The 263,576-nt window shown below is 38.3% G+C and overlaps 10 protein-coding genes across 16 annotated transcripts; 4 read left to right on the top strand and 6 right to left on the bottom strand.

The window, feature by feature from the left end:
• Positions 1 to 3,211: 3,211 nt before the first annotated feature.
• On the bottom strand, positions 3,212 to 28,716 carry gk (glycerol kinase). 3 transcript variants are annotated; one of them, XM_026931945.3, is made up of 21 exons: positions 28,560 to 28,716; positions 23,370 to 23,443; positions 22,896 to 23,002; positions 18,756 to 18,833; positions 18,562 to 18,641; positions 16,292 to 16,429; positions 15,817 to 15,926; positions 15,590 to 15,656; positions 14,989 to 15,006; positions 13,343 to 13,378; positions 13,181 to 13,248; positions 11,672 to 11,714; positions 11,496 to 11,576; positions 11,264 to 11,342; positions 11,012 to 11,108; positions 10,756 to 10,840; positions 10,498 to 10,618; positions 9,700 to 9,843; positions 9,191 to 9,277; positions 8,517 to 8,603; positions 3,212 to 6,468 (listed from the first exon to the last, which is right to left on the bottom strand). In XM_026931945.3, exons 1-21 carry the CDS (start codon positions 28,650 to 28,652, stop codon positions 6,458 to 6,460), a joined length of 1,704 nt encoding a protein of 567 aa, XP_026787746.1. In that variant the 5' UTR covers positions 28,653 to 28,716; the 3' UTR covers positions 3,212 to 6,457. The 3 variants fall into 3 exon arrangements, with proteins under 3 accessions (XP_026787746.1, XP_026787747.1, XP_026787748.1); XM_026931946.3 differs by lacking the exon at positions 14,989 to 15,006; XM_026931947.3 differs by lacking the exon at positions 8,517 to 8,603.
• Positions 28,717 to 29,721: 1,005 nt separating this feature from the next.
• timmdc1 (translocase of inner mitochondrial membrane domain containing 1) lies at positions 29,722 to 37,996 on the bottom strand. 2 transcript variants are annotated; one of them, XM_053229964.1, is made up of 8 exons: positions 37,897 to 37,996; positions 35,962 to 36,228; positions 35,026 to 35,191; positions 34,280 to 34,368; positions 34,118 to 34,185; positions 33,576 to 33,654; positions 30,777 to 30,887; positions 29,722 to 30,683 (listed from the first exon to the last, which is right to left on the bottom strand). In XM_053229964.1, the coding sequence occupies exons 2-8, from the start codon at positions 36,201 to 36,203 to the stop codon at positions 30,548 to 30,550; spliced, it is 891 nt and encodes a 296-aa protein (XP_053085939.1). In that variant the 5' UTR covers positions 36,204 to 36,228; positions 37,897 to 37,996; the 3' UTR covers positions 29,722 to 30,547. The 2 variants fall into 2 exon arrangements, with proteins under 2 accessions (XP_053085939.1, XP_026787521.3); XM_026931720.3 differs by lacking the exon at positions 37,897 to 37,996 and adding an exon at positions 37,784 to 37,894.
• A 565-nt stretch (positions 37,997 to 38,561) lies between these two features.
• On the bottom strand, positions 38,562 to 45,815 carry poglut1 (protein O-glucosyltransferase 1). Its single transcript, XM_026932245.3, has 11 exons — positions 45,678 to 45,815; positions 45,059 to 45,149; positions 43,485 to 43,628; positions 42,911 to 43,046; positions 42,470 to 42,591; positions 41,577 to 41,636; positions 41,374 to 41,473; positions 41,228 to 41,286; positions 40,880 to 41,047; positions 40,333 to 40,389; positions 38,562 to 40,240 (listed from the first exon to the last, which is right to left on the bottom strand). Exons 1-11 carry the CDS (start codon positions 45,751 to 45,753, stop codon positions 40,084 to 40,086), a joined length of 1,170 nt encoding a protein of 389 aa, XP_026788046.2. The 5' UTR covers positions 45,754 to 45,815; the 3' UTR covers positions 38,562 to 40,083.
• LOC113537641 (calsequestrin-2) lies at positions 45,438 to 58,717 on the top strand. Of its 2 annotated transcripts, XM_026932244.3 has the most exons (12): positions 45,438 to 45,728; positions 49,749 to 50,089; positions 50,827 to 50,911; positions 51,017 to 51,117; positions 53,178 to 53,289; positions 54,553 to 54,626; positions 54,880 to 55,010; positions 55,100 to 55,145; positions 55,267 to 55,321; positions 56,430 to 56,530; positions 56,635 to 56,709; positions 58,116 to 58,717. In XM_026932244.3, the coding sequence occupies exons 2-12, from the start codon at positions 49,853 to 49,855 to the stop codon at positions 58,344 to 58,346; spliced, it is 1,248 nt and encodes a 415-aa protein (XP_026788045.3). In that variant the 5' UTR covers positions 45,438 to 45,728; positions 49,749 to 49,852; the 3' UTR covers positions 58,347 to 58,717. The 2 variants fall into 2 exon arrangements, with proteins under 2 accessions (XP_026788045.3, XP_026788044.3); XM_026932243.3 differs by lacking the exon at positions 45,438 to 45,728 and having other exon boundaries at positions 49,613 to 50,089.
• A 6,177-nt stretch (positions 58,718 to 64,894) lies between these two features.
• On the bottom strand, positions 64,895 to 123,896 carry LOC113537751 (vang-like protein 1). Its single transcript, XM_026932384.3, is given in 10 exon segments — positions 64,895 to 65,896; positions 67,022 to 67,159; positions 67,161 to 67,257; positions 67,817 to 67,970; positions 71,375 to 71,508; positions 75,305 to 75,480; positions 76,430 to 76,861; positions 88,678 to 88,807; positions 99,662 to 99,933; positions 123,699 to 123,896. Coding segments are annotated over 9 exon segments (1,593 nt in total). The 5' UTR covers positions 99,733 to 99,933; positions 123,699 to 123,896; the 3' UTR covers positions 64,895 to 65,635.
• Positions 123,897 to 136,453: 12,557 nt separating this feature from the next.
• Positions 136,454 to 140,351, bottom strand: LOC113537606 (helix-loop-helix protein 2). The gene is made up of 2 exons (XM_034300276.2): positions 139,766 to 140,351; positions 136,454 to 138,418 (listed from the first exon to the last, which is right to left on the bottom strand). The coding sequence occupies exon 2, from the start codon at positions 138,347 to 138,349 to the stop codon at positions 137,978 to 137,980; it is 372 nt and encodes a 123-aa protein (XP_034156167.1). The 5' UTR covers positions 138,350 to 138,418; positions 139,766 to 140,351; the 3' UTR covers positions 136,454 to 137,977.
• A 33,243-nt stretch (positions 140,352 to 173,594) lies between these two features.
• LOC117596101 (uncharacterized) lies at positions 173,595 to 178,594 on the top strand. Its single transcript, XM_034299860.2, has 2 exons — positions 173,595 to 173,625; positions 175,487 to 178,594. Exon 2 carries the CDS (start codon positions 175,541 to 175,543, stop codon positions 178,013 to 178,015), a length of 2,475 nt encoding a protein of 824 aa, XP_034155751.2. The 5' UTR covers positions 173,595 to 173,625; positions 175,487 to 175,540; the 3' UTR covers positions 178,016 to 178,594.
• Positions 178,595 to 182,922: 4,328 nt separating this feature from the next.
• On the top strand, positions 182,923 to 190,402 carry LOC113537283 (hemopexin-like). The gene is made up of 10 exons (XM_026931699.3): positions 182,923 to 183,067; positions 183,472 to 183,488; positions 183,667 to 183,792; positions 184,828 to 184,991; positions 185,192 to 185,345; positions 186,940 to 187,152; positions 188,208 to 188,291; positions 188,397 to 188,527; positions 189,740 to 189,884; positions 190,085 to 190,402. The coding sequence occupies exons 1-10, from the start codon at positions 183,003 to 183,005 to the stop codon at positions 190,309 to 190,311; spliced, it is 1,326 nt and encodes a 441-aa protein (XP_026787500.2). The 5' UTR covers positions 182,923 to 183,002; the 3' UTR covers positions 190,312 to 190,402.
• A 5,493-nt stretch (positions 190,403 to 195,895) lies between these two features.
• Positions 195,896 to 237,703, top strand: LOC113537665 (radixin). 2 transcript variants are annotated; one of them, XM_026932282.3, is made up of 15 exons: positions 195,896 to 196,155; positions 204,148 to 204,252; positions 217,306 to 217,389; positions 222,920 to 223,015; positions 223,589 to 223,711; positions 224,605 to 224,756; positions 225,453 to 225,536; positions 225,660 to 225,806; positions 228,027 to 228,123; positions 228,993 to 229,156; positions 230,811 to 230,941; positions 232,497 to 232,657; positions 232,842 to 232,934; positions 234,758 to 234,985; positions 235,092 to 237,703. In XM_026932282.3, exons 2-15 carry the CDS (start codon positions 204,241 to 204,243, stop codon positions 235,254 to 235,256), a joined length of 1,737 nt encoding a protein of 578 aa, XP_026788083.1. In that variant the 5' UTR covers positions 195,896 to 196,155; positions 204,148 to 204,240; the 3' UTR covers positions 235,257 to 237,703. The 2 variants fall into 2 exon arrangements, with proteins under 2 accessions (XP_026788083.1, XP_026788084.1); XM_026932283.3 differs by lacking the exons at positions 195,896 to 196,155; positions 204,148 to 204,252; positions 222,920 to 223,015; positions 223,589 to 223,711; positions 224,605 to 224,756 and having other exon boundaries at positions 217,331 to 217,389.
• A 90-nt stretch (positions 237,704 to 237,793) lies between these two features.
• On the bottom strand, positions 237,794 to 262,597 carry LOC113537664 (probable ribonuclease ZC3H12C). Of its 2 annotated transcripts, none has more exons than XM_026932280.3 (6): positions 262,417 to 262,597; positions 247,768 to 248,575; positions 244,179 to 244,318; positions 243,589 to 243,823; positions 242,491 to 242,597; positions 237,794 to 242,202 (listed from the first exon to the last, which is right to left on the bottom strand). In XM_026932280.3, exons 2-6 carry the CDS (start codon positions 248,475 to 248,477, stop codon positions 240,806 to 240,808), a joined length of 2,589 nt encoding a protein of 862 aa, XP_026788081.2. In that variant the 5' UTR covers positions 248,478 to 248,575; positions 262,417 to 262,597; the 3' UTR covers positions 237,794 to 240,805. The 2 variants fall into 2 exon arrangements, with proteins under 2 accessions (XP_026788081.2, XP_026788082.2); XM_026932281.3 differs by lacking the exon at positions 262,417 to 262,597 and adding an exon at positions 250,982 to 253,144.
• Between the last annotated feature and the right edge of the window lie 979 nt (positions 262,598 to 263,576).

Genomic DNA, 263,576 nt, shown 5'->3' on the forward strand with positions numbered 1-263,576 from the left:
TCATCTCTATGGGCTTCGTCTGGACTGTGTAGTTTTACTCACTATTCAGTAAGCAGCACTCACCTCTTTTCTCTTCCGTGCCGAGTCAAGTTCTTTCTGTGCGTTTTCTCCTTCGAATGTTCCACATTCCCTGCCAGCTAACCAACTGACAGGTGTCAAATGTTGAACAAGTCCATAGGTCCAGTCCTGTCAGACTTAGCACGTGAAAAGGGAAGGTCTTTAAAAACTAGTTCAGTACTCTCAGATCTAGAATTGGATGACCACGCAAATTAGGCAAATTAGGTTCCACAGCTCAAAACATGGGTGTCTATTCAATTCTAGGTGGTCATCCAATTCTAGATCTGAGAGTACTGAACTGGTTTTTAAAGACCTTCTCTTTTCACATGCTAAGTCTGACAGGACTGGACCTATGGACCTGTTCAACATTTACTTTCTATTGCCCCAGAACACAGGTGCTTTTTGAGGTTTGCCTTCCAAGGACATGCATTTCAGTTCAGGGGTCTAATTAGCTTCTTCTAACGGTCCTCTAGGAGGACCTTAAGGACCTTCCTATGAGCTTATGCAGCATGTTGAGTTAAATTAGGTGTCTCTAAACAACTGCCTTTTTGCTAGCAATCGCTTCGTCTCTATTTCAATTCAACAGCATGTGTTGGTGGCCGGATGACTCCGAGCTGACCTCTAGGTGGTTAAACCCAGGATTACTCAACTTTGTGAATCAGTTATTTGAGATTCAAGAGTGGGCCTGCAGAGCAAGCTGTTATTTAGTCTGGACAGGAGTCACCCAATCCTCACACCAAATGTTCATCTGCTGTGGAGGAAAGACAAGGGGAGCTCGTTTGTGTAAGCAAAGGCTGGGCCATTGGGTAGGGGATGCCATCATCTTGGCTTGTAGACAGGCTGGGCACCACCGTGTACTTTCTGCAGATTGTACAAGGTTAATGTCACCTCTCCCAGTGGTGAAGAGTGAGGTGGTCATCTCTAAGCACCTTTCAGGGTAGTCAGGTTCTTCATTACATACGGCATACAAGAGTAGGAAGGGTTAAAATAGTAACACTGTTTATTGCATATAACTGTGTCTGTAAAATGGTGGCATTTATTGTAAATACTCCATCACATCATCATGTGACATCATGTGACTTTACATACATGCAATTATCTAATCAGCCAGTCGTGTGACAGCAATGCATAAAATCCTGCAGTTACGGGCCAGCAGCTTCAACTACAACAGCAGAAGACCATGTCGGGTTCCACTTCTGTCAGCCGAGAACAGAAAGCTGAGGCTGCAGAGGGCAAAGGCTCACCAAAACTGAACAGTTGAAGGCTGGAAAAATGTAGCCCGGTTTGATGAATCTCGATTTCTGCTGACGCACACAGATAGTAGAGTCAGAATTTGGTGCGAACAGCATGAACCCAACTGGACCCAACCTGCCTTGTGTCAACAGTCCAGGCTGGTGGAGGTGGGGTAATGGTGTGGGGAATGTTTCTTGGCACACATTGGGCCCATTAATACCAATCAATCATCACTTGAATTCCACAGACTATTTGAGTATTGTTGCTGACCATGTGCATCCCTTCACGGCCACAATTTACCCATCTTCTAATGGCTACTTCCAGCATGATAATGCGCCATGTCACAAAGCAAAAGTCGTCACAAACTGGTTTCATGAACATGACAATGAGTTCAGTGTTCTTCAGTGGCCTTTCCATTCACTGGATCTGAATCCAGTAGAACACCTTTAGGTTCTGGTAGAAAGGGAGAGTCGCAGCATGAAAGTCCACCTGAAAAATCTGCAGGAATCACGTGATGCAATCAAGTCAGCATGGGCCAGAATCTCAAAGGAATGTTTCCAACATCTTGTGGAATACATGCCATCAAGAATTGAGGCTGTTTTGAGAGCAAAGGGAGGCCCTGCGCAGTATTAGTATTGCTTTCCTAATAAAGTGCTGTAACTAGTGTACACTGTGTGTGTATGTATATACACTGCAAAAAATAACCGTCTAAATATTAGAAACAAATGCATGATTTAAAAAGATACAGACTAGAAACAAGTCAAATTATCTGCCGGTGCAGTAAGATAATTACACTTGGTAAGATTTCTTGAAATAAGAAAACATATCTAGGCTTTAGAAAAGAACAAAATGTCTTAAAATAAGCATTAAAACACTTATTCCAAGCAGTGTATTTAGTCTAATTAACTTAAAACTAGCTTTTTAATTAAATTTTAAACAGTTTGCTTATCTTAACTTATGTGAAAATATCTTAAAACCAGATCTACTAAACAAGATAATTCCTCTTAATTTAAGAATTGTCATCATTATATATTCTGACTTAAAATGAGACAAAACATTTAAACTTAAAACAAGACTATTAAAATCAAGATCATGCATACATATTGTCAACATTTATTTATTCAAATGAAGACTGTTGTAACACACAGTAGTTACCATGCAAAAACAAAGCAAAATCATTACTTGCTGCTTCTCAAAATACCAGGCAACAGAGTTTATAGATGCTGAAAAGCTCCTCGATCCTATGCCATATTATCCAGTCAGTTTCAAAAACAGTGTGTATGTATTGACAAATATAATCTGGAAGATGTCATTGCACTTAAAACTGGAAATTAAAAACCATACTGGAGTGTGGTGACTTAATACTGCAGAGTCTTATAATTTTTTGTTAGGTCATAAATAAATGTGTTGGTGTTGACATAAAACAAGCATTTGGAATAAATAATACTAATGAACAAGTCTTACTGTACAACCTTAAAACCAGTTATTACAGCTAAAACAAAGTCTTAAAAGATACAAGGCTGGTCTCAAATGATGCCTGTGATGGTAAATAAGCTTAATTTGCAGGTAAAATAAATAACTTTAAGCTTTGCTAACTAAATAAGAAAAAAAAGATAAATAATCTTAAAACAATCATAATAATCTTAAACAATCTGCTCTTGCATAGTATTTTATTCTTAAAATAAGATCAATAAGATTTTATGGCTAGAAATAAGATTGTAAGTCTTGACTAGATGACGAGTTTTTGCAGTGTAACTAGGGTTATACATAACATATAACTATATTCCTATATAATAATAATAATAGGAATAATAACATATTCCTAAGCAACTGGTACTATTATAAAAATAATTCATAATGCCATGTCTGGCAGGATATAAAATAATTTAAAAGCCTGAAATAAAGACTCCAAACAACTAAATATTAACCAAATCCACCATTTTAATGTGCAGCAAAAGCTAATTTTACATATAAGGGAATTTCAAGCAAAATGTACAAAATACACATTTGTACCAACATAACAAAAACCAAAAAAAAAAAAAAAAAAAAAAAAAAAAACTTAAAAAGTCTCTCAAATCCTGCACTGTGCACTATACTCTTAGACTGTACACTAAGCACTTGTACTATGTAGCACATTTTTGAACGATAACATCTTAAATCAAACAAGTTGAAGTGCTTAACGGTAATGGCAAAGCATAACATGCACACATCACTTCATATCAGTGACTTGCACCAGAAGAGCTTCCACAGCAACAACCAATTTTAAAACCCCAAAATGTTAAACTTTTCTCGCTCAATGGATCGCTATTTTAGAGAAGTTGAAACCTGCCTTACCTCCTTGCTCTATGTAGAGCAGGTTGTAATTGATAATACAGCAAGTACTAATAGTACTACCGTATATTTGTTTCTTTTCTGAATATGAACACGCTACTTGCTCTAAAAGTGCGCAAATTTGTGCATGATTTGAGACAAAGTACCTCAGTAACACTGGCCACTGATACGTGCTATAACAGTGCATGGGTCAATTCAAGTACATAAAAAAAATAAATAAAAATACACATGAATATATTATAAATTCTTGTTAAACACACAAATGTCTAAAAAGTCCCTTTTACAAATCTACAAAAAAATACAAAAATGTATGTTGGTAACACCACTAACTGGTTGGCTCTGTATAAAATGGAGTGCAAAGCATTATGGTTCCTAATATACTACTTTTAAGTTCATTGGCTTTTGACCTCGATAATGCTTAATTGAAAGAAAATGAAAATTTGAATTCTTCATTAACAACAAAGTAACTTAAGCACTATGGCTTAACTCCACATCGGAACAGTTACCTAGCAATAGATTTAATGGCACAATTAATACCATCACTATAGTTATTAAAACACAAACACACACAAAAGTGTTAACACTTTACTTAAGAACAGTGCTCATAGAACTAAATGATACCTACATAAGCACTTTATAACAACTGACATAACCCTACATTATAACGTCACAAAGAATGCTTTTGTCAATTTGATGTCAATTATGTCAGGTTGACAACACAAAATGACCCATAAGGTTGTGTTATATCACTTTCTGGGCACAGTTATATTAGAGCATCATGATAGCTGACTTTGTAGATTTTTTCCTCCCCAATTTGGTCACCTGTCAGTTCCCGTCCACCAGCCTGCACTCCCCTATCATACAACAACTACCAACCGGGAAGGGTGAAGGCCAGCACGTGCTTCCTCTGAGACATGTGATGTCAACAAAACTTTTCAAGCACCTCTCCAAACTGCTGCTCATGTTGCCTCAAAGGGCAGCGTAACACACTCAGAGGAAAGCGCTATCTGCCCTCTTCTGCATACATGAGCTCAGAGACACCCATGATTGGCTAGTGTTGCTGTGATTGACAGGGGAGAGAGAGAATATATCACCCCTCCCATCCAGAGAGCATGGCTCCCAATTTTGCTCCCTTGGTTCCCAGTCACCGTTGGCTGTAGCATCATCGGGATTGGAACTTGTAATCTTCCAATGATATGGTGAACGCACTTTTGTTGTGCCATTCAGGAAAATTATATAGTGATCTATTTTTGCCAATCTGTCTCATTAGTCAGTTACTTTTAGCAACAAAAGACAGCCTGAAAAAATGTCAAAACGCAATCTTCTGTCATTAGACAGCTGCTATGTCACATAACATGAAAATTGACAAGAGCTGCCTTTATGGCTTTATATCAGTTTTCACAAAGAGCTTATGTAGGTGTTATGCAGTCCTATGAACATGCATAACTGAATTTACTAGAGGCACAGATGGCATCAATTTTGGAAGGAGCACTTCCATATTCATTTCATTGATATTTCATTACATAATTGTATTGGTACGTGTAACTTTGAACCGGAAAGCGTAGTACCGTTTAACCATACAACAGATTTTAAACATCATTTTGATGTTCAAAATAAAACTACAAGCATTTTTCGTCAAATACCTCATCACAAAGATGGTAATGTCATGACGTTTTTTTACTCTATGGAAGCCTAATTCATAGTTATGCAATAACCCAAAAAATAATTGGCTATTTAATTGTTAAACTCTCAATTCATGATTAGCCAGGAACAAAACAAACATGACCTACAGCTATATGGTGCAGACGACATAACCAACATTAAATTATTTTATTATACAGTGAATCCAATGCAAGCCACGTTGCTGCTTCCGTCAATATTCTCAGGATTAAAAGTGATGTATGTGCACAGTGCATTATGGGAAAACACAGTCCCTAGGTCGGAGACATCAGCGTATAACAAAAATTCAACCATAGCGACTATCAAGACGTCTTGTTAAAACAGACTTTCTGAATTCTAGTGTTTTTGAAATAGTTGACATTCTAACAGGAACATTAAAAGACGTGTTTTGACCAAGTCTCAGCGTTTTCTACCTTGGGATCCACAGTATATTGGGTTGGGCATCTCACAGTAACGGAACAGTAATGCACAGTTTTGTTCAACAACCATACGGAACCCTATGAAGGTGAAACCGTTCAGTCTTCATACAGTGCTTGGCTTGATTTGTACGTTAGCGCTCCCATATCTTGCACCATTCCTCAGAGATATCGTGGAAAACTACTATTGGCACCTTCTAATGCATGATATGACAATGAAGATGAGGACTGAACCAAAGTTAATAAATACGATGCAGCAGAATTAAAAGTTGTTCGAATTTACAACACAGTCCAACAAATACACAGAGGTACACGTGGTAAATGTCATCATCTACAGAAAGAAGATCAAGGAGCTACAGCAAACAGCTTGGGTCAGATGAAGATGTGTAGGCTGCCAGCTGTTTCTTCACGAGTACAATAGTGCTGTGCAACTTCAGATATCACAAAGTGTTTTGTTCATTTTCTTCATAGAAATTGTTTCAGTTGCCATATCACAACTCACAAGCTATGGCAACCATGTACCAAAAGTTAAAAACAAACTTTGTTCATTGATTAGAGGTCAGATAGTGATGATTCAGTTGTCTGTGGTGTCTATTCCCTGGAGAGTGAAGTTGTAAGCTTAGCAGCTACAGCTGGAATGTCCAGTGGGGAACGGCATGATTGTGATTGGACACTAGAGGACATACCTAGAATCCTACTTTCTTCTCTCATTATTCAACATCGAAGAGGATTGAAGAAGTCTACTTGTAACCTGTTCAAAGAAATGATGAAAAAAATAACGTTTGTTCCAGAATTATCGAGTTGCATGCAAGATTTTAAAATAGCAGCTTTGCAAGAGGAAATCAATAAACAGTCTGATAGTGTCATGTACGAGAAAGCAGTGCTTTAGAGGAATAATGTGGCGATGTAAAGCAGTCAGGAGGTGAAAAAAAAAGCAGGATATGTATTAAAAATAAATCTTTGGAGAATTTTCATGCTCATATTTTTTGACAAGAGATATCAGCAATACTATGTAGGATTCAAGGCACTAGAAGCCACAGAGTGTGATTGAGAGATCGAGGCATAGAGAAATGTTACATAAGAGAATTGAAACAATAATAATTTATACTTTTTTTTTTTTGCATCACAGCAAATTCAACTGAGAAATGCAGTTAATTTTGGATTCTAAAATATAAATGGTAAAAGTATTTTGTGACGATGCATGACAAGTTTTGTTAACACTTTCCTTAAGGGTGGTGTTTATAAGGCTACATGACATTTACGCCTTTCATGACAACTGAAAAGAATCCTACATAAACAGTAATAAAGGCTTATACCAACAGGAATCAAATGTCAAAGACTGCTTTTGTCCAAAAAACCTGAGTCTAGTTACGCAGATGGTTGTTGACATAAGGTTGTGTTATGGCACTCGTTGTCACATGACTACATGACAGCTGACTACGTAGCTCAGTGTACTTTTGGTATGTCACTTAAGTACATTTCCTCTGGCCCTTAGGTAATTTTATATTTCTGCTTCCAACATTTATACACACTTTGTTTCATTTTTCAACTAACCTTGTATGGCGAGCTATAGCTACATCGCAAATGGTATTTATGCACTTTCAACTGACAGATGCAGCAAAGTATTTTAGTGGACTGAACTGTAAAACCTTGTGGCAGAACTGGTCTATGTATGGAAAAATTGGCTGTAGTTCAGCGAAACATGGCTTCTGTAGCAGATCTTCTGTTGTGGGTAAACCAATCACATGCTATATGTAAATTATTTAGCTGAATGCAGCTCATCAGACCAGTGACTAAGCTACAAGGCTAGAGAAGTCAGAAAGAGGAGTTTTCACTAGACTTTTTTGAAATAGATTTTTCATTTATTTACTCTCTTGGGTCTGATAATTGAATTGATGTCATGGCCAACTGAGTCGTAGCTTTTATTACATCACTACATACCAGATATCTGACATATCAGAAGTACAAACTCTTCTTAGGAAGCTCTCATGTACAGTGGGTAAACTTTGAAAGTGGTGTACCACCTGTTAACATCACAAAAAATAAAATACGACAAATTACGTTTGATAAAAGCAGGTCTTTATGACAGGAGACACCTTTAGACTCTTTATGTAGGTTTATGCCAGCTCTCATGAAAGGGTTAAGTAGCCTTATGCAGATCATGCTTGAGTTTACTGATACACAAAGGTTTTTAATAGTAAACCTCTGTTTGATTTTTCACACTTTTGGATGGTCACAGTTGTAAATTCTGTCATCTGAAATTGATAAACAGCGTTCAAATCTTACATAGTACGCATTTAATGCTGCGTTGACTTAAATCGGAAGTGGGACATCAGAACTCGTAATTGCATCATTTTTCGACCTCCGTCTGCTCAAGCTACAAAGTGAATCATGGACGCCTCAGTGTTCATCTCTGATTAAGAACAAGCTAGCTAGCTAACAGTGATGAGTGATATATATTTACCTCCTCAATGCAGTGAACTGTATAGTCAGTATTATAGATTTAACAAGCTAATATATCTGTACGTTGATATAATATTTGCATATACAGCACACCTCATTTAAAAGTAAACTAAGTGCGTGCTACGTTGTTTACTGCTGATGCCATGCATAGCCATGTTAATTTGACATCATGTGCTGAAATCGGGGTTAAGGAGGCCTTCCTGACTTTCCTAGCTGAGCGGGCTTTTGCCTAGTCGGAGGTTGCAAATTCCGAGTTATGAGCTTTAGTCAAACGCAGCATAAGTACACATGCATGCATAAAGGATTGTTCACTCTCAGTGTCAAACACACACTGACCTGCAATGTATTTTGCTCCAATTAACATAAACATGCTACCCAGAATGTAAAAGCCCAGGGGAACACTACTGAAGATACTAGATTCCTCTGGAGATTGTCCAAAACCCAGGTCCAATTCATGCAATATCAGAGAGAGAGAGAAAGCAGACATGTGAGCAACTACTGATTTGGTTGGATCAAGCAACATCTGTGAGGTTTCTGCATGCTCCTGACGTCTCAAGCACCTAATGCCAGGCTCTGGCTGGAATTCTCTGAATGATGTTTACTGATAAAAACATATATTTGTAATTTCACTGAAATTTGGGTGGTGTTTCTACAATATATGAATTTGTTGCATTTCATTTTAATTTACTTATAGATAATAATAAAGTAAATATTTAATTGTAGATACATGTACCATACAAACATTTACAAAGTTACTTGGTTATTAGAATGAATAAACATGACAACATGAGAGACACGTGACTTTAAAAGGACTGCAACTTTCCATGCAGGTTATCTAAAGTGTGTGTTACTGTTTAGATCCTGTTATGAGTCTGTTTACACCATAAAACCTTTTTTTTGGTCACTGTGACACATTTCCTGTTTGGACGCTTTGAACATCCTACTATTCCCTCTCTGTTTGATATGCTGGATTTTTTAATAACATGGAGCACAAAGATGGAGGCACAAACCGTTTCCATTACTGATTGGCTCTGTAGTCTCCCAGTTCATGGCTCTCCGGACGGCCTTCTTCCAGCGAGCATAACGGAACTCACTCTCTATTTAGGAAGAGAGTAAAAGTTGAGAAATCTGTGGTTTTTTCCAAGTTTCTGAATTTACAGAGTAAGACACTTATCACAGGAAAAGACATTACTCCACTTTAACAGTCTTTAATAAACAAATTACAATACACAAAACATAGTTACAAGTTACAACTAACTGTAGGAATGATCATTAGATGAATCTAGAAAATAGATATAATGCACAAAGCTGATTTGTTTAGGCCTAGCAAAGCCAAAGAAGACAAAATTACTGAAAATTTACATTAAAAGGTGCTTTTAAATGAATTAAATGAAACTGCTGTCTCAGCTACACTATTACACCTTCACATCCATTACACATTTTTCCCTAATTGTAGGCTTTCGAGAGATCGGATGTTCAAACATTCTTAGTGCTGTTAACTAGGATGTAGCCGTCTTACCCTCCGGGTTGATCTGGGGTTCAAATTTCTCAGAAGTGACCTCAGTGAGGTCCTCAGGATTCAAACTCCACACACTGACGCCCTCTGCTGCCCCTGCTGCCATAGCTGCTCCGAGAGCTGTAGTCTCCGGCATGGACGGCTTCACTGTGCACACACAAACACACACAGATGTATTTAGAAAATTAAATTAAACTCTCTATACTGAAGAAGAGAGAAAAAAAATCATGGACGGCATGACTGGTCTTTATAAATATCACAATATCATAAAAAGGCAACAGTCAATGGCACGTCTATTGCTAAGTAGGGATACATATCTTGCTTTATATATTACTCGTTATTGTAGAATATTTGATTGGGTATTAATTTTAATGTGCTGTTTTTCTCATTTTATTTTTACAGGAATTTAAGTTAACAAATGAGCCATGCAAATAAAGATTCTGAGGTGACACTAATGATGTTCAAATGGTAATGGTAATATGTGACATACAGATAAATAAAAGACTTCTCACAGCCCACAAACTGATTAAATGAAATAATATGTGTCTTTCTTACCAGTGGAAATTCCAGTCAATGTTTTATGCTATGCTGAAATCATTTTTCATGTAATCAGTGTAATAGGGTTAGCTCATCTTTGACTATTAGTTGGGCTTAGGCTATATTTTGTCTTCGGGAATTATTAAAGTTTAGCAATAAGCTCGCTCATCTGGAATGTACCCCCTGATGCAGGGGATTTTACTCAATTTCAAAGAGAACTGTGAAACAGAAACTCAAAAGGGAGGTTTCAGTTACACAACTTACCTACTGGAATGCAGAGAATATCAGCCTGGAGCTGCATGAGGAGTCTGTTCGAGGTCATGCCTCCATCCACCTGCAGCTGAGTCAGAGGAATCCCACTGTCCTGATTCATCGCATCCAGGATCTGAACCACAAATATGAATCACGAGTCACTCTACTGATTCTTAGCACAAGGTTTTCTCATATTAGTGTTCCTAACTGAATGGTGGATGTGTTCCTGACTAAAGACAACAGGATGATTTCTATGCACGTAGACAATACCTCTCGTGTCTGAAAACAGACTGCTTCAAGAGCAGCGAAGGCCAAGTGACTCCTGTTAGTGAACTGAGTTAAACCGCAGATGATTCTGTTTGGAGAAAGAAAACCATAATTCATCATTTTTTATATATAAATATAAAAATAAATAATCTATAATGTGTTTCATGCCTGCAAAGTGCAGGTTTAAACATATTCGGATATTTTGATACTATTAATACATGATTCTGCATTAAAGTCTTTAAACCAATTAAAAACTTGCCCTCTGGCGCTTGGTTCCCAGTAGGGGGCGTAGAGACCTGAGAACGCAGGGACAAAGTAGCAGCCGTACGACGTTCCAACACTAGCAGCCAGTTTCTCTGTGGAAAAAAGGAACATTGTTAGGACTAGGGTTAAAATTGTGTAACACTTGTGCGCACAAATCTATGATAATGTGTCTATTGTGTTTAATATACTGTTGTACCTAGTGTTTGCATTTTCTATCTATTTTTATTTCATCCGCTGATGAACTCACCAAGCTCTGTAGAACTTTGGATAATCCCGAGGTTATCTTTCAACCAGCGCACCACTGCCCCTGCTATGGCAACTGAACCCTATAGAAGAATAATTATAAGTCAGCTATTGTGTAATGAAGGATACCATTTCATTCATTCATTCATTCACTCACTCTAAGGTTTTTTGCATAGCATGGATGCATTAAATATGTAATAAGAGATATGCATTAAGGACGGCATCAAGAATGTTACCTCTAACGCATAGCAGGCTGGCTTGTCTCGACCCAGTTTATACGCTACTGTTGTTAAGAGGCCATGATCTGACATTACCGGCTGCAGAACAAAGTAAGACAGAGAGCTTAGACAGAAACAAACACAGATATATATTAATCATCTACAAGTAGCAGTGAATGAGGAAGGAGGAATACCTTCGTTCCTGTGTTTCTGAGCAGGAAACAGCCAGTCCCGTAACTGAAAGAAGAGATGTGGGTCAGGGGTGGATGATATCGCAAAAAAACTGAGATCAGTCAATTCTTGTTAAATTATTCCTATATAACAAAATTACAAGATGTTGGTCTTTGGCTCGGAATAATTTGTTATATCCCTCCATGTTATATTCCACCATGGTTTGGGAAATGCTTATTCATCATTGGCTCTTAGGTGCTCATAGAACTCATTTCATTACAGTTCTTAATCAATGCTTCTGATAATATATAAGCCTTTTTTTTTTTTTTTTTAATTTAATTTCCCCCCATTTTCTCCATAATCTGGTCTAGGCCATTTCCCACCCACCAGCGACAGCTACCAACTGGGGACGGTGAAAGCTAGCACGTGCTTCTTCAGAGACATGTAAAGGCAGCCACTGCATCTGTTCAAACTGCTGCTCATGTTGCATTACACAGTAGTGTAACACAGTTGGAGGAAATGCTATCTACGCTCTTCCACATACATGCCGCTGTGATTGACAGGGGAGAGATTATGCCATCCGTCCCACCCAGAGAGAACGTCCAAGTTTGGTCTCTTGGCTCCCGGCCACGGCTGGCTGACGCACTGTCGACGTTCAAACTCGTGATCTCGAATGCTTTTTATGTTGCGCCAAGTACAGAGTGAGGTAATTTCTACTACTCATGGTAGCCAAATAACTACTCATGGTAGCCAAAAATACTGTGTGTGTGTGACCCAGGGGTAATACATTTAGCTAATACATTTAGCTCCCTCATAGCTCACCTTATATAGTTAATTGGCAAAATTTAGTTTAAACAAAATTGCGATCTCTTCTAAAACCATTAACACGTGTTATTAAGTGCTGTTACAAACAAGTAATTAATGACACGTAATGACAGTACAAGTAATTAATGACACGGAGATGAGCAGTGCAAAGCGGAGTTACTATTACCACTCCAATGCTGATTATTTTCCTACAGCAGCATGTCCCTAGGAGTTTTATTCCTCTTACACCACAGCAATTAACCACCTCTACCAGTTTTTTTTATTTATTAAAGACTTTTAATCTATTTATATTTATGTTGTGGAGCATCCATGAAACAACTTACCTCAAGTAATCACTTGCGGTATAACAACTTGTCTCATGGACGCTCTGCAAGCTTAAATGTAACTGTAAATGGATAAAAAACATGTCATGTCTTTGTGAAATCTTTGAATCTGGGAAACGGCTGTGGTATAAGAGGAATAAAACACACCAGGACCTGCTGTTTTAAGAAAATAATCAGTTCTGGGGTTGTAATGATATGACATCACCCTGTCATTGATTATTTTCCTATAACAGCGCACGCTTGGGTTTTCTAAACCTCCTATCACTAATTATGATGCACTAAAAATGCATATGTTTCAAGAATGTATGCTTATTGTCACATCCGCTGATATGAGTGATGCTCTCACAAAGCACCAACGTGTTAAAGACAAATAAAGAGGCGTACGTGTTTTTGGCCTGGCCGTCCTGAAAACACATTTGTCCCACGAGAGCGGCAGATTGGTCCCCTAAACACTTCAGTGAGAGAACACAAGTACTTCAGGCTGATACAGTAAAATATACAGTAAAATCATTTCTGTACAATAAGAAATAAGAAAGTGCAATTTACCCCTGATATTGGAACACCAGTGAGGGGACCAGATTTCTGTGAAAGCATAAAAAAATCAATAAGACAGTAACAGAGTAAATTTCCACTCATCTCAGAGTGACTCCTCTGTAAATCATTGTTAATAAGGTATCAATTCCTCCCCGTGTTCTTTAGTAAATACACAAAAAAATCAAAAGCCTCCACCAACAGTGGACAGTTTAACATCTGTGAAGAACTAGTTCACTCAGTGATTAAAGCATGCCATATCGACCTGCCTCTTATTCACTTTTCTATGGAAAAAAAAAAAAAGGAGAGAGCATGCAGAGAAATGAAGGAGAGATCCACAGCACGGCCACCGGGTCAGAAAGTGTCCTTGAAGAAGCAACAAAATCCTGTTTGGAAAGACAGCTCGGAATCTAGTGGCTAACAGCAGGTGAAGTCAGCTCATGGCATCCAGCCAGTGCGCTGTGTAACGAAGAAAGTCACCCGGTACATTTCCAACAACCAGCCAAAATATAGGGAAAGGGAATAAAAGCCTGAGCCTGCTAGCAATGAAGAGTTGTACTGGTATAGTTACAGTTCTGGTCAATATTATGGTCAGGTATTTCATACAATATCTTAAAAAAATTCTTTTGGTCAGAATCTGAATACAATGTCCAAGGTTACACATCACAAAGACAGCCAAACATTTTCTCCAAACATTTTTTATAGCACAGCATAGTTGAATTCTCAAATCAGAAGGTGTTGTTTCCTATAACAGCAATTCAAGCAATTCTTTTACCAAAAACAGAATATTTTCCTCGAAAGATCAGTACAGTAAATTTGGCCAAAGATCCATAAAGCCTTTTTAAACCAAAAAGCAGGTCTCGGTTTAAATGTGCAGCATATTTTACAGGTTGGAACAAGTATTCCCGGTTTAAGGTCTCTGTATGATACACAGCAGCACTAGGAACTGAAGACTTGTTTGGTCATTTTCTCTTCCCTCCACGTCCTTTTTGAGTGGCAAAAAAACTTAATAACACTGCAAACTGCAGATGAAAAGGTTTCTGGAGATGGTTTTGAAGCTTTCTTCTTCATTTTTTTAGTGATATTATAATTTTTCTTATTGCTTACGAACAGGGAATGTGAGTGACCTTTGTAAGCAATAAAGTCATCATTCATAATATATGTCATGAACGTACAGGAAATTTCTTACAGGTGAGCATTTTCATAGCAGCTGGGAAATCTAGTTTTGCTCATCACTGATCTGAAAAGGCTGACATTAATTTGTCATAGGAACATTTCAGTTTTTGTACTATTTCCATGAATTTTCTTTTTTAATTGCTATTTTTTGAGCCTGTGCTGTTTTGTATCATACAAATAAATGTATACAAGTACATACACCAAGGTAGTTTTCAGTAGATAGTATAACAAGGTGCCAATCATTTTGACCAGAACTGTACCAGTATAAATAATGAGATAAAGAAAGTGTTGTTTTTAGTACACTCAGACTTCTGGACCCTATCACAGCTGTGATTTGCTCAGACGATCAAGTCGATGTAGTTTTCATGTTGGAAATGCACCGTTAGATGGAATGGGATAAAAGGGACATCAAAGCCAACCAGGGGAAGGGAAAAGACACTCGTTTTCCCCAGAAATGACAATAATATTAGTCAAGACCTACTCACCAGACTAGAACTGATTTTCTATCAGAAAGCCCAAAGAGACGATAAGACACAAAGGTTTGATTGTGATAAAAACGGATCTTCCACACGAAAAATAATTGCAAATCCAATCAGGGATATTGTAAATTCATATTAAAAATTAAATAATGGAAGTCCCTTTTTTCTGTGTTTTTTTTTTTTAATCACTGCGGACTCAATTTTTTTTTCATAATTATGAAAAGGATCAAAATAATTATATACATTTGCTTGCATAAGTATTCACCCCCTTTGAACCACCAGGAATAAAATTGAGTTAATTGGGATTTTATGTCATGAAACTACACACCAGAATTAATTTAGTGGTTTCACACCTGTGAGTGTGAATATGTATGAAATTGCAACTTTTACATTTTTTTTAAATTTGCAAATTATTTGGAAAACTATACTGATTTTCATCCCACTTCAATATTATGGATAATTTTGTGTAGATTCATGACATAGAATTCCAATGTCCATTTCAGTTCCAGGTTATAACACTACACAATGTGGGAAAGTTCAAAGGGGGGTAGGGGGTGAATAGTTATGCACAATATAAAATATCACCAAGCTATTCCACTGAGCTTACCATTAAACCGTAGATCTCTGAAGAGCTCCTCACTTTTGGCAGAATCTCCATTGGTATGCCAAAATAGCTGGAACGAAGCACATTCCAGTTAAACAAACAATTCAGCTGTGAAAATACTTCACATTTTTTAGCATATAAACACAAATGAGGCATTCAGTAACAGAAGTACAAGCTGTGTGATTGAGGGCCCATGTATGTGTGTGTGTGTGTGTGTGCGTGCATCTTACGTGCAGAGGTCTGGATCCCAGTCCATAGTGTGTATATTGAAGAGCATGGTCCTGCTTGCATTGGTCACGTCTGTAACATGGACACCTCCCTTCTTTCCACCAGTTAGGCACTGAAAAATAGGGAGCACATGACACTCAGCTAGTGACCCACTGATATAGTGAAAGACAACTAACAAACATCTCAGGCCAAAGGTTTACATCATCCATGGTTTTGGGATCTACAGTGCTGTTTTCTGATTTTTAATGAGAGTGATATTTAATAGTGATTTTAATACTGAGCAAAAAAAAATATTGGAATTTTAAATTTTAGCAGTGGTGCAGAACGGACAAGAAACAAATAGTTAGAATGCCATTAATGCAATTAAGCATGACATAAATTTAGGATTTTGTCTATAAAAATGATTAAGTACATTTGTTTTCTTAACCAAGTGCTTTTTTCCCCCCAATCATCTGCATTAATGTCTATATAACTCACCCATATGAGCCAGGAGTCGATGGTCCCGAACATGGCTGTGTGTGTAACCACTGCCTTGCGCACCTCCTCTACGTTGTCCATTAACCAGCGTAGCTTCACTGCACTGAAGTACGTGCTGATGGGAAGACCGGTCTTGTGCTGCAGAAGAGTGAGTGATTTAATGATATACACTTTTATGTGGTTTGGCCTGATGATATTTATAGTGTATTGTACTGTGCAAGTTTTTGTCTGTAACATTTCATTTTTGTTGGGAAAGCAAAATTAGGAACTCCAAAATGTTTTTTTTTTTTTTTTTTTTTTAACTGACCCAATAAAGCAGAAGCCATAAAATAAACATCTAAGACTAAATTTGTATTAAAAAAAAAAAATATATTATGGTTCTTAAGGCTTTTGTACAGTACTGCATGTATGATTATATATGAGATGTAAGGAACGCACTGCAATTAGGCATGCTGTCTTAGGAAAATAATCAGTGATGAAGTGGTGTGATGTTACTATCATGAAATTTTCCTACAACAGAACATTGCAAAGTGTTTTACTCCTTGTATATGTTTAAAAATATATATATATATATATTTTCACCAGCCACCCTTTTTTTTCCCCGTCTTGAAGTTAATAAGAAAAAAAATAAACCTCAGCTGGTCATGTGACTGAGAAACTGGAACGTATAAAGCCGTCCAGAAGACTCTCCCATGGCGGAAAACTTAAGCGCTGACACTGGAGACTCCTTCCATAAATGTTAAATAAATGTCTCGTACGGACAGTTTCAATGATTCAATGTTTTTAATCTGTTTATTATTTGAGTTAGATTGTGTGCAGCTTCTGGCTGTGAATTAGCTGTTACTGTAAAAACAATATAGTAGAACAAGCGCATTAATATAAACCTGCGATTTGCCATGTAGCTGAAATACTGTCAGAACTGTGCTGTTATAGAAAATTAATCAGCAGCTTCTGACCAATCAGAATCGAGAATGTGAAAGAACAATGTGGAATAAAGAAGTACATAATACATAAAGATATTCTTACTTATATACCTTGATCATTGTTTTGTTAATAAAAGTTGTTGTTGTTCCTCTTTCGGCTGCTCCCGTTAGGGGTCGCCACAGCGGATCATTAGTCTGTGTATTTGATTTGGCACAGTTTTTACACCGGATGCCCTTCCTGACGCAACCCTCGAACCCAGGCCGCAGCGGTGAGAGAGCGCTATGGACTAACCACTAGTCCTCCAGGGACCCCAGTAAAAACTAAATAAACCAGTTAGGTGTCAGAAGTCGTCAATCATTCAGACCATTGTCTTTTGGGTGTATTCATTCTCTCCTGCTGTGTGTTGAAAGGCGTGTTCCTTCCAGCTTGACTGGTCACATACTTGTCAACAATAGAAAACACCGTCTCTTAACAAACCCAGTGGTGAAAAATGCTATTTCAGTGTACTCTTCTCCTTTCCTTTACTGGTTATGTTTTACATAGTTGAGTTTATTTACATAGTGTATTTTCATTTCTCTAAATGAGTGAGTTTGAATTTCCTGCTTACATTTAACTCATTCTAAATCATACGGATCATTTCTTCCAGGCTGGCACACACTGGAAAGTTAAGCAAATAAACCACACCATTTCCACACATTCCATGATGTGACGAGTCAAAAATCGCTGCTCTGTCTACATGAATTTTTGCTCATCTATGACTGCGTCCAAAGGACTGCTACTGAATCAGTAATCAGATTCATGCGAGATAAAAATACCATCAGAATGATTTTATATTGATGGGTTGAAGTTAATGACATTTTTGACATTCCTCTAAGGTTGCACTGACTTTACTGACTATACGGCTTCCTAGCTTAGACCATCTGTTCCAACAATGTGCAGTCGAGTAATATCAACAGCAATAAAATAGTAGCTATGAATCGAAATTATTCTTCTAAATAGTAAGGTTATTAAAGCATATCAATGTTGATAATCAATATGCAATCTTCACTTGTGCAAGAGATTTATTTTATGCTTAATTTCTGAGTTGACTTTTCTGGTTTAAACCAGAAAGGTCTATTTTTACTCTGGTTAACAGTTTCCTACATTACCCACAATGCAGTTCGACTACCTGCTGATAGTAATACTAATGAGAACTCATCTCTACCGAGAACGATGCAGCAGCACTTTAGTCCTTTAATCTGTCCAGCTCTTTTATCTTCTCATCTATACATTCAGCTCAAACTGATGAGGATCCAAAGCGTCAACTTTCACACCAGTTTCTCCATCAACCTTTGAGGTGTTTTTACCTTCAGGTGATTTTTGTTCCTGCCGGGCGTGTTGTTGATGAGTCTCTCCACGGTGGACTGTGTACGCAGATCCAGCCACACTACACAAACATCAATACTTTAATCAATGTACACTGCATAGCACCAAATCAAATCAATGACTGCTATTTTTTGATTATTTGATCAATTTGATCTCACTACCCAAGCGTACTTACCAACTGCATTGTACAGTGGCTCGCCTGTTTCTTTGTCCCAGACCAGTGTGGTTTCTCGCTGATTGGTCACACCAATGGCTAAAGGGAAATTACAAGAGGTCATTTATGAAAATTGCAATGACAGCCTGGTGGATAATGCTTTAAATACAAACAAGATGGATAAGATGGGGAAAAAAGCTGGACAGTTCGAATAGAGTAGTATAAATTTAAAAAAAAAAAATCAAATTATATACAGGAACTAGTTAATATTCTGATAATCAATTAATCAGTCAGTTGTTTTAAATGCATTATTATGAAAATACCAAAGCACCAAAGACCCAAAGTACCAAAAAAAATTTATTTCAAGATATTTCTTTAAAGCCTTTCAATCAATAACACCACTACAGAACTCTTAACTAGGCTTAACTAAGTTACAGGTCACTAACAGCAATACAGTATTACTGATATTTATCAGAAGTGGCATGAGAATAGAAACAAGTTCTTATTTTAACCACATTTTTAAATCAGATATTTAAGCCAAAGCAAGGTCTGGGTAGTTCAGACTTTTCGAACACACACTATGTGTATATATACACTATATTACCAAAAGTATTCGGTCACCTGCCTTGACTCACATATGAACTTAAGTGCCATCCCATTCCTAACCCATAGGGTTCAATATGATGTCGGTCCACCTTCTGCAGCTATTACAGCTTCAACTCTTCTGGGAAGGCTGTCCACAAGGTTGAGGAGTGTGTTTATCGGAATTTTTGACCATTCTTCCAAAAGCGCATTGGTGAGGTCACACACTGATGTTGGATGAGAAGGCCTGGCTCTCAGTCTCCGCTCTAATTCATCCCAAAGGTGTTCTATCGGGTTCAGGTCAGGACTCTGTGCAGGCCAGTCAAGTTCATCCACACCAGACTCTGTCATCCATGTCTTTGTGCACTGGTGCACAGTCATGTTGGAAGAGGAAGGGGCCCGCTTCAAACTGTTCCCACAAGGTTGGGAGCATGGAATTGTCCAAAATGTTTTGGTATCCTGAAGCATTCAAAGCTCCTTTCACTGGAACTAAGGGGCCAAGCCCAACTCCTGAAAAACAACCCCACACCATAATTCCTCCTCCACCAAATTTCACACTCGGCACAATGCAGTCCGAAATGTACCGTTCTCCTGGCAACCTCCAAACCCAGACTCGTCCATCAGATTGCCAGATGGAAACGCGTGATTCGTCACTCCAGAGAACGCGTCTCCACTGCTCTAGAGTCCAGTGGCGGCGTGCTTTACACCACTGCATCCGACGCTTTGCATTGCACTTGGTGATGTGTGGCTTGGATGCAGCTGCTCGGCCATGGAAACCCATTCCATGAAGCTCTCTGCGTACTGTACTTGGGCTAATCTGAAGGTCACATGAAGTTTGGAGCTCTGTAGCAATTGACTGTGAAGAAAGTCGACGACCTCTTTGCACTATGCGCTTCAGCATCCGCTGACCCCTCTCCGTCAGTTTACATGGCCTACCTCTTTGTGGCTGAGTTGCTGTTGTTCCCAAACTCTTCCATTTTGTTATGATAAAGCTGACAGTTGACTGTGGAATATTTAGGAGCGAGTAAATTTCACGACTGGATTTGTTGCACAGGTGTCATCCTATGACAGTTCCACGCTGGAATTCACTGAGCTCCTGAGAGCGGCCCATTCTTTCACAAATGTTTGTAAAAACAGTCTGCATGCCTAAGTGCTTGATTTTATACACCTGTGGCCAGGCCAAGTGATTAGGACACCTGATTCTGATCATTTGGATGGGTGACAGAATACTTTTGGTAATATAGTGTATATATTATATATATATATATATATATATATATATATATATATATATATATATATATATTTATATATATATATATATATATATATATATATATATTTATATATATATATATATATATATATATATATATATATATATATATATATATTTATATATATATATATATATATATTTATATATATATATATATATATATATATATATATATATATATATATATATACATACATATTTATGTATGTTTTGCATGAATCAAATAATTTTTGGTGTGTGGAATCGGCTCCAAAGCTTTGGGGTTGACTCTTAGTTTTCAATGCCTGGAATCAAAGAATCAACTCTTTTCGGTATCGACTCCCAGCACCTTCAGTGTGAACTGAAAGCAGGATGTCGACTTGATAACTTGACACACAAAAAATATAAAATATATACTAACCAACCGTTTTATCAGGAATGCCTTTACATCTTTTTATTCATGTAATTATTCAAACAGCCAACACGTGGCAGCAGCGCAGTGCAGGTCAGGAGCTTTAGTTAATATTTACATCAAAAATCAGAATGAGGAATAAAATGCGATCTCAGCAACTTTGACCATGGCATGGTTGCTGGTGCCACACAGCACAGCTGGTTTGAGTATTTCCAAAACTGCTGGGATTTTCACAAACAAAAACATCCAGTGAGCAGAGTTCTGCGAAAGGAAGCGCCTTGTCAATAAGAGAGGTCAGAGGAGAATAGCTAGACTGGTTCGAGCTGACAAGAAGGCTACAGTAACTCAAAATAACCACTCTTTCTAACCGTGGTGAGCAGAAAAGCATCTCAGAACACATAACATTTCGAAGCTTAAGCTGTATGGGCTATAACAACAGCTCACCAAAATTGTACATTTCAAGATTGGAAAAACATTACCTGGTCTTTTTCCGGTGAGTGTATTTTATGTAAGTTAAGAAAATTAAATGCATCAAGAGTACAGTGTTGTTACTACTTACAAGCTAATTGATTCAAACTACTTGTGGCAATGATACTGCCCTACTCTGAATAATGCATACCATGAGCCATATAAATGCATAATTAATGCAGAACATATTATAAATAAATTATGCATAAAATCTGATTAAAGTTGACAAATAAACTTTAAGAACCACAACTTTGGGATGGAATATGGAAGACAAATAAATATGACCACAAATCTATGATACACTATGACAGTGCTTCTCAAACCTTTTTGGTCACGCCCCCCCTTTAAACCTATAAAATAATAATAATAATAATAATCTGCCAAATTAACCAACCAAACCAAATAATTTCACTAAAAATCATAAAAATTGAATGATTTTTTAATTGAAATAAAAAATAAATAAATTAAAATTGTGTTGCTGTTGAAATATTGAACAGAACAAGATCAGCGCACATAGCGCATGAAAATAAAAGGGAAACGCTTTGAGGTTCAAGTGGACGAGGCCACTGACAATACCAAGGACAGTTTGTTAATAGCGCACATACGCTGTCCTTGGTACTGTCTGTGGCCTTGTAAACCTGAAGCGCAAAGCATTTCCCTTTTATTTTCTGAACGAGCTGTTCCTCCAAGTCATTCGCAATATCAAAAATTCAGCTCGATATGGTGTCATTAGACACTGGGATAGTCTTTAATTTCATGACACTCGCCTCATCAAGCAGAACTGACACCATATCTATGGCAGCGGGAACAATCAACTCTTCTGCAATCGTGTGTGATTTCTTGCATTGTGCAACGCGATACGCAATTTTGTACGAAGCCAGTTGCGCTTTCGCTGTTGCTGAAGTGTCTTTTAGAAAATTACCTTGATGCCCACGATATTGATCAAATTTTCTTTTAAAAAACTCAAGTGGCTTTTGAACATGATTCGAATGTATCGTCTCAATGTGCCTTCTTAATTTGGTGGGTTTCATGCTGACCGCTGCCAGCGTTTTAACACATAGGATACACACAGGTCTCTCCTCCTCACCCTCCACATTAACAGTGAAGCCGATAGCAAGATATGCCTCATCATACTTTCTGCATTTAGAATGACCAGTACCTGACTGGGATGCCTGTGTGACCTCATCTACGGCTTTTCTCTTCCCTTTCACAAACCAATCCATCTTCCATGCTACGTCCGTTGGCTGTTTTCTGTTTTTTTTTTTTTTTTTTTTTTTTTTTTTTTATCTCCCGCACCCCCGCACCATGGCTTTTGGCAGACACCCTAATCTAATAAATGTATACCCACATACATAACTGGCACCATACACACCCAGATGGGATCTGCTGTTAGACAATAGTGGATAACCTTCTACACAAACGACACGAGCGATAGTAATACCTTTGATGTTGGAGATGTCAATGTTGAGCTGTGTCAGTTTCTCGCAGGTTCGGTCCATGCACTCGTACACGGACTGCAGAATCTCTTTTGGGTCCTCTTCCACCCAGCTGCAGAGCGGAAATTAACGTGTGCATTATTGAATGTTCAAATTATGCTCTTAATGCTCTTACTGATGTAACTGTGGCTTCTGTGCTTAGATGCAATTTTATTAAAACAGTAGTTTTTCAAAATGCATTTAAGATTTTTTTGCTTAGCAAAAAGAGTGAACAATGATGAAACCTAGGACAAGGCCTCAGTGGGCATGATTATATACATTATTAGCTGCATCTGTAGGTGATTAATCCGTGTTACAGTTGTGAAACTGGTTATTTACAGCCGTGTTTTCCAGCTGCTGTGACGCTAGTTGCAGTGAGTTTCAGTGTGTGTGTGTGTGTGTGTGTGTGTGTGTGTGTGTGTGTGTGTGTGTGTACTCACCCCTCTTTAGGGAAACTTTGCTGAATCTCGACTTGATGGTGACTAAGCAGTTCTGCAGTTTTAGCATTGAATACCTGCATGAAAAAGAGATGCGATACTTAGAGGAGGGGAATGCAGATCTTATTATATAAAAAAAATTGTGACTAAATGCTTTTCCAAAGGAAATTAATTCAACAACTTCTTTTACAATGGTCTAAACTTACACCTCTGTATAATAATAACTGCACAAAAAGTCTTAGTATATGAAATGTTTTTCCTAACACTTTAAATATTTGTTTTTAATGTTACAATCATTACTACATACTTTACTTCAGGAGTTCCCAAACTTCTCCACAAATGACCCCAAATAGACATTGCATATCTTCTGTGACCCCAAGCCTTGTACACCCTACATTTTATTACAGAGTTATTATATGGGACTACTGTAGCATTTGAATATTTTATATATATTGTTTAGCCATACCACCCACCTATAATTACTATAAACTACAGTCTCCCCTCGCCAAACACTCTACAAAGTAACTCCCCTTGTATACTACTTGTATTCTATTTATAAATAGCACAGGACCATTTTGAAAGTTTTCCAGCCCTAAAGCTGCAGGCATGGTGAGGAGCCACAAACTAAAAGAGCTCAGGAGGAGTGGGCAGATGCAAGTGCTGTGTTCAGTATGAATGCCTTCATTGACATGTGAAGTGTGTCCCGATGCCCACACGTCGTTGCGTCACTGAATATATTCATGTTATTTAAATTCACAGCACCAGCTCGCAGACAGAAAAGGAAAAGCTCACAGAGAGAAAAGGATTTGTGCTGTATTCAATTTTACATTTATTTAACAGTTGAGGGTTAAAGGCCTTGCTCAAGGGCCCAGCAGGGGCAGCTTGGTGGTGCTGGGATTTGAACTCTCAACCTACTGATCAGTAGTCTAACATCTTAACCACTAAGCAACCACTGCTACCCATCCCTAACCAGAAAAACAAACGACTGAATGAAAAAGTTTATTATGTATACCATAAGTACAGTAGTATGCGGTTCAGGATGCAGTGTAAAGCTGCTTTGAGACAATGACCTTTGTAAAAAAGCGCTATACAAATAAAAATGAATTGAATTGAATAGTATGCGGTTCAGGATGTAGTATACTTTCTAAACCATAAGTACAGTAGTATGCGGTTCAGGATGTAGTATACTTTCTAAACCATAAGTACAGTAGTATGCGGTTTGAGATGTACTATACTTTCTATACCATAAGTACAGTAGTATGCGGTTTGAGATGTAGTATACTTTCTATGCCATAAGTACAGTAGTATGCGGTTCAGGATGTAGTATACTTTCTATGCCATAAGTACAGTAGTATGCGGTTCAGGATGTAGTATACTTTCTATACCATAAGTACAGTAGTATGCGGTTCAGGATGTAGTATACTTTCTATGCCATAAGTACAGTAGTATGCGGTTCAGGATGTAGTATACTTTCTATGCCATAAGTACAGTAGTATGCGGTTTGAGATGTAGTATACTTTCTATGCCATAAGTACAGTAGTACGCAGTTCAGGATGTAGTATACTTTCTATGCCATAAGTACAGTAGTATGCGGTTCAGGATGTAGTATACTTTCTATGCCATAAGTACAGTAGTATGCGGTTCAGGACGTAGTATACTTTCTATGCCATAAGTACAGTAGTATGCGGTTCAGGACGTAGTATACTTTCTATACCATAAGTACAGTAGTATGCGGTTTGAGATGTAGTATACTTTCTATGCCATAAGTACAGTAGTATGCGGTTCAGGATGTAGTATACTTTCTATGCCATAAGTACAGTAGTATGCGGTTCAGGACGTAGTATACTTTCTATACCATAAGTACAGTAGTATGCGGTTCAGGACGTAGTATACTTTCTATGCCATAAGTACAGTAGTATGCGGTTCAGGACGTAGTATACTTTCTATACCATAAGTACAGTAGTATGCGGTTCAGGACGTAGTATACTTTCTATGCCATAAGTACAGTAGTATGCGGTTTGAGATGTAGTATACTTTCTATGCCATAAGTACAGTAGTATGCGGTTCAGGATGTAGTATACTTTCTATGCCATAAGTACAGTAGTATGCGGTTCAGGACGTAGTATACTTTCTATACCATAAGTACAGTAGTATGCGGTTCAGGACGTAGTATACTTTCTATGCCATAAGTACAGTAGTATGCGGTTCAGGACGTAGTATACTTTCTATACCATAAGTACAGTAGTATGCGGTTTGAGATGTAGTATACTTTCTATACCATAAGTACAGTAGTACGCAGTTCAGGATGTAGTATACTTTCTATGCCATAAGTACAGTAGTATGCGGTTCAGGATGTAGTATACTTTCTATGCCATAAGTACAGTAGTATGCGGTTCAGGACGTAGTATACTTTCTATACCATAAGTACAGTAGTATGCGGTTCAGGACGTAGTATACTTTCTATGCTATAAGTACAGTAGTATGCAGTTCAGGACGTAGTATACTTTCTATGCCATAAGTACAGTAGTATGCGGTTCAGGACGCGGTATACTTTCTATGCCATAAGTACAGTAGTATGCAATTCAGGACGCAGTATACTTTCTATGCCATAAGTACAGTAGTATGCGGTTCAGGACGTAGTATACTTTCTAAACCATAAGTACAGTAGTATGCGGTTCAGGATGTAGTATACTTTCTAAACCATAAGTACAGTAGTATGCGGTTTGAGATGTACTATACTTTCTATGCCATAAGTACAGTAGTATGCGGTTTGAGATGTAGTATACTTTCTATGCCATAAGTACAGTAGTATGCGGTTCAGGATGTAGTATACTTTCTATACCATAAGTACAGTAGTATGCGGTTCAGGACGTAGTATACTTTCTATGCCATAAGTACAGTAGTATGCGGTTCAGGACGTAGTATACTTTCTATACCATAAGTACAGTAGTATGCGGTTTGAGATGTAGTATACTTTCTATACCATAAGTACAGTAGTACGCAGTTCAGGATGTAGTATACTTTCTATGCCATAAGTACAGTAGTATGCGGTTCAGGATGTAGTATACTTTCTATGCCATAAGTACAGTAGTATGCGGTTCAGGACGTAGTATACTTTCTATGCTATAAGTACAGTAGTATGCAGTTCAGGACGTAGTATACTTTCTATGCCATAAGTACAGTAGTATGCGGTTCAGGACGCGGTATACTTTCTATGCCATAAGTACAGTAGTATGCAATTCAGGACGCAGTATACTTTCTATGCCATAAGTACAGTAGTATGCGGTTCAGGACGTAGTATACTTTCTAAACCATAAGTACAGTAGTATGCGGTTCAGGATGTAGTATACTTTCTAAACCATAAGTACAGTAGTATGCGGTTTGAGATGTACTATACTTTCTATGCCATAAGTACAGTAGTATGCGGTTTGAGATGTACTATACTTTCTATGCCATAAGTACAGTAGTATGCGGTCCAGGATGTAGTATACCTTCTAAACCATAAGTACAGTAGTATGCGGTTCAGGATGTAGTATACTTTCTATGCCATAAGTACAGTAGTATGCGGTTTGAGATGTAGTATACTTTCTATACCATAAGTACAGTAGTATGCGGTTCAGGATGTAGTATACTTTCTATGCCATAAGTACAGTAGTATGCGGTTTGAGATGTAGTATACTTTCTATACCATAAGTACAGTAGTATGCGGTTCAGATTGTAGTATACTTTCTATACCATAAGTACAGTAGTATGCGGTTCAGGATGTAGTATACTTTCTATACCATAAGTACAGTAGTATGCGGTCCAGGATGTAGTATACCTTCTAAACCATAAGTACAGTAGTATGCGGTTCAGGATGTAGTATACTTTCTATGCCATAAGTACAGTAGTATGCGGTTTGAGATGTAGTATACTTTCTATACCATAAGTACAGTAGTATGCGGTTCAGGATGTAGTATACTTTCTATGCCATAAGTAGAATAGTTTGCAGTTCAGGACGTAGTATACTTTCTATACCATAAGTACAGTAGTATGCGGTTTGAGATGTAGTATACTTTCTATACCATAAGTACAGTAGTATGCGGTTCAGAATGTAGTATACTTTCTAAACCATAAGTACAGTAGTACACGGTTCAGGATGTAGTATACTTTCTATACCATAAGTACAGTAGTATGCGGTTCAGGATGTAGTATACTTTCTATACCATAAGTACAGTAGTTTGCGGTTCAGGATGTAGTATACTTTCTATGCCATAAGTACAGTAGTATGCGGTTCAGGATGTAGTATACTTTCTATGCTATAAGTACAGTAGTATGCGGTTCAGGATGTAGTATACTTTCTATGCTATAAGTACAGTAGTATGCGGTTCAGGATGTAGTATACTTTCTATGCTATAAGTACAGTAGTATGCGGTTTGAGATGTAGTATACTTTCTATGCTATAAGTACAGTAGTATGCGGTTCAGGATGTAGTATACTTTCTATGCTATAAGTACAGTAGTATGCGGTTTGAGATGTAGTATACTTTCTATGCTATAAGTACAGTAGTATGCGGTTTGAGATGTAGTATACTTTCTATGCTATAAGTACAGTAGTATGCGGTTTGAGATGTAGTATACTTTCTATGCTATAAGTACAGTAGTATGCGGTTTGAGATGTAGTATACTTTCTATGCTATAAGTACAGTAGTTTGCGGTTCAGGATGTAGTATACTTTCTATGCTATAAGTACAGTAGTTTGCGGTTCAGGATGTAGTATACTTTCTATGCTATAAGTACAGTAGTATGCGGTTTGAGATGTAGTATACTTTCTATGCTATAAGTACAGTAGTATGCGGTTTGAGATGTAGTATACTTTCTATGCTATAAGTACAGTAGTATGCGGTTTGAGACGTGGCAGCAGAGATGAAGTTAACCGCAGTCATTATTCGCTCATATATGACTATAAAAGCCTGAGTGCTCATGAGATCATGAGAAAGGACTGGTATGGAGCCAAAATTCCACACACACAGGTTGTTTAACACTACTGCACTGAGCTGGACTTGAGCTAACACTCCATCTCTCTAACACACACACACACACACACACACACACACACATCGTGTATGCTGACAAGGACACACAGGACTCTCGGTTTAAAGAGAAAGCAGAGCTGAAGTCCAGCAATCCACCACGAAATCAGACTGTGACTTACCAAGAAGCGAGTGGAGCTCGTGCCCTGGTCGATTGCGGCTACAAGAGGGCCGAGCATGATCCTATTAGACGAGGCGGCCATCGTGCCATTCATTGGAGAATCCTGGCAGGGAGTGCTCGCTTCAAATCCGGCACAGGATGACAGACAGCACTGCGCATGCGCACCGCAGCCTGTTGATGACGCACGTAGGGCGGATGAATGGGGAGGGACTATGCAAATAACTTGAATCTGATTGGTCAGAAGGTGTTGATGCAATATTGCAGCTGCAAGGTACAACACAGGTTTAATGTTAACGCACTTGTTTCTATAGTAACTGTAGCTTTTATGGCGGACATTTAACTGTTGATTTGGTGAAGTTTTGTGTAAGGTGGAAACTTCACAAAGTAAAAGTAAAGCTGTTCCTTTAGGTTTCTCACCACAGAAAGTCTTCAGAACTCTATACATTTTAGAGACAGTGAAGGGAGGAGTGTTTATAGCTGCTATACAGCTGCTGTTAGTGATAACTGGTGTTTCACAGACATTCCACAAAATTATTATAATCAGTTCAAAACTATGACATGTTCTTTAATAAATAAAACTTTTCAGCATTGTGGTGGTATAAGAGCAATAAGACACTTCAGGGTGTGCTGTTATAGAAAAATAATCAACGCTGATGTAGTAACTGCCTCCTGCTTCACACAAGGCCTCACCCTGTCCTTGATTATTTTCCTATAATAGCTTGCTACATCATGCTTTATTCCCTACATACTACACAATTTAAACTTAGATAGTAAAATTCAAATGTACCAAAAATTATGATAGAAATAATAGAACTTAGTGGATTTATTTCATCATTATTGTGATGTATAGACTATGGAGCCTTGGATTTAAATGCTTCAGATATTAAATCGAGGTCCTGAAATCATAACGTGTGTTTATGATTAACTTTACTCATGCTCTCAATTTTCATGTATATAATGCTATAGGTATTTCATATATTTATATAATGCTATAGTTATTTTGTATCTGACACAAATGAAAAATCAGAAAACTGTCCATGCAACTGATTAGCAATATTGCATACATAAATTCAAGGATAATGCAAAACATTATGTTAGATAAGATTTTTGGGTTGTTTATATTCTTCCTCCAATTTTATTTTAATTTTTACTTCAAATGCAAGTTTGTTTATGAAGAGGCACTTATGCACAAATGTCCATCTTTGACCAAAATAATGTGAATACTTTATTATTAATCTCATATATGAAAGACCACATTTTTATAACCTTGTGAAATATGTCTTTAAAATGAGTAAACCCATGTAACTCTGATTTTGTTCTCTTGGTGGTGCTGTAGGTCTGTGTTTGTATTTATCCACATGTTGAACTTGGAGCCTCAGCTGCTGTCACATCTTGTTTCCAGAAGGGACCAAGGCATGTGACAAGCTCGCAGCACCATATTTCACTTACACACACGCACACACACGCACGCACGCACGCACACACATACACACTCTACTAAGACAGTCATTGAGTTTTGTGGTTCTGTGGTCTACTTGTTAACAAATAAAAGTCAAACCATTAAAAGTTTGTAGTCCAACGACTCTTTGATTGAAGTTTGTCATTTTTTTTTTTCGTCGCAGGCTTTACAAATCTCATGCACCAAACACACACAAGAAAACAACTTATGTTTAAAAGTTATATATACTATATATTTTACAATTATGAGAAGATAAAGATTCACTCGGTTTATAGAGCAACAGTCTGAACAGCATGGAATTCAACACAGGAGGGTGAAAATGAACCGACTGCTGTGCAAATGACAAAAATATTCAGGACATGATGTACTATGTGGTTTGTTGTTTGTCTGCGAACAACCATTTCAGCTTCAAGCTTAAATCCTGTAAATAAATCTCCCATTTGACGAGCCAGTGTTCTTCATTTGTGAGCATAATAATATGTTATACTCTATAAATTCAGTCAGTCAGTCAGTCACTATAATTAGATCTGTTAAGACTCCTTTGCCGATTCTTCATTCCTTGGTTGACTAAGAAGCTCTTTGATCCGCTGAAGGTCACCTTCTGTGCCTTGGTCCCGGCCACTAAATTCACCAATTATCTCATCAGTAAGCTGTAGACGTGCATTCCTGCCCAAAAAAAAAAAAAAAAAGGAATGTAGATGGCTTGCAGTTGGAAATAAGCTTAAAGAGGAAAATAATGTGATTTTGATTAGAACGTACCATTCAGCCACCCTGAGCTCGTACAGTTCTCTTCGTTCCCGTCGTCGTTTTTCACGCATGGTCTCTCCTCCCAGCTTCTGTAGCCCAACAATTAACGCCCCAGCAGGCACACTGCAACAACACGAGTCTGTCAGCTAAACTCCATCAAATCAGTAATTCGGCCTTAAAATACTCCATAAACATGCCGTTTTAAACTTAAAAGTTCTACACAGAACAATAAATTGTTTAATATCTTAATGAACTACTGTCATTGCCATTGTTTCCGCTGCCACTATGTCTTCACTTGAACAAAAATGTAATGTTACTTACTAGCTTCATAAATCGTGAGCCTCAATCATTAGCTGTTTATGTTCTGTGCAATTTTCCTTGTTGCCTAGCAACAGTGTTCTCAAGACTTTCGTAGGATGAGTGTATTATTTTCCATTTAAAAATCTGAGAAATTTATTTAGAACAATGATTAAAATTTTGAGAGTGTATACAGTGGTGTATCGATATAAGGAGTAAGTTTACATCTTCTAGCCATTCGGATTCGAAGCCAAGCATTTTCTATGGCCATGGTGTATTCAAGTGCAGTTGTCTTAAGTAAGCTGAGAAGCTACAAGCAGATGAGAAGTGATGAGCTATGGTACCGCTAAAAGGGAGTTCCAAATGTAATGCTTGCCAACGTCCATTTTTGGCAAAATGCATACCAACGAGAACAGGTAGTAATTTTTCATGAATATCATGATATCATAAATATCGAGCCATGCGAATTCAGGAGTCACATGTCAAACCATCTTCACTATCACTTGTTCAGGCCCACACCCCTCATCTCCTAGCATGGTGCTATTTAGAGCGTGATGTGCCGATTTGATTAGCTGCCTGGTTTGATTTTGCGCCCCGCCTCGCTGCACCTAGCCGGGCACTGGGGATGTTTACATACACAGCGAGCAGCGCTCCAGGTGCCAGTCAGCAAGCCAAAGCCAGCTCTGCCAGCATACTGAGAGAGAGCCGAGTGCCGTCTGAGGTGCTAATCCTGATTGCGCTGCTGGATTGGAAGGACGACTGGAAAGGTCTCAGCACAAAATAAGAAAAACAGAGCCAAATGAAGGGGAGGATGATGGAGCCCGTCCTCAGGACCAACCCAGAGATGAGATGGACTGTGCCAGAAGGAGGAGATGTGGAGATCAAGGGATGGATGGGATTGGAATACAAAGCTGACAGGGAAATTTAAAAAAAAAAAAAAAGCAGTGCAGCTGTTGGATTAGGCACTCATGCCGTTCTGCCCTAAAGATCTGAGCCTTCTGCATGGCACATGGGTTCTTCTGGCAGTGTGTGTGTGTGAGAGCGTGTTGCTAGGAGGGAGCAGCTGGCCAATAGAAACCCCATGGAAAGGGGGGTGAGGGGTGGATGTGTCACTGCGTCAGGAGTGACAGAGAGAGAGAGAGAGAGAGAGAGAGAGAGAGAGAGAGAGAGAGAGAGAGAATGGAGAATTCCCAAAGGGCAGAAACATCTCCATAGAATGATCAGCAACACTATCCTTCAACAGTCCTGAGAAGTAGAATCTATTCGTTCTTACGAGGCTCCTTGGTGAGTCTGCACATTCAGATTCTACAGCTGGAACTACGAGATGTTCAGTAGTGGGTTAGTAGCCTATGGAAGGACAAAAAGAGACACGTCCTCGTCTCAGGAAGAGAGAAAAAGGCTCTAGCTTGCTGGAGACAAACGGCAGAGAGATAGTCATCAAGGACGCTTGTCTTACTGCCTGGAGAGCAATGTGGTGCCACAAGCCCCCTGGTGCGAGATCAACCAGGTGGAATGGAGTGTTCTGGGACGTCGCCCTGTGTTGGTCCGCTCGGACAACAACGTGACAGATGTATCAATCATCAGGAAGGCATGAGGCTGGAGCTCCTCAGGTGGGCCCAGCCACGGTTTGCCTCTCCGAGAGCAAATCTACAGGAGCTATACAAGGGTGCAGCGGACAAGCTGTCGAAACAGGGTGTACGCCAGGGAAAGTGGTGTCTGCACCCAGAAGTGGCAAGGTGCAGGTGGACCCTTCTCTTAGTTAATGCCAAGTAAACACACAGCTGACTGTGCTTCTCCATGGTGGAGACAGACAGCCTGCTGGGACAGGATGCATTGGCCCATGACTGTCCGCACCACCTACCACCTACTGTTTCCACACCTTTCTACCACTGATTGTTCGCATAAATCACTGAGAATATGACGTCAACAATCAAGACTTGGATACTAAATCCTGTGACAAATGTGAGCTTGTTTACTAGAAATTGGCTAGCCGGCAAGTTAACTTTGCTAAAGTAGTAATATTAGACTTTTAGGAATTTTGCAATGCTGCCATTTTGAATAAAGGTATAGATATAGAGAAGTTCAAACAAATATAAAACAAAAGCAAATATGAAAAGTTACACAGTTTTCTCCTTACCTCAAACATACTCATTTAGCCAAAACATGTTTAGTGTCTGAAGTTTACTTTTGAACTGTAGCTATTAGGCTAGTAAGCCTAAGTATGAAAATCTTCTAGTCTCCCTGACTAAGTAATCTAATAAACATTTTCATAAAACATTTTAATTATCACAATATTATACATTTGGAAGTCTCTTGATAAACACGACACTGTGCACAATCAAATAATGATTATTTATTCATACAGTTTGCATGAGACTGCACTGAAGTCTTCCCTAACCTGTTAGCTGCATCAGCCTCGTAGCTTCAGTGCAAAACACAAGAAGCAACTCTTAGACACTAAACATGGTTTGGCTGATCAACACTAGTGTATGGGATACTCTCTACTCAACTCACCCCAATGCAGCTCCAATAGCCGATCCTGCCACCAATCCCCTGAGGCCCAGATTCATCCGGAACACACCTCCGGTCACAGCTACACACAGAACAGGTCTAAACATTAACAAAACATTTTCTAACACGGTGTTTCTCAAATAGAGGATACATGCACCCCTTGGGCTAACTTAGAAGTACTACATAGAATAAAATAGGGGATCAGCCAAAAAGATAACCAAACCTAAAACTCAAAAACGCCACTATTTGAGACAAATGTGAAAGAATAGGATTTATATCAAACTAACCATTTCACTCTCTAGTACTAAATAATCTATTTTGGCCTGATATAAATGTAATGTATGGATAATTACTGATGGATACTTCTGTATGCTTTATGTTCTTTCCTTTACAGTTATTTAAATATTAATTTCTAATCCAAGGGATACTTGATTTCAAAGATCCCTGAAAAGAAAAGTGTGAGAACCACGGGTGTTATTATTGCACAGTTAAAACAGAACAGCTGTGGAAAATTACAGAATAAAACTTAGGGAGATGTTACTTACCCCCCGCCACAGCGAAATGACTCAAGGCGTTACTGTCTTTGTACACAGAAATGCCTGTACTGATAGTGCTGTTAGAAATGAACAGAGACAGCGGGTCAGATTTGCTGCAAAGCTACATGCTATATATTTCTTGTTGATTAAGCTGCGTGTATAAAAACTTACTTAAAAAGTGTAACAAAGGCGGCGACTCTCCAGCTCCACCTCCAACCGTATCTCACAAAGCCTCGGATGGCCGCGTTATGAGCCGAACGCTAAAAATCCACAAGAAACAAGAAACATTTCTCTGTTTCTAAAGGGGTTACATGGTGTACATACTGACATTGCGATTTGTATTATTAAAATAAAATAACAATAATGACATTTAGTATAGATCAAGAGTCAACAAAAGGATTTGGTGGACTCAAATTTTCAAAAAAAGGACTGTGGTCTTTTTAAAAATAAAAAAAAGATGGTAGATTTATTTGGGGGTAGATTTGTAATTATATAAATTCTCTCATTTATGTTTATTAAATTTATACCTTAGCAGTAACTTTATGTGCATTACTGCAACAATTTTCCCCAGTTCCATATCTGATCACATGCATGCAACTGTGCCTCAGATGGTGGAATAACAATATATACAGTATTTATAAAAGTGTAATATTTCTCTGTGAGTGCTTTCAGATAGAAATCTACTTTGTAGTTTATATTTATGCCCTATATCTATTATATATTTCTTCTACAGATCAGAGATGTGCCATGATCGAAGTCACATTTTTTTCCGATTCTGATGTACGATCTACATCCTTCACCAAGCTTATCTACTTTTTTAAACCTAGATATGTAAGATTGGTGTCTCTTGCATGTAGGTTAAATTAGTATGCTAATCAATATTCAATCTTTTCTTGTCGTTTTTGCTGTTCTCTTACCACTGCCTCCACTCTGCTGCGGTAGATCTCCGCCTGGCTCAGCTGGATGAATCTCTCACGGGCATGTCGGGCTCCAGGCAGGCCTCCATAAAGCAGTCCCACCAAGGCTGCTGTCAGAGCACTCTTACCCACGTTCCTCACCTCTTCCGAGTACACCTGTCCATCTCTACAGGGAAAATGGAGATCAGAAATATATATTATACTATGACAGATGTTCTGTATGCAGTAAAATAACTCTAAAATAAGCTCCATGTCTTCATCAGTACAGTTTTATAACCATAATCCAGCTATACAAATATAAAGCTCATTATTTAAAAGTGTACAGTAACATTTATTCTTGAACTTTCCATCAGCAGAACACATTAGGTCCAAGTTGACACTGTTAATAGTACAGGCCGACTTGTTTTTAGTTACTGAGGGTTCAGAATAAAATGATCAGTCAAACAGGCTAATATCTAATATGAACTTGTTAATACGTAAAATAAATTTGATAATGGTGGGTTGCGATTTCCACCTCTGTAATAACATTTTAAAAGAGCATTTTCAGACACTCTGGCATGGCAATGCTTCACACACTCCACTTTGAGAACTGACTTGCCCTAAGACATCATGTGTTTATTTGTAATCAGTGACTAGCAAGCAGGTTATGTCATGTTATATTAGCTAGTAAATTTAACCCTTGTAATCTGGTAATCCTCAAATATGTCTAAAGTAAGATACCTTTAAATACACCATAGCAGAGTTAAAACCTGGACACATGCTCCCTAAAATGCCAGGGAGCCTATCCTGGGAACAATGGAGGTGAGGCGGGAACACACACTGGGAATACATGCTCATGCTTATGCTTATGCTTCAGGTCAACTATTTCCCTCTTTACACTACAAGCTCAGTAATATTATCTATCAAAACATACAAAAGGAGCTGAGAGAAACGAACCCTCGGTTGAATAGGTCTTTAATGCGGTCCCATCCTGTGTCGGGAAACTCTGGCTTGCCCACATGTTTTGGTAAAGACTGAAGACTGGCCTGTGGATCAACAATGTCAGCTGCATGCACTCGAGGAAGGGCGAACGTATAAAGTGCCCGTAGCAGTCCAGTATGAAAGGCTCTGGGGCTGGCTGTATCTGTGTCCTTCTCTCCACACGTGAATGTGTGTGTACACAGACCCACAGGGTGCATCACGCATCAGCGAGCTGTTCAACCACTGCGGGGAAACACATGGCCAGGAGTTAGGACGTTTCGTGTACTCTGAAAACTCATGCTACCATGCACAGCCTTCAGGGAAGTGACGATTTGGTAAATGCTGAATGAACTTTGCAGTGTTTATAGAAGATGATATTCCAGTGTGTGGTGCAAACACAAAAAGTTTTAGACAAAAGATTCTTCCTGTATCTCATTATGCAGAAATGTGCAATAGCGAAACTGAGCATGGTAAAGCCTTGAGAGCTGCTGGATTACTATTCAATAATGATACCAAACACTATACAGATGATTATGGTAATCCTAATACACTAAGAATTCAATATTAATATTTTATCATCACCCACTACACCCAAAACATCTCTGAAGAGTGACGTAAGTTTTTATTTTTCAGGCTCATAAGTAAAATGAGGCACATTCTCCATTCTTGATCACACTGATAGACTTCTCTTTCTATTTATTTATTAGAAAAATGCTAACTTGTCATTGCAATTTTACACGTTATTGCCCTGTATCTAACCTTTGTCGAAAGTCTTTTGGTTTCCTGCATGTTGATGGATGACAGAGAGTTTACATGTACACAACCTCATATTTCTACCTCAGAAAAACAGGACATGGTTAAAGGCGACAACAAAATTCCTAAAGACCGAGAAGCAAAGGAAAAGTACACTCCTGGCCAAAAAAGCGGCAAAATGTTAAGCTTTTAATGGTCTTAACAACAAATTATTGGTCAGGAAACGAGCAAGAATTAAACAAATAGACAAAGAAGCTTAGTATAAAATAGCTTTTCCCTTAGATTTCTGTAAATGTTAAGCCTTGTGGCTCTTGATGGGCTGCATCAGGTGCGGCAGATCACCAAATAATGACTAATCTTTAAAAAAAAAAAAACACATCCCAGAAGATATTTTTGGAAACTTTTGTACACCTAGACATATTAGTTTGAATTTTACACCAAACATTTTAATCATTATCATGATTTCACCTTTGCGTACAAGACGACTATATAAGTGATTTCCCTGTTTCTAGCTTTTCCCCAAACTGCAGCAAAAGTACACAGGAGCTCTCAGGAGTGCATTTGTTTCATTCTTGCTCATTTCCTGATCAATGATTTGTTGTTAAGACCATTAAAAACTTAATATTTGCTATTTTGGGTTTGGCCCATTTCTTGCCCAGGAGTGCAGTAGAACTCTTTCAGGGGGTGTGGATTTTTTTACATTTTTATTTTCAAGCTATTATTCTCAAAAAGAGTTTTTATAAGAGTTATGTTAGAACAACAAATGTAAATAGTAGTTCCTAGTGTATGAGTTGGATTATATATACACAATATTTTCTGCTCATTGTTATGAAGGCTGCTAGAATTCTGACAGGACCTTACTGGTTTTGTTATAGGTTTGCTTGTGTTATTATGAAAAGTTATTAAACGTTTTCAGGGGTTATTGAAATAGATTTATCAGTGCTGAACATGCTGTCAGGTTTATGTGCTTGAGGTCAGTCCTGCAGTGCTTTCAGCACCTGAACCCGGCTCGTGCAGCTAGCTCTCAGCCCTCACGCGCTCTCACCGTAACGACTAGAAAAGACGTGCAGTCGAAAAGCTAAAATCCGTGTTTACATTTTCTGAAAGACCTCAAATCCTTCCTGCAGCGTTTCATATTAACTGACATGCTCTGCTTACCTCCTGTATGAGCTTCCTCTTTCCTCCTGCAGCCGGTTCAATGTCAGCACGTTCATTTCCTACAGCACAGATCTCACAGCGCCACCCAGCGGCCGGAGGACCTCGCGTTATTACAGTAACGAGTCACATGACTTGGATTTACTGGACTTCATACTTAATAATAACTGTATTTAAAAGAAAGAAAAAGAAGGAAAAGGATAGGGGAGGGTAATAATATAGCGTAAAAATACAATACTAACAGACAAAACAAAAAGAAATACAATATAGTAATAGAAATAAGATGGATATAGTGCTGGACTGTATCTCTATAATATCTGGCATTAAATTCATTTCATAACCATAATTTTACAATTTTCCATATGTAATCTAATTGAAAATTAGAGTTTTCAAACTCTGTTAAACATATTTCATTAACAGAGTTAGCCTTGCAGAGAAAAAAAAACTTTTTTTAAAAAAAAATTAAAACTTAATCTTAATTTTTTTTTATTTAAAAAGGCCTGTATGAATTTTTAAGGCAACTTTTAAGATCACCAGGAAAAGCACATCAAAGGTAAATTCAGTGTTTAAAATATTTTGCAATACTTGTTGTACAAATGTTTAAGAAATCTAATTTTATCAGTGGCCGACTTCTGTGTGTTTTAATTCTTTGAAAGAATAAACACAACTCTTGAAAAATATCATTTATTTGGTCTCAAAAGCAAATGAATGAACGTACAATGTAAAACAGTAGACTGTAAAAAACCCACACATTACGAGGTAACTGCATATCCTGTTTCTTTTCATCATTTACAGTCAGTTGGATAATGAACAACATGGAGCACAATGTAAACCCACTTGACTTGAACATATATTGCTGATGTACTTGGAGAATACTAGAACATATTCAACACTGTAGTGCCAATGTGGCTCTATATCATACCATCTAAATGAAAAAAAAAACATACATATGATTTTCAGGATGTCATGAATGGCAAAATAATGTTCACATTCAGATAACAGTGGCACTTTCATGTTGATTGCAGATACTTTATTTACTTATAGGTCCTAAGTGAGTCACTATTACTTATGGCAGCCTTACTACCCATGTGAGCTCGATGTGTTGGTGTTTATACTGATACATACAACAAGGAGCGATTTTGGCTAAGATGGGATGATTAAGGTTTTAAGACCAGCTTATAATATTCCTGTGCTAACACATCTAAACCTGCTCATGAACTGAGTGTTTGAGCAGGGAAATATATTTAACACTGGATGCATATGTGTGTGTGTGTGTGTGTGTGTGTGTGTCTGCCTTTTTTAGTTATCACCCAGAAGGGGGCAGTATGTACTGCCTCCCAAATCTGTCTTCACTGGGGGTGGAAAAAGAAGAATGTGATTGAAGTGATAATATTCTGAATAAGAGCATTTCTATGACAGCTATTTTAGGTCACTAGGCAAGTAATGAGACACTATATGTGAATATACTTCATGTCCAAAATGTATGAAAAATAATTACTGAATATTACAGGACAAGTCAGAATGATTGACATGCCATTTGTGAAGTCACTCTACTTAAAAATTAATCATTATTACGACAAGATTTAAGAAAACACACTCTTCTCTAATTTGTTTCGACTACTTAACTAAATTAACTTTGTTGAAATTTGGTCTCACACTGCTGCTGACATTTTCAGATGTCTGCAGTAAAACTAGAATTTTCTAAACTATACCATCGATTATTTCACATTATTTCACATTCTGAATGTGCTGTTTATGATGCATAAAAGTCTTTTCCATCCTGTACTAATTTCATTTGATAGTTCAGCATGTGTTAGTGCTGGAAACTATTTTAAGCTCCACTGATAAAATGAATTGTATTGCCAGTGCAGGATGAGACATCGTAGAGAAAAGAGCACTACACAGCATGTTAAAGATGCAGGTGCACAGAATAATTAGAGCTGCCTTTACTACATACTAGCACCACCTAAAGCACTGAGAGATGTTTGAATGTTCAACCCTGAATCGACTGAACTGATTATCTAATCTACAGCCTCACTTCTCAACTAATGTTGTACAATTAAGCCAGATTTCTAGTTATTATTTACCCCATTCTACATGCCTGATCTGTTTTGAAACAAGTGCCAAAGTTGAGGAGAAACTACAGTTAACTCGTTTTCTGGACACTGGACAATCATGTGCGTCTGCAGGTCAAAGTTCAGACCTGTCAGGTTTGCGGGTGATCTGGTTGTAGCTGGATTTGCGTTTGGGTTTGTAATCGAGCAGCTTGCTGTAGTCAGTGAGGAGTGTCTCCCAGTAGCAGGACACGTCCTCCATACGGAGGTGATCTTCGATAAACTTCTGGCCCCTGAAGACACACAATGCAGTGACATCTTGCACGACAAACAGAAGACTTTAATCTGGATTCGAAATGGGATTAATTACGTGATTGATTAATACCTTAGTGCAATGGCCTCTGCCACTTTGTCGTTTTCCTTGACGAAATGCAGCAGGTCCCTGGGGAAATATCAACTAATCAAAGTTTTGTAACATTTAATTACACTAAAGATGACACTAAATTTCATCCAGTTTTCAGCCAAAATCACCCACCAATTCGCATTAACATTAGATACTACTACTAATAATAATAATAAGTCTTTCTGAACATCACTCATTTAACAATGATTGATTATTTTCCTATAACAACCTGGGATTTCCCTTACAACTGTAACTACTCTGTTATAGAAACAGAGCTGCTGTTGTAGAAATTTAATCAACCTTTTGACTATTCAAAATTGAGGAGTCACCAAAACTGTGGTATAAAATCAAATGAAATACCGCAGGTAGTTTTCCAATCTCCCTCCATATCCCTTCTATAATAGCAACTTTAAACGCAAATCATTCTCAAGTCCTAATGAGTTGTGTTTGCTTTGAGGCAAATTACAGAATTAATACATTTCTTCCTGATAATCAGTTTGCAGGAAGCATATGGAATTGAAGAGCTCACCTGAGGTCAGAGAGATCCTGTTTCACTGGGATGTAATGAACCCAGGGCTTGAGCTGAGGATAGAAAAACTCCAGCCACTCCTCTCCTACATGGAAGACCAGCGAGCCACAAAGAAACAGGTGCTTGAAGCGAAAGCTGGCTGCTACGCCTCGGAAATTAAAGAGGTACCTTTAATTTAAAGAGGTGAAGAGAGAAGGAGAAAGATCTTTCGATAAAGGCACTCAGTTACAACACAGGCTCAGGCTTGAGATTGTCACATTGCTTATTCGGTGTGTATTTATTATTTCTGCCTTCATTTCAAACTCCTTACATACGCGCTAAACAATTCTCTCAGGGCCAAGCTCTTACTTGTATTCACAGTGGTCAACTAGGGGAACTTCCTTGGCTGGGGGTCTGCCCAGAGTGTCCTGAAGGGGATTAGAAAAATAAAGAGGAAATAAAAATCAAAAGAAATATAGATTTAAACAGCTGTAAACACTGTGTACTAGACAGACCTTTTCAGATTTCCACGCCTGATTCTTAGTGTACTCAGCATCCACCAGACTCGGATCCTCTCTGGAGAGCAGAATTAATGGGTCTCTCTCTGGACTGGTCCTGCATAAGGAGCAAAAAAATAAAAATAAAATGCACTTATAAAGCATCTCCATGCACCAGTGGTGAGCTACCATCATCCCTGCCAGGCCTACATCTGTCTCACCTGGAGCCTCTGAAGAAACCTTTGGGGCTTTTCTTTTTCCACGGCCATCGAGCTGCTGATCTGCAAGAGAAAGAGAGAAAAAAAAACAGACACAGACAAAGAGAAAGAGACTTTTAGATAAAATGGGATAACTGTTTAATGCTTTACTGTAAGAAAACTGCAATTTCCTTATTACAAATTATTAGTCATTAGCAGCTGTCATTTACTTTGATTGCATTTACGTGTATGTAAGTGTATGGATCATGTATGTTCTTGTTTTCAGGGTTTTACCATCCATCCATATACCCATCCATTCCTCCATTCATACATCATCTATCCATCTATCTCTATGCCCATCCATTCATTCATCCACATCTATGCTTATCCATCTGCCCATCCAACCATCCTGAACTATGCCTGCCAATCCAGCCATCCTTCCACATCTATGCCTGTCCATCCATCCATCTTTATGCCCATCCATCCATATCTATGCCTTTCTCCCATCCATCCTTCCATCCATATCTGTGCCTGCCCATCCATTCATACATCCACATGCATGACAGTTTAACCGCCCTCCCACCCATCCATCCATCCATCCATCCACCCATCCTCCATGCATCACCAATCTTCAACCATCCATATCTTTTCTCATCCATATTTCCATATTTGCTTTTATCTATCAATCCATCCATCTACCCACATTAATCCATCCTCACATTACTTAATATATCCACCCACATCTATGCCCATCCATCCATTCATCCATCCATCACCCATCTTTATCTTCATCCATCTATATCCATTATCATCCATCCACATCCATCATTTATTCATACCCATCTCCATCAATCTGCTTTTGGGTGGTATAAGACATAGAAACTATTTCCTTTCCTGCCACACGCTAATGAACTCACTTTTTCAGGTCTTCTCTCATCAGGTCCCAGCGACCCAGTCCAGTGGGGTAAATGGGCCAAACTGCAGGTCCTCCTTCCCAAAACGTCCAAGCAGGATACATGATGTCCCGATAATCTGGCGTCTGAAAGCATACAGCAATTTGTTTTAATACATTTAATTTATTTCAGTGTAATATTTTCTGTTCAGTGACTTGCATGATGGAAATTGGCTCTGTCCTCAATGAGTACATGAGGAAAAAGGATGGAGTCTGTAGTAGGGAGGACAGATTTCAAGATCACACTGAAGGTCTTTAGATCATTTTTAGTTTTCCATTGTCAAATATTTCAGACCTACTTACAACAGTACATGCTCTCTAAGAGCATCTTCTTATAGGCAAAACACACTGTATTCCAGTGATTCATCAAATCTGCATAATAGCAAAACTATGCAGCATGGCACACCTTGCTAAAGGAGAGAACGGGGAGGACAGGCTGAACCCACGATGGCACCTGAGGATAGTCACGCACGTTGATTATCATCTCCATATTAGGCAACCTGTCAATCACTTTTAGGATAAAATGCTCGACTCCACTGCACCTGCATACAAAAGACCAGGACTCTAAGTATGTTTCACAAATTTCCAAATAGTTGAAGGATATGACATTACAAAGTCACAAAAAGATCTGTATAGAAAATGATATTTTAAAAAATGATATTTTCAGAAAAGTGTTTCTACATTTTTATATAAACAGTTTTTTATGAACAATATACAAAGATATACTACAGATTTTTAAGAACAATATACAAAGTGAAAATGAGTGAAAACTGTATTTGTGATTTTTTTTGATGGTTCATTTTGAGTTTTTGCCATTTCTATGCAGATTTCCTTATTTAAATCTAAAAACGTAAATGACAATAGGTGGATGGAAAATGAGCTACTGTAAATATGCACGCAGCCATCATCATCATCATCATCATCAACATCGTCATCATGATTATAAAAGGCAAGCACAAACAAACGTATATTCCACCGACCTTGCTGGAAACATACACTCCGGTTCTCTGTATAGTTTGTGGTTGATGATTTGGTAATGTGTGCCCACACCACGCCGCACTGTGTCCATCATGAGCTCCTTCGTGATTCCGTTGCTGAACGGCTTCAGGTCCTGCTTCAGGACGCTGGGACATAACAAGAGAAATGTGAAGTATATGCAAGTGTTCATATTAAATTCAATTCAAAGTTATTAGTATAGCGCTTTTAGAAATAGATTTAGATCCCTAATGAGCAGCAGTGGCAAGGAAAAACTACCTGAGACAACATGAGGAAGAAACCTTGAGAAAAAAAACATACTCAAAAGAGAACCTCTCTTCTTCTGGTTGGCACCCGATAGTGGGATTATAATTGCAGGATAGCGGGATTATAGTGGATTATACTATAGTGGGATTATAACTGTAATGTCTAACAGTGCTAAGTGTGTTAAAATGATGAGCAAATTGTGAATAAAAGTTCTGGGACAAGCACAGGACATTCTTTATGATCACACCAGCAGTTCTTAGCTATAAATCTACTGTATGCAGGTGAGATCATGTACTGAGAAATGATGAGACTTGGGCAAACTGTTTTTGGAAAGTGTGAATCTTGAATCACAAGTGCAGAAGTAGAGCCTCAGGATGAAGCAGATCCACAGGGCGAGATGAGCCACAGCAGTAGAAGTGTGTCAGGATCATGTCACAGGAGTGCACATACAGCTCGACAGATCGTACACATTGTGAATATTCATGTCATACAAGTACGTAACCTTTTATTGTAAAAGGCCTAAAGTCTGCAGACACCTGACCATCACACCCATATGTGCTTCTTCCTCAAACTGCTGCAACAAATATGAAAGCCCACAATTGTACAGAAAGTCTCTGTATGACGTAGCTTTGCAATTTCTCTTCACTGGAACTAAGAGGCAAAAACATTCCAGCATGACAATGCCCCTGTGGACAAATCGAGGTCCATGAAGACATGATGTGCCATGGATGGAGTGGAAAAACTTGAGTGTCCTGCACAGAGCCCTGACCTCAACCCCACTGAACACCTTTGGGATGAACTGGAACTCCAACTGCACCCCTGACCTCCTCACCAACATCAGTACCTGACCTGACTAATGCTCTTGTGACTGAATGATCACAAATCCCCATGGCCATGCTCCAAAATCTAGTGGAAAGCCTTCCCAGAAGAGTGGAGCTTATTATAAGAGGGGGAATATTAAAGGGGGAATAAATCTGGAATGGGATGTTCACCAAGGACATACGGGTGTGATGGTGAGGTGTCCACAAACTTTTAGCCATATAGTGTATGTTACTAAAAACGTATTCCTCAGTCTGAAAGACCGTCTGAAACTTTAGTCTGGGGAGCAGAATTATAGGATTGCGTTTACTAAGGAGGGTGAGTGTGATGATTAGTGGTGCAGGGACCCAATGTTGATCACAAGTAATCCAGAAGTAATCCACAACTCTGATATGAGTATTATATCAAAGCAAAATTGGGATCTCTGCATCCATCACAATGGTCCTTTAATTTTCCAGTATTTTTTTTTTTTTTTTTTTTAAGAGAAATGTACCTGATGTGGCAGCTGCAGTTCTCCTGGCTGCATGGCTGATAGTTTTTGGTGGCTTCAGAAATATGAGTGAGATATTTCTGCCATCGTGCTCCTAGTATGAATTGAGAAATGTTGTTAAAGTTTTACACCTTTGTAACAACAAAGACTCATGCAGTGTAAAGCACAGAGTAAAGTTCAACAGCTGCTGCCACTGTTTATATAACACTAGTTATATATAACTACAACACTTAGCTAATAGTCTTGTTCAAATGATTCACACTCACATTAAAACACTTTAAAAGAGATTCATTAACAGACAAATACAACACAACAAATTAGCACAGTGCACACAACAAAAAGTCCTGTTGTTACTGACTAGCTAATCTTTGAAGAAAAAGAATACAGCGATTGAATCCCAAACAGCATCCTACTCCACAGAGAGTGCACTACATGACGTGTACAAGCCCTTATTTTATAATCGATGTAGGTCATTTGTATAGGAAGCATAAGGACATTTGGAATTCAGCCCACCGTTTACCGCTAATGAATGGATACTCGGCTTCAAAAAGCAGCTCGGTCTGAAATTTCAACCCTGCTTAATATCTTTAAAGTTAGTATTTCGCGACATGAAAATGTTTACCTTTATCAGCCAGGCTAAACTCGAGTTCACTCAGGAGGAAAAGAAAAAGCGGTATGTACAAACAGAGGAGCTCCATGTTTTTTTGTATAGATTAGTTGTGACTGAGAAATTTTATCGCGCGCTCGGTGATCTGCTAGTCTGGTCTGACCGCGTTAAAAGTCTCTAATGGTTGCGTTTAAAGTTACAAATTACTGTACTAAACATCACACACTACTTCATTAAACATCACTTACTACTGTATTAAACATCACATACCACTTTATTAAACATCACACACTAATTCATTAAACATCACATACTACTGCATTAAACATCACACACTACTGCATTAAACATTACATACCACTTTATTAAACATCACACACTACTGTACTAAACATCACATACCACTTTATTAAACATCACACACTACTGTACTAAACATCACACACTACTGTATTAAACATCACACACTACTGTACTAAACATCACACACCACTGTATTAAACATCACATACCACTTTATTAAACATCACACACTACTGTACTAAACATCACACACTACTGTATTAAACATCACACACTACTGTACTAAACATCACATACCACTTTATTAAACATCACACACTACTGTACTAAACATCACACACTACTGTATTAAACATCACACACTACTGTACTAAACATCACACACCACTGTATTAAACATCACATACCACTTTATTAAACATCACACACTACTGTACTAAACGTCACACACCACTGTATTAAACATCACACACTACTGTACTAAACATCACACACCACTGTATTAAACATCACATACCACTTTATTAAACATCACACACTACTGTACTAAACATCACATACCACTTTATTAAACATCACACACTACTGTACTAAACATCACATACCACTTTATTAAACATCACACACTACTGTACTAAACATCACACACTACTGTATTAAACATCACACACTACTGTACTAAACATCACACACCACTGTACTAAACATCACACACCACTGTATTAAACATCACATACCACTTTATTAAACATCACACACTACTGTACTAAACATCACATACCACTTTATTAAACATCACACACTACTGTACTAAACATCACATACCACTTTATTAAACATCACACACTACTGTACTAAACATCACATACCACTTTATTAAACATCACACACTACTGTACTAAACATCACACACTACTGTATTAAACATCACACACTACTGTACTAAACATCACACACCACTGTACTAAACATCACACACCACTGTATTAAACATCACATACCACTTTATTAAACATCACACACTACTGTACTAAACATCACATACCACTTTATTAAACATCACACACTACTGTACTAAACATCACATACCACTTTATTAAACATCACACACTACTGTACTAAACATCACACACTACTGTATTAAACATCACACACTACTGTACTAAACATCACACACCACTGTATTAAACATCACATACCACTTTATTAAACATCACACACTACTGTACTAAACGTCACACACCACTGTATTAAACATCACACGCTACTGTACTAAACATCACATACCACTTTATTAAACATCACACACTACTGTACTAAACGTCACACACCACTGTATTAAACATCACACACTACTGTACTAAACATCACATACCACTTTATTAAACATCACACACTACTGTACTAAACATCACATACCACTTTATTAAACATCACACACCACTGTATTAAACGTCACACACCACTTTATTAAACATCACACACTACTGTACTAAACGTCACACACCACTTTATTAAACATCACACACTACTGTACTAAACGTCACACACCACTGTATTAAACATCACACGCTACTGTACTAAACATCACATACCACTTTATTAAACATCACACACTACTGTACTAAACGTCACACACCACTGTATTAAACATCACACACTACTGTACTAAACATCACATACCACTTTATTAAACATCACACACCACTGTATTAAACATCACATACCACTTTATTAAACATCACACACTACTGTACTAAACATCACATACCACTTTATTAAACATCACATACCACTTTATTAAACATCACATACCACTTTATTAAACATCACACACTACTGTATTAAACATCACATACCACTTTATTAAACATCACACACTACTGTACTAAACATAAAATACTACTGTACTAAACATCACACACTACTGTACTAAACATCACATACCACTTTATTAAACATCACACACTACTGTACTAAACATAAAATACTACTGTACTAAACATCACATACTACTGTACTGAACATCACACACTATTGTACTAAACATCACACACTACTGCACTGGACTAAACATCACACACTACTTCATTAAACATCACACACTACTGTATTAAACATCACACACTACTGTACTAAACATCACACACTACTGTACTAAACATCACACGTTACTGCACTAAACATCACACACCACTGTATTAAACATCACATACCACTTTATTAAACATCACACACTACTGTACTAAACATAAAATACTACTGTACTAAACATCACACACTACTGTACTAAACATCACATACCACTTTATTAAACATCACACACTACTGTACTAAACATAAAATACTACTGTACTAAACATCACATACTACTGTACTGAACATCACACACTATTGTACTAAACATCACACACTACTGCACTGGACTAAACATCACACACTACTTCATTAAACATCACACACTACTGTATTAAACATCACACACTACTGTACTAAACATCACACACTACTGTACTAAACATCACACGTTACTGCACTAAACATCACACACTACTGCACTAAACATCACACGTTACTGCACTAAACGTCACATTCTACTGTACTAAACATCACACACTACTGTACTAAACATCACACACTACTGCACTAAACATCACACGTTACTGCACTAAACATCACACACTACTGTACTAAACGTCACATTCTACTGTACTAAACATCACACACTACTGTACTAAACATAAAATACTACTGTACTAAACTTCACATACTACTGCACTAAACATCACACACTACTGTACTAAACATCACACACTACTGCATTAAACATCACACACTACTGCACTGCACTAAACATCATACGCTACTGTACTAAACTGTTATACTGTGTTATATAACACACTGCTATATATCTGTGTTACCACAATATAAGTAACTGCCTTGTGTAAGTAAAAAGCCAAGACTAATTCTGAAGGAATTGGAAAGATCTACAGTTCAGATGAGAAGCTGTTCATAGGACAACCATAGCCTGACCACTACTCAAAGGAAGAGTGGCGAGCCATATGAAATCCCATTGCTGCCAAAAGACACGTTAGAGGAAAAAGCTTCTCTGTTCTGATGAGACCTAATTGACCCTCGTACAAAGCCCTACATTGCTCATAACCATGAGAACACCATCCCCCATTGAAGCATGGTGGTGGTAGCATCATATTGAAGGTTATTCCTTGGCCTCTTGGTTGCTTCTCTGACTAATGTCCTCCTTACTTGGTCCGCAGGTTTTGTTAAAAGTCCTAGCTGATTGAACGTAACATTCAGAGACGTTACAATGAACAACACAAAAATATGTCTTTGATTTCTCAATGCAATATATTTAGAGTGCATCAGGATATCAGAGAAGTTGAAGTTTATAATATCCTGTGTGTTAAAGTTAGTGAAGACCACGTGACTAAAACTCTTGCTTTCCAACTCTTACTTCAAGCTTTAATTTCTTCTCATGTCTGAGGTGTCAATGATTCCCAGTGGTGCTTCCAACTGTCCTCATTTTCATCAGCACATCATCTATATTTATCCTTGAAACAAGGGGCCGTCTAAAATGGCTTTCAGTCCCAGGAGAATGGACATACTTGTGTAGGATCTGTCTAGTTATCTGGCAAAGCAGAGACATTCTGAGATTCTTATTTTACTCTAGGCGAAAGTGAGAGTTTAGATCAGACTCAAGGCTAATGCTTCACCACAGCTGTTTGTGACTGAGTTTTTTTTTTTTCTCTCACTTTTTTCCACTAGGTCGAAGACTTGACCTCTCTCAGCCTTACGGTCCCTCTAGGATTTGCACTCTTATTCCATTTCCTCTTCTTCTCCTCTTGCTTGGACCCTCTGTTCTTTGGACCATGTTGTCTCTCTGGCTTCTCCTTCTCTCCTGCTTGTCTCTTCTCTCCAGAAGTTCTACAGAAGAAGGCCTGGAATTCCCGAGCTTTGATGGCAAGGACCGAGTGCTGAACATCAACGAGAGGAACTACAAGAAGGCGCTGAAGAAGTATGACATGCTGTGCCTGCTTTACCATGAACCGCTGCCCTCTGACAGGGAGCTCCAGCAGCAGTTCCACATGAGGAAGATGGTGCTGGAGGTAAGAAGTGAGGGAGTGATGGAGAAAGAAACAGGAACGATGAATAAGGGAGGAGATTTTATGTTTGGTTATTTGTGCTTGACTAGATTTGTATTAGTAACTAAGGATGAATGAAGTATATTTAGAAATAAGGTTAGATCTTTTTCTGTAGCGTCGCTGTTTTTGCTTTTTTTTTTTAAATCAGAAAATAGTATGATGAGAGTCCCTTCTTTACTGGACCCAGCATTATATGGTAATTGGTATAATGGCATTTATTTAATGGTTGAATTAACACCAAACTGGCCCCAAATCAACATAAAATTAGACTCTTCTCTATATATACAGCTTCTCTGAACATTTTTGTGAAACTGTAACAGTTGGAGATGAAATGCGAACAGTTTGCACACAGCAGTCTTCTAGGTCTTGGATAATTGGTGTGTAACTTTGAGGTACTGACCTGATTCCGAGGCTGAAAAAAGAGCCAAAGCCTCTCTAGGGGTCTGCTTTTGGTCTCCTCTCATATCATATCTAAGCCACATAATTCTGTAAAGCATCATTGATCCAGTAAGTGATTCCACTTGGAGTCAATCTGGGTATATGATACTGGACTTGCACTCTACTAATACTGAGGCTTATAAATAACCTTCTGTTTATCTAGAACATATGGCATGTGATTTCAAAGTGTGTACTTACATAGTACAAGTGTACATTTTTCTGCCTGCTGTCTCTCTTGTTGTCTCTCTTCCTGGAATTTATAGCTGGCTGCCCAAATCTTGGAAGACCGAGATATAGGGTTTGGATTGGTGGATACTCATAAGGATGCCAAGGTGGCCAAGAAGCTTGGTAAGGTTAAATCCTTGTGGCTCACTTAATGCCCAATGTCAAATAGGTAAAAAGCTCCCACAGCATTTTCTACATACAGTATATATCTTTTGTTCTTACTGATAGGGTTGGAGGAAGAGGGCAGCATTTATGTCTTTAAGGATGAACGTGTGATTGAGTTCGATGGAGAGCTCTCTGCAGACACACTGGTTGAGTTCCTGCTAGATGTGAGTATAGCAAATGGGATTGCCTCATTTATTTCATGGCTTCACCATTAGGGGGTGGAAGTGGACATAATTTCATCAGAAGGTATCAGCGATTCAACAGTTGCATTGGTGCCCAATATATTGTACTATACTGTATACTGTATACTGACGTAGAATTGGCGAACCATACATTTTAGATCTAGGTCTGCAGTAAAAATTTTTACTGCAGGCCTTGATCTAAAATGTACGGCTACGTCACATAGATAACTTAGTGGAGATATATGACAGATCCTCAGTAAGGAGCTGCGTTACAATAAAACAAAAGCATAGGCCATCAATAGCCAAACATGAATAGCTGCTCTCTGCAACAACTCAACATGATATTTGATATACAATATTATGTAATAATGTCAAAAACCAAACTAGCTTAAATCATTACACTAAGAGTGCCGCTAGGTTATTCCTGATTATCTCCATTTTTTTCAATCAACCCAGTTGGACTTTAGACGAATAAGAAGCCTTTATGTGTCACATATACATTACAGTACAGTGAAATTATTTTCTTCACATATCCCAGCTTGTTAGGAAGTTGGGATCAGAGCACAGGGTCGGCCATGATACAGCGCCCCTGGAGCAGAGAGGATTAAGAGCCTTGCTCAAGGGCCCAAGAACGGCAGCTTGATGATGCTTGGGTTTGAACCTCTGAGGCAACATGGTGGTTATTTTTTAAGGTGTGGGCCCAAGATAATAATGAGGCCACAAACTAAGTATCTCATGACCACAAATTATAATGTTGTTATAACCTCATACTTAATATATGGCCTCCAGTTAATGACTTAGTGGGAATGAGAGAAAAAGTACAGAGTCTCTGAGGTGACATGGTGTTTATTTTAAATAAGGCATCCAGTTCCTTCAGTTAATCTGTTGGGAACAGAAGAAAAACTCTGTCAACACTATCTTAAGGTGACACAGGCTTTTGGTATATCCATAGCACGACACCAGTGACTCCAGTATATCTTTATGTGGCATTCCAAGATTGCTTAGCTTCCTGTGGCCATAATTCTCATAAGTCATAAATTATTTGATCTCATAAAATACAATAGCTGACACTAGTAGTACTTTGTGTCCATGAAATAGTTCTTGAGATGCTTAACTCGTGGCCTTAATGTATTAATTTGTGGCCAGACCTTATTAAAAAATCACCACCATGCCACCTCAGTGGCTCTGTAGAGAACATCGAAGTTTCACAGATTCAATTTCTGTTTTAATAGACACATGCAAACATTGCTAACTGAGTCAGATTTTCTACTTTTTTGAATCTCAGTGCTACGTTCACAAACTTTGTGAAAATCAATGCCAGTTAATGTGTAAGCTGCTCACAGATGTTTTCTCCACTAAGTAGTCTCACCCACTTGTAATCAAAATGTGATTGGTAATTATATAAGTCCTGAAATCCTCTAAAGCAAGGAGCTTAGAGGCCTGGCTTGCTTGGCTATAACTACACAGACACCACAAAAAGTCTTACTAGATATCTTTTGTTGTAGTTTTTTTAAATTATTATTATTATTTTAATCTGAAGGACTAGAAGGCTCTACAAGTTCCCCTGTATGATTTTCTGTAATATGCAAGCAAACCCTCAAATAAATCACCAGATTTATTACTGTATGTCCAGGGCAGCCTCAGACCAGCCAGATGAGTGTTTTATCCAACAAATAGAAATAATTGTGGTCCAAATAGCACATCACACACATGTCACATTAAGGGTTCAGGACTGTATTAAAGGCATGTTATAATGACAATATGTACAAATATAGGTACAATTTACACTTTAGTCCATATCATGCAATATTCATGAAATATTTGTCGACTTCACCTTCACCTTCACCTCTGACCTATACGGGATCTGAATCCTCAGTAGTGAACATGAGACTGTAATGTCAGCAAGACTTCAGATTTTATACGGACATACTGTATATGCATTGTATATGCAGCATACCTCTCTCTATCTCCCTCTCTCTCTCTTTCTCTCCCTCTCTCTCTCTGTGTGTGCGTGTGTGTGTGTGTGTGTGTTTGGGCTGTAGCTTCTGGAGGATGCAGTCGAGCTCATCAGTAACCCTATGGAGCAGCGTGCTTTTGAGAGGATGGACGAAGACATCCGTCTCATTGGCTACTTCAAGGGCAAAGATTCAGAACGTGAGCCATATAAATCCTACTCGCTCTTCCTAGTGTGTGTAGTAAATATTACTCTTAAAATCATTCATTTAAAGTGGCAGTCTTGTCTTGTACCTACATACAGTATGCTTTATACAGTATTTTTCCTATTAGTTTCACTGTAGTTATTAAATAGTTGATCATTACTGAGTAAAATGCATAAAGATTTATAACAGCAATAAAAATCAGGGTGTTTGAGGGGTTATGAAATTAGGAATTCATGTAATAATCACCAGATAACTACAGTTAATTATTAATAGTTAAATATTAATTCATCTATTAATTCAAACAGAGATGACTGCAGATCAGTATGCATTATGAAAAATGGTTGAATGGAATAATTGTAACACTGGAGCCATTGTCATGATTTTTCTTGTAATATGGAGACACAGAAGTACAGACATTCTGTTAATTCATTTGTTACGGCCATTCTAGCTATTCATTTTGGTTAGAATGGCTTTAGATTAGAAAAGAGTGACAGACAGAGAACAAGAAAGGCCAATTTCAGCAGCTGTCAATAAAATATCTACTCAGGGAGAAAAAATTTCTGGTTTCAGTGACACCCCAGGCTCTGTAAATGGGGAAAAAACAAAGAGGATCACGATCTACCTGTCTGCCTGCCTGCCTGCCTGCCTGTCTGCCTGTCTGTCTATCTATCTATCTATCTATCTAGATAGATAGATAGATAGATAGATCACCAGACAGATAGCCAGATACATAGATAGATGGAAACAACTGATCTTTATTTGGGGTTAATCAGAATCACTTCATTGATGATAGGTGTTTGATAATTACTTTTTTAATTTTAACAGAGTTTGTAGAATTTTTCTATCTATCTATCTATCTATCTATCTATCTGTCTGTCTGTCTGTCTGTCTATCTATCTATCTATCTATCAATCAAACTGTCTGTCTGGCACTTCACCATATAGTTTAGGAGCAATTATAAGGCTTTCCTGCTGTAAGGCGTGAGGAGAAATGTAATCTTCTCATATATGACGGCTCCACAGCCTTTATTAAAAATCCCATTTCAAGCGGAGGAGATTGAAGAGGCCTTTGCTGTGACCTTCAGCTGTATTGTTATGGCAGCCTTACACATGTGGGCTTGTGGCAGCATTTTACTGCTCACAATTTTCCACATTATCACTTTCTGATGGATCGGAAAATGAGGGTGCATTGGCCTCTCTTGTTCTCTGGCTGTCACTTTTTTCCTGCCTTTCTCATCCAAAGCTTCCCCTTTTTTCAGACTACAAAGCCTTTCAGAGGGCTGCAGAACGATTTCAGCCCTACGTGAAGTTTTTCGCCACTTTCGACAAAGGGGTGAGTGCCACCTCCTTCTGAAGCGCTAATGAAACAGATGGATATTCATTTTCTACAAGGCAAGATCTCAAATAGAGAGTCTTTTTAGTATCTGAGAACAACCCCGTACAACTACCGAGGTGAGCTCATCTCCAGAATTGAATTGAACTGTCTGCATTTGAAGAGAATTGACTCCAAGCTCGCTGAGAGCACTTCATTAAGGATAAAGGCTGCAGTGTGTGTGGAAGTGCTGAGTGATGGTGCTCTGCTACAGGTGGCCAAGCAGCTGACTCTTAAGATGAATGAAGTGGATTTCTATGAGCCGTTCATGGACGAGCCAGTCACCATACCAGGCAAACCCAACTCGGAGAATGAGATAGTGAATTTCGTCAATCAACACCGGAGGTGAGACTCCTTTTGACCATTTTTAATCCATGAATATAAAGGTTGTAATATAACAGATTTTTTTGGCTTATTTCATCAATTCGGCTCAGACCAACTCTAAGGAAGCTGCGTGCAGAGGACATGTTTGAAACCTGGGTGAGTAGAATGTTATTATTGTTGTCTTAAAGGTGTCACTCAGAAATTCATATTATCATCAAAACTACTTTATTTTAATGCAACTTTGTAATGGTTCACATTCTACTTGACTGTTTTACAGGAGGATGACATGGACGGGATCCACATCGTGGCTTTTGCTGAGGAAGAGGACCCAGGTTTGTCTTCACTAGTTCCATTTTTATCTCGAACAAATGTTACATCTATACACAGAGGTAGTATCTATGATAATGAACAATATAATTAGACAAATCAGACAAAATACAATTTCATACTCTACCAGTAAAAGATTTCTTAAACCCCATGTTTTAGTATTTGTGTTTAAACCTAATGCAGTTAGTAAGAAAAAAAATTGGGTACAAATAACCTAAGAAATGTTTATCTTTTGGAAATAATCTCCATCATTCAATCTGCCCAGATAACAAATTTTAGCAGAATGTTATCATTCTAGAAACTTTGGGTTCCAAGTACATTGAATTTTTTTCCGGGTGTTAGAATGTTTATACACATAAATGTTATATATACACATATATAACATTTATGAACATTCCTACAGTAGTGCTGCAACAATTTTAGTTGTATGAATGTTAACACTAACATTTCCATAATGCTACTTAGGAAAATTCTATTAGCATATATTACAAATAAATAAATAAATACAAACCTTTACAACATTTTAGGAATGTAATGTCTGCAATGTTTAACCTACTTAGAAGCTGTTAAATACTTACTGAACTGTCTATCTTAGGTAGGTAATACATTGATAACCCTTGAGTTGGACATCCCAAGGATTGAAAAGTCCTAGATCTTCATCATTCTTATTATAGTACAACATATATTTGTTTTAGAATTAATACAAGTACTATTTAAATGGTTTATCTTCCACATGGATCTGTATTTATTAGCGGGCTGCATTAGAGTCCCAATAGGATGGAAGAGTGAACAATTAATAAGACAAAGAATTTTGGTAGAATGTTTTTTTTTTTTAAATATTTTTCCTTGTTTAATTTTCTGTTCTGTACCATATTTAGTAGTTAAACTGCAATAAAGTGAAATAAAGTGCTTAAACTGTAATAAAACACAATACGGTCCTATTAGGGTTGAAGAGTGGCCAATTAATAAAACAAAGGAAACTTTGGTTTAATATTTTTCCTTTACTTTTTACGTAGTGATTAAACTATAATCAAGCAAAAGAAGCTCACCTGTAAGCGTTCACAACAGTTTGACAGGCAGTGCATCTCAAAATGTTCTATTCCTTTATTTTAGATGGGTATGAATTCTTGGAGATATTGAAAGAGGTGGCCAGAGACAACACCAAGAACCCAGATCTGAGTATCATGTGGATTGACCCTGATGACTTCCCTTTGGTGAGATGTCTAAAAGCATTGGCATTTATCAGATCCAGTAGCAGTCCATGTTTTGAAATGAGTACTCTTGTGTCAGAGTTTTACTGCTTCCCTTCTCCACACAGCTGACTGCCTACTGGGAAAAGACCTTTAAAGTGGACCTGTTCAGACCTCAGATTGGTGTGGTCAACGTGACAGATGTGAGTTAGTTTCAGTACTGCTCACCCATCACAATACAAAGAACAAACATTTCTAATGAACTTGCATGAACCACACTTGTGAATAATTAAGGGTTAGAGTCAGAACACAATCATGCTACACAAATATGGTAGATGTTCCTCAAGAAAGAGGAGCTTTTCCACAGGGTGGTCCTTTAATATCACCTAGAAATCATGGCTACTATCCACCTAAACATCTAAACATCTTTAGAAACACCAAGGATTGGATTCTGTGTCTTAGTGACTTTATGGCTGATGTTTCTCAAGAAGCAGGAGCTTTTTTTACAGGCTGGTTCTTTAATATCATCTAGAAATCATGGCTACCATCCATCCAAACATCCAAACATCTCTAGAGACACCAAGGGATTCTGTGTCTGGATTCTGTGTCTTAGTGACTTTATGATCTTCTGAGATTGTTAATATGTTGTATGAAGCTAAACTGCTATTAGCAGTAACTACTGTCTATATGCCGTGGTATTCTTCCTTGTTCAACAAATAACATAGAAATCCTTGCAGCTGACCTTAAAGGTATACTCCAACATTTTTCCACCTTATCTTTATTCTTATGGGTGATTGCCACAAAGAATAAATTTAGCATGTATCCCTGTACTGAGAAAAGATTTGAAAACCTGCTTCCTAAAAACTCCTTTGTAATGGATGTCTATGGACAGTCAAATTCTGTCACTAAAGGGTTAAAATATGACTGTGAATGATGAGAGATTATGTTATGTTATCCAACTTTCCAATATAGAATTCTGGTTATTTATACTTTCCCAAAGTTTTGTGGTATCCATAGACCATCAAACCTACTCAACCGCTATGTTACTAATACTATAGCCAGAAATTCATCCCTGACAAAAAGTAGGCGTTGGATTATAGGATGGATTATAGTGTACATATTCAGTTCTTACAATGACCATTATAAAGCTGTGTTTCAGACTAGTTTTATAGACTGCTCCACCAACTGCTCTTAGACTTCCATTGTAAGTGAGATTTGAGTAAACAGATTTTATTTTATTTTCTTACGACAAGGAAATGTAAAAATTCTTTTCTGTGCAAATCATACATACTGTGTAGTATCAATGCAGTGAACTGAGATTGACTTGAACAACACAGGCATTAAGATGCATTAAAGTTGAGGAAGATTGAAGGAATACTCCAACGTATTCCTTCAATCTTCCTCAACTTTAATGCATCTTAATGCCTGTGTTGTTGTAGATAAAGAATAGAAAAAGATTTCAATAGCAAAATAGTAAATATGTCCTGTCCCACTGATCCTGGTCATCTCCTCTGATTTTGTAGCAGTAAAGATATAAAGTTCATTTTAAATTTCCCAATATTTGTGTGTGTGTGTGTGTGTGTGTGTGTGTGTGAGTGACGTCTGACAGGCAGACAGTGTGTGGTTGACGATAACTAATGATGAAGCTCTGCCCACGGCTGAGGAGCTGGAGGACTGGATCGAGGATGTCCTCTCAGGGAAGGTCAACACAGAAGATGATGACCTTGATGAAGATGATTTGGATGATGATGATGATGACGACAAACGCGATGGTGATGATGACAGTGATGACGATGACGATGATGACTACAATGATGATGATGATGATGATGATGATTGATTGGCAGATATGTCACTAATGACTAATGGACTTTGTACATTTTATACATCTGTTGCAGTATTTATAGAATCCAAGTAGAATAAAACCACTTGTTGAAGGCAATAATAATAATAATAATAATAATAATAATAATACAGTTCCATTGGTGCTGATAGGAAATGATTTATGAAGTGAAAATCAGTACATGTGTAGACTGGTTTATAAGATTAATAAGATCATAAACATGTTATGTCAGGAGTGTTTCAGTAGAACTGCACATTTTTATCTATGAAACTGTTCATTTAGGCCCATGATGAGCAAGATGTATCAGACCTACTACTTCTTCCAAAATGCTTCATATAATCAGTAATTAAACTTGACTGTGTGATGAAGATTGATTTTTTTTTATCTATTTTTTTATCCTTGTGAAGAACTTCCATTGCCATGATTATTAATGCAGTTAATTAATGCTATATCTACACCTAAACCTAAACCTAACCTTAATCTCCGTAACCAAAAAGAAACCATTAGGCTCTTAGGATTTTTATTTTATTTTATTTATTTATTTTTTAAATTTAATTTTACTTTTTTTGTTGTTAATAAAAGCTTTAGTTAAAAATAATAATAATAATAAAAAAAAAAACACTTTTTTATGGGGACCAGCCAAATTTTCCCACAAGGTTAAAGCTGTCAGATATTCCAGTCCTTATGGGGACATTTGGTCCAAACCAAGATATAAAAACATGCTCCTTCGCACGCGCACACACACATATGCACTTCCAGAAAGTCTCAGAAACTCAGAAATAGAAAAGCCCTGATGAGGCAATAAGCAGCGTAGTCTAATATTATGTGTGTAATGTGTGTGAAATGTGGGTGAAGTGTGTGTGTGTGTGTGTGTTAGGCTTCTACAGGGCTTTCAAGCATAATTAGGTATCTGCTAGTGATTAGATGCTCCACGCACTCTGTCCTCTAAAAAGCTTCATGTTAACATAATATTAAAGCTGTGAGCTGAAAGCAGATCTTTGTAGTGGGAAGCACATCCACGAAGGAAACGTTAAACTGTGGCTAAGTAAAGGGGATAAACATGATTCATACAAGTTTGTTCTGGATTACTCACCATTACCTCCTCATAAAAATCCTCCCATCTCTAATTTTATGGCATGGAGGTTGAAAGCCAGGCATGTGACTAATCAACTGACATTAAGTTTGATGAGGACTTTGGGAATCACCGATCCCACGCTAAGGCTAAAGCACTAATCTTATTAGTATATTGTCTTAGAATCTAAAAGAGAGCTGTATCTAGTATCTAGTACTCTCTTTAGCTTACATTTAGGCAAAGTTTTGTAAGAGGTTTAAAGGAAATGTCATTTCAGTAAGGAATAAAACATGACAGGACCACCACAATCGTCATGATATCGAGAAACTGAGAAAATCTAAAGTCGTGAACATTTTCCTTTGCTAACACCTGAGACCCCTTCTATAAATGCTATGTAAACATCTCCTTACACAAAACTTCACCATGTCATTAAGTATGCTAAGCTTTATTAAATACATATATCCCAGATGCTGCAGTGTAAATGTGCTTGCTGTGTGTTCACAACTCAGAGACAACAACACAAGCTAGCATACTAATGTTAGCTAAAAACATATGCTCATTTTGAAGGAGAAAGCATCGCTAGCAAGCCAAATAAGGGTTGAAGATTAGAACTCACAATGCCTGGTCACTTCCAGTGTGTGTCTGCTCTATGTATTTTGTCATATTTGGCATGTATTTTGGCTAAGTACCTAGTGATTAGCTGCTTAGCTTTCCTTCAAAAGTGTAAACCTCAGGCTTCCACATGATACAATATGATATATGATTTTGAGTCATAAGGCATCAATTCAATATTTAATAATATCACTGGATCTGTTACAATACTGTATGATACAATTTGATAATGATAATGATTATGATGTAAAGAATGACTATTTTAAGTATCTTAGTAGTATTTTAAGACTATTTGAGTTTTTTCACACAAGCTGTCTCTTTTTTTTTTTTTTTTTTTTTTTTTACTAATAATCCATTTATAATCAGTTATTATCACTAATATTCGATTTATGATTGTTGCCTTGATTTGTTTGTATCGTTGCCTGAGATTGACACGTCAAACTTAATCATCCAAAGGCTGGGCTGTGATGACCTACGTGTCCATGATCATGTATGATGCATTCTTCCGAATTAATATTACAGGATATCCGGCGTGACTCATATGAACTCAGAATTTACTAAAAAAGAAAAATGCTAAAGCCCCACTGTTCATACAAATGTTTATTTCATACAAATGTGTGTTGTGAGCTTTGAAACATTTATTACAACATAGCATCAGGTATATAAATGTTGGCTTTTCAGAGCAACAGGTGAAGAGTGTCAGCTGTAACTGAAGTGTTTTTTAGTAGGAATGACTTCATTATGCACATATACAGTATAAATACAAGCACACTGTGTATAAACAGAGGCACGGTCACATTGTGAGAGAGGTTCATACAAAGTACACCAGTGATCATCAATATCATTATCAAAAAAATGCCGGTTTTTGCAAGGAGGATCTTTTGCTGCTCATGAGCAGTACAAAAATAACATTTGCACAGTTTCTTTTAGTGGCAGAAAAATACTGTACAAAACAAGAGGTGGAACAAGAGAAAAATCAATATCATATTAGAAGATATAATTAATAATTAAGCAAGTCAGTTGGAGGCTAAAGCTTTTAGTGATCTATCCTAGAGAGTGGTAAGTCTTTTTGTTATTATTGGAAGGCAGATTATACAAGAAATTATGCTTTGAGCCTCCATGGGGTGAAAGTGCATGCTTATTAACCTTGTTCCAAAATGGCATTCATATCATTTTTCTGCCAGACATGAGAGCTGCTTTCACACTTGGTGTTTTCTTCCTCAACTGCCAGTGCACAGTGCGTTCAAACTAGCAAGTAACGAGGTGATATGGAGCAGCAGGTGATATGGAGTCTTTTTCCCAGCGAAAGAATGAAAAACATTTTGAAATTTGGATTGAGATTTTCTCAGTTCCATGCAAATTAGATTTAGGTCTCATTCAACCACATTGGATATACACTATATGGCCAAAAGTGTGTGGACACCTGACCACTCATACTTCTCATTCCAGATTTAGTCTTGCTTTGCTGTTATAATAAATCTCCACTAGATGTGGGGATTTGTGCTCATTCAGCCACAAGAGCATTAGTGAGGTCAGGCACTGCTGTGGGGACTGAGGAGGCCTAGGGCACAGCGAAAATGTTCAGTGTGGAGCTCTTCTACTCCAACCTTGGCAAACCATGTCTTCATGAAGCTCGCTTTGTGCACAGAGGCATTGTCATGCTGGAACGTGTGTGGGCCTCTTGGTTCCAGTGAAAGTAAATCTACAGCTATAGCATACAAAGACATTCTAGGCAACTGTGTGCGTCCAACTTTGTGGCAACAGATTGGGGAAGAACCACATTTGGGTGTGATGGTTAGGTGTCCACATACTTTTGGCCATATAGTGCATTTGAAGCAACTGTGTGCCAGTAGAGAGGCATAGAATTGTTGGTTACCAAATACAAGGAGATGTACACCATAACGCTGTTCAATTCTTGAATCTGAAGGTGTTGATTAGTTTTCTATAGTGGCAGCTCTGACAAATATATATATATATATATATATATATATATATATATATATATATATATATATATATATATATATATATATATATAAACACAAAATATAAACACAAGTTTATATTAATTCACTCATTCTAAGATGTTTTAGTTTTTATAGTAAAACAAATTACGTTTTTTCAACGTAATTTAAATAAAAAGCACAGCTGCTGTTAAGAAGAAGCTTTCTGTAAGCAGAATGTTGATTTAACATTCATAGAAGGAGACTCCGGAACGAGAACATCTCTCTATAGCTGCTATAACGTAAGTGATAACAGGAAACTTGACACCTTGTTTCCTTGAGGTTTCACAACATTAAATGTAACTATAAATGGATAAAAGTTAATTGTCGTTACAATAAATAAAAAACGCATAGTCTTTTTGTCTTTTCAATGTGTAATTTCAAGACAGCCTCTTTCTCGCAATAGTTAGGCTAAATATTGAGAAATTTATCTAATTTTTGTGTATAAATCTAGATACTTAAGCGAGTCATACAATTGGCAGAAGCGGTAACATGCATGTTATAATTAGACTGTCCATGTTGCGTTGATAATCCAGTACAAAAGGCACTCTGGATAGCTTTTATTGTAGGAAAAAACACTTAGTGTGAAAGCAGCTTTAGTTATAAAAAAAAAAAAATAAAAAAAAACAAACAAAAAAAAAAAGGGCTATTATATGAGCAGGGGTGTAACAGTATCTAAAGATGATGGTACACTAACATTATGGTATACTCATATAGATGACATCAAATGAAAAGTATTTCAATGTGCAGTGTGTCATTATGCTACACAATACTCTATAAAATAGAGTAGCCTTATTACAGTACAGAAAACACAATAATCTCATCATCATTTGGTAACACTTTACAGTAAGGTTCCTTAATAACCCAGTAACTATGCAGGAGCAAGTCATTAACACATGTAATAACACTGATTTGAAATAAAGAAAATGTGTTATGCTTCATTAATAATTAATGACAGATAGTTTACCACATTATTCCTGTGAACAATGTACACATGCTGAAGCTTCAGTATGAGCTCCTGTATTCTGTGTAAGTGAATGACTGAAACCCATCCGTCTTCAGATTAAAATCATAACACAGAAAAAACAAAATCATTTCTACACCTGTTAAAGGCAGCAAGAATATTTAAGCCCTTTGAGTATTTGGAAAATGTTTTCAGCATTAGTGTTTGTTACATTTTTTAGGCCGCATTAATATGACTGTTCCTGCTCGCTAAATTAGTTTCTTCATCTGTTCATTTCATAAATCTGCTTTATCTGATGTTATACACCAGCGCTGGTAAATTCTTCTATCGGACTGATCAGAGGATGTTGATTAATTTCCATAACAGCAGTTCTGACAATAGCAAATCACAAGTTTATATTAATGTACTCATTCTAACACATTATCGTTTCTATAGTAACAATGTACACAGTCTGGTGGAGGCTCTACATTACCAGATTTAAAAATATGTGTGTAATAACTGATATGCTGAAGGTTTTTTGTGAGGAGATGTTTATTTACCCTTTTCAGAAGGAGTCTCCAGTGTCAGTGCTTTGTAACATTTAGTAGTATAGCTGTAACATGAAGTTTTATAACGGGAAAGTCTTCAGCACAGAGGGTTTTCTCATGGAAAGCTGTATTTTTTAGTCTTATTAACTTCAAAAGAAAAAAAATACACAGATAGGTTAAGGAATGACTGTTTACAGCTGCTATAATGTAAGTTATAACAGGAACGATATTGTTTCATGGATGTTCCACAACATCAAATATAACTATAAACTGATAAAAAGTACAGCATGCCTTTCTCAATAAATAAAAAATTATAATCATTATTTAATGCTGTTACTAGAAAATAGTCAACTCCGGGACTATACCGTCCCTCTTGTTATGTTTATTCATTAGTAATGAAGCAGGACACATGATTCATTTTAAATAGCTCCTATTTAATGCTCTAACATAGCTACTGGGTTACTAAGGAACCTTATTGTAAACATTGTTTGTAAAAGCTTTTTTATGATTTTCGTTTTATGATTATCATCCCATCAGTTTTGCATACTGTTCCACTCCTAAATGTGACCAATAATAAAATGCAAGAGGTTGCATCAGACAAAAATAAAATCTTCTACACATTTTGTTAAATTTACTGGATATTAATATGATATTAACTTGACATTTTCCCCCATTTATCAGACACCAAGCCTCATTCTTGTTTCTGAATTGAGTTGAGATCTCAGGGTGATTAGTGTTTAGTCATAATCTCTACAATAATATTAAGTGCTTTCTTAATAACCATACGATAACCTTATTGAACACCATATAAAGAATCAGTTAATGTCCTTATCTCTGGCCGTATGTTTAACATAGACAAATAGTGGAAAGAGAGCAGGATACAGTAATCTCTGCTGCTAAAATGTGCCTGATGTTCCACCAAAAAAAAGGCAAATAACAACAACATGAACCCTAGTAGCATGACTTCTTGCTAGTTTCATTAGCCACATTAGTCTTTTTGGTCAAACTATCCCTTTGATAATATGTTTGTCCTTTAAGAAACGATTGAATCTGAACTCTTTAACAATGCTGCCAGACATCAATATGATTAAATCAGTGTCTAAATGCTGGTCAACAGTCTGATAAGGAGTCGGACCAGCTCATGTATGCAGTTTTGTGATCATTTCTGAACTCAATTCAACCTCCTTACTTGACAATTTTGGAGAATTGATATAGTTTTAGAACAACTTCCTGTTGGAAATTTGCAGCATTTCACCTTTTTAGTGAAAATCAGCTTGTTTTTGGCCTTTGGGTTGGATTCAATAACTCTCAATAATGATCACAAAATGTTTGAGTCAAACCAAATGCTAAAAGAACAAAACCACTGCTTTCATCAAATGACCTATAATCATATTTTGTGACCAGCTGAACACGGAACTTGTCTGAATACACTCCAATAGATACACACCAACACCTCACATCTGTACATTGTGCATATGTGAAAAAGAAAGATTGGAAAACATGATTATGTTGTGTATCATCAGCAGAAATACAAACCAAATGTGTTTTAAAGAGCACCAAGAGTTAGTTTGCACTTACAGTAGAAAAAAAAAGGTTGCCACTTGAACCTCCAAATTCTGCAGTGGAAAGAGGAGCATTCTGGGAGTTCTCTGATGCCAGCAGCTGGTCCGTCAGAGCTGCAGAATAACAGCAGAATGGATGTGTCTTGCTTTATAATCGGTCTGTCCACCGTTATTAGTGGTCCACTGGGCTCTTACGAGTGTATTTATTCTTCTTCTTTTTTCTAGATTGTCTCTTTTTAAGAAGAAGAAGTAGAATGTTGAGTCTTGTGTCATGTTATCCCTCATCGTATTTGTGTCTTTGTGCACAACCCAACATCAATGTGTCCGTTCAGTTTAAACAAAAACCAACCAACAAAGCAAAGAAAAAATAAAAGGAAATATATTCAAATATGTGGTATACAGATTTATATGTATATATTATATATATAAAAAGACAACATAATAAAACTGCAAAACCCCCAAATAACTGAGATTTTTTTTTTAAGCCAAAGAAAAAAATTTGGTTGTGAATGACCGTAAATAGAGACAATACCACAAGCTACTGGCCTACACTGAAGTCTCCGACTGTAGCCGCAGGACGAACTTGTGTGATTTGGGGTCGATGAACTCCTCAGACAGCCTGATATAGGGGATCTTTTTCGTGGTGACCACCAGGCTAAAGTCTACACACTTGAGCAGGAAGACAGTGCCATCTTTGAGGCCGCTGTTCACTGACGCCTCGCTGATGAGTGTCCACTGGCGGCCGAACCAGCGCTCGCGGCCGTACTGCAGCGTCGGGCCTGGGGTCAGGTAGCTCTCCAAAAATGCCTGAGCAAAATTTAATAAATATAAAATAAATAAATACATTTGAAACAGTAAAATTAATAAAAATGTGTTCTGTGTTATTCAATAAATAGATCAAAATGTTTTGTATACATTAAAAAAAAATGAGTTGGATTATGTTATGTATTCTAAGAGGGCTGTGTGATTTTTTTTTATTTTTTATAACAGATAAAGCTGTCCCTGGCTGTAAAAAGTTCGAGGACCTCTGTCACAAGAGGCTTCATCAGTACAGAATGGTAGGAAATTCCCCACTATTTAAAGCTCTGTGACCTGATAACCTTTACGTCAGGGGTGAAATGTCTTTAAGGTTATACTGCAGTCTCTTCTGTATTGTAGGATTTTTTTAAAATGCCAGTTTTAGCAATAAACCCCTCAAATGTTCTTACTGACCAGAAGGAGAGAGGAATTTGTGTCATTTTGCTTCAAAATATTATCTGAATGTTCCTTAGTCCATCTCCAACCAACAAAAATCTTTCAAAATATGCAACGTGAACTTTGCTTGCTCAGGTTCATGTGGCCATTATTCTTTATTTAGAAGATTACTAAAGCAATTCCTATCTCATTCCATGAAACAGAAGTTTGATTCAACGTGTTAACATTCCAATTAAGTCATGTGGTTAACAGATTATAAACTGCACTTAATCAACTAACAAAGTTAACAAAGCTTCGACACTAAATAATATTTCATTCATTCATCTTCAGCAACCACTTTATCCTGGTCCGTGTCGCGGTGGATCCGGAGCCCATGCGTGGAACACTGGGCGGGAACACATCGTGGATGAGACGCCAGTCCATCACAGGACATCATACACACATTAGTCCTAATATGCTAGCTAAAAAACTCTGACAAGAGTTGGCTGAATTCAGATATACAGTATAATGTACAGCTCAGTAAGGACAAAATCCTGTTTGACAGATGGTAATAATTTCAAGATGATTTGAACAGAACACAATGGCTGGCTTATTCATCACTTTATACTGTAGCGCTCAGTGTGGAAACAATCCACTTTTGCCAAGTGAAAGTAAACAATCCTGACTGGCAATAATTTCAATCTCCTGTTTCATCCTTTACATTTCACACTGTAGGTGTGTGTGTGTGTTTCTCTTTACCTTTGGTGTCATGTTGTGTGTGATACAGAAGGCCAGGTGCTGCTGGATGCTCTCCATGCTGTGGCAGTGCTGCTGCCGTGTTGTGCGCAGGTATTTCTGCAGCGCTCGTGCCATTGATGGGAAGATGGCCTGTGCCGCCCTCGCGCGGGTCCATCACGTCTCCTGGAGACTTCTTCTGTTCCTCTTCCTGTACGCGCCGGATGTGTGTGAACGCCTCTTCCACAGCCACCACCAGTCTGGAGGAGGAAAACAAGGCAGCGTGTTTGTAAAAGTCTAATGCAACATTTGTGGGAAACTGTGATACAATAATAATTTTCACGTGTATCATGTGCTAAAAAGCGCCAAGCCTTGAATCACATCCTTCGCTGTCACGGATTATTTTCCTGTTACAGCACTCCATGTCTTGTTTTATCCTTCCATGCTTGCATGTTGAACATAATATCCAACAATTACTTAACATTAGCCACGAATATAGCAGCTGATTACACTTAATTAATTGAGGAAGGAAAATATCATGATCAGCCCTACACAAAATAAATATTACTGATTTGCGAGGGTATTTTTGGAGGCATTTTAAACCAGCCAAATACAAGCTAATCCTCCTTTCAGACAAGTGCAGACATTATATACAAACACACAAATTTGTGCTCAATTAAAATAACACTTGCCATTGGCAATCACTTAAATTATACTGACTCTTGGTAAAATAATGCTCAAATGGGGCTTAGGAGCTGTAACAGTACTCGCGAATAAGTACATATAGCATAATCCGAGACTTTAGGTTTGGATCTCTACCTGGCCTTGCGTTTACGGACACGTCTCTCATGTTCAGCCTCCTCGTAGTACAGCTCGTTGTGGCTGGAATCTCGTCTGCGGGCGGCGGCAGCAATCATGGCGCGAGACTGGGACTGAGAGATTCCTGCTGCAGCAGCGTTATTGCCTCCTGGACCTGAACACAGCAGCAGAGCTATGAGTCTCTTACAATATTAGTAACCAGCCACAGTAACAAAATTCTGTGGCCTGGGCTGAGACTGAATGCTTTCATCTTGTTTATTCGGTTGTGACTGTAAACTTTGATATTATTACTAAAATAAATTGCAAAATTTAACAAATGATAATAAAGGAGGGATATTACACTGACCTTGTCATTATTTAAATAAACAAAATACATGGAGTTTCTTTTCACCTGGTTTTATGTGAAATTTGTGCATAAGAAAATGCTGGATATTGGGATAAAACCCTAAAGCATAGAGGAATAAAAAGGAGTTTTTTCACTTGTTTGAGGTGGTAACGCTGGCATTGGATAGAGAGAAGATGCAATAAATGGTGATGGTGGGAGCAGACTGTTCATCTTAATGGTGTACTGAAAGCATGCTTTTGGCACGTGCAATCTGATTATCATCTTGTTCCTCTTGTACATAAAGCGAACCCATGGAACCATATCTATTGAGAAAGAAAAAGTGCTGGACAGTCCAACAGCACAGCAACTTTTTCCATGAAGGAAAACTGTGCTCACATTCCATAAATTCAAACATTCAGGATGAAACAGCCTCCTAATCTAAAAGTCTAATCTACATTCCCCAAAATCTGTTTCCGCACCCAGGATTCATTAATATTCAGCTATTCTGCTTTTCCCTGGTACTCAGTGTCTCGGGGCGGCACCAAGTGTCCGTCTTCATAAACTTCTTCTCTGACATCAAAGATATTGTTCAGTGCATGCTAATTAAAGCACTGTTACAGCAGCAGGGATTGGGGCTTCCTGGAGATAATGTTAATGTAGGTTAAAAGAGGGCTAGGCGTTATGAATAAGTGATGCCGGGGATGGCTCAGGATGTGTTTAATTACTCGACTGCAGGAGACATTCTGGCTTTGTAAAAACAGAAAATGCAAATGCGGACTAATGGGCAATATGGGATTAATGTGGGATTAATGTGGCGCTTCCTAATATGGACCCCATAGTGTACATACATACATGTTTTTTCTTAATGTAACTGTATCTGATTTAACTCCTCAGCTAATCTATTCATGGTTAGGTTTGTTGTGCTAGAGCAGAGAAAGAGAGCAGAAGGTCAGCGTGGAATTGGAAACCAGTTGATTACCAGCAGAAGGTATTGTTGGTTTCAGTGGAGATCAATACACAGATACACAGAAATTTCTCTTCAATATACAGTAGATCCAAATTTTCTGCAAAAAGTATGGTTTACAATTTAATCATTTTTCCTTCTGAAATACAGTTACGTCTTTCTTAACTAATATTATTCCAAATTACTGTTACTACTAAGTTGTTAAGCTAAGTAAATGTGAATAATAATGTAAAGTATAATAATGATAATGTAAATTAAAAGTAAATGTAAATAAGAATATTCAGGTAATTTTTATTTTAAGATTTTTTTTTTTACTTTCAGCCTTCAAGCTTTGCATCTGCTTCTAGAATAACAAGCTGGATTGGCCAGTGCTTGAGAAAAGGAGAAAAAAGGGAGGGAGAGGTTTAGAGAGTAAGAGCGCGACACACTTCCTCAGGCAGTAGTGTGTAATTCAGGGATTTCTGTTTCCCCAAGGCCAACTCTGGAGCTGAAGCATATGAGAACTATTGATTCAACACAACTGCTGTCTTGCTCAAACAGAGAGGGGGAAAGACAGAGAGATAGATTCAGAAAGATAAAGAAACGAAATGAAAGACAGATAAAAGCCATCAGGTGGAGCATCAAAGAACTAGTAAAAACCATTGCTGCTGTCCAATTTGGCATTCTGCTTTAGTTCCAAAAGCTGTCAGGAATCACTGATATTTATTTTTTCCTCAGTGGGCCATTTTATAAGATGAAAAAAGCAATGCATAAGGTCCATGACTTGTTTAAACATAAAAAGCAGCAAAAATTAAAGGGTTTCTAAATGTTTTTAGAGAAGGAATTCCTCCAGAGAGACATTTAAACAGCATGAGAAGCAATATGATCTCTTCACATATCACAGCACGAGGCAGTGAAACCCATGTAGTACTTGAATGCTAAATTATGTAGTGCAAATATTTGATTGCCTCACACAGCCCCAACTCACACACACACTCATATTACGGCTATTATGCAGAAGGGTTCCTAGAAGATTTTATTTTTAATTTTAAAATCTCAGAAAACTTAATTAAGTGCAAACCTTCATTTATTATAGTGCCATTATACAATAATAAAATACATAAAAACAACTAAATAAAACATGAAGAAAATGTAACAAAAAAATTAATACAGTCACAAACGATAAGACTATCTGGTTTCAAGCTTAATGAATGCAGCAAGTGTGAGTACCTGAACACTGTCCTTTAGAAAGAAGCTGAGCACAAGCCATATGTTCATGCCTATTCATTACATAAGGAGGCTTCCCTTTCCTAGATATTCTGTTTGTGATTCAAGATGTGGACATATGAGGACAGTGAACATCCTGCAAAAAGCGAGCAGAGTACGATCTTCCATAGAAATCTAAAAATGATTATTAGCATATGTTTATCCCCCTTGTACCCGAAGCTGTGAAAGAGAACTGACTTTCCCATCTATAGCTGAGCATATGATGCTTGCATAACAATAGATTTTGGGAAATCTAGCCAGTCGCACAGCAAGCTTTAACAGAGAAAATTTAAGAAAGTGAAAACACCTTGAAACGATCACGCACTTGTGCTGTGTGCTTGATGTGTCAGTCCTGTCAGACTCACAAAGAGCAATGTGTTTGGTGGTCATAAATGTGTCAACATAGTTTAAAGTTTCACTTACTATAGGTTCACTTACTATCCAAAAGGTATGCTTTCAGCTTAGTTTTAAAGGTCTCTGTTGAGGCGGGGGCACAGTAAACCAGAAAATAGTATGTAAGCATTGACTGATTGTGTACTGGAAATAACATTATATATAGATCAAGTTCCCAAACATCTGGTTCCAATCCTAAACCTAGCACATCATGATATGGGTTAGAGCTAAATTTTGCAGGAAAAGAAACCTCAAGGAGTGAGGCAGGGTTACCAATACTTGAGTACCTGACAAATGCAATTTAGAAAAGGAAGTAACTAGCATAAGTAACTGTTCTATTCTGTACATATTTATGACAAATAATATTTCTATCTAGATCTACACATACAGGGGAGCATATCACTGAGGACTCTAATGGTCAGCTCAAATAAACACAATAGGTTGATTATATAATAACATGTAATATAAGAGGCCTACTGGTCAATGAACAGCACAAGATTCATACAGACTTTAAGGAGATAATTTTGAACCAGAAAGATCATAAACAATAAGAATGTCTCTGCCGAGAGAAATTCTTAAAAAGGGCCTCTTTGGTTAAATTTGAAAGCCACAAGAAAGGCTGTTAACTCACCGTCCACATTGTAGACCTTGAGGCCAGCCAGGTGTTTGGCAGCACGCGATTTGGAAGCTGTGAGCAGTGCTGGGTTATGTACAGGGAAATCTCTGTAGTAGTTCTCCAAAATTGCCACAGCTGCTCTCTGGATGCTGGAATGGGAAAAGGACAATAAATAAGGGTTAGATAATGAGTTAGATTAAAAGAATAGTTCACCTAAACAAAGCTAATATGGATCATGATGAGAAAACACAAGCAGGATTCAGTTTAGATAATGCAGACTGGCCCTTGTAGCAATGTGAGCAATTCAAGGTCAAGTTTTTCTTGAAGTGTGTTGTTGTGTGTCAGAATCAGAGCAGTACACTTATAAAGTCCTGACATTAGAAGTAAAGCCAAGAGTGAGGAGAAAATAACTATAAATGCTAAACTGGCAAAAATGTATGCAATGCTTTACCCCCTTCTTTACTGTAGACATGCAAAGCTGCACAGTGATTTTTGCCCAGAGAGTAACTTATTAACAATTATTCAGCATTTCCTGATTAAGGTTGTGGTCTTGGACCAGTTTCCTGCAGTCATGTTCCTATTTGCCAGCAGTAAAAGGGTTTCTTGTTTCAGTTCTTATTTTACTTCTGTAATGCTTAGAATATCCTTGTCTAAACTAAAACTGGGGCCATTCTGCTCTCATGATGCACTGGTGAAGACTGTGTGTGAGAGGAGACCATGGAATGGTTTGCAGTCCTATTGTAAGCTCAGTTTGACCTAGTTGCACAAGTCTGTGGTCAGTAACCATGCTCCTGTCCCAGTGCCAGGCATTAGCCATGCGCCTGCACCATCAGGGTTGAGCCATGCCCCTGCACCACTGTCAGTCTCGAGCCATACTCCTGCCCCAGTATCAGGCTTGAGCCATACTTCTATCCCAGTGTGAAGCATGAACCATGCGCCTTACCTAATGTGAGGCTAGAGCTATGCTCCTGCACCAGCGTCAGTCTTGAGTCATGCTCCTGCACCAATCTTGGGCTTGAGCCATGCTCCTGCCCCACTGTCATACTCGAGTCATACTTCTGTCCCAGCATGAGGCATGAGCCATGCTTCTGGCACAGTGTCAGGATTGAGTCGTGCTCTAGTTCAAGTACCAGCCATGAGCCATGCTCCTGCACTAGTATCAGACTCGTGCCATTCTCCTGACCCAATGACAGTATCAAGCCATGCTCTTGCCTCACTGTCAGCCTTGAGCTTAGGACATCCTTGTCAGATACTTGATGTGATGGGGCAACCTGGTATATACAAATATAAGTTTGAGCTATGCTCCTGTCCCAATGTCAGACTTGAGTCATGTTCCTGTTTCAGTGTCATATTCAAGCAATGGTCCTGCCCCAGTGTCAGCCTAGAGACATGCTCCTGCCCCACTGTCAAACTTGAGCAATACTCCTGTGCCAATGTCAGCTTTGAGCCATGCTCCTGCCCCAGTGTCAGCCTAAAGACATGCTCCTGATCCAAAGTCAGACTCAAGCCATGCTCCTGTCCCAGTGTCGCTCTGTCTCTGGTCCTGTCTCTGATAGTACTTTTTGCTGTCTCTAGTTCAGTCTCCGTTTTGAAACCTGGTGTTCCAGACAGTGCAGTACAATCACTTGTGCTTCCATTTCCTGTCTGTTTCCTGTTTTGCATGCTTCCACAAAATAAGAGAACCTCAATGAATAAATGGGTTGTTTCTGGTTTGTTGAGGACCCTGGCAGATTGTCCAGAGTAATGTGCTCAAAGAGATATCATGCTGTATTAAACTTAATCTTAATTGATAAAGTACGATAATGGCCGATCACACTGCACAAGCTGAAAGTGGTTCATAGGTAAGAGTCAGATTGCCAGATGCACTGCCATGCCACACTGAGGCAGCACACTGTTTGATAATCAGCAGTGGATCAGCTTCAATAAAGAGATTTTGTGCAAACATTAAGCTGTCACTGGCTTATATGTGTTACTGATAGCTTTCTGTCAATAGCCTTAAGCTCGTTCTGCCAGAATATCCTGTGGCAACAACTACTTATTAGGTAACAGCTATAACATCTGACAGCTTAAAAGGATATGTGCTGAAAATAATTATGTAATCCTGAAAAACTGATTTGAATTATATACTATTTGGCTATTGCAAAGAGTCTTGTGTCCAGCATAAAGAAAACAAAAGGCCTGTTATCAAGATGCTTGGACTTATGCCAGTTGAGTGGACTTACACTGTCTGCTGAGAGTATCCCTCACTTATGGTCTGTTATATCTCACTTTGTGCTGTTGTGATTGAGGGTGCTTTTGCATATGCAGTGCTCACTCCATCTGAATTGAATCCTTGTGTGTTTTCCTCGTTAATGCACTTAATTTGGGTGTTTTTGTATTTTGGTTCCTTTAATTTTGTACAGTGTGAACCCCAACCAAAACAAATAGCAAACAAACCAACAACATCAATTTTGCTCTGATTGTAGATTCAGCAAATAGCTGTGAAACCACCCAAATGATCCCTTTTGCTGTATTTAAGATTGTATTGCTATGTGGTTGTAAATCTGTGTGCTCTGCAAAGAGACTTCAGTGTTGAGCCACCCGCTCCACCCAGCAGCTTGTGTCATGCTTTAAGGGACACTAATTTAATTTTTACAAACAGAGCATGTGCCAGAAGCACGTGCTTGCTATTTTTACAAACCCACAAGTACACATGGCCCGAGAAAGATACAGAGAGAGACGAATAAGAGTAACCAAGAGACAGACAGCTGACTCCAACAGAGTTTAAGAAATTAATCTTTAACAGAAAAACTAATACTAATCTACAAGCTTATCAACTGAAAGACAAAATTTGTTACAAGCAAGAGTTTCATGTTCGATCTGCAGAACCTCCACTCCTCTGATCAATTATTCATGTTGCTAAGAGGAGAAAGACAAGCAAACAAAGCCTAATTACTACTGAGCTGTGGTGCTGTCTGCTGCACTTACTCCTGTCTATTGTTCCTCTGTGTGTACAGTGGCTTAACTCTGTGTCATGAATCTGTAGAGTGGCCGAACTGTGTACCTTTGTTAAGTTATGATTTATCAGTGAATAAAATGATCTAAACAAAAACAATAATTTTTATTTTAAGAAGTGCTTGCTTATCATGCTTGGTGCAACTATCGCTTTAAGGATAATATTTCAGGGGAGTGGAGGCAGTTCTTGGATCATCGCAAACAAGAAGAGGAAAGAGACGTCAGGGCGAAGGCTGGAGGGCCTGGGGAGATGTATGATGATAATGCAACAGCAAAACGCTGTCATGCTAATGATGACAGAGTGCAGTTCTTCCCTTTCTCTGGGCTACATCTCTGTGTGCATATGCTTGTGTGTGGATTTAGGAATCCAAGACCTCTCTTGCGTGAAGGTCTTGACCATTTGTGTTGGGCAGTTAACAATAAAAAAAAAAACAGCAAGAGAGAAAGACACAAACAAATCATTGTTTTAAGAAAAAACAAAGCAGCAGCACTGGCTTTAACTCCTATCTTGGTGTTCGTGGAGCTAACATGCAGAAACATGACACCACATAACCTTCTCCTCAGACGTACACCCAGTACAATGACTGAAAAAGCTAACCATTCATCACCTAAAATCCTTTCACTTCTGATTAAGTCTTGGATTCTGTCTTACATGGTCGTTCTGCTTGTTAACATTAAAAACACTGCATTAATTGAGAAGTAGAGGACCAGCAAGCCCATGCAGAACCTTTCGGCTTACAAAAAAAAGAATATTCTTGAACCACCAACAGTTGGCTACTAAAAAAGCTACTATATGTTTTTTAATCATTTTTATGATATAGAAATGGTTGAAAAGTAGAAACTTGACTGTCCCTTAGCTAACACTTTCAGCACTCACATATTTATAGTTCGCATTCTCACCTTCACAATCTCCCCAGCTAAGTGCTGACCCTGCATACGAATAACACTCACCTGAGCTGTCCCAGGTTGTAATGTCGTGTCTCTCCATCTGTAGAGCGTGTGACACAGAGCGAAAAGCAGGACTGCAGATGCCTCAGCTCCAGCAGCACTATAGCCAAATAGTGGATGAAGAGCAGTGCGTCCACCAGGGACACGGCATACTGCACAATTCCCTGATAATCCTCATCCTGGAACAACAAGGGGTTGGGAGACAGGAAATATAAAACTTCTGACTGCAGATAAACATTTGTCACTTTTGATAATGATGTTATTATTGGCCCACATTAAGTACACTGACAACACGGGATCTCTGTGGGGAAAAAAAATATAGCAGCTTAAATAGTGCCCGTGGCACTGGCTTGCAATGGAAGACCACTCTGGAAAAAACAACACCTTGTATTGGAGCAATAACTGTCTAATATGGAGTGCACTATAATTACATGTAGAGCCAGTCATAAACCTCCAAATATGGACGCACATGAAAATCAACTTTGGAGTAAATTATACTGCAAAACTGTGAATATACTGTTACACATTGCAATCATTATATGCCTTGCAATATACTGAAGTATACTGGTAACATGCGTGTGATGCACCAGTTGAAATGAGTTGCTTTTTTATAATTCCAATGTAATGATTATTAAGACTCCCACATAAAATTCACTTGTTTTTTTATTTGCATACTGCGATTTTACAGAATAGTGGAAAATACTGCTATTAATGATTAACAACTGATATATTGTGTAGTCATATTTCTAACCTCATGATCTATTGATGAGAGGCAATGCCGGCTACAGATCAAAAAGGTTGTGAGGTCAAGTCCCAGTATGGCCAAGCTGCCAGGGCTGGGCCCTTGAGGAATAAACTTCTGTATCATGCCTAACTAAGCCTGGCTTCCTAACGAAAAGTATCTTACTGTACTGTGCATATATTTGTATGTGACAATGAAGAGCTGCCTTTCTGTCTTTCTAACCCATTTCTGTACCTGATGCACACTTCCGCCAATAAGTGAGCATAAAATTGTAAAAATTCTAGTAAATCATAGAGTCTGTCTCCATGGACCTGTGATCATTGTGCTTCTTCCACTGTGTGTTTCAGACGTCTTTAAATTGGCATTTATATTTTTTGACTCCTCACCTGTGTGTCCAAGATGCGCACTCCATAGAACAGCCAGTAGGAGAGCACGAGCAGGAACGCCAGCATGGCCAGCAGGGCTCGGAAAATGAAGATGCGTGGCATGGTGGCCTTGGATGGCCGGAAAAACAGCGCCCACATGGCTAGCAACAAAATAAGCAGCTTGAATGCTACGGAGATGAAGAGGCCCTCACAGGCCGTGCCGCACGGACGCAGCCTCTCGGGCCAGAGCAGTCGCGGCAGGATGAGGAATGCGAGTGGCGTCAGGAGCACCAGCAGACTCAAGATAATAGAGAATGAGACGGCTAAATACCGTTTACAGTCCAGACCCACGCTGTCGTCCAGGTCTTTGCTAATGCGCACAATGTCCTCCTGTGAGAGCGAGTGCTCTGATGTGCCTGTGATCGCAGTGGTAGTTTCACCCCAGTTGTCATCCTGCAAGAGAGGAATAGAGATAAGGTGTAGTCGAAGTAGTAGAAAGTATTCTTTAGTCATTATGTCTGAATCCAATCCACGAAAAAGAAATCTCTTATATCCCTCTCCTTGAACTGCGTCGTTCATATCAGCAGATTTATAATGTAGCCACAGACAAGGCTTTTGACAGCACTAGAACTCAATATTAGTTGTAATTTATTGGTTTTATCTGGAAATATAGAAATAGTTTATCAATAAAAACCACAGACAGGATTAGATTCAAGTGGAGTGCCTAAAGGGAAATGAGAGAGAGTTCTCAGAAATTCACAAAAAAAATTTCTGAACAGGACCTGATTACATTGCGATCAAAACCTGACACCAGATGTCTAGACAGTATTCGTAGTCTTCCCAGTGATACACAGAAATACATATTTAGTACTGGTTTAAAGTTATAGGAGAAATAACAAGATTCCATTATATACTAAAAGAAACAAAAAACAAAGAGAAAAAGAGAAATCAAAATGTAAACAAATGTAATCATTTGTAATGGTATCCTACCATTTCTGATCTTTCTTTACTTTTCCTTCCCACTGACTGCAAAATAAACAAAATCTGAGGCCACACCACCATAGCAATGTTCGAAAAAGGCGGGAAAATGGCAGTCACTTAAGTGGTTAGCGCTTCAGGCTAACACTCCAGTTCTGAGGTAAATAATACAACTCATTAGCTTGTTTACAGAGAGAGCGATTTCACATGAAATGGCATAAATAATGTAATGTGGGTTTTTGTGTAGGTCTGCTTTTATATCTTGGTGGGGACCAAATGTTCCCACAAGGATAGAAACTTCTGACTGTTTTTTTAATTAATAAAAACTGCAGCTTTTATTTATTGTGTGTGTGTGTGTTTAAGCTATTAAAATACAAAAGAAACTAAAGCATAGTTAACCCACTAGCAAAAATTTCACCCAATTCATTAACGATTTTAACTAGGTTGAAATAGCAGTGCACAAACAGCACAAAAAATTCAATGGTATGACAGCCATACACCCTAATATCATGAAGTCTTGTTAGATTCAGCTCCAAAATTATTAGCACCCTTGGTAAAAATGGGTAAAAATGTGTGTCAGTTACATTTTGTTCATAATTTCTAGCAGTAACAATAATTGTGACATGGATTTGTTAAAAAAAACGTTATTTATATATAGATTTTAAAAAGAGAGTAAATTCACTGTAAGTAAAACTTAGATTTCGCTCATATTTTCAGATTGAGATAAGATAATGAACCATTATTTGTTTTTTTCCATAACCCTTTTTACCACCCTTTACCAAGATGCCAATAATTCTCGAGCTGATTGTATTTAATTAAAGGGTTGCCCTTTTTTAAAATGTCGGGACGTGCGAGGTAGCACACATCCCAACACACTGAAATGTAGATTAACTAATAACTAGCATATTTTCCAAGAACTGTAACATTTATTTTTACCAACCAGCTAGCAGCAATATTACTTATTTAGCTTGTTAGTGAACAGTGCTCATAGTGGTTCACATTGCCTTCAGTCACATCGTATTTGCCAGTTCCCCAAGTAAAAATACTAAAATATTAAATATTACAGAGCTAAAAACTATAATGGGGCTTGATGCCCCTGTATCATGGTACCTTCTGAAAATTTCAGGTTTTAAACGATGCATAACATTGAATATATTTAATTGACTGGCCTGAGAAGCTATTGGATTTTTATAAATGTAAAATTATATTATAATTTTCACCTTGTATGATTATTATTTAAACAGTTATTTAACTAAATTTTAAATTTGGCAGCAATGATTATAAATTAAAGCTCTCCTAACATATTCTAGGGTGTGGCTACAAATAACTATAGGACAGTTTTGACTTTCAACTTTCTTATATAATGGTATATCTGATTTCTTGATGGGAGTTTATAAATGAATGGAAACAAAATAATTACAAAATCAGTTACAAAGAAAAAAAAAAAAACCTGAAAAAGATTTCAGGATTGTTCAACCCTGTTTATCTAACAGTTTAAGACCTGAAAAAGAGTTCAGGACTGTTCAACCCTGTTTACCTAACAGTTTAAGACCCACCAAAACAAAAAAAAAAATGTAGAAAGAGTGCTAGAATAATACAGATAATGCCTCCAAAATAGCAGTCATAACAGCAAACTCACACTGGGCTGGCTGCACTTCCTGTCATCACTGGGTGTGTGGTCCTAAAACAACACTCATGTCCAGAGGAGTGTGTCTCTCAGATGATGTAAGGGGAGTGAGAGGGTGGTATAATATAATGCACCGAGCTGCCCAGGCACTTTAGTAAGCCGGAGGGCAGCAGAGTGACAATTCAAGGAAAGGAACGGTGAGAAAGAGAGAGAATTAAAAGAATAGAGGGTGGAACAGGAAAGAATGGAGGGATGGGTTTTTTTTTTCTGTTGTGACAGGTGAGAACCTTTTCATCTCGTCTCATCTAACACCTACAGTCATCTAACACCTACACCAATCCTAAAAAAAGAAGCCATACTTTCCACATATGAATGCAAATTTTATTTGCTAATAGGGTTGTGCAGGATCTGAACTAGTTATAGACATACTGTTAATGTTTTGCTACAGCAGTAAGGCAAAAATCAGAAAAAAAATGGCATTACTGTAATGTTTCTTATACTGCTGCAGTGTTAGTTATTATAGCTCCTTTGAAAATATCAAGTGAAAGAGATACAGTGATTAACATTGTGATAATGACTTGTACGGTTATCGTACTGTGAACTCATTACTACTAGTTGCTCATTCATTGCCACACACACACACACACACACACACACACACACACACACACACACATACACACGCACCTCAGGAATGGAAACCCTGGAGAGGACATGGGATACAGTGCGTGGTGTCAGAATACAGAGATAGTTTTCATATCTGTGAACGATCCTGGAAAAGCTGAACGAAGGCCAACACGCAGCTACAGAAAACTACTCCCAAGGTAACTCCCCACCCAACATGTTAAATTAATTTCTAAAAAGTTGCCAAAGAAAATAAAAACGGTAGATTCAGTGCCCTACTGTGATGTGAATATACTGAATAAGGAAGAATAAGATGACAGTCAAGGCAAACACACACAGTCACACAGAGACTGGAATGCACAATATCATCTTTCTCTTCATATCTTCTCCGTTTCTTAGCATTTACACACTTAAAATTCAGTTTCTGTTTTTATTATTATTATTATTATTATTATTATTATTTGCCAAAATGTAATACGGTCATTAAAACAGGCCCAGAAACCCCACCAGAGTGCTGGTAGAGAGAAAGGACAAAGGTCAAAGGTCAAAGCACACTTAACCACACTGAGACACTGGAATACACAATTGTCCGCATCATGATGCTGATCATTTGCAACATTTTTTCAATGTTTACTGCATTTTACAGCCACCAGCCTGGGAGGATGACAGATAACATATGCTTCCTACAAGACGTAAAGCCATTTACTGCATCTCTTCCAGAGCTCAAAACCAAATGGCAGATTTTTTTTGTCTTGCTAATTTGCAGGGGGCAGACAGAGTAATGATGAGGTGCCAACATTCCTTTCCAAATATGTGCCTGTGCCTAGAATAACTGGATCCACAAACTTAATAATCACTTTCTTGCTCTAAAGTGAGTGTTTGTGGCTATAAATGACTGAAATTGTCTGACAAAGAAGCTCCTTCATATAGCAAGAATTATGTAAGGAATAAAAGGTTTGTGCTGTTATAGAAAAATATTCAGTCACCACCCCAGAAGTTCCTCTTATAACACATTAACATTTTCGCCCTGATTTAATCTTGGCCATTTCCCACCCACCAGCCAGCTCTCCCCTATCATACAACAGCTATCAACCAGGGAAGATGAAAGATAACCCATGCTTCCCCTGAGACAAGTGAAGGCAGCCAACTGCATCTTTCTGAACACAGAGGAAAGTGCTATCCGCTCTCTTCCGCATACATGAGATCACAGAAGCTCATGATTGGCTAGTGTTGCTGTGATTGACAGATGAGAGAGAGTATGCCACCCTTCACCCCCAGAGAGTGCGGCCAATTTTGTTCTCTTAGACTCCCGGCCCTCGGGATTCAAACTTGGCTCCAGGTGCTAGGGCGAACGAACACTTTTGCGCCACTCGGGAGCCCCTATACTACAGCAAACTGCTAATGATTTTAGCATTAATTAGTTTTTTAAATTCATTAAAGAATGATATATCATACTTTTTATCATCGATAGTTACATTTAATGTGGAGGAATTTACCTTCTATCACTTACATTATATAGTCGTTATACAGTTACGTATCATTTTACCAAGAAACCGACAAGAACCAACTTTCCCGTGGCAGAAAACCAGAAGTTACAGTTTTATCTCTAACTGCTACAAAGCACTGACACTGGAGACTCCTTCCAAAAATGCTAAACAAATATCTCCTCATAGAAAATGTCACCATATCCTGTTAGCTCTTACTACAGAGACGATAATGTACTAGAATGAGCTCAGTAAAATAAACCTGGGATTTGCCTTACAGATGGAACTACTGTCAGAACCATGCCGTTACAGAAAATTAATCAACAACCTTCTAAATTCTGTGGTATAATGTAAAAATATTAAAATCAGTCCAGTTTTAATTTATTGTCAGCATTATTTTAGACACTATTTCTAATTCTCAGTGAAATGATTTGTACAGTGGTAATGAAAGAGGTTGGAGACAGTTTTAAAGGCAATATTTACGCTATTATTGAATATTTATATCACGTTCAGAAAAGGAGATGCAACCTTTGAACACTCTTATTATTACAATCTTTAATATACCTATTTTCTTACTTGTCACAGTGAAGAATATCATAACACATAACACACCTAACACACAAAATGCTGACTACGTGTTACGTGCAACAATGCTTGCTCAGAAGAGTAACAGAGGCGCTCCACAAGCTCATGGGAGTAGACACGGGGGGAGAAAGAGAGACAGAGAGAGAAAAAATAGATAGGCGCTCTCAGATTGAAAAATATATATAAACAGCACAAAGAACGAAGAGGGAAGCGGAAAAAATGACCGCTTTAATTTCTGCCAGGAAAACAACAATTTGCATCACAAAATATCTCCACTGAGATAAGCAGGGAAGCTATTTAAAAAAAAAAAAAAAAAACCTCCAGAAGCTTGTTCACATGTAATACATATACAATACAAATACAATAACACATGGTGAGGGAATAAAATAAAGCAACTTTGAAAAAAAGAGATTGAAAGTGAAATAGTTATTTTCAAACTCAATAAAAATTCAACCACACTCAAGGTATATGATCAAGTGTAGAGGTCTTTAATCAAAATAAGATGACTTCATGCATGACAAAAATGCTAAATGCAGGTCTGTATCTACTTGGATAACTGAGAAATATTAAAATAACAAACTAAATAAACACATTTCTTACAGGCAACTGAAGAATCCTGTGAGTCCTTATGCATAGTTTTACAAAGATCTGGTTATTTGGACGTGTTCAGCTGACGCAGTGACAAACCTAATGACCCCATACAACATGGCTGTAATTCTGACCAACACACACATTATTGCAGTCCGTCTGGCTCTGAGCAGCCACAGGAAATCACTTCCATATCATAAAAATGGCCTTAATGTTCTTGTTTGAGGTCAGTGTTCTCAGGGAGCCAATGTGCCTCACAGAGATCCGGCATCTGAGATAAAATCTAGCACTGGTGCATACCACTGAGTGAATGTGTATGTGTGTGTATGTGTGTGTGGGTCCTACCTCCTGAGGCTCGGATGGCGGTGAGCTCAGCTCCTGCGTTGCAGGTTCGCTTTCTAACGCCAGCTCTTCCATCACTGTCTGAAACCCGGAGTGTGTTTTAGAGTTGCGAGAAGCGGCCTTTCTCCAACGTGACAAGCGAACAAATGTGGTTTGTGAAGCAAGTGCTGGCTTTACTGTTACTGTTTTTAGTGTAAGAATGAAAAAAAATCTCCCATCATATAATGCTATCAGAAGTGCAGTGCAGTGAGTTACAGCGAGGGCTTTCAGGTCACATGGGACGTCTGAGTGGCAAAGAAAGTGAGTGAGAGTGTGTCCATCATACAAACCATCCTTTCCCCCCCAGAGAGATGGCTAACATCATCATCAACCAATTACAAGTCACGTGGATGCCTGTGATATTATAGTGTATTATATTATATTATATTATATTATATTATATTATATTATATTATATTATATTATATTATATTATAGCAAATATCTTCAGAATGGATCTTTCTCTCTGTAAGAGGTTTGCCATCCAGCACCTTTATGCGAATTTTGAAAATGCGAATAAAGAAACCTGAATGAAATTTGAAATTTGAAAAAAAGGTTAAGGAGGACATGTTGGTCTTAAACTATTCAGTAACTATACTAAAATTAAAATGTAACACAAGTTTTCATAGACATTTATGGTTGTTTTTATACGTGGCACTGCTATTATGCTGGTACTTGGCAAACCTAAATATCTTGCTGCGTATCACATATTGCAAAAGTAGTAGAAATTGCTGCACCTTTAGTGCTTGGACCACTATTATTAAATCATCCACTCATGATTTGGACTTCTGCTTGGACCCCTGCTAAGAAAACAAGACCACAGAAGAGTTTGTTTCCATGCAAATGAAAGTATTTGGACCTTTAATATAAAATAGAGATGGTGATTAGTCACCTATATCGGAAACATTTAAGTACAGATATGCTACGCTGTCAGTGCTTGGACCCCTTGCAAGAAACAATAGCTGGTTGGATCCCGAATAAGAAAACACTAGATTAACTGCTGCAACTTTCCTGCTTAGACTGATGTAAGTACGTTAGAACTAAAAATTCAAAACCAAAGAAACCAAATTCTCAGCTTCATGTTTAAATCTGTCTGTTAGGGAAAAATTAACATCAGGAACGGAAATTCATTTCCTAGTGGCTTCATCCCGAAAGACTCCATTGAATGTTATGCCATAAACTTATGCACACTAACTTACTGTTGACTTATTTTTAATTAATTTTTTTAAAAGGTGAAATTTCTATACATGCTAAGACAAAACTATTAATGCTAATACATTTATGCTCTATTACTGAAATAATAGTATGCATAAAAATGTGCATGCAAATCTTGAAAGTGTACAGACTCATTTTTATCAAACCTCACAGAAATTGAGCGTGTGCTGTATTCACCCCATAACTCATTTGGTGATGTCATCTTGTACACGCTTCTGTATATTTGTATAACTGTACTTACAGATCAGCATTTGCATTTTTATGTGCTGGCTCTGAACATTTGTTTACAGTTTGCGTAACATTTGGATGGGAATCTCATCTCATCTGTGTTGGAGAAAAAAGCCGTCACAGTTGGACTGGCTTCCAGTTGAACACTCTTTACATCGTATTAGCTCCATTAATTACAAACACACAACCTAGTTACAGCCTACAGTGTCCTCCTGTTTGACATGCTGCATGTTGGGAATATGACATGGGATGCAGCTGTCACTGCTGCCCGATGCCTGACCTCATACGGCATGCAGTGTGTCACGAGTTCGAGACCTTCACCAATATACAGTACAACACTACAGTAAGGTACAACAATCAGCATTCAACTGCTACATTTCATCATTTATCACAACCTGATAGGAATTTTGCTCAGTTGACACACTACAAAAGATCGAAAACTGACACAAATACATTGTGTTTTTGCTACTTGAACATATTTTCAGCTGAAATTCAAGCTGTCATGCGACTATACTGTCCTGTATATGATATACGTATATGTGGCGGACTGGGAAAATGTCACAGAATTCTGAATCAGGTTTTGACCGTGTGCACAGGTTCATCACAACTGGACAGCTGAAATTTGGAAAAAACATCACAAGGTCTTTATCCAATGTTCAACTGTCCAGTTTCGATGAGCCTGTGCACATTGTAGCCTCAGATTCCTGTTCTTGACTGACAACCCAATGTGGTCTTCTGCTGTTGTAGCCCATCCACCTCAAGGGTCGACACGCTGTTCGGGCTGAGATGCTTTTCTGCTCACCATGGATGTAAAGAGTGGTTATTTGAGTTATCGTAGCCTTCCTGTCACTTTGAACCAGTCTGGCCATTCTCCTCTGACCTCTCTATTTGTTTTTCGCATCATTCTGTGTAAACTCTAGAGACTGTTGCGCATTAAAATCTCAGGAAATCAGCAGCTTCTGAAATACTGAAACCAAGCCATCTGGCACCAACAAGGCCACTGAAATCATATTTTCTCCACTCTGATGTTTGATGTGAACATTAACTAAAGCTCACAACCTGCATGATTTTATGCACTGTTCTGCTGCCACGTGATTGGCTGACTGCATGAATGAGCATGTGTACAGTTGTTGATGGTGAGCATATAATACATACAGTCATCAGTTACAAATGATAACAGATCAGATATCCTGCTCTTAGCAAATAATTTTCCAGAACTCTTCCAGGACACTTTCCATGACTTCTACAAACAGCTGCCGCTCACAGAAGACCGTCCTAGAATTACTCATTTCTGCAGACATCCTTATTAAGTCAACAATACAAGGTCTAATGACTTACTGGCTGACTAAAACACAGACATGCACACACACACACACACACACAAAGCATTGTTCAGCCAGTGATTACTATATCACAAGGTTCTTTGTAGATAAATTGTAAAAATAGTGGTTTGTTTGGTTTCCATTCAAAAACCATGGTGGATGTAAATTTTGGATCTAGACCGTGAACCTCTCACCAGTCTGAACAAGAAAATATGTAATCTCAGTGACATCACAATTTTACACTTTTCTAGGACCTCACTAATATTTACAGAAAATTTGATTAATTTTCTTTTTTTTTTTTCATAACAGGAAAACTTTCCAGGTCTTCCAGTTCTAAGGCTGAAAAATGATCCTGTTAACAAGTCTGTTTAAATGCCAAAAATTGGACATGTGTGTAAGGAAACATGAATGTATTAATAAGTTTAAATGCAATCATTGCTCTGGCATTCACTTATATAATTACAGAATAATATAACATCAAGAGTCATTGAATATTCATTCCTTATGAGAGAAAGATTTAGAGTGTTAGCATTTGTCTTGAGATTTGGAGTAAGTCCCAGGCTGAAGTTCTACAGCTGTGCTCAAACACACACTCACACACATACACACGTGCAGAGTTACAGTCCTTCATTACGAGTGAACATACACACACTAGGGCTGTTCAATATGATGACGTGATATTGATACTAGCACAACTACATCACAGCACACATTTCTGACCCGCCTCATTATTTTTAACAGTAACAAGCAGCTGATTGGATGTTAAAGACACACACACACACACACACAGAAGTCAATGAAGAACTAATCTGAGGAAGTGTGAATTCCATCACTCATCATCTTTACAGTGAGCTTCAGTTAAAACAGAGACACCTCGGCTGTGCAAGTGTAAATATTCATTTACTCCATACAAAGCCATACGCAGAGATTTGTCTTCCTTAATGCATATCACACGCTCCTCTCCATGTGACACACATCAATATTATTCTTCATGTCTGCTCACTACCTTAAACACTCAAGCCGAGTCCATAATGGCAAAGTAGGTCAAAGAGAAAGAGAGAGAGAGAGAGTGGGAGAGAAATACAAAGAGAGAGATACAGAGAGGAGAGATATTCAGACAGAGAGAGAGACAGAAGGGAGAGATATATAAACAGAGAGACATACGGACAAAGAGAGACAGATACAGAGAGATACAGAGAGAGGGAGAGAGAGACAGAGAGGACAGATATAAAGAAATACAGACACAGAGAGAGATATAGACAAAGAGAGAGAGATACAGTAAGAGAGGCATACAGACAGAGAAAGAGGAACAGAGAAAGATACAGACAGACTGAAATACAAACAAAGAGAGAGAGATACAGAGATAGAGACAGATATATATACATATATATATATATAGTATGTGTGTGTGTGTGTGTGTGTGTGTGTGTGTGTATATATATATATATATATATATATATATATATATATATATATTTTTAGAGAGAGAGAGAGAGAGAGAGAGACAGAGAGGGGCAGAAAGAGATACAGACAGCGAAAGAGAGAGACAGAGAGAGATGCAGAGAGCAAAACAGAGACAGAAAGATACAGACAGAGACAGAAAAAGACAACAGGCATAAGGTGAGACAGAGGGAGAGAAAAACACAGAGAGAGAGAGAGAGAGAGAGAGAGAGAGAGAGAGAGATACAGACAGAGATAGAGACAGTGAGATTGGCAGAGAAAATAGGGGGATGGGGGTTGGGGGTTAATGACATGATGATGGTGACGTTACTCCACTGAAACCTCTGCTCCTGTAATGGTTCTAATTATAATTATATAAGCAGTGCTAATTATATAAGCAGTTTGAAAAAAAGGAAAAAGGAACACTTGGCTCTCCTCTGCATATCTTCACCTATTCATTCACTCGTTTGTGGGAGATGAGACTGAAATGAACTTCATCTTTATAACTGCATGCCAAATACCTCGCTTCCTTCATGCCATTCCTGAATCTGACTCAGCTTGTCGTTATGCTCAAGTCCAAAAACCGGAGTCCGTTACCAACAACAGTTTTATCTCAGCATTGCCCACAAACAGCACTTTATTCATAATCACTATGATTAACGAATCTAAAAATCCATAGGAGAAACTGAAATAAATCTAATTATCCTGTTTGCTTTTGCTTAATTTAAAAAAACCACCTGAAACAGTACTGAAGTGCTAACAGGAGCGTTGTGCATTTCCCATCATCAATACTGCTTTCTTATTTTTATTTTACTGAAGAATGATGTAGCTCAGGGGTGCTCACACTTCTATGATGAGATCTACTTTTTCATACTATTATTTCATATTATTATTATTATGGTAAGATCCACCATGTAAAACATGCAGGTACACTCTAAATTTGGAGTTTGAGAATTATTTTGAGAGATTTGTTTTTATTCAAATAATGTTATTCAATCAATATTCATTCAAAGAAATCGCAAAAGTAATATACAGCAGTGTGGGCGTGGTCGAGCATCAGTGGTAGATGGAGAGGAGGCGGGTCGAACCACAGGTAACGTGTGATGATTCTCACCTGTATCTTATTACCGCCAGTCTACTTAGTTGTGCCTCTTTGTGTGTTCAGTAACTCCCATACCCAGAGAGAAAGAGTGCGATATAGTTGGTGGAGCATGCGAGACACACACGAACACACCCACGCACGCACACACACACACACACGCCGCGAAGCGTGAACTTGAACTTGACAGAGCGAAAGCTGCGAGTCCGGGATGGACCCGTTTTGGTTGAGTTGTTTTGGGTTTGTTGAGTATTTGAAAGTGTGTTGAAAAGCGCGGACTGAATAAACCTGTCTCCTGAGTCTTCCTCCACACCCTCACACACCGGTGCTCTACTCTGACCTATAAAGAAGATTGATCAGTGGTTGTCTTGTGATGGACAGGTCGATCACGATCGACGTAATGAGCACCCCTGATGTAGCTTACGAAATCCAGTTTCGTTCGATTCATTTTTGATATCTGATGAAACAAAAACAGTTATTGGTAGCGGACACATTTCTGGATACTACGCTGTTCCATCTAGCACTTTAATGCTTTCTTTTAAAAAAAACGCTTAAAGGTTCTGCCCCTTTAGGAAGCTAGAATTATTATTCTGTAATTATACACAACAGTGCAAGTGAAACAAACAGCTTATTTCTTTAGTTCCCTGGTGGAGCAACCTGCAGAGGATAGGTATAAACCCCCAGTTACTATATCTCACCTGTGTTTCATCTCCTCGCATGGACTGGTCTCCCAACAGGGGCTCTGCAGGAGGAGCATTGATGGTGACAGACTTCTCCGAGCGACTGCTGTCTTTACTGCGAGACTTGTGTCGCTCTCTGCTGCGCTCCCTAAAAAAAGAAAAAAGAATGTGTGACATTGCATAAATCTATTCATTGGCTTACAATATTCATTCACTAGATTCATTTATTACATGAAGCTATTTGAATGCTGACAGAATTAACTGGTTGTATGTCTTCACAATTGTTTCTACAGTTATGCAGAAGTCCCCATGAAATGACTTCTTAGCTGTGATTTGATTCCTATGTTGACGTATTTCCTTCTGAAACCAGAAGTCAGAGTGACGTCTTGTTGAACTGCTAAAATGTTGGTTGGTGCGAATCATTAAATGGACATTCTGTACAAATGGTAAACCGACTGTAATGAATTTTGGTTTTGTATTGAAGCATCCGTTAGGCCATGATTGTTCAGTATTCATTTCTTGCTTGTAATGTTGGTATTGTCAGTTGCACTGAATAAGATTACGTAAGATGACATAATGCTAAGCATTGGCTAAAAGAATGCAATTGCTGTTAGGAATGCTAACATCTTTAGTGCAACTGTTCTGTAATTGACGCAGTAGTGTAGGTGCTTTTGTTGGGAGGAAATCACACTGTACTGAATAGCTACCATTGTGAAAGGCGACTGTAACAGTGGCTGGTTAAAGGGCTGAAGCAGCATTTATAGCTGTCTGGTTTTCATTGGGTTCTTTGTCATCGCTTGCTGTGCAAATCCGTTTTTTCATTCATACACAAACACGGCGCAGTTTAGCCAAGATAGACTAGAATGCAAACTATGCAGACAGCCAAAGCAGCCATAATCCTTGTGTGCTTGACTTTTTGAATTTATTTATTTATTTACTTACTGCATCAGCACAAAGACAGACACAGATACACAGAAAGCAAGCAGCTGTTCAAACTAGATAAAGTGGGAAATGCAGAAGGGATGACAAACCCGCCGCCCCCTGCTCCATCATGACGGCATGGCTGAAATGCTAACCTTTCCTTAGTGACCAGCTAGTAAACTCGCCAAGAAAGTAGCCTAAGTAGTAGCCCATTTATTTCTAATTCTCTTACAAAGCAATCGTTCTCTCTTCAGGACCACTTTTAATATCTTTTATAACTTCTGCTGATTCATTTTAAACCATTTGAGTATACAGTACACCCACTGTCCACTTTAATAGGAACACCTGTTCATTCATGCAATTATCCAATCAATCATGTGGCAGCAGCACAATGCATAAAATTATGCAGATACAGGTCAAGAGCTTCAGTTAATGTTCAGTTAATGATGCTCTGACCCAGTCTTCTAGCCAATCCAATTTGGCCCTTGTCAAAGTCCCTCAGATCCTTATGCTTGCCCATTTTTCTTGCTTCCAACACATCAACTTTGAGAACTGACTGTTCACTTGCTGCCTAATATATCCCACCCTTTGACAGGTGCTATTGTAATGAGATAATCAATGTTATTCACTTCACCTGTCAGTGGTTTTAATGTTACAGCTGATCACTGTATAAGTAAATATAAATCCCCTTGATAAAATGACTAAGTAAACACATGGCATAAAATAGCAAGGGTTAGATACAGTCATATGCCAAGGAGAAAAAACATATTTTCTTAGCTATAACTTGAGTATGTGTCTACGACAAGATAACAGATCAACACCTCACATGAATGAACTTTGGTAAGGCTTCAGCTGACGTGAAGAATTAACCTTAGAGAAAACACTCGATACTAACTGACAGAAGTTTAGGACAAACAGCTGGTGAGCATTTAGTAGGAAAATCTTGTGAATTCTTCAAGTGAATTCTTATGTCTTCACTTTAAATCTATTTAAAACGTGGACAATTTCACATAATCCAGTTTGACAGCTGCATGACACTGGACTTGTTAGGAAGTTTTGTCTCTTGTTAGATAATGTGGTGAAGCATAACCATGTAAAATAAAAACATTCTCTAGTTAGAGTGTTCGACTAGTCTGAGTGAATATGGAAACCCAACGGTAAATATGGAAATCCCCACAGTGAGGAAACTTTCTGAGGCTGCTTTATATAAACCATAAAAATAAACATGGTATATAGAGGATATCCTGAAGTTTTGACAGACACACTGCTTAGTCGCTCTAAATGTTGTGATTTCCATCACCCGCTTCCCTTTCCATAGCACAGGAGTTCAAATTCATGAACTCTGTAAGAAAGATGAATGAAACATGGATTTGAAAAAATGCTATCTGGTGTACATGGGTAATAAAAGCAGGAAGTGGTCTGAGTGTAAGACACACTGGGTCATGGCATCCAATGTTTTTACTCAGGTTTTGAAAACTACTAGCACTGTCATGGCTCTTCATCATAATCAAATGGATCTATGTCCTGTTATATCATTTAAGTTTATAGGTATGTATCCATCCAAATGTTGTGCAGTTAAGGAGTAAATCAAAAAGGGGTGTGCTGTTAATCATAAACAACTAGGTGGTGGTGTGATTTAGCCTGATGCAGAATAGTTTCTGTTACCACCCCCGTTTCCAATAACATCTCATGAAGTGCTTTATTCCATTTATACCACAGCAATCTGTCAACAATTACAAATTTTAATTTATTAAATTTTTCTTTCTCTCAAAGTTAATACGACCAAAAAAGCAGTTTGCCATGTTAGAGAGAAACCACAAAACTCTCCATTTTGAAGACTTTACTGTGTCAGAAATGCTTTACCTCTGACTGTTACAAAGCTCTGACACTGGAGACTCCTTCCAAAAACTGTAAATAAATGTACCTTCACCTTAAGAAACAATTATAGACAATTATTACAAGAAACAAGCAATTACACGTTTTTAAAATTCATTTATACGAACCATCCTTTATTCAAGTCCCTGTGTAACTATAGAATGAGTGCATTAATATAAACCTTGCAGCTGGACCTACTGTCAGAGCGTCTGTTACAGAAAATAAATTAACGCCTTCTGACCAATCAGAATTGAGAATTAAACAGTGGTATGTTGAACCACACTGTGGTATAAAGTACATCTAAATTCAGCACAACAAAATATGACGGTCACTTAAGTTAGCTCTTTCGATGTTATGATGTACTAAAATAATGTTTTCATCACGCAATCAAAAATCAAAAAGATTTTCTGATGTACAATCCATGTTTTCTTTTGTTCTCTTGTGAATGCTAGAATTTGCTGGTTCCGACTATTGATGAGAAAGTGGTTATGATTATGATTACTCTGCCTGTCTTGCTTTGACTCCAGCTACCTGTTATAACTAGAACTGGTGGAAACGCCCTAAAAACTCTGTCTCTTGAGTGTTACATGTACCACACCCCTACCTGAGCTAAACCAGAAATGTTTTTCACTCCAGCATTTGCAAATAATTGAACCATAAATCATCTGGAGAGTGAAAGAAAAAAAAAATGCAGGTTCTGGCATTCCGAGTTCATCCTGTGAAATCTCAGAGGGGAACTCCAGCGCCTGGCTCTGTTTAGAAATTTCACCACTTGGCCTATTGTTCTAAAATGCACCATTAATGTTTAAGGTTTATGGTACGAATCTTCTAATACAACAGAGTACCGAAAGGACTTTTACTTTGGCAGAGTGCCAAAACTTTTACAACACAAGCGGAGTGAGTTGGACGTGAGGATGCTATAAATAATTTATGCTTCTAATCTACTGGGATGTGAACCTAGTGACTCACCTCAACCCAGAATCACATTATACACAGTGAGTCATACATGACAAGAATCAGAATCAATGTATTGATATAATTAGTGAAATCAGAGTATTACACAAATGGCCCCTGGGTCTACAACAGAATTGGACAAATCCTGGTCAAATAAATGTCTTTCAGCTTGATATCTCAGAACAGGGTTGAATTTATAAACCTTCTCAGACTAAAGCTGAAGCTCTAGGAACAGTATTAGCCTTTCATAGTGAGTATAATCATATGTGTGGATGGTTGCTTGGGCTCTGGAACCAGCTGATATCTAGGATCTGTCTTATTCATCCAATAACATCCCGCATAGTGGCATAGCATTGCTGCTTCACAGTTCCCTGGTTTCATCGTGAGCTCGGGTTACTGTCTGTGTGGAGTTTCTGCGCATGTTCTCCTCACATCCGTGTGCGTTTCCGGCAGATACTCCGGTTTCCTCCAACCTCCCAAAAATATCTTGGTTATCCTGCATTTCAATATTGTTTTTAATAAGCTCTTGCAAACTTGCAGCTGGAAGTGTATGGAACTGACATGAATAGCAACTTGTAGCACAAGGAGAAGTAAGGAATATAAGAAAACAAATTTCCCCAATAATAAAATAATTGGAAATATGGAAATAATAAAACTGTCGGTTTCCTTCAACCTATTTCGTGAGTGTCTTCTTGACACGAGCTATATCAGGCTGTCAACTAGATCCATGGTTCTCTAAATGGGGCCCAGGGACACCCGGGGTGTTTTTTTTTTTTTTTTTTTTTTTTAAATTCAGGTACAGCAGTGGAAACCACAACCCATCATTATCAAAGTTAAAGATTAGATTTATTATTGATTTCTTATACTGTATTCAGTTGGTCACTTGAAATTGGTTTCAATTCGTCCAAACCTCAATAGCTCTCAAACAAACAAGCTTGGACTATAATGTGTCCTGTTGGTTGAGTAGATGTTCAGGAAAAGAAAGGTCTGTTGCTCCAATAAATAGACAAAATATTATTTCTCCATATTTAAATAATGTACATGAAATAATTCTGTACTAAGGGGGTCTGTGGAAAGTTAATAAGTTAATGGGTTCCTGGCTACAAAAAAAACTTGATAACTTGCTAAACATAAACGGTTGAGTAACTAAACACCCAATCTCAATACAGCACATAAAATGTCATACTTTGAAATATTAGTTTTTATAGCTTCTGCTTCAGCTTCTTTTTCTACCAGTTTTTAGCTCCAGCTTGGAAACTGTACAATTATGTTGGCTGAATTCCTCAACCCTTCAAAGACTCAACTACCAACTTTGATTTCAATGGATAAAGTAATTTTAAAAATCCTTATGAAGAGCACTGGGATTCACCCAAGGAAAAAAATGTTGATTAGTACGTGTTAAAACAGTACTGGGCTAGTCTACATTGATTTTTCCTTGCTGAGCGCCAAAACCGGCCTTCACTTAATGGTGACAGTGGCAGATAAATTAGCACTTAAAAGGAGCTACCTCATTTTGGATTCAGTAGTAGACGCTGTAAGACTTGATTAATGGTATTTGACTTCCAGTGTTGCTTCCAAATACAGGTATTAGAGCGAAGTAGACGTGCTTCCTGTGGGGGTTTGGGGTTCTGCCAGCTTTTCCCTTATTTGGGCCAACATTCTGAATGAAACTGCGCTAACATCCAGCAGTCGATCAAAGAGAAACTCATAAATCTCCTTGTTCGTTTTCACGCCAGCTTGAGCATCTGAGCAAGAAAGCCTACTCATTTATGCAGAGAGATTAGCCCATTAGCTAAAGGCCAATAACTCCTGAGGCTTACTTTATGCAAGCTAATGGTCAGAAATGAAAGAGCAGCCAGTTCTGATTTCACTGAGTCTCAGCATTAAACTAAATTACTGCGTTACTGCAGAGTTAAGTGCTTCTCATTGCCTCCTTTACTACCTGAACATGCTGAACTCGGAGAAAGACTGCAGTTAAATACTATACGTGCTACATTATAATTCTCATTATACAAGTATAACTGTTATATCTCATTATCGCTGGATAAAATCTTTCAAGGAAAGATAAAAATCTAGCAAAGAACAGTGCTTTATAGTGCAGTGCTCATGAATTAATGATAAATTCTTCGTTTTAAGGGCTATAAATAATTGATTTACTTCCTAATCAAGGGGTGTCTGATGGAGCATCTCTCCTGAAAATCTCCTCAAATGTGACAATAAGCATTTAGTAAAAAGCTACGGTGCAGGTGATGGACTGCCTTGGCAATTTTCTAACATGTCAGACAATTACAGCAATTACAGATAGAAGACAAGGCATTCAGAAACGTAAGGCTTACACACCAATGCGCTAGAAAGCATTTCCCCATTACAATGGAGCCATCCTTTGCAGAAGAGCCTGGAGGACACATTGCCTAATCCAGCGAGACGGGGTTTTGTAACTTCTAAGCTCCCCTTTGCCCCTGAAGGATAAGTGCCTTTGACACTGGGATATTTAATTCATTCTGGGAAGCATATAATTAGGATTAGGCAAATCAAAAAGCTCAATTTTTCACACAAGCTAGCTAGTGGGACTCTGAAACTAATTAGTAAAGGACAGAAGACAGAAATATAGAAGTGCTCATATTTAACAAACTGTCACTAAAGTAACTAGTATTTTGGTTGTTTTTTGAAACTTTATGCCTGTCTTTAGTTCAATCAACAAATCACATGGCAAGACATTGCAGCATGCTTTCTGAAGATTTATAATAACGATTATAGTTTAAAAGTGCCTCTGTGATGTTATACAAAAATAATTACACTACAGCAATTTACCAACGATTACAATGTTTAATTTATTAATGAACGAAACGTCACGCATTTTAAAGCTTTATAGTTAGATTTAATGTTGTAGACTATCCAAGAGAAAAGCTAGTATGTGTTCTCACTTATGTTAAATCTGTGATAAACAGTCATTCCCTCTCTCTCCCTTTCTCTCTCTCTCTCTCTCTCTCTCACACACACACACACACACACACACACAAAGCGCAGCCTGTCATTTTTCCGAGAAAACGGAGGAAACAGAAACCATTACTGAAACTGAGAGTGCTTACAACTGAGACTCCTTCCATATAAACATCTCCTAACAAAAAACTTCAGCACATCAACAATTATAAGAATTACTTTATTAAACAACATCCCGTTTGAAAATCTGTTTATTATTAGTTTTAGATTACTTGGAGTGTCCGCCAGCATACAAATCCCTGTGTATGAGCTGTTACTATAGAAACAGTAACATATTAGAACGAGTGCATGAATATTAACGTTCATGTTACAGCAGGAACTACCTGTACTGTGCAAAATAATGCACACCTTCTGACCAATCAGATTCGAGCATTCAACAGCGCTATGGTAGCTATAATTCCAAATATTTCCAGATTCTCGCAAAAGATAAAGTCTCAATCTTTAGAGAGCTGCATCACAAAATGCCAATGCATTACACACAAATGCATTTACGACTACGGTCAGGTAGTAAATTATTTGTCACCAAAATGCTTGGGGTTGTTCATGATCACCCTGGCGAAACCAGGATAACCAGTTTTTATGTTTTAAACACACACTGATTTATAAGCCGCTCCGACTTAACTGTACCTCATAACTTTAGCTTTGAAAAGTGCCCTGAAGTGATTGTGTGTTTATTCTTGTAAGTAGCAATCACTGTAGTGAGTCCCACAGGAACCTTTTATTCTCACAGCTGGCCTGGGAAACAAAAAGGTAGATTTAAAGCCCTTTAAATTCATTTACTCTGTGGTATTACTGCGCGTATGAACTCTGAGTCTCAGATTTGATATTTCCTACTGCTCTTGATCTTCTATATGTATATTTTTACTTGTTATTACATTCTATAACAGATTGTAATAACGTGCTCTCCATGTCACATTATAAGATAAGATAACCTGTGACTAAAGAACATTACTATGTTCTGCTTATGTCATCAATCATTGAGATCTGGGCTCGTGCAGAAAATGATGGACAAGTAGGTTCATTTAAATTTGACACTAGTGTGAAGCACCTCGATTCCGTAACTATATCATGAGCTACTTGTTCTGAATCCCACAGCCTGCTGCACCACATACATCAGCCGTGAGCTGTCTGTCTGTAAAACGCTTTTTACTAGGCAGATTAATCAGCATGCACAGATTTCAGAGGAGCTTTTCAGAATCAGGAACATGCAGGTATGTCGAAATACTGACAAAACCGAGCGAAACATAGAGAAAATGGCCAAATTAGCAAATCCTATTGAATAATATCGTTTACAGTCAAGGACAAAACCTCACAGGTCATAGCGAAATGTTGGCCAGTGACTCAATTTTTGTCGATGTTGCAAACACAATGTGTCCCATTAGACACTTAATATCATAATAATAAACTCATTCATTTCCTTTAGTCTGCATTAATGCACTTAACTAATAAACTAATTCACCGTATGTTATTATATTACAATAGCTACCACTTTTCAGCCCTGTCAGCTTCCTGTCAACCAACCCATGGGACTGGGAAGCACATTGGAGCGTTTACCTGCCTAGTGGCCTAGCTAATAAATTCATGATTTGTCCATCCCTGAAGAAAAGGAAAAGTCTCTAAGGAAATGTAAAAAGTGAGCTGGGGAATGAAGTAGGAAGGAAAGAGAGAAAAGTATCCATTTCCCTGAGCCTCCAAAACCTTAGAGCCAATGAAGGCACTGGTGCAAGAAAAATGAAAAGACATGGAGATAGAGGTGTACTGACCCCCAAGAGAGAGAGAGAGAGAGAGAGAGAGAGAGAGAGAGAGAGAGAGAGAGCAGAGTGATACAAAGAAAGGAAGGATTAGTATCCAAGTTGCTTCAGCACCTGTCTACTACTGACTTCCTGAACCTGTCGGTCAGAGCAATTTAACCAGTGACAGATAAATAGCCCAGAGAAAACTAACCCGCCGAACAGCGGGAAGAAAGAAAGGGGGAGAAAAGAAGACATTCAAAGAACATGAGTCAAGGCTTTGTAACCCTAGTATTATAAGTTCTTTTTCATGTGGTTTTTTTTTATAGTGCAAGTCATCCAAAACTATAAATTTTATACAACCCCAATTCCAAAAAAGTTGGGCCAGTATGGAAAATGCTAATAAAAACAAAAAGGAGTGATTTGTAAATTCTATTCACCCTGAGTTTTTTTTTTTTTTTTTGTCATACACACTAATTTCAAATCTGATGACTGTAACAATGCAAAGTTGGGACAGTTGAGTGTTGAGTTACCACTGTGTAACCACCATTTCTTTTAATAACACTTATCATGCGTTTGGGCACTGAAGACACCAGTTGATTAAGTTCAGCAAATGGAATTTTCCCACGTTCTTCCAGGTCTTCAGCTACGCAATTGTACGGGATTTGAGTGCCTTTTTTTTAACGCTTCATGCACCACACCTTCTCAATCAGAGACAGGTCAGGACTGCAGGCAGGCCAATCTAGCACTTCTACTTTCTGCTTACGCCGCTGTGCACTTGTAATCTGGGCAGAACGTGGCTTGGTGTTGTCCTGCTGGAAAATGCAGGAATGTCCCTGGAAAAGACTGTGTCTGGATGGCAGCATATGTTGCTCTAAAATGTGTACACATCGCTCTGCATTAATGATGTCCTCACAGATGTGCAAGTTCCCCATGCCACAGGCACTGACACACCCCCACACCAGGACAGATGCTGGCTTTTGGACCCGACACTGATAACAGCTTGGACAGTTTTTTTTCCTGTTTGGCCTGAAAAACATGACGGCTGTTTTGCCCAAAAAGTATTTGAATTGTTGACTCGTCAGACAACAAAACCCGCTTCCACTGTGCTACTGTCCATCTCAGATGAGACCGAGCCCAGAGAAGTTGGCAGCACTTCTGGAAAGTGTTGATGTATGGCTTCTACTTCGCATTGGAAAGCTTTAACTTGCGTCTGTAGATGCAGCTGCGAATGGTGTCGACTAACAAAGGCGTTTACCGAAGTATTCCCATGATATCATTACAGAAACATGATGAGTTTTAAGACAGTGACGTCTGAGGGATTGGAAGTCATGCGCGCTCAGAAGTGTTTTTCGACCTTACCATTTACGCACCGAGATTTAACCAGATTCCTTGAATCTTTTAATTATATTGAGCACAGTAGAGGGAGAAATGCACAAAATCCTACCCATTTGTCGTTGGGGAATGTTGTTTTTAAAATGCGGGATTATTCACTGACGCATCTGTTGGCAAATTGGCGAGTCTCGACCCATCCTCGGAGAGGTATAACACGACTGCCTCACCTGTTTCACATCGAATTGTTATTTCAACTTCTCACATCGTTATTACTCCTAAATTGCCCCGTCCCAACTTTTTTGGAATTGTGTTGCAGGCATCAATTTCAGAATAAACATATGTCTTCAAAAAAACAATGAAGTTGATTAGGTAAAACATGAAATACCTTGTCTTTTTTTTTACTATTTATGCTTGAATACAAGTGAAAGTAAATTTACAAATTCATTTAACATCCCAATGTTTTTGGAATTGGGGTTGTAAAAGTTCTCAGCTGGGCAGTCATGATGCTGGCTGAATATGCAACAAAGTCCAAACAAGGTACATTTTCTGGTCTACTGTGCAACTTTCCATGAAGCCATAATGCAGTTATGAAGCTATAATACACAGGAGAAACATTGATATTACTGGATAATTAGTGTTGTACTGTTGCACCAGGATAATTCACATTTGCATAGTCTAGACTGAACATTACTGTTTCCTCAAACTTTGGATGTTTTAATGCAACTTTACAGAGCATCCTGATTTTGTTTTGAAGCTACTTGGCTATTGTGAAATATAAAAATGAGAGCCGTTGAAGAACAAGATTTACAGTCATCACACTACATCAGCGAGATGAAATGCACTAGCAATTAGCTTTGAGATGTAAAATTGTCGATCATCTGAATTATTTTACTATTTCTTTACCAAATCTGTTGAATATATCAACAATTTGTTACAGCCCTAGTCCATGTGTAACTAGCTCATTAAGGTTATGATACCAAAATTGGGTATTTTCCTCATGTTTTGAAATGTTATGAAATGTTTTATAATAATTCTACTACCTGCATAGTACATTCTGTGGGAATCTTCCACATGTACAAAAAAAAAAATCTAGGGATGATTTTTCTGATGATGAGATTTGTCTCAGAATGAGACTGTAAGTATAAAGTTCTTTCGTACGTATGCATTATTTTTATATTCTCTCTTACCCATGTCTGTGGGATCCTCTCGACCGGCCTGAGTGGTACGAGTAGCCGGAGTAGGTGGACTCGGTGTCCATGGTAACGTGTTCCAGCCCCAGCGATTGGCTGAGGGCGTTTTGTATGTTGCTCGGCTTGGCGGTGGGCAGGTGTAGCAGGAGCTTGTGGGCGTTTTTATCTGGCAGTAGGTGGAACTCACTCAGGAGATTGGCGTAGAGTGTGCGCTGTCGAGTGTCAATCTCGGACACGAGCCTGGAGGCTCCCAGCCATCAAACATCAATCTGAAAAGACAATTTCAGCAAAATTGTGATTTTTGAATCTCAAGAGCAGCCATTTTTATTATGTCCAACATTCTTAATGTCATCTTAAGTTAATCTTAAGCATGACAACCCAGTGACAAGAGTTTGGCCAATCACAACACTGTGTATATACATGTACATCCATTAATAAATAGATAAATAAAATAAATGCCACAATACAGGGGAAGAACTGTGGAATAATGACACTACTGTGTTGCTAATTGCTTACTCCCAAATTGTGGAAGAGTAGATAATGCAATTGTCCAACAGTCATATTACACAAGTTAACAGTCTAGCTTGTTCCTTCTGCCTTTAAGTAGTAGACAGTGAAAACCAATTACTTTATTTTTAGAACTGACCTTTCTGTTATACCTAATGCATTACACCTTTATACACAAATGAAATGAAATATTGCAGTATTTTGTATTGACGCTGAAAGGAGAATGTTGAATGTTGAAATTTGAAGGACAATCCATGATTTTCCCAATTTGTTGAAATCTTGAAATGTATAATGTATGTTGTATCCAGTCCATCTAATTTCATCTAGTGATTTAGACAATGCTAATGGTTGGTCCAATTATTTATTTTTGCAACAGCTGCCAGCTTACTTCTCTAAAGTACAAGTGTCCTAAGGCAAAAAGAGACGAAAGAGAAAGAATTTCACAGGACAAAGCTCCAACAATTCAATATATATATATATATATATATATATATATATATATATATATATATATATATATATATATATATATATAAAATTATTATAAATTTTTTTTTACGTCAGTATGGATTCACTATACTCTCCATTGAGCGCATGGGTCTGGGTTTTGAAATGAAAGAACATCAGTATGACTTTTAAAGCTTTGAACTCAGGCAGCAGTGCCAAAATAGTGCAGCGGGGGCAAACACCATTATCGGTAACTGTGTGAATGACTTATTGCTTAGTAGCCATGCTCGTTTTCTGTTTTGCTATAATAGTGTTAGGTCATGTTAAGCATGAGTAGACAGCACTACTGGCCATAACAGGGCTACCAGGTGGTGGAAAATGCTTGAGTAATTGTACTTTGTTAGTAAACTTGTGTATAATTTTGGGGTACTTATACCTTGAATATTATTGAAATTGAATACTTGGACTCTTACTTATTTATGTTTCCAAAAAAATTACTTTTTACGCTTTATATTTTTATTTAGACCTTTAAAGTATCATCAAATATTAAAGACCTCTTCTTCTTTCATCCATTCAACAACTGTTCACTATACGTCAATCGAATGGGCTCAGTTTAGCATCCAGTCACGTAACTATCAGAAATCGTGTTGATTCGTCATTCGTCGTGACCTTCTCATGCTACACAGTGTAGTAGTGCTCTAGCTATCTGCGTTCACTTGAATACAGATATTTCTCCAGACTGCAGTGTGGAACTTGAGGATAAGCACTCCTGGCTCTACCTCAATGTCTGTAAAATAATTCAATATGCTGGAGTAAGCAAAAACTCATATAAAGTGGGGCGTCTCCTTTGTCTCCCTAGAAGGCACAAACTCCATGTAATTTAAAAAAGCATGTTGATGTAAGTTTTGCCAATTAGCTAGTTATATTTAATAATTGTTAATAGTTATATTTAACTAGTTAATATTTAAGTTAGTCTGTTTTCTTTGCCAATGCCTGGTTACACTAGCATCAATTCCATTAGCTAACTTAATCGGCTATGCAGCAAGTCAAATTCCAGCTAATGATAAATATTGTTATGAACACAGTATTTTACTTCTGATTAATTACCTACCATTAGTCATGCATATAACTAACGAACTTACAGAGATTAAATGATGTTTTCAGGCAAACTGGTGTAGCTTTGGTGTACTCTAAAATGAAACCATTTTAGATACATTATAAAAGTTTTCATCATCAGTTCAAAAAACTACTTTTTTATACATGATAAGTACATTTAAAGTAGCTTTACTTGAGTATTTTTCACCAGATACTTAAGTATATTCTCTCAGTACAGCTTCCACTTGCTGACTGTTTACAGAATATGAAGAATATGCATATATGAAAATGTAAAATCCTGTATTTGGAAAGGCAATATGAGTAGAGCCGAGTGAAATGCTTGCACAGGGTCGCATTGTGATGAAGATCCACCACTGCCAGAATGTGACAAATAGCACTACTCTCATAGCTCGACAACTTATCAGCCTGATTCCCAGGCCACGTCACACCATCGCCAGAGAGACAGAGAGACACGCTACATGCGAAATTAAGACTGACAGTTACTGAGTGATATTCCGAGGTTTCACTGAGATAAAAGTCAGGCTAAAATTGCAACACTCACTTCATATCTGCCACCACACACACACCCACACACACCCACACACACCCACCCACCCACACACACAGCAGCACGATGAAGATTTCAGAGAATGAGATCAATCAGGTCAATCTTGTGTTTCAAAATAAGATCATACAGGTGGAAGAACAGACCTTTCTGTTCAATTCTTCTTCATAGATACTTCATACTATGCAGATAAAAATGGCTTCAACGTTAAGCCTAGAGCCATCCTAATCAGACTGCATTCACGTGTGAAGTAGATGACTGTCACTCATTTGCTCAGACCATGCGAATCTTCTTCATAACTACGCAACAATGTCATCATTTTTTTGCTGAACCAGGCTCTGGCTGAATAGAAGTAGTTATAATTGCTAGCTAGAGTTTTCATTATTACTGCTGAATTGTGAGTCACAATCGGTGGCACGGGTGCCCAATTTTCCACAAGAAGTGCGTATGTGTGCGTGCGTGTGTGTGTGTGCGTGTGTGTGTCTGTTTCTCTAAGCATGTATGATCGGGGTGGAGAGTAAAAACCCCACTTCTCTGTGGTGTGTTTATAATCATTATGATCGTACTCTTTTCAGAAGGAAATCCACAGAAGACCCAGTTTAACAGCACCGGGAGAAATCAGACATAGAGAGGGCCCTGTGGTGTTTTTCAAGACGCTCAGCTGTGATTTTAAAAGACTTTAATGAGTCTTTGTTTATAAAGAGACGACAGAAATAGAGAGTGCCAGGCCTGGGACATGCCACCAGCTTCATTCAGCTTCAGTGTGTAGATCTACAGCTGAATATTAAGGGTTCAGGCAGGAACTGACAAGCTGAGCCTTGCCCAAAAGCTGCAGTGTGAATATATATATATATATATATATATATATGTGTGTGTGTGTGTGTGTGTGTAAGATTTTACTCTAGGTGTGTGTGTAAAATAGAGCACGAGAGAGAGAGAGCTGTCTACTAAGCACACACATAAACACACAGACACACGCACACACACTTAAATACACACATGTATTCAGGTGTGAAGTAGATGACTGTCTCACACACACACACACACACACACAAACACATCACCTCTGCTCTACGCAGTCTGAGTCTGGAGACAAAACTGAATCACACTGGAAATAACTGCATTCCTGGAGAGAGAGAGTATACAAACTACAGATACACAACTAAAGAAATACCACACACACACAAAAAAAAAACAGATTTCTAATATTGTATATAGTTTTTTTTTAAATCATAAAATCAGCATAATGATCGCCACTAAAACACTTGTCTGAATTTCGTATGTTTCGAGTATGTTTTATTATCAGCAGGCACAGAATCTCTGAAACAAAAATGTTTTGTATTAACACAATGCATTATGCGCTGCCTTATTGTTATGCACAGAGTAAAGATATTTTCTCCAGCGTCTCACTCTATGTCTGCACTAGCAAGCTACAAGATGACAATGTGGCATCTCAAGTGAGATTCGCAAATTAGATAGACAAGATAAAGTGACAAATCCAAAGGATTGATGATTCCTCGACCAATCCTGTTCAATTCAATTTCTTCAGTTCCCCACTCACAACTTCCTACCTGCAATTAGTTCCCACTTACTAACTGATGTGCAAAGAAGAAGAAAAGACTCTTATCCACGGATTCATCATATTTTGTTATATACAACCTCTCATTAAACATGTATAAAGACATTACGAAGAAAAATAAAGCTTGGAAGGAAGCCATAGAGATTGGAGAGCACACCAAAATAGCTAGCACCTTTAGCTTGTTTAACTAGTACAAAGCCTAGAACGTAACAAGTAAATCAAACGTAAATACATTTTAAACAACTGATGTGTATAAATTGTACAGTGTGCTGCAGGCCCATAAGTGACAACAGTATTGGTTGCTACACGCCCACAAGAGAAAAACTACAAGCTACGTTTAAAGAGAGAATCAAAATGCATCTTTTTTTCTCACTGCTAATTATAGATTTTTAGCACTGGATTTAATTATAGATTTTTAGCGCTGCATTTAATTACAGATTTTTAGCACTGGATTTAATTATAGATTTTTTGCACTGGATTTAATTATACATTTTAGAATTGGATTTATTTACAGGTTTTTAGCACCGGATTTAATTATAGATTTTTAGCATGGGATTTCATCACCGATTTTTAGCACTGGATCTACTTGCATGTTTTAGCACTCGATTTAAGTACAGATTTTTAGCACAAGATTTAATTATAGATTTTTAGCATTGGATTTAATTATATGTTTTAACACTGGATTTAATTATACACTGGATTTAATTGCACATTTTTAGAACTGGATTTATTTATAGATTTTTAGCACTGGATTTAATTACCGATTTTTAGCATTGGATTTAATTATATGTTTTAGCACTGGATTTAATTATACATTTTTAGAATTGGATTTAATTATAGATTTTTAGCATTGGGCTTAATTATAGATTTTTAGCACTGGATTTAATTGTATGTTTTAGCACTGGATTTGCACAGGGTTTATTTATAGATTGTTAGCACTGGGTCTGTCTGCTTTCTCAACATCAGCATGGATGCTTTGCCCAGAATATCTTCTATTGGCTGACACATGGTCACATCAAAAATACATTCCATCAAAATCTTAACTCAGATGAACTTTTTAAACAGACAATGGCATCATTTTTCTATAGCAGCATGCACTGTCCATCGACACATTGCTCGGAATGAGATCACTGGTCTGCGCATTTTTCGCTCCTTGTGAACACACTCCTTAAAATCCTTTTCTGTACAAAATGGTGACTCCCTTTGTGTGACTCTTTTCGTCCACCAACGCAGATCCTGACACGGAGGTGGAGAAGCAACAAAATTTCCAGCTGTCACCATTTCTATTCTCTCCTCACGCTATAAATAACAGCTGCTTAATCTGATAACACTGTGCTCACAAACCAGAAAGTGTGTTATTACTCCAACGTTACTACAGCACGATGTGTCTCCTGATATTTTAACAGGAGAACTTGACACCGCTAATAAGAGAATAGCAGTTGCTCTGGCATTTCGTAATTGCCAATACAATTTGCCTAGCTCTTGTTGCTAATTACCTTTGCTATGACAATTGCTACCATTGTATTTTTTTTTTTACTCTTGATTCACAGAACAAAAATTTGGTAAGATGATATCCCTGATGCAGAGACAAAAGACACAGTCGAGGCTTGGATTATTGAAACAGAAGTGGCTTGTAAATTTCCTTGTTTTTGAATTTGTGGGAAAGAGCAAGAGCAGGAAGAAAAAAGAAAGAAAGAGATTTAGTAGAGAGAGAGAGAAAGAGAGAGAGAGGTCATCCAGGTCATTATAAAGTAGCACTAAATGAAGGTGACTGGAAAAAGAAAAGAACTGAAATCCTGTTTACCTAAAAGTCTGAGGGCATTTGTGTAAAATACATGACTTTATAACGTGAAATCACGACTACAACCACTACAAGAAGTTATGTTTCGCACAGACATTCACTGACGCCCCAAAAACTGCTCTTAACCCAAATTCACACCAGACCGCATTGTGGGAACGGCATGTGGTGAGCAATCATTCAGTCTGAATCACATGTTTCACACACAGTACTGGAACAACAGCATGCAATTAGCACATGACTGTATATTATGATTTTTATTGTGATTTTGTGAATTCAGTGGATTTTTATGGACTTTGTGCTTCTATTCAAGTAAAGAGAAAAGCTTGTTAATATCGGACTTTTCACACACCGAGTCAGTGTGGACTCGTTTTTACTGAGTTTTGAGTGATCAGGAGATCTGTTATTTTCTTATCACAGAGAAATGCAAAGTTCCTGTCTATAGAAACTACACATATGTTACAGAAAACTAGAATCCGCTTGGTATTGTATCAGGCTATAATTTCTCAAATATGTACATTTTCTTCATTTTTAATTATGATTATTGATACATCCCAACTAGGCTTGTGTGATATTGATTTTTTTTCCCCCTCGAGATTTTCTATTTTAAAAGAATGTGATCAACGATTTAATCATCCAGAAATGCCAGCCCAAAAAAGACAGGAAAATGAGCTTTTCCACCATTTCAGTTTTAAGGAAAGTACATGAGTGTGTAATAATATTATCAGCTGTGCAGTTGGGAGCTGTGGCAATCACGAAAACTCAGCTGGATGGTGGATTTTTAAATGATTCTGCTGTAATACACAGTAACCAAAAAAACAAAAATTAAAAAACCATAACAGCACATTTTGATATAATCCTTTTAGGTTGTCTAATGTTCACATGACCGACATTTACATTGTTTATGCTGCTCACAGTGTTAATCAGGGAAACATCAGTCAAAAAAAAAAAAGTGTATTTAATCAATCTCTAATTATCATCACCATTAATGGTATTTGTAAAGAGTTAGATCTGACACTTTGCAGGATTTTTTTAAATTTTTGGGTCAAATACTTATCTATCAGGGAAGAACTGGAAAAACCATTTTGACCATTTTGAGTCATGTTTTTTGCGACATTTCTAACAAATATACTTAACTAAATATAAATTAAATATATAATGTCTCATGTTACCTAAGTTGAACATACACTGATAGATTTTATTTTACATCAATGAACTTAAAACATTCTCCATTTACCTTGACAAAAAGTGAGGCAGTCTGCAGGATTGGAGGGGGGGGAAGGGGGCGTGGCTTTCAGGAAGTATCGGTTAATATCAGAGATTCCAAAACCCCCTAGCAGACTGTCCCAGATTCACGTGTCGATTGGCTCACGTCTCGTTTTATTGGGGAAAAATGCCTGCTCCTTTGGTGTATACAATGATCAGCCATAACAGTAAAACCACCTGCCTAATATTGTGCAGTTCTCCATTGTGCTGCCAAAACAGCTCTGACTCGTTGAGGCATGGACTCCACAAGACCTCTGAAGGTGTGCTGTGATATCTGGCAAGTCGTTAGCAGCAGATCCTTTAAGACCTGTAAGTTGTGAGGTGGGGCCTCCACGGATCAGACTTGTCAGCTGTCCTTCCTTTTGGTTGATACTAACCACTGCATACCGGGAACACCCCTCAAGACCTGCTGTTTTGGAGATGCTCTAACCCAGTCATCTAGCCATCACAATTTGGTCCTTGTCACAGTCGCTCAGATCCTTACGCTTGCCCATTTTTCCTGCTTCCAACACATCAACTTCAAGAACTGACTGTTCACTTGCTGCCTAATATATCCCAGCCTTTGACAGGTGCCACTGTATCGAGATAATCAATGTTATTCACTTCACCCATCAGTGGTTTAAATGTTATGGCTGATTGGTGTATATTTGACTGATAACTTGTACAAGTGTACAACGTTTTTTCGGAGATCCTACAGCTGGCGCGTCTGGTAATTTCGGGATGTGATGATAATATCGTTATATCCCCTAATCTCTACACATAAGACCACTACCACCAGCTGACCAAAATACTCTGAATTATAAATCTAGGTTTGGTGCAAGCTACAGTGAAGAGAAAAAAAGGAAACCTGTGTGATCAATGAGAGACAGGTTACCATGACAACCGTGCTGTAAACAGTCTAACACAGTAATGGGGTGAGGAGTGTGGAAGCGAGGTGATGTAACACGTTATAAATAATATATCATTATTTTTAGATATCACCTGCCTTAATCTCCTCTACGAGTAGTAAGTGAGAACACATGCATTTCCCGGTTGCCTTCGGAGGCTGAGCGTTAGAAAAAAATTCACTGACTTCGAGCTCCATGTGTTTGTGATACCTGCTGCCGTACACAGTGGCTGAGATTAGTGTGATGGGAATCGATAGCATCTGTCAGAGAGACTCGCCGAGGCAGGAGGTGAAGTGGCAGGAGTAATCCACAGATCTCTCCTCCACACATCATCCACTACAGCGTCAAATCCAACAAGTCACGTTACACGGAACGCTATACACAGGCTTCCCAGACCTCGACAGTGCAAATTAGATAAGATTTCTTTGTAATGTCCATGTTGATAGCATCTCTGTTTATATAATCTCTCAGATAGTCTCTCTTTTACAGATCCACTGAGCCACAAATGTAAATATAATAGAGAGTAACTGAAGTATATCGTCAACCTGCTACCAAACTGTGGAAAAACAGTAGCTTTGGATATGATACGGTCAACATCAGATATTTCATCTGTATCATATCATACAAGAGCGGGACATAAAAATCCTCAGACAAAAACAAAAATCATTCATAATAATACTAATACTAATAATAATACTAATAATACTACTACTAATAATACTAATAAGTGCTTTAAAGGGTGAAATAAACAAACGCAAATAAAGAATTTTTTGTGAAAAAGGATAAAAATTATAAAATGAAATAATTAATAACAGTTAAGGAAAGAAAAAAAAAAAAATCAAATATGAAAAATAAAAAAAAGTAAAAAAAAAAAAATACAAGTACAATAATTAAAGTAGTATAAAAGTAATGTGCCAGTAAAAATCAGCCAAAAAAAATAACAGCTAGTTAAAATCTAAAATGATTAAATAAAAAAAAAAAAATATATATATATATATATATATATACATATATAAGCTGTTTTTTAAAATCAGTCATAAACAAAAAGCATTAATAGCAATAATCCATAACCAAATATAATAATTCAGCCAAAAAAAGCAATAATCCATAACCAATTTCCGTAGATTTGTATTTTGTTTTGGATTGTGGTGTGCTACGCCATGAAGTTGTTACAAATAAAAAATGACAAAGTTTCTGGAGCTAAAACTTGAAACAGAAATTCCTGCTGAATCCCTCAGGACAGGATTTGAAGCAGGCTGAAGTCCTGAATCCAGACACTGCATATTCATCCCTCCATCCCAACAATTCAAGGGATTATGTAAATATTAACTCCACTCATTAATAACAGCTAGGACCATGGGAGATTAAAAGAAAGCCCTCAAAGTCCAAATATTCAGATTGAAAAAATGAAAAATGACTCGGAATGTGGTGGCTTTACAGCCTGACAGTGTCATAAATCGAAGCGCTGCTGCAGTGTGTGTGATTCACAGGCTTGCTTCAGTTAATTAAACTGCAGCAGGAGGTTTACGATTGTAGACCAGGTTACAAGATGAGATCAGAGGCTGTGTTTCCAAAGCTTCTGTATGCATTGTTTCTTTACCAGCTTGACATTTTAGCGCATTTGCAGTGCTGGCATTTATTCGTCACATTCCTTTAGTCAAAGTGCTTTCCAAGAAACCAAAAATAGAGAGTGGATGTTTATAGTTAAAGGGACAACTCAGCAGAATTAGGTTCACGAGATTGCCTGACTATTGCTGATTGACACCAGTAATGCTTGTCGCTTTGGAGGAGTGAAGGCTGCAGCAACACTGACACTGGAAAGAAGAGGGCGTGGCCAGATATACGTAATATGTGTCATGTACATGTCACATCATTACAGCAAAAAAAAAAAAAACACAAAACCAGAAGCTGGTTGTGAATCAGCTGTAGCTGCTAGTTGCTCACATTAACATTTAGTCAGTTTTTTTTTTATTTATTATCCTATAACAAGGTCAGGAATGCTTACAAAACTGAATAAACCTAATAAGTCATAAGTCAACATCATTAAACTGAAGTAACAGCAGTGGAGATACTTACTGAATTCTTGTATAGTGAAGTAGCCCTGATAAACAACACGTTTCAGTTTCTTAATTTAAACCCTGTTCATGTTTTGCGAGCACAGGAAGCTAAGATGCATCAGAGAAAGATGTTTTGCTGTTATCTTTTTGCAAAGTCAGATAAGATCATTAGGCTATTAACGTTTGTATAGGATAAAAAAAATAGGCTACAAGGAAAAAGGTATTACGAGGTACAACACAATTTACGTTTGTCGATCTTGAAGCTACAGACATGTTTTCTAACAGACATTTAAATGGTCCACTTGATAGCCATCGCGATAGAATCTATTGTTTCCTGATACTATCGTCAAGCCAGAACCACAGCCTTGTTCTGTGCTTGGATTAGGAAAAAGCAGAGCTTAACCCTGAGTTCAAGTGGCAGTAGATCATTAATACTCTGTTACTCATGGAGTTTATCTAAGCAAAGTGAAATAAAAAAGCGGCAGCTGAAGGAACGACTGTTTATAAATTTTAGAATTGTTAGTGTTGGCAAACTGCCGTGTTATAAGTGGCATAAATAACTTTAGGATGTGCTTTTATTGGAAAATATTCAAATATTCAATCCTGTTTTTGATTATTTTTTCCTGAACACACTCAAATTGTTCTTTTCCTTACTTTCCTACTGCTCTACTGTCTTAAAAACAGAAGACACACTTCAGAGGTACAAAAAGGTTGAAAATGAAATGTTTTCAAAAAACTAGATGTCACAAGTGGTATGCAGCAGTAAGAACTAATGACTATTAATACTACAGAATTAATATAATTTATTTTTTTAAATTATAACTAGAGATACACAAACTCTTTCACACTGTCACTCTTTTGACATTTTCTCTTCCTTCACAGCTCTGATATTATTGTGTCTCATGGTAAAGGAGCAAATAATATTAACAGTGAAAATTGTATTCTGTTATTTATTCTCTTAATTAATCTGTTTAAGATAAATGTTTAACTTGTTGATTGGTAGAAATAAGAGAATAATATGTAAAGTATATCATACTCAAACACTTGCCCAGTTTCGTGTTGCAGATATACAGGCTAGTGCATTTTTTAAAAAATAAATTTGAGTATTTTCCAGCGTAACCCAATTCATCATACACAGCAATGAAACGAAATGAGAAGTATGCATGCATAGCACATAGTTAATGTAATTAAAGATAACAAAGACACTGAAAAGTTCTCTATAGTGCGTTGACACAGCTGGATGATGTTTCGCTAAGCCTCTCTTTCCCAGAAATAGCTCTGATGGAGACGGTGTCATAAAAGCTGTACGCAATTCATTTCCGCCCTTCCCACATTCCTATTTAAGTACAATGAAGAAACTCTGCCTGTTTCTGTAATGAGTAAAAAGCACAAATCAGAAAGAAGGCATGGCATCTAATGAGTAGAGATGTGCAGAAGTGCATATTTTTAAATCGACTAGGTGGAATGACTACTTGTCAAATCACCCCTAAGAACAACTATGCAAGCCTGTAAAATTACTGCTTTCAATTAAACCATGTAACTCTGAATTTCTGACCTTCAGGAAGGTCTCAGAGTTCAGCAAGTGACGTCAAATCAACATGGTTGCTCACAGCATCAACAGTCAACGAAGCAGCACTTCTTTACTTTAAGTTAAACTGCATATACAACTATTTGCTTTAGATCAATCAACATACAGACACATTTGCTTGTTAACTCAACAACACTGACTGTACAGTTCACTGCTTTTACATCACTCATCACACTTAGCTAGCTACACTGCTGCTAACAAAAAATGAAAATAGGATGTGTTTTTCCCCCAATTTGTAGCACGGGGTTCGTAAATGACGGAGTTCAGACTTCCCACTTCTGAGCTAAGTTGAATGCAATATTAGGTCCAGCTAATGGAGACTGGGTTGGTTAATGTGCAATAAGTGCAGAACATTAAGGAATTGCCTGTTGGCAAGGTGGTGCTTTGTTGGTAGCAACAGTGTTTAAAAGCAATGAATATTATTTACACACATAATTTCACTATAACTCATAACCAGCCAGTATAGTGTGTAATGTAAGTAGTACTGAAAAAGTCACTGGAGCTAAAAACATCACTAGAATTAAAAATGTCTGCCATTGAAAAATGTAAGCAAGAACAAACTTCTTTCTGAGCATGTGTTTTGCAGTTTGATCCTGAGCTTGAGTTACTGTGTCTGCATGGCTACTCTAAAACTGCATACGAATGAGTGTGTGAATGTCTGTGTGTGTGTGTGTGTGTGTGTGTGTGTGTGTGTATAGTGCCCTGCGATGGACTGGAGTCCCGTCCGGCGTGTATTCCCATCTCAGAGCCTGTGTTCCCACAAATGAATCATTTTCACCCATCCCTAACAAGACGTCAGTCTTATGGCACTAATGGTTACTTTTAAAGCAATTTAAACTGGTTAGGGCAATTTAATCCCCAATGGAGCTGGAATGCAAGTGTATTTTGCCCCTATAAACACTGAGCAGGATGGATAGAGAGAGCAAAAAAAAAAAAAAGCTGGATATTTGCAGACAATGGTAGCATTTTATTGTAATCAAGTCTTCAAATCTACAACTAGACGCCACCTCCATGCCAAGAATCTATTTAGAAGGTGTGCCAGAATAAAAGCTTTTTTTTATCTAACCACAAATGTAAGTGCCTGGAGTTTTGTAGACTCTACTGGATCTTTGGCAGAAACTGGGTTCTATGGTCAAACATGGGTTCTATGATCTGCAATGTTGTGGAACTGTTTTTTTCCCCAAAGGCCATGGGAACCTTGTTAAAATATCATGGCATCATGGACTTCATGAGGTACCAAAAGATTTTAACTGAAAATCTGGCTACCTCTGCCAAAAGGTTACAACTGGGTCATGGCTGCATTGTAAAAAACTGCTGTAAATTTTACAGTAATTTACTGGCAACATGGATAAACAACTGTAAAACATATTTATATTAAAGTACTGTAATATCTTAATGTTGTACAAAATAACACAACACATTTGCTCGCTTGGCGAATGCAGGATACAGCTGAGATGAAGGATAAGGGTCTTGCCCGATCATGACAACTTGGCAGTGCTGGGATTTACACACACAAATTTCTGATCTGTGACTCAAAGCCTTAACCACTGAGCCACCACAACTATACCACAACAACGCAACTAGCTTGCACTGAATCATCCAATTCCAACAACTGAATTGACTCCACTAAAAAAAACTGCATTGAATCAATGCAGGTTAGTTGAGCTATTTGTAGTGGCTCAGAGAGGAAGGTTTTGGGTCACAGATAAGAAGGTTGTGCGTTCAAATCCCAGCACCACCAAACTGCCTTGACTGGGTCCTTGAGCAAGACACTTCAGCTCAATTGCATCCTATGTTGAGCAAATGTACTGGGTTATGTGTTATTTTATACTATGTAAGATAGTACAGTTCTTTATTGCAAATATGTTTTACAGTTTATGTAAAATTTACTGTAATTTATTGGCAACCCAGTATGGATCTTCCAGTTGGACAATATCCAAATCCACACAAAATGGTTCAGTGACCACAGAAGTAAGATTGTGACCTTGTGGTCATCACCGTTCCTCTTGGTAGAATTTTTTTCAGAATTGCATTTGAGATTGAGTTGGACGAGTTTATGCAAGATATTGGAATAAATATCGAAAAATCAGGCCAACTCCAATGTAAGAGAGCTTCCCCATGTACACAATTCAAGAACGTTTAGCTGCCTTCTTACTGCAGTTAATGGTCCAGAGTGGCGTTGTGCTCCAGACCAAAGCACTTGACCCCCAAGCTGCTTCAACATGGCACCCTTGTCTTGCTTGGCCCAGCACAACTGCCTTGAAAGAGAAGAATCCTTTTTTTGCAGTGACCTCCGGGGTACATGCCAGGATTAAGTGTCCAATGATGAAGTTGAGTGCCTCTCATACCGGCACCCAAACAGCCGTATCAAATCTCACCTCTGTGCTCAACTACACTCTATTAATCACAGCGGAGTTTAATTTGCGCAGGTCTGAATGACTGAATACAAAACAGATGCATTTACACGGCACACTCTCTTTGTTTTAAACTTTATGGCTCGTTATTTCCCAGACCTTTCCACAAAGAGCATTCCAAGTGATAAATAGAAAAAGAAAACGTTGTTCGCTGTAGGAAGTTCTTTTCCTTGGCATGCCTTTTTGTAAGACTGACCTTTCAGGAGAGATTTTGTCTCTATAACACTCACGAGTGAAACAGAACGGCATTTTGACTGAAACATTATGCTTTAGCTTTGAACGCATGTTATATTCAGGACTGTAGAACGCAGCAAATCTTGAAAGAGAATAGGTCTTTGTAAGTGATGTGACACAGAGTGATCACGTGGAAATCTTAAGGCAGTTATAGCCCATTTGTTTTGATGGACGGGAGCACACAGAAGGTGTCACGTTTAATTTCTGCCCTGAGGAGAACTTGCCCACTTTATATAGAACAAGAAGTCTCAAAGGCTGAAAGGTAATTTTCTGCCTTGTCCAACTTTTTCAGCACAATGATTCATTGCACCAGACCACGAGGATCTGCCAAAAAACCCTATTAAAGTTTGTGATATAGGTATCAATTATATTTTTCATATCAAAATAATTGTGAAACATTTTATTACGGTTTCTGGGAGTATCAGAAGTGACAGCAATCAGGCAGAAAGAAAAAAACAAAAATCCTAGAGACGAGACAGCTCCATGCTAACAGCATAAATGAGACCACAGCCCTAAACTTTTGTTCTATATTGGTTCACAAGACCAGATTCACTAATTCAAGAATTCAGTCATTCAGTCAAGCGCCATTTTTGGATGTCTCCCATATCACCACAGCAGTATCATTACATTGTATTAAAAAATTATTACCAGTCTCACATGATATCAAGTAAATTTGTAGGCTATAACCTGATGTCACAGACAGTGCATGTAACTTGTTAGCTAATTTGGTTACTTAGCTAATTGTGTTACTCTTTCAGGTTAGACTATCAGGAAAGCCTCAAAAGTGGACACATTTGGGTTGGGTTAAAAGTATGTCTATTTTATTCCTTATACCTAAATTTTTGTCCAACATTTTATCATGACATCATAACGTTGTAATAAAAATGAATGCCAAGCTGCATAGTACCTCTGAAGACAAAACTGAGTGAGTCAATTAGCTACGTAGCCAATGCTAGTTTACAAGTTCTGCGCTGTTTATCTGGTTATGTTACAAGCCAAACATTCAGATGATGCCCAGTGATGTCTCTCAAATCATGTTACATTAGCTAGATAAATTTAATAATATGGATTAAGCAAAAAAATAGTTACAAAACACGCAGATAGCATAAATAGCTTACATTATGGCAAAAGGTAGTAAGAGGTAAGTTGCATCATATTGCATCTAATTCAAAAATATTAGTGTCATCCACTGACATTACTTCCTTTTTTGTTGCTCCTCAATGATTACTCAAAAAAACATTTCTTGCAATATGAATTCCGTCACAGCACAGACAGGCATCAGTGGCTTAAATATATTTCGTTCCTGCCTCCTCCATCATACTATAACTCAAAGCCAGTTAGCTGTCATTCATACCTAATAAATGTGCAATTACAGGGAGCCTCAGAGCCCACACATGATTTAAAAACCACTAGTCGGTTAGAGGCAGCCTTCAGCAAACCACATTTCTATAAGAAACCAAACCTCCAGCACTTAAAAACATCATGAATGTCTCTGCATGAGCTAATTCTGTAATCCTCATCTAAGCGCTCGAGTCAAAGTCTACAAATTGTGAAGACATAACTATGAGAAGCTTCAAATTAATCTGACCGTCAACGTCTCATCATCTTCTAACCATCATACTTTGCCCTCAAGCCACACAGCTCTCGGAAAACTAAAACACCGCTGCTCGTTGGGGGAGCTGAGGCGTACTAACTTTTCTTGTAAGGAATATGGAGCTGTCTGTTCAGGTGCCATCATCATAAGTCAAAAATAATCCTCTTACCGATGACGAATGGTGATGGAACCTAACAGAGATTTATACGGTTAGATAGGTGCTGGAGGAGCTGAGAGGTTACAGACAGTCTGAACATGACGTGTAGGACTTTAAGGTACTGATGCTAAGTTTCAGAATAAACAATGCCATAAATTCAGAATAAACAATTAATAAGAAGTTATAGTGTATTTATGGGTAATTAACATTTAAAATAAAATGCTCTAAACCATCAAACTGGCTACTGAAACCTTACGTAAGCGCCAAAGCGACAGGCGACCATACTTTTCATCTGAATTTGAAATTTCCTAATTTTATGCAAATTATTAATGATACAGTAAAGCAACCATACACAAGGCTCAAATTAGGACTGAGCAGTATGACAATATAACACCGATATCATGATGGATTTTTTTTTTTTTAAAGCAGTGAAAAAACAAACTGAAAGCAGCTGATTTGATGTTTGATGAAAAGTTTGTACTGAATTTTTAAAATTGTAAAATGTATTTTTTTATTTGTTGTTCAGATTTATTAAAATGATTAGAATTTATAATTTTTTTTATCCTTTTCAATTGAAAGTAATTCATTTTTGTAGACAAAACTTTTTCATATTTTTTTTTTAACTGGCAGTTGGTTACCAAACCTATATATCGTGATGCATATCGTATATCGTAAAAATGTCTTCAATTATCGTGTTATGATATTTTTATCATATCCTCCACCCCTAGCTCTGTTTTGTCTGACCAAATGTGTGTGGTGTGCGTGGTCTGACGTTTTTTTCAGTTCCCCATTCACAACTTTAGTGCCTACCTGTAATTAGTTACCAGTTATTTTTTTGCAAAAATGGAAGAAAAACGTACCATTTCTTATCAGAACAAAAACAAATGCTAGACATTGCACGCTCACAAGCGGCAACGTGCTACAAGCATGCTACAACATGCGACAAGCGACAAACCACAAGTGAAACGAGTGACCTGATGCTTGCTATTACGAATGTCCTGTACGGTCGAAGAACGGTGGAAAGGAAAATACCGAATAACTCCCTGAAAAATACTGCGTTCAAGTCAATGGTTCCTTGAGATGTAATCCATCGCTACAATGTTGTTGGAAACCTGCCAGGTTTCACCAAATCCCACGTTTATTTTCTTATATCCGTTCTGCCACTTCCTTTTTCCTGCGTAAACATCCTCCCATGATCACCTGCCACGCCGTTTTTGAAAACATTCCAAAACTCCAGAGGAACTCCTTCATACGGGATCGAAAGACTGAAGAACATTTACTGCCACACGTACAAGGTCTAGTCTGACACAAGACATTCGGCTATCTCTACATTTAACCCCTGACCTGGGTGATGTTAACTCAATATAGCTGCCAGGGAAAGTCATTTTACATTTACCTCCTGTCACGCCAAAAGCTGTTTTGGAATTGAGTGTCGACAGGAACGGAAGACAGAGCCTGTGAGAAAAAAAACCCCAAAACAAACAAATCCGCCAACACTGGCGGAAGATGTGAAAATCGTCTGCGTCACGGTCATTAGTGCCACTTCATCAAGCATATGCAAAACAGCTCCGTAAACAAGCAGACAAAACAAGCAGCGATTTCCCTGCCCGGAGCGGAACAACTGGTAATAAAAAGACCACAAAAGAAACTAGAATGATAGGGAAGATGAAATACACAACGGCAGAGGAGGCAATCGATTCGCCGTGCCTCGGGATTCAGCGCTCGCCATCAGGGGAAAATGTGCCGTGCGAGAAATGAGAATCCTTTCACAGCTGGCTGCATTAAAACAGCTAATCTCGGGTTTAATCTTAGTGGCTTCATATCACTGAACAATGGGATAAAATGAAAAAAGGGCAGCCATCGAAATCCTCCGTGTAATGGACATGTTTATGAACTTCCTTTATGTTTGGATTTTGCAGTGCTGATTGAGGAACTTTCATTGATTTTTGTCCGCTTGTGAGCACTCTGGGTGCTGCTGAAATGGACGTGTGAAATCAAGACCTCAACCAGAGGGGAGGCAGGAAGAGTGCAAGTGAAAGTGAAAAGAGAAAAGACAAATTACTATAGGACACAAAAGAAAAGGTGCTGGCTCGCTTCCAACATGAACTTACACCATCCTTGGCTCCAGCATGTCCAAGAGACTAAACCCACAAACAAACAAAGAGAGAGAGAGAGAGAGAGCGAGAAAGAGAGAGAGAAAAGGCTCCATTTTCTGAGACACCATTGTACACACTTTATATACCTAAGCTTTCCTAGAGCCTGAAAAATTCAGGAAAGTACTATAATTAATTCCTGGAACATAATACACAAAGCAAATATAATCTATAATCTAATGGGAACATAAGCAGGAGAGTGCATGGGTGTACACTCCTGAATCACAAACTCAAGTGAACCAATTTAATCTCATGGGCCTCGGCAATGTGATGAAATAATATTCGTGATGCACTTTTCTGAGATATCACTTTTTTTTTTTTATACATATATATTTTTCTGTTTTATTTATATTAAAAGCAGCTGATGTTCACATTTTCTACTGAATCTCGAAAACTGTAAAATGTTCAAATTTAATTACAGACTTTTCCCCCTCTTTATCAGTGTTAGATCATTTATTTCTGTACACATTGAATAAATATCTTATCTTATCATATCTTATCGTATCTTTACAAATTTTTAAAGCAACACTACTATTTTTTGCTGGTAGTTTGTTATCAAACCTACATATATACAGTGGAGTCCAAAAGTCTGAGAGCGCTAGTGAAAATGCTTCTATATTGCATTCTTTTCTAATTTAATACAACAATTTTCATTACAAATGACAATATTGACAACAGCTTGAGTGAAATTAGAACCTCTGAAATATTTACATGAATTTCAGAGTTTCTTAGTATTTGGTTCATCCCCTTTTTGCTTTAATGACAGTGTGCGCTCGAGTTGGCACGGACTCCACAAGTTTGAGTAAAATCTCATTTTCCATTTCAGATCAAATCCATCAGTGTGTCGTCTGAACACAGGCTTCAATAGAAGAGACTGGGCATGAGGAAAATCTGATCTTTTGTACAAAGCAGTTAACATGATCAATATCACAATTTTGCTTACATTTAAAAAGGGACCTAGAAACAGTTTAGTATCTTGAAAATTAAATATTCAGGATATTGAACATTTATCTTCTTTACCTTTTGTTTAAAAGAACAAGACAAATCCCAGATTTTCAGTGTGGTCTCAGACTTTTGGAACCCACTGTATATCATGTTGCGTATTGTGCATCACTGAAACATCAGGTATCGTGATTATAGGTGCTGTGGTTGAAATTTACACAGAATGATAAACTAGTCTAAATTTTACAGTATTAATCAAGACACAAGCCAGTGGTGACAAACTGGATTATGGGAAATTTAACAGATTTAAAGTGAGGACATAAGAATTCACTTGAAGAATTCACAAGATTTTCCTGCAAAACGGTCACCAGCTGTTTGTCCTAAACCTCTGTCAGTTAAGACCGAGTGTTTTCTCGGGAAGGTTAATTCTTCACATCAGCTGAAGCCTTACCAAAGTTCACTCAGGTGAGGTGTTGTTCTCTTATCTTGTCATAGACACACACTCAAGGTATAGCTAAGAAAATATGTTTTTTCTCCTTGGCATATGACTGTATCTAACCTGTGCTATTTTACGCCATGTGTTTACTTAGTCATTTTAAAAGACACAAGCCAGTGGTGATAAAGGAAACAGTTCTTATGAAATAGTCTGTATAGTCTGTTCACTATCCTTTTATAAATAGTACAAAAACAAGAGCAAACAAAAAGATCAAATCCCCAAATTGTTCGTCATTCTTAGAAATATATTTTTTTTCCATAAAATCTTTTGCGTTGTCAATATTTATCACGTTGTTGTTATACACTAAAAGAGAAATTGGCTGTGAAAATAAAAATATCTAACTAGCCAAAAACAGTTGTTTCGTTTAGTTCTAGTCAGCAATGCCATGTTCCTCTGTGGGTTTGACAGTCATTGTGTATGATAAACTTATGAACATGCTAGAAATGTCAGCAGCTATAGTAATGTAACATGATTACATCAGTAACGGACTACACAGCCAAAGGGTTTTCAGCGCAGTCCACGTCCCCTGTGTACAGAAATGAAGGTTGTTGTAGTATGATTTAGGTTGAGATGGCTTACTTGATTGGGTAAAAAAAAAAAAAAAAAAGGTACAAGTAAACGGTAATAGACAGAAATGCACTTTAATCTGTATTTTGAAAAACTCAACAGTGAGGTAACCATATGCCATGACTGTGAACCTGTGACACTGGAACAACCCTAACCATGATTTTTGACATAATGTACAACCGTATTCCAAAGATTTCTAAGAGGAACAAATTTATTACTAATTTATTACTAGATTACTGATTTCTACTTTGACACTCTGTCTTTCTACATTTTACGTCTGTCTTGGAAAATAAGTCTTAAGAAAAATGAATGCCATAAAAATATTAAAAGAAGAGCCCCATTTGTTGGAATATAATGCTCACGTACATATACGCTATTTATCAGATGCAGAATCCAATTCGTAATTAATGGGTGAGTTTCTACAAAATGACCAGAAACTAGTGCAATATAGTTTCAGGAATAATAAAAAGAGTCAAAATATGAGGGCTGGAGTGAGTGCTAGTACTCAAGAGTGCTCAGTGTGTCATGTTAAAGGAGGCTAACTTGCAATAGTGTGCCAAGTATTACATCATAACTAAGGGGAAAACCTGGATAAACGTGATAAAAGCTAGCCTAGTGCTCTAGATATATATATGACCAGCATTGTAAATCAGGTTCCTCTGAGAACTTGTTATCACTGAAAACGAGAATTCATTTTTCGACTTCTTAAAAGAAAAGGGATTAGAATGGTTCAGCTCACAGCACTGCAAGACAGGTGAGATCCACACACACTTTTCTGTGGGAGGTGGGAAAGGGTGCTTTCAAATCCCATGCGATCACCAGCCGTAATAATCACATGCTTTCGTTGCTGTCAGATTCATAGCTCACAAAAAAAAAAAAAAAAAAAACTCCATAATTGAAGGCGTTGTATTATTCATTGAATGGCAGGGGAGAAAACGTTCCTCTACTGAAGAGAGAAGTGTTTTATCTTTCTCTATCTAACTCTCTCTCTCTCTCTCTCTCTTTTTTTGTGTGTTTTACCACAAAAGCGCAAAAGCGAATATCAGTGTTCGACGTTCTCTCACCAGGATGACTCCTTCTCAGAGTGGAAAAAGAGACAAGCTGTCTGCTACAATGCACAAGGTGGTCTTTAAAGGGAAAAGAGACAAATGCAAGATAGACTGGAGGATAAATATCACAGACGTGAAGCTTCATCATTATTCACTCGAGCATGTCTGAGATTGAAACACTGCCGGAAGGCATCACGGTCTAAATGCCCTAAGAGACTGGATCTGTGCTTAGCTGTACACACGTGGAGACTACCATGGGAATCAGGTCACATCCCTGGTGTGCCATATGACTTGTTTTTCAAAAGAAATAAAGACAGTTGGGATAATATATAGTTGTATTGCTGTTTCTGCAAGCTAATAACTTAAAAGTTCTGTTTAGACATGATGATTGGATTATTAATACACACAACCAGATGTGTGTTGATAGAAATTGGCCACAATATCATGTTTATATTGTAAACCCTGTTTTATGTAAGGAATAAAAGAGATGAGGTTAAAGGAAAGTAATCAATGATGGGGTGGTGTGATGTGGCCCAATGAGAAGCTGTTGTCACTCCAATGTTGATTATTTTCCAATAACAGCATGTCACAAAATGTTGAACCATAGCAATTTGCCAACAATCAGGCTAATTTTTGTTATTAATTAAAGAATAACCCATTGTACTTTTTATCAGTTTATAGTTATCCCACTCCTTTATAACTTTATCAGATTCAGCCTTACTACACTCACTCACAGTAGCAAGCGGCAAAGCAACAGGTAACCTTTTTTTTTCTTATTTCAACGACAAGTAACATTTGAATTGGGATTTTCTCAACGCTATGCAAATCTGATATGACATGGTAAAGACGAATCAAAACAATTGGCTCAAATGATTTCTTGGACCAATCCAATGGTCCCATGTTTCTTCAGTTCTCCATTCACGATTCTAGTTCCTACATGCAATTAGTGACCACTTAAGCAGTCGCTAATCTAAGTGGACATGGTGATGGAAAAAAAAATGAGATGGGAGGAAAATTTATATTTCAATGCTTTTGCGTTCACCTGCAAAACATTTTGCTCCCCTGAGAAACTTTGCGTTCCCTCACAATTTTTTGAGTTCTCTCAATTGTCTTAAGTTTTGCGAGTGAACGCAAAGTTTCTCGGGGAACGCAAAAGTTTTGCGAGTGAACGCAAAACCATTGAAATATAAATTTTCCTCCCATCTCATATTTCTTTACATCACCATGTCTCCTTAGGGGCTCCGTACTAATCACCCACAAGAGACAAACTACGAGCGACAGGAGCGTCTTGCTGACTGTTAGTATAAACACAGGGTTATAAAAAGGGTTCCTCATGGGTTCTTTGGATGGTTAAAGGTTCTCACAGATGGATAAAACCTGAGAAGTACTGGAAAAGTGCTACTGGGAACCTTTTAAAGGTTGTTGCATGGTGAGATTTATCCACTCTCAACTGCTCTTCAGCTTCTCAGATGGGATGAAGGAAATAAATAATATCAAGTTGTGTCTAACTAATTATCAACATTTCTCAGCAAGCTTTCAAAGGACTAAAGTCAAACACTGTGTACGACTAGATAAAGTAAAAGTGGAAAAAGTCACTTCAGAACTAGACAAACTGCCTTTTCTCCTCAGTGACTTTGGGACATTTTGAGCTTTCTTACCAACAAATACCTCAAAATATTGTCATTAAATACGACTTTTTGTTCAAATATTTCACCCCATGTCAAAATATCCCGTCGGTTCTGACAGTTTTGTCCTTTGTGTATCATTATGGATGAGGAGAAAGTCCAGCAGTAGTGTGTGTTTTGCCAACTCCCGGTTCTACCTGTAGCCTCCAAATCAATGGCGGTCGCAGCAGGAAACTCCGCGGTCTCCTCAAGGCCTCCAGAAACCCAGGCAGAAAAACACACACACACCTCTGGACTAACCAACAAGGGTATAAAAAAACCAGAGGGATGAAAGACAGGAATACTGAACCATAAAACCCTGCCTAAGCGCCGGAGGACACCCGAGGGGCTAAAGCCTAAGAAGGCGACGTCAACCTCTGACAAACAGCAGCAATGTCAACACCTATTAGCGGCTTGGGAAGCTAGCACAGCCTTCCTGTAACACCACTGCTTCATAAATATTATTAAACGGTATATCAACTATTAATGTTATGTCGTGTAAAGGCCTGTCGCTATAACGTCTTACAAGTCAGTGACAGTTTGTAAACTTGCTCGTAAGTCGTGTTTTTTTTTAAACAAATTAATGAAGGGTTCTCTCTCTGGGCCAAGTCGTTCATAACAAACAGCAACATTTACCAAACAGGAATATAGCAATAATAAACAGCGGCTTGTTTAACACGTTTGTGAATACACGCTTGCTAGCTGGTGGTGGAGTGAACAAGAGGGGAAAAACGACACCGGAATTCTGAACGTTATCAAATTCAAGTGGGAATAATGAACAAAGTCGTAACACTGACAATGAACAATAAGGTGATTAGCAGTGAAGCATTTAATCAGTTAATTTGAAGGTTTATGGTAGAGCAGAACCCAGACGCAGCCTCGCTCGCTCGCTAGCCGCCTAACCGCCAGTTGCCGTGTTACCGGGCGTGCACGCGCTCCATACAGCACTGTGAAAGATCCACTGATCCCACTCACCTTTACCGAAGCGTGGCATTCCGATACGTGCGCGTGTCTATGCCGTATACTGTACAGACGACACTAGAGTGTAGTAATCCCCAGGTAGGGCAGTAAATCGAGCCCGGTTGGGAAGCCCCGGCGGCGGAATGGGCTCTCCACGTTAGGAATAACAGCGGGGGCAGTGCTCCGTGTGGAAGTGAGAGGAAGGTGTAATGCGGCGGTGACGCGCTAGGGGAACCAGGAGCACGCGCTCACTACTGCGTTATAACGCTTCATAACGCTAATGCAGTGCTCGGAATTCCACAACTGGCCTTCTCTTTTATATACAGGACACTACAGGTGATAAATACATGTGTGTGTGTATATGTATGTGTGTGTGTGTGTGTGTGTGTGTACATACATACATATATACATATACATATTATACATAGATATTACACACACACACACACACATATATATATAGGCTACTTCTAATACGCATACATTTGCATACTTAATAAAAACCAATAATCTAGGCTTTAATGCTTTCATTCTGTCTGTGTGTGTTCTCCCTGTGTTTTTCTCTGGGTTCTCCAGTTTCCTCCCACCGTCCAAAAAAACATGCTGTAGGTGAGTGAGTGTGTGTGTGTGTGTGTGTGTGTGTGTGTACATGGTGCCCTGTGATGGACTGGTGTCCCATCCCGGGTGTATTCCCACCTCATGCCCAGCGTTCCCAGGACAGGCTCCAGATGCACCGAGACTCTGACCAGGATCTGGTGAAGATGCTCCTAAGAGAAAGACTGTTACAAGACAGTTTGTTTAAATGCCATTTATTTATTGTTTGATCAAAAAGTTTTGTACACTGTTATAAAAAAAAATTCTGATGCTTTTTTAAATATAAAATCTAACGCAAATCCAAATATTATTAACATTCTGGGAAATTGTCTGTAATATAAATCCTTGTAAATAGGAATGAACATGTAATGTTTCATGAATGCAGGTCATCTACAGACAGATGTTCTGAAGACAGAAAATTATATATGTATTTTGAGAAAAACAAAAAAATTCGTTTTAAAAAATACAATGTGTTTCCGCTTGAGTTAGTGGGGTTTTGAAGGTTTATAAGGGAAACGTGTCAGATGACAGTTTAAGAGAAGATGCAATTTATTACTAATACAAAATCTGAAAAAAAAGGTCATTTCTACTTGCAATGTCTTGCCAAAAAAGACAAAAAGTAACTTACCAGCTGATAAAGATGGACTACCAGAATGACCATACTAAAATTTTCATCACAGTGTTCATACATTTGCATTTTCTTATGTAAATCCAGTGAATACTTTAATTTAATGGCCATTTTATCACATAACCTAACATATAAGTGCACACTTCCTGATTGTATCCCTGTATCTGTTGCTTTGTATGTTTTTTTTTTTCAGCTCCATCCAACAATAGAAATGGCAGACTATTTGAAGTGTAGCTCATTCTCTGCACACTGACCTCATACTGTATATGGTTCTAGTATGAGTGTATGAGTTTATCAGATACTTCACCTAGCACACCAGCCTTGTTACTCCACCTTGTAGATCTACAGTTATTTATATCATACTTCAGTATAGACTAAATCATCCTCTAGCCCGTCATGAGTGTCAGGTTCTGACCACGTGACTGGGGTTTGCTCTCTTGGCTGGATATTTTTGAATGATGGATATTGAGACATCATTACTGTACTGAGAATAGACCATCACCCAAATAATATCCGGTCAGTGGTGTTCCTATAGTGGAGAGGGTAGAGGGGGACAATGTGTCCATGAAAAATGCTATTTTTTAGATTGCAGCCAACTTTTAAAAAACCCTGGTATCGGAATATACACGTAAATGAATTCAAACTGAATATTGTATGTGAAATTGTTTTCAAAAGATACGGATTACTCAGGAGAGAAAAATAAGGCAATGTTCTCCAATGTTGCAAAATTAATAATACTGGGATCATATTTGACATTTTCAAAATCGTGTTTTTCCCCCGGACACAGTAGGCTACTACATGTATAATTGTTTTTAATGAAAACCGTCTGATTAAATATAGGTTGCTTCTGTTTCTTAGGGTCTCTTTGTTGCAGCTGTATTGATTTTCCTCACCCAGATTTTTATTGAAAAAGATCATGCAAATTTCATTCAGGCCTTATCTCCTTGGTCCTCTGTGGTTAGCATAGCTGTTTGGATCCATTGCTTGAAAAAAAAAAAAGAAAAGAAAAGAAAAACAATGTTGGCTAAGCCTAGGGGACTGTAAAAATGGAATGTAAATAATTTTATCTCTTGGGATCTCTTGAGACGTTTAAAGACCTACCTGTCTGCGTTTCAGTCTGCTTGAATAGCCCCGGTGACCTTTTAATGCTGATTTGAGATTAGATACTTTATTATTGGCTGTAGAAATTTTAAAAATGAAACTGGGATCATTTGAACCTGATAGGAATGCCTGCTCATTTGAAGATGTCATGCAGATTTCCAACAGTGAAGTGAACGAGAAATTTATGCAAACTCTATATTTTCAATCAGATTAGTATATTTAGGTCATTGCAGTTTTGGAACCTAATCAGTGTTCATCCTGCTTCCCATGGACCCCCTGATGTGTTATTTATTGCCGGGGATTAAATCGGGGTGAAGCTGTGTCAGTGGTTTTGTGGAGTAGATGGCACTTCTTTGGAGACCTCTTCTGTCCCACTTTCTACAGCTCCCCCTGCACGCTTGTTATTTATGACTGGGTATTAAAAGAGGTTGGGGTCGTACTGAGTTCATGACCTATGACATTTCCTTTCTTCAACCCTCAAGGGATGCACAAACATGATGGCCATTTGAATTAACCACCACTGAGTTAATCAGTTTGCTCTCTTTATGAGATGGGGAGTAATGAAGACGTTGGATGATGATTGGGGTGAAGCCGTTAGAGCACGTAAGCTATCCTGACCCTACTTCATCTGTGGGCTTGTGTAGCTCTGTCACACAAGCTGATTTGTACACATGTCTTCAGTAAAACACAGACACTGAAATAGCTCTCATTGATCAGATCTTGCAAGGTGGGCATAAATTCATACTTTGTATTTTTTTTTTTTTTTTTAGTATCAGGAAAGACTCCCACCTTATGGCAAACTGTATGTATTGCAGATCAGCTGTTGCACACAAACTATAAGGTGGAATTATCATGAACTGACCCATTCATCATCATTTCATTTTAAATAACTTGAAAATCATTCTCAGAAAAAAAAGTAATGTATAATGTGTAAACCACATTGTGACCATATGCCAGATTACCATCAAGTTACAGTCAGTGGCCTATAGAGGGCACTGCAACTTCACAATAAATCTCCAGCCACAGTCTGAACTCTGTCTTCTGTAGTAAAATCTAGCAAAATGTCATACAAGTTATTATAGATTCAGACACAAAAGAAAAAAGTTTTATAAAGAACATCTGTAGACATGCAAGCCTTCATTTCCTGCTGTGTAATAAATCCAGCTTTCATGTGAAAAATCCTGGAATTTTTATTTTATTATTTTTTTTTACAAAATAAATATCTTTTAAAAACTCAAACAATAAGAAATTAGTATTACATCTTTCATTTTACTGACAGCAGCAAAAGTCACCAACAGGCAAAACCTTTGGAAAATGGTGCATTTGACGCCAAATAAAATGTTCTTGCACCTTAAGGCAGACAGAAGACAGACAATTATTAATGTTACATGTTAGATACGTAAATTTTATCTAAATTTAACATTGGTGTGCAAAATGTTATCTCATAATGAATCACTTATGGCAGGTGAGGATGTTCTCAGCAAAGAACAAGAAGCAGCTCCAGTAGGCACAGGAGCATCAAATCCATCAACCGACTGACTTTTTTTTCCTTTTTTGCAGCAGCAGCAGCAGGGGTGAAAGAATTTCTGTCATTTCTCTAATAAAATAATGGTACTGCTATAAAACTTGTGGGTTTTACAGGTCAGTGAGTAATCTGAAATCTTATACCTGTATACCCACGTTCTATAATGATTCACTTTTATTTCACTATTTATTGTTATTAACATTTTTACTATTAGATAAATATAGAAAAACTTTTTTTTTTACTGAATAAGAATTGCGAATTGAACTGAGAGGAATTCTTTAATAAACACATTTTTATCACCTTCATTTGTTAGAATTTTTATTCTTTCAAATTTATTTACGATGCATATTTGGCAATAAAATAATTAAAATAACAGACTAACTGCTAAATTTTAGTTTTTTTCTACTGATACTCATACATTGTTCTGTAAAAAACAGTTTTTAAAAATGCAGTACAGTGTGTCATTAGTGCAAACACAAATTACAGTATGAATGCTGTAAATATGAATTACACTAAATTCATAGCAACTCTGCAGCCAGTAAGCTAGAGTAAATTTACAATGTAATTTTGTTTCTTTACAGTTGTTGATATCCACTGGAGATTATTTGAATAGCATAATGCTGGCCAAGTTTACTTCTCCATGGCTCCAGTTTATCCACACCTGGATAGTCATGTGTTTCAGCATGATAATGCACCAAGACACAAGGCATGTATCATTACTGAATGCGTCCAGGAACATTTCAGCAAGTTTGCCTTGCTTCAGTGGCCTGCACTGTCCCTAAATCTCAACCTTATCTAAAATCTTTGTGATGAGGACGAAGGACCTGCTTGTAGCAAAACAACAGTCCAATACCTAGCAATATTCTAATAATATTTTAACAATATATCAGATATAAAACACACACATTTTTTTGGCAGTTTCATACTTATTTTTTTATGCATGATTATGAAATGCATGCAATTTACTTGCAATCAGGAGCCATGTATTATTTCTGACAGATTTATAGTTATATAAATTTAGCAAAACCATATGTGGTTAATAACTTGCTCTTAGACTAGGGAACATTATATTTATTATGTGTCATGTGATTCTGATCACACGGCTTTAGAAATAACAATGTTCGCATTGTCATTTTAGAGCAAGAAATAAACAGAATAAACCTCAAGAAAGGCAAAGACTCGTAGAAGTAGGTGTATTAGTACTAGTGGCATGGTGTATTTAGTATGAGGCTTTGTCATACCGCAGCTAGTGTACTTTCTCAATATAGTATTTAGCATGGTGGTAGTCGATGCTGTTTTAATGTCATGCTATTTTATCATAATACAGTTAAATTAATTTCATAACACATTGTATGGTTGTATTCATTTTGGCATGAATATTGTAATAAAGGTACTTTTCCTTGTTGCTGGGGCGGTACTTTCTAGGTATCATGCACGGTCATTTTTTGTACCTTTAATATTTATCTTTCACTTGGAAACATTAATATAGTGCACCTTCATTCATTCATTCATAAATCTTCAGCCACTACATTATGCTAGTCAGGATCACTGTGGATTTGGAGCCTATCATAGGAACACTGGGCATGAAGCGTGAACACACCATGCACACACATTCACACACTCACTCACATCGAGGCAGCTTAGCGTAGCCAGTCCAACTACTGGCATGTATTTGGAAGGTGGGAGAAAAACAGAGAACCTGGAGGAAACCCAGACAAACATGGGGAGAACATACAAATCTTTCACAGTAAAAACTTTCAACTTTTAAACCAGTGCATGTGTACAACTTTAAACCAGCAACCTGAGCTCAGGATTTAACCAGGGACCATCGAGCTGTGAGGCTGCACCGGTACCTGCTATGCCACCCCAATAAAGGTACATAATTAATCCTTAAAGACTACTAATACACCTTTTTCAAAGCTTAATCGAAAAGCTAAATAAATAAAGTACACCTTGTGAACCTCCCCTTTTGAAAGATCCACTATATGGACAAAGGTTTGTGGACACTCGACCATCACACCCATATGTGCTTCTTCCTCAAACTGTTGGCACAAAGTTGGAAGCACACAGTTGTACAGAAAGTCTCTGTATGATGTAGCTTTACAGTTTCTCTTCACTGGAACCAAAAGGCCCAAACCTGTTCCAGCATGACAATGCCCCTGTGCACAAAGCGAAGACTCCATTCTCCATGAAGCCATGGTGTGCCAAGGTCGGAGTGGAAGAACTCGCGTGGCCTACACAAAACCCTGACCTCAACCCCATTAAACTCCTTTGAGAAGAACAGGAACACCATCTGCACCCCAGACCTCCTCACCCAACATCACTAACGCTTTTATGGCTGAATGTGTAAATCCCCACAGCCGCGCTCCAAAATCTAGTGGAAAGCCTTCCCAGAAGAGTGGAGCTTATTATAACAGCGGTGGGGGACTAACTCTGGAACGGGATGTTCAGCAAGCACATATAGGTATGATGGTCAGGTGTCCACAAACTTTTGGCCATATAGTGTACATAAACATGATTCCACCCAACAATGAGAATGTAGCAGTATGGGATTTAGGCATTATAGCGTGGAACTTAGGCCTGCAATCTCTCTCTCTCTCTCTCTCTCTCTCTCTCACTTTCTACACGTTAGGAAGATCTTAACTTCACCACGCGCCCTGATCGATTACCGCGAGACCGTGAATGTCACGTGCGGAAAACAAATAAACAAAAAGAAAAGGGCGCGCGCGCGCGCGCACTGAAGGCCACAGGTTCACGTCACGCGCGTCTGCGAGTCGAGCGCTGTCCGCGCGCAGATGGCCGCTATTCAGCGCGCACGCGGCGCCTCTGACGTCACGGCATTCATCAGCGCGCGCGGTAGATGAATGACTCCCCCTGCCTGAGGACACGAGTCTTATGAGTTCAGGGATCGCAGGTTTACAAAAGGCCACGCACAATTAAGAGGCAGTGGGAAGAAATTAGAGGCCACACATATGCACCGATTACTGGGTCACGGCTTTTTTAAGACTCCACTCCGTTTCTGTGTCGTAAATAAATGTCTCCTAACGAGTTGCAGAATTGCTTTCATGCAGATAAATCACACATACAGTGTTGTTTACTTTATTTATTGCTGCACTAACACCTTAAATAACTGCAAGGCTGGGTGTCCTGTGGAGTAGTGTGCTTTACTTTAACCATCAAAACTTTATTTTGACATTCTATAAAAATTGAGCCCAAGTTTGCTTCATTATGTCCATGCACTCTCAAAAGTGGCAAACATGTGGACCTTTTTTTGTGCTATCCTCAAGTGTTCACCATTTGTACCTTTAATCCTAGAAAACATGCATATAGCGTAGCTTTAAAAATGATTTACAGTACATAAATGGACCAGAATTATTTTTAGAGTAAAGCTTTAAAGGTAAACTACAAACACTACTTTTTACATAAAAAGGAATGATACAGTTCATCACCGTTTTTCTGAGAGTATGGACATAGTGTCTTTTTCAAAACACTGGAAATTCAGATGTTTTATCTCCTTTAATTCTCCCCTGTGGACCAATTCTTCCTGTGTATGTAATTTGTATGCAGTATGTAGTGTCTCCATTCAAGGTGCATTTATTTTTCCACTTGCTTAGCAGAAATAAAAGGTATAATGGATTGATAGCCCGTGGAGTGAACACGAGATTTAAAAAATGGCGAGAGTAAATTAAAACTCCACGCTGAATTGTTAACGTGGCGTGTATTTGGTGTGTGAGCGTTAATACATGCATGGGTCCAGTGTGTACAGATGGTCTGAGCGTGAGCCTGAATAAGGCCGAGTCTATCCGGCCTCTCTCAATATGCGAGTTAATGAGAACAGACTGACTTTCTTTTTTTCCCCCTCTACATTCCCTTTCTTCTCTCTCTCCTCTCTCTCTGTCTGTCTTCCTCTCACCCCTCTCAATCTATTTCCATCTGTTTGGAGACAAAGGGCTGTGAGCCAGCTCCAGCCTGGGTCCCTGCTGGTGAAGTAGGCAGGCATAATGTGGTCCATCCCGGGGGCCACATTTCAACACATGGATCTGCCTTTGTGTCTTGCTGCTCGTATGGCACACACCGCACACACGTACGAACTCACACTATACAACAGCAACACACCTCTGATGGCTATGAAGAGCAAGAGAAAAGGAAAAGGAATGGGGGGGGGGGGGGGGGGGGTGTGTTCAGAGGCATTGAAGACTGAGCACACTTATAATGAAGGTGCACAGACAGGAGAACTACACCTCACCCCCCCCCCCCCCCCCTTGCATCGAGATGCTTTTTCCAGACCTGTGGACATATGGCTGCTTGTTGTCATGTTTTCTCCTCTAGCCAGAAGACAAGACGCTCCCCATAGGAACAAAGGGGAAATGTGTCTGTTGGCCCATTTCAGGTTTTTGCACAAGTCCACCTGAATGAACAGAGAGTGCGCGGCTCCCAAAAAAGAGACAATGGTGATTATGGTTGTGGGTCCGTCTGTACACTTTCTGACATATGGTCACTTGTAGGCCTTTGCCATTACATAATCCATGGTGAAAAGAGGTGCAATATGGCTCTTTCTCACACACAGATACACACTCGCGTTGGCCACACTGGCAGATTGCTACTGCCCACAGCAGGGCTACAGCTGGCAGGAGCTTTGGGTTGGAATACACACAGAAGATGAGAAGGAATGGAAGGAATAGATGTATGGCTAACCATACATGGCCAAATGAGGTAGCAGAGGAGGAAAACATTAACAGTTAAAAGCAGAAACATGTTTGAGCGCTGATTGATTACTGCAATCAGCTGCAGATGAGAAGTTATATATCACCGTAGTCATTGCTTAATCATTATTCATGCTGTATACACACTTTATTTTAATTATACAGTCTATTATTCCTTATTACTGGATTTTATGCATCCAAAATTAATGCATAAATGCCATAAAAAATTAAGAAAACGCAAAATCCAAAAACTGAGCAATGACAAAATGTTGTTGTTTGGGGCTAGACCTTGGACATGGCAGATCTTTTAAGCCATTCATCTCTTGTAAGATGGCTTACAAAGGAAGAATTACAGATAGGTTTCCTCATCTTTACCTAAAAAGTTAAAGGAGATGATTAAATGCTTTTAATAATTAAAGCTACAGGATGTAAGAGTTTGAAATGGCAGCCTGATCTGATAAATGCTATTGCTGAGTTCTTCTCCACTGCCAAGTCAATAGAAATTCAGAGAGAATTCAGTTCTGAATCACAAACAGTTTAATGCACACTAAATAGTAAAGACACCAATGGTGTACTGACATACTGTCTAGCACAGAGGTATACAGTCTGGGACACAAGTACTAACCCAAGTATTTGTGAGTCTGAGGATATAATTATCTGCTTATGTTTTCTTTATTGTACATTTATTGTACATTAATGAGATTAATGACAGTTTGATCACTGAATACTACATAAAAGATAAAAGCCTGCTCCACTGCTCTGTAGACTCAAGTCTATATGCATCGATAACAGCTCTGCACATATCTGACAGCAACAGATGCAAGCTAACCAACTAACTCTATCTAGCTATCTAAAATGTAGCATAGAAAACTAAACTGTCACATCTGGTCGCTTCCATTGTGTGTATTTTTAATACTGGATCTGAGTATTCTGTGTATTTTTTTATCTAATCTGTGTAATTTGCTCTGCAGCCTGTCAAAAACATTGGACATTAGCACGCTAACTAAACCACAGAGAAATAAATATACACACCAGCATTCTCACCCAGTATAACCAAATTTATAATTCAAAACTACAAAAACAGAGAAAATATGTTCTGTTATGTACTTGTTGGCTATGATGATGTCTCTAGCCAAACAAATTCAGAACTGTCTAATAATACAGATTGCACACTGAGGATAAATAAATTATGATTCACTTGATTCCCATCAAATTTGCAAAAAGCTTAAACTCCTGAATCCATTTTCCTCATTATAGTATTATATTGACTCTCGCTCTGATTCCTGTTTGGTTTGTTTACCCTCTGATACTCTTACACTTTCTCTCCTCTGATTACCTGTCTGTCACCATGTAACTACTCAGATTTCTCTTGTGTCTGAAGATGGGGGCACGATGACATTTGACGTATCCGAGCTGACGTATGAAGTATGCGTAAAAATTTCCTGCCAATTCCAACCCAACACCCCGACACGGAGCTGACTGTGAGTTTCTATTACAGGATTGTCAGGAGAACTCACAGGAACTCCGAAACGTCATATTATTCTGTATTTCTTTCTCCCATGACTCAATAATTATGTTCGTTTATATTAATTTTAACAGAAAATCCCTAAACCATTTGGAATCTCAGGTAGAGAGGCAAAGTCAACTTTCCTGCTTTGCATTGGACTTCTGTAAGTAATAATTCAAGCACAAAACATGATTCTGATGATCTAGAAAATGACTCTCTATTGAGTAGATCTTTGTTTACAGCTAAAGCTGTTCTAGTGTCTCTGAAATATTAAAAAGAAATGCAGTGGCACATGGATGATTAAATCCTTTAAGAACTCCCAGTTTCATAGCCATAACTACCCTGTTAAAAGCATGTAAAGCCCTGGATTACCAGAGAAACACTCTCAAATTCTCTCTGGTGGCCTTGTGTATGCATGCCTAAGTGAATCAGAGAGAGTGTGCGTGCGTGTGTGTGTGTGTGTGTGTGTGTGTGTGTGTGTGTGTGCGCGAGGGAGAGAGAGAGTCAGTGTGTTATCACAATTAAAAGGAAGCTACAAAAGAATATTGGCTCCTGATCACTGCTCATATATTTGGTCTTGCTACATAAAATTGTCAAACAATATCTACAGTACTGTGGCATGCAAGATACATCCAAAAGTCAACACAACCACTTAAATAATTAATTAATATTTAGAACCTGATTTATCTTAGTCCATCTTTATCCAATAGTCCTAGTCCTAGTCCATCCTTATCCATGGTACCACCAAAATCACAGGTCCTAAATGATGTTTGTTTGTTTGTTTGTTTGTTTGTTTGTTTAATCAGCCATCTCTACAAAACCTGATTATTGTCACTCCGTCAAGAGATTGAGGAAGCCAAGAGAAGATGAAGATCATTTTGTAACCAGTTTCTTATTTCAGTACACTTCAACAGCTATGCATATAACTTTAATGATCTCTGCTCATCTACACTCTTGGACCTTTAGAGCCCTGTGGAATTAATACAATTTCAGCTTGCACATCTGATGAAGGACTTTTTTGCTTTTCTGGAAACAATAAATGTCATTCAGTTGATTTCACCTCCTACACGTTCTGAAGCACTTTGTTTACATGGGTGATAAGGACTTTCATCTGATATGCCTCTTTCTCTGGAAACTTTGTGTACTACACTTGTATATGAACAAAACATTCCAACTATTTGATTCAATGACTCCAGCATGCCTCAGCACTGTGGCATTTCTAGACAGGAAGCCAGCAGTGCTGTCTGCAATGTAATGGCATGACCTTAACACTGCTACACTCTTAAGAAGTTGGATTAAAGGTTTAAGAGCGGTGTCCAACCATTCACTAATCTTCAGTAACTGTTTTATCCTGGTCTGGGCTGCAGCTATGGGCAATTTAACTTAAACAATGTGACTGCATGCATGACTTTGGACAGTAGGAGGAAACCGGAGAACCCAGAGGAAAGATAGAGAACATGTGAAACTCTGCACAAACGGTATCCTGAGTTCAGGATGAAACCAGGTACCCACTGCGCTACTGTGCCACCTCCATCAGCAAAAACAAAACAGCTTGACAAATTTATAGTCATGAAACTATGCCTGCAAGAGGATATACGTAGTTGTCTGCTTCCATTTCTGTATATGTGAGGAAGACCTGGAAAAATGACTGTTTATATGAGTTGTAGCTTCTAATGGAGTTGGTATTTAGAAAGATAGGACCCTTGAAACCACTGGACCAATTTCGTAATTTAAGCTTTGCTGCTGAAAGGACGAGCCAAAGGCTCTAGAGATTGTCACAAATCTTTATATTTGTGGTATCCCATTTAAATGATCCCAATAAATCCTGTCAAGATTGACAAGATAAATGTTTGTTTATTGGAAGCTTCATATATATATATATATATATATATATGTCCCCAAACTTCTTGACTCAGAGACGGAAGTGCTGTCACTTTAAAGCCTGCTTCCCTCGAGATCACATCAGCACGTTTACATCCGTGTTGCATAACCTCTATCAAATATTTATCATCTTTCATATGCACAAAAGAAAGACAATCAGAAGGTACCCTAACACTGCTGTAGGTGCAATGCATCTGAGATGTCATTTTATTTCTATAGCTTATAAAATTTAATTCATGGAAACATTTAGAAATCTTTTAACAGGATGGATGATACAGGACTCTTTCATACACATAAATTTCCATCTTCCACTGCGTGTGTGTGTGTGTGTGTGTGTGTTTCCCACGGGAGGTGCCAGACGGCCAGTAATTTGGTTGTCTTGGCTCGTCTGGAGTAACACCTGCCCCCTCTCTGGGGAAATGGCCTTTCAGCCAAGAGGGAGGAAGACAAGGAGCAAACACTTGCAGGGTAAAAAAAAAAATTAATAATAATATAAAGTCACACTATGAAGCTAAATCTCGATGACTGACCATTTCCATTCCATGTTGGTGTTTTGTGGAAGTGAACATTTCAGGTTTGGAACAGAAACATGAAAGCAGCCTAAAGGCTATGACATTAACCAGATCTGATAAATGATTTCTCCAGAGACTTAAATAAAATGAAGTACAAATAAATTAATAAAATGGCCCACAAATTTTGGCTATTTTTACTCACATCTTTTGCAGATCAAGGAGCTCTAGCTAAATGTGTCAGCTGACACACATGGCACACACTCCATAGGGTGATTTCTTTATTTAAAAAAAAAAAAAAAAAAATACACGAAAAGGCAGGAGACATTTTGCAATTTCTCTTACTGTTGTTTTATTTCGAAAAAACACCCCACCAGTAAAATATGAAAAAAATGTCTTTGATAAAAACCAGCTGTCACAGCAACTCTACTACAAAATATGTGCATAAAGCAATAAGGGCAAGACCCTGAAAAGACAAGAATTCTTTGGATAGCAGATATGTTTTTCCCCATTATAAAATAACATATGGTATTATTATTATTATTATTATTATTATTATTATTATTATTATGAACAGGCCTACAGAAATCAACCAATTTCAAACTGTGACACATAAAACACCAAAGAACAAAGACTTGCGGTGTAATATTTGGTCGGATCAGAAGTCTTTAACTTCCACTAAGTCATTATATTATCATTATCACATCAAACATAAGGGGAATTACTGCAGGAAAATGTATTACAATAACACATGTTCATGTTGTTTTTTATTCTAATTTTCCTTTATAGCTGAGATAGCAGCTTTAAGAGTTTCACATTAAACTACTTCAGAGCTGGAGAACGCAGACTGACGAGGGAAAAAATTCTGATTTTGTTTTTTTTGTTTTTCTCAAAGGAGCCTAATCTCTAAAATTCTTTCCATCACAAAATATATGAAATATAAATAAACACCAAAAGTGCAGTCATATCTTTTTAACTTCTTTGTGTGTATGTGTGTGTGTGTGTGTGTGTGTGTGTGTGTGTGTGTGAAAATTTGAACGTCACAGTCTAACACATATGGTAACGTCATTTACGCGATAGCCTACATTACAAACACCCAGCATTATAGTACATTTTAAAAGAACGAGTTAAAAAAATAGAACACAAATAAATAAATAAATAAATAAATAAATAAATAAATAAATAAATAGATAGATAGATAGATGGATAGATAGATAAATAGGGAAAAGTGCAATTAAATAAATTAATTATTAGATAGATAGATAGATAGATAGATAGATAGATAGATAGATAGATAAATAAACAAACAAACAAACAAACAAACAAATAAATAAATAAATAAATAAGAATAGTTCTAAGTGGCACTTGTACATAATTCGTTTGTTTTAATTTTTTTTTTTTGTCCTCATTAGAAAATAAAAACGACGTGTTAGAGCTACTAAGCGGCTAATCGGACCTTCGGTCTAGTTTCTGTTCAGTCTCAGTGCAACTGGTGGTCTGTAGCCTGCTCTCTCCACTTGTCTACACTGCTGTCAGATTATTCACGTGATTTTAAAGTCCCTTTCGGCGCTCTTGCATGTCTGTTTGGACGGCTAGGCTCCAGCAGGGACCGCAGTCTGGATTTAAATGGTGCACGGCTCTTGGAGCACTCACCATGTTTAAAGGGGCATTATAGCGGCTCTACGTTCAAATCAACCCTTCAAAAAGTTGTTCGCCTAATCCCTAAAGTCTGTCTAACACTTTGCCGATTAGTTACCGAGTGAGCAGGTAAGTTTACCTAGTCTATATAAAAAAAATCATCTTTTTTTTTTTTAACATTTTTTTTAAACGCTGTCCATTCTCCTGATTAAACGTCCAGCACGTGATTCAGATAGGAGATGTAACAAATAGCCAGTCTGAGGATCTCGATCTTGGAGAGCTTCTTGTCAGGAGGCAGGGTGGGCAGCAGCTTCCGCAGCTCCCCGAAAGCCACGTTGAACGCCTCAACACGGATGCGCTCTCGAGTCGCGTGCGCCGAGCGGTACTTGGCCGTAGCGCGCCTGCGCCGTCGCTTCTCCTCGCGCGTGAGCGGCTGCGGCGCGAGCGCTTTGGCTTTCCCCTCGGCGTCCGTGTTCAGCTCCTCGGACATGCAGCCAGCCTTCATGTCACTTAACACACTTTCGGCGTCCGAGTGGCTCCATGGCAGCTCCGGATCCGTCTGGTCTGGACTCAGCATCATTTTCCCCCCTTTTTTCTTTTGCTGTGAGCTTTAACCCGGAGGTTTAGCAGTTCTGAAGTCTTACAGGACCTGAAAGGAAGCATGCAATAGATGTCATTGCAATGTTTAGAAATGGATTAAAACAATTCAAAACGGACTGATTTGACTTAATACTTATACATCATTTGAGGGCATAGTAAAAATGCACTTAGACATCATGCATGGCATCCTAGTATTTGGATGTGTTTTGCATAGCTATAAAACATTTTTTTTTTTTTTGGAAAACTTTTTGGGTTGTCTGACTAACGGAAATGCCCCAGAAACCTTGTTGCACGTGCTCTTGAACTATAAAATAAACCCCAGATATATCCATTTTGAATAAAACATTGTTGTTTCTTTTTTTTTTTAGACTACCTGTTGTGCATGCTCAGAAAAAAATAACTCTTCTGCAAGAAATCTTTAAGAGTTAAATGCATAGCCTAATTAAAGGTTCTCAGCTTCCCAAAACTCCCTTTCTGATAGGAAATCTGTTGCAGGGTTCAATCCAGAACCATTCAAGATTCCCCTTGAAGAATAACCGAAGAGATCTTAAGGGTTTTACATTTCCTGAATCCTGAGGCTGCATAAAGGAAAGTCACTGTTTTGTTTCAGAAATCTGTAGTGATGGGAATATAAATGTCATATCAAAAACTGTAATAAACATCCAGCTCAAATGAAATGAAAGAAATAATGCACAAACACAAAAATCTTACATTTTCAACCTCTTCATTTCTAAGGAAATTAATATCTAGTGCATGTTTCACGTGCTTCACGTTTTTTGTTTTTTTTTTTGTATCTCTTAATGTCTTTTTTTAATCAAACAAGTTTCCACATAAACTAAATTATATGAACTTTAGATCTTGGGGTTTTAATGCATGTATATGCATGGGTATATATGCATATGTATTGTTCAGGACTAAACAAAATCATTGCAAATATGATAATTTTTGGAGACTTATTCCGTAATTAAAATCATCCATCTGTCACGCTATAACACTTGGCGCGTGCTGCGTGACAGGACAAAACGGAACTGGAATAATAAAGAGGTTCAAAAGGTTAACATCTGCTGTAGGAACTTTGGGTTTCGATCAGCATAAATCGATCATCTCCTCACTAACAAACCGCACATGGAATGCTATAATGCTTTTAATTTTCAGTAATTTTAACCAATGCATGTTGGTGCAAACTGTAAATGTTTCGCACGCGCAGAATTTTCGTTAAAAAACCTTTGCAAGAAGGTTTCCCACCATCCTAACTAGAGGTGTCTAACTGAATTATTTAATGTTGCTTCATTTATTCAACCTGCAGAACATTTTAAACAACCTCTCTGAAATGTTGATAGATATTTACAAGAAATAGATTTGAATTAGGTTTGAATATAACTCTAGTTCAACCAACCGTAATATGCTGACAGGTCCAAAAAAAAAAAAAAAAAAAAAAGTCCTGATGGCCTTGAAGTCTTCAGTCCAACTCTTTCCTCTACTCGTGCGTCTTTCCTTGGCTTTCTTCATGCAGCATCTTCTCTGCACATCACTTCGTTTACTCACAAATCATCGAGTCTGATACAGATACAGATCAGCTGCTACAGCGCCAAAACTATCTTTAATCTCTGTTAGATCTGTATATCTAGCCTAGATTAGTGTCTATTAGTCGAGTCGATTATTTCTCCTGGAGTAATCGACTTGGACTGTGGAATAGAAATAAAATAATCGTGACGTCTCGTGACCCCCCGGCTTCAGACAATAGAGATGGCAGTGGCGATAAGATGATGGGGAAAGTGCAGAAATGCCTTATCTCCTGGACGAGATGGCGATCACAAGCACCAAATGCCAACAGAGTAAACAGTCCTCGAATGGAAAATCATTTCAGCTGAACATTCGCTCCTCTCTAGGCTTTTAAACCAGTGCACTGTCCGCTTCTGAAAAAAAAAAAAAAAAGCAACGTGTGGAATAAAAATACTACTTCCTATTGAAACGCTGTCCCGATTGACGGGGAGATGGAATATATTTGTGGGGCGGTATTGTCTAACACCGCCCCTTCTGCCACCACACCTCCCTCACTTCTCCACCCCCACCCCCCTCTCTCTCTCTCTCTCTCTCTCTCTCTCTCTTTCCCTCTACCCCTCTTTCCCTCTCACCCCCCGAAGGGTCCATGGACAAGGATGCTGAGCATGGAGAAAAAAAAAAAAAAAAAAAAAACTTGTGGCATATTTCTGAAAAGTCAACTGATCTTAATTTACTGAGAAAATCTGGAAAAGTCAGTGCAGGAAAATAAAATGTTTGAAGTTGGTGTCAGGATGAGGGGTGACTTTGTCATACTTGGCCTATACTGCGCATACAGTTTGCCCCTGTTGGACATTATACTCTGGATATTGATCAACTGTTTTCTTTGTAGTCTCTCTTATAATTTGGTGGACTACACGCTCAGAACAAAAAGGGTCCTAAAGTGTACCTTTCCTTGTCGCAGAAGTGGTACCATGAAGCATAAAGCTTTTGTAACTTTCATGTATACATTTTTCTAACCTATAAAGATGCATGCAGTGTACCATTAAATCTTTACTTTAAAAATTAATTATGCTCCAAGTATGTAACTTTAATCCATTTTAAAGGTACACTTTTCAACATTTCCAGGTGAAAGATAAATATTAAAGTTACAAAAGGTGTAGCCTTGAGGCTACAGCCATCTCAGTGACAAGGAAAAGGTACAGCTTAGTACATTTTTTGAGTGTGTATTTAACTAACAGCTCTTGTGACAAATAAAACAGTTTTGCTATAAGAAGTGTTAAGAAGTTTACCATTATCTACATTTTAAATACAGCTTTAATACTGGCAAACATCTACAACTATTAACAGCATCAGATTACAATATATTGCATGTAGTTTGGATACTATCACACTATATTTAACGCATACAGTATTAAGCTACACATTACAGAATACTGTTAAAAAAATTACGTTCCTTAGTTATTAATCACTTCAAAGCTTCTGATGATTTTTTTTTTTGATGATTTTTGAATTTTGGTATTGATAAATTATTCAAAACAAAGGGGTTGATGGACACTAGGTATCTGAGGACCTGACTGAAGTTTAGGTGGGAATGAGGTTGTGGTTCCTAGCAGCCCAAGGTATGGATATAAAGTTAGGTATATTCTAAAATTGGCATAAAGTTAGGTTTAATCTAAAATCAACAGAACTGTCTACAGTAAACCACTTACCAGAAGGTTAAAAAAGGTTTGAATTAAAGTGGGATGAGACAGAAAGGAAATAAATAGAAATTGTAGGTATAGATCACAAGGAAGTTGCTTTTGGTTCAAGTTGATGCTGGAGAGTCCTTGTTGGAGTCGTGACCACAGTGGACTCAACTGGTAGGTTCAGTCCCTGTACGGCTTCATTTTAATCTCAGATTAAAATGTGGATTGTACAAAATAGATTTGTCAACTTATAAGAAACAGTGTTTTCTTGAAATACTTTTCTTGAAATGTTTTCTTCTGTGATTCAAACAATTGGTTTCTTTCAAGCTCCTACAACAAACCCAGGCTTCAACGTCAGCAAGATCCCAAACCCTGGCTGCAAATAGTAACCAACAAAAAAAACAAGTAGACTTATTAGATTTTTTAAGTTGTTCCATGCTCTATTCAAGCGCACTTCTCTCCTTTTCCTACCCCAGTCTTTCCACATCACTGCATCAGTGATTCTTGTGTATGCTTGGCATCCGAGCAGCAGCCTGGCAGCAGTTGGATCTGTATCGTGACCCTAGTGTTACCCTGCCCCTGCTCCACATCCCACCCAGGGAGAGCAGTAGGTCTAGGTCATGGCTGTGCAAGTGTGTTCATGTGCCTGTGGTGGTGGTCAGGGAGTGTGTCGTGGCGACCGACCGTGCCTAACGAGCTGATTAAAACGATGAGGGAGGCTCCGCTGAGGTATTGTGGCCCAGAGCCACTGCATGGGGACTGTCTGTCTCTATGTGTGTTGGTGTGTGTATTTGTGTGTGTATTTGTCTGGGGTGAGGGTTAGTAAAGCCTTCTTTGCAATGGAGGGAATCAGGGGAGAGTGGAGAGGTTTAGGCCGGAGGGCTGATGGGGGCGCATCAGAGGGGTGGACAGAGGGATGAAAAGGAAAGAGGGAGTGGGTGATTGATGGACAAGTCGCCTTCAGCCCTGAGTCAAGAAAGATGTGACATGGAGATACTTTGTGGGGGATGCCAAGAATGTATGCGTGTGTGTTGGTGGTATTGGAGACCTGTCAGAAGAGAGGAAGAATGCTACACTGACAGGGAGCACACATGGGGTCATTCTAATTGTGTAGTGTCAGTAGGGGCAGGCAGAAACCACCTATCCTGAGACTCCAACTCCAGACGGCTTGTTTCTGACTGTGGCAATTATAGTCCAGAAACCAGTGTGCAACAAGGACATCACTCACACCTTGATCAAAGGTCACAAACAGACTGACCCATGCTTTCAATTAGACAGACTTATCAGTGTTGGCTTTTTCCCCCATTCAGGGCTTCAACTCCTGTCCAAAACACTACTGGTGGAGCCAAAACTCCACCAATCTGCTTGAGATAGACACACTTGTCTGTAACCGTGTAAGCCCATAATGAACCTGATGTGTTGAAAACCTCGAGTGTTTGAAGTTGGATTGTTCAAATACTTGTTCAAAGCCCTCAAAACTCTGAGAAGTGTCGTCATGGTTTCTCTTGTGTTCTACCTGCCTCCTGTCTCACTTGTTGGTTCCTGTGAGCACCAAGATAGAATGGATTAAGGGATGAGGATATGTGGGCTAGGAAGCCGCCTGGACTGTCAAAACCAAGTGAGGCTCATACACGGTGCTATGAACTGAAGTATTGTGGGGACTGCTGAGCAGGGGCTTGTTTACACATCTGTTGGGAGTGAATAATTGAAAACTGAGTGATAATGTAGTGTCAACAATTGGGGATGTGTCCAAGCTCTCGGTTTGGATCTTCACACTCCGTAGTTGGATTCAAGACTTGTCAATGAGTTTGCACCCAGTCCGAGATGTACTCCAGAGTACCTATCACACTTTTATTTGTACCTCAAGCTATTAGACACTGTTTTGTATTTGTGTTACAACTTGGCACCTTTGCTGTTTCTGTTCATTGCTTCTGGCAGTGTGTGTATGCATGTGGCAGGAGGCTTCGACAATGACACTGGAGCTGGCCAGTAGTGAACAGGAGGTGTGGGAGAGCGAGCAGGGGGCCGGCAGTCCCAAGTGAAAATGTGGCCATCACCGAGCCTTCTGCACCATCTGTAGTCCCAGCAGGGATCCCCCTCCCTCATGCACAAGTACATACATGCAGCCAGACGTGCACACACTCGCACATGGAGGCATATATAAAGAGGCATATTGCGATTGTCAGTGATTTGCTGTGGCTCAGTAAAACAAATCTGCTTATTACATTATTTCATTTTTGTCCAACAGCTTAGCAGTTTGAGCAATATTATTGGTGTAGTTGTCAAATGTTTATGAAACAATGTTTATAATAGCTGGATAAAATGTCTATTCTATATAGCCATATTCTTTCATGATGAAGAACTGTAGATGTTACCTCATGAGTCACTTGTGTGAAGAGTAGGGAAATATGCACAATTTTGTGGCCATCCACATATGGGACCAAACAACACTGCTATACATTATATTAATTTGTATAAAAAGTTAGAATGGTTAACCTTTCTTATTATTGTTTGAATCTGTACGATCTTCTCAAGTGGACAATCATATATATAATTTAGCCATGATTATTACCTGAAACATTCACAGTTCCAGGGTTATGGATTCAATCCTGAGCTCAGGTTACTGGAGTTTTGCATCTTCAGGTAGATTGGTGACATTGCCCCTAGGACTGAATAAGAGTGTGAATGTGTGTGTGTGTGTGTGTGTGCATGGTGCCCTGCGGTGGACTGGCATGACATCCAGGGTGCATTCTTGCCTTGCGCACACTATTCCCAAGATAAACTCCAGATCCACTGTGAGCCTTACCAGGATAAAGAGCTTGCTAAAGATTAATTAATGACTAAGCCTAATATACTACCTTCCCACATTACCGGGAAGGCAGGAACAATTGTTTTGGCAGAAGGAATAGTATATGGTTGGTCATATCTACTGTGAGAATGAATATCAGTAGGAAGATCTTGGGAATTTCAGAAAGCCATAATGACAGAAAACATTGGACTGGCATCCCACCCAAGGTGTAGCTGTGATTTTTGCCTAGTGTTCCTGGAATATGCTCCAGATCCCTGACTAGCATAAAGCAGTACCTGAAGATAAATATTGTGCCATATAACTGATATCTATCTTTCCATTGGTGTGTGATGAAGAACTTATGACAGATAGACATCAAAGCATAGGGCCATGTGTACAGCCTAGAACCGAGTCCACACAATTCCATAGTGAAATTGCACTGGATCCAGATGCTACCACTGAATTCTTGGCTTGTATAGAGGGAACAACGCCAACAAAGCACAGGGTGAGACAAGCAGACAGACAAAGATGTTAAACATCAGTTGGGTGGGTAACACAGTCAGGTGAGAAGAGGCCCCATTAGCTAGCTAGTGATTCAGGTACGTGCAGATGTCTCGAGCATCTGGGTGCAACAACGCCTGATCTCCCTTCTTCTTTGCTCGCTAATGCTTCCGCCAGTAGAATCTTCTGCTTCTTGCCCACTTTCTCTCATACTCATGTCTCAATCCAGTGCTTCTATCTATCATTAATCCATTTCATTCCATCTACCCGATACCAATAACCCTCACTCAACCTTTTGTTCAATTTCTATAGCCTTTCAATCAGTCCTTTTAAGAAGGCTGAGTCTTGGCACACTCAAGCCTCTTAACTCTTTTCCACCTAACCCTGGGTCACTGTTCATGCTGCTTCTCTTCATTTAACTCTTCACTTCTAACCCAGCCTCACTCACTCTCTCACCCTAGCTCCCTCGCTCCCTCCTCCACCACCTCTTGGCCTGTGTTTGTATGGCAGTGTGGCCCGGCTTTGCTCGGCTCTTTAAATCGTTCCTCTTTTGCTCCTCCAGCTGGCTGATGGGTTCATTAGACTGACAGCCATGCCAGGACTCCACAATGCCCCAGTAAAACCACAAGGGTGTGTGTGTGTGTGTGTGTGTGTGTGTCTGCAAATTGCAGACCCCTCACAGCTCCCTTGGCATCCACCCTGGTGCTGGGACGAGCATCCAGGGTGACCACATGGTAGTATATGGAGTGGGGGAGGCCATTTTGGGTGGACTTGGACTTGAGTGTCTTTGCTTTAATGAACTTGTTTGTGCATTGGCTCATTCATTAGCTCCTGAATTACAAGAATCCAACCAGCCTCTTGGCACCCAGACGGCCTGTTTGACTGCAAACCGGATGGCTGCGTGGCACTGGCATTGGTTGCTCTGTTCAGATTTGATATGTCCTTTGCTACAAATAAAATGGCTAGGGATAGATTGGGCAATGAGGTACTATACAAGCCAAACAGGACAAACCTGAGATCGCATAAGTTAGAGCTTGCGTGTGGGAGAGTGTGTCAAACTGAGTGAATCTAGAAATAATGGCAAGCATGGTCATTTACCTTAACAAACACAGTGAAAAGTGCACATTCACATGAAACAGGATGTTTGGCGGCCTTTCTTGTTATGGTAGGGTATGGTGAAGAAGGAGGTGTTGTTAACACTGTGAGAACATGGGGATTGAAGCAAAGTAATGTGACAGCAGACAGCTCTGTTCTGGAGAAGCCTCAGGAGATACTTCACTCGGTTCCTGTCTGATAACCAGTGCTAGAAAAACATGACATTAAACTTGAACGTGACTTCATGTGAGCAATGCCGCTTAGGCTGATTCTTCATTAGAACAGTGGGACAATCTTAGTACTATATAATTATCCGACTGTGTTGCTTAGAAAAGGTTATTTATAGAAATTAAGTCTGGAAAGGGGATAATGATGAGATGATCAATTTCAATCAATTTACTATTTCCCTGCAATTTTCAGTGTCAGCAATTCATTACATTCAATTACATTGCATTACATTATACAGCAGCACTGTTGAATTCTTAATTCTGATTGGTCAGAAAGTGTTGATTAATTTTCCACAACAGCAGCTCTGACAGTAGTTTAGCTACAAGCCAAAGCACAGGTTTATATTGATCCACTCATTCAAAATTGTTTATATTCTCTGTTTCTAACAACTTACATAGACACTTACATAGGGAGTTTGGATGCTCTGCATAAACTAATTTGAAAAACATATGCAATTGTTGATATGTAAGGAGATGTTTATTTAACATATATGGAAGGATTCTCCAGTGTCAGTTTGTAATAGTCAGAGGTAAAGCTGAAACTTTATGTTTTCTGACACAGATGGAGGGCTTTGCAGTTTCTTGGTAACAAGACAAGCTGAAATGTTGTCTTATTAAGTTCAAGACAGAGAAAAAAAGAGAAGCTGTTGAGGGAATGACTGTTTACACTTAAAACATAAGTGATAACAGGAGCTAACTTGTTTCGCAGATGTTCCACAACATTAAATGTAACTATAAATGGATAAAACATATGTTGCTCTTTAAAACATATATGTTGTTCTTTAAAAAAATAAAACAAATATTAGCATTGTCAAATTGCCGTGGAATAAAAACTTCAGAACATGCTGTTATAAGATAATACAGAACTCCTCCTTTTCAGGTTTGGGCCTCTTTAGTCCCCAACTAGTCGTTGATTATTTTCCTATAACTGAATACACCATCATGTTTTATTCCTTACTTATTCCAGGGTTACACTTGGTTCCTTAGGATGTACGTTTTTAGGTTTCTAAATGGGCTCTATTTCACACAGGTGAAACAAAATTTTTTTAAAAAAAGTATAGTTGCTAATACAAGAGAACCAATATAATATGTATATTCAGAATGTTATTTTTCTTTAATCGTAGGTCTATCATTAGAGAATCTTTATCTTATGATCTGACATGTAGAAGGCACGTTATTACGCTTATATTCTTCTGTTATAGAATTCGGCCAAGATTTTTTTTGGGATTGTATTGTTTAGTGTGACAAGAAATAATCTGAAAAGACCAGCATAAGAAAAAAATTATACTAGTAAAATCTTGACTCGGGGCTTTCTAATAGTTGAAATTATAAGCTTTCTTTCGATGGTTAAGGATTCTGGCTTCCTAAAAAGGTTCTAATGGGAAACCTCAAAGTTAGAAAACAGTTATAGGGTTCTGTAGAGCTGTACTTGCTCTAAGGATTGTAAAGCTGTATTTGCAAATAACTGTACATATTGACAGCTATTTTTTATTAAGTTTCAAAACTCCCACTGAACATCTAGTACACTGAGACCTGCAAAATGAGAATAGTCCCATTTCTGTGTATGGTATGCTGGTTACTGTTTCCTAAATGTATGTAGATACTCTATTATCATATAGACAGTGATTGAGCAATAGGTCTAACCCAGTATTTGTTGTGTGCCCTTGTTTCAGGTACAGCAGCGGCCTATAATGAGCAGCGCTAAACTAATGAACCTGCACAGCGAAAGTGATCATAAACATAACGACGCTAATCAGCATAACTCTAAAACCAACAACCAGAACCATGCTGCTGATGATTGTAATTATCTCTCCGTCTCTCTCTCCCTCTCTCTCTTTCTCTCTCTCTGTCGCACAAAACTGTATGTATACACAAGTCAGTTTCTTTCGTCCTTCGTTTTCAAACCCACAATTTATCCACCCACATCTGCACACACACACACACACACACACACATTTGGGCTCTCTGGTCCTTCAGGGTCAGAATCTTTTGCAGTGGTCCTCAGGTGCAGCTTCACTTGAGTGGAGAAAAAGCAAAAAGAGAAAGGGAAAGAGTTATGGTTAAAGTGATGGTTATCTGAGCAGAACAGGGCAGAATCGTGAAGAGAGGAAAAGAGTAAAGAACAGAGAAGCAATGAAGGTGAGGAGCAGTGAAGAAGTGAAGGGTGCTGTGCCTCAGACATGAGCATGACAAAAGGAAATCAGAAATGGAGAGGTGTGAGAAGAGAAGGGAGGAGTGAAGAGGAGAAGATGAGAGAGGAGATGAGAAGAGAAGAGATGAGAAGAGAAGAGAAGGGCAGAAGGGCAGCTTTGTCCCCCTCCCCTCCCCCTCCAGTGTGTGTTACCCCTGGGACTGCCCCGGCCTGGCTCGGCCTGTACGCCATCTGCTGCATAATGTAACGGGATGGAACCCCAAATCCTTCATTTACACTCTCTGCCTGTCATCTGAGTACGTGCGCATGTGTGTGAGAGTGAGCGTGTGTGTGAGTGTGTGAGTGTATTATGTTGCATATGTGAGGTACTCAACATTCAGTGGAGACTTCTTTCCTCTCTTTTATGACATCACTCATGCAGCACTGATTTACCTTCTAAAAGTGCATTTTGCCACACACACACACACACACACACACACACACACACACACACACACTTATTAAAACCCTACTTGGCGCTCATAACCGTAGGTGTGGCGAGTTGTCCCCTGTATTCCCCAGGGTCTGCTGAATTCGGCCATCTGTTTTTCCCCTAATAACATTTTGCGCTCGCCTTCCTTTTATCCTCATCTCTTCTTTCTCTCTATTTGATTTCCTTCACACCATTTTGCGTAATCGCACCTCTTTAGCACTACCAATTACGTTATCCGAGCATAATCTCCTGTTTGTTTGTTTATTCGCTGTTGTTTATCACTGGTTTTGTAGCTGCTTCGCTACTATGTTAGCGCCGTCAGTGTGTTGGTGTACATAGGTAGACATCCTTTATATCCTCTATCTCACTGAGTCTCATAGTAGAACACACAAAAATCTGTTCTATCTATCTATCTATCTATCTACAATACAGTTAATTTGTATGATTTTGTATGATTGTACAGTTATTTTTCCATGATTGTGGAGCCATTTAGCCATTGTAACTATTAATAAGGACATTTTTCCAAATTAATAATTTGCTTAAACTTTAAATTGGGTGTGAGGATTGTATTTTTAAAGTGACTGTCAACATCACAACATAATCACAACAAAGAAAAATGATGGAACAAAATTGCTTCTCTTCTTCCCATGATCTTCAGGAAGATCGAATGGTGCAACTTCCGTGTATGTTTTTCATACCAAATAATGGATGACTCATGTACATAAATGTTTCAAGCCTGAGATGTTAAATGGATTTACACATTAAATGCAAAAATAATATGATTTTTTAAGTACTTAATGATTATTTTTCAAGGTAAAATGTAGCTAAAGTGGGCTTGGGCAGGTAAAATATGCTCTTTCAAAGTGCTATATATAAAGTTTTAAAAAATGTTTTAAGCTGTTTATCTGAAGCATGAACATGGGGGATGTTATCGATTACATTTTGCCTATGTTTCAAATATCTTTACATATATATTGTTAATGTGGGACACTAATGGCACTCCAACTGTGGAATCACCCATATGTAATCTTGATATACAGCCACTCTCAGCCACTCTCATGATATACCTGTTGGTTCCTTTGGTATATTAGTGAATCAGTTTGTTTTCTAAGACCAAGTATTTAAAAATGTCACCTACCCTATCACTGCAGCATCAGTATGTTACTTTAAAGACACAGGCACAGATGATTTTGTTTTTGCTTATTGGGTCTGTTTTATTGATGTGTTTAAATAGAGTTAGGTATTCCTTGTTGGAAAAAAAAATAGAAGCATTGCTCCTCATGTTATTAGGTATTGGCCTAATGGTTTTCTGTTAAACATTTTCCCATTAGAATCTAATGGTTTTAATCAGTGGTGTAGGTTTTATTTTTGGGGAAACGTTATAATACATTGCGCAAACGTGACACACTCACTCCCAAATCTATGCCGATGATTTTGAGAAACTCTGGTTTCATGCTCTCAGATATAATGTCAAAAAACGCACTAGTTCATTTTTTAATTGTAAACTATTCTGGTAAGCGGGGGAGTAATAATGCAACATGTTTGTCTAGAATGGATTGCTAATAATTGTTGAATATTAAACTAGTAGCACATTCTATGTGTAATACATACTGATTTTACCTTGCCAGTAAATTTACCTATATATAAAAGAATATAATACTATCACAGGGTTGTTATTATGGAAAAATAATCAACTTCGGTGTGGTAGCCACATCACACCGCCTCATTGTTGATTGTTTTCCTATTACTGCACAACCTGAGTTTTATTCCTAACTTAATATGGTGAGTCAGGTAAGCAGAGCTAACTATGTAATTGCTCCAAATGTACAAATCCCACACTATCTGCATGAACGTGACCTATGTTATTTAGAAAATTGGACTAAATAGGCACTCAGCTTACCTCGGGATTAATCAATGTTGTCGATCATGAACACACAGTAGGAAAATGTAGCGGTACTATAGTAATGTTACATACAAGAGGTCACCTACTGTGATTTTTCAAGAGTCTCCTTGTTCTTCATTCAGTTGTCAATGCAGGATAGATTCAGTGGGCGGGACAATAGAGTGGCTAGATGGAAGTCCTTTCTCACAAAATTATGTTATGGTCTGATGAGACCAAGGTAGATCTTTTTGGTCATAGTTCTATAAGATATGCTTAACACAAAAGAAGACAGTTTTTCACTCAAAGAACAACATACCCATGGTGAAGCATGGTGGTGGCAGCATCATGCCACATCTGTTTTGGCACAAAACCTACAGGCCCCGTTATACAGCTGAGGATGGAGAACAATTTCACTTACCAGCACAATAGCGACCCAAAGCACAAATCCAAGTCAGCAATGGAATTGCTTCAGAAGAAGAGGATCGACGTTTTGGAAAGACCCAGTCAGAGCCCAGGTCTACATCCTATTGTAAGCCTGTGGAATGACTTGAAATTTTTTTAAGGAAGAGTGGAATAAAATTGCCAAACCAAGATGTGTTAAGTTGGTAGACCCTTAAGTTGGTAGACCCTGTATTACAAGCAAATGTGTTTTAACAAAGTATTAGGTTTTAGTGTGCATATTTGTGCAACCAGGTTATTGTAAGATTTTATTGTTTTCCTAAAATGTTTCTGTTTGTTTTTCATGTGAATTGTGTTGGTTGCTATATCACATTAAAGATGGAAAAAACATCTGACATGATTTATCTTGGTTTCATTTTTTTACGTCACAAAAACCTGCAGTTTTAACAGGGGTGTAGACTTTTTATTTCCACTGTATATATCAGCACTTTCTTGTTTCCTTGCAGACAAGCCTTAAGTAGAGGATCATTACAGACTCATATATCACCATTAGGTCCATTAGATGCATTAAATCACCAGTAACATAGTCAGTTACCATCATCCAAAGAGAAAACTCTTTACACTTTATCTTTGTAAAGAGTCTCTTTACAAGGGGTGTTTTAATACCTTTTTTTTTCAGACCAATTATAAGACCAAGTACATGTTTGTTGGTACTCACTGATACTGATACCGAAACTGTGTCTCAGCTGTGTTCCTGTATGACCTACTGGCAGGAGAAAGACAGTGCCCTTTAGTTTAAATTTTTTTCAGCAACTTCAGCAGTCAATTATCAGTTATGAGTAGGTAAAGAGTATAAGCTAGGTGTGTGTGAAATATTTTTCAAAAAGGTAATTGAATGAAGTATTTATGCAATGTGCCTGGTGTGAATTGGCCTTTAGTTTTAATCAGGGATGTCACTGAACATTTTCTTGAGCTCTGTTCACGTTCCAGCAATGAAACGCACATGTGTGTGTGTGTCTATTCACATACACTACTAGGTTTGTTCTTTAGGCTAGCAAGTTGATTTTGAATGAAGTGGATAAAACTAGCTATATTAGTTAGCTTGGATTGAGTAGGATTGCAGTGGAGAAGAGCAGGTTTTGTTTCACTTTGGAAAAGTGCTTCTGGAAAGCTGAGTAAAGTATGTTTTTTTTTTTTTGTTTTCATTGTCTCAGAATCTCTCATTGTGAATGACCAATATTGACTGCTTGTCAAGAATATCATACTGCGTAAGGTCTGTTTTTACTCACCTAGGGTTGTCAGTAGACATTTTTTCTTGCCTAGCCTTCATTGTTTGCTGTTGTGTGCCACTAGCATGCTGAGTTTTATGTTTAAGATGTTTTATCAGGTTACTCGTATTGTTGGAAGATGCTGTAGTTCTTCCTCTCTATATTGTAACAGCACAGTTTGCAGTCTGCTTTGATTCGATTGCCATCGTTAATTGTGAAATATGTCCAGATCTCTATCATTTTGTGTTGATGTATACATTAGTGCTTCAACATACACCAGCCTTACTTCATATAGTAGCACCTGGTATCAGTTGTTGGTATTGGGGGGTATCTTTTACAAGTATGCATACGAGTAAACAGGCAAAGTATTGGACCGATACACAATACCATTATTGGTAATGATGCATCTTTATTTGTGATATCAACCCAAACCACCAACAGGAACTAACAGAAACCTGTAATGTTTTCCACTGGCTTTAAAGCTAATTCAGTGTTGATCAAAAAATCTTATGAAATTAGACATTTTTCTTTGTCTTATCCTATCCTTAAACAGCTATGTGCAGGTCTAGTTCACAGAGTTCAGACAATTCCATGGCCTCTCGCCCAGATGAAGAAACAGCATGTGACGTGTGCCTGTGATCGGAGCCCTGAGTCCCGCAGGCATGCAGATACTGAGACACTGCAAGACACACACACACACTCACACACAGTATCTGAACCCCCATGGCATTTGGATTGTGTTTCAATAGAAATCGAGTATATGTGTGCATATGTGCATGCGGGTGCTTTTAAGGACTTTGTTGTCTGTCTGTGTTCTGTTGTACACATGACAACTGCCAGTCCCTCCAACCTGGTTACGTCTCCCTGATTCCATTTCACAATTAAATGCATTTTCTTAATTTCCATAAATCAGCCGTGCACCAGTCACTCTATGATTTTCAAGTGCCTCTTAAACTGGCTCACATTTAAAACCAAAATCTCCCATCTTCCCCTTCTCATCTTTTTAGTAATTCTAGGGGTTTGGCATCAGATGGCATTGGATCGATCAGCATTGTTGCCATGGCTACAAGGGCTTTGAGAAGGGGGGGCAAGTTAAAGCAAGAAAGGGAAAGTGCAAAGATGAAAAGTGTACACACACACACCAGCACAAACAAATATAGACATACACAAAAATTTGTTAGAGAATTCCTCAATCCCCATATCTTCCTCTGTTCCAGGGTTAAGTTATTCTCTTAAAAGAAAAAAAGTTTGTCTTGCTGCCAGTGAATTCATTCTTGCTCCTTGTCCAACATGTGTTTTTTTTTTTTTTTGAGGAAAATACTCAAGAAATATCATTCAAACATAAATGTCTTAAACTCAATACAGGCAACTCATCGGGTTATAAAACAGTGAGGAATATTTTACACAAATGTTCTCACTATGAACACTAATAAGACATTGATCAGATTTATGTAGGCATACCAAAATTCAATAGTGAGGTCAGAATAGCCCATATTGGATCATGATTATGGCTTCTACAGACGGGACACAGCTATCTGCATCTCATTTCACCAGGATGAAGTGGATCGATAAATCCAGACAGTATATCAGGCGCTTTGCTCTGGGGTAAGCAGTAAGCAAATGTGGGGTTTTTTTTCAAGGTCTGTAACTCTTCCAAATATGCTAACACACAAAATAGTGTGTCAAAACAGTATAATACCGATCACGGTGTACACCTTTGGCATGATATTGAAGTTTGGATTTAAACTAACAGCATGGTGGGCCAGGATAGTATACAGCACACCATATTATAGGTTCTGTATTAATTTATTATTTACCACAGCAGTAATTTGTAGGTTTATGGTACGGCGTTGATGTACTATATACAGTATAATGGGCCTTAGATAAGTAAGGAATAAAACACTTGGGGATGCGCTGTTATTGAAAAATAATCACTGCTGAGGTGTGATGCCAATAAAAGTCCCAACTTGTTTTATTTCTCTTATACTACAGCAATTTGGCATCAGTTACAATTTTTAATTTATTATTAATTTATTTAATGACACATCACACTTTTAAACATGTATAGTTACATTTAATGTTGTGGAATGTCCACAGAATAAGTTATTTCCTTACAAAAAGTGTTGTATAAATGATTATACGTTCTTCTTTGTTAAATAACAACCCATTTTTAAATCTGTTTACTATTAGGCTTCTATTATGTGGAGCGACTGCCATACAATGAATACTGGGAATGAACTGTTACTATAGAAACAATAACATATAAGAACGAGTGCATTAATATAAACTCGTCATTTGCCTTGCAGTCGGAACTACTTTCAGAGCTGCTGTTAAATTAGGAATAAAACATTTTATTCATCCATTCATCCATTTATAGTTACATTTAATGTTGTGGACCATCTGTGAAATAGGTTAGTTCCTGGTATCCCTTACGTTATAGCAGCTATAAACAGTCGTTTCTTCAACAGCCTCTATTTTATCCCTCACTTGAAGTTAATAAGGCAAAAAAAAAGCAGCTTGTTACCAAGAAACCGCAAAGCATAGTTCGAAAATGTCAGAAAACTTACAGACTGTTACAAAGAAATGACACTGGCTACGTTTCCATACACAGATTTTTTTGCATTTTTTTTTCCTTTTACTTTAGAGCATAAATTCTATGTCGATACTTCAAATGTTGTGAAAAAAAAATAGTTTGGAAACAGTTTTTGTCGAGAAAAATGTCATTCACGCAAAATCGTGACAGAATTTACATCACGGGTCCTCACAACATGTTGCGATGGGCGCAACATCAGGACCAATTTATTGGCACAGCATCTCAAACGTGGGCCGTGACATTCTAAAATGCTGCAGCCAGAGACATTCTGTGAAGTGTCTCTCCACGACTACCTCCCAAAACGTCCTACTGCGTGGTCTCTCCCAGCCCCATGGGCTTCATCGCATAAGGGCAGTTACTTGGACTCCTATCAGACGAGCAACTGCTCCATTCTGACGTCATCTTCTAATATTTCGTACAATTGCAATTATTTGTGAAATTAAAATGACAGTAAGCTGGCCAATTTCAATTAATTGTCTCAATACTCTCTCTATTTTACAAAGATTTGAGGACATGTGGGATGCAAAAGGTACACAATTTGCAATATACTCAAAATTATTTATGGAAACGACTCAAGGGCAGATTTCTTTTGCCATACACCAAAACTTATGCGACAATTTTTTTTTTGCATCATCACGCATACCATTATATTGGTAAAAGGCCAATTGGATGGAAACTTGGCTACTGGAGACTCTTTCCATAAATAGTAAATAAATGTCTACTTACAGAAATCCTAACCATATCAATGATTTGCTAAAAAAACAAGACCTTTTTCTGTTTATTAGTCTTAGACTATGTAGATCATCCCCTGTACAAATCCCTGTGTAAGTTTTTACAGTATTAGAATGAGCGCATTAATATAAACCTGTGATTTGACTTGTAGATGACACTAGCATCAGAGCTGCAATTATAGAAAATTAGTCAACACCTCCTGACCAATCAGATTCAAGAATTCAACACTGCTGTGGTTAAAGCACAGTAAAGTACATTTCCTCTATGGTACGCTGAACTTTGCCAGTGTGTGTGTGTGTGTGTGTGCCAGCTTTCTACAGGAAACAAGTTGCAATTCAGTCTCAGTTACATCATTCAGCAAAAGCAAATACACTGTGTATGCATCCCTACTCTATGACAGGTATAATAAGGTGTTATTTTATCGTTTTTTTTAAATACCTAATTCTCATTGCATCTTCTCTGTTTGAGTTTTCATTTTGCACAGGTAACTTTTATTAAGAAAACATTTTCTCTCTCTCCGCCTGTCATACTCATTTGTTTTCCTTTCACTCTCTTTCTCTGGCATGTTGGAGTAGCCTTGCATTCTCCATTCAAACCTGTCAACTTTGATGTATTTTTTTTCCCTCCAATTTGATTGCTGAAGGAGGAGAGAAATGCTGTTTTCTAGTGGTCCCTATCAGAAGCGAAATTAGTGTGCCCGATGAATGGGTTTCTTTTTTATTTCCCCTCATATTCCTCCCTTTCATATTTCACCCACAGTAGGTTAAGGGTGCGAGCATAATGTTCCACTCGTGCAGACAGATATTAATATTGATTTTCATGGAAATTACTTTTCGTCGTCGTGCCGTCCAATTTACAGAATATCCAGCACAGCGAGTTGGTCGTGAAGGATTCTCTTTTCTTGGCCATTGCAATTTTTTTCCTTGTGTAAATTGAGACTTAAATCAAATAGAGCGCAGTGGACGAGGGAGCCTTGGATCAATTTGTGTGAAGGATAGAATGTTTCACCGTCACTTGGTCATCAAATAACTTATTTCAATACCATCAATACAACATCAACATAGGTAAGGCTGTATGTTATAGAAACAGAAAAACTATTTATACTATTGTTGGGATCTCTAACACACACACACACACACACACACACACACACACAAGAATGAGCTACATTGCATTCATTTAATGCCTCATTCGCCTTATTAATTCAAGCTCGCCTCCACATATCTGACTGTTGTGAAATTAATATGCAGTCAAACAGTTTACTGTAGACAACAGTGTGAGATGTATTCTTCATTATTCATGCATAAACAAACACACACACACACACACACACACACACACAAGCAAAATTCTTTCTGGGTAATTGACAATGTCTTAGCTAAATAATACAATGTCCACACCTACAATGTTAACCCCTGAATTTGGATTTTTTATTCTTTTAGTCTTGAAAATAAAAGCTGCAGTGTTTAAACAGAAATGCAAACAAAAAATAGAGCAAACAAACAAGCAAGCAAACAAACAAACAATAAAAAAAAACAGACAAGCAAGAAAAAACAAACATAAACAAACAAGTAAGCTAACAATCAAGCAAGCAAGCAAACAATAAAAAACAGGCCAACAAGGAAACAACAAACACGCATACATACAAACAAACACACAAGCAAGCAAACAAACAAGCAAACAAACAAGCAAGCAAACACACAAGCAAGCAAACCAACAGTTAATAAACAAGCAAGCAAGCAAACAAACACACAAACAAACAAGTAAGCAAACATACAAGCACACAAACAAGTAAACAAAAAAGCAAACAAACATACAGATAAACAAATGAGCAAACAAGCAAGCATAAACAACAAACAAACAAACAAAAATTCTTCATATCTACCAGCCAAATGTCCGCATATGGTCACAAATTCATGTCACATACTCATATTTCCATTCTGTTTGGTCCCCAAAAAGAGATGTAAACATGCCACACACACACACACACACACACACACACATGGTTCATGCATGGACATTACCCAGCAGCCAGCCCCTAAAGGAAGCCCTCACTGCCAGCTGCCACCCATAATTAGCTAACCCTGTGTGGCTGAGCTGTGATTGTGTTTGACCCAGCTAATAAAGTGAGTTAGGTGTGTGTGGGTGCGTGTGTTGTGTGTGGGTGTGAGTGTGTGTATGTCTGGTAAACAACAGCTCACCAGTGTTTACATTACTAAACCATACAAGCTGCTACAACATACGCTCCTGCTATGAATGAGGTCTGTGAACCTTCTGATGGTTTGCTGAATCTCACAAACTCAACAAATCTTCACTGAGATCACACAGTTATTTCCATATTATTGAAAATGGCAGCTCATGTAGTTCTGGGTTAGTGATAGGATTTGGGATTTGTCCAATTTATCCAAATTTCTATATAACATAAGTAGCATATAGTCCAAGTTGTCCTTGAGTTGACGTATCTTTGTAGAAAAGTGCATAATGGCTCCATGGATTATTAAATGTTCTGTTGATTGCTCTGATGGAAAGACGTGCACCTGTGCAGGAGCCTGTTGGATTCTTATGTGTTCATAATCTGCAGAAATGAAATATTTTCTCATAAACATTGAATAAATTTTATTAACATAAGTTAAATCTTTTCAGTGTGGTACCTATGATTATATCTTCGAAAGGAATACTACAGTGGTGTTTCCAACCTAATTTGTCTACCACATCTGTAGCATATGTATGACTACCATGGACAAAAATTACCACACAATTCCCTGTACTGAAAAAAAAAATACAAACAAAAGACAAACAGAACCTGTATACTTATTCATAATGAAAGTCAAAGGGCAGTTGTTGGGGCAGCAACAAATGTAAAAAGACATATAAACTGTAAATGTGTATAATTTGTCTTTTCAGAGAGGTGGGACCACTTTTTCAGCGGGAAGAATTTGTGTTGTAAGTTAGATTTGTAGTTTTGTAGGTTTGCATGCACATGTACAGTAAACCTCAAACCCTTAACGCAAAAAGTATTAATTACTGTAATTACCTGAGTTGTGTGTTTGGAAGTGTTTAACACTACATAAGAGCAGCTATATAGCCTTGGAAGTTTTTTTTTTCTTACCTCCCACATTGTCAAATATGGATACAGCTACATTTTGATAATGTTGTGGCATAATATTGCCTCCTGTGTCTTCTATGCAAAAAAAAAAAGTAAACCATATTTTGGTTTTCTCATTAAAATTTAACTTGAATCAGAACAGTTAATCTAATAACAGAAGGATAACGTAACAAAGATTAGAAATGACATACATTTAAAATGTTCATTGACAGAACTCAACAACTGCCCTTAGACTTCTCAGTGTGTTTCAAGTCAACTGTTTGTTTTTTAATTTCCTCAGTACATGAAATTCTTGTTTCTGGTTATTACACATAAATACAGACGTGGTATACAGTGATTATGTTAAAAAGCACTGTAGTATTCCTTTAAAAAACAGAAAAAAATAACAAGTGCACAACTGCAAGCAAGAGAACAAACAAACACACAAGCAAGCAATCAAACCATAAAAAGGGCAAGCAACAAAACAAACACAAACACACAAACAAGCAAGCAAACAGACACAAACAAACACAAACAAACAAGCAAGCAAACAGACACAAACAAACACAAACAAACAAGCAAGCAAACAGACAAACATAAGCAAGCAAACAATCAAATAAACAAGTAAACAAACAAACATACAAACAAACAGGCAAGCAGACAAACAATAAACAAATAAATATACAAATTAGATAGATAGATAGATAGATAGATAGATAGATTAATTAATTCTTCATGGTCTGCAGCCTCTGCAACAGATCTGTATCTGAAGAGTATCTACTTGTACTATTAAAGACTGCTGTGCATTTTTGCTTTATTCAGAATGTAAAATCATGATGATGGTATAAGTTTGGTCAGTACTACCGCCTGGAGCATGACACAGAGTGCAGTTGATGGTATCGGTGTATCTCGTACATGACGGACAGCTCTGATGATTGGCACAGACCTCCTCCTCTCTATTCCTCCCCTGTGGGAGAGAGAGAGATGGGTTCAGCGCAGTAGGAAAGCTGGTGTTTTGCTGGAGGAGGCCAGGACACAGTTCCACAGCTGCCACCCCTCTTTCCACCCTTTCTCTCTCTCCCTCTTTGTCTCTCTCTTTCTCTCTCTCACTCTCTCTGTCCTTGCTTCATCCCTCCATACCTGCGAGCTACACTATCCCTCCACTCCATAATAAAGACTGACAGTTGCTCTGCTGACGGCTCGAGCTCGGTAACGAGTCCTGCATTGTCACTCACTCTTTCTCACCCCCCATCCTCCACCCCCAGCTCCTGCATTTCTCCTTCTCTTTCCCGTTCCCTCCCCAGAACTGTAGAGAAAAAGAAGGAAATACCCAGGTGGCTTTGGTTTCCAGATGCAAAGGACTGGGGTGGGACCTCAATTGTATGACTTATGAGCATTTAATTGTTTTTATTCATGAGCTGTGTGACTGATATGATGGGAAATGAAACTCTCTAATTGTCCCATGATATGAGGCCTTGTCCCTGCAGGACTGGCCGTGCCATTGTAAAAGTGAAATATTAAAACGAGTTTTCCCAGCAGGTGCTTTTATATGTTCTTTCCTTAAGGCAAACCCATAAGGTTCAAGTTAAATATCAGAATGCACTTTTAGGAGAAGTGTTGTCTAAGAGGTTTGACAGCAGTGCCTATGATCCATTTTTTCACTATTTGACTTTTAATTAATAAATTGAAAATACACAAATATCCAACACTGTAAAAAAAAAAAAAGCTGTATATTTACAGTATATATTTTAAAGCAGAACTGTGCTATTTTACAGGATGGTACTGTAAATGATTGGACTAAGGGTTTAGGCTTTAGTGAGAATAGTAAAGATTCTCTCTGTGTCAACATGTACAAATTATCATTATTTGGTGCCCTTTATTTTAGGCGAACACAAACCTTCTTTGATGTAAGTTTATACACTAATAACCTCGGAAGTGGGAAGTCGGAACTCAGATTTATATCATTTTCATCCTCCGTGCGTTTGAGCTACAAAGTGGGAGAAAAGAATAGTCGCATGCATGTTCATCTTTTGTTAGCAAAAATCTAGCCAGCTAACTGTATAGTCAGTGTTACAGGTTTAGCAGGCTAATATACCTGTATGTTGAATGATCAAAAGCAAATATTTGTATATACATTATAACTAATTTACAAGTAATTCTACTTTGTTTACTGCTGATGCTGTGAGCAGCCATGTTGATTTGACGTCACTTACTGAACTTGGGGTTGAGGAGACCATCCTGAGTTCACAAGTAGGAATTCTAGATTAAGGTGGCTTTCTCTTTTTTTTTTCTTGTCATAGTTTTAGTCAAGCCTTTGAACTACAGATGAGAAGGTTCTGAGTTCAAATCCCAGCACTGCCGACCTGCAATGACCAGGTCCTTGAACCTTCAACTGCTCCGTTGCATCCTGTCTCAGTTGTAATTTGCTTTGGATAAAAGTGTCAGCTAAAAGTCAGTGTAGTGGGTTATATTTTATTTTAAATTTAAGAGTATATTACTGTTCTTTACGTTCTTTATTTTATATATTTCAGTTCTTTACGATGAATATGTTTTAGAACTCTGCTGCCAATATTTTACTGTAATTTTTACAGTGCGTTTGTTACCGTGAAGCAAAGTGCCAATTCTAAGACTCGACAATCACTTCATGGCATCATTGGATGTTCACTCACAGTGAAGAACTTACTCTATGAGATTTGGTAGAATGGAAATAACTGCTCCTGTGATGATGAGCTTTGTTTGATAAAGATGACGAAGGCCTTGCTTGTCACGCTGATTCTCTGTCTCTCCTGCTCATCTGCCTGCCTGTCCCTTATTCCCTATGTAATCCTGCACATGAACCGTAATTAAAACTCAAGTGGAAAAAAACCTTAACGATTAAGGTAAGCGTGAATGAGAGAGGAAAAAAAAAAGCGCAACGCAATGGGTTCCGGCAGAGCACATATCTGATACCATTAAGCGGCATCTCCCCAAAGAGCCAGCAGGCCTGTTTGTCAGCTGCTGCCTCTGCATGCTTTATTAAAAATCCCATCCGCTTCAATTAACGGCGACTACCAAACACTTTAACTCCGCTTTAATCCCATCAAGTTGTTTAAACAGGCATCGCTGTGGATGGCTTTTTAGGATGGCTCGTTTTTTTTGTGCCTCCAATGAGGGTAGTGGGGATTTCATCCGATCCACTTCTAGAGAATGTCAAGGCCTTGTGCTTGTTCATGTTGCTACTTGTGACTTCCTATGGGCAACTTCCTGTCCCACGTGCTACATATGGAAGGAGAGGGGATGACAGTTGCCATGGCTCTGTTCACCGGGGGAAATGGCGTGGCACTGACAAGAGAGGGAAAGGTGTAAATTGGGTGAGGCTGGACGCAACACCGCAAGTGTTAGCCCGGTGAGCTTTCTATAGCAAACTGCCTTTTCTCTCACACCCAAACCTGAGAGACAAACAGTGAGAACGTGAGAGAGAGGGAGAGAGAAAGAAGGAGAGAGAAATGGATATGTGGCGAGTTAACAAACAAACATAAGTGGACCGTGAAATGAAAAGTTGCACTTTGAAATTCAAAAGAAGAAGCACACAAGTGCAAGAGTTGGCATGCGGCACTAGCGAGTTAACAAACTTTGGGCTGTAAATATAAACAGCATCCGCCTCCCTTGATTTGATATTAATTAATTTGCTGAGGGTGAAATAGGCAAAGCTCTAGCAACAGAAGCGCGATTTAACGGAGAGCAGGTGTGCCTTGCCCTTCATCATCACAGCTCCCTGGCCCCTTTAATTATGCGCAGTACTACGCACTGCCATCAGGAGGCCAGTTGCAGTTGATGTATTTTTAATCAGAGCTGTTAGCATCAGTGATGGATGCCCATTGACTCAGCCTCCGCATGGATATAGGCGGGGGGTGGTCTGTGTTATCATGGCCTCGCGCCCACTTTTTACATGCATGTTCTTGCTTGCAGGGGTACACAGCAGACGTTACTTACACTCTCACCTGCCTGCTCTGTTTTTATCCTAATCAAGCAAAATTCATAGATGTGCCTTTCATTGGAATAAATAAAGTCAGAAAAAAACTACCACTGCTACAACTACAATCTTATCTGTTCATACAAGTTGGATAGTAAGAATTTCTAGGAGTTGAATGTATTAATGTCTTGACTCTGAGGTATGACAGGAAACTTTGAAATGTTGCTGATTTGTAGAAGTAAAAAAGCTTCTTCCTTGGGAAAGGGCACAGTATATAAAGCTCATTTTTAGGGGGTTGCTCCTCTGGGAGAGAATAATGTGCATCCATCTGGCTCCAAGCTCAGAAGCGAGGTGTCGGCGTTTTGTCCTGTATCGGGTACAGCAGTGCCCATAGGGCAATATACAGGGGCTTGCTTTGACAGGAGTCTGCTTTGTAACTCTCTCTCCCATCCCCCAGCACCTCAGGCTTTTTTTGCTACTGTATTGTCGAGTTGTATGTGGGATCCCTTTAAATTAGCATTTTATATATATATATATATATATATATATATATATATATATATATATATATATACATATATATATACACACACACACACACACACACATATATATATATATTTGCATAACTTTATCTATACACAAATACACTCATTTTGGCCTGCAATGTCCTAAACATTATTTTACATTAATGACATTATATTAGGAAATTCGCTTTGTACATTATGTTTTGCCCTGTACATGAATAAAGTACATACCTCACTAAGGAGTTTATTTTCTGTCAAACAAGAACAGACATGAATTCAATGCTGAAATCATAATTTAAGAAAAAAATCACAAGTCTAGGTAGAATTTTTACAATCATTTTCAATGAATACTTTTTGAACATACAGTTGACACAAGGGACACTTGTAAGCCATTATTTTTACTTTATGGCTCAATTCATGGGTTTATATGCATTTTACACACAGAGATTAGACAGCTTGTAGATAAAAATTGTAGACCAGGCCATTTCCAGGCTATATCCCCTGTTTCTATTACCCCTGTTTCCGTTACACTCTATTTCTGTTACGCAGTGTTTCCGTCACACTGGTACCACTATGCAACTCCAAAATGATTACATGGTGCCCTGTTTCCATTATGCACTTTTTCCATTACACCCTGTTTCCATTTCGCAATGTTTCCACTACACCCTGTTTCCATTATGTAGCTTTTCCATTACACCCTGTTTCCATTATGTAGTGTTTCCATTTTGCAGCTTTTCCATTACACCCTGTTTCCATTATGTAGTGTTTCCATTATGCAGCTTTTCCACTACACCCTGTTTCCATTACACCCTGTTTCCATTACACCCTGTTTCCATTACACAGTGTTCCCTTTACACCCTGTTTCAGTTACACAATGTTCCCATTACACCCTGTTTCCATTACATAGTGTTTCCATTACATCCGGTTTCCATTATGCAGCTTTTCCATTACACCCTGTTTCCATTACACCCTGTTTCCATTATGCAGTTTTTCCATTACACCCTGTTTCCTTTACACCCTGTTTCCATTACACCCTGTTTCCATTGCACCCTATAGTCATTATGCAGTTTTTCCATTACACCCTGTTTCCATTATGCCTTGTTTCTGGTACACAGTGTTTTTGTTATTCCCTTTTCCTGTTACGCAATGTTCCCATTACAACTTGTTACTGTTACGTAATGATTCCATAACCCAGAATTTCCATTATGCAATTTGTTCCTTACACAATGTTTCGATTACACATTTTTCTCATTACACATTGTTTCTGTTACACAGTGTTTTCATTATGCCCTGTTTCTGTTACACAATGTTTTCATTACGCCCTGTTTCTGTTACACAATGTTTTCATTATGCCCTGTTTCTGTTACACAATGTTTTCATTACGCCCTGTTTCTGTTACACAATGTTTTCATTACGCCCTGTTTCTGTTACACAGTGTTTTCATTATGCCCTGTTTCTGTTACAGAATGTTTTCATTATGCCCTGTTTCTGTTACACAATGTTTTCATTATGCGTTGTTTCTGTTACACAGTGTTTTCATTATGCCCTGTTTCTGTTACACAATGTTTTCATTATGCCCTGTTTCTGTTACACAATGTTTTCATTATGCCCTGTTTCTGTTACACAGTGTTTTCATTACGCCCTGTCTCCATTCACCCAGTTTGTGTTATGCCCTGTTCTCTTACACCCTGTTTGAAACACTCCATGCTCCATGCTAGGAAGTATTCCAGTCCAAACCCTTGAGTCAGAATGGTGTGTTGTGGCAGCTTAGTTAATAATATATAAATGTAACATTACAGTCAGAAGTAGACTATATAAAGTGTGATTTGTAATCATAATATAAATATAAAAAACTATATAGTTAATTGCAAATTTGCAAATCTCATCATGAATTTGCGATTCATAAAGTTTCAATGTCATTATTGCATTGCTGCACAAAAAGAATGACAGCACAAAAACACAAAACCATACCTCACCCTTTTCTATGACTAATCTACAGTCAGTAAACACAGAGATGCGCTGTTTTCCAGCCAACAACAACACATTTGTTTGTCCTAACGGGTAACGAGGAAGGTGGATTCTCAGGAACATCTATGAATCAAAATAATGGTCACAAACCCTGCACACAAACACACAGGCTTCTCCTTCCTTCCTACTTTTTTTCCTGAAAGAAGAATTATGGCACACAAGACTGCTGCTCTACTAAAGACATAACTGTTTCAGTTCTGCATTTCATCTTTATGGTAATAGCTGAAGTCATCTTAGCCACACGCATCTTACTTCTTTTTATATTGCATATAAAATAGGCTTTGATTATGTGTGTGCTGTGTGAGGGCTCACCTCAAGCGTGCGCTAAGCTCACACAGCTGCCTGGCTCCACAGAGACAACACGTGAGGCGACAGAGGTGGTTTGTTATTGCAGGCAACACACTTTGATTCACCTTGATTTGGCTAATAGAGAAGATAATAAATATCATATCAGCTCTTAGCTGTTAATAATGCGTAGTGCATTGCCTAGACTTGAGTATCATTTTAACCATCCAAAGGGTACAAATGTCACGAATTACAATACTATGTTATGGTTTATATAATGTATTAGACACACACACACTCACACGGTTATTCTTGTATGTTGGGGTCTAATGCATTAACATTAAGGTTGCGTGTTTCTTTACTGTTCGAAAGCATAAATTATTATAGGTGATGTTGAACCTTAGTATTTAAACTGATAAGGCTTATATTATCTGCAGTCAACCTGGTTTACTCAGCACACACACACACACACTCATACACACATCCCAGCCTTGATAATATGCTTTTGAAGTCATGCCACAGATGAGCTCAGGCCTCTCCTCACACCACTGTCACTTCGAGAAACGTTTCTTCTGAGTGCGTTTTCTATCTGTCAAGGGTCAGCGAGTGAAGATGCATCCCCCCCCCACACACACCCACACACACACACACACACACACACACCCCTACCTCCCTCCCAGCATCCTAGGTGGATCTCCACCTTGTGCTTTTTCATCTGGGCATGACCTGTTGCTAGGTAACCCTGGGTCACAGCTGTACGAGGAAAGTGGAGCCTCTTTTTTATTTATCAGGGAGTTATAGGGGAGGCAGGATGTAATTTATTAGTTTGATATTGCCAGGCCGCTCAAGTTTGGGATTATAAAAGGGGTAGCGCTTGGAACAAAGCATATTCAGGATGCGGGCTGAATTTTAAGAGCGCTCTTTATGGCGTTTGTGATGGAGACTAGTATCGACAGAGACTGACAAGTGACCAGCCTTGGGCTGTGTTTCATTCAGAATATGGCCAGCATTGTCACTGCTCATAACAGTAGCCCATAGGATCCCAGTGTGTAGCTTATTCTAAGGAAGAATCAATTAAATGATACATTTGTATTGTTTAAGATTCGATTATGATGTCTGAAGGACAAGAAACACTAAATGAGGTAAAATAGAAGGCAGTCAATCAAATTAAAGCTCTATGGGCTCACTTAAATGTGTGCAGTGCTTGTGGGTTTTTTTTTTCAGCTTTTCCGTGTGTAACATACCATATCGTATTAAAATAAATTCAATATGAACAGATTAAATATAAATCACAGTAGAAGAGCATGACTAAATGGAAAGTAACATTTATTTCTTGCAGTAGCAACATAATACAGAGCTAAAGAAATACACATCATCAGTCTCTAAAATGATATGAACACTTTACACTAAGTAAAAAGCTATGCATACTATCTATCTATCTATCTATCTATCTATCTATCTATCAGCTAGCTAAAGGAATTGAAGGCAGCATATGTATAAAAGCCAAAGAAAACACCACCTCAGCTCAGAATTACTCAGACAGTTGGGAAGGTCTCCTGAACCCCGAGTTCAGCAAGTGAAATCAAATCAGCATGGCTGCTCACAGGATCAAAATGCTGTATATACTAATATTTGGCTGTAGATCAATCAACATGTAGACATACTGTATTAGCTTGAAAATAAATGCTAAGTTAAACTGTTTCAGTTTACCTGAAACAAACAAACAAACAAACCGAGTCTGCAAGGCCCAACATCGTTACTTGATGCTGATTTGTGCCATAATAAATCGCGGTAATAATACACCATGGTGACCTCAAGGGTCCACGTGTAGTTTTTTCCCTGTTAAAAAAAGATCACAGATTTTATCGGCTCAACCTCAAGCGTAATTTTTATAGGGTTAGATCCTTGCATGTGAAATTGTAAAGACATGAGGGGAAAATGTGTCGTGTCTCTGTTGCTGTTTTTTTTTTCCACTGACGTGCTCCTGATTTATCTGTGCACGGTGATGCGACTAATTCGTGCCGCATCTGTTGCGGTTTCACGCTGCCGTCATGTTTTGTTTTGGTTTTTTTGTGTTTTTTTTTTTTGTCTCGCAGGCCCCAAACTCATGCGACCGCCTTGATCATGAACACCGAGCTATGTTAAATTCTCTTTTAATGTTTTGCTTTTTTTTTTTTTTTTTTCAGATGCCTCCTTTAGGCCATCTCAGATCAAACCCAAATGCACCTGCATTTTTTTTTTTTTGCATCTGCCACTCCCTCGAGACCTGTAAAAATTGACTCCCTGGCTTCCTCCACGAGGCAATTATGGGCCATCTGTTCCCGACTCTGTAGTTCCAGCTCGTTTTGTTTCTGCGATTGTTCCTATAATGTTATATGCTCTGAATTAGAATTAGAAAAAAAGTTCACGTGGAGGGGGAGGATTTAATTTGACTACCTTGACAGTCCTTCTGCTGCCTGTGAAGATATGAGAAAGTGAGGTATGCATTCAAAATTTAGAAAGACTGAAACCATTTATCTGTCCTTCAAGGCATATCCTGGGTATTTTTGGAATTACTGCTAGGCCTATTAGCCTTCCTAACCAGCACTGCCTATCTGTGGTGTCTAACAATTCATTTTGCATGACCCCCTTGGCATTAGGCATAATATTTGTTTGCCCCATTGCCTCATTGTTCACTGTCAAAGACGTAAGGCAATAAGGCAACATGTTTATTGAATCGTCAGTGGTGCAGGTGCTTGGGAAAGATTATTTGAAACAAGACAATAATCTGGAAAACAATACCCAAAATTGGCCGTGGCAAGCAAATATTCTCAGTAATTGCCCCTATGCAATATCCAATAAACGTGAGGTGAAATTCTTCAATTGTACTAGGTTTGCTTTTCTGGTTGCTAGAACATTTATCTTGCATTATGGATATAATGATGTAGACAGCAGTAACATTTCCCTGTCAGTAACAGAAGGAAGATGATGTGCTTTATAGAGGGCGGGAAGAGTGGCAGGCGCACGTGATGGACAGATGCAGAGGAGGGAACGGGATTGGGGGTCAAGACTAAGACACGAGGATAGGAAGGCATGGAAAGTGAAAGTGGATACCATGAGGAATGGTTTGTAGGAAAATGGATCACGGCTAAAATCATTAAACTATGACATAATCTCAATTTCTATAATCTATATTTTCCATGACTTTTATTTCTAACTTTAATTAACTCTGACTGTCTATTGTCTATTTATTTACCAATATATGCCTATTCCCATATAACTTGATTTAATAATGCACTTTAATTACCAAATTCTGCAAGAAGAAAATATGTGACACAAATCAGTGTGAGAACCTACTTTCAAGTTTTGCAATATATTTGAGATCATTAATAAGTAGTAAATAAGTAGTAAAACTTCTTTTTGCTCCCAGTTATTGGACCATATGCTACATGCCAGGCCTTCGGGGTGGGTTGTGAGTTTTTGATCCTGCCATATGAACATTGAAACTATTACGCTCATACTGAACATCCTTTCAACACACTTAAGATTTAGTAATAGTAGACAATTGTGGAATTGATTTATAACTTCTGTCACCCAAAGAACATTCCCTTTTGAGTCCCTGCCACCTCTAGTTTGCTCATTCAAGATCTAAGGCTACATCTGGATTTGCGTAAAGCTGCTTTGTGACAAATTCTTTTGTTGAAAGCGCTATAAAAATAAAACGTAATTGAATTAAATTGGAAGAACACTTTGTAGTCTGAGGAATATTGAAGCATTTTTCAAACTAATGTTTATCCATAGCCTCTGTAGAGTATAAATGGTTACCGCAGACAAGAATTTCAACGTGAAAAGTACAGAAAATTTGCTTTCTTAAAACACACTTCATGTGCAAGTTTAAGGGTGGTTCTGTGAATAAACATTTAACATACGTGGCTATATAACAGTGATTTGAAACAGCTGTTACACCCATAAGTAAAGGTTTTAGGATGAGCAAACATGACAGAATGTCTTGCCAAAGCTGTTCTTATGTAGTTTCACCTAATAAAAGTTTAATATGGTCTAATTACAGTCTTATTTTTCTTATGTTTTCTGTACATTTTAAACACAGAAGTGGAAAAAAATAAAGCCACTCTGTTTATTTACACAGAAACACTTTACAGTAAGATTCCTTGCAAGAGCAAACAATGAATAGATGTAGTAAGTATTTACAATGAATAATGATTCATGCTACATTACTAAACAAATGAATGATAGTTTACATCTTTACTATTTGGGGTGCAAACACTATTAACTTACACTGAAGGCTCAGTATTAACACAAGTCCTGTGTACAGTGTACACATACTGAGGCTTCAGTAGTTAGTTTTAACTTTAGCTTTTGTGGTATGATCATGTGATCAGTCATACACATCTACAGTGAGACAAAACCACATCCACAACAACAACAAAAAATTATCCATCATCTGAAAGGATGAATCATAAAAGGAGAGCTTAATTTCTAAAAACCTTTGGCAAAAGAATTGATTTGCACAAATCTGTGTGCTGCATAAACATTTATTGACAGCCTCAACAACATCCCTTAAACTTCTATTATAAGTGAGCTTCAATTCAACAGGTTTTCTGTTCTTTTAAAATACAGGGAAGCCTGTTAATATAACTGACCTTGTTAACTGCATATCTGCCCCAAAGTATTATTAACATTCATTTATATACACTAACAGGCCACTTTATTAGGAACACCTGTACATCTGCTCATTCATGCAATTATCCGAAAACAGATCCGAAATCCGAAAACAGATACATGCAGATAGAGGTCATGAGCTTCAGTTAATGGTCACATCAAATATCACATAAAATAGGCTAGTTTAAGTATTTCAGAAACTGCTGATTTTCATGCACAGCATGCTCTAGAGTTTACACAGAATGGTGAGGGAAAAAAAACATCCAGTGAGAAGCAGGTCTGTGGATGGAAAGGCCTTGTTAATAAGGAAGAAAATGACCAGACTGGTTTGACCTGACAGGAAGGTAAAGGTAACTCAAATAACCACTCTTTACAATCATGGTGAGCAGAAAAGCATTTCAGAATGCACAACACAGTTAAACCTTGAGGCAGACGGGCTACAAAGCAGGTTCCAATCCTGTCAGCCAAGAACAAAAGGCCACAGTGGGCACGGGGTGACCAAAACGGCACAGTTGAAGATTGGAAAAAGACCAGGAGATGTTTTGATGTGCATGATGTAATCATTAACTGAAGCGCTTGATTGGTTAATTGAATAATTGCATGAATGTGCAGGTGTGAATGTGGATGGTGAGTGTAATGTGAACCAAATCCCAATATGATAACAAATACAGTCTGAGATGCAAATAGAAAAGGATGAAAAAGTCCCAGAGTGCATTTTACTCTCATTACCTGATGGATCTCAGTGATCTTTTCACTGAAAAGATTGTTGAGAACACATTACTGTAAATTTTGAAAACTAATCAACATCAATACATACAAATAGTCAGATCATTCACTGTATTGTAACAAATATTGTAACAAATATATTGTCACAGCACACAGTGTTATCATTACCTTGTTAGTTAATATCATTAATAGCCTTACTGGTTAAGCTAATAATGTGTAACTCAATTTGATTAGTTTTTATCATAAATTCTAACAGTGCCAGAATTCTGTATTGCAACATTGCCCTTAATACCATAAAACAAGCCTTGAAGCGTCACATAGATTCACATTCAAATTAGAAAGAAATTACAGACTTGTTTATGTGAACATTAATTTTTGCTCTGTGCACACTGACCAGATGGAAAAGGATAGTTCAGGAGTCAATATTCATGTGCAAATAGTTTAGTTTGCAATATGAAAAAACCAGATTGTGCATAAGCAAAGCAGTCTAACCTCCTGCACGCTAAGAACGAAATATTAAACACACAAATGCCAATTTAGTTTGGAGAACAAACGGTTTCATCTTGTTCGGCAGAATGATGCCAAAGTGTCTTTCTTTAACCATATGAATATCCTTGCCTCCTCAAGAGGAAGCCAACCAGATGGATAAAATAATTGCAGGATGAATAATGAATGATGGCAATGATTGCAGTGATTTAAAGGATTTCTGTCATTTTTTTAGAGAGGGCCCTGTCTAAGCACTGTAACAGCTACACAGTGAATGATCATGCTACAGCAGCGTCATGACCTAGTGACACCAGTGAAAGTACCACAGTCAACAGCAACAACAACAGCAAAGCATCATCACTATTATGATCCAGAGATGAGGCTGTGAAAAAGAATGAGGCAAATATTGAGAAGATACCTTACAACAGGAACATAACCTTGGCTAAACATAGAGTGACAAAAATGTATTAAACATTATTAAAAAGTGAAAAACGTGACCTGGAATGCTTGGAGAAAGTTTGACACGTAAAAGGAAAATACAGTATAACCGGATGTTACTGTATAACAAATCATTAAAAACACATTAAAAAGTAATATTTATATGTAAATGATAATACCAGCTTGACTGACCAAGCAGTGTATGTATGCTGAACCACCATCAACCAAACATCCACTGAATGGCAGACACCCAATAAGAAAAAAAAAAAAAAAAAAAGACCACACTGAGCAATACCTCTAGTACTACATCAGCCTAAAGATGCCCTCTTCTGGAAACAAGGAGTAAGAACAATTATGTAAAAAAAAAAAAACATTTAAATAAACAACTAGTTATTGGGAGTTTGTAAGTTTAAATCCTAAAACCACAACAGAGCCATTATTGAGCAAAGCCTGTAACCCTCAGTTGCTTACAATGTATGGATAAAAACTGTAATGGAAATGTGACTCTATACAGGAAAAAGTAAAAAAGAGGTTCACAGTTCAGTAGCGTCCAAGAATTCAGTGGCTGTAACACTCCATACATTCCTTTTTATTCAAGAATTCAAATTGTCTCACTCAGATCAATCCTGTGTACTTTGACTAACATGTTTTATGAAGCATTTCATTCAAACCATTCCAAACCACGCTTGAGAACAGCTAGTAACGTTATAAAGTGCAAGATTCAAACCATAGTGACTGAAGGTTACAACCAGGTACATTCAGATGGTGGTGCTGGAATCATATCCTGTAAAATCTCTCCAGCAGGATATCCCTGGTTTAACTCCTTCATATCCCAGGACAAATTCTCATTTTTGTAACTTCATACCTTTAAAGTTTCTACAGTTACTGTAGTAATCCAAGCACTTACTCCAACTCCAAAATGTGACATCATGTGTACAATATGGGATCAAATGTAAAATAAATACATAAATAAAATAAATATTCGTGTGAGATATTTTCATATCTGAAAAATGAAACCTCACATGAAAATGAATAAATTATGTAAAAAAAAACAACAACTACATCAGCACACAAGTGAAAATGAATGCACCATGTGGGAAAAAGAATCAGATGTAAAAACAGAAACACATGCACAACATGTGAAAGGTCCAGCTTATGTGAAAAATGTGTGAAACATCACACATAAATTTCACATGTGAAGTCCATGTGACTTTTCTATAAGGGTAGCTGTTGCTTTTTGTTTTTTATTATTGTTTTTGGTCCTGCAGTATTGTAAGACTGCAGTGAAGGTAAAGAACACCTATCATTGGATGACATCTAGTGGAGAATCACTGAACATGCTTGTGTCTTTATAGCAGTTGTTGAATTGAAGTGGCTCCACTAATTGACCTCCATTCCAACCAGATCTCCTGGTGTCTCTGTAAATATTTTAAGCTATGCCTTTCAGTTTCAGGTAACATGCTGATAAAGGCTAATTCACAAACTGTATATCATAGAGTAATGTCCCTAACAAGCACAATAATTACAGAATCATAAAGATGAATCACGAGTGTCAAAATAGGATTAATGTTTGATGTGGTTATACAAAAGAGAAGAGGTAAATGTCTCTAGATAGACATGTCTCTAGTGAAGAAACGGGTGGAGGGGGGCTGTTTGGGTTTGCAACATGAGAGATTGTGGGAGGATGCAGAGGAGAGGAAAAGAGGGAGGGCTTGCTCATGTAAGCCCAGGACCAGAGTCCGAGTAAGGCATGTGACGCACACCTTTGCTCAGGTAAGAACATTTTGATCTGCTAAATCAATAACAAAACTGTGTGTGTATAATGAAAAAAGAAAATCAAAAGAAAATAATGTTAATGTTATAAGGCTGTGTGCAGAGTTCATGTGTAAGAAATGTCTGTTTTCTTATGGACTCTAAGCTGTCATAGTTTATATGACATGCATGTGCATGAAATGCATTTGTTATAACTGGCAAATAAATTGTACTTGCAAAAATCCTTTAAAATTAACTATATGTGAATTTAAACAAATTTGCAAACTAGACGGCTTCATTTCTCCGTTCAGCAATATTATTTCAAATGGTTGCCTAGGATCCCTATAACAGCATGCACCCCACTGGTGCACCAATGTTTATATTTTTCTGTTGATCCACACACTAATGCTATGCAGACTCTTTGGTACATTAGCAACCCAAGCCCTCATTCATCTTTAATGTGAAGTAATCTGATAGGCCACTGGTGGCCACATCGGAGGAGCGGATTTGTTGCACTAACACACAGTGGCACTTTAACACTTTAAAAAAAAAAAACTGACCCATTTACACTATAAATTATTCATTTTAGGATTCACATAGTTTGCAAATGCATCCTCTGCAAATTTGTATAAAAACATCCAGAATATCTGTAACCTTTTTCTTATTGCTGGGTGTAAGAGTCACTCTATATGGTTCTTATCTCTGAAACACACATCTCAGCTTTCATGGAAAATCACAAACAGTGTTAAAAATCTTAAACAGTCCATTGACTGACAGCATCAGAGGTATTTAGGTTAGAATGAATGAGCGGATGTTCATATCCAGAGGGAATTTGTTTGTCAGAGCACCCTGGTAAACTGATACCATTAACCTTTCATCACAGAAGAAGCCCTGTTTTTGCAGGGCATGCAGGGCATGAGAGAGATCTGTACAGTACATTCCTAGGCTGTAGTGAGAAAGAAGGGACAATTTTATACCACATAAAAGCTGGTCAGAGATTCACTCATCAATCAACACATATGGGACTGATGATTGGGCTTATGGAGTTAAATGACTTTGCGTGAGAGTGTCCCAAATAGCAGTGCCCCCAAGTGGTTAGGCGAGAAGAGTGTGTGACTTATTAAACAGAGGACTAGTGTTCTCACATAAAAGATACTTTGGAGCATTACTGTCCCAATGAAGTTGGTTTCACATTAGCACATTTTTGCTGCAACTGAAAAGACATTGGGCATTACAATAGTTCCAATGTTAGTTTAAATGATAGGTTTATATTAATATGCTCATTCTAATATGTTTCTATAGCAACAGCTCACACACAGTGGACGATCTACATAATCTAAGCCTATTAATAAATGGATTTGTTATAAGCAAATGTGTTGTTATTTAATTAAGAAAAACATATAATCATTGTTATGGTGAAGTTTTCTGTTAGGAGACATATACTTAACAGTTATGGAAGGAATCTCCAGTGTCAGTGCTTTGTAACAGTCAGTAAGGTTTCCACCATGGGAAAGTCTTTTTCTGGTTACTTTTTCCAGTTTCCCTGGAACAGCACAAGCTATGTTTTTTGTTTTATTAACTTTAAGAGACAAAAAATAGAAGCTAGTAAGGTACCAACTGTTTATAGCTGATATAACATAAACGACAACAGGAACTTTCATGTCTTGCAGACATTCTACAACATCAAATGTAATTATAAATGGTTAAAAATCATGAAGTGTCATTCATTAATAAATAAAAATTGCAAAGATTTGGTAAATTGTTGTGTTTTATTCATTACATAACATTTGTTTTTCATAAGCTTGCATGTATGTGTATTGCTTTAGGTAGTGTGCTGTAAGTAAGTGTCATCTAGCTAAAGGTTGTTCTGTTCTTTTAACAGAGACATTTCATCAGTGAAGCATTGGACCTTTTGCCAAAAGTGAACAAACTCATAATGATGTTACTTGGATCACATTTCAATAGTAAACCTTCTGTTGGGACAATATCTCAGCAAGTGTACAGCTCCTCTGAACCCCAAAATTCCCTGCCTACATGGATAACCCAGGCCTTATGTGACCTAGCACAAGGTGAGAAAGAACTCCACCGACTTACAGAGAAGCAAACAGCTGAAGTGGATGAAGTGAACCAGAGCCTTGATTCTGCAATTTTTGGTGCTCAGAAAGAAGAGCGCCGTCTGTTGGAGAAGGTGGAGAAAGACCATCGGGACTTCCAACATAGACTGCAACAGCTCAAAAGAGAAAATGCAGCAGCAGCTCGAGTAGGCCAATCCTTGGTTGACCGTCAGCTGCGGAAGATGGGCCAGCTTAAGGAACAAATTCTTATGTGGGGTAGATGCCCCACTGGACCCAACAAAAGTCAGTTGCAGAGAGGAGTTAAAGAATTAATGCAACCCTGGGAGATCTCTCTTTCCCTGAAAAGAGTCACATTCCAGCCCAGTCCCAAGTCAAATGTTATTCAGTTTGGGGAGATTAATGTCCAAGAACACAGCTTGACTTTTCCAGTTGGAGTCTGTGGACCACAGGGGCAAAAATGTGCTCTCCACACTGGAAAGATATCACTTGACAATCATGTGGCTGTATCAGAACAACTTTGTGCCCCATGTAATAGTGGTGGAGAAAAAGAATCATCAAAGACAAATAGTGGAAGCAGCCGTGTTGTCAGAAAGATTCGCCTATCAACAGCTAAAGATGATGTGTTAGGTGAGAAGGTAAAGACAACCAACCCAAGAACATATAAGGTTTGGCCACGTAAGCAAAATACCTCAGAATCCTCTCAGGATGAGGACTCAGAATTGCTTGGTTCTGACTCACGTGGAGAAGACCTGTTCCTTGCAATTGATACAATGTCAAGCCAAGGAGAACTGGAGGCAGAAAGCCCTGTATCTGAACAAAGTGAAATCAGAAGGCATTCTTTTTCTAAAGGCCAATGGAAACAAAGAGTCCTTGTTCCGGTTTCAAGCCAAGAGCCATCCTGTCCACCAGAGGAAAGTAGGCCTGAGGACTGTGGTGGAAACCATGGATTCCAAAGAGAAACACCACCTCCAATGACATCTTTTGCAGGACCTAAATCGAGTTATAGCTGTGTGGATCTCTCTTGCAAAGACCAACCACAGTATGGTCAAAGCTTTGGTGGACCAAGACGATCCCCTTCCCCAGCAGACAGCATGGATTCCAGTTATACCTACACTATCAAGTCTGCCAGTAGCTGCAGTGGCTCCCTAAAAGGAGAAAAGCAACATTCTATCTCCACCGCTGACCTGTCTGCCAGGGGTCGCCAATTAATGAACGGAAAAGACAAGATTCAGAAGAATTTAAATCAGAACAATTTAACTAGGCCCCAGGGTCAAAGCCTTAAAAGAGCTGAAACATTGGATTTAAAAGACCATCATCTGAAAGACAGCTGTGAGAGCTCCAAAACAGTATCTCGGTCTTTGTCAATGTCTGAAATAGAAGGAAGAGGAAGAGGAACCAAAGCTGAACATAATGGAGACAGAAGCAAAAAAGACCGAGGAGGCTCAGGCCTGCCAAAGGTTGTGGAAGAGGGACGAACACTAAGAGTGGGACTTTTGGTAAAGAAATTTGGTAAGCAGGGCTCAGGACGCACTGACTTCACTTTGCCTAGTGGAGTTCATGCCACAGCTCAAGGTCAACTGTTTGTGGTGGACTGTGGAAATGTCCGTGTGCAGGTAACAGACCTACAGAAGAACATCGTGCAGCAGGTGACTCTACCAGCAGTTGACTCTACCTCTCGACACTGTCGTAATTTTTTTGATGTTGCTGCTAACTCCAAGGGCTTGATAGCACTGACATGTGCTGCAGAACGTGCTGTGCTGGTCTTTAACCGCCATGGTCGCCTCTTGCAGACCTTTGGGGGCTCTGGTACTCAGCAAGACTTTGAGGCTCCAAGAGGTGTCACCGTGACAAGGCTAGATGAGTTTCTAGTTGCCGATATTCGGCGTGGCACTTTGACAACTCTTAAACTTGACCCTAAAACAGGAACCAAGATAGAGCGCACCGTAGTCACAGGATTTCACAGGCCCTATCTGGTAGCAGCATGTCTCACTACAGGCCTCATGGCTGTGTCTGAGAGGGGCAATGAAACTGGACGCGCAGCTTGTATAAGGGTGCTGGAACCTGGTTGGAACACCATTCGCACCTTGGGTGTATGCTCTGGCATGGGACCTGTGCTTACCAGTCCTTGGGGTATATGCATTGATGTAGATGGAAATGTTCTTGTGGCAGACTGGGGCAAGCAGCATCGTGTGGTGCTGTACCCTGCAGTTGGTGTGGGTCGGGAAATTGTCACCCAAGGCCTTAGCAGCCCTAGAGGCCTTGCTTTGCTGCCTGAAGGTCATCTTGTGGTCTCAGATAGCATGAACCATTGCATTAAGATTTACCGCTACAAGTAGTGCTTGTACCCCAGTCAATACTTGCTAAGGGATTTAATTGCAGTTTTCTGTCCTGAGTTGGATTCATTTAAAAATCAAAAATGTACAAACTTCCTAAATCAGGCATTAAACTAAAGAATGATATATTTAAAGATATATTTAAAAAAAAATTAAGATTCATGCAATATACAGTTTGTGTAAGTTTTTGAATGATTGTTTATTGTGATTACTATTTCTGTCCAATTCTTTAATATTCCCATTCTACTAATATTTTTTATATGCTCATATTACTGAAAATAGTCAAATTGTTTACGCATTATTACATAATCTGATTCGTTCAGCTGTAAGTTCTGTTTTGTCAGAACAACTCCATGAATTTGAGCATACATATCTGTTACATACAAAATTATTAGACAGTTTAGACATTATGTAAGCGTATACAAGATATTACAGAACAAAATGTTGTGAAATACAAGTATCAGGATCTAAAATACTGTGTCTTGGGCAAACAAATTTATTCATGTAATCATATTATCTATTGGTTGTCATTTCGCTGATATATACAATTTACAGGAATTGTGTTTGATTTAAACACTACTGCATTTCTTAGTATCAAATAAACAGTGTGGTGTTCTGAATATCTGGGTCCATTTTTATACAACATATGACTTTCTCTGACCAATTCTAGATCTCTATGTAATAAATGAAGAGTTCCTTTAATATAGACTACAAAAACTATCATGTGGTATATAGATTTTGTTTCTTTATCGGATGTCAAATGTTCACAAACATTGCACAGAGCACCTACATCAGAACAATTTAGATTTAATGAAAATATGCTGAGCAAAATATAGATTATGTTTAAGAAGAAGATCATTTCTTACAATGATATGATGGCAGACCGTATGTGTCTCAGAGGATGCTGGTATTAGTCTACCACTTCCCTGGTTGGTAGCTATTGTGCCAGTAGGTGAGAACTAGCTAGGGGCAATGATCAAACCGGGTGAAAATCAGGAAGAAACTAAAAAGTAAAAAATAAATAAATAAACAGAAAGATGCATTCATAATCATGTAGTTAATCTCAAATACTTTTTTCCATTTTCTTTGGAGGTTTTGATTAAAAACAATCATTTGAATCAGTCTTATTTTTCACTCAGTATTTACCCTGCCTTATTAAGAATAAATAGCATGCTCCAAAAGAGTCTGGAGTATCCACTCCTGGTTTTAGCCAACTGAGGTAGATACTCTTCTTTATTATTCTTCATCCTGGAGTAAGGGAAAGATAAGGTGGAATATTCACCAGAATCCCCAGAAGAGCACATCTTTCTTCTAGTCAAAGAGAAGGAAAGTGGCCACCTGGGTCTCTCTATAGTGGTGACTGAACCAACAGATGGTCTTGTGGCTACCACAGAAGCCAGCCATAATGTTATCCATGATTGTTTTTCCTGGATCAGTTAACAACTGACTTCTTGCCCAACTAACAAACCAGGCAACTTCACCAACAACTTTGGCATTTCCACTTTCATTTATGACTCATTTATGACAATTTAAAGTATCGTAAGCTTCTCTATAATAATAAAAAATCATTCAGTGGAAATTGATATTAATTTATTTACTGAGGTCAAGAACACACTGATTACTAGTGCGGATAATTATGACCGTAAGCTATCCTGGCATTAAAAATCTTTTTTTTTTAAGTCAAAACAATCTTCAAGACATTCAGAAGGACATTCACCATTTTAGAGCCTCTAAAGATGTTAGTGGTATGAATGATGGGTCTATAGGCCATATATCTGTTTTACATAAGACACAGAGTATAAGGTTTATAACATAAAGCAGCATTTCTTTCTGCCCAGCTATTGCAAACGCCGTTAAAGATTTTGGAGGAAAAGACAGATTGCTGGGCCAGGTCAGGCCACCTATAGCTCTTTTTTGGGTATGTCATGTCACAAAATCATAAAATGCTGTAATATGATTTTTTATTCATGTGGTCTTATTTTTATTTATGGATTGAATAAACTGTCAATACAGGTCACTTTTCCATAAATATATATAAGCTATTTTCAGAGAGTTTAAATGAAATAACTAGCTAGGTATCTACTGTACCTTCTTCTTGGGTTCTTTGGTAGTTTGTTAACATCTCACTTTCCTTTCTAAAGCATGGAGTTTGACCCACAGATGCATTACAAATCCTCACTGTAATTATACCTTCCAACCGTGACAGTCAAATTGGCATCCATATTGGAATCTTGGAGTTTTTGGCTAAGCTACGTTACTTTATGTCTTCAGAGTTAGATAGCTGTTAGCAATTTATTTTTGTCACTTTTTTTTTGTTTCCTTTATTTAGTCAGACAGAATGCCTTTTATGTTTTTGTAATTTCTGATTAAGCCGTCATCAAAGCTGAACTAAGTGCAATTTGAAATACTCAACCCACACACACACTTTGACTAACCCCTTAATCCTTCCTTAAAAGCTGTGATAAAACAGTTGTGAATGTTACACACGGAAATGGAGCAATGACACAAACCACTGGCTTACTGATACCGTCACATCTTGTTAACAATATTGTTAACAAGGGACAGGTTAACTGTTTGGAAAAACAATTAAGCTATTCAGTTACACTGTTTCAGTACTGAGGATGTCACACCAGCTGTTGCTACCCAGGTATTATCTTTCATGATAGGCAAAGATGGTTTGTGAAAATGTTCAAATTCTGTTAAGAGCATTATGATTTAAACTCCCTTCTGATTCATGATGACGCTAATTTACATCTCCTTAAAGTGGTCTCCTTAAAGAAGCATAAAGAGGTACACTGGGAAATGTTCTACAAAGGACTTGCTACACTTCCAATTGAAATGTCTGCATTTAGAGCATCAGTAGCTTTGAGATGCTTTAGTATAAGGTCCTCAAATAAGCATGTACTAAATAAGGAATAACACACAACAGGTGATGATGTTATACAAAAATAATCCAAGTAGGGGTTATGAGCAAATTAGAGATTTGACATGCCAAGTGGTCCAATTTGTCTAACCCTGTATATTAATACTGTAAGTCATGATATTAATAGTAGAAAGAGTTAATAAGATGTTAATATATAAATACTAATATCATTATTATTATTATTGTCTCGATTCATATAGGACTCAGAAGCTGTTAATGTGTATAATTCATTATTATTTCCTGATGCACTAAGAATTAGTTCATGTATACTTCATCATTAAGAAAGCATTAGTTAAGTATTAATATATTGCTTTTTTAAAACTAGCTAGAACCTAAAGATCTAACATGGAGAATTAAGACTTATAAAATATGTTTTCCTTTTTCATTGCTTGGCTTTTATGTGGTTTTTACATTTACGTTGAACCTAGGAATAATTAAAACAGTTTCCCCCAAATTCCCAACAAATTCCCCCTTCACACACACACACACACTCACACACACACACACACACACACAAAATCTTATATTAATTTACCAGGAACCACACACCCTCTCTATTGCTCAGTATAATGTCTAAATTGAGCTGTCCTACTTCGATCATAAAATAAATGTTTGCATACAGGCATAAATATGAAAGCTACAATGCAGTAAGTGCGAAATTGTTATAAAAACCATCAAGAACTTAACACCACTGAAAACCTTTCAGAATATTGCTCAGGACAGAATTTCTCTTCTCCATGTTTGCTGATAGGAACTGTACTAGAGACCAGTGGTGGTGTCCAATTCCAATACGGGGGAAGGTCAGAGTCCAGTTGGTGATTTCCCTGCTCACACACGCCTGATTCAACTCACCAGTTAATTAGATTTAGAGCAGGGGTGGCAAATTAATTTTAAGTAAAGGGCTACATTAACAGAAAAATCATTTTAGTGACCAATAACAACTGAACAGCATGAACAACTGCCTTTAAATGTGTTTGTATATCAGCATTTATCTTAAAAGATACATTCTGAATGCATGTACAAAAGAGATGAACACAATGCAATTCATTACCAAGAAAACAAATTTGTCCAAAGTATGGGTTTATCATAGAGTGTCCTGCATAAGCACTGACTGCTCTTGAACTTTTCTACATTTTGTAGTGTTACAAGCTGGAACTGAAATGGACTTAATTGGGATTATATGCCAAATATTTAGCTTGCTAATGAAGAATTATATATCATTAGCATATTCTGTGAGTTTATGGCCTGGAGTTTATTATTCAATTTTGCCCCATCTCACTCTTTTTCATATCTTTCATTTAAATCATGGTCAAAAAGCCGGTTTTAATTAAAAACAAAATTCTAAATTTGTTTGGTGGGCCAGATTAGAAACATTAGCAGGCCAGTTCTGGTCAACAGGCACAAAGGGGTTCACACCCTTTGTTTAGCGTGTATATGTTAGAACAGGGAAATTGCCAAGCTCTGCTGGTCATATAAAACAAGTTTGTTGGCACAAATTCAAAAAGATTAATTAAATTCTCAATCAGAATGTGGTGTTAAAAGCCTTGATTTCAAACTCAGTTTGATAGACACATCACATTCTGCTTGATTCCTACAATGTAAGTGTCTATGCAAGTGTGTTTGTTTGGTTTGTCTGAGAGAATATTCCTTTTGATTTTGCAAAAATTGGAGTCCTAGTCTAATTCCACTTAACTGAGGCTTTTTTTTAACATAACTAATTATAGAATGTTCACAATTTGATTAACTTCTATTCCATAACCAGTGAATCAAATAATTCTGCAAAAGATAATGTTTTTCTCAAAAAAGGTAAGTCATTGTATGGCTAGTATCCTGAAAGCTGGTTGCCTAATCACAACCTTTTGTAACATGGGACTTTTTACTCATGTCTTTTTTGACATTGGCAGTAAATCAAGTCACGTCCTCCAAATTGTCCAGAGACAGATAAACCCACGCAGTCCACCACCCCAACCCTCCCTATGCGAGGAACGAGTATAAAAGTCTAACCTTGCTACTGTTGGAGTGCGTTCTGCGTATCAGAGCTGACCTGGAGGGAGAAAACAGCTGATCATGAAGCGGCTCTTGGTGTTCTTTTGCGCTTGCTTCATTCTGGCTCTGAGCTACGCAGCACCAGCGTGAGTATCTTCTGCAAAGCAGAAAAATTTAAATTTGACATACTTTTAATTATTTCTTTTAATCTCATATTGTGTTATTATGGGTACACAAAGCAGAGAAATTTATAGTTGACATTCTTTAAGTTATTTCTTTTAATCTCATATTGTGTTATTCTGGGTACAGAGTACAGCATTAGATCAATAACGGATGGTCAAAGTCACTAGCTCAGGTTTTTTTTTTATCTTCAACAGTTAACTTTACTATTAACCCTTTAAACTCCCAGGTCCAGACTTACATTCCTCACTTACATACCTTTCTTATTATTTTCACTGAAGATGCTAAATTATCCATACTAGTTAATGAATAATAAGATTAAATGTAAATTTCAGCATAAACATGAACGGTATTTCTTTTTCCTTTACAGCCACCATGATGCTGTAGGTAGGTATATATGTTTCTACTTTACCAATTCATATTTCTCTTTCCTCTTATTGTACTGATTGATTTAGCCACATTTTTAGAGATCATTAAGCCTCATTCTACGAAATGGATTAATCTATATTTGTTAAATGTTATGAAAAATTTAATAGCTATTTATTTTACATAAATGCTGATTTAGATCATCCTGAAGAAAATCCACAACCTGATGAAGATCCCCATTACAGTGCCAAGTATGACCGCTGTGAGGGCATCGAGTTTGATGCCATTGCCCCTGACGAGAAAGGAAACGCACTCTTTTTTAAAGGTTAATTCAATTCAATTTTATTTGTACAGCACTTTTAACAATATACATTGTTACAAAGGAGTACTGGGATGAGTCTTGATTACAGCATCAGGTGTTAGAAAGTACAAATCTACCGATTCTTAATCTACAGGTGAAGTTTTACACTGAAGCAAAGCTTCAAAGAGTCGGGCGAAAACTGATTTGGGAAAGTTCAAATCTTTAGGGTGTCCATGTGGGATGATCGACAGCAGCAGAAATTGAGTCATAGGTACAGAAAGCTAAGCAGAAGTAGAACATCAGGATGAATCATGCTGGTTCTGAGGGTACAAGGAACCACGGCAGTAGAAGTGTGTCAGGATTTGATTATATAATGATGGGTCACGCTTATATTCACCCTCACAGAGATATGTTCTCTATCAGTTTTTGTCTTGGTGACCCACTGTCCTGTAGAATTGATGCTTTTTTTCTACATAACTGCTGGCACACATGATCTAACTGAGCCCTCAGGAGCCAGAATTAGTGTGTCACTAGTTAAGAAACCATGTTGCAGATCATAATGCTCTTGGAGGCCAGAAATAACATTTAAATCACACCGCTATTTAGACTCCTAGATTATCTTTCATGGCATCTCTAATGAGAAAATCTGTGGAATTTATTCATTTATTTATTTATTTATGACCTAATACTGATGCCTAAAAACTGTCCAAGACCTTGGAATTATAAAGTTCTTTCTGACTCCTTGGGAAAAATGAGTTATAATGTTATACGTATGGTTTATATGTCACTAAATATTTGTGAGATGTTTTACACCAAAATATCAAAATTAAAACTATATAAAGTTGAAAATATCTGATTTGACGTTATTAAGGATCAAAACATCATGGCTCTTAAAATCACATAATTGTCAGATGGAACCTTTTAATTCAAAAGTTCTGATTTGCTGTTTCACTGTTAAAATAGTGAACATCTCTTTGAAATTTTATTCTTATCAAAATGAATGCCTTGAATGAATGAAAACCTTGGTGACATTGGTGACTTTGATTTCAAACTCCACAGGTGACCATTTATGGAAGGGGTTTTCAGGCCCTGCTGAGCTTGCAAATGGTACATTCCAGGAATTAGATGAATATCATCACCTGGGTCATGTGGATGCAGCCTTCCGCATGCACAATAAAGATGAGGAAGACAGCAAACACCATGACCACGTCTTCTTCTTTCTGGTATGATCTCATATGGTTTATCATCCCATTACACATTCTCATATCAAGGTCATTAGGTTTTTGTAGTCTTCAATAAATTGTCTCCAGGTTTAAGTTATATTTTCGTAATATCTTCAATCAGGCAGCTTCAAGAAATGAACATATTCAGTCCTTAAAATCATTTACATGCAATTTGATAAAGTAGTATCAATATGTCACAGGATGACCACGTCTTTAGTTACTACAACCACACTTTGGAGAAAGGCTTCCCTCTGAAGATCCAGCAGGTGTTTCCAGGTATTCCCAGCCACCTCGATGCAGCAGTGGAGTGTCCAAAAGGAGAGTGCACCACTGACTCAGTCCTGTTCTTCAAGGGTGAGTACATTTTCTAATTTCTATGTCTATTATATCTCATGTACCGTGGTATAGATAGATGTTTTCTTAAGGCCAGACAACACGGACAAAAATGGTGACTTTGCTTCCAATTTTTAAAAGCAAATTTATTTGAAAAAAGTTTCAGAAATTGATATTGTTATAATATTAATATTGGTATAAACTTTAAAAAAAAAATACTTTTATCCCAACTCCAAGCAACTACACATTAAGCAACTATACATTCATTTTGTTGTATTTTTACATTTTATGTAGAAGTTCAAAAAATGTGTTTTTAAATCTTCCCTAATTGAATTATATGTGGTTGTAAAGTGGTCTTTTTTTTTAATGATTTATGATGATATAAATGATTACATAAGATGAATTGCTTTCTACAATTCTGTAGTGGTTATCATTATTGGTCATTGTTTTAAAATGACCAGTTTTTCATATGATAAGCCAGATTTGTCATCCACATTTCACACACATAGGTTTACAGGTCTTAAAGTTCAGCTTTGAAAGGATTTGTTAACATTTTAGAAAATATATGTAATTATATACATTAAACACACACACACATATATATATATATATATATATATATATATATATATATATATATATATATATATATATATATATATCTGTGTGTGTGTGTGTACATATATATATATATATATATATATATATATATATATATATATATATAATGATATAACAATCTTTTGATCAAACAAATGTTGTGTGGAACTCTGATTATCGGAGAGATCTTTTAATTTATTAAATACATTTAGCACAGTAAATACATTTCGATACAAAAAATTACAAATACAAAAAACAAGATTCATTCTGATATTAGTAAAGGAAAAAACACAAGCATATTAGTGTGTAGTGAATGGTCTTAATATTTTCATTCTTGTGCTGTACTGAAGGTAAATCTCACTTCTTCTTTCAGGCTTAATCTTAGACTTATATACTGTACAGTGGGGTCCAAAAGTCTGAGAAATGCTAGTGAAAATGCCTCTATTATGCATTATTTTCTAATTTAATACAACAATTTTCATTACAAATTATATGATCGACAACAGCTTGAATGAAAAGTAGAATCTTTGAAATATTTACATGAATTTCAGAGTTTCTCAGTATTTGGTACGTCCCCTTTTTGCTTCAATGTCAGTGAGCACTCGAGCTGGCATGGACTCCAAAAGTTTGTGCAAACACTTATGATCCATTTTAGATCAAATCCATCAGAGCATCTTCTGAACATGCTTCAATAGAAGAGATTAGACATGAGGAAAATCTGACCATTTGTACAAAGCAGTTAGCATGAAGCTTACTTTTAAATAGGGACCTAGAAATAGTGCAGAATCATGAATATTAAATATTCAAGATATTAACCATTTACTTTCTTTGTTTTAAAGATTTTAAAATGCTAAAAGCTTCCATTTATTTCCAATTTTAAATGAAAGGAAATCCCAGATTTTCAATGTTGTCTCAGATTTTGGACTCCACTATATATAAATAGATAACTCTAAAAAGAGAAAATGGGTCTGTAATTGTATATAAAGTGACATATTATTATATATTCAATCATCAGGACATGAAGTGTACATCTTTGATATCAAGACCAAGACAGTGAAGGAGAAGGTGTGGGCTCACTTGCCTGTCTGCACATCTGCATTCCGCTGGCTTGAGCACTACTACTGTTTCCATGGTCACAACTTCACCAGATTTCATCCTGTGTCTGGAGAAGTAGAAGGGAATTATCCCAAGGAAACTAGACGTTACTTCATGAGATGCCCAAATCTTGGTGCGTGGTTGAGCCCTCTAAAAATGTTACCTAATTTCCTACTTTTTTTTTTATTCGATATCTGTTCTTAATAGCTGTTCTGATCTCTACTGACTGGTGGTGTGTTAAGTCAATTCTATAATCACCTTAGGCAAGCAGTAGCATTAATAAAGTTCTTGATAAAGTTCTTTGTGTAGATAGTATGACTAAAATGGTATCTGGTAGGGCACAGTCTAGATAGCAGTAACCATAAGTTACCTTTGCCTAGCTAGCTAGGTAAATTCATCGCAACCCAAGTTAAAAAGGATATGAACTTAGGTATTTAGAATACATGTTGAGTAAACCTTCTCGAATCTTAATTTACATTAGTTTACACTACCTAGCTAGCCAAATGTAATGTTAATTTCATTTAACTTACCATTTTGACTGCAACCTCTTATATAATTGACTCCTATAGAAATGGAATAACCTAATATTAGCTGTGAAGTAGCTGCTATCTATTCAGATTAATGCAAGAATGGTAATTAATGCAAGAGGTTTGCTTAAGCTTTGGTTGCAAGTAGGCAAGCTGGAGCTAGTAACGTTGCTCAAGTGTGTTAACATAACTTTAGCTCTCAATAGTGTGTTAACTTGCTAGCTATATTTATGAACCTAGGCATTTTTAGCCAAGCATACAAGTTGAGTAAACCTTCTCAGATGAATGATCTTCATTTACACAAGTTTACAATATCTAACTTAACCAAATATAATGTTATAAATAAAGCATAAAACACAAAGCTAACAAATTCCACACAGTGAGTATACATCATTTAAGCTATTACCTGTTATAACACAAATTAACCTACCAGGAAATCAGGAAAATTGTACAATATGAATGCAAATATGAGTGTATGTTTTATATATAAGGTATATGTGAATGAAAATGGAAGTACAAAATGCAGACAATATACTGTATAATATGATACTGTCTTGCAAATCAAATTCACATTTTTTAAACACACAAACCTTTAGTAAATCAGGGCTTCGTTGTATAATTTCTCATAGTTCATACTTTGGTTTTTGACTTTGCAATGTAGGTCACGGGGCTGGCCACAGAAGGCCTCGCTGTAAACTTGATGCCATCACCACAGACAGCACTGGCAAATCATATGCATTTATAGGTGAGGATAATTTCCTACAACAGTTTTGGTGAGAATAGTGGAGTGAGAATACATCAGATTTCATATGAAAACCCAACTGAAATATCAATCTTACTACAATTTCAGGGACAATGTACGTTAGATTGGACACACTCCGTGATGGCATTCACCCCTTTCCCATTGTAAGATCATGGAAGGAAGTCTCAGGACATGTAGATGCAGTGTTCTCTTATGGTGACAAGATTTACATCATCCAGGTAAAACAAAATACTGCATTCCGTTTTCAGTAAGAGACCAGGAACGTCCACTGCGCCAAAAAAATGTAACTCTTTATACGCTTTCAGTAGTTTTAACAATGCCATCCTGTATATATATTGTGCCTGTCAGATTACAACATTTACATTAACTCATCTGGCATCATCCAAAACAACTTATAACTGAGCTGAGCAGTTGGGTTAAGGGTCTTACTCAAGGACCTAACAGTGGCGGCTTGGCAGTACCAATGACTCACAACACACAACTCACAACAATCCGATCAGTATTCCATAGACTGGACTGCCCCACAAATAATTTCAACATATTTCCTTTTTACCGGTTATTATGTAAGGAATATAACATGACAGGTCACACTGTTAGAAAAAAATAATCACTGATGCAGTCATGCGATGTGATGCATGCAGAGTTACTGTTACTGTTACCACCCGATGTGGATTATTTTCTAATAACAGCACATCCCAAAGTATTTAATTTCTCCTTACCACAATTATAATTCTTGATTATTTAAAGAATTACATGTCATACTTTATATCCATTTATAGTTACACAAAACATCCACAAATCAAGAAGGAAAGAATAATGTCCTCTGTCCTGACAAACAACAGTTTTAATCCTTATTATTAGTCTTAGGTTATGCGGAGTGTCCACCAAACAAGACCCTGTAAATTGAGTGTTATTAGAAAAACAATACTGTATTATAATAAATAGTGCATTACTATAAACCAGTGGCAAATCAATATCTTCTGACCAATCAGAGTCGAGAGTTAAACACAGCTGTGGTATGATTATTAAGATACAGATTAACTGACGCCGTCAGTACAGTATAATTGGAACTTACTAGGACTGACTGCATGTGTTATTGCATTACTATTTTATTGTATACTTCTGCATTGTAATAACCAACAGGTAGTTAACATTTAAACTCTTAAATTCCTAGGAGCCAATGGTCCTGATGTAGTGACTCTCATAACTCCTGCTTAATTTCACTGTAGTCACTGAGTTAATAAAATAAATAACATGAGTAATAAGCTTGGAGTTTAATGCATTAATGAGTATAACAGCATATTCAGCACCTAGGAGTATGTATTAGTAACTAACATTTAATAGCTAATATTAGTTATGGGTAATCATTCATTTGTATAGTTACTGTAATTATTGACCTTAATGTAAGGTGTTGTCATTTATTTTGCTAGGGTGATCAAATCTATATCTACAAATCAACAGCACATTATACACTCATAGAGGGCTATCCTAAACCTCTGAAGGAGGAGTTGGGCATCGAGGGACCCGTGGATGCTGCATTTGTATGTGACGAACATGTTGTACATGTTTTACAAGGTATGTGTCTCTTTAATGTCAACAATCTCAGCATTTGTGCATGAATCAAGAGTCTTATGAATACAGCATATTGAAATCGAGTGGCAGTATTCAATAGTTACTATAATGAATAAATTCTAGTAGACGCACAAATTTTGTCCCCTACCAGCTTCAATTCACTCTGAATGAACGATTTAGACATGACTGAATTTTTCACACAGGTCAGAAAATGCTCGATATTGATCTGGAAGCGACCCCAAGAGCTGTGAAGAGTGAGGCTCCACTGCCCTTTCCTAAAATTGATGCTGCTACATGTCACACTGATGGCGTGAAAGTGTTTGTTGGTGGGGAATACTACCTGTACCAGAGCCCCAAACTGCTGGCTACAAGCAAGATTAACCCAGTACCCCACAAGATCTCATCTGAATTGTTTGGTTGTGAAGAATAGAAGCTTCACATGAAATGCATTAAATGCTGTTCTGTCAAATTTACTGTCCATCACAAATTTGAATAAACATTTCAGGAAATTTTTGGTAAAATTTTTTTAAACTTATTTTTTTACCACACCACTCACTCTCTAGACAGCCTCTCACATAGGTGGTCTGTTGGCTTCGATAGATGCTATATATATCTTAAGTAATCATCATATTCTGGTGAGGGTCACGGTGGATCCCACAAATACTGGGCACAAGACAGAGGTCCGGAAGTCCATAGTAGATCCAGAGTGTTACCCATCATCCATTTGCCTGCTTAATAATCCTTAGCTAAGAAATTAAAATTTAACCAAATACCAAATAAATCGGACCCATCTTTACCTTAGACTGCAAATGTATTATAATAATAATAATAATAATAATAATAATAATAATAACCACTGGTCCCATGTCTTAAGGCCATATTTAGAGTTAGTGACTCAAAAGTGACTAAAAAGTTCAAAAGTTACAACAATACTTACAGGAGAAGAGTTCTTCATATCCATGAATAGGTGGCCCATTCAGATTAAATTAATTATGTGTAAATTACACCTCTGAGGTTGTCAGATTTTTCTTGAGTAAAAATGTCCAAGGCAAGGTTTTCACTAGCATCTAGATCACTACCTTTAAACACAAGCACTTGCCTTTAAGCCAGAAAAAAACAGGGGACAGAAAATGCAGACTGAAGAAACAGATACATATTTTTCTGCTCTCAGTTGTTAACTGATGTAACAAAAAAATCAAGACCAATTTATCAAATGATGACATATGAACGGGGTGTCAGGTTTTCATTTAAATAATATGCTACATCCCTCTGCTGTTAATGCTAAATTAAAGGCATTCTCAGGTATGCATAAAATGAAGTGAAGCTCCCAACACTGTCATACCATCATCACTTTCATTTAAAGCCAACTGGTGCATTGTCTTAATGTTTATTGGATTAATGCTCGAGCACCATTCACTGACAACTCATAAACCTGCTAAAAGGGTTGGAGGATGTGTTTGTATGACAGAGGGTTCCAGACTGTAAATGCCAGCCACTATATCATCCTTGGAACCATTAATACCCTCTAAGTGAAGCTGTCTATCTAAAATGTCAGTGATGTTCAAGTGAGATCCATGTGATGACCTCATTTTGGTGTTCCTGGAGGATATTCCAGCCCATCACCATCAGGAAAGGTATCATTGTCTTCTGGGAGAAAACTGAATGGCTCCAATGACCAAGATGACTTCTAAAGAAGAGAGTCCTACACTTTCTGGGTGAAGATGGATGTGGCTACTAGCCACTAGACCACTAGGGGGCCCTCAACAAGCATAGATTTGAAGTGAATGATTAAATCATTACACTGTCACGCACAACACAATATATAGAACAAGAGCCAGTGAATGTATCATCGCAGAAATAAATTTCTGAATGTTAGTGGTGTGTGGGTCTGAAATTGTAACAATAAGCAGCTAGACAACATTCATTTCCCCAAATGGGTTAGATTAAAAACAAACTCAGATCTAAAATGGGCCAAAGGAGACTCAATATGCTGTCACTGCTAGCCACTGAGTCAAAGTTTGTTAAAGAGCTGCACTTTGATTCTTTGGTGGATGAGTTTGTGACATGAAAAACAAGAAAATAGCCATTTGCCTTCTGCATAGCACCAAGGTTACTCTAACTTGTGCAAAATAGTAGTGTATGCATTTTATTTTGCATTTGTTGGGTTGTGGGGTGAGTTCATGAGTGACAGGTTATGGAGTGGGGCCATGGTTTGGTTCCTGCCCAGGATTTACTAATCTATCTCTTTCACCAGGATATTTGAAAAGCAGCTTGAACCTTTTTCTCCCCGTGTTGTTGTCTTTCATAACTTGCAATCTGAGGAGCAATATTTCTGCCTGCTGAAATAATAGATATATTAAAAAATAATAGATAAATAACAGCTCAAGGGAGCACAGTGGTTTAGTGGTTAGTATGTTTGCCGTGCACCTCGGGGGTTGGGAGTTTGAATCCAGCATCCGCCCTGTGTGCGTGGAGTTTGCATGTTCTCCCCATGTTTGGGGGTTTCTTCTGGGTACTCTGGTTTCCTCCCCCAGTCCAAAGACACGTATTTTAAGCTGATTGGCATTTCCAAATTGTCCGTAGTGTGTGACTGTGTGTGCGATTGTGCCCTGCAATGGGTTGGCGCCCCATCTAGGGTGTCCCCTGCCTTGTGCCCCAAGTCCCCTGTGATAGGCTCCAGGCTCCCCACAACCCTGTGCAGGATAAGCAGTACAGAAAATGGATGGAAATAACAGCTCACACACTTAACAAATTTTTTCATGTTACATGTTCAAGGAGCTTAATGGAGAGTCCACCAATGTAGCTTAAAACACTGAGACTTGTGTTTCATCCCTGAACCTCCTGATGTAGTTGACTAAAAGAGTCCATGAGAATGGTCGATGGCTGCAGGGGTGTCCAAACTTTTGCAGCCCGCCGACATTTTTGACAACCAACAACGTAACAAAGTTTAAGAATGAAGTTCCTGCTTTGGCCACATGGCGTCGCTATTATATTAAAATACATATCACAAACAACTGTTTAAAATATTAATGATAACTCTATAAACGTGGCAGCACAAAAACAAAACCTGAATACAAATTCAGGAGATCTGAGGCACAATGACACAATAAATATATGATTGTCTTTAGACTAATGTGTGTCTGTTTAATTTAATTTGATGCAATGTCAAATCTTACAGAATTTTGAGACAGAAAAGGTGTTAAGCTGAAAGGCAGGCCTATTACCTACTTCTGCATTTTTATTTTTACACCCTGTAGCTCCTGTTTATTTTTTCATCTGGGCTCCAATAAGAAGAATTTGAGATTTAATGTATCTAAAAAGTGAACATATAGTTAATTGCTTCATTTTAAAGTCATATTTAAATGATTGCGATTGGTTGACTATGACCTAAAACTGCTCACAGTGCCTTTCTCATTGAAGCCCAAGTATGTGGCTAATCTGAGTGGTTATCACCATATTCATTTTTATAAGTGATAACCATAAAAAGGACGTATATAGCTAATTTAATGTAGTTAAGAATGGTTGAGGGACATTCGACAAATTTTTACATGTTGACTTTTCCCCAAAATACACAATAGCCTATATAGTTTCTATTTAATGGTACTGATAATGGCACTAAATATAGACCTATTTAAGGAATAAAACACGACAGTGATTGCCGTCATAGGAAATAATCATTCACTGGGTGATGTGATACATTACCACAGTTACAGAGAATCGTAGGATGCCAAAGTACATCAAAGCTATTCTGCTGGCTTGTTGTGGCCCAATGCCCTACTAACACACTTAATATTGTTTTTTCCTTTAATATGGTGGTTGGTCTTTGACCAGTGCTTACATGCCATCTGTGTCTATACTAGTTTCAAAGGAAAATGCTCCTTATGAGAGTTTTAACATTTTCAAAAGTGACAGGCCATTGCCTGAAAACACAGCTAAATGAGGATGTAATCTGAATAGTTCCCTATAACAGTGAATAACAGAAATGGGGTTTCTTTTTCAGCTGCTTAATAAGAATGCATTTCCTAGCCAGAGAAGAATGCACTTCCTAGCCAGAGGCAGTAATTTATTCCCTTACAGTTTGTATTTGTACATATACAAAGTCTTTCTAGTCAGTAAGGTTCTACTGGCTTCATGCTGTGTTTCATCTGAATACTCTCAAACATGGTAAAAAGAAAAGCTGCATCCCATTTGTTAAAACCAAAAAACACTAAACTTACAGTTCTGTCATCTGTCCTTTTGCATAACTTGTACTCTGATTAGAATGTATGCTTAGTCTACTTTTAGTTTCTCTTCCAAAGGCATTTTACTGAAAAAAAAAAAAGAATAAACAATCCACCTTGCTGACATTTATTACATCTGACATGCACCCTCTCAGTGGATGCTGATGGATGTGCCAACGAAGAGGGCTGAAAATATATCAGCCCAAATGGAGATCAAATCTAGGAGGCATTTCAGTCTACGTAATTACCTGATACAACTGTTACTCAAATGCTGCATGTATCTACAGTCTGGGCTAGAAAGAAATCAGCCCCAGCCTCACTTCTTCATATCATTCTGTGTATTTTTCTTATTGGTTCAACAAAAGTCCAGATAATTCACCTAAAGACATTTGTTAACAGCAATTAATCAGATGTGGATGCCAAAAATGAAATCTTATACTGATACTGATATCTTTTTATCTTTCAAAGACAGGGAGGCTTAGCTCTACTAGTCCTTTTATATCAGCTGCCCTTGACTACTGCTGTTAGAAATGAACACTAACCAGGTAATACATGATGATTAACCCATATTGTGTCTCACTGTACCATATGCCTTCAGGGTGGACTAACAAGGTAGGAGTGTCTAAAAAAGTGGACAGTGGTTAAAAACCCCAGTAACCATGCTGTGCTTGATACACTTGTGCCAGCACTCCTTACCAGTTTTAGTCACTAGCACAGCGGAGAATGGCCCACCAACCAAATAATAACTGGCAAGTGAGGGCATATCCCTGATACATGTCAAATATAGCCTAGTCCTGCTGAAAAAAATAATTAAATCCAGCATTATCTGACCTGTTAACACCAACCAAAACACAGGCCAAGCTGGTAGACTATTTTTGGCAGCTGGTAAGTTACACTATATGGCCAAAAGTTTGTGGACACCTGACCATCACACCCATATGTGCTTGTTAAACATCATACTCCAGATTTAGTCCCCTTTTGCCATTATAAGAACCTCCAGTCTTCTGAGAAGGCATCCCAAAGGTGTTCAGTGGGGTTGAGGTCAGGGTTTTGTGCAGGTCACATGTGTTTTTCCACTCCAAACCTGGCACACCATGTCTTCATGGATGTCACTTTGTGCACAGGAGCATTGTCATGAACATCTTTGTGCCTCTTAGTTCCAGTGAAGGGAAATTGTAATGCTATAGCATACAATCATTTTGAGATGACTTCCACATCTCAAATTCATTGGGCGCCACAGCGAAAGGCAGCACGGCGCATCACCTCTCTCTAAATTTCCCCTATGGGAATCGATAAAGGTACATCTTATCTAATCTTATCTAATCTTATCTTAATGACTTTCTAGACAATTGTGTACATTCAACTTTGTGGCAACAGTTTGAAGAAGAACCACATATAAGTATGATGGTCAGATGTCCTCAAACTTTTCAGAGGTCATGTAGTGTATTTTTCAGCTTTCTTATTACTTGATCAATAAATAATTACATATATTTTTATTGTGTTATTTTCTTAAAAACACCTTTGTTACCATGTAGCTTTAGTAGCATAATTAGGAAACTCTTTCCACCTATTAGCTTGACTAGCTTGGCCTATGTTTTGGTAGCTGGTCAAAGCAAGGGGAATTTTTCAGCAGGGATATATGACAGTTACACATTTTAGATGTTCCCAATCCTAAAAAAAGTGAAAAAATATACGTGTAGTTTTTGCTGCGACACAATTTGAAGTAGTAACATGAGGAGGCGCCCCTTCCTCTTTCCCGCCTCTCTCATGGATGGGACTGAACCACGCCTCATGTTCGCTCACGCCGGCCATATTGACGGGCCTCCGCTGCTCTCTGTCTCTCCCTCCGTCTCTCTCTCCCTCTCTCACCTTGCGCTGGATATTTACTGCCTAAACCTTAGTCCTCTATTTCCCCTCTGTTCGTATTAGCGTGCCAACGGGATACAGAGGCTCTTAAAAAGCAGTTCAGGATATTTTTCTGGTCCTGTGCTTCATTTTCAAAGGATTTCTGGAGTTTATCTTTAGCTCTAGGAAGACGCGGTGCTTCAGCTGAGGTGAGTTTGTATGTGTGTGTTTTTTTTAATCGGCTGCGGTTCGCTTATTCAGTCCTCTGCAGGCTTAGCAAACTGTTTTACCGTTACACGCTATAACAGAGCGTTCAGGTTTACTGTTACACATTTTATTTGGGGGGAAAAAAAGCAAAAAACGCGCTTGCTTGGAAAGGCACAGTTTCAGTTTGACACTAGGGACAGTTATTTGTGTTGTAATACCGTGTAGCGGTGTAACATCCGCCCAAAGATTAAACAGGACTTTATGTAAAGAGTCTGCGTTCTGTTTGCGCATATTGCGCATACTTCAAAAAAAAAAAAAAAAAAACCTTCAAAATGAGATGTAAATTAGATGTAAAACAGGAAAACCCGTATTTAGGACTGCAAAGCGGATTATAAGTGTTAAAGTTTCAGCCGTGTAGGCTTTCTCCATATGGCAGAATGGCTGCTGTCACAACTTTGTTCAGCCAGGAGCCAAACTAAAAGCCTAGCCGCGTCGCTAAGACACACGGATTAAAGGCTAATTTAGCATAAAGGCCTCCTCCGGTTATCACTGTAAACAAACCCTGTTTGTTTTTGTGTTTGTTTGTTGTTGTTTTTTTTCCCTCCACACATTTGTGTTCACATTCAAGGTAAGCTCCGAAAGGCCTGCAGTTCGTTTAAGGTTGCAAGTGTAACAAATGTGGCCTACTTTCTCATGGTGAATGTAGCGGCGGTTAATTTTACCCCATATTTTTGTAACCTTGTGAGGAGACCTGTGCGATACGATTAATGTAGCATATTGCGATACTTTTCACGATACGCTAGCTTCGGTATTTTCATGCTGAGCTGAGTGTGTGCACCATTGTATCAATGATATTTTTTATTTTAATGTCTACAGAAATAAAGTTGTGAAGGAAAATTGAACATTTGGTGCGAAAATATAAAAATATTTTAATCTCCAGTCAGTTCTTTGTCACTGTCAGTGATAAAGAGCTGGTGAGTTGTAAAAGTACTGAAAATTACCAGTAATGCTGCCAATGAGATGTATTTTGAAGTAAATTATCCTGATGAGGAGTGCTGCTGTTTGAAATTTTCATGGTTTACTAACCTAGACTAAAATATCACTGTATTAGTCGACCATTAAAAACATTTTATTATGAAATCTTTGTACAAAAATCTCTTTGCTCATCTTTGTATATACAAAAAAAGTAAAGGAAACAAGTAGATCCCTTTATTATTCTTCTTTCTTAGAAAGATATTTTTTAAAAGTGAATTTTTTTTTTTATATTGTTTGTTTTATATTTACCACTGTGTTGTTGTAAACTGAAAGAGAAGAGTGGCTTCAAGGTGTGTGAATACAAAGAAAAATCAAACTCGTATCTCAGCTAAAAACAGATCGTTGTTTCATTTAATTTTGGTCAGCAATTCAGTGTTCCTCTGTGCATCTGATAGCTGACATATACGATAGTTAAGAGCATGTTAGAAGTGGCGGCAGAGGTAGCAACGTAACATGTTTACAACAGTAACAGATTGCGCAGCCAAAGGGTTTGCGGTGCAGTCCTCATCCCCTGTGCGGAGAAAAGGAGGCGGCTGTAGACTGATGTAGGGCGAGTCCAGAAGAAGGTTGCGAAATCTTTTATTTGGACAGACGCAAAAGAGTTGAGAACCACTGGAGTAAGGCACTTGATCGGGTAACAAGAATAAATGCGTAAATGGTAATAGATGGAAAACGTGTTTTAATCTGGATTTAAAAAATACAAAGTCAACATTGAGGTAAGTGTCTGATCATACACCTTGACTAACAGAGACACCGTAACGGTTTTGATTGAACTATCCGTTCAATCCGTTATTGATTAATAGCTGTTAGCAAAACTTTAACTGCTTTTGTGGAAACTGTTATTGTGCTATGGCTAATGAATTTCTGTAAGTAGCTGTATGGGTTGAATTAAACTTAAGCCCTAGTCAGATCGGATTAATATGTATGAGGAGGTGGGGTTATTTAGTTATTACCATTGTATCTTTGGGATTTTAATCCTGTCTGAATCAGTAATAGTCTGGAAATTTACACCGTATTTTTTTCCATGTTTCCTTCTTTTAAATGACCAGTAGAAATAATTCCAGGTAAAATATATTATATATATACCCCCATTCTTTCTTTAGTATAAAGACACTATTTCCTGAGTTTAAAATGTAGAACAATCAAATATAGAGGATGTTTAGAAGAACGTGTCAGAGAAGCGAGGCTTCTGAGTGTTTTCGGTAGGTTTTTGAGGTTCTAGCACAGGTACAGACTACATACAGTACATTCTGACCTACAAATGATCAAACGCAGCATGTGGGTTCATGCCCTGCAACAAGCACTTGTGATAAAGGTCAAACAATCAGTTTGTACTAAAATTAGCTGTATGTAGTATACATGGAATTTTTTAGTGTGACAACCACGTGTACATCGTGAAGACATGATGTGTCCCGTCTGTGTGATTTATACAGAGATCACTTATTACTACTACACATGTCCTCTGGCAACATGACATAACACACACACATGTTTGGAAATTGTATCCTGTGTGATTAGAACTAGTCTACAAAAATAGTCTACAAAACACCAAAAACTATAAATTGGTACCTTGGCTATATTAACTTAATTTTTTTTCCCTCAGATTTTGATTGATAAATATATTGCTTGAATGTCTACAAAATTAGTTGAGACAATTTAAAGAAGGGCGAAACATTATACAGAAACATTTCAATATCGAGTCAGCTCATCACGTTTTCCTTAGTAAATACAGAGTTGGTCAGTGTTATCAAAGTAATGATGATGTGTGCGATGTTTCAGAAAGATATACTGTGAAGTAATTTATTACAGTATCGATACACATAGAGATGGTGTATGTAGGTTATTTTAATCTCAGCGATATCCCTGAGAAGGCTGTGTTGAGTGAATGAGCATGTGGCTTTGCTTATGTCATTTCACGCATGGACAGAAATCAGACCACACAATAACTCTAAATGAACTACGCTTGGTTGGATGTGAAATTTTTTTTTTTTTTGGTATGTGTGGCAATTATAGGGATGACTGTACACACAGGTTTCAGTGGAATGTGGGGGCAGCGGTGAGAAATGTTGTTCACTTCTCATTTTCACATTTAAAGCTGTGTAATAGCTCAATCTGCAGACCTCCTGGTGGTGTTGCCTTAATTTATGAAATTATCTGCTCATCCTGAATAAAGGCCGTCCGTATTAAAAATGTGTTTATTAAAGTTTCATATCATAATAGCCAAACCTTTCTATTACAATATTATATAAATAGTTTAATAACAAAATATTAAGTCGGTGATTTTTAAAAAGAGGTCCTCAGGCAACCCGAATCATAGGATTGGTCAAGGACAGTTGTTTACGCAGGGCGTGAGCACTTGGAATTGTTGCTTTACTGCATTTATATTGAAGAGAGAATCTTAATTCGAATTGCTCTATTGCTCTGTGTTACTTGTTGCTCCATGTTGCAAATCTGCATAAGAGATACATTTTTGATTATATTTCAAAATGTCCACACTGTTATGGGTGTTGATTATTGCACTTGAAACCACGGCGCTGTTAAACTTTCGATTCCCATTGGTCATGAGGTGTTGATTAATTTTCCTTAGCAACAGTTCCGATTGTAGTTCACAATGCAAGGCACTTAGGATTATGTTCGTAAACAAATTGAAAAATGGGTTATTTAACAAATAAGATGTATAATCATTGATATGGTGAAGCTTGCCGATCTTTATTTAACATTGATGGAAGGAGTCTCCAGTGTCAGGAGTTTGTAACAGAGGTAACGCTATTCCGTTAAGTTTTCCACCACAGGAAAGTCTTCGGAAACTTCAGGAAAGAGAAAAAAAGAGAGGCTGGTGTGGGCACAACTGTGTATAGCTGATATAACGTAAGTGATAGCAGGAATGTACAACATTAAATGTAAACTGATAAAGTACGACATTTTTATTTTTATTTTACAATATTGTTCTTTAATTTAAAAAATGTTAGACTTGGCAAAGCACTGTGGTGTAAAAGGAATGAATAATTTAAGGTTGTGCTGTTAAAGGAAAATAATCAACATCGGGTGATAACAGTAATAGTAGCTGTGCTTCGGATTGCATGACGCCATCACCTTGTTGGTTATTTTTATTATAACCGCATCATGTGTTTTATTAACTGATTATCAGATTAAAGCATGCCTTGATGAAATATGAAACAATTTGTAGATTTTTTTTGTTGCTGGTTTTGTAGGCTTTGTATAATTACTGACAGTAGTTGTGCTGTTGTGTGAGTTTTTGTGTGTGTGAGCATGGAGTACGCGTAAATGGTTCTTTGTTTCCCTGCAGCGATGTTGAGAAATGAGCGTTTTGGTATCTTTTTGTTCCTCATGAAAATGAATGGAAATGACTGTTTGCAGTCTTATTAATATTCATAATGCGCAAAAGGCCTCATGTGGTTTTGAACTGTGTATTTTTAGATGGAGCATCCGTATTTGTCATATTTAAATGAGTGTTTTATGATGTTAATATGAGTAGTGTTGGGGAATTTTGAAGAGTTATAATGCATTAAGTCATTGCCTAAAATGATCATTTCTTGTTATTGTTCATTTTTTTTTTTATGTCAGAAAACATGTTCTCTCCCTGTTTTCCCTTATCCATACTATAACTGTATCCACAATATAAAACATAAGAAATGTTATAGATTTATCAACAAATTTGAAAAGATGAGTTTTCTGTGGTTGAAAATGCTCTCAGTTGAAGCAGGGGAAGAAATTATTCTTCACTTTACTCCTGCTAGTGTGCTCCAGGCCTCAGCTGAAAATGTTCAGTTCCTTGTAATCATGTACAAACATGATGAGTGTCGTTTCTAATGAAAGCTTTAATATTCGTACTTCCCTTTCACACACACCGACGCTTTACTGCAAAATGTTTGACACAGCTTATTATATATACCTTTTATTAACATTAACATAGAACAATTACATGTTATTCAGTGTCAGATAGCATGTTTTGCGCAGTCAAATGAACATCACGTAGATTGTTTAATCAACTTTTATTGGGCACCAGCTGCTATGGTGAGAAACCGGATTAATCAATTGGAATCCTCCATTTTAATGAAAATTTGACTCGGATTGTAATGACAAAGATGATAGCTTGTGATGTCCCGCAGGTTTACCTGAGGCAGGAGGAGAAAATACATTTCAGATAAGGTTTTATAAGAGAATAATGCCATTCCGCTCTTATTACTAATGTTTTTTTTTTTTATTATTATTATTGTTTTCGGTTGAGCTGTTGTAAAGATATTTTACTGTAACAAACTGGTGTTATTGTCACTCGTACTACTGTCTGGCATCAACCCAAAATACACAAACACATCGCCTTTATCACTTTAATTGTACAGACACTGCAGTGTTGTAAAGTTTTAGGTTTGTAATGGAGCAACCTAAAATCTGAACCCGAACCTCATTAAAAGTTTGAAGTTTCCAAAAAGCGTTCAATAACTCATTCACATGTTGTGATTCTTTTTCCAAGTACCTTACAGGCAAAGTGGGGGAAAAATGTAGTAATGAGTTCAGTGCCTGTATCATTATTCATAATCTACCAAACATGTCCATTTTCACCTTTCAGCAAATACTTTTCATGCTTTTTACTGTCAGCTGGGAAAATCCCAAGTCATTTTTTCCCCCTCATGCATTTGCTTATGTCTGCTTTATGCATCCGTTTAATTCAGTGATTTTTAAATAATAGATAAAGCAGCATAACAAAAAGCTGTGCCTGGATCCCTAATGAACAAACCAGAGGAGACAGTGGCAAAGAAAAACCTCCTGAGATGACACGAGGACGAGACGTGTAGAGGAGCCAGAGACGAGAGAGAATCTGATGCTGGATAGTGGGATTTTAATAATTACTGTATACAGTCACAGAAGTGTTAACATATAATTAAGCGTATCCAGGATGTTTATGGCAAGCAGACTGTAAATAGGAGTCTTGAAGGAAATATAAGTGTATGAAGACTTCAGTGGAGGTTAATGAGGGTAGCAGTTTTTGTGCAAATCTCTCTGGTATTGAGGTGAGATTATTCTTTGCAGCAGGAAGGTGAGTTGTTTGTGCAAATAGCGAAGAAGAAGGAGGAACAGAAACAAAGATGCATGAATTGAGAGATTGCTCAAGGCTTGGAATTTTTTTCTTTACTGTCCTGAACTTGCCCCGGAGATTAGCTTGAACTCTCCCAAAGCAACCTTAATCAGCTCACATTTCATAGTCATGAGGAGGTGTAAATCAGTCTCTCTGTAACAACACAAACCTTTAAGCAATTATCCTTTATTACATTCATTGTAGAATAGATGTCAGTGCCACTGATGACAAGTTAACCTCATTGCGTATGTTTATGGCCTCTTCGTTAAAGGAACCCAGATGTTGGATGTCATGGGATGATGTCCTGCCCAGACAGAAACACTCATCCAGCATTGAATATCTTTGAATTTTCTTGATGTTTTCTGTATTCACTGAATGTTATTTCCTTCTCATTTTTGTTTCGTTGACTCTCAGCGTCACTACAAACATCAGATAGCTAGACAGATCTGAAATCTACCTGTGTGGGGGTCAGCGTCATGTCCTTAGTATGTTTGAAAATGTCTTACAATAAAATGGTTTATTTTCAGGTGGTGAATCAGGAGCAGGACGCCTTACGCGTCAGATTAATATGACCTAGTGAGGGAAAATAGTAGACAGCTATCTCGTTACAATACTGTGTTCCAGGGAACTGTTTTTCTTAGACCTGTCTGGACATGATTACTTTCTCTTGGTGACATCTGTAATAATATTTTACACATCTCTCCTTTTACATCCGGAAGGCAATTCATGCAGTTTGAGCGTGTTGAGCGTGCAGGGATACAGGATGTTTGCGTCACACATGGTCACATATTGTTTTATATGCATTCATGGTTTGAATGTAGAGAGCATCACTGGATCCTGTATCATTTTATTTATTTATCTGGCAGATAGATGATTAAGATGACAGCTATACAACTCATAGCTAAGTGTGCAGCATTTCTTCTGGTGTAAAATGGACTTAATCCACAAAGCACCTCATTTGTGTCCATTCTAGTTTAAGACTAAAGACCTCATCTTTTTTGTTGGTTCTTGCCGGAACTCGGTTCGGTGGAAACGTCAGTGGATATTATGGCATTGTAATATCGTGTAGAGATGATAAAATCATTATATCGCACAAGCCTAGTAGACAGAACCATTTTTCAGAACTTCTGTACTGTTATTTGTGTTGTTGGTACTGGTGACTGCTCCCTGTCTCTCCCTTTTTGCCCGTTTTACTGATGAATATAATTTACTTCCACCTCATTTTTGATCCTTTTGACTCATGAGGCTGTAACAGCCAGCCTCACATTTAGTTTCCTATATGTACATCACCTACTTATAAAAATATAAATTACAGTGAAAGATACAGTTCCACAGATAAAGAAACAGACGTGACTGATGATAACCTGATAAATGATCGTCAGATTTCCAATCACCAGATACACTTGCATAGTAGTTACGCTTATGCATATAAATTTTTCCCGCATTCATTCATCTTCATTAAGCACTTTGTCATGGTCACAGTGGATCTAAAGAGTTTCCCAGAACAATTAATGCAATGCAGACACACCCCGGATGGAATGCCAGTCCATCGCATGGCATCTCGCACGCACCCATTCACATCTAGAGGCTAGTCAGCGTTGCTCGTCCAGCGACCGGCATGTTTTTGGGCGGAAATCAGTGAAACATGGAACAAACACAAAACTCCATGCAGACAGTAATATGAGCTCAGAGTTGAACCAGGAACCCATCTTATGTTGCAAGGCTTTTTTTTAAACTTGTTTTTTTGGTAGAAAAGATGATTCTAAATCAAACAGTGATGAGTAATCAAACAGCTAAGTATAAAGCATTGTTCTTGGCTAAAAGCGGAAGGTAAGATGGCTCATTCTTGCGTTTTCTCTTTCAGGGCCTGCGCCAAAAGGATTCGGGTCGTCCTGTAACGGAGGACGAGTTTTCCTTTTTTTTTTTTCCTGGATAAGCGGCAAAGGAGGAGTTGAAGATGCCGAAGCCGGTAAGTCCAAAAAAAAACAAAAGCAAATGATGCATATGCATATTGGAAAAGAGCAAGAGATATGTCTTCTGTCTTTTGTTCTATGAAGGATGTGCTTGCTGTAGGGCTTAAGATCTGAGTCTGTAGTAGGACTGCTTTTTATGGTCAAATTTATTGTTAAATGGTCTGGCTCACAGAAGAGCTCACTCATTATGTAATCTCAGAAATAACAGTTGGTTTAGTGTGTGTTGCATGAGTAGAGAGAACAAAGAGTTTGATGATTGTTCATGCTGGTTAGCCAGATTGGGGAAGTATCGTTCTGCAAGGAGCGGTTTCACCAAAACGCTTCGATTGATGAAGTTGGGCAGATTTATGTATTTGAATTAGGATACATCATTATTCTTATTGGTAATTGAACCCAGATGTTGGAATGATCAAAACCAACGATGGATTGCGTAGACAGAAACTTTCCATCCTTTTTTTTAAACAGCATTTTAATCTCTTTATGTCTTGTTCATGTACTCCATGTAGTTTATATGATTTGCGTTATAAATGACTTTAGATCTGTAGTATATGGCAGCCATTTTTGAACATTACAGAGATGATCATTTTATTATATGGAGATATGTAAAACTTTAAGATTTAGCTTCCTTTCAAACCCTAAAGGGAGTCACGGTAGCATTTCCTGTACCTACTACAACCACATACACACTCATCTAAACATTCTGATGATTTAAGCACATTTGGTCCTGACTCAACTGTTACCACACCAAAAGGTGTTCTCACATTTCAGATTCCTTTGTGGGGCTTGCACTTGCTGGTCGCAGTCACATGAGGACAAATCTGGGCTGGAGTGTTATTTTTAGCCTCTTATGGAGGTTGTGGATATTTGATTTAAGTAAAGGGGAGCAAGCATTAACAGATCCCGGGAAGAAAAAAAACGAACGCCGAGTGTAGTTCATTGACTTTGGCATTAGGTGACATTTACTCACGCTGACAGCCTGAGCTAACAATTCCCGGGTGGCTATATAACAGAGATAAATGGCCATAAAGATAAACATTTTGAGCTAATATTGACTGCTACTGATAACTCTGAGGTAGTGCTGATTGCTTTATTGTCTGATTGATAACCTGGGGTGCTTGATGATTACTACAGTGATAAGGGAAAGCCAAAACTTTTTTCACAGTAATAGGTGAGACATGAGACATATCTTTTAAGTTTTAAGTAGTTGTGCATGTTGCTCTTTTCACTGAGGGCTTTATGGTTTATTTGTTCCCAGTATCACTGATGCTTTTCAGTAAGGGTTTTAAAGTTATGGTTACAGTCATGAATTTGTGGTAGGAAGAAGACACCATTTGCAGTTGCAATGAATTAAATAGGTGTTTCACTGCCAGTGCAAATACTAACAAAATGTCCATTTGAACAGTTTAAAGCAATAAATACATATCAGTCACCTTGTGCGTAATCATCGTCTGTAACGATATGTTTGTGCTCTATGTTCGCTGAAGGATATGACTTTGATTGATAAAATGTTCTCCAAGCCAGAGATAAACCTTGTACAGCTAGTATTATTTTACACTGTTCATTAGTGTACTCTCACATCTGATTTAAGTTTGTCTCTTAAATTCACAGCAATATGTTTGTGTTTTAAAATAATTTATTGTAACATTGAACCAGCACTAAGGACAGGGTTAAAAGGGTAAGTGTAAATGGCATGAATGAAATGGGATGAATGTAATAGCACCACAAAGCGCATTTATGATGCAGCCTTATGTAGGATGAGGAAATCAATTGCTTACGTTGCTAAATTCATTCACTAATGCACCTCAGGATTGCCAACACTTAAACATACAGCTGCAAGAGATTGCAACACAGTGAACAGGGTAAGTGCGTTGGTGCCCATAATTCTGTCAGTGTTTCTGACAAATGCTTGCTCACTGGAAAATAAAAGTGACTCACTCAGATTGATTGCACAGTATTAGATGAATGAGTGTTGCGGTTTAATTGTAACTGAAACATGGTTTCGTTGCTCATCTGGCAAGACTGAGGCAAAGGACTGTACACTTACCGGTCACTTTAACAGATCCCCTCTACACCTGCTCATTTATGAAGTTATCCAATCAGCCAATCATGTGGCAGCAGCACAATGCATAAGATCATGCAGATACAGGTCAGTGGTGTGAAAAACAAAAACATCCTGTGTGTGCAGGGTCTGTAAGCTGAAACACCTTGTTGATGAGAGATCAGAAGAGAATGACCAGACTGGTCTGAGCGGACAGGAAGTCTATAGTAACTCAATAGTCTCCCTTTACAATCGTGGTGAGCAGAAAAGGACCTCGGAAAGCCCAGCACATCAAACCTTGAGGTGGATGGGCTACAACAGCAGATCGCCACATCAGGTTCCACTCCTGTCAGCCGTCATGGGCACAGACTCACCCTTGACCCTCATCAGTGTGTACACCAGCTAAACCACTCCACCACAGACATCATATCCTCAGACATCCACTTAGCCCTATCCTATGTGAACAAGAAGGACACTTGTGATAAAATGCTGCTTATTGTCTACAGCTCAGTATGCATGTAAAAAAAAAAACTTCCCAAAGACCCGAGTATCTTATAGCCCTCTATACGGCGCAACAATAAAAACAATGAGAAACTTCAGGTTCCTATGAGTGCACATCATCATCATCATCAAATAGTCTCTCAACACTTTGCCATTAGTGAATGAGGCACAACAGTTCCTCTACTTCCTGCATGCGCACAAGCCAGCATACACACAGCCATGGAGAGTATCCTCATCTGTAGCATCACTATCTGGTACAAAAACTGCTCTATTTCAGACAGGAAAGCACTACAGCAAGTGTTGAGAGCTGCCCATTACATCATGTTTTCCTGCTATCGAGGATGTCTTCACTGAGCAGTGTATCAGGAAGTCCTGCAGCATCAGCATCACAGCACCTCTCCCATTGAATGTTCACTGGTCCTTGAAATTTAGAACAAAGCTAATGAGCATCTGGGCCAGGTCTACTATATTCATAAATAGTTATATTCCACAGACTGTTAGGCTATTAATCAGATCTGCCTGATGGCCATTTCATTTAATTTCACACTCTCTACCCTACCTACTCTACCCATGTATGGGAGCTCATGTATGTGGAAGAGAGCAGATAGCACTTTCCTCCATGTGAAGCATGAGCCGCAGTTCAAAAAGTTGTGGTTGGCTGGCATCATGTGTCTTGGAGGAAGCATGTGTTGGACTTCACTCTCTCTGGTTGGTAGCTGTCGTGTGATAAGGGAGAGCTGGCTGGTGGCTGGGAATTGGCAGGTGACCAAATTGGGGAGAATAGTGTCAGGGGAGGAGTGGAGGGAACAGGATATAGCCTGTTTTACATTAAAATGAGCATGGCCCTATCTTTTGTTGTTTGGGTATGAGGCAGCTTGTTGGCCTGCAGTAATGAGTGAGTGAGTGAGTGCATACAAGGTCAGGTGTCCAGTACTTTAGTATGAGTCATTCCCATTCTGTGGCTAAATCTCAGATAGTTTTCTACTGGGAATGCAGTGCACAGGTACATGTTCTACCACAGCTTTATGCAGCACTTCATGCACTGACCATCTACAGTAAATAGCCCAAATCCTAAATGGCTAGGTTTTTTGTTTTGTTTATTTTTAAATGGCATTTGTCTGAACTGAGTTACAACTTGTGACTATTCTGAGACTGTTGCGTATGCCCAATCAGTGGTCAGCATTGTTTTTAGCTCCACCCACATGCCCCTGCTTGGTCCTGTTTTTTTACTTGGTGTATGGGTGACTTTTTTTTTTTTTTTTTTTTTGTTACCTGCCTTGCCAAACTGCATTCAGGAGTAAAGCCCTACCTCACACATACTCACAGAGAAACTTCAAAACTGGTCTGCCCTCTAACACGGCAGCCGTTGTCTCGTCTCAGTCCACAACCACAGCCAAACTAAACACCAGTCTGCTATCTATCCACATTGTAGCTCCATTCATTTGTGTTCTCAGGAAAAGACAGCAAACTGCAACATGCCCTCTGTCATCTGATGTTCAGTTATACAACTGTTCTCTTTAAGTTTGTGCTGCATGTCGGAGTTTGATTTATGGTTTGGTGAACAGGCACAGATGAACAGTGTAAGATGAAGGTTATTCTCGAGTGGTGTGTTTCCAATTAGGGCTGAAGTCACTGCAGTACAAGCGCAGAAAGAACAGCTGTGATGATTAGCTTTTAAACATTGTATTGATTAGCTTCTTTCTTCCTCTGTCTTTGTTTATGTGAATTTTCTGGAAAGGTCATGCAGGATTATTAGTAGGAACTGTAAAGCAGGCACACACTTGCGCAAAGCATTCAAATACAAATACAAATGCAAATACTAACAAGGAATAGTAAACTGCTTTCGGAAGTTCCGTGACATCTAAAGGCTTTTTAAAAATGGCAAAAACTCAGCAAAAACAAATATGTATTTTTTTTAATTGTAGCTAAAAATGACTAAAAACTAATTTGAAAAAAAAAAAAAATTATAAATTTAAACAGCTGCATAAATGGATAACGCAATAGTTAACACTAACTTAAATTATACCACCATTTGATAAATTCTTGATTCTGATTCTGGTTAGAAAGAGTTTAATGTTTGGAAGGAGTCTCCATTGTCAGCCCTTGAAAAGTCAGAGATAAAGTTGTTTTTAGAAGTTTTCCACCATGGGAAGATGTGTTTCTTCTTAACAAGCTGCATTTTTTTCGTTCCTACTAACTTCAGGAGTGAGGAAAAAGGAGAGGGAATTATAATATTTTGTGAATTGATATTGACTGAGGGGTTTTAAAATAACCCCTTCTCTAACCTATACTTGTCCCAACTAAAAACTTATACATTATTATTAGATTTTTTTTCTTATTATTAACGTTTTCTCTCTACAAACTCGATTGATTTTCGACTAAACTTGGGCAGATTTTAAAATTCCTTTTCCATTTGCACGGGCAGTTTCTTTCTTCATTTGACTGACTTTAAATGTGACTTATTCACACTTCATTGCTCTGTAAAACCTGCTCTCTGTAAGTACTGTGGGGGAATGAGAGGGCTGCAGGACGAGCAGAAGGCGCTCAGCGATGCCGTCTTCGCCCTCAGGGGGTATTTATGACCTGATAGACCTCACAGGGAGAGAGGGTTTGCATGTGGCATTGCGTGTGCCTGTTTTTGTTTGCACTTCGTCGAGTGGAGTGTAAAAGGCCAGTGTCAGATGGGAGGTCTGGGTCAACATCCTGTGTGGAAGGAATGAAAGTAGAGTGGAGTGAGGAGGGGGAGTTATAGCAGGAATTTAGTGTTTGTATGTGTTTGTTCTCTACTGTTTGCTTCACCAGTATAACAGTGAATTTTAAAGAAATGTTATGCCTCCACAGTATTTATTACTGTACTATATAGTTTATACTGTATGCTGCTGTGAAGACCATACTAATACTGGGTAGGACCTCATTTGCCCTCAGAACAGCCTTAATTCTTTGTAGCATGGATTCCATAAGGTGTTGGACACTATCCTTGGAGATTCATGGTGACATCACATAATGTGCATCACATTTCTACACGTTCATGCTACGAATATCCTGTTCTACCACATCCCAAATGTGCTCTGTTGGATTCAAGTGCAGAAGACGCATTATCGTGCTAGAAGTAGCCATTACAAGATGGGCCATATATTGTGGCCATGAAGGGATGGGCTTGGTTAACAGTACTCAGATAGGCTGTGGCATTCAAACAATGAGGGGCCCAATATGTGCCAAAACAGCACTCCCCACACCATTCCACCACCGCCACAAGGTAGGTCGGGTCCATGGATTCATGTGGTTGACACCAAATTCGTCACTGGATCCCATCTCTCATAATACCTGATGTTTCACCACATTTTGATGTATAATTTAAACATATCTCTGATAGCAGTGAACATGTCAATTCGAAAGCGGAAAGGCGTATGCTTGTTTAGGTCTTGTGTGTGTGGTTTCTCAGGTTTTAGCTCGAATTGTTGTCGTCTGCAGTGTTTGTTGGAGTGTTAGTGTCTCCTGGACAGTCGCTGTCATAAGCAGGGTTTATTTTTCGCTACCATGTCTAAGAGTGGTTAATCAGTACAACCCCCCCACCCCCCATCTGACACTTCACCTTGGCAAATCTCATATAAACGGCTTACAAACAAGACAGCAACACATTTAATTAAGAGGGTGTGGCTAAGTGAGGAGAGAAACCGCGGGAGAGGAAGTGCTGTGTATATATACACTAACACCACTCCTTGACTAATATGCTGATGTCAAAACACACACCCACACACAAACATGGCTGCCAGTAAAGGCTCTGATGTGAAGATGAACCGTCTGACATATGGAAACATAATTTAACAGACATACTGAATATTTAGGTATTAATGTTGTGTACCTGAGTCTTCTAGTTTGGATAGTTTGTTTTGATGCAATAAATCAATTATTAGTGAAATTAAATAGATTATTATTGATAAAGGACGAATGACTGGTGTTGATATTTTTAAACTGATGTGTAAATAATGTATTAGGTTAGCAAGGTGATTGCTAGGATGATCAGAACTATTTTTACCTGTTGTGACCTGCAACAACTTTGTAGTTATGAAATCTTGTCAGAGCTAAGCCTGCGCTCTGCAGTTGTGTAATCTGAATTAGCGGATCAGGACAAGCACAGTGTTCGTTTGCTGTTCGTTTGCTCTGGCTGGAAGATGTTTGGCTTCGAGTGTGTTTTGGCTCAAGACCTGCAAGGCTGTGTGCGCACACTCGCGACTATACAAAAGGCCAGCCATTTCACGGCTGATTGCTGGACGCCTGCTCCACTCCTGACACAAAGGGACTGCCATTCGGAGCTAGTGGCCCGGAAATGACAATTAAGCTCTTCCCTCATCACTTCTCTGCCTTTATGCCTTCCGTGTGTGTGTGTGTGTGTGTGTGTGTGTGTGTGTTGGGAGTGTCAGCTGCTCTGTACTGATTGAGGAGGGTGTGGTAGCTGGAGGTTATTGCCGACCGTCTTGGTCAACTTGTCTGACAGCATCACTTCTTCTGAAAAATGATATATAATTTGTTTACGTTTATAAATGTTCCAAAATGTTCCGTGTTCTCTCAGCGCACGAACATGTGCTTATATTTTAAATTAATAGCAGTTATTGCAAATAAATAAATAAATACACTGAGAAGTTGTTAACCTTTAGAACCCTAAGGCATTTTCACTTCCTTTATTTCTTTATTACAGTCACTACAGAAATTCATACATACTTTTATTGTTTTCAGGACATTCGAGGCTACACATTAATATCATTATGTGATATATAAATACTTACAGATCACCATTTTTATAAATACTTTTTATCAGATATCCCCTTAGTTTCATGCTGATTGCCAAAGTTCTCGGATGGCAAACAAGAAGTTCCTTGTCCTTTTTTTTGCTCATGGCTAATTGGCATGAACTTCTTGAACATCTAGCTACTTCAGGAGTTTTCATATCTCATGAGAGCCCTTGAGTTTGTGTAGTGTCATGTATAAGGTAATTATGTGCAGCTCAATTATTTCATATTAATAACATGAAAGAAAACAACCAAAAGAAGCCTATAAATTAAAGCAAATTATATTTGCATAAAAGGACAAAAAATGCATTATATAAAATGAGGAAGGACTGGTGTGTGTCTGTGGTAGCCGACGCTCTTTAGTGGCTGAACTGCATTATTGGAATATTTAGGAGGCACTCTTTTACCATTTAGTTGTCCTTTTGTCATTTTCAGCTCTCTATACCTTTTATGGAATTTTGTGGGCGGAGCTACATGTAAATCAGCTGTGCTTTGAACGTGATCACATGAGTACGAAAATCAACATTACGGAAACTTTTGTAAATCTGGTGGAAATTTTTGTGAAAGATAGTGTTTTTTTTTTTTTTTTTTTTTTTTTTATATAAAGGTAAATTAACAAACCTCTGTTTTCTCCAGATGTTTTTATGAGATTGTGATGCTTGTGACAGCAGTACACTCACTCACGCTAACTCACAAAACACGGAAATAAGATCCAGCCCACGCATGTGGGGGAAAATTCTTTATTATGCATTTATTGAATGTTGAACATTGCACAGTGAAGCTGTGGTAGTATTTGGAGGTAAAAATTCTTTGATTTTGGTGATGTGCATCTTCTGATGTGCATTTCTGAGCGATAAACACTTCCTGAGTTATGAAACTGAGCGAACTGAGAAATGGCGTATATTCGACTATAAGGTCAAATACTGTGTTTATAAAAATGATTAAAATGATTACACATTAGTTTTGTACTTCTGTAGCACTATATTGAGAAACGGCTCTGTTTGATCATCCTTAGTGGTTATTTTTAAATGCAGCCCTCTCGCTGACACTCATGACCTTCCTCATTATGTAACTGCAGCTGAAATGTGTGCTCTAGAAGGCATGTGTATCGGGGTGTGTGTGTGTTTAAGGCCGAGAGCACTTCTCTCCTTCCTGCTGTCAATTATTCAGCTCTATTCAGCAGCAGCAGCGCGCGCACACACACACACACACACACACACATACACGCCTGTTCAGAGAGTTCAGCTTGGCTAAACTGTGCCAGTGTGAGTGTGTCTAATCAGTCACAGGTCTGTCACCATTATGAAATTTTAGCTGATGATTGTCATGTGATTGTGATTGAGTCTAGTGTTTCTGCTGAGTTTATCCCACTCGTGCAAGCATAAATGGTGTAGTAATACACACACAGTTTATGAAGTACAGCTATTTAGACATTGTACATGTAAGAATTCAGTGTACATATTCTCAGCATACCTGCACACCAAGATAAAAATTTCTTTAAAAAAAAGAGTCTGACTTGTGTTTTTTGGGATGTATTAAAAACTTACTGAGCATTAATGGCGTTTTCTCTTCCTCTGACTTCCGAATTGCTAAAGAGGCTTTCAAGTGGCGCAACAGAAAAGCATTTGCCCTATTGCTGAGAGATCACAAGTTTGAATCTTTGACGAATTCTCAGCTGCTCGGGGCCGAGGGAGGAAAACTGGCTGAGAGGGATGGCTCTCTCTCTCTCTCTCTCTCTCTCTCTCTCGCTCTCTCTCTCGCTCATTATCACAGTGACAATAGTGAATTGGCAGCTCATGTATGTGGAAGAGGGTAGATAGCACTTTTATTCAAGAGGGTTAGTTTGAAAAGATGTGGCTGGCTGGCTTCACGTGTCTTCACGGTAAAACCTCAGGTAACCTTCACCCTCCCGGGGGGGGGAGGGGAGAGCAGAGCGGAGCTTAAGAGTTCTCAAAAAATGTTCAAAGAATCATTAGTGGGAAATTCTAAGCCAAAAAATTGATTCCTATTTCATCAAGAATCATGCAGCTCTATTCTGTATTAGCAGTGTGCTCATGGTGTGAGCATTATTCACATTTCAACTCCTACACTGGAGGAAGTTTGAAGGTCAGCGATCAAATCTCTTATTTCACAATGGAGCTGCATTTTATCTACTTGCATGTGATAAAAGATTGTGAAGGTCTACAAGAACATGGCGCCATATTCTAACCAAGATCACAAATTCATGATTAATCAGTTCACCATTATAGGCTACAATATTGGATAATATAGAGCTCTAGCACAGAGCCTTTGTAAATTCAGTTTTATTTGTGCTGATGAATACAGGAGGAAGGAGCTCTGTGCATGTTCTAGATATTTAGTGGTCAAATAATAATAATAATAATAATAATAATAATAATAATAGAGGAATAAATGGTAATGCACCATATTTTCCAATAGTAAGGGTGTAGTGGAAGTAGGAATGCCACTATCCTGGCAAAAAACATTTCATTTGGTAAGTAGAGAGAGAGCTACAGAGTTTCTGGAGTGTGATGGAGAAGAGGCAAGACGTGTGTGTGTGTGTGTATGTGTGCTTGACTGAATATGGCAAGGCTGGAACTTTCATGAGGCAGTGAGTAAAACAGAGGAGAAAGGAAGGCCTGGCACATGGATACGAGAGACCAAGGTAACTCAATCCCAACAGGACGGCTCCCTGGATCACCTTTCGCATGTGTGTGCGTGTGCATGTGCTTGTGTGTGTGGAGAGTGAGCGAGAGTGTGTGCACGCGTGAGAGGGAGAGTGATAAGTAGAGGTAGCTACCCCATGCACATGCGAACAGCCTGTAATTCAGCACCAGACAGTGACGCATGAGACACGCATGCACACACGCAGGGATAAAGAGTGCCCTCTAGGTCGTCCCTCCTCCATTAGGCTACAGCGCAGGTCGCAAAGGGCCAGCAACAGCCAATCACAGAGCTCCATCATCCGCTACGCCTCAGCAAAAGTGCAGGCTGGGAAAGCAGCGCTGGCTTCGCAGAGAAGCCGAACACGCTTACCCTTTCAGAGTGCTGAGAGAGCAGAAAAATGTATGCGTAGGGGTTTTCTCTCAGCTAGACACCCATTGTGACCCTTAACAGTGTTTTCTTTTTTCTGTTTTGCTCACACTTGTATGCGCGCGCACACACAGACATGCCACGTGCAACACACTCACGCCGACACACTCTTCTTGACATCCAGAACAAATAGGAGCGTGAGCCGGACATCTCTGTGTTGATGGCACATGGAGATGCTCCCCCACTGTGCCATCACAGAAATAAGTGGTCCAGTTCTGTCTGTTTTTTTTTTTCTTTCTTTTTCTTTCTTTTTTTTTTTTCTTCTTTTTTTTTTTTTTGTCTGTACACGTGAAACAGTCTTGTCCATGTCCAGGACTGATAGAATTAGGCCACTGAAAAGCACTTTTGGGGTTATTTTGACAGCAGTCTCTCAGCTTTTGTTCACACGCTCCAAAAAGATGAAGTGATCATGCGCTTGTTTTCTGCACATTTTCTGTTTGCAATTTTGGAGGCAGGGAACACGTTTCGCAAAATGTGACTGTCTGAGCATCTGGCTCAGCTTTATTGAGAAAATTGCTTGTAGGAAAATGAAAACCAGGGCCACAAATAATTGCCAAATAAGCAGTAGGTCGTTCAGAAGAGATGCACTGAAGTGAACATTCTGTTTATGGCTAAAGCTGAATTTCAGGAAATACTTGAATACTGAACCCCAGATTGCAAATACAGGAGTATGTATGTTTGTTTGTTTCTTTTTTTTTTTTTTTTTTTTATTAGTCAAAAAATATTTGCTAAGTGAAATGAGTCTATATACATGAAAAGAGCTTGGCAAGATTTTATACGGATTTGTCAAGGCTTCTTTCAATTGTTAATATTTCTTGTTTGCTAAAGGAGTTTTGCTTGAAAACCTCTATATTTTTTGAAAACTTTTCTTTTTACGAGGTCTCCAGAGGAACTTCACTCTTAGTCTGTTCGCCGAGTCCGAAGAATGGTGACATTGATGCTTTTGGTTCGTTTGTTTTGGTTTCACACTACGCATAAATGAACCAAAAACCAAAAAACTGCCGGGAAAGATCACCAAAATCAACCAAGCACAGAGAACACGGAGTTGGCGCTAAATAGGGCTGACCAGTGTGACGATAACATCAATAATCTTAAATTACATCATAACACTTTTCTGAGATGTCACAGATGTCGTGATCTGTTTTTCTGACATTTTTCTAAAACAGCAGGTGCAAACTCTAAGTTGGAATTCAATTGATGTTAAAATTTTGTACTGAAATGCTTTTTCTCCTATTTTTCTCCCCAATTTGCTCACCTGCCAATTCCCAGCCACCAGCCTGCTCTCCGCTATCGTACAACAGCTACCAACCGAGGAGGGTGAAGGCTAACACGTGGTTACTCTGAGACATGTGAAGCCAGCCAGCTGCATCTTTCTGAACTGCTGCTGATGCTGTGTCACAGCGTAAAGCACTTGGAGGACAGTTCTGTCCGCCCTCTTCCGCGATGAGCTCACATGAGCTCACAGACACCCACAATTGGTTAATGTTGCTGTGATTGACAGGGGAGAGAGTACCCTGTCCCTCCCACCCAGTGAGCATGGTCACTTTTGCTCCCTAGACTCTTGGCCACGGACGTCTGTGGCTTTATCGTGATTCAAACCTGCGATCTCTTGACAGTCGAGTGAACACTTTTCTTAATTGATTATTAGAATTTTTATAACATCTTATTTTAATATATATTTTTTATAACATCTTATCACATCTTATTAATCAATAATTGCTGACCAATTTTAAGCAAACCCTATATATTCACTGTGATACAAATTGTGTATTGCAGAAATGTCTTGTCGTGTACCGTGATGTATTTTTGTTATATCGCTCACACCTAGCTCTAATGTATAGTTTAAAACATTTTGTGTATCACAACAGGTTTAGCAGCTTGCATTTACAACAAATTTTATTTGTTTTACTTTCTGCAATTCAGTGTCGAATTGCTTTAGAGCTTTAGAGGTAGCTTAATATTTCTAGCAAGCTGTAAGTGAGGACAGACTCCATTTTGAATGTTCGCCTGCGCCGTCCTTAAACTCTCCACCTGAGAACAGCATCATGCCCTTTTTGCACTGTGATGGATGACATGACAGCAACCAGCACTGCAGCTTAAATCTGAGATAAAGAAGACTTTGCCGAAGTGGATATGCACACACAGTGTGGTTCTGTTGTAATTTCATGGCCTGTTGATCATGGTGGTGTTCTGTAATATGGTGGTCTTGTGCACTGGAGCAACAAGCACACACACACAGACCTAATTGATCAAAAATATTTGGCATTGTTGCTCATTCAGCTGAACACTGACAGTGCACATTTTAGTTATTCTTGGCCAAACATTTAATCAATCCATAGTCATTAGAAACAGGAACTATGTCACTTGGGAGGAAGGGTGAAGGAATGCTCCAGAGTCCTCACCAACACGACTGTGTTTAACTGACTATAAAGTGAACATTATTTTATGGACAGGAAGAAGTTTCATAGCTGTAACTCTACATGTTTGCCATTGTTATGGAATTTATAGTCAGTCGAGGGTCAAACATGCAAAATGGCATGTACAATGATGCCAGTAGTCAGAAAACATCATGATTTAAGATGATTATATATGCATGCTCGTAATAAAGCTGGTTGGTCTTTGTTTTTCAGATCAATGTACGGGTGACTACGATGGATGCTGAGCTGGAGTTTGCCATCCAGCCCAATACCACAGGCAAACAACTCTTTGACCAGGTAGGTACAGAACTTGCATGCAGGGTCTGGTTTGGCTAAAACTGCCCCAGTAGGAACTGTTTATCCTGCATTGAACTACTTCACCCGAATTCAATTAGTTAAATGAAACTAGTAACATCTACATCTTTTTGGAAATAGGCAGTAACTTGAACACTAAACTGGCTGAATAGGTTCATGGGGGTATTTGCCTTCCTGAGAAACAGGGGCTCATTCTAAGTGAGCCAACCTAATGAGCCCTCTCTGGAGCATTCAAAAAAGAGTCATTTGAATAGTGGAAATGTTTCTTTACATAACTTTCTACTAAAAGGCTTCAAGTAAACTGAAATGTGTCTACATTTCTTTTATTAATTACCAATGCATGTAAGTATTTGCTATCAAGAATCAGAAAGATCACTTTGAGTGAACCGCATCTTATTTATATATGAGAATAAAATAAAATTAAAATGGAAATTTTCTCCTTTGCTTTTAGACTTCTCAGATACAATTCTCATTACATTAGGTTATTTACTATCAGCTGCTTCTGCCTTGCTTACAAAAAAACTAGCATTATTCATGTATAGTAATTATCAAGTTAATATCTGTTTGTCATTTATGAATAGTCAGTGCCAGTATTAATTTGAACATCTCTGACTAATTCCATAATTCCACGATCAAAGCTTTTGTACTGGATAAATCTTTGAGATCAGCACTCTGTGTGTAATGCATTAAATACCAATTAAAAACCAAATGGAGTAAATAAAACAATCCAGCAAAAAACACCTCTGTTTAATTAAACCATAAACCAAGAAGAAAATTTTGGCTAATGGTTGTGTAGGGTTGAAAACATGCTTGTAAAAGATGATCTTAAGAAATTGGAAAGTAAAATTGTCCAATGTGTGTTCAGACTGTAATGCATAGACTTGCATATTTCAGTTGTGTAACAGTGCAGCTATCAAACAGGTCCTAGTTCGCTACAATAACACTACAAGGTTCATCGTTTAAGATTTCCAATAAGGCATGGACAATTAAGGAGAAGCAAATGCACCCCATGCTCATTCAAGAAATTTTCTACTTGGTAAATTTTTTTACACATTCTGTATTGGAGTGTCTGTTAAAGCAGCAGTGGCTTTGTTTCAGCATTAGTTTCAGATTCCTGCTTCACCAAGAAAAGCAAACACTCAAATCCATAACAAAATTCTATTTGTCCTGTAGAAAATAAATTAAATAATGCAACATTAGAACCGTTAAATGTTAAATATGTGGCAGCACAATATTTATATCCAAGCTGTTATTGTTGATCCCCAAATTAAACAGCTGTCATTTCTTAATGATGATGAACAATGCATACATAATGGTTGCACAGCTGGCTAATTGTTTGAATATGGAACAAGATGAGGATGCACCAGATGGTGAGTGTAAGCTGGTTGTATTGACACATTGACGAAGAATGAAGAGAAAGAAAACATAGGATCCTGTGTTTACACACAGCAAGCAAATATATACACTCGCCGGCCACTGTAATAGGAACACCTGTATGCCTGCTTGGATTAGAAAAAACCTGGGAATGTTTCTTCTGTTTTCATCTGTATAGTTTCAGTGAGCCTGTTCCCACTGTAGCCTCAGATTCCTGTTCTTGAATGACAAGAGTTGAACCTGATGGTTTCACCTGAAGGTTCGCAGTGTGGTGCATGTTGGGATGCTTTTCTTCTCACCATGGTTGTAAAGAGTGGTTATTTGTGTTACCATAGCCTTCTTGTTAGTTTGAACAAGTCTGGCCATTCTCCTCTAACCTCTCTCAACAAGGCATCTCTAAACTCAGAACTGCTGGTAACTCTGTGTTTTTTGTTTTTCACACAGTTCTGTGTAAACTCTAGGGACTGTTAGGGATGAAAATTCCAGGAGATCAGCAGTTTCTGAAATACTCAAACCAGCCAACAACCATGCAAAGGTCACTGAGATCATGTTTTGGGAGTGGTCTGCACTCTGTGGATGGTGGCTTGGTCATACAGGCCATCAGTCAGTATATCTTTGTAGTGATTCGTATTTGACCCAAACCATGCCAGCAAAATGCACCCACAGTATAACAGCCACTGTTTTTTCTTTAATTTCTCTGTATATATTGAGTTCTGGAGTTGCTGTGCTATGATTGGGTTAACAATAGAAACCAGGCTTCTGTGGAATCGAGTGGATCAGTTGAAATTGGATTGTATTGAATTATAGAGCATGGAAACCTAGAATTATTTTTCTTTCATTTAGCAGGGTTTGTACAGTTCCCAAAGACTTTTTTCCCTTTTCCTTCTGGGAAGAATCAACTACCCTGGTAGACTTCAGCTCTCTAAGTACATATTACTGTAGTCTGTGACCCAAACCATTACTAGGAGACTGGGTTGCTGATGTCATCTCATGTAAGGACAGTGCCAAAAGATGCTATAAATTATAATTTCTGGATCTGTTCTGCTTTGTTGAACATGGTTACTTTCAGTTTGCAAGAACCTGTTAAAATCGAGTCCAGGGTCGGCTTAAGTTACAGTATGCTTTATTTCATACTGTTGCACTGATGTAATATAACATGACAGCTCTTTGGTGGTCATGATAGACCCCCACTGAGGCGCTAGCCCATGTACACTTTCTGCAATATTAATGCAAAAGTCTAAAATATTTATTCAACACTCTGAGATGCTTTGGCTTTTGAACTTTTTCAAGGGTTAAACGGTGTTCCCTAAGATAACAGTTTCCCATTTTGTCCTGTGATGAACTTTGCACTTTGCCCCCCTTAAAGAAAACTAGTCCAGGATCAGACCAAGGACAGCTTCTAGCCTTTCAAAGTGTTTTCAAATCTATTTACTTCACTGACTCTCAGTGCATTATGCTCCATTTCTATTGACTCCAAGGCCACTTGGATTGAAAAATCAATTGTTCGACTGACTAGTTGCTCAATGGCAGTTTTATGACCTTTAGAACCTCACAAGAATTTTAATTGAGTCCTGGCTCCTTTCAGATCAGCTGTCTTTGTGAGAGTCAAGAACCTTGGTCAAAAATCAGGCCTTTATGATGACCAAGAAAGTCTGCAGAAATGCCCCAACAGCAGAACAGCCCTCGCGGTAGAGGTCAAACTTTCAGACCTTTGCTGTTGTCATGTTGTATGCAATGATGGGAAACTGGATGCGCACTTTGGCATGCTTTTTGGAGGACATATTCTTTCCATGGGGATTTTTACAGGCAGGTTGTGTGATACTCAAGATGGCACTGAGTGGCATAAAGTGCAGGTCATCGCTATTTAAAGCCCCTTATGCCAATTTCAGATGCTCAACCACATTGCCAGTAATGAGTGCTAAAGAGATTAATGTGTATCTGGAAATGATTAATAGGGAGGGATGAAGGTTTGCTTGTGTCCTACAATTTGTAGTTTTAAAATTTTAATCTGGTGTTCTCCATTTTGGAAGAAGCAGTGTGGATGTCATGTTAATGAAGTTTGCTTAATGATACACAAGACCAGAAATAGACTTTGGTCACATATCAAGATCAAGTGTACGTGTCTGTTAAAACCTGTCTGTCATCTTTTAAAAGTAGAAACTTGTCTTCATTAGGCTTCCAGTCTCTTACCCTCTATCCTCTTGCAGACTGTTTTTGAAACAGTGGTAGAAGTGAAGTTCTGTGTATATGCTTGTGGTTGTGCTTTTTTTTTTTTTTTTTTTTTTTTTTTTTTTTTTTTTTTTTTTTTTTCTTCTTCCCCCCCTCTTCATTTCTTTTCTTTTGTAACAGGGGCTTCACCTTCACACTTCCTCTCATTGCACACTTTCAGCTTGGGTGTGTTCTGGGTTGTACAGTACCCATATCAGCCATGCAGCAATAGAACTACAGCCATTTGCAGATTCATCAACCGCATAAAGAAATGTGTGAAACCCTTCAACTTCCTACAGCTGCAAATTGGTTCACTATTGTGGAATTCATAAAAACTCTTACGGTGCCAAATGGACATTAGTAGTGTGTTTGTTTATATATAGATAAAATGTACACACTCATAAACTCAGTGGCCACTTCCTTAGGACCTGTATGTCTGCTCATTCATGCAGTTAAACCATGTGGCAGCAGCGCAGTACAGTCATGCAGATACAGGTCAAGCTTCAACTGAGGTCAGAGGAGAATAGCCAGATTTTTTCAAGCTGACAGGTAGGCTCATATAACCACTCTTTACAACCATGGTGAGCAGAAGAGCATCTCAGAACACACAACATGATGAAACCTTGAGGTGGATGTGCTACAACAGCAGAACATCCCTTTGGGTTCCACTCCTGTCCACTAAGAACAGGCATATGAGGCTACAGTGGGATCAGGCTTACCGGAACTGGACAGCTGAAGATTGGAGACTATTCTTTGGCTGACAGGACTGGAACCCCAAATGGTCTTCTGCCGTTGCAGCCTATCTTTATCGCAAATTGTGTGATGTGTGTTTTGAAATACTTTTCTCCTCAGCATGGTTGAAAAAATGGTTATTTGAGTTACTATAGACTTTGGTCAGCTCAGACTAGTTTGACCGTTCTTCTCTGACCTCTCTCACCAGCATGGCAGTCCCACCCACAGAACTCTTGCTCATGGGATGTTTTTTTTTTTTTGTTTGTTTGTTTTTTGCACCATTCTGTGAAACTCTAGAGACTGTTGTATATGAAAATCTCAGATCAGTGGTTTCTGAAATACTCATATCAGCCTGTCTGGCACCAGCAATCATTCCAGTCAAAGTCACTGAGATTACATTTAATGGGATGTAAATAACATATTTAAGACAGATAGGACCTTATAATTCCATCTCCTTGATATTGGGATATTTGTTTTTACAACATGATAGTTTGCCTTATTGCCCACCCTTTTGAAGTGATCTAATGTTAAGAGGTATCTGGCAGGATTTGTGGGCGGATGTGTAATGCCGCAGTCAATTGGACTGCACATTCAAATTCAGTCTGTAGAAGCAGTGCTCATTTGCTTAATGCTGGTTTGTGATAATGCCAGTAATGAAGATCCAGTGTACCATAACAGTGGCAACTTGAATCTCTTTTGCCTACAGCTGAGTGCAAAAGTTTGAACCCCCTTAAGACAAAAATGGATTTGTTCTTTTTCAGCTTCACAGATGATCTTCCATTTATTAAGTATCAACTCCCTTTAGGAACATGTGCTATAAATATTCTCTACTATCTTGTAACCACTGTATGCCTTTGTAACTGCCTCCTCGTGTATTTTCTGGGCATTATTTTAGTTGCATACCCCATTTTTCTCATAGATCTGTACAACTCTGCAAGAAAGCAAAGGGCTTGTGGCAAGGTTTTGACTTCTTGCTTTTATTGAATTTGTCTTATTTCTTCCATTAATCTTGTTGCACAATATACACATTTTATTTTATTTTTTTTTAACAATTTGGACTTCTATTCAAATGTAAATAATAATAATTATAATATAAATTTTACTTTTTTTGTTCCAGGCATGGAGGATATTAACTTTTGTGTAATTTGTATGATAAACACATTATTTTAAATTTTAAATTACTGTACTCTGTCTCTAGGTGGTGAAGACTGTGGGGCTGCGTGAGGTCTGGTTTTTCGGGTTGCAGTACACGGACAGTAAGGGTTATACCACGTGGCTGAAGCTCAATAAGAAGGTAAGGCTTTTACCCCCTCCTTTCCAAAGCCACTGCCAGCTCCATAGCTCCAGCTCCTATTAGCTTGCGGTTAGTCTGAGCCTCAGATGTGCAGTTTAACGGGCTTCCTGCTCTGTGGTGCCAAGCTGTAAAAAGAAGCCTTCGAGCAGAACACTTCAGATGGAAAAGTGTATGTGTGTGTGTATTGGCACACGCTTTCGTTAAGTGAAGCTCAACTCAGCATTCTCATGAGTATCATGTGTTCCTCTGAGCCTGCGTGTGTGGCTATGTGTGTGTAAGAGAGAGAAAGAAGGAAAAAGAAAATGAGTGTTTAATGGTAGATGATTTGATTGAAATGATCGCAGTCCACATTACAGCATCGCACTGTTACGACAGTATGAAGGAGGATTTGGAATATTCAGGCAAGTTGTGGTTATAATTCAGGATATAGTGGACAGAAGGTTAAATAATGATGAAGAATTTGGTTGGGTTCATTCATCATTCGCTCAGGTCCTATTTTAGAACTGCAGTAGAATTCAGGGGAATTTGGTTGGTTATTGTGTAATTTGTAACCTGGCTGCCTTTGTTCTGCAGGTGACTCAGCAGGATGTGAAGAAGGAGAACCCTCTGCAGTTCAAGTTCAGAGCAAAGTTCTTCCCCGAGGATGTTTCTGAAGAGCTGATCCAGGAGATCACACAGCGCCTTTTCTTTCTTCAGGTAACCGGATGATTTGCAGTGAAGGGTTGTTATTGTTATTTAGATTTTTAGTTTAATTTCATTTTATTTTAACAAATAACTTGGCCAATTTGGCAGTATCTAATAGGTTTACCATTTATAAAATCAGAAAAGCACTTCTGTTGAGTATTGTCAACTGATTTGGATTGACTATTGGGTCCAGCAACCTTGTACCTAAATTCCTTGGGTATTTTGTAAGATAATACTATATGCAATACTATTTCCACTTCGTATATATGTAGCTGCTGTCTGTAGCCCATCTGTTGCTATACAGAGCTGACCACCCTAGGGACCACCATTAATATTCTCAGCACAGTAATGACACTAACATTTTAGCAGCATCATGGTGTGTGTTGCTGGTGCCTTTAAATGTTACTGCAAAGATAACAGCCCAACAACTAAAATATCAAGCATGAGCTATAGTTTCTAACTGTACATCTAAGGTAGGTCTGTCTAAAGTAAACAGTAAGAATACACAGTGTTTCAGAAAAAAACACTGTGGAGTCTGATACACTCTGATATTCTCATGCCATTACTGTACACACGCCATGCTAATACGATTTTAGTGCCATTTCTGTACTGGGAACCAGCCAAAAAATTTCTGGTCATCAGTGGTCTTTTGGCCTTTTGATTGATTGACATGTTGGGGAAAGGCTGATAAACTGTGTAGCTACGGTTTAGTAACTGTATACCTACAAAGTGCACCTTTATGGTGGATTTACTTAAAATGAGTGACTGTGTACTGCGCAGTGTAGATGTATTTAGCAAGCTAATCCTGAATCCATGCACCTTTTAAGATCAAAACTTCAAGTTCAGCAGTAAACTGGTGCAATGCAGAGTCTGTTCCCTGAACTCCATTTGCTTTCTTTTCTCAGGTGAAGGAGTCCATTTTGAACGATGAGAATTATTGTCCCCCGGAGACCGCAGTGCTTCTGGCATCCTACTCAGTCCAGGCCAAATATGCCGACTACAACAAGGACATCCACAAGCCTGGCTATCTCGCCAATGACAGGCTTCTACCCCAGAGGTGAAGAGCATTACTTATTGTTCGTACAGAATTAATTGTACACTAATGGCTTGATATGAATATTTCCCTCTCCTGAGACTTATTTTTATCCCATTCCATGTATTGAATTTAAATAACATAGGTTACTGATGCAATAGTTTACCTTTATATTAATTTATATTCAGTGTACAACACTCAAATGAGACAGTAATGACATTGTGATGAGTTTATGCCCTCATTATTAGTGAGGTATGGACCTCAGATGTGAACTGAGGCGAACCCAAACTTCTGCTTCAGTAGGCAGTGTCAAAACTCAGCCGCATGTGTCATGAGGGCTATAATTAAATGTCCCTGGTCCAGGCAAGCATTTGAGTTGCTCACAGAATTACCTTGTGTGGTACTCTGAGTCAAAGGAAAGACTAAATCTGTGCTGAAATGAAACTCTTAGCAGTTGTTGGTCCAGAATTTGCAGTACAGTCCAAACTTGTTTGAAGCTACAGTTTATGGCTCATTTCACTCACAGCTGAAGCTTTCTACTTTTTATTTCTGTGTTACTAGAATTATCTAACAGGAGTAGTGTACAGGAGTGTCAGATGATAAATATTTATAATCCGTGATTAAATCATTTCTGATTCAGGACATACTGTGTTCATTAATCACTGGTTTCACCGAATGTGCAATCAGTTTTAAATGTTAAACATGTGTTGTGCTTTTCAGAGTTCTAGAGCAACACAAGCTGACTAAAGAACAGTGGGAGGAAAGGATACAGACTTGGCATGAGGAGCATAGAGGCATGCTCAGGTAATTACTGTTTTCAGCCACTACATACACATAATAGCTAACAACAGTGTATCTGGTTTTGTTTCACATGCCAGCATGTTTGTTGGTTGTGTGTTGATGGTGTGCTTGTGGTTGTACTTTCAGAGAGGACTCCATGATGGAGTATCTGAAAATTGCTCAGGATCTAGAGATGTACGGCGTCAACTACTTTGAGATCAAGAATAAGAAGGGAACAGAGCTGTGGCTGGGAGTGGATGCTCTGGGTCTCAACATTTACGAACATGAAGACAAGTGAGTCATGCACCAACCACACTCTTTCCGTAGTTTTACTGTAACAGGGTTTTCCCTACCATAGAAAAGCTTAGGCGTATCGCCTGTGTGTTTTTGCGAAGCGCCTTAAGCCGAATGAACGTAAAAAGGATTTAGGCGACATATCAGAATGAACGTAAAAACAACAGTGAGACGTGGCTTGATCTCGAATGGAAGGGTAAGCTGGCAACAGGAATGACCTGCCAATCAACAGTGAGTGTTTGGATGAACGTTTGTGTGATAGCAAAGCTAATCAAACAGCTGATTGGATATTTCTCTGTACTGTCAGCTCGGGATGGTAGTTACAAACATTGACTTGGCTAAGCAAGTTGCAAGCCATCGATAAGTTAAGGCTCAGCAAAGAATAATTGAAGTATAAACTTTTTTTGTTGTTGGTGAGTAATTTTTGTGGATGTTAACAATGGCAAAAGCAGATAGGGAAAAGATATAACTAATGTAGCCTATTTTACAACGAAAGAAATTGCTAACCTAGCTAACTTACATATTCATGTACTGAATTAGTATCTAACATGGCTTGGTAGCTAAACAAAGTCTTTTTCTGATGACAACCACTGGTCAGAGCATTTTTTCATGTAAAAAAACAAACAAACAAAAAAAAACGCTGTTCCAAAACGCAATTGAGAGACTCCCAAAAGAATCTCAGGGTGTTTTTGAAAACACGGTCAACTCCATAGGATTATTATATGAAGCAGGTGCTGACCCCTTTAAAAAAGAAATAAATGTTGAAAATCAAGAAACAAAATCAATAGCATTTTCAAAATAATTACATATGTATTTCAACATGTTTATTCTTCCTATGTGTACAAGTGAAGGTAATCCATGTATATATTTTCATTAAATCTCATTTCATTTATGTTTCATTCTGCTTAGTAAGGTCACATTTAGGGTTGCCATGTCTTGGTAAGGAAATCAGAAAAATGGCCCAAAAATATTAAAAATATTATGCTGTTCAAACATGGATCTGATCAAAACGCACAATGCCAGTTGTAGTTCTAATGACACCTGACGAAGTCGCAAAACATGTGCCAAAATCTGCCAATAATTATGGCACATGCATTTTTGAGGAAAAAAGTACTGAAAAGGAAAAAGATTGAAATATTGTAAGCTGTGTTTATTTTATACAATTATATGTGTATATATAAAGCATATACATTTAAAGTCTATTCAAATAAATACTAGAGGGACTTCCATGGATAGTATTAAAAATAGACCAGTTGCCATCCCACACTTCTGGCAACAGTGGTAAACCATAAAAGTTTCAGTAACAACCAACCTTTCAGGTTTTGATTTTACTATTCCCAGTGGTGCTTTTGAGGTTGCCATGGTTGAGGTGTGTTTTTCATCGTGTCCTCTGTTGGTTGAAACAGAGAAGTGCTGGATCAGTCAGTGAGCAGAATTGCAGAAAAGGGCAGACTGTCCATTAATGAGTGTCCATTATTCTCATGTGTGGAACAAGTGAGTGGGTATAATGTTCTTTGTAAACAATCTCAGGCACAAAGTAATTCTTTAATTCTTCCTCCATGGTTTAGTTTGACAAGATTTCCACTTTGTCAGTCAAGATTGTAATCTCTGGCAAAATATTAAGCTTTCATTTTAAAAGCAGCGTAGTTACTGTGAGTCACTGTAACACTGTAAGGAGATTTGAGGATTTTAGAGAGATCCGTGTTGGGAGGTGTGTCAGCAAAATGCACTGTATTTTTTTGGCTTTGATGATGAACAGATGTGTTGATCAGGAACATGATGTGCATGTGTCATGTGTAGAGTAAGGGTCATATCCTATTTCCTGGAAAATAATGAGATCAGCACCAAGTTAAGCGCTGGTGGTTATTTTTTAATATGAAAGACTGCAGAATGATATTGAAATGACTATTAAAGTAAATGAAATGTGGGTGAGCAAAGCCTTGAGTATTTACCAGTCATGCACCTGTGTTCCTTAAGAGCGTTTTTTTTAGAAGTGAGATGAAGAAATACCCACCCCCCATGCTCTTTACTGTAAGTTGCTCATGAGATTACTAGATAATTACAGACCAAAGCTGATCACTGTGTTAAGCTTCAACCTGAACATGCTTCACTCTGATGCCCTCTGCTGGCACGTCCTGCTTTAGGGGTTAGTTGGTGCTATTTCTTAATTAAATGAAATTTGACTAGCATTTCCTCACGTGTGTTTTTTCATCTTTTCAGGCTCACACCAAAGATTGGCTTTCCTTGGAGTGAAATCCGTAACATCTCTTTCAACGACAAGAAATTTGTCATCAAGCCCATCGATAAGAAAGCACCAGTAAGTCTTCTCAAAAGTGGACTATCGGTATTTATGTAAATAAATTTTACAAGAACATTTGTGTGTACATTCACAAAGCTTTGCTAAACAGGGTTAGGGAGGGCTTCATATCGAAATAGATTTTTGTGATTATGACTGTGGCTTCATCAATTAAACAAATCGACTGCAAAGTTGTTCATAGCGCTTAACAGGTTGATTGACGATACATATGAAATTTTAATCCACACATTGTGTATTTATTTATTGGTTGGAAGTACAGTTGAGTCAAGGTTACTGGCAGCTAACAAGTTCTTGCTCTCTCAGTGATCTGAGATTTAAAAAGTCTGGGGAGATTTACCAGGTTAAGGATTCTGTGAAATAAATGTAAATTTAATGAGTGCCATTCTTATCAACAGTTTGCACAGTTTACCTCTGTGAGCTTTGTTGATTACATAACTACATTATTAATATAGCTTTTTTTTAATGCTTATCAATGAGAAGTGCATTAAATACCTATTCTGGTTGCATGCTATACTGATAAATAGGCATTTGATTATATTTATTTAAGCATTCTTAAATAGCATTTAAAAGATCCACTCAGTTGAAGGGACTAAGCAAGCAGTTGTATTCTGATTTAAAGATTTATACATTTGAAATACTGTAGGCTTAAAATGAAAAATGGAAAGCATGATAAACAATTGGGTAATAAAAATTAGAGAGTCATCCTAAATTTATAAATGCAACATTTTAAATAATTTTAACATTTAAATAATTTAACATATTAAAATAATTATTTTTAATAGCTATGTGTAGCTGAGTGTACAGAGTCTCTGTCTTGCTGCCTAAACACATCTGGCACTGGTGAATCAATTCCGTCTGTTTAATCACAGGATTTCGTGTTCTACGCGCCACGGTTGCGGATCAATAAACGGATCCTTGCTCTGTGCATGGGGAACCACGAGCTTTATATGAGGAGGAGAAAACCAGATACCATCGAGGTGCAGCAGATGAAGGCCCAAGCCAGAGAGGAGAAACACCAGAAACAAATGGAGAGGTACATGCAACCAGAATCGACCTTAAACCTCACACTGATCTCAGTCTGGAGGCTTGAAGGGTTTTGGATTGTCTAGGTTTTCTGTATACATCCGGAATATGCAACTAAAATTTGTGAAGATCTAGTTACATAAAATTGCAAGGTCTGTATAAGGAGCTAACATTATGGAATGGCAACAACAGTTTCATTTGAATACATAAGTATTAATGATTAATTTATGGCTATAAATAAGACAGTTTGAAGTGGTTTTGTTTGATCACTTTTGACTAGCTCCATGGACTGATGGCAGGGAAATAAATGCATAGGCTTTTTTTTTTTTTTTTTTTTTTTTTTTTTTTTTTGCACATTTTGTTTTGGTCGTCAACCTTTTTTGTTTTTTTTTTTTTTTTGACTGTTTTGAAAATTTTGAATGTTTGACCACGGTGTTCAGATCGTTTAGCATTGCACACAGAGTTGACATGTAATCTGAAATTTTCTTCAATTCAAAACATGAATTTTGGCTGTCAGGTTCACACACGTGCTGGCAGATTAATTGTAATGGTGAATGGGATTTATTGACTTTTTCGTCCAGTAGAGGGCAACATCCGTGTTATGTTTCCCACATGAGCTGTAAAATTACATTAGACATTAGACTGTAAAATTATAGCAGACACTTTTATCACAAGAGACTTATGGTTCAGGACCTTCAAAACTGCAACTTGACAATAACTAGCAGGTTCCCATTGTCGATTAGCTTTTATTTTATGTTAGTGATGTAACCGAATGCAAATACATTGAACAGATAATGTGATGTAAACAGATACAAATACAGATCTGAATAGGAGATTGACTCCTTTAGTCCTTTAGACCTGTGCATCTGCACTGAGATCTCGTGGACATGGACAACAAAAAACAAGATACATGACCGGGAAGTTTCGTGTAGGAAAGTTTAATTACTTTCATGTGGTTGAGAGCGAGTGATCAGATATGAAACTCAAATAAAGACTGTGTTCATGAACCTGAACATGCGGCGGTGCTTTATAACTGCCTGGTCAGGGTCATGTTTTTTTTTTATATTAGGCTACTAGTTTGTCTACATTTTGGAAAATAGTACCAGCTAAATTCATTAGAAAATATTGCAGGCAGGCACAAACCAAAATAACACTGCGAGTGGGCGTTAACTCTGAGGGGAAAAATAACGCACTTGTTCCGAGACGTTAGATATTTTTATTATTCAGAAAAATATTCAAAATTTGCTTCGATCACAGTACAGTGAAAATTGAGAAGACTGACTCCATTACTGTAAAAACATTTTTACTAATTAAATCTAGAATATTAATTAGTATATTAATTCTTTGTGGCAGTATTATGGAAAAAAGTTTCTCTTATTATAATCATGATCTAAGAGCAACCAACAAGAAGCAGCTTCATGTAGCAGCACTTAACATTGGTGCAAGGTGGCAGTGTTGAACTTCCTTACGCACTTGGGTCAAAATGCTAAGCAGCTCATAATATTGGTGCCGTTCATGTATTTAAATATTTTAGAAATTAAACCGAAATCATTTTCTGCGTTCTTCAGAACATGAATCACAGCTAACTAAATCCTCGATTGGGTTTTGTTTTTTGTTGTTTTTTTTTTAAATATTATTTTAATTTTTATTTCTTCTCTTTTAAGGGCTCAACTTGAAAATGAAAAGAAGAAGCGTGAGCTTGCAGAAAAGGAGAAGGAAAGAATAGAGCGTGAGAAGGATGAACTGATTGAGCGACTGAGACAGATTGAAGAGCAAACGGCGAGAGCACAGAGAGGTATGAATGAAGCCTCTGCAGTGATATGTGCTCATCCAGGCTTGTCAGAATAAAATCACAGTATTCACAACGTTTATAGGCCAAAGAGTCTCTTTAATAAGATTTTAAATTTGAATGTCCCACTGCTCATTTGAACTGAAGAAATCTCAGAGGAGAAGTGAAACTGTAGTAAAGTGAAGTGAATCTTTAAGATCGTAGCAGAAGTACAGTCACACTGACTTGCTACTGTAAGAAATTTAAATTCACCACAAACCTTCAAAGACATGATAGTGCTGTGCTTTTGTCCGTCATGTGTGTCTGTTTGGTACACTGAAAAGCAGATTAACCAAATTCAACAGTGTGGTTTACTTGCCAATGAAAAGATCGTGTATACACTCACCATCCACTTTAATAGGAACACCAGTACACCTGCTCATTTATGTAGTTATCCATTCGGCCAATCATGTGCCGGAAGCACAATGGATAAAATGGGCACAGGCTCATCAAAACCGGTCTTTTTCCAGTCTTCAGCTGTCCAGTCTGTGCCCATGATAGCCTTAGATTCTTGTTCTTGGCTGACGGGAGTGGAGCCTGATGTGGTCTTCTGCTGTTGTAGCCCATCCACCTCCAGGTTTGATGTATTGTGTGTTCTAAGATGCTTGTTTGAATTAACAAAAACTTCCTGTCAGCTCGTAACAGTCTGTCAATCTCCTCTGAGCTCCCTCATCAACAAGGTGTTTCAGCCTACAACAAAAACAGCCTGTGCACACAGGATGTTTTTTGTTTTTTGCACCATTCTGTATAAACTCTACAGACTGTTGTGTGTGAAAATCCCAGGAGATCAGCAGTTTATGAAATACTCAAACCAGCCGATCTTGTACCAACAAAAATACCACAGTTAAAGTCGCTGAGATCACATTTGTCTCCATTCTGATATTTTACGTGAACATTAACTGAAGCTCTTGACCTGTATCTGCATGATTTTATGCATGGTGCTGCTGCCACATGATTGGCTGATTAGATAACGGCATGCATGTGCAGGTATACAGGTGTTCCTAATAAAGTGGACATGAGTGTATAATGCACTTGATAAAGCACTGCTGTTGAAGTCATGAACAGAGTCGCTGATATTTAATAGCACTTTTTCACCAGGTGATATGGTATGGCTTGGCTCAGCTAATTAATGTTTTAGTTTTGTTTTCATTTATTTGCTCATTTATATTGTTTATTTAACTGTTTTCTTGTTATTATTAAACTTCGTTTTACATCTCTTAACCGTGATCAAAGGAAAATCAGTTAGGCCAAATTCCAAATGGCTTCTTCACTTTGTTTGCACCCTACATGGAGATGTACTGTGGATTTGGCTCTGTTCAGTGGAAAAAAACCTCACATCTCCTGATGTTCGTGCAAGTAACTGCGAGTAACTGCGACTGTCAAATTGCCACATTTTATGGGTTTTGATTTGAACAGGTTTCAGACCCAGAGTTTGATCAGTGAGATCACAGCAAACGGGTTGTGGTTTATTTATATAGTACAGGCAGATGAAGCGTGTGTGTATGTGTATGTGTTTGTGCAGAGCTGGAAGAACAGACACGTCGGGCTCTAGAATTGGAACAGGAAAGGCACAGGGCAAAGGAAGAGGCTGAGCGACTGGAGAAAGAGAAACTGGCAGCCGAGGAGGCCCGAACAGCACTGGCCAAACAAGCAGCAGATCAGATGAAGAACCAAGAACAACTGGTATGTCATGCGTACTATCCCGTAGAGGCATTTATGTGTGACTGTAGTCATTTAGAAAATCAACGATTGTGAAAATCTAGCTTTTCAAGACCTTCAGTTGGTTCTGCAGTGTAAAACAAAGTTGACGCAGAAAATATGGCCTGTTGTCTGTTTAGTGTCTGAGCTCTGCATTGTTGTCTTACAGGCTGCAGAACTGGGTGAGTTCACTGCCAAAATTGCCCTGCTGGAGGAGGCTAAGAGAAAAAAGGAAGAGGAGGCCAATGAATGGCAGCACAAAGTAATGCACCTTGCCTCTCCTCACTTCACACACACACACACACACACACACACACAAACACGAGTATACCTCAGCGATAGATGGTGCGCCACCCCGAAGTGCTTATTTTCCAATAACGGCAAATCCTGTGGTTTATTCCTCTTATACCACAACAATTTACCAACGATTTTCAATTACTTAACGAACACATTGTACCATCTATCCATTTGTAACTAAATTTCATTGTGGAACGTCTGCAAAACAAGTTTGTGCCTATATCACTTGCATGGTAACAGCTGTAAACAGCAGCTTTTTACTAAGAAACCGGAAAGCCTGAAGTCCTCTGACTCTCTCCTGGATGAAAACCTACTGACCGTTACAAAGCACTAACATTGGGAATTCTTTCCATAACTGTTAAACTTCTCCTTATAGAAAACATCACCATATCAACAATTATACAATTAGACTTAAATTGCAAGTCATTGTAAATTAGCTGTTACTAAGGAAATGATAAAGTATCTGAATGAGTGCATCAGTATAAATCTGTGATTTGAAGTAGTTGCTGTTATATAGAAAATGAATCAACACCTTCTGACCAGTCAGATTTGAGAATTCAACAGCACTGTGGTATAAGCAGTTTCAACCACTACATTAAAATACATTCTTAGCACAGTCCCTTGTTTTAGTTTGGATTTGAGACAGTATGTTTGCCTGTTTTGGTCAGATGAATGTAATCTGACTCACTGTGATGGCTCAGTGAACTGTGCAGAATTACGCTGTCACTTCATATCATACTCTGTACTCTCAAAAACCGACTGGAATGGATCGATACAAGGTCAAGTGATGTGGTGTGTTGCGTATCGACCATGTTGTTTGATCCCAAATCCTAAGAGATCCTATGCTGATGCTTAATGGGAGCTCTTCTGGGATTTCCATGTTACATGGAGAAGAGACTGAACCCTGTGTAAATAGTGCTGAACTGTGTCTCAGATGTCAAACTATCCAATTGCTGAGCTGAAGAAACGAGCACTGAGCTGCAGTAACCTCTTTCTTAGAATTAGTTAATAAAAGTACAGTGCAGGAGTGTTGCTTTTTAATGCCACAGCATTTGTTACTTTAAAGAAATCAATGGTACAACCGCGAGATATTCGTATAAAAGTTCATTATAAGAAATATGTTATTCATTAACATAAAAGAACACCCTTGTACGGTTGATTTTTCTTTTTCACATGCCAGCAGGAAAGGTTTTACTCTGATTGCTTTCCAGATTTCATACTCCTCAGTATCTGTGAACAACATGCAGACTGTCTTTATTATTTATTTATTTTTGCTTTGTTTCCTCTGGATAATCATAGGCACCCAGGCCATAATCGAAAAACTGAGACAGGGCTTTTAACATTTGGAATACGCAACTAGCTAGTTACAGCACATGTTCAGTTAGAAATTAATTTCTGGAATACAGTAAATTAATCTTGTCTGTTGTTAAGATGATTGATTTATTACAGTAACTATCACAGCTAAATCTTAAGCTAGCTAACGCTGCCTGTTAGATGGCCCTATTCCCTAATCCCAAAACTTCCTTAAAGCATTCAGTATTTCTCCATTGTTTTAATACATTTCTGAAGTGATCATCTAAACAAGTTCATTAAAAAACATTGTAAGTTCATATACAGGATCAAACCCAGCAGAGTTTGATAGCATTTACTGCCTTTCTTTTTAGAAAATGCATTTTTGTGGGCAAGTAGTGGAAATTGTACAACCAGATTTTATAGTTTCATCGTATGTTACAATGATAGTCTGTAATAGTCTACTGATGTATAATTCCACTTCTGTGTGCTCCCTAGGCTATTTCAGCTCAGGAGGATCTGGAAAAGACCAAAGAAGAGCTGAAGAATGTGATGACAGCGGCAGTACCAGCAGGCAGCTCAGCGGAGAACGAGCATGACGAGCATGATGAGAGCAGCGCCGAGGCCAGTGCCGAGCTCTCCAACGACGGCGTGGCGCATCCACACACCGAGGAAGAGCGCCTCACTGAAGCCCAGAAAAATGAGCGTGTCAAGAAGCAGCTCCAGGTGAGTCCACCCCAGCATGTACCTACGATCTGGAGCTTTTCTTAATTTCCCAGTCTTAATCACTTTTTCAGTATTTGTAAACACGCTGCTGTCATGATCCTCACAGGCCCTGAGCTCAGAGTTAGCGCAGGCCCGGGACGACTCTAAGAAGACGCAGAATGACATGCTGCATGCCGAGAACGTCAAGGCTGGCCGCGACAAGTACAAGACACTGCGCCAGATCCGCCAGGGAAACACCAAGCAACGAATTGATGAGTTCGAGTCCATGTGAGGAGCGCTGACCCCTGAACCCTGACCCTCCCCCGGCCCACTTTCCTGCCCCACTCTTAAAGCTGCAGCCCTGATGCCTTGGCAGCTGGCTTATAAGCACAGCTTTCATTCTTTCTGTTTTTTTTTGTTTTTTTTAAACCAGCTCATCCCACCATATGACCTTTAACCCATGGAGCCTGATGATATAATTCTACTCTGCAGAGAGGCTAGAGGGACGTGGTCGCCACTTTCCCCTCACACTTTGCCAAAGCTGTCACCGTCAGCCAATCAGGCTGCTTGATTTCAAGCTCCTCCCACTAGAATCATCCACTTAGGAGCAAGCTTTGTATCATATCTTTATGAATATTTGAAATTATTTTTTTTCTTTAAATGATAGTAGAGATACTAAAATGGAAATGTCATTTTAGAGAGAAATAAGGAAATAGCAAAGAGATCAAAATTTTATCAAAATGGCCATTAATTCTTTTTCTTCATTTATTAGAAAGTTTGCCCACTTTATACACTTTATTCACTGTCTTGATTTACAAAGAGCTCAGAGTATCTAGTAAGTTTCTTTAGTTCCTCACCCATTTTATTAACACGCTGCTTTTAATTTCTGCTGTTAGCAAGTTTCAACTTGGATGGCGGGTCTTGTTTGGGATTTTCACCTCCACTTTCCCCCAGTGAGCACACAAAATATCTCTTCATGACAATAAATGCAAAAACAACCTGTTAAATATCGAATAATTCAATAAGAATCAAATAACCAAAACTACGGATCACCAAAGGGAAGCTGTTGTCTGCGTCTGCGTTGTGTGAAAGATTCAAACGGAAAAGTCATTTAAGATGATGAGCGCTGGTTTTGAGAAATGTGAGTTGATGTAAGATTTGGAGTCGATTAAGCCGTGTTGGGACATTTCACAGCCTGGTGTTTTCTTTTTGTTCCGTCCTCAGACTCCCAGTGTTTCACGTCCAGTCTCCATATGGATGGTTTTCCCTGCCTGCCGGCTCACAAAGGTCACGTCAGATAGGCAGACAGAGCAGCTGCTTAAGTGTGTCAGTGTGTAAGATGAAGTGTGTGTGAGTGTGTGCAGATCTGTCTACCTCTCTGTGTGTGTGTGTGTGTGCATGTGTGTGTGTGTGTGATGTGTGTGAATAGTGAAAGCCTTTCTGGCCGGGGAGCATATGAAAACATCAGTCCTGGCATCAGGACGGCTCTCTACCTCATTACTGTAAAGCGTGGAGACTGAATTGTCAAACACTGAGTGTGCTGTGAGACAGGAAAGACAGGTGAGACAGTTTTCTGCTCTAGGTGTAGCGTTAATGTCATCTCGCCGTGTGTGTGTGTGTGTGATTAGTCTCAGTATGAATTCAGAGCTCAGTATTATGTCCAGATCCAGATTAAGTAGTGTTGTTCACCGCCTTCACCATGTGATCCTATAGAGCTAATGAAATGCGATACCAAAGCTGTCCTGACGCAGAAACTGTGGCGAGTTTAGAGCAGCACAATGCCATGGTCATGTGTAGCAAACTCGAACCCGTGATTGTCTTTGTTTCGTTCTTCTTTTACTTCAAAAGACAGCATTTTGTGTGTATTTGATTATAAAAGTAAAGATTTGGAAGAGCGAGTTTGTCATGGTGTTTTTCCTCTCTCCTTGCTTTCTTGCCTCCCAATGAGATTAAAGCGAATAAAGATGACAAGAAGGAAGTTTATACATCAAGGACAATCCATCTCCTGGGTTATTCCTATGTTCATTCTTGACCGTATCTGTTACATGCACATCTTGTGTGAAGAGAAAGCTGACCAGTGAAATCGTTTACCTGTTAAATTTTCCCCCACAACTACACCAACCCTTTATACAAATTTCTAAAAAAAAAAAAAAAAAATACTTGATTAAAAATGAAGGAGTATTTTGTGTAATAATCTGGATTTTTCATTTTGTATCTTGCAACATGAATATTGTTTAATTTTATGCTAGTGAAGGCAGAAAAGGTCAAAAAGCACTTGTTTTGGTGGTCGAGACACTAAAGCTTCAAACAAACCCAGCGTTTTATTCAAGTGTCCAGGAATTGCCATAGAAAGAGAAAATTCTGTGCTTCCATTTTTTTTTTTATTGCTTTATAAATTTGAACCACCAGTTAGCACGCTAGTTTTCACTAAAGGGGAAAGGGTTGCTACCTTGATGCCACGATGGTATAATGTTGTTGCTTTGAGTTATTGTTTTTTTTTTGTTTTGTTTTGTTTTGTTTTGTTTTTTTTGGTCGGGTGGATTTTGGCCTGTTGGCTTTGGAGTGATTGGGGGAAACAACAACCAGAGCAAAGGTGACACTGCTGCTTCTGGAACCAGCTTTTTTTTTTTTTTTCCCCCATCCCCCCCTTTTTATGTTTATATAGCTTTATGTTACATAGAAATCACAGTCAAGCTTTGTTCATGACTATGTATGTAAAAAATAAAGATGAAATATGTATCTTTCGCTCCTTTCATTTTCTTTGTTTAAATTGTGAAAGTCACAATTGAAAGTCAATTGAAGAAGAAAGAAAAAAAATCAAACCCAAAACTTGATCTTGGTATTTTTATTTCAATAAAAATACACATTTGGAAACTCCAGGATATGCAGCAACAACAAAGTTCTGACCACATATTTTCCTGACATCATAAAAATACCAAACTATTTTTTTCCCGTTCTCCAACGATATAACTTCATCTGGTTTAAAAAAAAATCTGAAAGACTATCTTGCTTTTGCCCAACAAATGCACTATCATTGGACTATCTTCTGAATCCTACTGCTGACTAATTCACTGTTCGCTTTGGTCCTTGAGCGTAAAGCCTACATTTCATGAATCAAGGAGTAATTACTGAACCTTCCAATACATCTGCGTGAAAATGGATTCAGCAGTCTCCCTGTGTGCGTCGTTCCACAGATCAGGATGCGCATCACGGAAACAGGTTCTGTAATTAGCCTATGTACATTTCCACCACGAGGCGGTTTAGAAAAAGCAGAGAGACTTGATGGAGGAGAAGGCGTGACATCAGTACAGTAACATTAACTCACAGCAAGTCCACTGAAGCTTTGATACAGCACAGCACAATGAAAAACAACTTTTATATATATATATATATATGAAAAGTGGTGCCACTTTACTGAAGACGTCCATAATCTCCTGTGTATTTGTGTGAAAGCTGTTAACAGCGTGCTTAGGTAAGGACAGTAGTTATTATTCTACAAATACACAAAATGACATTAAGGACGTCCTGCAGTAAGGCCGGCCCTGAAAACTCGTAAGCTGAACATGGTTCAGATTATTCAGATGTGTCTTAAGCACAATGCCGTGTAGAGGCATTTACTCTATGCCCACGCCACTGCCAACGATGGCACATGGTGCCACCTGGCTCGAGGGAAGGCTCTTCTTTTTCAAAACAAAGGTGCTCCTAACAAATATTTCAGGCAGCATTTTACACCCAAAGAGCCCAGCCCTCTTGAAATGCATCGGATATTTTCAGGTAAAACACAAGGTCTGTGTGATCATTTGTTTTCCACAGGCAAATCCAGAAAATGTGAAGTTTTAGTTTACAAGTCTTCCAGAAGCATCATAGCATAATAACCAATCATATGGTTCAGCAGTCATCTGCTCATTTTACCATGTAAATACAATCGTTATACTAATAAAGCTTTTGGAAAACCACTGAGAACCGTATCAACGGAAAACAAATTAAAACCTAATAATACATATAATCAGTCATTTTGCCTCATAAAATTGTAAAAACCAACTTCATACCCAAAAACCCACTTTTTAATTCTAGGTATAGACCATAAATAACCCTCTGCTTCCAAAGAAAATAAATAAATAAAATAGTTAGCATATAGCTCCATCACGGTAATACCCTCCATCCTTTTTAAAAGATGCATTTGATGCTCTTTTTAGCCCACAAAAAAAAAGGAAAGAAACGCTTCAACCGTTTTCCTTGAAGTAATGATAAAATGTTGCCAAAAATATCTTAAATTACACAAGTACTACATATTGTACATAACTGTGTGAATATATTTTATCCATAGATTAATATGTATATAAATGTCTCTGGTTTTTTAAGTTAAAAAAAAGATACAATTTGTATCAACGAGGACAGGTATTCTCTGGCTACCACAGGTCACGTCAGTAACAAATACAAACGTCTCGTTGGAAGTTCCCGAACATGCGACTCACAAAAGCTTCTCACCCAATCAGGTTTTCCCTCATAACTGCTTATACAGCACCAGGATGAAGATGACGAATGACAGTAGCATGCACCCAATACGTGAAGCCAGAGACGTCCCTTACTAAAACTAAGGTACAAAGACAGACTGGTGGTGTCTGTCTCCCCTACACTACACCTGTGGTTATGGACCACGGCAAAAGTTTCCCAAAAAGTGCTGAGTGAAAGTTAAACTCTTCATTTCTAAAAACCACATCCTTTTTGGGAAACTCTGCCACTGTATCTAATAACACTGGCTTTATGATGCAAGATAGTTGATGAGAATTTCCACCCAAGTTCCCAGACATACAGACAAGCACATGATCACACATCCACACATCCATGAATAAACGTCTCTCTGTAACACAACAAAACAAAATGACAAAGCTTAAAAGATACCTGTAAGAAATAAATGATAATAATTTAACACAACTATACTACTAAAATAATACTCAGTGAGTACTTCACTGGGCCAGCTTTTGGTGCATTTCCCCAAAGACCCAATGATTCATGATTCAAAAATTGGTTATGGGGAAAGCAATTTTGAGACACTAAATAAAAACAAAACACAAAATTTCAAGTGAGAGTAGGCATTATATCACAAGGATTATGAAAGGCCAGATATTGTGGGAATGTATTTTAAACTGACTTAATAAAATTTGTAGTAAATTTATACACCTTTTTTTTTTTGCTGAGGGAGCAAACTGTTTTTCCTTGTCACAAGAAAAAGCAGACAGGGTCCTGCCCTTTGTTTGCTCTTTATTTGGTCATTTCTTATTTTTACATGTGAGCCCAATTTCTGCATCAGTGACAACAACTTGATCGCAGTACGCTGTTCACTCCTACAAATCATCTGGCCTTCCATCAGTTCTTGTTTGATTGACATAAGTTATCAAACTTTACATTTGATAAACAGCAATGAAAAAGTGCCTTGTGAATTAGTACATGCTCACCTGAACCAAACTATCAACATAAAGCAAAACCTTGCTGGAAATATATAGACTAAAATAAATAATGTCACACTCATTTCCACATTCACACTTCAGGTAGACAAATTGCTACTAGCAGTTATGGCTCCACTGCTGAAGAAAAAAAAAAAAAACTTGACAGACTTCAAACTGAGTCAAATAAGAAATCCAGGTATGACATGACTCACTACGTCCTCACTACGATCATTTTTACAGGTTTCCATTAAAACCTTGTAAAACCTCCAAACGGAAGCACAGTATAACCTATCAAGGCCTGGACTATCCCTAGCAGACACCCCTGTCCTCAGGAAACACACAAGTTAATTGAACTCAATATATTTGCTACAGTTCCAATCATTTGCATGGGTTGTCAGTATCCAGTCTGGCTCTTTTCAGCCAAGATAGCGGCTGCCAGCTGTTGGGCATCGGTAACATGAGGATACCGGCCCATGACCAGGCGCACAAGCTCAGTGGGGAAGATGTTGCACAGGTTGATGAACACTTTCTCACGCAATTCCTGATAGCGACCAAGGGCAGGCGGTTCCTGGTGCTGGTGGGGAGTATGGGATGGATGAGGAGGAGAAGGATGAAGAGGAGTTTGTCCCCAAGGCACCCGCCATGCCTGCTGCCTGTTTTCTGGAAGGCTCTGGAAAGTGAAGGGCTCGTAGCAGGGCTGCTGATAGTATGGCTCCCAGCTGGCCATCCTCTCCTGGTCTGGGAAGGGCTTTCTGGTCAAAAGTGGTGAGCGCTCATAGAGCCTGGAGTCAGACACGCTGTCAAGACGTGTAGATGCCAGGCCTCGACTCAGTGGGGAACTCTGAGGAGCGTATTCTCCAGGACAACTGGATCTGGCGCCAATCATCTGGTGCTGGACTTGTGGGCCAATGTAGGACACTGAGTGCTTGAAGTGGGGCTCCGGAGGCTGGTCATCTTGCGTGAAGCTGTGTCCGCGGGCCATCCCGTGATGGTACCCTGGGTGAGGCGAAGGGACTGGGGAAAGCACACGGCTCTGGTGGTGGTGGTGGGGTGGTGGATTCAGGCCCATGGGCAGCGGGTACTGCCTGCGGTGGTGGTGGAGGTGGTGGTAATGATGACACTTGAGCCCATCGTCCAGCAGTGAGTCAGGCGAGCTCATGCAGGAGCGCTCACCAGGAGGCACCGTGCCATACGAATCAGAGCTGGCGCTGCCCTCGCTGCTGCAGTCAGATGCCACGGAACTGAGCCGTGCATCCATGTCAGACAGGAAAGGCCGCTCTGGGCTCCTTTGGGTGGACAAGCTGAGGCCAGAGTAGCCACGGACAAGGGAGTAGTAGCTGAGGTCTGGAGACTCAGAGGTGGGGTAGGAGTCTGTTTGAGGGAAAGCTGGCACTGTATGACTTTTGGAAAAGCATGTCAGTTGTTCTCTCTGGTCTTGTGTATGAGTGTGGCAGGAAGGGGGCCCACCTGGTGCTGGGGGTAGCGCCAAGCTGCTGTTCTGGGGGTCTGCTTTGGTTTTGGAGCTCAGCTTGTCCTCCACGTCACCGTACGAAAGGGTGCGGACACTGGGGTCTGACTGCCGCTTTGAGTGTGAACGCTTTCCATCACCGGTTTTATCATTGCGAGAGCCTCCTGGAACACTGTGGCTTTTCACAAGACCGGAGTCATTCGTGCCTTTGGCTGCAGAGGTCTTGGCACTAGCACGGAGCTCGTCAGCTACGGCACGCTGCGGCTGGGTGCCACGCTCTGGGTGGTAGAACTTGCACTTGTGACCATAAGTGCATTTCTTTCCTAAAGGAGCCAACAACAAATGCTTTTATCACTGCTTGCCCAAGAATGCAAATGGAAATAATGGCAATAATGAATGCATGCTAATGGGACCCTTTTAACAGGTATTTTCTTCCACTGAAAATTTAAAGGTGGTTTTTAGTATCACAGTGGAAAAATATTTATTACATTGGAAATATTTAATGTATCCAACACATGCACTGGTATAAAACTGCTATTTAAATTAGATCTAGTTAACAACAGGAGACTGCAGGCAGGGTTTAGCTGAAGAACAGAGGGATAAGTATCTACCATATGGACAAGGCTGTTTTTTGTGTTCTGGGACGATGGGCCTTTTTCTCAGGAAGTTCTCAAGGCTGGGGCCATGGCGACCAAGGGGATCATCAGGAGGCATGAACCTGAAGGACAGAATTTTAATTAGATAGCTACCTTTGCAACAACAAAATAATTCACAGTTAGCATATTAATAGATATCTCAAACTGTTAACATTAGCATGATTTAAAACTCATGGGTCTCTTACTGATCACTGTTGCGTAGAAACAAGATTTGAGCACACTAAATGAAATACACCCGAGTCTGTGTTGATTCATTAAAAGTACAGGATCAAAACGAGCCGTTTTTTTCCCCCCACAGTTGATGAATCAGATTCAGCTGTGTGGAAATACTATTTACATGTCACAGGCATACACCAGGCCCCAATTTACCGTCATATACATCTAATTTACATAAACCACAACCTAGGTGTTATAAACCGCAACCTAGGTGATATGAGCCAATAAAAGGTAAACATTCCACTCCAGTCACATCCAAGGGAGAAAGTAAACAGGAAAAAGGGAATAAATACTTTCCAGAAAAGCTAGGTCAGTTGTGTCCAAGGTTGCTAAAACTAAACAGGTTAGTTTTGTATTTATATACATGTTTACTATATAAATACATGTTTACTATCTATCTCTCTCTCTCTCTCTCTATATATATATATATATATATATATATATATATGCTACATTTATATGTAAATATATAAAAGAAATAAAACAAAGTTTGCCAAAAAACAAAGTATGCAGTTACATTTATTAATGTTATTTGCTATTTTTTATTAATACTTATAGGCCTACTACTCTACTTACTATATACTCTAAATTATTGATTATATGGACAGTGGTTTTGATTATTTAACTGCAAATCATGCATTTTTCAGGTTATTAAAATGTTCCTTAACCCAAGGGACCCTGACCCTAAATTAAATCATACAGATACACCAAAGATGAAATAAGGAACTAATGGTGGTCAGTTTTGATCGAACCTTTGATAAATAAGAGTCTTAGTGTTTAGGCAGGTATAAAAACTGCCAAAGCACACAGGAATAATATAATGGCAGGAAGACTCACTTATCATTGACAAACGAGTACATGAGAAGTCGCTCGTCAATAAACTTCTTCCATTCTGGCTTTTCCACGGCCAAATCCCTGTAGTTGTCATTGGAGACAATGATGCCATCGGATTCGTAAGCCAATTTGACGATGAACCGGTCATCATAGCACACCACCCTACGCCCCTGGACCCGGCGAGAGGGTGTGAAAACCAGGATCTTGTCCTTCTCCAGTCGCCTCAGGATCTCTTGATCTGAAGGAATAAAACAACTTTTAAGCTTTTGTATCTAAAGCTGAGACTGTAAGGTATAGTTTAACCAGGGCATAATGTTATATTAGTAAAGCCTAAAATCTGACACTGCAGATTAGTGCCAAATGAACGAAGAGCATCCAAATTATAATACAGCATGACTGTACAACTGCAGGCCTGGAAGCCCAGATTCTAGCAAAGTTGATTTCCTGGATTTATCAAACCTGTAATTAACTTAATGAGCTGAATCAGACTAGTTTGTGCTTAGAAAACACCAGTGTTCTGGACTCCAGCTTTTCAAGAAAAGCATGACTAAATAGTAATATGCGTACACAGAACAGATGAGAGGTGGACTTGCCTGTGATGAGAGCGTCAGGTCGGGACTGCTCTTTCCTCCATGCTGGTACGAACACTGTGATGTCTTTGTGGCCCCGTTCAAGGAACCAGTCCACTGCAAGCTGAATACCTTGGCAAGAAAACACCTCCTTGTTGCCATGGCTGCAACATTAAAGAGAGAAAGTGAGTGTGAGAAAGATAATACAGATAATAAGATAATAAAGATAATATTGCACAAAAGTTTTAAAAGTATAAAATAAAAACAGCACAACACTTTCACAAGTTTCGTCAAAGCTGACACAAAGCACTTCTTTTTTTTTTGCCTGTTTGTGACAAATATATAGTACTTTGGCATGACAACAGATTTAGATATTTGGGTTAGAACATGGAAGGATCAAAAAACTGTTAACAATAGTATTTCATTTCAGTCAAAAATAAAATGAACCATAGTGCACATAGTATACTCTAGCAATCATATAGGAATGTACATAGTACACAGATGTTGAGAAAAGTAGTGTTGAGAAACTGATTAAGCAACATCAGGAAATTCAGTTTCAGCAAATTTCACTTCATTCCTCTTGACAAATCACTTCAAAACAATTGATTCCTCTAAGTGATGTGTTTCACTAGTTTTTACCGATCAGTGGCTGGATACCTAAAACCACGTCTAGACATTGTGAGGTTTTGCTGAGAAACAGATTCTTCTATTCAGCTAAGGAAGAGTCACAAACAATTACAATGCTAAAAATCCAATTTCAGTATAAGTAAAGGGTTAGGAATGGCTGATTCTGATTACAGAGGTTAGAGTTTGGTCAAAATTAGGTTAAAAAAAATAAAAAATTACATTGTGAGTTTGTGGACACCTCACCATCACACCCATATGTGCTTGTTCAACATCCCATTCCAGAGTTAGTCCCCCTTTGCTGTTATAATAACCTCTAGTCTTCTGGGAAGGCTTTCCACTAGATTTTGAACTAGAACTGTTTAGAACTGTTTGGATTGCTGGGGATGGTGCCACCTGGGGGCTGTGGAGATGGCTTGGGGATCACATATGGGGAGCTGTACTGTAATGGCTTGGGATTGCGATTGCTGTAGTGGCTTTGGGGCTGCAGTTGCCACGAGCAGCTTCGTACTCAGGACTCCATCAGTGGACAGTGGATAGATTTTAACCAGCCGGACTTCTTGCAAAAACTGTGATGAATTTATTGGTTGCACAATTGCACTATTTGTCCATATAGTACACAATAGAAGGGATTTATTTATAATCGCACTATCCGTTGCACCCAGATGAGGATGGGTTCCCTTTTGAGCCTGGTTCCTCTCAAGGTTTCTTCCTCATATCATCTCGGGGAGTTTTTCCTTGCCACCGTCGCCACTGGCTTGCTCATTAGGGATAAATTCACAGTGATAAATTCAAATATTTACAATATATTTTTGTGAATCCATTTATTTCTGTAAGGCTGCTTTGTGACAATGTCCATTGTTAAAAGCGCTATACAAATAAAATTGAATTGAATTGAATTGAATTTTGGAGCGTGGCTGTGGGGATTTGTGCTCATTCAACCATAAGGGCGTTAGTGAGGTCAGACACTGATGTTGGGTGAGGAGGTCTGGGGTGCAGCTGGAGTTCCAGTTCATCCCAAATGTGTTCAGTGGGGTTGAGGTCAGGGCTCTGTGCAGGACACTCGAGTTCTTCTGCTCCAACCTTGGCAAACAATGTCTTCATGGAGCTCGCTTTGTGCACAGGGGCAATGTCATGCTGGAACAGGTTTGGGTTCTTAGTTCCAGTGAAGGGAAACTGTAAAACTATACCATACAATGATATTCTAGACAACTGTGAAGAACAACACATGGGTAAGATGGTCAGGTGTCCACATAATTTTGGCCATGTAGTGTTATCAGGCCTGATTTAACAACTACATGGTACTGAACTGCAGGCCCTGTATGCTAGGCTTGCTACAGTAAAGTAACCAGTGTTATTGGTGAACAAAATACTCTTAATTGATTGACACGTTTTGGCTGCTGGTAAATAAATCACTGAGAATATGCCCATGCAATTAAAGACCCAGACACTGAAATCCCACTTTTATTTGGGGGATTTTTATTTGGGGTAAATGTATGGAGATGTTCCTAGGTTTTTGTTAGTAGGTTCCTAGGAATAAAAAAATATAAATTTTAAACATGTTATTATTCCACATGTATTACTTTTAATGGGGTACATTTTACACACTTTTATTGTTAAACCTCTAACCTCAAAGACGTATCACATTGCCAGGCAGCGAGTTCTACCTTTTGAAAGGAAATCTTTTTCCTGAGAGCACTCAAGTTTTTAGCTACGTACAACAGTAAACATGGACGGTCAGCAAAACTTAGTGAAAACATCCAGTGTAGGGACACAGTAACATTCAGTGTAGTCTATGTAAATGTGAATTAGCTTGGCACAGGAGCACCACTTGTGAGCACCTGAAGAGGAAACGTCCCGGTGCGAGCACCTGTGGCAGATCCGTATGGTGGGTTTTGAGGTATAAATGATAAATCATGAACGACAGAATGTGAGGATAAAAGATAAACATGGTTCCTGCACGATCACACACTTAACCCTGCGGTCTCAGTAAACAATGGTAGGTTTCCTGCTGCTCCAGAGAGCGAGCTAGCAAGCGCTCATTTACTTTCAGCCTTTCAGCGATGCACACTAGCAGCGCACACCTGCACTTTCCGTTAAGACTTGAACGGAAAGAGGTCTTGTCACCTTAAAATCAGAGGTCGAAACTAGGAATGCGTTTTTTTTTTTTTTTGCCTATTTTTACCAAACTACATTTCCATTAACATGCAAGATAGTCTCACAGGGGTTGAAGTAGCAAATTCTTTGTGACAACAAACATGTGAAAAACAAACATGTGAAAAACTCAGTTCTTCGTTAGAAATGTAATTTGATATGTTTGATTTTATGTTTTATGCTTTTTACGTAGATGTAATGTGTCGATACCCTACAGAAGAGACTTGTAACCTACTGCTTGTTTTCTTTTTAATTAGTTAAAATCAATTAAGCCAAGAGCTTTTCGTATGATCACAGAATATTCAGGACAGTATTTGAAAAACAAAACAATCTACTGGTGCATCCCCTAAATCTCACTTCAGGTTGTTCACAACTACAACACGGAAAAATCAAGTAAGCGCTAGTTAGTGTCTGCAATTTAAATGACTGATTTACTGCAAAAATAACTGCTATTTAGTACAAAACTTTAATCATATTAAGGTACTAAAGTACAGTGTGTCCTCCCAAGAAAGAATGCAGCAATATTAATAGTTGGCTAAATAATTAGTCATGGCCATGTTTCTGTTATGCCCATAAACCACTAACTAAAAACGCCACTGTAGACATATTTGGATAACAGACATGTACAATGCTTCCAAATTATGAAACTGATTGGACCCAAAAAACAGAAAATCTGAAGTGTATCTGAAAGTTTGTGATGTAAGAAAGTACTGGTAAAAAATAAATGAGAGTAACCTGTTGGTATGTTGTGCACTTTATCTGTGCACAGATAAAATCTAACCATAAAAGCTGCAGTAATGTAAGCTGCAGGATTTTTGCATTTCTGGACTCTCACCTCATGGCTACATTGCTTCCATCCACAACAATGGGGCGTAGGTTATCCTTGTCATCCAGGATTGACTGTGATGGCGACTCAGAGCGTCGCGAATCGGTAGACTCTGAGAAGCTACATGCTGAAGAAGACGATGACCCGGAAGACGCTAAAGATGAAGAAGTGGAAGTGGATGAAGTCGCCGCACCACTGTCACTGTCTGACTTGCTGCCAAGTTTCACCAGCTCCCCTAGGATGTCGTTGATCAGTGCATCTGACCCGAGCTTGCTTAATACCAATCGGACCAAGTCCTCAGCATAACCCAGCTTCAGAGCGAAATCCAACTTGGTCTGGTACTCCCTTAGAGAATTTTCAGTGTTTGGATTATCCTGCGTCACTTCTGGCAGCACTGGGGAATCCAGATCCAGACATGGAGAGCGGCAAAGAGGCGGATGCACAGCTCGAGCTGATCCATCGCTTGGGGCAAGTGTACAGCCCCGCTCCACCTCGCCATCAGATCCACAGCTGTCCTCTGAGTCACCCCGGGACGAAGAAGGACATCTCCCAGAGCTGGGCGCTCCTTCCTCGCTGGTGTCCAATGAGCCCCTGTCCATTCTGGAAAGGGCATCTGCACCGGCCTGCCGGTCTACAGCCTTCACATGGAGGTAGTCCAGATCCAGCCCCAGGTCGAGGATGTGGCCTGCTCCATCATCCAGATGGTCCTTCAGGCCCATGAAGCTGTCACGGACATTCAGCGCCGTGCTGCCTGTGACCTCTTCTGACCTCTGGACCAACTGTTACTCACCCCTCAGACTGTTATGGTCATGTGAACCTGGAGAGACAAAAGAGATTGGTCTGATCACACTTACAAAAAAAATGACAACTAGCAACAAGAAAGTCAGTCAGTTGGTCTAATCCTAGAGGTTTAGCATCCTTGATCTGGCTGACAAATGTCTTCAGGAGCATCTAATAAAAGTTAGATCAGTGTTGGAAGTAAATGAGGTCAGTAGAGTTCTCCAAGCAGCACCTTTGAAGCTTCAGGTTATGGATAAATATAAACGGTTAATATTGAGGCTACTGTTTGTTCAACGATGTATTCAGGAAACTGACATTTTAAATGAATTAGACTTTATCATATCTAGATTTAGTTGGCATTTCAATGTTTAACCAGACAGGAAAGTGTCAGAAAAAAACACAGCCAAATCATACTTTCTGTTATTCGGAAATTACTGCAATGCATACATGGCTGCTGTTGAATTCTGAATTTGTCTTGATTGTGGAAAGATAGTAGCAGAGATAACTGGGTCAATTTCCACAGACAGATGCACATTCTCAGTTTTAATAAGACGTAGCTGAATTTGAAGGGGGTTGGGGGGGGCACAAGGCAAACAAAGGGCGGCCTGGAAAGTCTCCAACTGTTGCTAGGTTGCAGCTGCTTAAAGAACGCTCCTTCCAAATGCCACTGCAGAGCGGGAATCATTTCATTTGGTTCAACAAAGGGATTTAAGGGGAAAAGAGGTTGGACAGGGAAGGTGGTTCAGGTGAGTGACTTGTCCTGGCATAACAAGATTTTGCCGCAGATTACAGGCAAACCAGCTACATGATTTAAGGACAAACCTTTGCATATTTGAAAATATTTTCAGGACGCATATATTTATATATGTATACAAATGTATCACAAAAGCCAGACAAAAGGCTGAAAAATGTTTTGCCTAAGCCTAGCTTCCCCCTTCACAAAGAATACAAAATAGTACAAAATGAAAGCATGTTAGAGACCAATCTGACAGAAAACATACACGTCTTCAAATCAAGCTCTGTTTAGTCAACAATCTTTGGTAGTATGTTTAAACTATATATTTTTTCTTATTACTGTATATTTGTTGTAATGTTTGTTATATTATGTCAGTTACCTTTTATCATAAAACTGTGGAACACCAGAAATACTGGACTCATAATGACTGGGTTTTGAGTGACCAAATTTTATTATCATCAAGCAAAAATTTTAATTTTTTTAATCCTTGGGGAAATACATTTTATAGGGTTACTAGTAAGCCATATACATGGTTATTATTTTTGTTCAAATGCACATCATGGCTCAGAATTAAAAAAAAATTGTTTTAAATGCACTAAATAATGTTAGTCAGATCAACACTTAGTGACGCAACAGGCCCAAGACTGCAGTTTCTTTTTCTAGGGAATTTTTAGAGAAGGTCTGGCTGATGTAGTCTAGATGGCAATTTGCCAGCCAACAGTGTCGCTTCCATTTGATTTGTTGGCATTTTTCAAACTCCACCAGCGAACCAGCCCAGCCCAGCCCGGCCCGGCCCAGCCGTGCGTCATTAATGAAGCGGTAATGAATATGTAACACATGTCGTTTTTTTCCTGGGGTGTAGGCATGGAGAAGAGTTAAACCCACAGAGATGCAGAGAGGGAGACCAGGGGTCCCTAAGGCAGTGCAGGTCCTGGCAGTTATTGTGTGTTTGTGTGTTGGGGGTGTTTTGGTGAGGGGGGCTGTGATGTGCTGTCTGCGCTTCTCCTGAGACAAAAGCAAGGGTGAGGGCCGGTGGGATGCAGCCAGCAGGGCAACAGATGTCTGCTGAGGCCACGGGGGAACAGCAACTGGTGTCCTCCTCCTGCTTCTGCCGCGCTGCTCAATACAGCCGCCTGCTGTATATGCCCCGCCTCAGAGTGGTCACGTGACAATCAGAAACCTTGTCTTAACCCCAGAGTGCAAATATGTCCCCTTCACGGCAACGGCCATGTAGCCTGGTAACCCTGTTCTCTTCCCAACCTTCCCAACAGGGGTACATGCAAAATCCTCAACCCCCTTGATTCACGCCAATAACAAATACCATGCATTCAAAAATAATTTGTTTTTACAGTTTGCCTTGGCAGTAGTAAAACTCTAGGAGTTATAGCATGCAGTATATACCTACAAGCAGGTTGTACAACCAATAAAAATATCACGAGAGCAGTTCCTATACAGGATATGCAAAGTAAAACATACCACCTGCAGCTTATGCAAGAGGACTTATTGCCTCATATATTAAATGAGAGGAACTGGTAATCTAAGTAATAAGGCCAAATTTGCAAAGAGTGAGATCATTATGTAGCACTATCATATGCCTACTGAGAGGCATTTCACATTCATTTATGATCCATACAAATCCTATACACCTTCCAAATGAAAGCATACAGCATATAACCCAAGAGGTATGTATAAGTTCAACGCACTCACCACCAGTCAGGACAGACTGTCCCAAGCATCCGCTGGAAAGTTCCTTGAAAAGTGCTTTCAATGAGTAAAAGTAGTAAAAATATCTTGTATCCTATATCGGCGTGCCTCAGTGGATTGTCTCATACAAACTAGAGATCCGGTGCGCTTCTGTGTTGTCTAAAAGGAAAACTGAAAGAGCAGTAAAGCGTTCCACGCTTGTGGTGCAGCGGCCCTTCAAACACTCGCTTCAACTGAGGAAGAGAGTCTGCACCATAGATCTTTTTTCTGCAGAAGGCGGCTTAAACAATGAGAGCTGGAGCAGATGGAGGTACAATGTCTACCATTCCCCCATTAGTGAGTCTGCTCGTGGACCAATGAGAGAGCAGCCGGCTTACAATGGAACACACACACACTCGCACACACACTCAAACTGGGGGAGCGTGCAGATAAGCCAGTGGCTGTCATTCCAAAAGGTCTTCCCTCGTGCGGCCCATGAATCAACGAGGGGTGTGTGGCCAACAATAGAGCCACACAAAAGAGGGCCTGAGCAGGCAGCTGCAGCACGAGGCCTCGGCCATTAGGGAGCAGGCCGGCAGTGGGAAACACCTGGCTAGTTGAGGGACTACAGTGGCTCACCCTTCTTTGTGTTTTTTTCTTTGACTAGAAGCTTGGGGGGCTGGGTCACAGCTAAACAATAGGCCAAATTATGTTAAAAGCATTGCATGTTGCTTAAAAAGAGAGAGCTAGGGAGAGAAAGGGAGAATGACGGACAGAGAGAGTGTGTCTAGGGGGGTGGAAGGGGGTGCTCTGAGGGGTTGAAGTGTGTCTGTGTGGTGGGGGCATCTGAACAACTACACACAATAAGTGCGTTTCCCTAGTTATAGAGAAAAAGACATCTTCATTGTTGAGACACACTTCCACAATATGACGTTATAGAAAAGAAGAGGCCAGTATGATGAGCTTCTTTTCCTGAAGTCAAAAGTTGCTATCTTCTACTTCCTCTTCTGAAATGTCACCTACCTTTCACATCACACTGCTGGGAAGAGCATACCACAAGCTGTGCTTTTCGAAATGTACAAAAATAAGTTGCTGTCATACACAGCATTTTCCTGGAACAACATCAAAGCACGTGGACTCTTCTCATGTGACTTCCTAACGCCTTCCTTCTGTGCCAGTAAACCAAATCATTAGCTCTAAAACGCTTTACTGTCGATACAGGACCTGGGGGCTAGGTATTGAAATAAAAAAATTGTGAGCCTTGTAAAACAAACTAAAACTGGCTTAACTTCTGAGATCCTCTAAAGCAGGTGCTCTTAAACTCTTTGCAGCCAGGGAACCCTTTAACTGTGAAATGAATTCCACAGACCCCCTTAACGCCAATTTACTTCAAGAACACAGTCCTATTCAACTGTTCAAACATCAAACTCATTATTTCAATGTGTACGGTAATATTTTGGCTATTTATTGGAGAGGTTTTTTTCATTCCTGAACTTTACACCAACAGAAGGCTTTAGGTCTAATTTTAAATTATTTATAGGTTTTGAAGTTGAGGTTTGGATTACATTCATTCAAATCAAAAGACCAGTCATATAGGCTAATAGTGCTTCAGGGTCCAGACAGAACCACTGCTCTAATGCATGTCAACTGAAATGGGATGTAATCAGATTAAATATGAACTGGTAACATGAGTGTATACGATATAGGGTAGATAAATATCATTCATAAATTTCATCCCCATGCCACCATCATCATCAATATCACAATATGAAATGAATCATTATCAGATTTTGAAACATCTGAACAGAACATGTCATACTGAATTACCCCTCAAAGCATTGTACATCTATATGAGCTAGCTATTAGAAGTTTAAACATCAGACCTCCACGTGATATGATAGAATTTCGATTAATAAAATGACTATTCGATATTTGACAATACCTGCTAGAATATGATTCGATTTAGCAGCCTCTAAACGATATGTGTCCAACTTTGTTCAGAATCTGGGGTGGGTCTACTATTAACTTGTGAATGATGATGACATAAAGAAGGACCAATTTATGTATCATACGGGTTACAAGTAAATCACCTCGCTAGCCTATTTTTTCAGTTTAAAAACATTTTTTTTTTTTTTTTTTTTTTTACACACTACCTTTTTTGGTAATAATCTATTTATAAGCAATTATAATCAATAAGAACTGATCTATAATTATAATTATAATAAATCTATAATCTATATACATTGGGGAGTTTCATAATTCGGCATAGATCGACTAGTTTGTCATAATCTATATAGCTTACATTGTACCACATATAATTATATCCTACTTACAAATACAAATACATACTGAATTCACACGACACTCCTAGACCATAGGGGGTATTCGTCTAATCTAGAGATTTGTTTAGGGATGAGAAAGAATGATCAACTAATAAATTTTTGTTTTTCTACTAGCAGATTCTGATTAAACTTTAAATAACTATTATTCTTACTACTGATAAAAAAATATGAATATTATTATATACAGGGTGTCCAAAAAGTCATGAACCAGGGAGAGTAAAACTACTTATAATTAATTATTGTATTTATTATTTATTAGTATTTATTTATTTATTTATTTATTTATTTTTTTACAACATATACTCTACATTTTTCACCCTTATGCTCATGTTTTTTTTGTGGATTTTGCTCAACATGTTCGGATCAACATATTTGGAGATCAGCATATCCCTATTGGTTCCTGACTTTTCCTGACCCTGTATTACATCATTATATAAATATATACTATTTCACGACACTTGTCAGTGAGCTAGTCATAGTGGGCCAAGTCTATTCTCAAAATGTCCTCCATGGATGATTTTTTTTAAACATTTGGACAATGGCACATCATGCCACAAAACAAAAAAGCATCCATCAGTTTCAACAACTGATGTCTGTGGACCTAGTCAGGCTACTTGAGTAAACCTGTTAAGTGGACATACAAAATAACATCCAGTGACATGATCACAAAAGGGTGTAAGTCTAAGAGAATAGCGTCATCCCTGTAGTTAATTTACGAAGAAGCTGACAGGTACTCTGGCTCAAAAAAAAAAAAAAAAAAAAAAAAAAGTTAATTCTCTCTACGTATTTATTCTGCAGCACTGTGGAAACCTCCAGCACAAGATTTTCAGTAAGAAAGCTCTGACTAGCAGTGTTTTGTAACAGCAAAGAGGTAAAGCTTTTCCTTTAAGTTTTAGAGCACAGGGAAAGTCTTCAGACCAAAAATGACTTTTACCCTGAATGCATTGCGGTTTCTCAGAAATGGAGAAACTATAGAGAGGCAGCCGAGGGTATGACTGTTTATAACAGCTACAACTACACTGTGTTGTTCTGTGAGAAGTAAAACTGTGTAATGGTAGTCAAATCGCCATGGTATAAGGGCGATAAAATACAACATGTTGGTTACCGGAATATAATCAATAGCAAGATGGTGTAATCTGCTCCTGATGCAAAGAATTTGGTAAATCTACCGGTACTCATACACCTGAACAAAAGCCTAAACATGCTGTGATCAGGTTGTCAGTGAAGCTGGACGCAGTGGCCACGCTGCTTGACTCGTGGTGACTTTCTAATTGATCCTCAGCTGCCGAGTCGCTCCTCAGGGTCAGCTAACTGATGACCATCTGCTTGGTGGGCCAACGTAAACAGGTGTCCTCATGACACCAACTGCTGGAGGCTATCAAATGCCCCTGGCTGGTTTGTTCAGGCTTGGTGTTTGCTGATGTAGCAGAAATTTACACCATTTCTTTTAAAATGTGATTCTTTTGATCACAAACAAGAGTTTCTTTCTTAGTACAGAAGAATACTCTGATACTTCCTCTAATACTACCTACAATAATAATAATAATAATAATAATAATAATAATAATAATAATAATAATGAGGAGCAGGAGGTGTTTTGTGTATTGTGATACATATAAACAAAAACTGCCAACTTCTAGGAAGTTCCACGATATTCAAAGTCTTTCAACTAGGGGTGGGCGATGTGACAAAAATATCATATCACGATCCTTGAAGACATTTCTACGATATACAATATGTATCAGGATATATAAAAGTTTCCTATCAAACTGCCAGCAATACAGTAGTGTTGCAAAAAAAAAAAGTTATAAGTAATAATAGATGTGTTTATTCTTAATAAACAAATTTTAGAATAGATTTTTTTATATAAAAATCTGAAAACTGAAAAAAAATTAAAACTGAATGAAAGAATATTTTTATTTTACAGTTTTTAAAAATTAAGTACAAAATTTCGTCAGCTGTTTGTTTGAATAAAAAAAATTAATGCGTAATTTAAAAAAAAAAACATTTATGATATCACAATATCTACACCATCTCAGAAAAGTGTACTGTGACCTAATTTATCACGATACTGATATTGTCATATTGCCCAGTCCTATTTTCAACATTAAATGTAAATCGTGATTCATCCAGAAACCAACATGTTGCGTTCAGAAACTTCCTGCACTGCAAAAATACGATCTTAGCAAGTGATAATATCTAGAATATAGTCAAAAGTATGTAGTATTTACTATTATAAGATTACAATAAACCATTAAACTTTTTCACATATTTTTAACTGATTTTAAGCTTGAAATGGTCTTGTTCGATTAACAGATTTTTTCTAATTTTAAGCAGTTATTTCTAGAAAGAAGCAAAATTATCTGCCCATCAAAAAAGGAAGTTAGAAGCATCTAGAAGCATGAGTAAGAGCATCTAAAAAACAAGCTGAACACTATTATCTGATTTATAATAACCTTGTAATAAGATATACTAGATAAACAGACTTGCTAAGCGATCATTCTTTGCAGTGTGAAAAGCCATTGCAAAATACCTAACACGTCTCAATTACAACCTCTGTTTATTATATTGTGCAGAAGCTTAAACACAATGCACCGCATTATAATCATATCATATATAATATCAGCGCAAAGCAGCCCTGATTAAATTTATACCCCAACATTCCAGGCTTCCACCATTACACAGAAATTTTATCCACTGAACCTGCTGCCACTCAATGTATCATGACGAAATTAACAGAAAGAGCCAGTGGCAGGACAAAGGATACATGGCATGGGGGTGGTGGCCTACACTGACCCGTACAAAGGCCAGCTGAGATGGCCAGCACGAGACAGGGGAGGGGGATAAACTTCCAAATCCCATTTACTCAGCAGCTCCTCTCAAATCAAAGGAGCAGCAGAAGGACGCCTTATGTCTGAGGTATCGTGTCCAGCCCTTCCTCAGCTCTTGCTGTTTACACACGCTTTCAGACACAGGGGATCGCCCCAGCAGCAGACACACACCTCCAGGCCATTCATCCACCCTGAGCTGGACAATACAGTCAAACGGATTAGTCAGGACGCTGAGCACGGGGCAACTGCGATCCTTTTAAAGACATTAGCACCACTGAATCAAATTACTTGCAAATTCCAAATTCCTCGATGGTCATGTTTTAGAGACTTTCGATTTCCAGGGTGGATAAATCATAAACTCATTAGCTAGCCCGCTGTGCAAGTGACAACTCCAGTGTATTTGCCTAGTCTTTGGTTGCCTAGAAGCCTGATTAACTCGGATAAAATAGAAGCAAACATAATTTAACCCCAAAAAAGACAGAAGCTAGTTGAGTGTATTACTATATAACAAAAATGACTGAGTATCTGAATCCTTGGGAAAGAAATGATATAGTCCTTATTCCGTAATGTCTTCATTGTAGTGTATCATGCTTGTGTCTTTAGCTAATATTCTTGAATATTTTCTATCCTCACACTGTAAATGAAAATGTTATGCCAGTCTGGATAAGTCTTTATTTTTACTGCTATTAGCAGATTTGTATAATTTGTATATTTTGTGCTGCACAGTTCTGCAATTTACCATTTCATCACTGCTTCCACGTACAAATCCATACAAGCCAATTTATACAACTAGTAAACTACAGTTTAGTTCAGTGTGTCGTGCCACCAGGAAATATACAGACCAACTAAGCCTTGCTACGCTTAAACATACGTACTAATTAAAATTGCTTTGCAAATTGCAATAGTCAGAAAGGCATTTTCACAGGAGAAGAAAAAAACAGTGACTATATCTGCAACCTACTGAACCTACTTTTTCAAATACAAATAAAAACCATGTAATCTGTGTGTCCTGCACATCCTGGCTACTGATTTGTCCACCCCTAATGTTAATTTCTCACAATAAAACAACATAGCAGTTTTTTTCCTACTCTATACCACCAGGGAGCGAGTCATAAATATAATAATCTGATTTTACAAAAAATAAGGTATGTTAGGCCTGGTTCACACTGCACCTACAGACGCCGACCAATGCCGAACAACCAACAACTTTTAAAAGTTGGCAGTTGGATTTAGAATGTTGGGAAACACAACTGTCATGTTCACACTGCCCCAACAGACACCTACGAACTTTTTTACAGACAGTCAGACTGGTTTAAAAATGGATGATCCTTTTACCACAGTCAAAATTTTACTATTACTGGTGTCTTTATGTGTCCTTCTTCGCCTGAAAAGATGAAGAGCGAAACAAAAGAGGTTGTGTGTGAAGCCTCGGTTGTTGCGATGTGACAGACAGGGCACTTACTTAAATTTATGCAAAGAACTGCAGACACAGGATGAGCGAAGCTTTCAAAATTTTGCTCAGTTTGCAAACCAAGGGGCCAAAATAAACAATATTATTTAAATAATACATCAATACAGATTTACCTTTTTGCAAAGAATATGTGGCCGTTCTAATAAAGCTTCTCTTCCCCGAGATCTACTAACTCCTCTTCTTTCTGATTCATCCAGAAATCTGCCATTTTACCCAAAACAATGATTTAGCACGCCTAGCACCTAGCACACAGGCTTTTGTTTCTATGGAGTTTTTTTTAGGGATGCTTGCCTCATTGTCATGGCAACGGTTCATGCCCAGATCAGATTTGTTGGAAAATCATACCACGCTGCTCAGACATTCCTGGATTGACAAACGCTGATTGAACAAGTTCAGTCAGTAAAAACAAACTCCGACCAACGCCAACAATTTTCACTGATCTGACAAAACCTGACAAACTTGTCTGTTCCCGTTGGTCGGCGTTTGTCGGTGCAGTGTGAACTAGGCTTTAATGTCCACAATGTCACATCAATTCCATGAACAATAGAAAAAAATTCGCAATGTACAATTTTTGAGAGACGTGGACAATAATTAAACAGTAACAGACACAACAGATTAAGGACACTCACAAAACTAAACTAATAAAACTAAAATTACTACAGGTAATAGAGAAACAGGAGGTTCAAACAAACAAAGAAAGAAACAATGAACATTGTACATTGAGGTTCCCATTATGGGTTGTTTTGCAATTTCAATCAGATTTTCATTTAATAAGGACAGATAGCCACATTAATTGAGTTTACTAGCTAATCTGATTTTATTAACAGGATATATCTGGCTCACTAACACAGAATTACCCTTTGTCATGCTATCCAAACAGCCAATTTCACAGCACAACCTATTACGCAATTGCTCACGGTTCTGCAAACGCATTCTTCCTCAGATTCCATCCTTCCATTTCCACTAAGTAATGATGATGGATGTGTGGAGCAGCAGAAGGACGGCACTGTGCTTCAGGACGCAGGGGGATGAACTTACAGACTGGCTGAGAATGGACTGATGGTCCCTGATGGCTGCGGGGCCAGCTGTTGGTGCGAACTCAGACACCATCCCCAGCCAGTACGTCCCATTGTGAGCCTGGGCCTCTGCTCGAACCTTTCACCAGGCCATGGTCATGTCTGTTGGGGGGAGACCTCACAGCTGACTAGGGAAGTATGGATGCCCAGTGGGACACAGACGGGCGCAGTCGGTCCCTCTGCACACAATCTGTTTCCATGGCTTGTATGGAAACGTGAGGCAGAAACACAAAAACGTGCCAAATGCACACAGTCTGTTCCATATTATGATAAACCATTTTGGAAAGCATTGTCATGGGCCTGGGTCGAGGACTTAGATGCCCAATGTACTTGGACCTGTCCCAAATTCCTAGATGGTTCTGGAAATCCAAAATCCATTATTATCCAGTGCTAAAATCCATTTCTTTTCATTGCATCTGTCCTTCCTCTATTGCATTTTCTTGTTTCACCACAGTACTAAACAAATCTTCAATTTTGTGTTAAATATGGGTTCACTAGTACACTAATTATTCCACTATATTTACTCCATACATTCATATTTTTATCATAAGTTCCTAAAAATTAAAAATCTGCTAGGCTATTATATCAGCCAACATATGATAATGATAAGCTAGCTAACACCCACTTACAACATAATGCAACTACGACATATCCAATTGCTAGTTTGTTTTCTTTTGCTGTTATAAAATCAGCTTTCTCTACATAAAAAAATTGATTATCTCAGGCTTCACCTACATGTATTCTGATATTTTTAAATACAGTTTTTACTCCGCTTTCAAAAAACCTGTCAAAAGCCTCAAGAATAACGTTAAGAGTGTGTACTGAGAGGTAGAGAAGGCAAAATGAAGACAAAACACGTTCATTAATTCGTTCATTCATTCATCTTCAGTCATCGGGTTTTCCTGGTCAACGTCACGGTTGGCCAAATGAAAAATGACAAACACAAGGATTAATGTGTGTGAATGGAACAATGAAGTGGAACAACTGCTTAAAAAGGGGTCTTATCCAACATATCTGTTTGCAGTGCAGTGTGTACCACCAGAGTGATGGATTCAGGAACAGTACAGCGTCTATCACATTCTGCCTCCTCCGCACGAGGGTGTAATCATAAAGCAAAGCAAAATTAAATTTGCAAACACATTATCAATAAGGAAATTACTGACCACGAAGTAAAAACCTGTTCCGCAGGCATGATAAATGATGATAACATGCAAAACCAATATGTCTCCACCTTGAAGGGTGCTTCAAAAAAACTTTGTTTTCAGTGACCCAAAACACTGAGGCCAAAATGCAAAGAAAAAAATGTTCTGCTTTGGGTTATTTTATCTTATTTTTTTTAAATATCCTTATATGTGTGGGCGAGGTCAGCTGTCAGGTGACTCAGGTTGACCCTAGTGCTTTTGATACAGTCTGTCTGGTAAGTTGTTCCTTTCAGACCTTTCCCAGTTTACCATTACAGGACACGGTAAATCTCCAAGGACCGAGCTTGCAACCCAACCTCGACATGCTGCCATTAGGACATCAACTGGACTTATGGCTTGGGTCACCACTGTGATACTCACATTTACAACTATGCAAAGTCATATTTAATGTCCACCACCGAAGCTCTCACCAGTCATCACAATAGCTGTCTTAAACTAAACAAAGTTACCTTCTAAATCTCTCAAAAAATATCCAATTTGTGTGCAAAACTGGTTTGCTGAATGCTGGTCATGTACTCACCTGAACTTCACTCTTTTGTCTTTAAAACCACACTGGCTTAAAAACTCTTACTCCTAAAACAATCACTTGTTTAATTTAGGTCCAAGTCAGGCCTAAACACTAAACTAAACCACACTAAACCTGTGCAAATAATTGAAATGGAATCACAGCAATTTCAGCAAACATAGGCTATGGCAAACAAAGGGAAAGTGCAAGTGCAAACAGTGTATCTATAATGTACAGAACCACTGGCGTTGTAAGATATATTGCTAATGGTGCATTCAAGTCATGTTGGAAAGATCGTATTTATGAGTTGAACACACAGGAATGCCACCAAAAAATCATAATTACGAGTGAGGAAACTCGGGGTGTTCTTTGAGCTCTGAGTTTCTGAGATAAACATGGTGGAATCAAAGGATGCATCTTCTGTAGTTGATGGTAAATTTGTTCTGTATTTAGCAGTGACATGTCTCTGTCAAGCTTTTTTATTTACAATAAAACAAGCAAATTGCCGGCATAAAATACGATAGCACTGAACAATTACGATGTAATATGTAACAATAAAGTTTACAGTGGCTTCATAAATTGATTAAAAACCTATAAAAGCAAAACACACCTGATGCGCATTCTTTATTCTTCATTTTCTAAAAAAAGAGTTAAAAAACCTTGCTGTATTTTTTTTTTTTTTTTTAGTTAATTAAGAGAAGGTACACCACCATCTTGCGCCAAACGAAGTGACTTGAACGCACCTGACGTCGTAATTATGACTTCCCAACTCGTAAATACGAGCTTCCCAGGAGCACAGTAAGATTGGGAGAGGGAAAGGGGGATTATGGAGTGGACAATTTCCATACCAGGAGATGACAAAAAAAAAAGCATATTGCAGATACTGCACACCAAAAATGTGTGCGCACCACGGTGTACTTGTTTAACAGAGGGGGAAAAAAATGTTTTCCAATGCTTAATTTTTTTTAAGTGTAGTTGAGCAGGAAATTTGCTGAGATCTTGCAACCCTGATTAGAGAACATGGAACATCTGCTGTACCAAGCAGTTCATATTTTATATGTGTGTGTGTGTGTGTGTGTGTGTGTATAAAATTATGAAGACTGGGAGTTGCTTGAATTCCTTTTCAAATCACAGTTTTGAAATATACATACATATATATATATATATATATATATATATATATATATATATACACACACACACACATACATACATGATTTGTTCAAACCTACAAGTGTATTTATCAGACATCAGGGGTGAGAGACCACTTCCTCTCAGGGCCTTTTGTTTATGGAAAGAACAGACTGAAACTCTAAGAAATGCTTGACAGTTTTAACACTTCTTGTTTTTGTACTGAACTCGGTTTCGGGCTGCTTTTGTTCCACAAGCCTGGCAACCATAACAGCAGAACTTTGCCATTTCTGCTCTGTTCTTGTTGATAATGATGCCTTTATAAGGCGCTTTGGCTTAGAAACTACAAGTGACTAAAACAAGTGAGTGGACAACAACCCCCAGAGCAGCCATTCTCTAAACTCAAAGCACAGTGCGGAAAAGATGGCCATTGTGTTTGGGATAGTATTTATAAAGCGCTCAAAAAATAAGAACAAAACTTATATAACACTTACATCGTTAAATTAGTTAAAAGCTAGCGCTTTTTATCAAGCCGAGCAGCAGCGCCCAGCAGAAATGGCCTTAAATGGAGCTATGCTAACCAACCGGCTAACGGGCTAAACAATCCGCTAACCGACAGCGAGCTTGTTTTCGTGTTCAGAGTCAACAACACGACGAGAATTCCTCTCAGATTGCTCATAAATGCCTCATACTACAGTGAAGGTCCTCACTTCAGCCTTTACTGTGCTGTCAGATGTGAAGTTTTTGTTTGCAGCACGCGTGCTAGCCGCGCGCACAGCTGACTTCTCAAACCGTGCACGAGCCCCAAAACACAGCGCTAATAAACAACAGGCAGTTTAGTGCAGAGTTATCTACACACACATAAAGCGGCTATAAAACAGGCAGAACGCGTCTAACTTACCGCTGGCACGGTGCATCTCCGAACAAGCTAAAGCTAGCCGGATGAGCCCAGTCCTGCCCAGTCCAGCCCAGTCCAGCCCCTCCTCTCCTCACTGCACACTGCCAGCATCTAGCCAGCCACCTGCCGCGCTCTGAACCTGGCACTCGACAACAAGCCACATCCCAAACAGCTCTCCGTGCTACATGTAGTGCACTACATAGCCTCCGGGTCCTACCCCAGTTAGTGTGGTGATATAGGAACAACGACGCTTGTTGGGATTCAACCAAAATTAACGGACTACCGGCATCTTCTTGTACTGAGATAAACAAACACTTCACATGCAAAGAACAGGACAAGCTGCATAGCTGTTTATAAGATTACCAGCTAAAATCACACCCTGAAATGTTTATTGTTTACTGTTACTCATATTAAAAAGAAATATAATACATATGCAATACATTTTGTATGCATATTCTTTTTCTATTCTATTCTATATGCAAATGAGGCACTACTTTGCATATCACAATCTTGCATATTATTTATTAGTTCTAATGTAATACATGCACAGTGGTTGGAGATCCTAAATATATTTACATGAATCACAGGTGTATCTTTTGTTAATAGATAAACTGAAATTTAAGGTCAAAACTGACTTTAAAACCCAAGAACCAGTGTGTAAAAGGCCATTTCTGGGGAAAAAAACCCAAACCATTACATAACCTAAGGAACTGTTTCAACATGGTCTACATATCATTGTTCATTAATTATTTATTCAGCTCCAGTAGCTGCTTTATTCTGGTCAGGGTGGCAGTGTGTGTGTATGAAAACAGAACATATTTTTAAAAATGTGAAATCTGTCAGAAAAGAACAGGAATCTGAGGCTACAGTGGGCACAGGCTCATCAAAACTGGACAGCTGAAGAAAAACATTGCCTGGTCTTTTTACAATCTTCTTCCAAACCTGCGTAGTTTCGGTGAACCTGCACCCACTGTTCTGCTGCTGTAGCCCATCTGCCTCAAGGTTCTACGTGTTGTGCATTCTGAGATGTTTTTCGGCTCATCGTGCTTGTAAAGAGTGATTATTTGAGTTACTGTAGACTTCCTGTCAGCTTGAATCAGTCTGGCCATTCTTCTGTGACCTCTCATCAACAAGATGTTTCTGTTTTTTTGCTCCTCAAACCA

The sequence above is a fragment of the Pangasianodon hypophthalmus genome, chromosome 26, assembly GCF_027358585.1.
Source record: "Pangasianodon hypophthalmus isolate fPanHyp1 chromosome 26, fPanHyp1.pri, whole genome shotgun sequence".
Taxonomy (NCBI): domain Eukaryota; kingdom Metazoa; phylum Chordata; class Actinopteri; order Siluriformes; family Pangasiidae; genus Pangasianodon; species Pangasianodon hypophthalmus.

Excerpts from the sequence above, each read along its gene's own strand:
- gk (XM_026931945.3), bottom strand. The coding sequence starts at position 28,652 with ATGAATGGCACGATGGCCGCCTCGTCTAATAGGATCATGCTCGGCCCT. Across the intron at positions 15,927-16,291 it reads TCGACTCCTGGCTCATATGG|TGCCTAACTGGTGGAAAGAA; the intron begins GTGAGTTATATA and ends CCTATTTTTCAG. Across the intron at positions 10,841-11,011 it reads TGGGAACCAAGCGCCAGAGG|AATCATCTGCGGTTTAACTC; the intron begins GCAAGTTTTTAA and ends TTCTCCAAACAG.
- timmdc1 (XM_053229964.1), bottom strand. The coding sequence starts at position 36,203 with ATGCACCCTGTGGGTCTGTGTACACACACATTCACGTGTGGAGAGAAG. Across the intron at positions 33,655-34,117 it reads TCATTTCGCTGTGGCGGGGG|CTGTGACCGGAGGTGTGTTC; the intron begins GTAAGTAACATC and ends TTCTGTGTGTAG. Across the intron at positions 30,684-30,776 it reads GAGCTCAGGGTGGCTGAATG|GAATGCACGTCTACAGCTTA; the intron begins GTACGTTCTAAT and ends TTTTTTGGGCAG.
- poglut1 (XM_026932245.3), bottom strand. The coding sequence starts at position 45,753 with ATGGAGCTCCTCTGTTTGTACATACCGCTTTTTCTTTTCCTCCTGAGT. Across the intron at positions 41,474-41,576 it reads GGTTTCTTCAGAGGCTCCAG|GACCAGTCCAGAGAGAGACC; the intron begins GTGAGACAGATG and ends CTCCTTATGCAG. Across the intron at positions 40,241-40,332 it reads GCAGAGGCCATTGCACTAAG|GGGCCAGAAGTTTATCGAAG; the intron begins GTATTAATCAAT and ends GTGTGTCTTCAG.
- LOC113537641 (XM_026932244.3), top strand. The coding sequence starts at position 49,853 with ATGTTGTCTCTCTGGCTTCTCCTTCTCTCCTGCTTGTCTCTTCTCTCC. Across the intron at positions 50,912-51,016 it reads CAAGGTGGCCAAGAAGCTTG|GGTTGGAGGAAGAGGGCAGC; the intron begins GTAAGGTTAAAT and ends TCTTACTGATAG. Across the intron at positions 56,531-56,634 it reads ACCCTGATGACTTCCCTTTG|CTGACTGCCTACTGGGAAAA; the intron begins GTGAGATGTCTA and ends TTCTCCACACAG.
- LOC113537606 (XM_034300276.2), bottom strand. The coding sequence starts at position 138,349 with ATGATGCTGAGTCCAGACCAGACGGATCCGGAGCTGCCATGGAGCCAC.
- LOC117596101 (XM_034299860.2), top strand. The coding sequence starts at position 175,541 with ATGATGTTACTTGGATCACATTTCAATAGTAAACCTTCTGTTGGGACA.
- LOC113537283 (XM_026931699.3), top strand. The coding sequence starts at position 183,003 with ATGAAGCGGCTCTTGGTGTTCTTTTGCGCTTGCTTCATTCTGGCTCTG. Across the intron at positions 188,292-188,396 it reads CAAATCATATGCATTTATAG|GGACAATGTACGTTAGATTG; the intron begins GTGAGGATAATT and ends CTACAATTTCAG. Across the intron at positions 189,885-190,084 it reads TGTTGTACATGTTTTACAAG|GTCAGAAAATGCTCGATATT; the intron begins GTATGTGTCTCT and ends TTTTTCACACAG.
- LOC113537665 (XM_026932282.3), top strand. Across the intron at positions 223,712-224,604 it reads AGCGCCTTTTCTTTCTTCAG|GTGAAGGAGTCCATTTTGAA; the intron begins GTAACCGGATGA and ends TTCTTTTCTCAG. Across the intron at positions 229,157-230,810 it reads CACCAGAAACAAATGGAGAG|GGCTCAACTTGAAAATGAAA; the intron begins GTACATGCAACC and ends TTCTCTTTTAAG.
- LOC113537664 (XM_026932280.3), bottom strand. The coding sequence starts at position 248,477 with ATGGGCCTGAAGGACCATCTGGATGATGGAGCAGGCCACATCCTCGAC. Across the intron at positions 243,824-244,178 it reads ACCTGACGCTCTCATCACAG|ATCAAGAGATCCTGAGGCGA; the intron begins GCAAGTCCACCT and ends TTATTCCTTCAG. Across the intron at positions 242,203-242,490 it reads AAAACAGCCTTGTCCATATG|GAAAGAAATGCACTTATGGT; the intron begins GTAGATACTTAT and ends TGGCTCCTTTAG.